This window comes from Leptidea sinapis, chromosome 30 (genome assembly GCF_905404315.1).
Source record: "Leptidea sinapis chromosome 30, ilLepSina1.1, whole genome shotgun sequence".
Lineage (NCBI taxonomy): Eukaryota > Metazoa > Arthropoda > Insecta > Lepidoptera > Pieridae > Leptidea > Leptidea sinapis.
In genome coordinates, this window is record NC_066294.1 from 8,325,937 (window position 1) to 8,571,817 (window position 245,881).

Consider the following 245,881-nt stretch of genomic DNA (forward strand, 5'->3'; position numbering starts at 1 on the left):
ATTTTATTGAACCCGACGCAAAAACCTATCTACCTAAATTTTAATCCTGAAGAGGTATTTTATTTAGTTTTTTTTTATTAACGCGAGTGTTACAAATTTCATTTATTTAGAAGAAAATTTCAACTGCAGTCCCCCTGAAAACGAGATCTGCAAAAGTCTTGAAACGTCGGGTTAGCTAAAATAAAAATCTAATGTAAAAACAAAGTTACAATTACATGGGTTTTTATTAAAAAGTATTTTATTTAAAGGTATTTTATTTAAATTTGAAAATCTCGGGTTAGTCTAAAAAGTTACTTAATTCATATAAACTAAAATTATTATAAAATTATTATAAAAAAAGGCCTCCTCCTTTCTCCTTTCTCAGTTCGTCGGTATGTTTTTTTTATGTTTATTACCTCAAAACTTTCAACTGGGTCCAGTCGGTGTCATCCAAGATTGGTTTGTAACTACATACATAGTTATAGGTGAGGCGAGAGCGGGTCGTGGCGGAAGGACACCGATTCCAAAATTTACAATAATCGTATCTAGAATTAGATTAATTAATTAGATTGTATAAAAATACACAATTATTTTTTAGTGCATATTATATCTATTGTTTTGGAAAAGTGTTTTTGAAGCAGGTTGATTTTTGTTATTTTTTTTTCAATAGGAGAAATGTTTTTAAACAAAATCAAATCGAAAGTTCTCTAATCTTATAAGTACCTGTTATTATGTAGATATCGGAAGATAATACAATTTTTTATTCAAAATGTTATGATTTTCCAGTAAACATTCTGCTCTAATCTCACTACAATATGATCAAAGAGATAACGAATACAAAGGAAAATGTGGGGAAATGTGGGGAAATCTCGCTTGGGTCAAGTCATGTTGTAATGAAATAGACACTACAAACTTTACGCATACTGGCTTACACTGTTTGATAAACCTCTCCAATTACTCATTTTTTCATTATAAATATAATGCAATTTCATATAATTTTCCTAACAAATTAATATGTTAGGATTTATAAGCATATTATCCAAACTTACATAAGTAATACTAAAAATAAAGTTACGTTTGTATAAATTTAAAAAGTTTTTTATATCCTGATAATAATCATTATTTATATAATAATGTCATTAGGTGTTAACTTTGATTGAACATAAATCAAAAAATAAATAAAAAGTTTGCCGATGATTTAGAGTTTGAAACATATACATGACATAGAAAATCTTTTATGCCGAAATTAATCTGTCATTTGGCAGTCAGACACAAAAAATACGTAACTCTAAAGGCTAAAAGTTTGGCTGTTTAGCCACCGTGGTGTCTACACCAGAGTATTGACGCGTCCGAGCTGGTCGCGCCACCAAAATGGACGCCAGGTGAGTACACTCTCTATAGATTTGTTTATATTTTGTTGGTAGCGGCGACTGGTGGCGACACCTCGGTGAAATACAGCCCTAAACTATCTGTATCGTATCACATTCAATGATATAAAGCTTGAAACACAAACACATATATATTATAGAAATACTTGAATACCGAAATTAATCTGCCATTTAGAAGTGAGACGCAAAAAAATACGTAACTCTAAGGGCTATATGTCACTGGGATACCATCAGTGGCTAAGTTACCAAACTAGACACTATAAAGACACCAGTCATGACGCGTCCGAGCTGGTTGAACCACCAAATTGGTTGCGCAACCAAACGGACACCAGATGAGTAACTCTCTATAGATCTGTTTACATTATGTTGGTATCGGCGACAGGTGGCGACACCGTGGTGTCCCAGTGAAAATTAGCCCTAAGGGAACTGAATCTTTCATGAATCAAATTTAGTAACCATGTTTTTATATAAAAAAAAAGAAGCCCGATGAGTTTGTTGCGCCCGTTCTTCTCAGGTCTGAGGCATACTTTTTCGAATGGGTGTTAGATTTTGACTTTGAATAAGTGATATTATATCCTATTTTGAATAAAAATATTTGAATTTGAATTTAAAACCTAATCTAATATATAAAATTCTCATGTCGCGGTGTTTGTAGTTAAACTCCTTCGAAATGGCTTGACCGATGTTCATGAAATTTTGAGTGCATATTGGGTAGGTCTGAGAATCGGACATCTATTTTTCATCCGCATAAATGTTAAGGGTGGTCCACGCCAATTTTTTTTTTTAATTTTTTTGACATTTTTTTTTAAATCTGTTTGATTATGAGTCAACATTAAAAGATACATACAACTTCAAATTTTCACCCATCTACCGATCAACAGTTACTTTTGTATCGCGATTCTAATATCGGCAATACAACGTTTGCTGGATCAGCTAGTTTTATCAAAATAATTATAAATTAATAAAAAAAAATACTTAAACTATATATATTATTGACAAAATAATATACCTAAATATAATTTTTGAAAGAGCAATTTCGATGCGATAGCTATTGTATTAAGCAGCCTTAAGAATCTTTGTTAGGGCTAAAAATGACAGATAATATTAAATGAAATCAATTTTTGATAAAAAAAAACCGTTCACAAGTGACCTCAAGAACAACTATAATAATAATTATATAATAATAATGACACACTTTTTACACAAATTATCTTGCCCCAAATTAAGCATATATAGCCTGTGTTATGGGTTACAAGACAACGATATATTTAATACAATATACTTACTTAAACATACATAAATACAAATAAACATCCATGACTCGGAAACAAACATCCATATTCATCATATAAATGCTTGCACCTACCGGGATTCGATCCCGGGACCTCTAGCTTAGTAGGTAGGATCGCTAACCACTCGGCTATACAGGTCGTCTATGTGGTATTTTATTTAATTAACGCAAGTGTAAATAAATAAGATTAAAACGCATTTAATTGTAACATTAACATTTGCATAAATGTTAAATTTTTATTATTATTAGAGTGAACCCGACGTCTCTTTACCTTTTCACAGCACGTTTATTTTAAAAATAATTAGCTGTTACGCAAAAACTAATGTAAAAAAGCGGCCAAGTGCGAGTCGGACTCGCCCATGAAGGGTTCCGTAGCAGCAAGTATCATAATATAAAAGTTCTTGAACTGTGATCGATGTTTTAATAATAGTGCATTTTTTTGTTTCAATTAAGTTATTGATAACACGATTTATGACCTATTAAATTTACTTACTAGATCTCATTTACACCAATTTTCGGTGGATGTTTGCAAATTAATGTACATCATATTTTACCACTGGGGGGTCATTTTACCACTTTGGAACTGTCTCTTGCGCAAACTATTCTGTTTAGAAAAAAAAGAAACACGAAACATCAATATCATTTTTATGAGGACCTATCCATTGATATCCCCATATGTATGTATGGGTTCGATGAAAAAAAACTTTGAGTTGCAGTTCAAAGTAGGGGGAACCCCCAAAATTTGTTTTTTTTCTATTTCAGTGAGAAAATCTTAATGCGGGTCTCAAAATACATCTACCAAGTTTCAAGAGAATAGTTCTTATAGTTTCGGAAAAAAGTGGCTGTGAAATACGGACGGACAGACAGACAGACATGACGAATCTACAAGGGTTCCGTTTTTTGCCATTTGGCTACGGAACCCTAAAACTACAGTAATAATACAACACGCGTTTTAATCCTTTAAATAGTGTTTAATTTAAACAATTTATATCATACTTTATATTCAGTACAACTTGAGAATTGAAAAATATGTTTTAAATATGCAGGAATTTACCTTTATTAACCGACTTCAAAAAAGGAGGAGGTTCTCAATTTTATTTATGTTTGATACCTCAAAACTTTCGACTGGGTGAACCGATTTTTATAATTCTTTTTTTATTTGAATGCTGGTTCCATTGTAATTTGGTCCAGATCTGACACTGGCATCCATGAGAAAAATCATAAAAGTCTTAAATTTGCTATACATACGTATAGCAAATTGAATGATAAATTTACGAATAACTCAATATCGCGCCAATCGATTTCGATGATTCTTTTTTTATTGGAAAGGATATACTTTAATGATAGTTTAGTGAAAGTTTGGTTAGGTTCTGATTACGGAATCCATGGCAAAGTAACGGAACTCTTCAATTAAGCGCTTACGTCCATTGCTGCATTGAAATATTTAGTATATCTGCACATATTTAGACAAGTTGTTAGTTAGTGTACTTTAAATTCACTAAAAATCCAAAAAAAATTAACAAATGAACAACCGACTTCAATAACACTATTCCAAAACAATGGATATAATATGCACTAAAAAGTATAAAAATAATTGCGTATTTTTATACAATCTAATTCTAGTTACGATTACTGTAATTTTTGGAGTCGGTGTCATCCAAGATAGGCTTGTAAGTACATACATATGTATAGGTACATGTATAGGTGAGATGTGCTTGAGTCGTGAGGAGGTGAGAGGCGAGAGTGGGTCGCGGCGGAAGGACACCGATTATTTTTATACTTTTTAGTGCATATTATATTTATTGTTTTGGAATAGTGTTTTTGAAGTCGGTTGTTTCTTTGGTAAAAAGCTTGTTTCAATATGTATGTGGGTGAACATTAAAAATAATACGTCATAGCTGCCAGATTTGAACTGAAAAGAATGTACATACTGAGAATCGATTATGTGATATTTTATACTAGCTGACCAGACAGACGCTGTTCTGTCAATAGGAATAAAAATGATGTACCTAAGTATTCGGGAATAATGTAGTCGAAAGCCATCGGAAATGTGTAAACAAAGTTAATGAGCTATAAATTAAACAAAAAACGTATTTCTGAATTATTTTATAATAAAAAGATAGGTATTAATATTGTGTTTGTGTAAACATCTTTTATATAACCACATTATAACTGTCATTTTTTTTAAAGTATTTAAATAAGAGATAAAAATATGTCATCGCAGACTTTTCTGTAGACCTATATAAGTTACTGAATTCCACCATGCATTGTTTTATTAATTGTTTAGTCAGCGTTTTTGTTGAAAGCTCCCAACGGCTTATATTTTTCCGACATCTCCAGCAAATATCGTTAATTTAAACAAAAACTTAACAGACTATATACTAAAAACCTTCCTGGAGAACCACGCTATCCATTGGTGAAAACAGCATGAAAATCGTTCCAGTAGTTTTTGAGTTTACCGCGAACAGACAGACAGACAGACGCGGCCGAGGACTTAGTTTTATATTGACGACCCACATAGCCGAATGGTTAGTGACCCTGACTACTAAGCTAGAGGTCCCGGGTTCGAATCCCGGTAGGTGCAATCATTTATATGATGAATATGCATGTTTTCCGAGTCATGGATGTTTATATCTATTTATGTATGTTTAAGTAATTTTATTGTATTAAATATATCGTTGTCTTGTACCCATAGTACAGGCATGCCTAGTTTGGGGCAAGATAATTTGTGTAAAAGTGTGTCAATATTTATTTATTTTATTTATTTATTATGTAGTGATTATAGAACATGGAAGCAATGATAGCTGTTTAGTTTTAAATCTTTTTAATTTTCTGCAACGGATCGTTATAATAATTTCGGTAAACATCCTTGAAATTTTAGTTCATAAAAAACCCTCATCTACTAAATCTTGTCAAGCTTTTAAGATATACCGAACCGAAAATAATATTTTCCTGTATTTGATTTGTATTTCGTCATTTTCCGCATACTTTTTAATGAGTTTGACGATTTCCCGACTTCGTGTGGTTTCAAACCAATCAAAGTTTTTCGTTACACAAAGTGTGGACGAAGTATCCGGCTATTACTCAAATATAATAAAAACATTATTTCGACAACTTACTTAAATACGTTAAGTAAGTATAGAACAAACTTATACTTACTTTATTTCTATTGAAGTTATTGAAAATATTTATTGTATTTATATTTGTTTCGGTAAAGCTAATTGAATAAAATTATTCAAATTCAAATTTGTTCAAATTCAAAATAGGTTTCGAAATCACTTATTGGACGTCAAAAACTACCACCCATTAATTTATTAAACACGCGTAATCCAAATTACGATTTTATATTAAATTATTATTTTATGTAGTATTAAAGAAATTAACCCTTTTTTTTAATATCTTTAAATTAAGAATAAATATTTCTTTGTTATTCTTAACTTACGGCCGTTCCCAATATTCAGTCTATCTCTGACTTGAGATAAAAATCGTAACTATCGTTGACTTTTCTGTCCCAATAAACTTATCGACGGTAGCTCACCTTATCCGCACACGCTGTCTGTCAATGGGACGACGTATAGCTTACCAGCGATAGAAGTTTCAATTCACGCGTCCCAATATAAGGCGATAACAATGACTTATCGGGTATATTGGGACAACTTCAGATTATTGTCAGCTAATTATTGACAGTAGATGGTAGTAATTTATATGTATCTGTAGATTGTATATTGGGAGCGGCCGATAAAGATATTTAGCCTAATCTATCGATACTTCTCATATTTTAAACTTTCAATATTACCTTTCAATTGACCGGTTTACTTCATTGCAGGTGATATCTTCCACTAACTACATAAATATTGCATCAACTATTATTGCAAACTGCGTTTTAGAAAAGTACATAAAATTATTTACAATGAAAATAGAAGTATCATAGCTCATAAAATAATAATGTGTTGGGTAATCGATCTGAAAACACGCCTAATAGGTTTTGAATTATAAAAGGTTAAGAGTAGGTACTAGACATCAACGGCAAAAGTGATCCCATTGAAAGTCTAATTAATTTTGATTAAAACACTACCTCCGTTTCAGAAAGAAATGTGTCTGAGACTGAAACACCACCGAAACTTTATTGTTAAGCCCAGTATTATTTAATGCGCTCTTTAAAAATATATAGATTACTAGCTGACCCAGCAAACGTTGTATTGCCGATATTAAAATCGAGATACAAAAGTAACTGTTGATCGTAGATGGGTGAAAATTGTATGTATTTTTTAATGCTGACTCATAATCAAAAAAATTTGGTGTGGACCATCCTTAACAGTTAGGGGGATGAAAAATATATGTTGTCCGATTCTCAGACCTACCTAATATGCACTAAAAATTTCATGAGAATCGGTCAAGCCGTTTCGAAGGAGTTTAACTACAAACACCGCGACATGAGAATTTTATACATCAGATATATATATATATATATATATATATATATATATATAAGAGATTTCCACTTATATATTGACTCATCACGATATCTCTGGAACCATAAGGTGTAGAAACTTGAAATTTTGGTAGGAATATTCCTTTCACCGAGTAGCGGTCAGCTAAGAATATAATTTATTTTATATATAACTAGCTGACCCTGCAAACGTTATTTGCCATATAAATTATTTTTAGAGTCACACCGTTTCTCGGACATTACAACATTAGTTTATTTTTCAAAACCAAAATATTTTTTCCAAAACAAACGTAGTCTAAGTTACTCCTGTCATGTCGCGGCATGAGAATTTTATATATTAGATACAATATTTATAATATTATACTAGCTGACCAAGCGTTGTATTGCCACATAAAGTAATAAAAAAAGAATCAATAATTAAAACTTTTGGCGTAAACAAATAGATTACGACCGATTCTCAGACCTACCAAATATATCGTAGATAAATTTATCGTACTACAATAATCCTTATATTATTCCATTGCCATCTTGCAACTATATTGCATATCTGTGGATGGGATAGAATAATATTAAAATCGCGATACAATTTTTTTTATTTATATTTATTTAATAGGTGTTGATCGTAGACGGGTGAAAATTTGATGTTATATGTATTTTTTAATGCTGAATCATAAAAAAATTGTCAATAAAAATAAATATTAAGGGGTTGGTGACCCTTACCATTTAGGGGTATGAAAAATAGATGTTGATCGATTCTCAGACGTACCAGACATACACACAAATTTTCAAACAAATCGTTTCAGCCGTTTTGGAGGAGTTTGGTAACAAACACCGGGACCCGAGAATTTTATATATTAGATAGATGTTAACAATCAAGTCCCACGATGCCTCAAAAATAAAAATGAGGGTAATTTTAAATCCTAAGTTATTTTAATGACCCATTAACATTTTCAGCGCTTAGATAATGAGGAAGCAATTTGGCTTTAAATAGATGCCACAAGAGTATTGGCATGACATGGTTTGATTGATAGGATCGTCGGGCTATTCACGGGCACACAGGCACGTTTTCGGGCAGGACTTACCTCAGACAGGTGACGTGAATAGGCCCGTGTAGCCTGCACGGTACGACACACGTGACTGTCAATTGTTTGATAATTTAACCGTTTCGTGAAATTATTCGAGCATCGGCCTTTCAAATGTTAACGTTGCCATCTCTTGCATAGCTTTTGAATGAATCGCTTTGTGATTTAGCTATTTCTACACCTTTTTAACCGACTTCAAAAATAAAGGAGGTTCTCAATTCGTCGGTATGTTTTTTTTTGTTTGAGCCCCAAAACGTTGGATTGGTAGAACCTTGAAGCTCGGACCGGCTGTGTGCTTGTGGGAAGGGAGAAGAAGAAATGAAAAAAATAGAATAACATACTCGCCGGCGAGTGCGGTAATGTTTTGTGTAATGTATGTAAGTGTGTATGTATGTTTGTTTGTATGCTTGTATGTAAGTGTACTCGTTTTAAGTGTATGAATTTGTGTTTTTTTTTATGAAAATAAGGGACAAGAAGAACAGGACGTTCAGCTGATGGTAATTGATACGCCCTGCCCATTACAATGCAGTGCCGCTCAGGATTCATGCAAAACCCCAAAAATTCTGAATGGTACTACAACTGCGCTGGTCACCTTGAGATATAACATGTTAAGTCTCATTTGCCCAGTAATTTTTAAATGCTTACACATTACTGCTTCACGGCAGAAATAGGCGCCGTTGTGGTACCCATAATCTAGCTGGCATCCTATGCAAAGGAGCCTCCCACTGGTTAATTGTTTGTGAAGTGTGTATGTAGGACTAACGTCTCGTCGGGTATCAAAACACTGTATTACCAGTAGCCCTATTGAGGCGCGTAGATAGTACTTTACAGTACGTTATATATCATAGCGGTACTCCAAACTTGGGAAGAGACAAACATAACTCCAATTAGAATGGATTTAGTATGATGAGGATTTAAGATATCGTGGTAACTTGATAGATGATCCAATATTTATGTTACGGGCAATTTGATAAGTCCGGGCACTATTAATAATGGCCGGCCTGTATTCATAATGCCTGACTCAATGTGATTAAAACAGCATGATTAATCACTTTTCCCGGCCATTTTCAATCTTGGGCAAAGTAATAAAATAGGTGAACTGTTGTGTTTTTTTTTAATAAATGAAGTTAAAGTTACAAAATTATCATGTAAATAAAAGTTAGCAAAAAATAAACTATTGAACAAAGTAGTTAAGAAATAAATAGTTAAAAATGTATTAACATCATTAGTTAACTACTTTTATTTCGACAAATATATTACTTAAGAAAAAATTAGTAAGCTGAGAAAAATCAACAAAAATATCTAATAATTAAGGACTGTGCAAGAAAGTTATTAAGAAAGTAATAAGTGATAAATTCAAGCTATCTCAAACACTGACTTATTACATGGACCACGGGCCGTCGGGCATTATTAATAATGGCCGGTCAAAGTGATAAATTAAACACTTTGCCCATCGCTCTTGGGCATTATTAATAATGGCCGGTCCTTATTAATAATGCCCAGTTAATCACGTTGCCCGTAACATTTACATTAGAATTATAAAACAGGATTAGAAGTACATAACAATGAGTAGGTACAGAAATTTCGCATAGAAATTATATTATAAGTATCGAGCATTTAGTATCAATGCTACAAAAATAAAAATAAATTAACATAAAATCTACTGACTTCAAATACACTATTCCAAAACAATAGATATAATATCCACTAAAAAGTATAAAAATATTTATTTTCTTAAAGCATATTTTTATACAATCTAATTAATTAATCGAGTTACGATTATTGTTCTTTTTGGAATCGGTGTCCTTCTGCCGCGACCCTCTCTCGCCTCTCGCCTCCTCGCGACTCAAGCACATCTCACCTATAACTATGTATGTAGTTACAAACCTATCATGGATGACACCGACTCCAAAAATTACAGTAGAGCCAGTATCGAACAACATGTGACGTTGATGTGCCACATGTTCTGTTAAACTTTGCTAATAATTGAAAACTTGAAAAAATTGACTAAAATGCCGGATTGCTTAAAACTTTGTAAAAATAATACAAGAAATAAGAAAGACACTGGTATCACATACCATCAGTTAGTATTTTGTATTTTATTAATTTCAATGTTAAATAACACGAAGCGTATGTTACAAAATTTAAAAGATGCCATTGAGTGTCAAGATGTCACGCACACAAGCATCTAACTGTTGCCGTAATAAAACAATGATATTGTTCTTAGGTAGTGCAGTATCTAGTTGGAGTGTAGCGGAGACCAATCCTTTAGAGCTTAAGACATTAAAAACAATAATTTGTGTACATAATTCATTAGATTTTTGGTTGGCATGGTTGATTGGCATAAAATCCACTCAAAAATTAATTTAATAATTTACTTAACCCATTTAAAGTAAATAAACTTTTAGTAAGTATGAGCTTCGTGAAAATTTTATTAATCAGACTAGCTGACCCAGCACACATTGTTTTGCAATATAAATTAACAAAAAATATCCAAACAATTTGTTATTTTTTTAAAGTGATAACTCTCACTTCTGGGATTAATTACACAAATTAAATTAAAATACAAAACTTATGAACGATGCGGGTCTCATAATATGATAGAATGTTTCACTAGCTTTCAGATAAACTCACTGAAATCACCTTAACTATAAGCTTTCTTTTGTTAGATACGCGAATAATACGCATAGATACGATTCTTGTTTAGAGAGCCCGGAACTCAATGGTTTAATATGTATTCTGTTGAAGTGCCTAATAAAATTAATCAATAAATAACAAAATTGACACTCTGGCTCCTTCTCATGTCCTAGTTAGATCAGTTGGTGCTGGGGCTGCTGCTTCGACTGCCGAAGACGGCAAGCGTCGCAAATATGTCGGTCTCAATGATTCTTAAGTCTTTGTGCCGTTTGGTGTAGATTTACACACTTAGCGCAGATGCGCGGAGAATGTACAAAGCACTATCTTCTCGCTACACCTGCACCGGGCCACTGGTAACCCAAGCGCTGGCGGCTATTTCGGTCAACGGATCAGCCTAGCTTGTATTTTTAGTACGCGACCCCGTAGTTTTAATTTTATCTAATCATAGTATTGTAAATATAGCTATACAATTTATTTATTTAAAACATCACAAAATCCACAGAACTTAAATTAGTTTATAATAATACTATTTTGTAGGACTTACATATAATAACGGACTTACAATATTTATAATAAGACATGATATTTGTGCGTGTGTGGTTTGGTGAGAGTGTGTGTGTGTGTGTTTGTGAATTACTCTAAATTTAACCTTCCTGTAAATTTTTATTTGCACTCCTTTTTAAGCAGCCTTAACTGTTATTAAAAAGTTCTGAAAACTGTTGAATTGCTTATTATAGTTGCATAGAGTGCGACAGATTACCGAATTTTCATAATAATTAGTGTGACTCAGCGGGACTTGGAATAGAGACGTGTGTCTAGTTTATATATAGAATTTGATATTGTATCAAAGGATTCATATAAGGGTCAATACTCTAAATGAAATAGCTTTGTTATCTAGAAATGCAACCCCTCACACAGCTAAACTGTAATAACTAATATGTAACTTGTAGATGTAGGATAAGAGTCTCGAACTGTGGCCGTTTGTAATTGCATAACTGTAGAACTCATCCTGAGCTAATGATACGTGGCTTGCTTGTCGGGAACAGCCGTCGGCCCCTCGCTAACAATTTTATACAGTCCACAGACAGAATAACGATTATGAGAATTCACGTGGCTTAGACGACCGCTTAACTTTGAGACTTGACTCAATTACTTTCGGCTATGCTTATTAAGAATGTAATTGAGATTTTTAACAAACTTCTTACAACTTTGAATGTACAATTATTTTGAAAATGTATTACTGCTATATCAGTTTAGTGTTTAATTTTAATATAATAAATATGTAACGACAAATATTGAGATTTTTTTTATTAAATTGCTTCATTACTGTAATAATAAAGCAATCAATCAAATCTATACGAGATATATTACTAGCTGACCCAGCAAACGTTGTATTGCCGATATGAAAATCGCGATACAAAAGTAACTGTTGATCGTAGATGGGTGAAAATTTGAAGTTGTATGTATTTTTTAATGCTGACTCATAATCAAACAAATTTAAAAAAAATAAAAAAAACTTGGCGTGGACCACCCTTAACATAGGGGGATGAAAAATCGATGTTGTCCGATTCTTAGACCTACCCAATATGCACTCAAAATTTCATGAGAATCGGTTAAGCCGTTTCGAAGGAGTTTAACTACAAACACCGCGACATGAGAATTTTATATATCAGATATATATATAAGAGATTTCCACTTATATATTGAATCATCAAGATATCTCTGGAACCATAAGGTGTAGAAACTTGAAATTTTGGTAGGAATATTCCTTTCATCGAGTAGAGGTCAGCTAAGAATATAATTTATTTTATATATAACTAGCTGACCCTGCAAAGGTTATTTGCCATATAAATTATTTTTAGAGTTACACCGTTTCTCGGACATTATAAGATAAGTTTATTTTTCTAAACCAAAATATTTTTTCTAAAACAAACGTAGTCTAAGTTACTCCTTATTACATCAGCTATCTGCCAATAAAAGTATCGTCAAAATCGGTCTTGCCATTTCAGAGATTAGCCGGAACAAACAGACAGATAGACAGACAGACAGACAAAAATTCAAAAAAATGTTATTTTGGAGTATGTACCGTAAATCAATATTACAAACAGACACTCCAATTTTATTTATATGTAGTAGTATATGTATTATATATTATATTAGTATATGTTGACAAACCCGAAAATTCTTAGCGGCACTACAATTGCGCTCGTCACCTTGAGACATAATAATAATAATAATAATATGTACACACTTTTACACAAATTATCTTGCCCCAAACTAGGCATAGCCTGTACTATGGGTACAAGACAACGATATATTTAATACAATATACTTACTTAAACATACATAAATAGGTACATATAAACATCCATGACTCGGAAACAAACATATTCATCATATAAATGATTGCACCTACCGGGATTCAAACCCGGGACCTCTAGCTTAGTATTCAGGGTCACTAACCATTCGGCTATATGGGTCGTCCATAGGATGTTAAGTCTCATTTGCCCAGTAATTTCACTAGCTACAACTAGCCCTTAAGACCGAAACACAGTAATATTTACAGATTACTTCTTCACGGCAGAAATAGGCGCCGTTGTGGTACCGATAATCTAGCTAGCATCCCGTGCAAAGGAGCCTCCCACTGGTAAGTATTTAATAAAATCAACAGTAATAGTGGCTATCGACGATAATAATTGTCTCAAGGCGATCTTTGGCTAACGAGCGTCACAGAAATGTTCTCGACGCCTGGAACACTTTGTATTGTTGTCACCGCAATCCCTGCGGTGTTCCCTGTTCCCTGCACCGGCGTTATCTAAACACTCCTCGCTTTTGCTCTTCCTGCTTATCTACTTCATCCCAATCCTGATATCTTATTCAAAGTCAAATAATCCTTATTCATTTAGGCTTAAAATAAGCCCTTTGCAATCGTCACTATAAATATTTCTATTAAATTACTGAATTTTTTATTTATTTATTATATACAGACACTTTATCACATAATATTACATTATATTTGGTCCCTACACTAGGCGTAGCCTGTCCTGTAGGCAACCAATTTACATCCTAAGGTTAACAATATGAACCGAAAGGTCAAAAAGTGCACTCTGTATATGTGTGTGTGTACACGTGTGTGTCTCTGGGTGTGTGTGTATGTGTGTGTGTGTGTGTGTGTGTGAGGGTGGGTGTGAGTGAGTGTTAGTATCTGCTTAATCATGTTACAAAGTATTAACATTATATGAATGCTAAGCTATCACTTTAAGAATAGCTTCCATGTCTGCATAAGTGAGTGTGTGTAACCATCTCTGTATTTTAAATTTGACCTGATGGACCGAGCAATTTTTAATAGAACATTTTAAATTTACCTTGTTGCATATATATGTATGTAAGAATGGGCTAAATCTACTTGCAAATGTTGTATTTATTATTGGTGTTGGAATCTTGTACGAACGGCTATCTAGTAGGTTTTTATAATTAGGCAAATTCAAGACCTCCTTATGCATGCTTGTCATAACACGCAAGATAAATATACCTCGGACAGAAAGAAGTTCTACCATATGTTCGGAAAAAGTAGAGCACGTGAAATGAACTTACCTACTAGAAACTAAAGGCCACTCACTTCAATGAATAGAGTATTTTACAATAGCTGTAATGTACAAAACAAATTAGTTTGTAAGGTGCTGCATCCAATATATGAATCGTGTTCAAAATTATATTTTGCTCTTAATAGTGATTTTCATTATTATAATACTAGAAATAAGGGATTTCTTGTAACTAATTCTAGTAGGCTTCATTAGATACATAATAGCTTTAAGGGTAAATGTATACAACTTCTATAATACAGTCCCAGCCGCTGTTCAGGCATTATCTATAAATAAATTTAAATGTTTTATAAAAAAATGGCTCTATCGTAAATCCTAATACTCCACTTCTGTATATCTTAATGATCGGACAGCCTGGGACTAGATTGTGATTATTTTATAGCGATAGAAATGACTGTACAATATTGTATATTTTTATTGAAAAGAGCGCAAAAAAAGAATGCTGAGAGATTCTTGCGCCGCTTCTTCTCTCTCAGAGCGCCATTTGTTTCCGAAGCGGTAGTAGTATCTAGTAGTTATTAGAATTGACATCATAAAGAATTGTAAAGGAATCAATTTTGAGAAAATAAATGCCTTTTTATGCCTTTATATGCCTTTATATGTCGCTTACTCCGACAGGCTGAATTTGATTGTATAAGAAGTTAAAAATGTAATGTGTTTCAAATGTGAAGCGAAAACTTTTTCAGGTGCGCTAAACAATTTATTTTATGAGCATTGAATGAAGCTGAGCCGTTGCGCTCGGCTATGTGTATGTAATATAACTGCTCATGTTACCGTATGATAATATACCATTCTATTGCTTAAAGATTTTTTTAATTGTTCAAGTAATTATGTAGGAACACACCGACAAAGAGACAACTGCAATTATTTTTCATAAACAAATCCTACTAATATCTTCCCTTTCTTGACGTGCGTCCATGCAGAATGGGATGTCGCTATGTCAACTTACGGCCGTTCCCAATATTCAGTCTATCTCTTACTTGAGATAAAAATCGTATCTATCGTTGAATTTTCTGTCCCAATAAACTTATCAACGGTAACTCACCTTATCCGTACACGCTGTCTGTCAATGGGACGACGTATAGCTTACCAGCGATAGAAGTTTGTATGGAAATTGCAATACACGCGTCCCAATATAAGGCGATAAGAATGACTTATCGGGTATATTGAGACAGCTTCAGATTATTGACAGATAATTACTGAAAGTAGAAGGTAGTAATTTATCTCTATCTGTAGATAGAATATTGGGAACGGCCGTTAATGGTTAACAGCCTTGCCCTGCATGTTTCAGTATGACAACTCTCTCTGTTATCCCTACTTAAACATTTTATCGAGATAAATTTTAGATATATATAAAAGCAGAATACCACACACTAACTGACTGACTGACAGACTAATCTCGAAATCTCAGACACTAAAAAGTCTACAAACATGAAATTTAGACAGTAGGTTCTTTTTAGGACGTAGGAGGGTGGGGGGTAAAGTTTGTTTATAAAAGTTGTAATCAAGTTATAAGAATACGGTAAAAAAGAAGTAAGAATTAATCGCATACTATTAAGCAATCATTTTGTTAGCCCGTCTTATGAAATCGTTTAAAACAATGTAATGAGTGAAAAACTTTACGTTTTGTCACATACACGAGTTATGTATTTGAATCGTCTTCGTAAATTCCGCTTTAGGGACTACGCGCACTTATTCAGCTCTTTTCAGCTTTTGTCCATAGAAAACAACAATTTTGTATGGAGACGTGTACGCGTCGAATCAGCTTTCCGCGTGCATTCTGCTTTCGCGGCAAACCAGCATAAAATGAGGATAAATGTGTTTTTATTATGCGAATGCTATAGAGAGCGTTCGGCGCTGTTCCGCCGCGTACAGCGCTGTTCGCCGTCGAATGCGGCGGAACAGGTCTTTACAGGGATGGTTCGCAACTCCTTGTCGACAAGTTGCGACCTGTATTGTTCCTGCATTGATTTAACGTAATCATTATGCACGCAAAGATTAAAGACATAATTTAAAGTTATTATTCTCATTCTTACGACGCCGTACGCGGCTGATAGAAGCAGAGCTGTATAAGTGTGACCAAAATCGTTCAGCGAAACGCGAATGGAGCTGAATAAGTGCGCGTAGTCCCTTATTGTCGGCGAAACCAAATAACCTTTTATAACTCAGTTTTATGTCATAAAATGTTTATACAGCCGGTTAAGACACTATTGTTACATAAAACTACTATTACCTATTTGTGATGTGCTTATTAAAATATAAGCGAATATATTTCGAAATTACTGATTGAATTATAATATTTTTTTTAACTCATTCTTAAATAATAGGGGTTAATGTACGAATGGTAATCCGAATCGACATAGAACCTTCATGGTTTGAGATTTTTGAGTAAAACTTTTTTCACATGGTTCCAACTGAGCTAACCGTTCGAGTGACGTATCGTCATAAAATCTTATATGCTTTGTTCAACTCTCAGGTTGTGGCTTCATCTACAGGATCCACTTGACAGTTGATAAAAAGTAGAAATAGAGCATTCACACGGAACGCGAGAGGTCTTGGGTTCGAGTCCCGCATCGTTCATAAAAATTATGTTTTCAAATTTTATTTGTGTATTAATCCTACAAGTGAGGGTTATCACTTTAAAAACATAACAAATTGTTTATTAATCAGTTACAACTATCCTTAATTATTATATTTTATAACGGAGGAACCATTATGTAGATTCTAAATCGGGATATAGAAAATTCTGATATTTTCATACTGGAAAATATCGTATAAAGAGTTACAAACCCCTTTTGTAGAGTCATTCCAAAGCGTTCAACCATGTACCAACGATTAGCGCACAGTTGAATGCCTTGCAAAGTGAAAGTTTTTGCACATCAGTAAATATGAATTTTTAAGCTGGAAGCTGATCGTGTCCAGACCAATATACAGTATGAAACTTTATGACTACACTATACTTTGAACAAGACAAGTTAGGATATCATCCCCACCATCTGGATGTATGGCGGTCCTCCACAGTGCGGTTTACAAGGAGCTTTCTTCCACGTACTACAAAGCTGTGGAATGAACTTCCTTGTGCGGTGTTTCCGGGCTGATACGACATGGGTTCCTTCAAAAAAAGCGCGTACACCTTCCTTAAAGGCCGGCAACGCTCCTGTGATTCCTCTGGTGTTGTGCGGCGGTGATCACTTAGCAACAGGTGACCCGTGCACTCGTTTGTTCTCCTATTCCAAAAAAAAAAAGACATTCTTTAGGTCATCACTAATGACTATGTGAAGTCAGAAATAAATTTTGCATTATTATATATAAAATTATCGTGTCTCGGTGTTTGTTACCAAACTGATCCGAAACGGCTATATTAATTTATTTGAAATATTTTTGTGTTTATCTGGTAGGTCTGAGAATCGGCCAACATATATTTTTTTTATTTCATACCCCTAACTGATAAGGGTCACCCCAAGATTTTTTTTAAATTTTATTTTATTATGATTCAGCATTAAAAATACATACAACAAAATTTATTGAAGTAGGCGTTACTTTGCGGAAATCCATAATTATTCAAAAAATAATAGTAATAATGAGTCTCGTGCCAGATTTTGGCGATTCAACATGTCCTGAGGATGCCTCGGGTAGAGGCAAAACACGTGTCGATTTGTTTAAAGACAAATATTGTCGGAATTAACATAATAAATTAAAGAAAACATCATTTGAAAATACATACAACGTCAAATTTTCACCCGTCTACGATCATCACCTATTTTTGTCTCGCGATTTTAATATTATTCTATTCCATCCACAGATATGCAATAGAGTTGCAAGATGGCAATCGAATATAATGATTATTGTAGTACGATAAATTTATTAACGATACATTTGGTAGATCTGAAAATCGGTCGTCATCTATTTTTTATACCCCAAAAGTTTTAATTATTGATATTTTTTAATACTTTAAATGGCAATACAACGCTTGCTGGGTCAGCAATTTTTGAAGTGCTAAATTTTCCAAAAACTATGAATCCCGCAGCTTTTTTTCCATCAGCTATTTTTCTGAACTCTCTTTGACCTAAAACAGATGTATAACGTAGATGTGACATAATATCAGAATAGTAAAATGCCTACTATTTATTGCAGCTGTGAAGCAAATTATGTTCTCATTTTGCCATGAACACGAAGTTATTTTGTATGTTAATTTTCTTTAGCTGACATTGAAAATCACTCCAAATTTGTTTTTACATTAGTTATGTATTACCCAATAAAGATAGTTAATTCTAATCTTATTATGAAACTATATTATTTTATGCATTTAGGTTAAGAAAACCGACCTGTCTGCCTAATACTCTAGATAATAAAATTATAAATAAGAATTAGTCTGACAATATCATAATCTATACTATAATAATATTATAAAGCTGCAGTGTTTGTTTGTTTGTTTGAACGCGCTAATCTCTGGTACTACTGGTCCGATTTGAATGATTCTTTCAGTGTTGGGTAGTCCATTTATCGAGGAAGGCTATAGGATATGTTTTTTTTTCAAAATTAGGGATCCGTTATAAAATTTCTTATTTTGTAACACAAGGTGTAAAATCGAAAACCTATTTTTGCGTGCGCTGCAAAAACTATTGACAATAGAACAAAATGATGTACAGGCTATAATATAGGCAATATTTTATTACTTATAAAACTATCGCGTGAATTATACTTTATATGGCAAAACAACGTTTGCCGGGTCAGCTAGTAAAATAATAAATATTTTGTTTTAATATATAAAATTTATTGAATAAGGTGTTATTCTGCGGAACTCAATAAATATCCAATGGCAGAGTGCGGCGAGTCAACATCTTCTGATGATGCCTCGTATAGAGGCCGAACAAGTGTCCAATTGGTAATTTACCGGCTCCTTTGCACAGGAAGCCGGCTAGATTATGGGAACCACAGCGGCGCTTATTTCTGCCGTGAAGCAGTAATGTGTAAACATTACTGTGTTTCGGTCTGAAAGGCGCCGTAGCTAGTGCTTGTGTCTCAAGATGATGAGCGCAATTGTAGTGCCGCTCAGAATTTTTGGTTTTTTCAAGAATCCTGAGTGGCACTGCATTGTAATGGACGGGGTGTATAAATCACCATCAGCTGAACATCCTGCTCGTCTCGTCCCTTATTTTCATAAAAAAGAATTAACAGATCTTAGCGATATTAACATTCCAGATCACAGAACATTTGGATATTTAAATAAATGTCAAAGGTCACCTGAGGCTTAGGTCAAGCTTTTCTTCGTGTTTTTATTTCGTTTCTGGTATTCATACACGCAGATATACCCTAACAAGATTAACCGACGATCTGGTCAAGATAGCCTGAATAGGTTGGATGAGGGCAGCGCAGGACCAACCGTCATGGAGATCTTTAGGGGAAGCCTGTTTTGTGTTTTTACGATACTGACTTGAGTGTATGGATGACACGGCTTGTTCATAAGCTGCCGGTGTGGCTTTCAAATTTCTAAAAATGCTGGTCAAATTCCACTGCACGCAATATACATTAAAAACACCTTTAACCAAGCATATTACAAAACCACCAATTAACTAACAATTAAAAATTATTACCGTTTTTCACTCTTTAAGTTATCCAATAAAAAAATTTAAAAAATAAAATATAATGATAAGTAAAAAATATAATGACTAAAAATTTTAACACAAAAACAACTGACTTCAAAATCACTATTCTAAAACAATAGATGTAATGTGCACTAAAAAGTATAAAAACAATTACGTATACAATTTTTTTAAACGGCACGGAACGCACCAGCTTTTAAATAAAAAAAGAATTATCAAAATCGGTTCACCCAGTCGAAAGTTATGAGGTAACAAACATAAAAAGATACATATCGAGGATTATTGAGAACCGCCTTCTTTTTTTAATTCGGTTAAAAAGAAGCCATTGTGCGGTTTTATGAAAACACGATGCAAGTGAAACATTTCTTCACTAACATATAGTTGAAAGAAAGACAACAAATTTATATATATATATATATATATCATGCTTTACTTATTCATAAAATAAAAATATTAAGCAAAAAATAACCGTCGCCAAATGTGGAGTTCAAACCCACACTCCCTCTTGGGAACGAGAGCTTATATCTGGCGTTTTAGACTAGGCACTCGGCCGACCTGAGTTGAAAGCAGTAGTTGAAATTAATGATTCAACTTCACCAAATTTGAGGCGATGTTGTAAAAGTTTCACTTTAATAACGCAATGTAAATTAAATTAAATGTCATTCGAGGCTCTTTAATTTGATACGATGATTTAATTGAGTATGTAATTTCTTCACGAGTCCCGATTAGCTGATCCAAGTCGAAATCAGCGAAAAAAGAATCAAACAAAGAAAGGAAATATTGAACAGTTTTATCCTTGAACAAGTAATAATTACAATTTGAACATGAGAACATGAGTTGAGGATGAATTAAAAAAATAGCTCTACTGCGGAAAGGAATAACTTTTCGCACACATAACGCACATGAAAAAATTTATGAGCAAATTATTAAATAATATAATATAAAAAATATTATTGGAACGAAGTTCCTTATCGCGCTTTGTGAAAGGGGGCTAGACGGAAAAAATTCTTACGAAAAGTTGTCACGACACTTTTTGCTATAGTAAGCTATTGTAAGCTGTGCGGCGTGCACATGTTTCTCAGTCTGTCTGTTATAAATGGATATTAAATAATAATAATATTTATTATTATTATATTAAAAATAATATTATTAATTTATTTAATATTAAATTAATAATTTAATTATTAATATAAATTATATTATTTATACGCTCAAACACAAAATGCGTCGTAAATTACCTTCACGTTACGAAACAACTGCAATTCGATATTCAAATAATAATAACAGGTTGAACAATTGTTGAAGAATAATTAAAGATACCAAAAAGCTCTAGTGCTGAAAAGAATAATTTTCCGCACGCAAACCGCACATAGAAACATCTACTTTTTGAGCAAATGAATAATAATAGTACAGTAATAGTAGGTTTAGTTTGCAATAGCAATCTTAATCGAATTAAATATAATATGTTAGGAACGGGAGCGAAAACAGGAACCGGAACTGGAATAGGACATGATATAATCTTGTACTCCCAACTTGCTTATTATTTTTTAAAAACCTTTTTCTAATCGGACGAAGTCACGGGCATCAGCTAGTTATTAATAAACTCAAGCACAAAATGCGTGGTAACTTCCCTTTACCTTACGAAACAACTGTAATTCGATATTCAATTATCACTTGATCGTGACAAAACGGATCTATTATATTTGCTAGCCATGGAGTCGACCCAATTTGGCCTCGAACTCGGCTATTATATGAGGTTCTTCGACAGTACAATAAAAATGATTTATAACACTGCGATATCTCCCGCTCAAGAATATAATTCGACTTCATTTATTGAGCGATGGTTGATAAACATCTGGAGAGCGGTGATTTGAGATTCTGTATCGTTAGAACATCCTATATTATTTTGCTTTTAAGGCTGGGGACCGAGCTAACGGCCTTGAGGAATCGAGCGGAGCTAGGTTACCTCTCTCGCACAAGATCACCATAGTTTTAATTCAGAATTAGAAGTATTTTTAATTTATTACAAACATAATATAATTTTCTTTACAAAACGAATAAAACTATGTCTGATTAGGCCCTTTTATTAGCGAGGCGCGATGAGTACGCACAATGCATCCTATCTTTTCTCACCTAGCCCTAATGCCTATATCCATCCATCCATCCATATAAAATTTATTGAAGTAAGCGTTACTTTGTGGATATCCATAATTATCCAAATGTTTTGAGTTTTCTTTAGTGTTAATTCCGCCAATCTTTGTCTCTTTAAACAGTCACTCTCGTGCCAGAGTTTGGCGAGTCAACATCCCCTGAGGATGCCTCGTGTAGAGGTGAAACACGTGTCGAATTGTTTAAAGACAAAGATTGGTAGAATCACCACTAAAGAAAACTCAAAACATTTGGAAAACTATGTTAAATAGTATTGGTGTACAATTTTTATGTAGATTGAATGATTAGCTCGGCTCCAACTGTAAATGTTAGGGGTATTTCGGTAAATTTTATTCGCACTGTCTTAAAAAATAGAAATGTAAAGAAGAAATTAATTTTCCATTCATATTTTGTAGATATAAAATTATTTTTTGTAAAATGTCAAGAAATGGTTTCAATTATGCGCTATTTTGCCGATTTCTTGGGATAGCGGCCTTAATACAAGTTGATAGATCCTACAAAAGATAAATGTATTTGTGTTAATTTAATAAATATTAGCACTACTCCACGCGACGTCGTCTGCGCGGACTCAAGGCAAGACAAGGCAATACTATACCTGCGTCAATCATGACGATGAGTAGCATATATGTTGTACCGCCCGGTACCTTTTATTAATTTATTTAGAAATACCCACATTTGTTTATATTGATGCATTTTATATACGTCTGAAGACTTAGATTAATGATTGGTCTCCGCTGAGCTCGAACTAGATACCGCACTAAAAGCGAACAATAGCCTTTTTATTACGGCAACTTTTAGATGCTTGTGCGTGACATCTTGACACTCAATGGCATCTTTCAAATTTTTTAGATTTTTCTTAGATGGCGCCATCTTTTTAAGTTTTTTACCAGTGGGAGGCTCCTTTGCACATGATGTTGGCTATATTATAAGTACGACAACGGCACCTATTTCTCCTATAAAGCAGTAATGTATAAACATTATTGTGTGTCGGTCTGAAGGGAGATGTAGCTAGTGAAATAATTGTAAAATGAGACTTAACATCTCATGTCTCAAGGTGACAGACAGAGTTTTTGAGTTTCTCAAGAATCCTGAGCGGCACTGCAGTGTATGGGCAAGGCGTATCAATTACCATCAGCTGAAAAAACATAGCGTAACATGAATAATGCTTCGAAATCAAACAGCATTTTCGAAAAGTTTCAGATAAAGCGAACCGCTTAAGCAATTGAGCATCTGTAATTAGTAAACAGTGTACGTTACGTTACTGAGATGAGGCATTATTGGCCACATATTTGCGGGTAGGCTCGACGCGGCGCCTACTCTCCGTCCGTCCCTACTGAGCAAACTAATCTGAAAATTACACGCACCTCGCGTTCCTCTACTGTCTATGAACCAGCAAACTGGACGTAATGTTAATAAGCGGCTCGTTTGTTGACGTTAACCGTTGCGTATTTTCCAATGGAGCTTATTTAATAGATTATTCCCGGCGGTTTCACTTATATTATTACACTAGCCGTTCCCGCCTGCTTCGCTGGGTAAATTTTACAAGAGACAAACGTTATAGTTCGAAAAATAAGTAGCCGTAAACCATCTTGGATAAATTTCACATCGAATGGTGGTAGTTTCATGTCGATACGATCAGTGGTTTAGGCGTGATTGACCCTCAAACAAAGACCATTTTCATTATATATATAATACAAGCATATGATGTGTAAACGTTTTATCTGTAGTAATATTATGAAGAACAAAGGTTGTATCGACCACTAGATTAGTGTGATGACTTCATTTATTTTTAAAGTGAAGCGACGTGCAGATAATGATGAAGAGGTAAACACTCTCAAAGACAGTGCGTTGATTTGAGACGAATAATCTGCACATAAACAGTGAATCCAACTCGGATGGGCAGCGTTTGAGAAGATCCGTAAAATCTTCTCGTACAAAATACCACAGTGTCTGAAGACGATGGTTTTTAACCAATTTGTGTTGCCAGTGATGACATACGGTACACAGACGTGGTCGCTAACTATGGGCCTTATGAGGAAGTTCGCTGTTGCTCAGCGGGCAATGGAGAGGGCTATGCTCGGAGTTTCCCTGCGAGATCGAATTAGAAATGAGGAGATCCGTAGGAGAACCAAAGTCACCGACATAGCCCAAATGATTGCGAAACTGAAGTGGCAGTGGGCAGGGCATATAGCTCGGCGGACAGATGGGGCCGTTGGGGCAGTAAGGTCCTCCAATGGCGACCACGTACCGGAAGGCGTAGTGTTGGTAGGCCCCCCACAAGATGGACCGACGATCTGGTCAAGATCGCCGGAGTAGGATGGATGAGGGCAGCACAGGACCGATCGTCATGGCGATATTTGGGGGAGGCCTTTGTCCAGCAGTGGACGTCTTCCGGCTGAAATGATGAAACAGTTAAAAAACAAAGTGCTTACGGTTCATTAAACCTAACACAGTGGAGGTACAAACCAACGTACTTATAAATGACCAGAGATTGGAACTTGTGGACACTACGGTCTTCTTTAGTAGTTATATAAAAAGCTTCAGTGGGGTACCGATATTGCCCCACTAACAGACAGACTCAGCTCAGCGGCATATGCCCTTAGCAAGATTAGAGAGTACGCCAATGTTGCGACCGCTAGATTGGTGTACTTTAGTTATTTTCACAGTATCATGACGTACGGTATTTTACTGTGGGGTCATGCTGCTGACATTGATATAGTGTTTGCTCTGCAAAAGAGAACTGTTCGTGCTATATATCACCTTGGTTATAGAGAGGCTCTCAAAGAAAAATTTAAAGAAATAAATATTATGACTCTTCATTGTCAGTACATTTATGAAAATTTAATATACCTTCACAAAAATCGTCACCTTCTTGCTCTTAAATAAGGGATTTTTGTAACTAATTCTTATAGGCTTCATAAGATAGATTTAAGGGTAAATTTTATAATAGACCAGCCACCGTTCAGGCATTATCTATAAATAAATTTGAATGTTTTATTAAAAATGGCTCTGTCGTAAATCTTACTACTCCACAGCTGAATATCTAAGTGATCCGACAGCTTGGGACTAAATAATGATTATTTTATAGCATTAGCAATGACAGTGCAATATTGAATATTTCAATAAAAAAAGCCCAAAAAAGAATGCTGGGAGAGTTTCTATTGCCGCTACTTATCTGACAGAGCGCCATTTCCGAAGCGGTAGTTGTATCTAGTATATTAGAAATGACATCATAAAGAATTCTAAAGGAATCAATTTTGAGAAAAGAAATGCCTTTTATATACAATGTATGTACTATTTTATAATAACAAATAAACTCATTAAGCATATTCAGGCTAATCGAAGTCTGTAGCCTAAATAATAGAATCGGTCAATTTTTTTTATGATAATAAGGGACGAGACGAGCAGGACGTTCAGCTGATGGTAATTGATACGCCATGCCCATCACAACGCAGTGCCGCTCAGGATTCTCAAAAAAAAAAAAAAACAAAAATTCTGAGCGGCACTACAATTGCGCTCGTCACCTTGAGACATAAGATGTTAAGCCTCATTTGCCCAGTAATTTCACTAGCTACGGTGCCCTTCAGACCGAAACACAGTAATGCTTACACATTACTGCTTCACGGCAGAAATAGGCGCCGCTGTGGTACCCATAATCTAGCCGGCTTCCTGTGCTAAGGAGCCTCCCTTTACTTTACAATGATCTAAGTTATAACGCTTCACAAAATAACCTGCGGTATCTATTAACAGTAATGCAAGAGTCCCACCATACCTCATTCATAGAATATGGGATCCTTCATGTGCCTGTAATATCACTGCATATTACTTTAATAATAATAAGCATATTTATTCAAGAGTAAAGATTACATATTTTATTATGTTAGTATATTAAAAAAATATACCGTAAACAAATGTTATAAAATTCCATCCGGGTATATGCCTCCTCTATCTTCCACCATAACTCCCTATTTTATCCTTAGTCCAGCCAGTTTTTACCTGCCGCTGTTAGAAGGTTATCACTCCACCTCATTTTGGGTCTACCTCGGTATCTGTTACCTGAGGGACCACTTCATCTAGTCGCTTTTAAATTCCATCTTTGGTCTGGGAACCACACGTCCCACCCATTGTCATTTCATTTTTAATGGATGTTGAAGGACATCTCTAAGGTTCGTTTTTTTCCTGATGGTTTTTGGAAGGCATATTACTTTATTTTCTCTTTATTAAATCCATTCGAGAATATTCTATCCAGAAGACAAATCAAAACCGAAATGACTGTGAGGTAAACACTCCCCCTCTAATGAGTTTATAAATAATTCAAAAAACTTCACCCTAAAAGTTTAATAACACGCGTAATCTGTCGAACTGGCTCCAAGTTATTGCATGAAATAAGTGTTTATTACTCAATTCTATAAAAGTTTCATTGTTTCATCGCAACAACTGTTTCATTCTCTCATAAAATATTTACGCAATAAAATCCTGTAAACGTTGCCACAAAGTAGAAAATCCTTTCTTAGATCGCGACATTAATTTCCAGCAAGCAATAAAGGACACCAAGACATCTTCAAAGTGCAAAAAATTGCAAGACTATAAATTTAACGAAAACAACATTGCAAAATACACCTTCAAAGAACTTATCTAAAACACAATACTTTACAGAGATGCACATTCTCATAAGCAAGACTAAACGGAGTAATAATATACTCTGATACATTTTTCCTTCAACAAAGTATTACGACTATCATTGAAAATAACCACTAACCGCCTTCTTTTAAGAATGCTTTTGCTATAGCAAGAAAAATAATTTTGTGAATTGATTTATCTTGGGGATTAACGTAGAAACTTTGACCCGATCTGAGCTGAAGGTGTAAGCGAACGTTATTCAATTAATGACCTCTTTATAACATCTTGAATGAGCTTATCGTGTAGTTTACTGATATATGTAGGCATTAATGCGAAACAAACTAATCATTTTGCTAGAAAAAAAATTGCATACCTGAAGATTTTGTCAAAATATAACCAGCCGTCTTAAATCCACAGAAAACACAATATACATTTCGATGTAAAACGCACAGAATATAATATAAGTATTCGCAGATAAATATAATAAAATAATACAAAAGTTAGCTTTTAAAAAGCAAAACAAAACGACCACATACTTCATATTATTTTGAAATAGTTTTGAATAGCTTCAATGAACAAATTATAGTACATAGTTTATGCATATTCAAATTATGCAATTAGTGAAATGCCCGAACGCAGCAGAAGTCGAGTTTGCCTCAATTGCAAATATTATTGTACGCAAGAAATTCAATGAAACATGCTTTATTATAATGATATTACAGTCATATTGCAACAGATATTAAATAGTGTGATAGTAAAGAGCCTTATCCACATTACATAATCCAGGCATACGAGGGTCGCTTAGTACTCAAAGTGAGGTGCAAACTCTTTGGAACCAAAAAAAGTAATACTGGCTGCTTAAGCTGTTATATCGCATAGTTTAAAAAAAGAAGTTATAAGAATACCTTTTTTTTTGGAAATGGAAGACTTTTTTTCAGTTTGTTGGACTTGTCGAAAATGGATAAAATTTAATTGCGTTTGTTTAAAAGTCTTAGGTACGGAGCAAGTTAATCAAGATTATTAGGATACTTAAGGTGCAAATTCTACATTTATAACTAATTCTAATTAAAACTTCATCATTATGATCATCATTTCCATCATCATCATTATCATCATGTTTCCACTGCTGGACAAAGACCTCCTCCAAAGATCGCCATGACGATCGGTCCTGCACTGCCCTCATCCTATCAATTCCAGCGATCTGGTACGTGGTCACAGACCAGGACCTTACTGCCCCAACGGATATCTGTCTGTCGATCTATGTGCCCTGCCTACTGCCACAACAGATTCGCAACCATCTGGGCTATATCCGGTGACTTTCTTCTATCCTCGATCTTCTACTGACCTCTTTATTCGAAATCGCAGGGAAACTCGAAGCACAGCCCTCTCCATTGCCCTCTTAGCGATCATGAGCTTCCTCAGAAAGTCCATAGTTAGCGACCACGTCTGCGTTCTGTTTTTCATCACTGACAACACACACTGGTTAAAAACCTTCGTCTTCAGACACTGTGGTATTTGGGATGAGTAAAAACGTACTAATTCCGTATTCCACAGTTCAACTTAGTTGCGCCTAATTTAAGCAAAGTAGAAGAACATCCACCATAAACATAAACCTCTGTCGGATCGCCCAGCTAGCCCTCCAAAATAATAATACTCATACATTTATCCATTGAAAACCACTACATGAAACAGCCAACTTTGCCCCGGGGCAAAGTTGGCTGTTTCTATTTAGTCTCCGGAGACTAAAAAGAATCATCCCACAAGATTTAGTAGTCCATTTTCTCAATATATTAGATTATATATTGAGAAAACGGACGTGCCAATGGGCACCCACCAAACAAGACTAAATTATAAGCACAAAGCAATTGCTGAACATCGAGAAGACAGATGGCAAGAAGAAGAAAAGTACAAAGTAGTAAGCAAAAAAATTTAAGACCGAATTATTAGTCTTTTCACATAATTTTTGCAACCTAGCAATACTCTGATGTTGCAATAGATCGTGGGCAAAAGTGATCACCATCCAGGTAACTAATCCATAAATAATTCATTTTTCTTCAAAGCTACAATTCGTTTCTTAAACTTCGTAGAAGATACCTATAATCAGATGGTACAGTGACCGAATTCAAGCTGGGGCTAAAAATGCCACGCGCAATCTTATTATTTCGACGAGGACTTAAAAAAACATGAGACCATTAAAGCGCTCCTGTACCTTTTTACTAAGGACAAGGATAATCTTATTGACTTAAGAAGTCAGTCTTTTAAAACAACTACGCTCCACGGCAAAATGTGAAAATTTGGAACGTAAAACTTGTATTATAATTTTTTTACTTATAACATTATCAACTTTGTTTGTTTTAACCTTTACAATAACGATAAGTATCTTTAAAAGTAAATATAGAATCCAATAGGTCTTTCTCGTTAACTTTTGGCATATTGTATTCCCATTTAACTAATACTGCGTTATTATGCATCAATAAAACTCTAAGCGATTGCATTTTAAGAGCCAATAGTATTAGAAAAATTTGCACTATTCCCGCTCCCAGCTTTTACCAAAACTTATTGTTCTGCACGAACAAAATGAAGTGTAGTGGACAATTGCTGCAATTTGCAGACGTGCGTTCCGGACTAGACCTAATCGATACCAGTTGTAACCGGCTTCCGATCTAACATACGTTTCATAAGAGTTTCTCACTGATACCCTTTAGGATTTCATAAAATCGAAATTCCCCCTGTTATAGCCCATCCCAAGGTTATTACCCGACGCCATTGAGAAAGGCTTTCCAAGGAAATCCCGAATAGGTTGTACCCACACTAAGTGTAATATACCTACATGTTTCTCTTCATTTTGCACGTATGATGCTTGCACGTATTGGCTTATTACCAGACGATGCTTCATAAAATTCTCATATCGCTTAAGCCCCGTAACCAATTTCAAATGATGTTAAATTTTTACAATAGCCATATATCTTACGGTCGCTATAAATACTGTTTTACACGCCGAAGTTATCTTAATTAGTGACGAAACAATGTTTAAAGTATTCAGCGAAACGAATTTATTAAAAATGGCGAAAGATGCCCGAAAGTTTTTTATTAAAAACAACCAAGCAATTTAAGTCAGAGATTGTTTACGCGACGGTTCTCAACTTGTTGTGGGCACCTTAGTGGTACAAACACTAATTCAAGTGTTGAGAAAGTCAAGCAACTGTGGTTTTGGTTAGCTGCAACTTCTAGGTCTCTTGAGATTGTTGCAAGCGAATGAATATGTGCAAATTATACCTAAACAAATGGTAAATTAACAAGTTTGTGTTTAGATGTAAATTGCTGTATAAATATGTTTCAAATGATCAGTAAATGTATGAGAGGAGTTTGGATTTGCAAATGGAAGTCGGATGCAATTACAGACGGCAATTGTCGCTACTGACCGCATCTGCTAGTGGAAATATAAGCACTTAGCCGCATCGAAACGACTCTCTCATTATAGCTTCAGTAGACGGCCACAATCCACCTTTATACAATTCTCTGATCCGACCAGAGACGAATAAACTTTCTTAATGTCTGTCATATAATAAATTATCTTTATCTTTTATACATGTAATGCAACCAGTAATAAATAATTATTTTAGTACATATCATAATATGTACTATCCTTTATTGATATTATCTTTAAATTTATCAATTAGTATAGGTTTATGTACAACTTTTTACTTTATTAAGTTTTTCTTTTTTGTGATTATTTATTTTCGATATCAGCTTTTTACGCCTGAAACACAGGATTACCTAGTTCAGGCACAGTGTTTACTAGCTTTTAAGCAAGACTTTTGTATTTTTTTGTAATTTTATATCGTTTATATTTATTTAATTGAAATTGAGTATTATTTTAATCATTTATTATTAGTTCTTCATGCAAAACTACTACCATAATTTATTTATTAATAACTAACGATCAACGATTGAGTTTTTTGATAATATATTTTATTTCTTGGTACTATTTATTATTATCGATATAATTAATTATTAACTATCAAGAGTTAATATTATTTTTTTACTAACTAACAATTGACATTACATTATAACCCAATTAATTCCTTCATGCAAAACAAATGAATATAATTATTATAAGTAGTAGGTATGCTATAACACCGTTCGTCATGCGCACTGAAATGGCACTGCTTGCGGCGGCATCGTGTGCCGGGTCGTCTCCTTCACTGAAATATGTGCGAAGGGAACGATGGCTGGTCCATGCGTCAACTCGTGAACGTGAATAAATCATTGTATTTGTTGGATGCAATTTTTAACTGTGACAGTAATCACGACCATCATGTTCACGAAGTATCCTTACACAAACAACGAATTCAAACTCTAAAGATTGATGCATCCAATATTCGACAATTTCTATTTAAACAGTTTATTCTTTATAAGATTTTTTTAAATATTTGATATTTAAAACGCATTTAACTTTGAACAGTATTCATATATTGGATGCAGCACCTTATAAACTAATTTATTTTTTATATTACAGCAATTGTAAAATACTCTATTGATTGAAAAGAGTGGCCGTTGAGTAATAATAAAAATTTTTGTATTTGAAGCGACGTCTTTGTTGTGCAATACCTTTCTACTAATCTCATTCTAGAAGAATTTAATTTTAAATATAAAAAATGTGTATTTAAATAATAAATAAATAATTTAATTTAAAAAAAAGTGTTAAATAGAAAAAAAAATATATTTCTCGTTTGATTTTTTAAAAGTTATTGATGATTTTTTACTAATTAGGTGACGTACTTTCGATATCAGTTAAAGTTTGGGAATAGTATATTTAACTAGCTGACCCAGCAAACGTTGTATTGCCGATATTAAAGTCGCGATACAAAAGTAACTGTTGATCGTAGATGGGTGAAAATTTGAAGTTGTATGTATTTTTTAATGCTGACTCAGAATCAAACAAATTTAAAAAAAATGTCAAAAATATTTAAAAAAAATTGGCGTGGACCACCCTTAACATTTAGGGGGATGAAAAATAGATGTTGTCCGATTCTCAGACCTACCCAATATGCACTCAAAATATCATGAGAATCGGTCAAACCGTTTCGAAGGAGTTTAACTACAAACACCGCGACATGAGAATTTTATATATTAGATATAGCTCCTCAAGCTTATAATAAACTACCAGCATCATTAGTTGACCAAAACTTAAATATCAACTCTTTTAAAAATAAAATTAAGGAATTTATAATGATGAAGTAATATTATTCAATTAGAGAGTATTTAACAGACATGAATATATAGTCATTAGAATAAGTTAATTTTGATATTTAGAGTTGATATTTTTAATTAAAAAACTTTTCACATTCTAATAATATTATATTAGATATAAGGTACACTATAATGTTGCTTTTATGTTGTATGTTTCCATCTGACATGTTTTTTTTTATGTGTTGTAAGGTTACACCTTAGAGTAAGAATTTATAAACTATTATTTTAGCATGCCTACCCGGCAGATTGATACCTATAATTATAATGTACCTACTCAATCTATGCAAATTAATGACTTGATTTGATTTGATTTGAGTTTTTTGATATCTTTAATAGCTACGAAATAATAGCATGGTCATACTTAACTATTACTATATATTAAGAATTAATTGTCTCTTAACAATTTGTTATGTTTTTAAAGTGATAACCCTCACTTCTAGGATTAATACACAAATAAAATTTGAAAAACAAAATTTTATGAACGATGCGGGGCTCGAACCTACGGCGTTCCGTGCCGGTGCACCGGTCGTTATAAAATCTTGTATGCTTTGTTCAACTCTCAAATAGTTTAATATAACTCTCAAAGTTTATCAAATGTTATTTGTTTAATTATCTCTTGTTAATTCTTTATATTATAACCTAAATCTTTTTGCTCTTAATAGTGATTTTCATTATTATAACACCAGAAATAAGGGATTGCTTGTAACTAATTCTAGTAGGCTTCATAAGATACATAATATCTTTAAGGGTAAATGTATACACTTCTATAATAAAGTCGTAGTCTGTTCAGGCATTATCTATAAATAAAATTTATATTTTTTATAAAAAAAATGGCTCTGTCGTAAATCCTATTACTCCACAGCTGAATATCTAAGTGATCCGACTAGATTATAATTATTTTATAGCGATAGAAATGACTGTACAATATTATATATATTTTTTTTGAAAAGAGCGCATAAAAAGAATGCTGGGAGAGTTTCTTGCGCCGCTTCTTCTCTCTCAGAGTGCCATTTGTTTCCGAAGCGGTAGTAGTATCTAGTAGTTATTAGAAATGACATCAAAAAGAATTCTAAAGGAATCAATTTTGAGAAAATAAATGCCTTTTATGCCTTTTTAATCTAATATTCAGTTAATTTATTTCAACACTTTAACGTACAACTGTAACAGAGAGTTTCGTACAAAACTAAGTATGTTTTTAGGGTTCTGTCTTAGTTGTTTGCTATTCCCAATAAATAATAATAATAATGCGATCACCTAAATCTAATTGAATCGCTTTGATTAAGTTATGAGTAGAGTCGCTAGCATTAAATTTTATAGAGTCGACGTGGAAGTTGTTATCACAACCTTTCATCTTAGTTTTATTGTGGTGGCACCGAGAAAGCCAATACACAACTTGTGGAGTGGTTAATGCGCCCGTTATATCAATAAAGAGGGAGGCTGAACAGGGATGGGTTTCTAGGCAGGTGTTTCTTGTGTCGGATTTTCCAATGATTAAAATATGGCGTATCATCTCTTGATCCGGTTCCGGATTTTTGTATTGAGCAGCTGAATTTTAAGCGGAGGTCACACTGTTTTTAACCGACTTCAAAAAATAAGGCGGTTCTCAATATTTTTTTTAAGTTTGATACCTCAAAACGTTCGACTGGGTGAACCAATTTTGATATTTTTTTATTTGAATGCTGGTGCTTCCCGTGTGGTCCCATTGCAATTTCCCACTTCCCAGACCTGACAATGGCATCCATGAGGAAGCCATAAAAGTCTTCAATTTGCTATGAGTACGTGCGCAAGTCGGTCGCGGGAGACCTCGTAAAACATTCGTCGACCAAATTGGGAACGTTTTGAGAAAAGGAGAGGTCCGAAGCACCCGCAACCGGCGAGCATGTATGAAAAGAGTAATGAATGTAGAGGAAGCGTGTGAGGTTTGTAAGGATAGAAGCAAATGGCATTCTATTGTCTCTGCCTACCCCGACGGGAACAAGGCGTGAGTGTTTGTGTACGTGCGCGACAAATTTACGAATCACTATCGGGCCAACCGATTTCGATGATTCTTTTTTTATTGGAAAGGATATACTTCAAAGGTAGTTTGGTAAGGTTTTAATTATGGGATCCATGACAAAGTAACGTACCTCTTCAATTCTTAGGAGCAAATTAACGATACTCAGCCGAATCTTTTTTATGCTAACCGAATATTTGAGTTACCTACCGTAACATGGTTATGGGCAAGTAATTGTTGTTAAAGTAGTTGTTATTTAACTCCATAACGACTTTCAATAAGGGTACGACCTGTGGTAGAATTTCTAATGTCTGTAATCAAATTGCAATGCGCTACCGTTCGTTGCTACAAAAATTTAGTAGATCTACACATATTAAGACCAATTATTACTTAGTGTACTTCAGATTTACAAAAATTAACTAATATTATTAAAGAAAATTAACAAAAAAAAAACTATTTCAAAGCAATAGATATAATATGTACTAAAAATTAAAAAAATAATTGCCTTTTTTATACAATCTAATTAATTAATCTAATTCTTGTTATTTTTATACATTCTAGACCCATTTCCCTGCCACATACACAAGAACGTCCAGAAAATATTATTTTTAATGATATTATTTATTATGTTAAACAGAATAATTGCTAATGAAATATATTTATATTTTATAAATTATCACACACAATTACCACAAGTTAGGATAACATCCCCACGGGATGTGTGGTGGTCCTCCACAGTGCGGTTTTCAAGGAGCTTTCTTCCTCGTACTACGAAGCTGTGGAATGAGCTACCTTGTGCGGTGTTTCCGGGACGATACGACATGGTTACCTTCAAAAAAAGCGCTTTTCTTTAAGGCCGGCAACGCTCTTGTGATTCCTCTGGTGTTGCAAAAGAATGTGAGCGGCGGTGATCACTTAACACTTAACACCAAGTGACCCGTACGCTCGTTTGTCCTCCTATTCCATAAAAAAAATATCATAAATTGGATGCATCAACCTTTAGAGCTTGAATTTATTGATTGTGTAAGGATGCGTCGTGAACATGATGGTCGTGATTACTGTTCAAAGATAAAAACGCTTAAACCGGTAATCACACATTAAAATTAAGCTTTGGGAAGTAAGATTTGGATTTATTTACATAAGTAATACTATCGATTTGTGTGAAAAAAGAAGCATTTCTACCCTTTGTTTGAACTTAGGGTCTGTGATATTTGCCTATTTAAATATGTGTAAAAGATTTCTTCTCTGTAAAAGGGTGATAAAAGCTTGCAATGTCAATGTTGTGTAAAAGTAATCTCGCAGATTTTCCCTTTTATCTCGTCTTAAACCAAGTGCGTCCTATATACCCATTTAGTAAATATGTTATAGTCCAACTTTGAAACTAAGCTACGTCGCGTCTGGGAGTCGAACCTCAACCATGGCAAGTTTGCTTGACCTATTTGGACAGAGGAGCGCCGAAACTCATCACAATATAATATATATAATATTGACACACTTTTCACACAAATTATCTTGACTCAAACTAGGCCAGCCTGTAACTTTGTGTGCAATACAATTGTATTAGCGCGTGCGTAGGAAAAAATATGTTCAAATTAAAATTCAAATATTGTTATTCAAAATAGGATGGGACATCACTTATTGAAAGTCAAAAACTACCACCCATTCCAAAACAGGTGCCTCAGACCTCAGAAGAGGCGCAACAGACTCGGCGGGCTTTTTTTTCAACAAGAAAATGTGTTTACAATGTAATATTGTACAATTTAATTTATTATTTAATAGACTGAGGGCGGTCGCTCCATTCCCAATCTGTGGTATCAATAAGAAAGTCATTTATGTTATAGTAACTTATTACTACACAAAGGTTTTTTAACAATTCTTTTGAATAACGTAATAATTTTGTTTTGAACATTTTCTGGGATCTTGTTCCACCGGTTTTACCACCTCTCCGTTTTACAAAACACTGGCATGTACATTTTTGACATTTGGTACGGTAAATATATTACAATATTTCATTTTCTTGCTTTTTACCAATAGGTTACTAGTGAAATACCAAGTGAAAAGAAAAAGACGAATTTAAAAGTGAAAAGAAACCGTAGCTTGGTAATCAGTGAAGTGTCGTCGGCAAACAATACCACCTTATGTTTTTTCTCTGTAAGATTAGGGAGATCATTTATATAGATAAGGAGAGGAACGGTCCAAGAATAGACCCTTGTGGTACCCCCGTATGGGGTACTGAGTACACAGCTCCTCTCAGTATCTGCTGTCATTCACGTCGACCTTCTGAATCCTATTGTTTAAATATGAAATCAGAAGATCGAGCGCAGTTCCTTTTATACCATCATAGCTTCCTGGCCAGCAGAATATTCAACACAATCAAAAACCTTACATAAATCACCGATAATACCAAGTGCATTCTGGGATTCCTCCCAGGCATCAAAAATATTCTTGATTAGCTCAACAGCTGCATCCGTTGTTGAACGTCCCCTAGTAAAGCCAAATTGTTTCAAATGAAGTAACTAATGAGAGTAAAGTAACTTATAAAGTAAGTAAGCTATTGGCTAAAAATTATTTTTTTTAAAATTTTACTAAGGTTCGGTAAAACCGACACAGGACGATAGTTATTCGGGTCAGAAGAACATCCCCACCTAAATATTGGTGTAATTTTACTATGTTTCAGAAGGTCAGGAAACACGCCATGATTAATACAATTATTAAATGTTTATTTACATTTTATTACAGTAGAGATTATTTATTATTTAAACAAAACAAATCTTATAACTACATTTACAATACTATGACTATATAAAATTAAAACTATCATTACGGAAGAAGCGTACCAAGAGTAGTGATTATTAAATACTAGAGCTATGACTGTTATATATTGTCGATTTTGTGATTCCTCCAAATATCTATTGTATAAAATTCTCCGAAACGGCTGGACCGATTTTCGTGAATCTTAGCGTGAATATCGGCTTGGGTGGAGAATCGGACAATATCTATTTTTCATACCCCGAAATGATAATGCTCAAAGAGGCCAACCCCAAAAATTTTTTTAATTTTTTTTTTTATTTTTTTTTAATTTACTTAATTATGATTCAGCATTAAAAAATACATTCAAGTTAAAATTTTCACCCATCTACGATCAACACTTACTTTTGTATCGCGATTTTAATATTACTGTAATCCATGTACAGACATGCAATAGAGTTGCAAGATGGCAATCGAATATAATGATTATTGTAGTACGATAAATTTTATGTACGATATATTTGGTAAGTCTGAGAATCGGTCGTTATCTATTTTTATACCCTAAAAATTTTAATTATTGAATTTTTTTATTACTTTATATGGCAATACAACGTTTGATGGGTCAGCTAGAACATACGATACAACTTTTACTGTGTGAGACTGGTTTAAAAAGCTTCAAATTGCAATAAATATAATAAGTTTACTCTAGAGCTGGTTACTGCCAGCTATTAACTTTCAGTTAATGTTAGGTAAGCTATCTAACTAGAAAATAGTGCCAGTTGTGTTGTACAACCTACCTTTAGAAACATTTTACTTGTGCTGATTATGTAAAATAGTTTATTAAAAGGCATTTATTTTCTCAAAATTGATTCCTTTAGAATTCTTTTTGATGTCATTTCTAATAACTACTAGATACTACTACCGCTTCGGAAACAAATGGTGCTCTGAGATAGAAGAAGCGGCGCAAGAAACTCTCCCAGCATTCTTTTTTGCGCTCTTTCCAATATAAAAATAAACAATACAAAAATATACACTATTGTACAGTCATTTCTGTCGCAATAAAATAATCTCAATCTAGTCCAAGGCTGTCCGATCATTTAGATATTCAGCTGTGGAGTATTAGGATTTACGACAGAGCCATTTCTTTTATAAAACATTTAAATTTATTTATAGATAATGCCTGAACAGTGGCTGGGACTTTATTATAGAAGTGTATACATTTACCCTTAAACCTATTATGTATCTTATGAAGCCTACTACATTTAGTTACAAGCAATCCCATATTTCTAGAGTTAGAATAATGAAAATCATTATTAATAGCAAAAAGGTGATGATTTTTGTGAACGTATACCTATTACATTTTAAATTTTAATATTAAAATTAAATTACAGATATGGAGAGATAGGAGAAAAAGGGCGAAAGACATAATACTATTATAGCAATAGTGGACGCTAGAAGAAAATAATTTTATAATATTTTACTTAATATTTAAGTAGGCTTATAACTTTTACCGTTAGAAAATAGTTATGTGAAAATATGAGGTGATAAATAATATAAATTATGTTATTTTGATTTTTAATTTATGGGCCGCGGCTTCACCCTATAAATATGCTCAAAAAAAAGTAGCATCAAAACTGCTCTAGCCACCTCGAAGATACTGCTTATTAGGCAAAATAATAAAATATCTTCTTCTTTTCCAAAATTACAGTTAAATGTATGGAAATGAATAGAAAAAGAGTTTTAGTATCCGGCGAACAGTTGCCTATCCCACTGAAAAAAAAAATGCAGTACGCCAGCCGGTAAATAAGTATAAAAGTAACATACATATGATAAAATACCACAGAATAGGTAATCTCTTTAAACTGTTCTGTGTAACATACTGCATCAAATTGACGACTGGGACGGAAGAAGGCTCTTCGATTATTGGCATAAAATTAACTGCGCAATGTACGAATACATTGTATAATGACAATATAGTAGAGAGAAGAGACGTACTAGGCGAAATGGAATACAAATAGAACAATTTATATCGGCGACTGTGACTCAAAAGTAACAGTGACAAATACCTGTTACAAAATACTAGTTGAGTTGTTAATTTAAAAGTAAATACCCAACGTTGGCATGAAATAGAACTTCAAATTAGTCAGATTGAAAAAAGATTCATTTCAATCGTTCACCATTCATTCACGAATATTCTCTATGCTCCCAAACTTCGTCGGTGTGTCCTAAAACATCATAATAGAGTATGGTCAATACGAAACTTCGTTTAAATGTCGTTCGTTTACGAAGTTTCGTTTCGTAGAAAGATAGTAGACCCCCTGTAATCGCTTGAACTCAAACAAGTCTGTTTTTTTTATATTTATTTATTACAATGACTAAATAAAATAATGGTCTGTGGAATCAGCGCAATCTTAATTTGATAGCTTAAATAGATGTTAAGTTATGGAGTTTTTTTATAAACGTGGAGGTGAAAATTTTTACATAATATTATTTAACACTAGCTGACCCGAAAGACGTTGTTTTGTATATAATAAATAATTTTTTTTTTTTATTAAATTTGTCAATAATATTTCATAACATCAAGAATTGCTTCGTAAAAATGCACCCTGTTGTTGTAATGAAATTGTTTCACAGCATAACTGTCAAACCGTTGCGTCAATAAATTCGACGGGGTACGCATCAAAGGAAAAACAAATTTGTTGTTTTTATTTAATTCCGAGCATTTTCCTATTTATTTACCTTTTAAACCTTCCCTGTACTTCCACAAATAATTCAAGACCAAAATTAGCCAAATCGGTCAAGCCGTTCTCGAGTTTTAGCGAGACTAAAGAACAGCAATTCATTTTTATATATATAGATTACTAAGGACACCTACGGCCTTACAAATAAACTTGGTATAAAGTTATAACTAACCATAAACAAAGAATATGCAATATGTTTACAATATCGTTGACAACACTATCAATACTATGATAATTCTGAAGTTTTCCGAATGTCAAGACGATTTTATAGAATAACAAACATAATCCCTATTTATATGTTAATATTTACATTTCCCTGTTAACATTAATGCGCCTCTTAAACATATAATTGATCAAATCTCGCCTGTTAACTAAATGCAAATTTTAATAACCCGGATATTCCATTTAAGTTTAATTTTCAAAGCATAAATTCGGTTTAGCTCCCCGTAGCGGGCGGGATCGAGTCGGCTATTTCCCGGTAAATTGCACGGAACATTTTTATATTTCTAGCTGTAGTTGTGTTCGAGCGATTCCCCTTAAGTCTTTGTAATTTTGTAACTTGTTTTGTTTTTCTTTAGATGAAATGTATTTGTGGTTGAACAGCTTAGATGTCCTGTGCACAGAAAACAAAAGTTTCAATCGTCTGTTTTAATGTAAATAAATGTGGCGGCATAAATATTGGATAAAATAAAATATGAACTTATTCCAGCTCTTACCAAATATAACTATTAATATTTTCAGGTCGTTTTTGTAGTGAAGCCGCGTTGGGAAATTTTTGATAGGAGAAAATCTCATTTATGTTTGCGTCACTGACATGCTCATGAATGGCACACGCGATAAATAAAAAAAATTGCGTACGTACAAAGTACACATGTCAGAAGTGAAACCTGCATTGTACATGAAGCTCTTAACTGCATGTGAAGTCCTGGTACATGTTGCTAGGATTACACATAATTTTAACAGCTATGAAAGACATTACTATCACCACTGCCATATTTATATTCTCCTGGTGTAAGCGGTAGAAGACACATAATGAATCGACATTTGTAGGCATCGCTAAGTGTTCTAGCCCTTCACAGAGCACTGTATCCCCGATAAATCGAGCAGCTCATTCACTTTCATACTGTGGATTATTGCAAAGTAGGCCTTCATTAATTACACTTTAAATGAATCAGGAATAAATTACACAGCAGGAATCAAACTCGCGTGTCTTTCCTCCAAATGCAGACACATCTTACCTAACACTCGACCAACAGTTCGTGTATTCGACGATCTGCTTCTACGCTAGCTTATATACTTGTTCAAACAAAACAAATCTTATAACTATATTTTCAATACTATGATTACATTAAATTAAAACTATCACTACGGGGAAGCGTACCAAGAATACTGGCAGCATTTCCACGTTGGATAGTGGAAATATGGTGATCCGTTGACCGAAATAGCTGCCAACGTATAGGGTTGCCAGTAGCTCTATTGATGGAGAAGATAGTACTTTGTACATTCTCCGCGCCTCTGGGCCCCACGGGCCATGTGTCTCGACACCAAATGGCACAAAGATATCAGACGAAGCAGCAGCCCCAGCACCAACAGACGTAACTTGGACATGAGATGGAGCCAGAGTATCGACGCAAGTCGCGTCCCACACCAGCGCCCTTCCCCGTGCCCAAGCCACCAGAGTCATTCAGTCAGGACGCTTGCCATCGCGGCGGGTACGAAAGGTTCTTTTTCCACCTTTCTAACCTAGCTTCTTTTCGAAATAACAACCCCATTCTAATTCTAGTAGGCTTCATAAGATACATAATATTATATATAATACTTTAAGGGTAAATGCACTTTGATAATAAAGTCCCAGCTACTGTTCAGGAATTATATATAAATACTAGCTGACCCAGCAAACGTTGAATTGCCGATATTAATATCGCGATACAAATGTAGCTGTTGATCGTAGATGGGTGACAATTTGAAGTTGTATGTATTTTTTAATGCTGACTCATAATCAAACAAATTAAAAAAAAATGTCAAAAAAATTGGCGTGGACAACATTAACTTAACATTTAGGGGGATGAAAAATAGATGTTTTCCGATCCTCAGACCTACCCAATATGCACTCAAAATTTCATGAGAATCGATCAAGCCGTTTCGGAGGAGTTCAAAGTTTAACACCGTGACGCGAGAATTTTATATATTAGAAATTTAAATGTTTTATTAAAAAATGATTCTGTCGAAAATCCTACTACTCCACAGATGAATATCTAAGTGATCGGACAGTCTGGGACTACATTATGATTATTTTATAGCAATAACAATTACTGTATAATATTGTATATTTTATTAAAAAGAGCGCATAAAAAGAATGTTGGGAGAGTTTCTTGCGCCGCTTCAACTCTCACAGAGCGCCATGTTTCCGAAGCGTACTACTACCGCTTCGAAATGACATGAAAAAGAATTCTAAAAGATCAATTTTTAAAAATAAATGCCTTTTATGCGTTTGCTTAAAAAACATTCTTACATTTCCTTATATTCTAATATCAACGGAATAACTACGTTTAAATAGTACACAGATATTATTTTGTTATTGAATGTAACTGTAAATATCCTACAGATATCTTTATATGTACATACATTCATTTCTATTGGGTTAGTTTCTATATACAGGATGTATGAGTTTTATTCAGGAAGTTATATGTTAAGAACATGTTATTTTGATAGATGTTTAATGTTGTAATACCAAAGTCTACTGTAACGTTAGAAAATTTTACATAATTTTAAAACAGCCATGCTAATTATCTCTGACAGAAATGTAACCAATATCTGAAGGATTTTCGCAAATGGTGGTTCTTTTCAATAGTGTTCGCCTAATACGAGCGCTCAATGCAAGTCGGGGATTGGTTCTGATGAAAAATGTAATCCCTGAACATACAAGGCTTCCGCTTCTTGATCAAAAGATCATAAGCCGTAAGCAAGCGAACAACTGCCATTTGAAAATCGCAAAGATTTTTAAGCAATGTCCTTACCAATATTACCTTACCTTACAGAGATTTATTACCTATATTATTTTCTCCGTGATAACGATCAGTCCATAGAATTATTAATATAATTAAGTAATATAGGTAACGATTCAAAATACAAGTAATAGCTTTTATGATATAAGTACAACTACAATTAATTATGACTATACTGACAAGAAATAAAATTTATCTCAGACTAGCAATGATTGGAATTCACGCTATAGTTGAAAGCTTTAAAAAACAATCACCTAGAAAGAATATAAAGACTTGTGTAAAAACGTGCAATTCTTAATTGTATCAATTTCCACTCGTAACAGTAAGCAAAATCTGTTGAGGTCAGGTTACTCGCTTTAATTGTTCCAGATAGTATTCCTGCAAACACCTGACCCAAATTCGAACAAATTTCCATTAAATATGTCTTAGAATCAACATTGATTGTTAAGAATGAATTGACTCAAACCATGATGTGCTTTAAAATTGTGTCAGCCAAAAAAAAATTGCGTGCGTACAAAATACACACGTAAAAAATGAAACCTGTAATGAAACATATTGTGCATGAACCTCTAAGCTGCATATGAAGTCCTGGTACATGATGCTAGGATGACACATGATTTCTACCGCTATGAATGACATTACTTTCACCGCTACCATATCTATGTTCTCTTGGTGTCTATGTAGTAGTAATGCGTCGAGCGCACAAGGTCAGAATATATTAAGGTATACTCGCGTCATATAGAAGACAATCACTTCTTGAACTATGATCGCCTGGTACCAAAACACGGTATAATGCTTCCTATCACGTTAAATCTTATGAGTTTATGCGTCTGTCTCTTTTAACTGTCGCTTTAAATCAGTTTTAGAGACCCAGAACGTGTAATGTATTCTGTCTCATTCTCTCACTGGCTGAATCCTATACATTTACCTGTTTGTGTCTCTATCGTGTCGCTTTTTCGTTTCTTCGACTTTCAAAACACAACGATTCTAAAGAAGTTTCACTTCATAAATTTTATAAAACCGGATATGACATTAAATTGCGAAATTCTACCCACATCATATTGAAGTCTAGCATTGTACAACCGCGCTCATTGCGAGGAATTTTTTGCCTCAAATAGTCACATTGTGGAGTCAATTACAGGCTGCAGTTCTCCCAAATCAATATAGCTTAGGGATCTTTAAGCTTACATACTAAGAGTATACTCTCAACTTAAAGGCCAACGACGGTTGCCTCACCATTCCCCATCACGTGGACCTCTTACCCCTTTGCCCCTTCTAATAGAAAATTTATTGAATAAGCCGTTACTTTGCAGAAATCCATAATTTTCAAAACGTTGAAAGTTTTCTTGATTTCAACTTTAATGAATCTTGGCGGAATTTACACTCAAAAGAACTGAGTATTTGGACATACGATATAGACAGGACAATTTGAATCAACAGTCAAATTACCGCTCTATCTATACAAATGAAAAATATGGAAAAAGATTAGTACCCAGTGCATGAATATATCAAGTAGCAATATGCATAGAAATGCTTGTTAGCACCTTTAATCTTACTCATGAGTTAACACCTCTGCTACCGTGTCATTTAAATATGAATGCTGCATCTGGAGGTAACTAGCAAGCAGTTAATAATCAGTGATTTTTCCGCTCATCTGAGTCCAACTCGCAGAAACGCGGTGCATTCATAACGCTTATTATAAACCTTTCATTTCATTTAACTTTTCCGGCTTATCTTTATATCGTTTACTGAGAAATGAAGACTACAAAGAGATCTTGTTAACTTCTAGTTTTCCTTTAATAACATATTTATTTTTATTTGCATTTATTATTTCAAACGAGACTCAAGATTTTTAATTTAGATTTTCAATGTGGCCATGACGATAATAAATATATACGTTATAGCTGTTACAATGTTCAAAGTCAAATAAAGTTAAAGTCAGAAACCATCTGGATGTGTGGCGGTCCTCCACTGTGCGCTTTTCAAGGAGCTTTCTTCCACGTACTACAAAGCTGTGGAATGAGCTTTCTTGTGCGGTGTTTCCGGGACGATATACTTGAAGGTGCCCCTTCAAAAAAAGAGCTTACACCTTCTGTAAAGCCCGGCAACGCTCCTGTGATTCCTCTGGTCTTGCAAGAGAATGTGGGCGACGGTGATCACTTAACACCAGGATCTTTTTCCATTAAAAAAAAACTTAACTCAATTAGGCTTAAACTAAGAGCTTTTGAACCGTCACTACAAAAATGTCTTATCAATTACTGAATTTAACATATTATGTTCGTAAAAAGTTGAGATTCATGAAAAGAACATATAAGAAACTTAACGGCCACTCTTTTCAAATAGAGTATTTTACAATGGCTTTAATATACATAACAAATTAGTTTATAAGGTGCTGTATCCAAAATATAAGTCGTGTTTAAATAATATAATTTATTTCATAAAAAGTAATAAAGAATTTACTATCTTAATATATATAAATTACGTGACACGTTGTTTGTCCGCGATGGACACCTAAATTAATGAACGGATTTAATTGAGGATTACTTCATGGAGTGCAGTTTAGTCCAACTTGAGAGATAGGATGGTTTTTATTTCGATTTGGGACCCATAATTATTTTTATTTCCAATATTTGTTTTGCATGGACTCTATGAGAAAATTTATTGACGCACGGTTTGACAGTTCTGCTGTGAAACAATTTCACTATAACAACAGGGACCATATTTTACGAAATAATTCTTCATGTTATGAAATAAAAGGCATAAAAGGCGTCTGTCGAGTCAGCTAGTATTAATATAAATTATCGTATATTGGATACATCAACCTTTATATTTTGAATTAATTGATTGTGTAAGAATACTTCGTGAACATGATGGTCGTGATTACTGTCACAATTAGTAATTTCATCCAACAATGTTCTTGTTAGTCGTACAGGAGCAGGAATAACTCTCCAAAAAACTTTTGGTATAGTTACATACGAAATCTGACAACTTTTTCTAAGTTTTCCTTCTAAGCGCACAATTTACTTATAAACTTTAGATAACAATTCCGTAATAGACATTCGCTTACAAGTAATTTCCCAGGAAAAAGCCCCTTCACAAAATGATGTCTTTTGTGTTATAAAAGTTTTATTTTGATTCTACTTACAAGCGACAAGATTTCATTTTTATTGGCGTTTACGCGAAGAAGAAGTTTATAATTCAAAACAACTTAATATTAATCATATATCTTTTGTTTTACGTAGCTTTCTATTGATATTATTGAATTTTATAGTTTGTTTGTAATTGTAGAATGGTTTCACTTTCAACGGCTGTTTTTTTTTTTACATTTACATTACTTAGTTCTACATGTGTTTTAGTTATTATATATCACGCTATCATAAGTTTAATATTCCATTTAATTGACGTATATGTTAATTATGATCAATACCTTTATACCTTTATCAATATATATAAAAATGAATTGCTGTTCATTAGTCTCGCTAAAACTCGAGAACGGCTGAACCAATTTTGCTAATTTTGGTCTTGAATTATTCGTGGAAGTCCAGAGAAGGTTTAAAAGGTGATTAAATAGGAAAATGCTGTTAAATTAAATAAAAACAACAAATTTGTTTTTCCTTTGATGTGTCCATACATAATTTCTATCAGAGAATTTATTGACGTACGGTTTGACAGTTCTGCTGTGAAACAATTTCATTACGACAGCAGGGTGCATATTTTACGAAGTAATTTTTGATGTTATGATATATTATTGACAAATTCATATAAAAACATTATTTTATTTATTATATACATATTAACGTCTGTCGGGTCAGCTAGTATTGTATAGTTTAATACAATATGTATGTATGTTATATATGGTGTGGGACGCGCCTTGCGTCGACACTCTGGCTCCTTCTCATGTCCAAGTAACGTTAGTTGGTGCTGGGGCTGCTGCTTCGACTTCCGATGACAGGAAGCGATGCAAATATGTCGGTCTGAATGAGTGTTACATCTTTGTGCCGTTTGGTGTCGAGACACTTGACCCGTGGGGCTAAGAGGCGCGGAGAATGTACAAAGTACTATACTCACGCCTCAACAGGGCTACTGGCAACCAAAGGGCTGGCAGCTATTTCGATCAACGGATCAGCCTAGTTATCCAACGCAGAAATGCTGCCAGTATTCTTGGTACGCTTCCCTGTAGTGATAGTTTTAATTTAATGTTAATATAGTACTGTAAATATAATTATTAGATTTGTTTTGTTTGAATAAATTATAATGTATACATATGTATGTTGTTTCGAAGTCCATAAACAAATAAATAAAAATGTGTTTCACATTTTGTTTGAGCCTCTGTCTTTCTGTTGGGGATCATTTAGGGCATGTCCTCGATACTTACGATAAGCACCTTGCTTCATATATTTCATATGCGGAAGTGTACCAGCGGGAATCTTCATTTCACACGATAAGTTTTTCTGTTTCATTAAAGGATTGCGGCGAATCGGCTTTGATACAATTAACAGCCTTTTTTGTTCTTATACCACGTGGCCCTGTGTTGTCTGTGACAAAGATTTGGTATCTATCTATAGTGCAATATACGAATATTCGACTGATACCTAGCTTAAAATGGCCGACGACTTCAAACTCACTTTGCACTCCTGTTTTCTTTAACATCCCTTTCCATCATTATAGTTTACAATTAACCTCAAGAAACTATATGGAATGGCTGGACATCACCGAAGTATTTCATATCTTATATGCGTTTCAAATTTAAATAAAGAAATGTATATTTTAAGATATATGAGTTGTAGGAATATTTAATTGAATTTCTAAAATTGCTATTATTTTAATATCTAGGTATGTACAAATGATTTAGGCTTTCTTTAGTGTTAATTCCGCCAATATTTGTTCTTAAAACAATTCGACACGTGTTTCGCCTCTACACAATCACTTCACTTACTTCAGTCTCGTGCCAGATTTTGGCGAGACAACACGCCCTGAGGATGCCTCGTGTAGAGGCGAAACACGTGTCGAATTGTTTTAAGAACAAATATTGGCGGAATTAACACTAAAGAAAGCCTAAATCATTTGTATAATTATGGATTTCCGCAAAGTAACGCCTAATTCAATTATTTTTTTTTTTATCTAGGTATGTATCTATTTTCTGAACAGTACTACCCTATGTAAAAATATCATCTTTAAAAAAATATTAATGTAACCCTTAATAAAATAATAATTTTATTTAACAATAGTCCTCAGGGGGCTGCTGAAAATCAGCGCTGTGTTACAGTACTTTTAATGAGTATAATATTATGCATATATATGTTTTTTTTCCTTTTCATATTTTTTTTTTATGTTATTACTTCATTTTTTCTCTTCTTCTCTCTAAGTCTTTTTTACTTCTACTATTCTGTGCGGTTTGTTTTTGTAATTAATAAAGTTTTATTTATAGACAGTATAGTTATGTACTTATTGGTAAGACAAATTGCTTGCCCAGACGTGTCGCGACAATATGGCCGCAACAAGAGATTTAAATATTACTTTGTATACAAACCTCTGCAGTGCTGTCACGTCTAGGTAACCTCAGACCACTTTCTACGAACGACAAGACTTGGTAAGTGATACATCATACCTTAGCGTCGCGTATTGCAGAAGATTCGAGGTATTTCTCTTTCATGCAAAAAGCAAGAAATTAACAAACGCTTTTGTTTAATAAATTTTATAAAATAACTTCAAAGTGATTGAAATGATTCACTTCTAGGATTAACTATACAACTTAAATTTGTAATCGAAATTTATGAACGATATGGGACTCAGACCCGCGCATTTCGGGCTCCGTCCGGGCGATCTTACTAACTGAGCCAACCGTTCGAGTGACGCATGGATTGTCTTGTTCAACTCTTAGAGTGTGACTACTAAGATAGAGTTTAAGATGTGAACAAGACCAATGTCTTTGTCAATGACAATGATGACTATGATGATTATTGACTATATTAGCCTTTCACGGTATCTTTTAGTGAATTAAACATACTATATTGGAATAAATAAGAGTATTTAAATTCATACTATCAAATTCAAATATTTTGATTCAAAATCACTTATTGAACGTCAAAAACTACAGCCCAATCAAAATAGAATGCCTCAGACCTGAGAAGAACGGGCGCAAGAAACTAAGCGGGCGTCTTTTATAAAAATATGGATTACAATGTAATATCATACAAAGACCATTTATAATTTAAGAGCCTGAGGGTGTTCGCTTCATTCCCAGTCTGTGGCATCATTAAGAAAATCGTTTATGTTATAGTAAGTAACCTTTCACACACAAACGTTTTTTAACAATTCTTTTAAATTTCGTAACACATTTGTTTTACAAATGATTTGAGTTTTCTTTAGTGTTAATTCCCGTTCCCATTAGAGTCTCAGAGACTCAGTCTCGTGCCAGATTTTGGCGAGACAACACGTCCTGAGGATGCCTCGTGTAGAGACGAAACACGTGTCGAATTGTTTAAAGACAAATATTGGCGGAATAAACACTAAAGAAAACTCAAATCATTTGTGTAGTTATGGATTTCCGCAAAGTAACGCCTACTTCAATAAATTTTCACATTTGTTTTGTAAATTTTCAGGGATCACATTCTAAAATTATATATATATCGCCTAATAAAAGACTTACTAACTCGACCTAAATGAGTAGTAGGTAGGCTCCTTTGTACAGGATGCCGGCTAGATTATGGGTAACACATAGGCGCCTATTTCTACCGTGAATCAGTAATGTGTAAACATTACTGTATTTCGGTCTGAAGGGCGCCGCAACCTGTGAAATTACTGAGCAAATGAGACTTAACATTTTATGTCTCAAGGTGACGAGCGCATATGTAGTTCCGCTCAGAATTTTTGGGTTTTTCAAGAATCCTTAGCGGCGTCCATGCGAGTCTCGACCTTTATTTTCATTAAAAAAGATCCTTGTGTTAACATTTATGATTGTCACAGTTTCTAGCAAATAACTCACTGTGCTTATGACATGTCAACATTAATGATATACCTAACAATATAAATAAAAAAATAAGTAAATTGTAGGAAACATTGAATGAAGTGATTTAGAGGAAAGGAAGCAAGTGGATAACCTACTTATTGAGCTGGCGTATTCTATTTGCCTCTAATAATCGCGATGACAATCTGATATTACATAAAAGATTTGCCCTCTTTTCGATCGAAATGCGATTTTCCCCTTCACAGTTATTGCCGGCTCGTCTCGAATTTTTTTCGCTATTGAAAACGTTTTACTACTATAGAATATTTTTGAATATATTCAAATGAATAAGAAAGAGATTTTGGCGCCCTGTTTAATACGTAATACTATTTACTATACGTAATTTAATCACTGAAATGTTTTGAAGTCATATATTGTATTCAGGTATAAACTATGATTGTTACGTTTTTTTCTGGGGTGTTTATGCCATAATCACCACGCTTGGCAGGCGAGTTGGCGATCGCAGTAGATGTTGATGCTTCTTGGAAGGATGTTGCTATCCATCCTCTGTTCTTTGTATCATATTTGATATTATATTTAACGTTTGAGTGTCTTTGTTGCATCATTTTACATTTTACATATTATATTGTAATTGAAATGATCTGTAAATCTTGATATAAAAGAGTGGCACTGAGTTTCTTGCTACTTCTTCTCATTAGCTCAACCCTTTACGAAGTAGCGGTAGATTCAATAAGAGTTTTTTTTTGACATTCATAAGTGTCATTTTCGTGACCTACGAGAATAAACTGATTTTGATTTTGATTATCCCTTAGTCGCCTCTTACGACACCCACGGGAGGGGATGAGGTGGTGCAATTCTGGTGCGACACCACACAACGTATTATCATGGCGATCTTTGGGGGAGGCCTTTGTATGGCTGTCTGGCCTATGATGATGATAATAAACTATGTTTTATTTGATGTTTATATTTAATAATCGACTCCAAAAATTACAAAAATCGTGACTTAGATTAATTAATTAGATTGTAAAAAAATACGCAATTATTTATATACTTTTTAGTGCACATTATATCTATTGTTTTGGAATAGTCTTTTTGAAGTCGCTTGTTTTTTTGTTAAATTTTTATTATTTTAAGAGTTTAGTGAATTTCAAGTACACTTACTAATAATTTCTCTAAATATGTGTAGATATACTATAGCATAAAAAAGATTCGGCCGAGTATCGTTAATTTGCTCCTTATAATTGAAGAGTTCCATTACTTTGTCATGGTTTCCGTAATCAGAACCTAACCAAACACTCACCAAACGAATAAAAAAAGAATCATCGAAATCGGTTGGCGCGATATTGAGTTATTCGTGAATTTATCATCCACTTTGCTATACATATGTATAGCAAATTTAAAGACTTTTATTTTTCACCCAGTCAAAAGTTTTGAGGTAACAAACATAAAAAAAAACCGACCCTCCTCCTTTTTTGAAGTCGGTTAAAAAGCCATCGTCATTATCCAAACCAACTATAGGGGTGAGAAATAAAACCGTTAAAAATGATTAGTTAATATGTCTGCACTAGTATAAAAATAAGGACCTTACATAACAGTGTAGCACCAAAACAAGTCGATTAACGTGTAAATACATTGCCCCACGCACACACTTAGACTACTACAGGCCGATAGGCGGCCATTATGAGAATTGTCATCGTCTGTGACAGATCAGTTTGCGTCTCAATAAAATATTTTAAAAATGCCGTCGTGCGTTGTGAAACCGTGTTAAAATGATACTATATAAGTATTGGTGGCCATATATGATTATTTAAGGGAGAAAAAATTGCATAACTAGTATCCCCCGTAACCGCACACACACTAGCATAACGGTGCTTCACTTGCTAATATCACGGCGCGGAGTCCTTCTTTTTTTACTCGTCCGTGGTCTGCATGATAAAAAAAAATAAATTGAGGCGTTACTTTGCGGAAATTCATAATTATCCAAATGTTTTAAGTTTTCTTTAGTGTTAATACCGCCAATTTATCTTTAAACAATTCTACACGTGTTTCGCCTTTACACGAGGCATTCCCGGGACATGTCGACTCGCCAAACTCTGGCACGAGACTAACTTCAGTCTTAAGAAAATTTAAAACATTTTGATTTTCTGCATAATTATTATTTCGTAAAAAATGTTAATTTAAATCGAACCAAAATCTAAATATTTATTGAGGTTTGGTACAAAAAGCTTTATAACTTTGGTTTAGATAACCCTCTTTCGTTCATAACTAAATAATACCACAGATTGGGAATGGAGCGATTTTTATAAAAAAAAAAGAAGCCCGCGCCTTTCTTACGCCTTCAGGTCTGACGCACACTTTTTCGAATGGTTGGTAGTTTTAGACTTTCAATAACTGAAATCACATCCTATTTTGAATACAAATATTTGAATTCAAATTTAGACCGAAAAGCGTTAATTGCATCCTATCATAAACTGTTTATTTATGTTACCTAACCAACATCACGAACCAGATCTATCAGTGTATTAACCTAACAGGTCCTACGGGAATAGTCTCCAGGTTTCAGTTAATATAAGATGTTTGACTTGTGTTGATTCACGGAACCTACATTCGATCCAAACGTTTATTTGTATGCAGTTAGCTAATGCTTACAATATCGGGTTGATTACCAAAATACTTGCAGGATATGTATTCGAAATAATTCAAACTAAAAAGTGCAAGTTAATCAAAATCACTTTAATCATGTAGGTCAACGAAGTGACACTTATGAATGTCAAAGTTTTCTCTTCTCTTAAATCACCACTTTGGAAATAAAAAGAGTAAATGTAACGCGGGATAAAGCTAGTACTTAAATAAAGTGTCAATAGAAAATACAGGTATCCCACATGTAAACCGCTCCACAACAATGAGATAACGGCTGAAATTTCGGCAGTCCAAACGTTTGTATAAGCCGAGAATAAGTTAGTTCATTACAGAGAGAACAAAGCAATGGGCCCGACGGTTGTAGAGGAAACGTGCGACGGTTGCGCCGACGGCCCGACAATAGACTATACAGCCTCCGCCTTATCGCACCGGAATGCGACAACCTCCCCCCGCACCTCCCCTCGCTTCCAAACCTCCCCCGCCAACCACTTGCCGTATGAGAACTGAATAAATGGGAAAACTTTCCGACGATGAACAATTGGCCATCTGTAAATAGGGAAAACACTTACGGTGAGTTAATGTTTTTTTAGCTTCCAAAATGATATAGCCTGTTGCTCCCGTAATATCCACTTTGTCTTTTATAAATAGACTACACTTTTTCGTGATATAAATTGTTTTTATATTTCACATAATCTCTCGAGTTAATATAAATTTTAAAAACTTAAGTGACTGGCAGACTGAGGCCTAAGCAAGCAATCTGATATTTATGGCGTTTTCATAATCATCAGCTCAGATGTATTATCTAGTATAGGCTCATAGACTGTAAATTAAAATTCAAATATTTTTATTCATAATAGAATTTAAAATCACTTAAAATAGCCTTAGACCCGAAAAGAAGACCTATTTTTTATAAATATAGATTACAATCTAATATCGTACAATAAAAATATATAATTAAAGGTGTTAGCTGCATTCCATGTGTCATCATTAAAAGATAATTTATGTTATAGTAACCACACAAACATTTTTTAACAATTCTTTTAAATTTCGTAACACTCTTTTTTTGTATCATGTTGTAAAAGCATATACATCGCCTTGTTATGCCATCGTTTGGTACATTTTTTGGGATCATGTTGTTTAGGCATATCAAGCGGTTACCACTCATCCACGAGACACCGGTTTGATGACCACCCAATGTGTTTACAATTTTCTGAATTGGTTGTATGTTTGTTGGTCACCCAAATGGTGAAGGACAATATCGTGTAGAAACCTACACTTGCAAAAAATTCTGAAGTAAAAACGTGAAAACAACTGGCACTGAACTCAAAACGGCTTGAACCCGGGGTGTTTTCACGCATAATATGCGTACAAACGTTGTATTTTAAAAAATAGAGAATAATAAAAATAATCTATCTACTCCAGTGGAGATGTGGTGCTGGAGGAGAATGCTAGGAGTTTCATGGACCGAGTTTCGCACCAACGTCTCCATTCTCCAAGAACTTGGCATAAAACAACGCCTTTCGGTGTTAATACAGAGTCGCATTCTTAAGTTCTTCGGACAAGTCTCCCGGCGCGAGAGTGAGTGCATTGAGCGCCTTGTGGTCTTGGGCTAAGTGGAGGGCACCAGAGGGCGGGGACGGTCGCCCATGCGATGGACCGACCAAATTAAGTCCGCTGTGGAAGTGGTCCATTGAATGAGTGCACCAGACACCAGAGAGTGTCGGCCAGCGGGGAAAATTGGCGAATTCTCGTGGGGCGAATCACATCTGCCCCAAAAGATTACACGTCGTGATCACCACGACCGCTCTGTCAAGAGTGTAACGACGAAGAAGAATCTACTCCAAATAAGAGATCTCTACATTAATATTTTAAGTATCATAATATACATTTCAAATTTGAAATGAAGGAATGATGATGGAAATGAATTAAAAAATAAAAGTTCCAAAAACTTAACTCATTTAAGGCATGCATATCGAGTGTTAATAAATGGCACCTATATACATACCCCCTTATTCATAATAGTCTGCTAACTTAAAGCATTGCTAATTCTTACTCTGTCTTCTTCTATTGACCTAAGTCAGAATGAGAAAAAACACTCCTTAGCGGCTGTTTTAAGTTAGCGGACGTTATGAATAAGGGGGTTCGTTCACGACATTTAAGACGAGACAATTATATGATTACCTACCAGTTGATTTCGTATTAAGATGAATAGAAATGACCGAACGATGAATACCGCCAATAAGACCTTATTGACTGTGTAGTCAATGTGTATTCAAGGATACCACTCAAGATCCTTGCTACAGCCTATAATTATGTTGATATTTACTTATTGCAAATACCTGTGTTTGAAATAAAATGCCTGCATTGAAATTCTAATGATATAAAAAATATCGCAGTTGTAGAAACTCCCGATAGAAATGAAAACCTAGAACTTTTAGCAGAAAAATTTGAAATTTTGTTATGTTTAAAAACAATTACATTATTAATTTGAATTTATTTCTATAACTGATATAATTAATATATTAATAATGTTGCACAATACGTCAGCTGTATACCTACAGATGTACTGCTATAAGGATTTCAGTGTCGCAAACTCACGAGATTTCACCCATCCAAAAAGAGTCTTACTATATATTTATCTAAATATTTTTTTTATTTATTTTTTATTATGTCGGTGACGCGAACCCTTAAAATTTTCCCCTACGAAAAATTATCGTCTGTGAAATAAATGAAGTGAACAACATACCTAATTCTACAGTGGCTTATTGTAGCTAACAATCCCTATTCGTCAAAGAAGAATTCAAGAAGAACACATCAAGAACCGACCGTACAGCATTCGGGTTTCGCGACAATAGAACCGTTTATAAACAATATTGGTTCGTTGTCGACGAAACCTGCAAAATGTACGGTCTTATCAACGGCGTATAAGAAGATGCGCGAATACTCTTCGAAAGAGGTATGTTAAGAAAATCTAGCACATCTACAATACTCACATTTTTAATTGTTATTCCACCTAAAAATTAAGAACAATATTTACGCACCAGTGCTCTTTCAGCTAAGTAAACTTTTTTTTTAAGAAAATAAGGGACGAGACCCTACCCATTACAATGCAGTGCCGCTCAGGAGAAAAACCCAAAAATTCTGTGCGGCACTACAATTGCGCTTGTCACCTTGAGACATATGATGTTAAGTCTCATTTGCCCAGTAATTTCACTGGCTACGGCGCCCTTCAGACCGAAACACAGTAATGTTTACTCATTACTGCTTCACGCTAGAAAAAGGCGCCGTTGTAGTACCCATATTCTAGCCGGCTTCCTGTGCAAAGGAGCCTCCCACTGGTAACTGTCTGTATATTGCTTGATCCGTAAATCTTGGTATATTCAACTCTCAGGTTGTGACTCCATCTGCAGGATCTACTTTACAATTGATTACCTACTCATCCCCAATAATTACCATAATTGAAACAAATTTTTGTATACTTAATCCCAGAAGTTACGGATATCACTCAACAATAACAAATTGTTTAGATATTTTTATGATAAAAATAATATTTAAGCCGCTTACAACTCAGGATCAAAAGAATTACATCACTATGAAGCAAAATAAAAAATAAGCTTAAATCATTTAACAGAATATGAGGTGACCACAGAGAAAATAACCTCATGAAAGATTTCACACGTGCTGGACTAGTTGTGCAAAAAAATGATTCAAAAATCATTCATAACGTCCCAGAAAACTTTGCCCACATTTACAATCCTTTCGCACTGAAAAGTTTTTTTGAAACTCAATATCAATTTCTAAATATCTTCAAACATGGATATAATAAAACTCTAGCCCTACTTAATACATAATTCACTTAATATGCTGTAGCTTTGCAAACCATCTTGTAATCTCGACAACAGTTGAAGTAATCTACTTCAAATTATTAAGAATCTTCAATATTCAACAACAAGACTTCTTCTTGAAAAGTATCGATATGATTCGTATTGTTGTGATGTTTCAGGCATGATAATATTACTTTAACTAGGCCGGGTCTGCGGCAGAAAAGAGCAAGTTTGAATAAGTAACAAGTTATTTGTAATACCCACTAAACATCCCAATCAGATTCCATTAAATTTGCAGTTACTTGTAAGATCCAAGATTCTATCTATCACATAATGTGAATCATTTTAGGTTCTATTATATACGATATTACTTTGTCACCATATTTTTTATGAAAAAAAGCCCGCTGAATTTGTTGCGTTGACCGTTCTTCTCAGGTCTGAGGCATACTTTTTGGAATGGGTTTTTAGTTCTAGTGTAGTAATGTCAAATCCAATTTTGAATAAAAATATTTGAATTTGAATTCTCGAGAAGTGATTGGAGGTTTTTGGTTGAATTTCCAAATACAATTTACTTTATTTAAGTTGTACTCTGGATCTCTTCTGAACTGTTTTTCATCACTTTTAAGATTAACGGTGTAACACATGAAAAAGTTCATTTATACCGAAAAGATTTAGGAAGACAAAATAAATCACTGGTGTTTTCCAACATAGGAATCCCACTGATTTTTTAATTACTAAAAGAACTGATTCACAACCGGATTTTAATTTTATTTACTAAGAGAAAAGATTGCGAATATTTACTCAAACTAAAGAGCCGACATTTTGTTTTACTGCCTGAAGGCAGTAACAGCAATAAAGATCTTTTTGGTATCGGAATTTGACATCTAATTTGAACATGTAATATACAAATTTTCGTAACCAGTTGCTATATAATAATATTATTAGAACTAGTTCAAAAATTGTTATTAATTTTAACAAGTGTTTCATAACATTGAACTGACAAAGCAGATATTTGGTTTTACAGATAAATATATACTATGTATGCAAGTGGATGTCTCAAGCTATAAACAACTGGACACCAGAAGCTGACAACCGTACAGCATTCGGGTTTCGCGATGATTGAACCGTATGTATTGGTTCGTTGTCGACGAAATCTGCAAAATGTACGGTTTTTTTCAACACCACGGTCAGCAGATGAGTTCGCGAAAATATCATCAACTACCCTTCGGGAGGCATCTTGATGTATTTTAAAATAAAAACTATATTTCACTATAATGGTTTTATTTCTTTTTATTTACGTGTTGGTTAACTAAGAGCGAACTTTTTATATGCTACATGAAACCGTAGATTTATCATTTAATGTGGCAAATCACGCTCAAAAATTGTCTGATGCTTGACTCTATCTACACGTCTATATTAGGCAGAGCTACCGTTCAGTTATGTTTCGACCGCGCTTTGAATACAACGCCACGCAATGACAATGTGTTCAGTGAAAAACTGTACATATAACAGCATGTCCAAAGCTAAAATTGATGGAGTATCTTATTTCAGATAAGTGCCCCTTAATATTAACAAAATTGTGTAACTGACAGTTTTAATCATTTTACTAAATATTTAAATTTCAATTGCTAAAATAAAATGTTCATGCCTGGTGTTCGAGTCCGAGCTTCTATTAAGCGTATACAATAGACGTTGAACATTACTGCCATGAAATAAAGTGTACATTGAATGAATATTCTAATGTTATCTGTATTAGTTAATGTATAAGTATATACACCGCTAGGACATTTTTTGACGACCTAGACGATTGGGAGTCTAGTTCTCGTTAGAGTAAAAATATTCTTTGGTTTACTTGTTTATTGTACGTCATCACTGACGTGTAGTAGACATAGTCACCTATAAACTATTGATTTTTGTGGTTCTACTAAGAAATAGAAGTAGTAGAAACTTATGAACGTTAAGTAGAAATTAATAAGGGCGATGTGATTTTTCAACACTTTGTGTCCTGAGTGGCGGCGCATCGCACAGGCGGAAAGAAGAGCGCATTAAACAAATGTTCGACATGTTTGGACGTGTCCCGAGTACGAGCGGGCGCGTACATTTCGCGGCTCATTCTACTGGCGGATGCGCTCACCAATGCGCGTAATTGTTTTTCACTCGCGGATAGAGAAGTGAAATGTCGCAAATTAATGACTTTACTGCTGAAGATTATGAACATTACCTGACATGGTATGTTATGATGTAATTTTTAAAACTCATATACTTTCATATATTCTATACCCTAATAAAAAAAGTAAACTTAAATTTAGGTACAATTTCTCAGAAGGACATTAATTATTTATGAAAATTTGTTTCTAAATAAATGTTTTTCAATATCTTTTAATATCTAAAATTTCTCCGGGTATCGTATTAATTCTTCATATTGTCTAACGTTTTGGCTACAAATTTAAATTTAATTTAATAACGTATTCGCCGCTTCATTTTCCTGTTGTCTATATAATTTCGTGCTTTCCTTTTTTCTCACAAAAAAATATACCATCGGTAAAATAAAACTCCTTCTTTTTCTTTTTCGATATCCACGTTATTAAAACCAAAGTAAAAGAAACACAACACATGCGCGCACGCATCAACCGCGTGTACTAAGGACCTGTCCTTATCGACTTGGAAACCCGCTCTGCAATCCGCCATACGCGGTGCGCCGTGACTCATGACGCACACTATGAAATAAACTCGATAATCTCTAGTTTTTAATTATATTTATCACTATTTTGGTTCTTTACTCTCCATATTGGTATAAGTTATAAGATTTCTATTAACTTTTTGAACCAAATATACCTTTTAATTAATAATAATTATTATTAGTATAGTGTGAAATGATAATTTTTTAGCAATTAACTGTCACAATATGCACACGATAGATAGATCCCCACTACACTTTGGAAGCAAAAAAGGAACCTATCTAGCTAGCAAAGTCTTCCACTAGTAAATATAAACTTTACCAGTTTATTCCTGGATATTCCAGATTACCTAGGTAACACAGTAAATGTAGAAAATGAAAAACGGCTTAATTTTGAAAGTGGCCAATACTTATTGTTTTTCGAAGTAATCTCCGTTCCTCTCTACTCATCTTCGTATTCGATGGAACCACTGAGAAATGCAGTGGGCTTATTCTTCCTTAGGGGTCTCTTCTATGGCATTTTCGTACGCTTTCACTGCATCTTCATGGCTCGTAAAGCAAATACCTCGAATTATATCTGTAGGTCTTAGGAATAAAAAAAAGTCTTAGGGTGCTAGGTCAGGACTGAGCGGATGACTCATTATCTCGACACCAACCATAGTCAAATATTAAACAGTCCGTTTTGCGGAGAACGCTGAAGCAGTGTCGGAGGATCCTGCTTCGAGGGCGCTGCTGTCGATTTTTTTCCAAGACAACAGACAAACAGCGATTGACATACGAGTCTGCAGTAACTGTCCTTCCATCTTCTAGCACAACTGTCGCGAAATTACCTTTCCGACCAAAGAATGAGGCAATCATCTTTTTTCCTTGACTTCTTCCTTTCTTTACCTTAGTTGGCCGATCCCCGAAAGGAAACACCCACTGAGCTGATTGTCTTTTGGTTTCGGGTTCGTAGTAAAATATCCAGCTTTCATCACATGTGACGATGTCAAATACAGCATTTGAGTCACCGCCGTTGAACGTATCTAACATTTGGCGACACCAGTCCATGTGAAGGTGTTTCTGGTCGTTGGTTAAAGTATGCGAAATCCATCTGGTACAAAGCTTCCTGACGCCTAAATGTTCGTGTAATATTTTTTGAACTTAACTCATATCAATGCCTAGGCTTGCGCGTATCTGCTGATAGGTCACTCTCTTATCTTCCTCTATCATGCGTCGCACAGCACTGATGTTATCTTCAGTAGTCGCTGTTAAAGGACGTCCCTCACGCGGATCATCATTGAGTTGCTACGTCCACGCTTAAACTCGTTAAACCAATTGTAAATAGTGGCACGAGATGTAACTTCATTAAGAAATGCTAATCGCAGCCTATACAGCTTTGTTGTTGAGTAAGCCCACAACGAAAGTCATAATAAATCATTGACTGAAAATTTTCTCGAGTTCGGTTCATTTTCACATGTAACATGAGTTTTAGATTTGCCGCCAATTCACAAAAACAAATGACAAATGAATGCAATATACTTCATTAGGCTACCAAAGAGTTCTTAAATTGAAATTCAATGAAAGTTTTCATTAGCAATGTTTCTAACTGGCCCGTTCCAAACATTTTCGGTGTTACCCACGTATTTGTAGGAATGTCTTCATTTACGTTTTTCGACATTGCTATGTTCACACATTAGGTGCTGAAACACAACAGCTGTGGTTTATCGACCAACTGTGTGGCGCGTCGTATACAAGTGTGCAGTCCTGGAGATGCTGCTGAAGAATACACTGGCCATGCAGGTCTCTCTCAGGAAATCGTGCTGGAGGTCCTTTCTTGAGGTCTAGGAATGGCGAAAGATGAACATTGTTAAACTCAATTATAGAAATATTAATCAGGACTCCAATCTGGATTCCATTAAGGATTCTTCTTCTTTGGAGTGAAGAAATTATTGTATTTTATATTCAAACATTACTAGTGAAATTACTGGGCAAATCAGACTTAACATCTTATGTCTCAAGGTGATGAGCGTAGTTGTAGTGCCATTCAAAATTTTAAGGGTTTTTCAAGAATCCTGAGCACTGTATTGTAATGGGCAGGGCGTATGAATTAGCATCAGGTGAACGTCCTGCTCGTCTTGTCCCTTATTTTCATAAAAAAATATTCAAACATTAAGCAAATATACATTAACTAATTTAAACTATGGTACCAGTTGATATACTACAGCAGTCAAAAATAAATTTAAGTGTATCTTAGATAATTTATGCGTCTTCCTGCTAGAAAAATAGGTCAGATTTACTACTTTGATGTGCGTGACAAGCGCGACAACACTCGCGACTTGTATGTCAATTTGTGTTAGTATGTGCGCAATGTTCAATTTAGAGGTTACCTGTCAACCTCAATTTTTTTCGTAGTTTTCACAGCTGTCACAATCGATCTATACTTATAAATAATCAAAGCATATAATATACTCTTCTACCTGCACAAATCCAGGTAGGGCTCTTGTATGTAAGTTTTAAATTTGTAGTAGCACAGAACGTTACTACATTATATTACATTACAGAGTTTGTTATGAAAAACATTACACCATTAAAGGCACCACATTCATTAAGACACATAATTACTTTTTGAATAATCTATTACTTTTAGTGATAACATAAATAAGCAAAAGATTATTTCACATCATTTAGTTTTCATTACGACAATATGCTATTATATCACCTCAGTGCTTGAAGAGTTGAATAAAATAAATAAAATAAAACATTTGAATTTTCAACGTGTCATAGGATTCCATAGGTACCTACCGCCAAAAATGCAATCAAAGCTCCTGTGATGTTCCTGTAGCTGGGTTTTTTAACTCACTATCCTGCTAGTCAATATTTTTGAAGTAAAACTTCTTTCAAATCGTTGTGATTTGAATATCGATGAAACGAAAAAGCGAGACGATAGAGACACAAACAGGTAAAGGATTCAGCCGACGAGAGAATGAGAAAGACACTAAATTCATAAGATTTAACGTGAGAAAAAATGAGATAGGAAGCATTATACAGTGTTTTGGTACCAGGCGATCATAGTTGAAGAAGGGATTGTCTTGTGTATGACGCGAGTATACCTTTATATATTCTGACGTCATGCGCATGACGTATTACTACATAAACACTAGGATAACATAAATATGGTAGCGGTGATAGTAATGTCTTTTATATTTTTATATATTATATATAATATATTTTATAAAACCTTATACTTAACACACGACACGACTTAATAGGTACGAGTAAGTTGGAGGAGTATAAACAGGTTGCTACAAAGCGTTCGACACAAACGAAAACTGATTATGGGAATAGCAAGGTATGAAAATGGATCACCAATAATTAAAACAATTTCTAATCTTAAACTTTCAAAATACTTTTATAAGTTCTGTAACGTGTTCTTACTTGTTAAAAGAATCACTAATATTTAAGTGGAAAGTAATATTTTTGTACTGTTAAGATAGAAGACTTGGCAAGAAAAACTAGAGATAAGATTTTTAAAGCAATTTGGCAACGAGGTATCAGTTCATTTATTTTAAGGGTTCTAAAAGTAGTTTGAGATTTCCTGGATACTTAGGGATGTATCTCACTGTACGTTCCTTTTTTTATGAAAATAAGGGACGTGACGAGCAGGATGTTCAGCTGATGGTAATTGATACGACCTGCCCATTACAATACAGTGCCGCTCACGATTATTGAAAAACCCAAAAATTCTGAGCGGCAATAGAACTGCGCTCGTCACCTTGAGACATAAGTTGTCATGTCTCATTTGCCCAATAAATTCACTAGCTACGGCGCCCTTCAGACCGAAACACGGTAATGCTTGCACATTGCTGCTTCACGGCAGAAATAGGCGCCGCTGTGGTACCCATAATCTAGCTGGCATCGTGTGCAAAGGAGCCCACCACTGGTAATCACTCATACTATTCTATTATTTACTAATAAAATTCAGACAAGAGGTTCGTTTTTACTCGAATCGTTCGATACTCGTCAACAATTCGAGTATCTGTAAATCAGTATTATAAAAGTTTCTCGTAGCTTTTAATTTCAACCAGCCCCTTGTGTGCCCTTATAGATATTTTGCAGTAGATATATTTAAAGCAAAACATTTAAAAGCAAACGTTAGGACGCGGCCCCAACGCTGCGTAGTCAAGATGGTTCGGTAAATCGACACCGCACCGCATTGCGATGATTTCAAAATTTTCTTCGCTTGCGGCTCTGTACAAGAATTGATGATTGAAAGATGATTATTAGTTTAGTTTCCAATGAGACAGATGTACATTACCCGTACTACCTACCCATCAATCCAGTATCACTGGATTGTTGGGTAAAACTGCAGTAAAACTATCAGTAAAACTGCAGTACCTCACAGCGAGACCCCACTATGAGGTATAAGTAAAAATATATAGTAGTAGGTAGTAGTATAAGAAATGACATCAAAAAGAATTCTAAAGGAATCAATTTTGAGAAAATAAATGCCTTTTATATCAACTCATTTTGTGAATGAACGAGCGCAGCGTCAAGTCCTGTTAACCACGACTCTTATATAAGTCGAGTCGCAAGATGGGTCTTCGCAAATTTTGAAAGTTGACTACACCATTGCCGCACATGTATGTGCGTATACATAAGTGTATGTAATAAATATATATATAAGTGAATTTGCTGGAAACTGTCATAACCATAGTACTTATAATGCCTACTACTCGGCTAAGTCGAGTTAGTAAGTCAAGTCTTTTGTGGGGCGATATATAATTATGTTTTACAACAAAATCCCAGAAAATTTTCAAACCAAAAGTATTACGTTATTCAAAAGAATTGTTAAAAGACGTTTGTGTGGTAAAGGTTACTGTAACATAAACGACTTTCTTAATTATACCACAGATTGGGAATGGAGCAACCTCAGGTTATTAAATAATAAGTTATTTAATTGTACAATATTACTTTGTAAACATACTTTTTGATGGAAAAAAGTTTGTTGTGCCCATTCTTCTCAGGTCTGAGGCATTCTTTTTGTTTGGTGGTAGTTTTTGACTTTCAATAAGTGATGTCACATTCTATTTTGAATAAAAATAATTGAATGCACACACCTTGGCTTCCGTTAAGATGCATTAGGAAAAACTATATGTATGTAACTATAATATTCTAAACTATTTGTTGGTACAAAAAAGAGATTTTATTTGTCACTCGAGCCTAGCAAGTTGGACCGTGGAGGCTAAAGTTTGGCTTGGGAATTCTAGTGAATAAATATTTCATTATCTTCACGACCCGTTCATGTCTTATAAGATTTTACGAAAGATATATTAAAGTACATTGTGTATTATTAAACTTTGTTTTGATTCGAGATGATAATTGATTTTTCTTTGCAAACACAATGAAGGCAGAAAAAGCGCTGACCAGATAAGAAATGAATTTTGTAAATATTCTAATAGTGATACTGGATCTCTTAGTTGGCAAATGTTTGGCAATAAAAGAAAAATGTGATATTTGCTTTCCAATTTCAGAGTTTTCTTCATTGTTAAACTCCCCTAAAGTTGTATACTTAATAACTTTTAGTAATTCTCTCCATGGAATGAAAACATGTTATTATTTTTAAATTTATCTTTGTGTAACTCTTGTAGTGTTTTATACTAAGATACGGGATGCTTCAGAAATATATCGATATCGTGAGTTGGGATCTTGCACTGGGTAGCAAAGTGTGAGACCTGACTGAAAGTAACATATCGCCGCAACGCAGATTTGCGCGGTGCGGCGAGGGATCAGGGATCACACTGCAGTGTTGTAGCCTCGCCCTTATAGATTTAAATTCCGTTATCCTCAAACTGACGTTTCATGCGATATTTCAGCTCAATATCTCCGAGTACATTGTGTGCTTTCAATGATATTTTGTTATTGTTTACTTTTTTGTTGATAAATGCTACGGGCTATTCGTTGGTAGCTCTTTGTATGTTCAATGATTTTAAAACAAAACTAGAAATTCACTCAATTAAACCGCTGCATTCAATGCCTTCAACTTATAAGAGAGAATCCAATTACTTCCACAGAATTAAAACACGCACGAGGTAACCGAATGTGCCCTTTACGAGGTCATTTGAATATGCAAGTACTTTTTTAATTTGACAGGTGAGTGAACACGCCTTACAGCCGCCTATTGTGTTGTAAAAGTATCGAAATTGAACGAGCGCAGTCCATTTGGTGTCTATATGAGTCCCGACAATACCCGTTCGTCCATACGTTTCTCGTTCCCTGAATATCAAAATCATTTTTCCTCAATTTCATTACAATTCGAACGATGCCGTTCGGTGCGTTGATTTTTATCGAATCGTCGATCCATAGGAACGGTGATAAGTTAATTACGCGAGTTATCTGACGTTTTACGAACGCTCCCTGGTTGGAAATGCATATTGTTTGAGGTTTTTATTTTTGATTTACTGATTGCAATTTTTTGTTTCTGTAGTATTAAATTCGCTGTAGTTTAAGCAATTTGTTATTTATCCTATTATATATTATATTATAGTGTTAATTCGCCAAACTCTGCCACGATTCTCGTGTCAAGTCAACATATAATGAGGATGCCTCGTGTAGAGGCGAAACACTCTCTCTTTCATAAGTTGACCGACTAAATGGTAGCTATGTTACTTCTGCCAGTATATCAACGACTACGAGTGGTATATAGGGTGTCCCATGGCTATGCCACTTGGAGGGGAACTACCTTAAATATTGCACATGTAACATTTACGATTCTCGTACCAGAGTTTGGCGAATTAAGTCAACATGTCCTGAGGAAGCCTCGTGTAGATGCGAAACACGTGTCGAATTGTTTAAAGACAAATATTGGCGGAATTAACACTTAAGAAAACTTAAAACATTTGGATTTCCGCAAAGTAACGCCAAGAAATTCTAGAAATTTGTTATTATTTATTAAGTGATAACCCTCACTTCTGGGATTAATAACACAAATTAAATTTGAAAACAAAATTTATGAACGATGCGGGTTTTGTAGATGAAGCCACAACCTGAGAGTTGAAGTATCAAGTTTTATGAAGGTGGCGTCACTCGAACGCTTGGCTCAGTGAAAGATCGCTCGCACGAAACGCGAGAGGTCGCGGGTTCCAGTCCCGCATCGTTCATAATTTTTGTTTTTAAATTTAATTTGTTTAACTGTAGTAGGGTACCTTGTCAGTCTCGGGTTCGGTTAGGTAGGGCTTGTTGCTATGGAAATAAAAAAATAGAAGTGAATCAAAAGTAATAGTTTAACTACATTTTAAATTTGATAAAAAACGAATCAAAAATTCGTGGCCTTTTACTTATCTCTTGCAGGAGGAGTTCACCAGTGGGAGGCTCCTTTGTACAGGATTCCGACTAGATTATGGGTACCACAACGCCGCCTATTTCTGCCTTGAAGCAGTAATGTTGTGGCCTGAAGGGTGCCGTAGCTAGTGAAATTAATGGCCAAATGAGACTTAACATCTTATGTCTCAAGGTGACGTGTGCCATTGTAGTGCAGCTCAGAATTTTGGGATTTTCAAGAATCCTGAGTAGCACTGCATTGTAATGGACAGGGCGTATCAGTTTCCATCAGCTGAACGTGTTGATCGTCTCATCTCTTATTGTCATAAAAGAAAAAGTAGATATTTGTAATTATTATATAAGACGTCAATTTTAAGGCTAAAGAATACTACCGTACTTCCTTATCAGGTTACTCGTCATCAATGATATGTTGGACACCTCCAACATTCATTGCTATGCGGACGACAGCACTGGTGATGCCGTATACACGGGCCATGCAGGTCTCTCTCGGGAAATCGTCGACCAGTGCCGGGAGAAACTTGTGTCTTCTATCGAGTCCTCTCTTGAGAAGGTCGCGGAAGGGGGAAAATTGAACCTTGCCCAATTTAACCCCCAGAAGACTCAAGTTTGCGCGTTTACCACTAAAAAAACCCCATATGTCGTATCACCGCTCTTCAACAACACTTCCCTTAAAGCCTCGCCTAGTATCGGAATACTGGGTCTCTAAATCTCGAGCGATTGCCAATTTCGTGGTCATCTGGAAGGCAAAGCCAAATTGGCTTCAAAGGAACTGGGCGTCATTAATAGAGCACGGCAATACTTCAAGCCGGCCCACATACTAGAGCTCTACAAAGCGCAGGTCCGGCCACACATGGAGTATTGCTGTCATCTCTGGTCTGGCGCACCCCAGTATCAGCTCGATCCATTTGACCGCGTGCAACGCAGAGCAGCTCGAATTGTCGGGGACCCAGTGCTCTGTGAACGGCTGGATCACTTGGCGTTGCGTAGAGACGTCGCTTCATTGTGTGTCTTCTACCACATTTCTCACGGGGAGTGTTCCGAAGAGCTGTTTAACCTGATTCCTGCCGCCGAATTCCACCTTCGCACGACACGCCACAAGTTAGGATATCATCCTCACCATCTGGATGTGTGGCGGTCCTCCACAGTGCGGTTTTCAAGGAGCTTTCTTCCACGTACTACAAAGCTGTGGAGTGAGCTTCCTTGTTTCAGGGACGATACGACATGGGTACCTTCAAAAAAAGCGCGTACACCTTCCTTAAAGGCCGGCAACGCTCCTGTGATTCCTCTGGTGTTGCAAGAGATTGTGGGCGGCGGTGATCACTTAACAACAGGTGACCCGTACGCTCGTTTGTCCTCCTATTCCATAAAAAAAAAGGAAGTACCTTAAATATTGCGCATGTAAGTAAGTACATGTTACTGAAAGAAGACTTCATATTAATTTAGAAACAATTTTATCTGCATTTAAAGATTTTTAAATTGTTACCTGGCTTAACCGGGAATCGAACCGGCTACACGAAAAAATAAATACCCTGTATCTTTATCGTACACATTAAAAGGCATCATCAGCTAGATGGGGCTCCAAGTCATAACAGTCAGAGAACAAGGGACTATCTCAATGAATGCTTGACTCCCGAAACCAGCCAGGCAATTATTTACAAATCTATGTGGTTTTTATTATTATAATACTAGAAATAAGAGATTGCTTATAACTTATTCCAGTAGATAATTAATAGCTTTAAGGGTAAATGAAAATACTTTTATAATGAAGTCCCACTCACTATTCTGGCATTATCTATAAATAAATTTAAATGTTTTATTAAAAAATGGCTCCGTCGTAAATCCTACTACTCCACAGATTAATATTTAAGTGATCAGACAGCCTGGGACTAAATTTTGATTTTTTTATAGCAATAGCAATGACAGTACAATATTGTAAATTTCAGTAAAAAGAGCGCAAAAGAGAATGCTGGAAAAGTTTCTTGCGCCTATTCTTCTCCCTCAGAACGCCATTGTTTCCGAAGCGGTAGTAGTGTCTAGTTTATTAGAAATGACATCAAAAATAACTCTAAACTTTTTATGAATACAGTATAAATTGTTTCTTCTTTCAGTCAAATGTTACATCTGCAATATTTAAAGTACTGCTCCTCCATGTTGCATAGGCATGGGACACCCTGTATAGTCATTTGATGAACATAAGTTCAGGCACTCGAGTTGCAGTGACAAATGGTTGACCGATCGCCAATACTGCTCGCAAGTAATAATAGCTTCATATCAATGCAGATCACGATGAATAGCGGCCATTAGCCATGTGCTAACCGAATATCATTTGCATCGACAGTATTGTAGCCACTAATTCTAAACGATGAATTGGTTTTCTACGATATTTCAGCGTTTAAGGGTGACTAACCTAATAATATACTAAGTACAAAAGCCATAGCTTTTAAACACTATAAACTACAATAACATTACAAACTAAGTTGATGGCAAGCAACTTAGTTTGTCTGGACAGCAAAACGGTGACAAAAACATCCTGTCATCTCAATATATATAAATTACGTGATACGTTGTTTGTCCGCAATGGACTCCTAAACTAATGAACGGATTTTAATGGGGATTACTTCATGGAGTGAAGTTTGGTCCAACTTGAGAGATAGGATATTTTTTATTTCTATTTGGGACGCATAATTATTTTTATTTTCAATATTTGTTTTGTATGGACATATTCTCTATTAGAGAATTTAGTGACGCACGCGTTTCGCTGTGAAACAATTTCATTATAACAACAGGGACCATTTTTTACGAAATAATTCTTGATGTTTTGAAATATTATTGGCAAATTCCTATAAAACAGTATTAGTTTCTTAATATATTTTAAACAGAACAACGTCTGTCTGGGTAGCTAGTTTACTATAAACTTTTGAAATAAATTTTTGCATTTCTATGTTCGAATACATTCGAAGCACCCTTCCACCCGCTTTGCAAATTTTTCAAAATAAATAATATATTTAAAAAAAGTGAGTACCTAAATAAAGTTTTTGTGAAATACTATTTTTCGCACTTATACTTCTTTTAGATTACAACGATTTAACATAATAAGTAAAGTGAATTTTTAGTTTCTGATATACCAGATTTATATAGATTCCTTGTCGGTAGGTACCACAGGGCACAGCGCTGCCTTTTTCTACCGTCAAGCTGTAATCACTTTTCTCGTCTCGTCGCTTATTCTCATAGAAAAATTTTATTAATCAAATACCAAAATCCAGACACGTAGAATCTGTACTCACAACTGCAACTGTTTTAAGCAATTCACAGTTATTAATTACACATAAATAGTTGCTTTAAAAAAAACCAGTGCTGTATCATGTGCGTAAGCTAATATTTTTTCCATTACCTTGTTTGAGGTTGCATAGGTCTTTTTCATCCCTACTAATATTATAAATGTGAATGTAAGTTTGTTTGTAACGTCCTTATTCGGAGCTACTGCACCGATTTAAATGAAATTTCGTACAGCATTAGATTAGAGCTTGGGAAAGGACATAGGCTCCATTTTATCCCGGAAAAATCCATGGTTCCTGTGGGATTTGTGAAAAACTGATCTTCACGTCAGTGAGTTATGACTATACTGATAGTAGGTTTAGTTTCCCATTGCAATCTTCCTCGAAATAAAATTCATATAATATTTTGGGAACGGGAACAAAAACGGGAACCGGAACTGGAATCGGACTTGAGATAGTCTTCAATTCCAAGTTTGCTTATTATTTTTAAAAAAACTCTTTATCTACGCGTACGAAGTCGCGGGCATCAACATTATAAACAGGATTGGGCCAAAAATGCTCCCCTGGGGAACGCCATATTAAATGGTGGATTCAGAATTTGTATGAGGGCCAATTTTAGCATACTGGTATCAACGACTTTGATACGTCTGAAACAGAGATAATTGATTGCCTCTTATATCCAACGACTCAAACTTAGGTAACAAAACAGAAATCAGAACTATGTCGAACACTTTGTCAAAGTTCAGGAAGAGTGCTACATATTTCTGTTTCTCGTCAAGTTTCCTGACTATGTGATCCCGTAAGTCGTGTATAACGTCACTGGCGGAGCAATTCTCCCTTAAGCTAGATTCATAGATAGAAGATTATATGACCCTTAGTACTTAGTAACCCTAAAGTTATTCTTTCTAATGTAGAAACCCTAATGTTTCTTGTAATGGGCAGTGCGTGTAACTAATTAATCAAATAATAAATCCGAAAACGTAGAATAATCTGTACTCACAACCACTGCTTTAAAAAATTCCTTTACTCAGAATTCTTCGTAAGGATTACCTACTCATAGAAGTTGTAAGTCATATTAAAAGACTAGAGAACCGGTGACGCGTATTGATCTTTGCAGCTAGGCTGAAATATTGGGCTTTCATAGGTAGACTTCATAGAGTCCCGTGAGTAACTTTTATCCAAAAGTATACGTCTATAGATAGATACTGATAAAAATAAAGTTTAAGGTAGAAATTGTAGGTCTAGTTGTATGCTAGTTATAGTGATCACCACTACCAATGTTTTCTTCGAACACTGGAGGAATCACAAATTGTAAGCGTTTTTTAAAGTCATTTTCACCTAGTTATATCGTGGAAGTAATTTTGTGTAAAAGTTTGAGTGATCGTGAGAAACATCTGCTTGACAAGCGCACTGTGGACAAAACTTTGACTTTGAAAGGAACGGAGGGTTTGTATCTTCCCATTCGGAAAACGACTTGGTGAATTTTGATTTAAAAGCAATAGTGTTTCAACTATCATCATTGTTAACCATATTATTATATTATGTTAGAACTGATTTTGGCGGGAGCATTTAGATTCTGTAGAGAAGATTTAGCGAGTAATTTTTTATTAAATATTTCTGTGATCATCCAATATGGTGGTTAAGTGCAAAATGTCCGTTAACAGCTTTAAACACCGGCATTTTAATACTAAAATGCCGGTATACACCGATTAAGGTTTCATATCACAGAAAGCACTGCAAAAATAATCAAAAGAGGCTTATGATTTCGAACTGTTACCATCGAGCATTTAATACAATTTTAAATGTAATGCTTTTTCAAAAAAAAATTATAATGTACCACCTTATACACATTTTTTTTTATTAATAACTAATTAAACTAAAGTAAACTATTAATAGACTTCCTTATAATAAATAATACACAGAATTTTGGTTGGATATAATATACTTACTTATAGTCGATTTTTTAATCCAGTGATATGGATGGATAGATAAATAGATAGATAAATAAAACTGTAAACAGCACAGGACATAAAGTTTTATTATAACATGTACAATATTTTACTAAAGCTCTTGGTTATAACAGCAGTGATGATGACAAACTATTTATGTGAAGGATATTGTAACATCCGCTGATTGCAGTGTCTATTTCCGATTACTGAAACAATTTGCATTTAGTCTGAAATAAATAAACAGTATTCAGTAGAATGTTTTAGTACTTATCCTGAAAGATTTGTAATTGATTTAAATTCCGCTGTTCTGCTAATTATCTGAATGTATAAAGAAAAAAACAAACAGCAACGACATAGACTCATACAAAAATAGTTTATCAAACGTCATGAACGGCTTAAACTAAACCTTACAATAACTATGGGTTTTTTTTAAATTAAGTCCAGTAAAAGACGGACGAACGGACGTACAGCGGAATCTTAGTATTTTACTTCGGGTATGAATGCTCATTTGTTCTCACTTCCTCCTATTGTAAGCCATCAGACGCCGTGGTGACAGAATGGCTCTTCTCTGGTCTTTATGCTGGGTAAGAATATGAATTAAGATTTCCTAAGTTTTAATACCAAAAATAATTTTAATAATCAACATAAAATCGTTATACCAATCCTGTTTTTATTAAATAAATCATTTTAAGCATTTAATTTAATTACAATTTCAATTTGATTTCAGATACTACAAGTCCCTTGGATAATGCTGTGCGGAACTTTAACCATACCCAAAAAAAATATAGTCTGTACGAGTACTGAAAAAATACAGGAATAATCGATTTTTTCGGTAAAAAGTTTTAGCCACTGCCTCGCCTAAGATTACTATATTAGGTCCTTATGTATAAAATTGGCGTTTTGTCGTACTGGCCACTTTTATCTCAAATATTTTCTCCTATAAACAATGACGTTGTATTCATTGCATGATGATGTTGTATCGTTTGACAAATTTAAAGCTAATAGCACTATTGATTTTTCTTAAAAGGTCCAAATTTACAAGTGAATAGTTTATAGTTTTAATAATATAAAAAGAGAAAGATAAGAAATAAAATATTTCCCCTCAATCATTGCTTTTTAAAATCTAACTGATGAGTTCCGAAACATAATATTTAGCCTCTACGAGAGAACAATTTTGGATTATCTTTTGGCGTGTCAACAAGCCCTGAAGATGCCTCGTATAGCTAAACACTAATTTTGTGGAATTTGCTGGAAAAAAGCTAAATTTATCTTTTTTTTTTTTAAATTTTCCACTTTCCGCAATATTACGCCTAATCCTATTAATTTCCTTGCATTTTTCTTTAATTCCCTCATGGTCTTAATCTTGATCTACAGAAACATTTTTCTTAATGGCCTCATGTTATTTATTTTTGGCATTTTATGTCGGAAATTACTTCGTTTCTAGACTTAAGTTATTCGCCCGATACTGTTTTATTTATTTTAAGCTATTTTAACACCAATTGTACGTGTACTCAGACTGTGCAGAGTTAGACTATCAATTCAAATGCATCTGCATTAAAATGTTTAGTGTGTTCTGTGCGCTGCACGTCATTACAGACAAGACCGGGTTCGTTAGGATTGCAAGTAATAAGAGCACACGTGGACATATCCCTCTCAGATTTTCGTGAATGCATAACGTACCGTCGTCCAATTTCGCGAAGTAAATTGTTCATAACGGAAGTTCATATCCGGACGTCGGGCCGCTCTACGCTTCGGGCGAGATTAGGCGGTAATTACCATTTCCCGTGACACAGGATGCAGACGGCGTTCGAGGAGCGATTCCTCCTCAGCCGCGGCAGCGGGGGCGGAAGCGTTTTGCATCAAGCCGTACATAGAAGAATTACGCCACAATTTCAATTCACATTGAAGAAATTATTAACAATTTCTATATTTCTCGGTTTCTCAAATTCACTACCTTGTTCGCTGGCTATTTTTTTATGCAGTAGCGCTCATGATTCTTGATCGAACAACCCGAAAATTCTTAGTGACAGCAATTGCACTCGTCATCTTCACATAAAAGATGTTGTGTTGACATTGTATATTGGTTTAAAATTAGCTTGTAATTACTAGGCTTAAAATTAAAGTGACTTAAGATACTAAGTCTCATTAGTTTTAAGTCTAGTAAGTTCTCGCAAATTTCAAACCTAAATACAATTATGCATAGTACTGCAGCCTAGCGAACTCAATAAAAAAGCGATTCACTCGATTGTATGAAACCTGCACTCATTTATAGATTGACAGATGACGGCTATAATCTTGTAAAAAACGAAGATAGCCGAAATCCACTACGTTTTCAGCAACTGTTCGCTTTCAAACTTACCTGGATACTTCGTCGCAATAATGTTAATGCTATTTTCAACTTATGTCAAATGACTGCACGTTTCATACTAAACTAAATTTAAATTTTTACTTAGGCAATTCCGCCTTATTACGTAGCATATATATATATATCCTTTTTGCAATACTGCTTCACGACAGGAAAAGGTAGTTCCTATCTAGCCGGTGTAAAGACAAAAAATGTGTGTGTACTTATGCATGCACGCAAGAAGTTATACTTCTTTGGCCTAACAAAGCAAAAATCCTTAAAATTATTTATTCCTCGTGCTATTCTAAGTTTGTAGAAAGATCACCATTGTAAAAATCTTGCAACGATGGGTTTGACAATTAATTATTAGATAACAAGTACGGCTGTACGAACTTGAACCCTTTGCCTATCCTAATAATGGACGAAGAAACCAAATAAAAAAAGGAAAATTTTAGGAAGCAACTTCACACTGTTACTTTTGTGTTACAGTGATGCGCATGCATCTTAAAATTACACTCTCATAATTTTTCCATAACGCGCCTAAAGTAGTATAACTTCAACAAAATCGTCGTCTGTTTATTTATTAGGCCTTTAGAAGGAAACTGATTATATGAGTACTTTCGTCTCGCAGCCAGTACTGAAGCGCCTCGCTGCTTCTATGATTGAATAAGTGAAGTCGAGCTTCCCTAATGAAACATATTGAACGTGTATCGAATCACTTACTCGGTGTACGCTTCTGCGCTCGCTTTTTGGGGCACGTCAACAAAACGAGCTCCTGTAGGTGAACCATGCAAATATTATTATAGCAGAGTTTCACTTTAAGAGAGACAGTAAATTGAATTAACTCCGAACAGTGACGTCAGGCTCGTGTAAAAATAATTCAACATAGCATTACAGAAAATAATATCGCGCAACATTGGCGCAGTCCTTTGTGCTCGGGAAATATTTACTTAAAGCTGCGCTTTGAATACAACAAAAAGGGGAACGTAATTAATTCATTAATGTCATCATAATTCTATTTGTGGCGCTTAAGGGCGGTTATATTTTAGTTGAAAGATTCAAAAAGTGTACGCGTTCTGATAAGATTATAATAGCTATTCTTTTATGTGTTTTTTTATCTGTTGTATTGGCCGTTTTGATTATATTCATATAAGAAAGACGGCACGTTCCTGTGTCTTAAGAAGTCTCCTTACCTCACCAGTGGGAGGCTCCTTTGCAGAGATTGCTGGCTTCTTTTCTGCCATGTAGCAGTAATGTGGAAGCATTATTGTGTGTTTGTAGCTAGTGAAATTACTGGGCAAACGAGACTAAACATCTTATGTGTCAAGGAGACGAGAGCAATTGTAGTGCCGCTCAGAATTTTTAGATTATTCAAGAATCCTGAGCGGCACTGCATTGTAATGGGTAGGGCATATAAATTACCATCAGCTGAACGTCTTGATCCTCTCGTCTTTTTTGTCATAAAAAAAATCTCTTATGTGTGGAAAAAGACCGGTGGTCTTTAGTGTATGACGAAAATTGTCGCCTAATTCCTAGGCAGCACCCAAAGAGTCTCTGTTGGGACCGAAGAGATCTTCGGCAACTTATATTCTTTTTTTTTAACAAGTATATCGAAAAGTTTAAATAATCTTAAAATGCATAAATAATAAAGAATAATTTCGATTTTATTTATTGAGTGCTTCTAAATTAAGTAAAACTTAAAGTAAGTAAGTGCTTAGAGTAAGTTATAAATAAAAAATTAAGATTATTAATCAATTAAATAACAATTGATATATTTTAAAGTGATAACCCTCACTTCTGGGATTAATTATATTATGAGTTTTGCTGTGGTCACCCAAAGGCATAGTTCGAAATTGAACTCCCAATTAATTTTATAAATTTAATTGTTAAAGTATTTAATCTAGCGTAAATATTTGTTCAATTTAAGTAAAATATATTATTAAAAGTCAGTGTATATATAAACAAGTGTTTTTGTGTGTTACTTTAAATAACTTTAGTTTATTGTGCGTCTCCCGTGATCCGTCAGCTGTTATAAAAATGATGACCCGAGGAATCAAATCCCGCCAAACTAAGGAACAGCTCCAACTAACCCTCGTGGAGCTAAGAAAGTACAAGGGACAATACGAACAGCTGCTTAAGGAAAGGCACGACGAAAATGAAATTGAGGTTATAAACATTATAAATAAAATTTAAAATTTAAAATCAGATTTATGTCAATTGCACATTGAAAACTCAAAGTTATTAGAAGAAAACAAAAACCTGCGTGCAAGGAAACCTTAGATCTGGTGGTTAAATTAAAATCCCAGCTATATGAAGCTGAGGAACTTATAAACTCTCTTAAAACATTAGATCAAAGTTCCAAGGCTTCTCAAACCCAGTGCCTATTTAATGAGTTGTTTGGAAGTGCCCCTGATTTAGTCTCAGCAGACCAAATACCCAATAATAAATCAACTAATGTTAGTGTGGACACTGTGGCTTTCAACCCAACTCATTTAAGTAAAACTAAATTTAAGAAGTATGTTAGATTATAAAAACTCATTAGGAAAAACATTTACACAGTAAACATAAACAAAATTTCATGTGCAAAATTTTTTAAACTATCGGGAAAGAAATCAGTTGAATTTACAGACTGAAGAACTCCGTATAGATTTGGAAAATATTAAAAGGGATTATAAGGAAAGTGTGAGCTCTCTTCAGTCTGAGCCATTAACCTTAAAAAAATCTGGTTCATGTGTGGTAAAACAGCATATGAGATTTCTCAAAAAGACATAGCAGAACACATAACGGCAATGGATTGAGTTTAGTACCTAAAACACACAGTGTTTTAATTCAATCACTAAAATGAATGGTATATGGTATCAATTGTAGATGAAGCCACAACCTGAGAGATAAACAAAGCATACAAGATTTATCAACTTTACGTTACTCGAATGGTTGGCTTAGTTGAAAAGAGCGCTCGCATGGAACGCGAAAGGGCGCGGGTTGGAGTCCCGCATCGTTCATAAGTTTTGTTTTCAAATTTTATTTGTGTAATTAAGTAACACTAATTAAGGTCTGATTCGAAACAACTTGCAGAAATGATACAACATGTGAAGTAACATAGAAATATTTCAAAAGCTACTGCACCTAGTTTTTCAGTTTCAAACTCGGAAAAAGTTCGGCTCCGGGGAAAGCGTCTGTCAATAATCCATTTAGGCAAACACACCCGTACTTATTGGAACATTAAAAGGAAATGTAATTTTTTACTTTCGTAACTGAATGTCTCTCCGATCTCGAGTAGGTCTTTATGTATATATCATTCTTTAAGACATAATGTGTTCAAATCAAATCAAATCTTTATTTGCAAGATAAGGTAATAATAACATGTTGTTGGCTTATAATTAACAGGTGCTCTTATCCTAACCCATAAGGCATGCAAACTAATATTGGAATACATAGTCAGTTCACGTTTTAAATTCTGTAACAATTATAATATACTGTACTATACTAAAAAAAAGATATACATCCAAAGCAAACTTAAATTAACATCAATCATACAATAGTTAATATTTCATAGGCTTATTCATTTTAATTTATAATATAATTTCATTAGCTACACAATGATATTGAGTTCAGTCGAAGTAAATTTTTATTATTTACTATTTTATCGTCAAGAAAATCTTTAAATGAGTAGTATGCTTTTTTTATTAAGTAAGATTTGAGTGACTTTTTAAAGTAGAATAGAAGTGTTATTAAGGTCCTCGGTATTGTTTAAACTTTGTGCGCTTTGGATCCGGATCATTGTTATTTATTCACTTGCCCTCTTTTTTTTTTTATGGAATACGAGGACAAACGAGCTTACGGGTCACCTGGTGTTAAGTGATCACCGCCGCCCACATTCTCTTGCAACACCAGAGGAATCACAAGAGCGTTGCCGGCCTTTAAGGAAGGTGTACGCGCTTTTTTTGAAGGTACCCATGTCGTATCGTCCCGGAAACACCGCACAAGGAAGCTCATTCCACAGCTTTGTAGTACGAGGGAGAAAGCTTCTTGAAAACCGCACTGTGGAGGATCGCCACACATCCAGATGGTGGGGATGATATCCTAACTTGTGGCGTGTCGTGCGAAGGTGAAATTCGTCGGCAGGAATCAGGTTAAACAGCTCTTCGGAACACTCCCCGTGATAAATGCGGTAGAAGACACACAATGAAGCGACGTTTCTACGCAACGCCAAGTGATTCACAGAGCACTGAGTCCCCGACAATTCGAGCTGCTCTACGTTGCACGTGGTCAAATGGATCGAGCAGATACTGGGGTGCAACAGACCAGACATGACAGCAATACTCCATATGTGGCCGGACCTGCTCTTTGTAGAGCGCTAGAATGTGGGCCGGCTTGAAGTATTGCCGTGCTCTATTGATGACGCCCAGCTTCTTCGAAGCCAATTTGGCTTTGCCCTCCAGATGGCCACGGAATTGGCAATCGCTCGAGAATTCGAGACCCAGTATTAGGCGCGGCTTTAAGAGAAGTGTTCTCGAAAAGCGGTGATACGACAAATGGGGTTTTTTTTGTGGTAAACGCGCAAACTTGAGTCTTCTGGGGGTTAAATTGGACAAAGTTCAATTTACCCCATTCCGCGACCTTCTCGAGAGAGGACTCGATAGAAGACACAAGTTTCTCCCGGCACTGGTCGACGATTTCCCGAGAGAGACCTGCAGGGCCCGTGTATACAGCATCACCAGTGCTGTCATCTGCATAGCAATGCATGTTGGAGGTGTCCAACATATCATTGATATGCAGAAGAAACAGCGTAGGAGATAGCACACAGCCTTGGGGCACTCCAGCATTCACGGGCTTCGGGTTCGAGCAATATCCGTCGACAATGACCTGTATGCTACGCCCAGTGAGGAAGCTGGAGGTCCACTTGCACAAGCTCTCGAGAAGCCCAAATGATGGAAGTTTTGAGAGGAGCGCCTTGTGCCATACACGATCAAAGGCCTTTGCTATATCCAGGCTAACTGCCAGGCCTTCCCCCTTGCTTTCAATAGCCGCCGCCCATCTATGTGTTAGGTATACCAGAAGATCACCTGCCGACCGTCCATGGCGAAAGCCGTACTGTCGGTCGTTGATCAACTGGTGACCCTCTAGGTATACTAAAAGCTGGCGGCTAATTATGCTCTCCATGATTTTGGAGAGCAGGGAGGTGATAGCAATAGGCCTGTAGTTCGCCGGATCCAAACTGTCTCCTTTTTTTTTGGATCGGACGGACAAGAGCTGACTTCCATGAGTCAGGGACTACGCCTTTGGAATAAGAGTGCCGGAATAAACGCGTTCGCACTGGCGTCAACTCAGGGGCACACGTTCTAAGCACGATTGGAGAAATGCCATCCGGCCCGCTCGACTTCCTGACGTCCAACGAAAACAGAGCTCGCCTATCAGTTTTCTGTCTGAACTGTACTTCAGGCATAGAGCTCTGACACCGCGGGATGGTCGGCGGTGTTTTTCCGTTGTCGTCAAGAGTCGAGTTGGAGGCGAAAAGAGCGCACAGGAGCTCGGCTTTCTCATTTGCCGTATGTGCCAGGGTGTCATGGACGGCTGGTTGAAGTTACCAAGAGCAGCTTTCGACAACGACTAGAACTTGAGTGTTCCGGTCGGGTAACTGGAAAGCTGCTCGCCGATTTTGACGACGTGCTTAGACTTCGCACGGGCGATTTGCCGCTTAAAAAATCTGGAGGCACGGTTATATTTCCTCTTAAGAACTTTGCAGTTCCGATCCTTTGTGCCCAGCGCCGCAACCCAAGTTCGCCTGTTTTTTGCAGTCAGATGCTGCTTTAACTGACGCATCGAACCAGGGCTATGATCTGCCACCGATCGGTACTACAGAGCTTGGTATAAAAATATCCATGCCCTGTAGTATCACATCGGCTACTGCAATGGCGCAGGCACAAGGATCATCCGAAGGGAAACAAACCTTGCCCCAAGGGTAGGATGCAAAAAAGGAACGCATCCTATCCCAATCTGCTGACTTGTAGTGCCAAACGCGGCGGGTCGCTGGTGGTCTGCGATGTTGGCGTCGGATAGGCACTACACTCCTGACCAGGCAATGGTCGGACGTTCCGAGAAGGGCGTCGATAAAGACCTGGTAACTATCGGGATGTGTAGTCAGCAGAAGATCTAATAAGGACGGCACGTGGCTATCCACATCCGGGAGCCGCGTTGGCGACTCAACCAATTGGGACAGACCATACGCCAATGCAATATTATGCACAGATTGCCCTGCGTAGTCTGTGGTACGTGATCCAAGCCATTCGGCACTGTGCCCGTTGAAATCACCCAAGACTACGATTTTAGCGGAGGGGATCTGTGCAAGCACGTCGTCAATTCCCGCCTGAACGCAGCCCATGAAATGATCGGTTTCTGCGTTATCACTATGGGACCTGTAGACACACGCATAGATACGGACGCGGTCGTCTAAATCTACGCGGAGCCAGAGAGTAGACAGGTCCCTACCCTCAAAATTGCCGAGACGGCGACAACAGATATCCTCCCTAACGTACACATATACCCCGGCATGAGGCAAAAAGTTGTGCTAAATTTTGTACCCGGGGTACGTTAAATATGACGTATCGCTAGGTCGAGATATCTGCGTCTCCGTAAGGAAACACAAGGCCGGCTGCGCCGTCTCAAGGTGTTGGTGAACGGCGTTTAAATTGGAGTGAATTCCCCTGATATTGCAAAAGTCCACGTTGAGCGTGGAGCGGGGTGCCGTGGTGTTACTGCCTCGTTTGTCCTCGGTCATGCGCAGTTCTGTGCCCACCCCAGTATACGAAGGGCAGGCCGAGCGAGAGTGCTCGGGGAGGGATTCTCCGGCTCTGCTAGAGCCGGTACCCTCCTGGGGTAATATCTTTTTACGGACCGCTCTCATATTTTGTTGGGGGGGGGGGGGAAGGGATGGCGTCCGGTCCTCGACACTAACCTATGCAAAACATAGCGGCACTAGGCCGCTACTTCACGCCGGTATTCTGTGCGAGTGTGGTAATTAACCCGGACGAGTCTGGCCCGATTGTGCTGACGTCATAAGACGGCAGCGTGACTCTCCCACTTCTAAACAGCCCTTAGTCGCCTCTTACGACACCCATGGGCCTGGGACTCCCCTATTCTTTTTACGCCCCGGGGAAAGTACAGGGCCCTTCTTTCAAGAGTGCTTTAGCAAGGAAAAGGATGGTCACAATTTTATAAATTTAATGTCCACCACTGGACTGGCGGCTGTCAAAGTGCTTTAGTGCCTGTTTGATATTCGCCATTTTGGTGCTGTTGGCGATGTGGCGCGAGTCTGCGGTACTAAAACTAGTGATGACCTTAACCTCAGCTAAACAAACATCAATAAGAAAACTATTTGCAAAAAAAATGTGTATTTTTTTTCTGAAGAAATAACAAAGAAAACGAACGAAATTAAATTAAAATGCAAAAATACTTCAGAGTTTTGTACGATTCTCTCGCAGCCATTTGCATTATATATCAAAATTAGTTCTCTGGACGCTCGCAAGTGGCGCTTCAAATAGGCACAATAAATTTGCTTTCAAACATATGGAAAAGCCTGTCCAGTGGTATTTATACAGGTCAGAGGATATATATTATATCATTATGTTTTAGATTCAAGGATTCAAGTTTTATTTTTGTAACACCCAACCAGTGGGAGGCTCCTTTGCACAGAATGCCGGCTAGATTATGGGTACCACAACGCGCCTATTTCGGCGTCTGAAGGGTGCCCTTAGCTAGTAAAATTACTGGGCAATTGAGACTTAACATCTTATGTCTCAAGGTAGCGTAGTTGTAGTGCCGCTCAGAATTTTTGGGGTTTTTCAAGAATCCCGAGTGGCAATGCATTGTAATGGGCAGGGCGTATCAATTACTATTAGGTGAACGTTCTGCTCGTCTTCCCTTATTTTCATAAAAATAAAATTAAAAAATCACGGTATACGTTGACAGAGCGCACCACAGCTTTCAAAGTATAATTTATGATTACTGACTGTGAAAACCACTGTCGGTTGAGCAATGCAGCCGTAGTTGAGCGGACTTCTTGCGGAGTGGTCTGTGGACGAGGAAACTAACCTGATCAAGACGACACACAATCTTCCTTGAATTCTTTAAGACTCCTCTACTAAAATATATACAAACTAGCTGACCCGGCAAACGTTGTCTTGCCATATAAATTATTGTTAGGATTTGACGGTTTTTTCTCCGACGTATTTGACAAATATAACTACTATGAAAAAATAATTTAATTTTTTGGGTTAATATATAGTATATATATATCACACTAACAAAAAAATTGAATTTCTATTCGTAATAGAATTTTCTAAATTGGTTTAGTAGATCCAGAGATAAAGGCGGCAATGCTCTTGTGATTCGTCTGGTGTTGCAAGAGTACATTCTCTTTGGCGGCGTTAATCACTTTACACCAGGAGCCCAACGCTCTTTGGTCCTCGTTTTCCATACAAAAAAGTCATCCTCTAAAAAATTGTGACAATAATTTTAAATGAAAGAAAGTATTTTCTTTTTTCGTAAATTTTTCAGTGATTTTATATTATTCTGCAATTCGGGACGGAAGCAAATCCAACAAATTAAAAATCATGAAAATCAGTCCAACCGTTCTCCAGATAAGTGTTCGAACAACTATATTGTGTAATGTATGTTAATTTGTACTAAGAATTTTTATGATGATTTCACCAATAGGTATTATAAACGCTATAGCTTGTATACTCGTATATGGTCTGATGTATGTATATGATGATTGATAGTAATGCAAAAGTAAAAGGTAGTTACTGCAATATATTCCTATGTCCTCCTAAACTATATTAAATCATTTATTTCAGTCAGCATAAACATGCAGATTTTGCGATTTAAAAACGCCTGGGCAAGTCACGTTGGCCTTAGGAAAAAAAAAAAGGCATGCCCAAATGTATGCCTGCTTCTTTTAGGGTTTGACCCTGCGATTTGTTGATAGTCATTGAAAATACAAATTAATAGGAACTACAGGCGTTTAAAATTAATAACCCCACCGCCTGCCACCGGACCACACCACAAATCGCACTCGGTTGTTTATCTTCATCGTCATAACTATTCAAATATTTGTTCAAATAATATAGTATATACAGAGATTATCTACTTTACATATCTGTTATGAAAGTTTGATTCTGATATGTAAGCTATATTATTGTAAAGTTTCAATAAAATCCATTTAGTAGATTTCGTGTGAAAGAGCAACAAACATACATACAAACTTTCGTATTTATAATATTAGAGGATACTTCTTTCGAAAGCCAGAACGTAGAGCTGACATTTTTACAGGTCCATGCATCCAGACATCCATACATTCTTACAAACTTTCGTATTTATAATATTAGCAGATACGTTTTTGGAAAGCCAGAAGGAAGGGCTGAGATTTTCACAGGTCCATACATCCAGACATGCATAAATTCTTACAAGCTTTCGTATTTATAATATAAGTAGATACTTCTTTACAAATCCAGAAGGTAGGGCTGAGATTTTCACTGGTCCATACATCCATACATTCATCCAACTTTCGTATTTATAATATGAGTAGACACTTCTTTACAAATCCAGAAGTTAGGGCTGAGATTTTCACTGGTCCATACATCCATACATTCATCCAACTTTCGTATTTATAATATGAGTAGATACTTCTTTACAAATCCAGAAGTTAGGGCTGAGATTTTCACTGGTCCATACATCCATACATTCATCCAACTTTCGTATTTATAATATGAGTAGATACTTCTTTACAAATCCAGAAGGTAGGGCTGAGATTTTCACTGGTCCATACATCCATACATTCATCCAACTTTCGTATTTATAATATTAGTAGATACTTCTTTACAAATCCAGAAGTTAGGGCTGAGATTTTCACTGGTCCATACATCCGTACATTCATCCAACTTTCGTATTTATAATATTAGTAGATACTTCTTTACAAATCCAGAAGTTAGGGCTGAGATTTTCACTGGTCCATACATCCGTACATTCATCCAACTTTCGTATTTATAATATTAGTAGATACTTCTTTACAAATCCAGAAGTTAGGGCTGAGATTTTCACTGGTCCATACATCCGTACATTCATCCAACTTTCGTATTTATAATATGAGTAGATACTTCTTTGGAAAGCCAGAAGGTAGGGCTGAGATTTTCACAGGGTTGTAAGATTAAGTTTAGTATGTATCGATGTGCCTATATATTATGTCTGATCTAAATGACCTGCTGTTCTCACTTTATGCCTCAGGTAGAAATGATGTCCGTCACACACAATTGATTTAATATGCTGGGCTATATATTTGTAATCTTTTACTTTATCACCGGAACCCGTCCTTTTTATGGGATTTTTAAATTTTATAATACTTACATGTGTAAGTAGATACCTTATATTGCCGGTAAAGCAACATTGCTTCACAAATTCATCCATTTCACAAATTCTACTAAATCAGGTGCATAAGTTGTTGTGTACTAAGCTATATAAGAAACTGTAGTACTTTATTTTTCCCACTCGTTAGTTTTCCAGGATGAAAGGTATCTAAGATCTTGACCGGCAATATAATTATCAAAATGACAAATTTTACTAAATTATGTGAATAAGTTATTGTTTTCCAAGCAATATAATTTACTTTACTAATTAGTTATCCCACGGGAACTCTTTACTTTTCTGGGATAAAAAGTATTTAAAATGTTGACCGGCAACATAAGGTATCAACATGCCAAATTTTATTAAATAATGTGCATAAGTTGTTGTGTACAGCTGTAACTGCATAAGTAAGTAGAGGTTTTTAACTGTCCCACGGGAACTCTTTAATTTTTCGGGACGAAAAGTATCAACATACCAAATTATATGCATATGTTGTTGTGTACTACGCTATATAAGTAAGTAGAGGTTTTCAAATTTCCGACGGCAACTCTTAAATTTTTCGGGGTGAAAAGTATCTAATATGTTGACCGGCAATATAAGGTATCAATATGCAAAATTTTATTAAATTATGTGAATACATTGTTGTGTACTACGCTATTTAAGTAAATAGAGGTTTTTAACTATCCCACGGGAACTCTTTAATTTTCCGGAATGAAAAGTATCCAAGATGTTGACTGGGGATGTAAAGTATCATCATGAAAAATTTCAATTAAATCGGTCCAATAGTTTCAGAGATCCGTACAAACAGACAAACAGACAGAGAAATAATAAATTCCAAAAAAATCGGGACTTGTTCTATTTCTCTTCTTACATCCCCCTGACTCGCTTTTGATTATTTTCTTTCTTTGTACAGAAATTTGATCTCTACAGATTTATTATAAGTATAGATTAAAAGAGGATACCATAGCCACTACGTACACTTCCTAAAATAGACGAAATCTAGGGAAGTGCTCAATACGTGAAAGAGAACGATATATTCAACGAAATGAGTTCGACAACACCAATTTTTTTAAACTGGAGTATTTATTTATTAATTAAACGAACTGCTTTTCTTATAAAGTTCCAGGCCTAATGGTGTCGTAAGAGGCGACTAAGGGCAAATGCCCTTAGCCTCGATCTGGTAAATACCAGTGGGAGGCTCCTTTGTACAGAATGCCGACTAGATTATGGGTACCACCAACGGCGCCTTTTTGTGCCGTGAAGCAGTAATGTGGAAGCATTATTGTGTTTCGGTCTGAAGGGCGCCGTAGCTAGTGAAATTACCGGGAAAATGAGACATAACATCTTATGTCTCAAGGTGACGAGCGCAATTGTAGTGTCACTCAGAAAAATTGGTTTTTTAAAAAATCCTGAGCAGTACTGCTTTGTAATGGACAGGGCATATCAATTATCATCCGCTGAACGTTCTGCTCGTCTCATCCCTTAATATCATAACAAAAAGACGTCCTCTGCTGGACAAAGTGCTCCCCCAAAAAACACCATGAAGATCGGTCCTGCGCTGTCTTCATGTAATGTACAGTATATTTTATTTACGGTAAATGAATTATGTTCATCAACCAAAATCTATTTTAAAATCAAGCGAGCGAATATATCCAAAGTCCTGTTATTGAAGGCTCTTTGAACCAGTTCGCCAACATTGCCAAAACATTGCGCTTTGTAAGCCGTTGTGTGTGCTGCAATACTGTCAACCATTTTTAAAAAGTATTAAAATCAAACCTTTTCGCGCGTAACATCGAGCCTTGTGTAAAGCAAACCCACGCCCTCTCGATGTCACGCCGCGCGTCACAAAACAGAAACACTAGGCTATTAACATATAAATTGAATTCAATTTAAAAACCATTCAGTATTTTTTATGTAACAAGCTGGTGTACAATCACTTGACACCGACAAACAAAACTGGAACGCGTGACTTGCATTTGAATAGATAATCTTTCTACTAACATTAAAACATCACTTAAATCCGCAATTATCTGGTTAGTATCAGCAGTTGTAGACTCCGCGAGAACACTTTATTGAGTGTTAACCCTGAAAATTTCAACAATTAACGTATGTAATATTAAGTTCAATTCCGTGACCGAGTCTAAATGATTCTTAGTCCAAACAATCGGTTACTCCAAGCGAAATCATTATAAATTCTTTGTATTTGTATTATTTATATTTAAACAAAAAAAGGAAGACTGGTTTTGATAGTCGTGCAATATAATTTGAAGACAAAATTAGCAAGTGTTGGAATCATGCTGTGAACGAGAACACTAGGAAATTTTAGTCTTAGTGGTGAAACATATTTGTTAGTGTTAAGTTATAGTGTCTTTCTTGTTGCTTATAAAGAGATGAAATAATAAAGGTAAGAAATTTAGTGTTCAATTGATATTTATGTGATTGTTTGGTTAATGTTTTAATTAAAGAGTAAGCCAAATTATTTTATTTCATAATGTAACTAAATGAGAAAACCTTAACCCATAATTTCCTTTATCACATTATGTTAATATATTTTCATTTCTGAACCATAAACAGTCAAGGAGAATTAGATTACGAAAAAACTGAAAATATCTTATATATCCTTCCTACATGTATAACAAACACACACATACACATAAACACACACACACACATAAACTTACACACACACACACACACACATGATGTTACTTTAATTTTATTTCAGTTTCTTTTAAATTTAGTATTGATAAATTTGTAGTTTTTTAATTAAATTATTATTTTACAGTTGTATATAGTGTCTTCAAAATTGTAATAGTGATGCCAATGATGACTACCAAGATAATAGTTTACTGTTAATCACACCTTTATTTGATCCCACGATACAATCTCCGACTAGTGTAGCGATTCAATGGCAATCATAATTTAGTCATACTTATATATAAACTTGTCAAATATTTAAACTTAATGTAATTTAATGACAATGCATTTGTAAAAAGATCGATTTAAATAAATTATTCTTATTCTTATTATTCAATATTTTATATCTATTTTTAGACAGTTAATTATACCCTCAGAATAAATATAAAATGCAGATTATACTTCTTTGATTGTTTGCGTGCGACGTTTGCGTACAAGTTATGAAATCGAGACTCAGTAACTTGATCGAAAACTCAGTAACGTTTTCACGGTGTTTTCGTTATTGTTAAAGAAATATTACAATGTAATAACAATGAAATATTGATGAGATAATACACAGGAACGCACTCAAGGATAAATAACTACATATTATATGAAATGTTAAGTTTTCCGCCCAAACTACTTTACATTTATATGATGAATCCATTGGTTAAGAATGAATATATCGGCTGGTCGCAAGATAAGGGTGTAATGTTAAATAAATGCCTGCAATAACTTGTAAAAAAGCCATAACATAACAAGGTTATTTATGCAGTTGGTGTCTCTAGAAAATTGTACCGAAATTGCAAAATAGTTTGGTTTTCCCTTAATTTAAACACTAAACACTAACCCCCTTATTCATAATGGTCCGCTAAACTAACTTTAGATAGCCGCTAAGGAGTGTTTTTTTATCATTCTGACTTAGGTCAATAGAAGAAGACAGAGTGAGAATTAGCAATGCTTTAAGTTAGCAGACTATTATGAATAAGGGGGCAAAGCTTGTATGTCTGCTAGTAGTACCTTAGACTTTTGATCATCGGTCAGTCAGTCATTGAGTGACAACATTAAGAAACTTTGAGAAGTTACTATTCTTAAAATACTGGTTAAAATAGAATTAAATTTTAAATATATCGGATTCATACAATGCCTATACATACTTGGTTACTGAAAACTCAGGATTCTAGTTTTATCCACAACGAAGTTATAGGGGGTCGAAAATGACCTAACACTGCTTCGAGAAAATTGTGGTAAGGCCGTGCCGCTTGTTTTTGACAGACTTGGCGAGGGTATTCCCGTGCCCCTAGATAAACCGGTGTGTGTTTACAACCACACAATATTAAAAATCAATGGGACGTTGAAAATACGAAGAACAATTCTTATTTGTGAAGTCGAGCCTAATTTAAATAAACGAGCGAGCTTTTTTTTGAAAATAAGGGATGAGACGAGCAGGACGTTCAGCTGATGGTAATTGACACGCTCTATCCATTACAATGCAGTGCCGCTCAGGATTCTTAAAAAACCCAAAAATTCTGAGCGTCACCTTAATAAGATGTTAAGTGTCATTTGCCCAATAGTTTCACTAGTTACGATGCCCTTCAGACTGAAACACAGTAATATGAACACTTTACTTGATGGCAGAAATAGGCGCCGTTGTGGTACCCATAATCTAGCCGGCTTCCTGTGCAAAGGAGCCTGGTAGCTTGTCTGCTCTGTGTCTTTCAATACCTTTAAAATAAAGGTGCTCAGCACGCGTCATGAAGTTTTTACTTGAGCAAATTTAGTCTGTACCAAATTTTAAGGACGATGCGAGATTCAAACCCGCTTCTCTCGGGATACGCCCCAGTGCTCTAACCAACTAAGCCAACAATCCGAATGATCCTTTGAAAAAATCTTTTCTCCACAAACTTAAATTTTCAAACAGAATAAATGAACTGCAGGTTTGGGATCCTCCACTGTGAGATATCACTAAATTTTTGACAAAACAGATTAATTAATATTATTAAAATCATAATGAAAGCTAGCTATTGCAAACAGAAGCAATGTCTAGCTGACATCATCAACAGCTGGCTTGAGATGACAATGTAGTTCTTAACTTGCATCCTGATTTATACGACTAGATAGACTATGACAGCTGTGAAAACGTCGAAAGAGTTGACCGCCACTTTGAGCAATGCACGCATACTATCACAAAGTGTATGGAGAGTAGAGGTAAGAAGAATCATCTCTTAAGGGAGAAATGTTGAAAAGTGTTCAGCTTATGCTGTAAATAACAGTTCAAAAAATATCCACAATGGCGCTGATGCAGGCACAAGGTATGGTGTGAAGTATGGTGAATGTAGCAATTGTAAACGAATTGAAGTATACTGAGTTAAAAAAAATTATAATATTGTCGTAGTTTGTGAAAATTTCAAAACTTACGCTGTACATAATAATGTAGTAAATATAACCTCAAAGAATTATTATAGGGAAACGTGCACCTATAGTAATTAATATTATTTTATATTTGGCGGTTTTTTTAACATCTACCCTGATGCGACTGTAGCGCCACCCTAATAACGGCTGGATCACTTGGCGTTGCGTAGAGACGTTGCTTCATTGTGTGTCTTCTACCTGCATTTATCACGGGGAGTGTTCCGAAGAGCTGTTTAACCTGATTCCTGCCGCCGAATTTCACCTTCGCACGACACGCCACAAGTTAGGATATCATCCCCACCATCTGGATGTGTGGCGGTCCTCCACAGTGCGGTTTTCAAGAAGCTTTCTCCCTCGTACTACAAAGCTGTGGAATGAGCTTCCTTGTGCGGTGTTTCCGGGACGATACGACATGGGTACCTTCAAAAAAAGCACATACACCTTCCTTAAAGGCCGGCAACGCTCTTGTGGTTCCTCTGGTGTTGCAAGAGAATGTGGGCAGCGGTGATCACTTAACACCAGGTGACCCGTACGCTCGTTTGTCCTCCTATTCCATAAAAAAAAAAAACATTTTGACGGACACTTTTTCATATACACAGATGTTTCTCCTTACCCCGCGAGTGTAACACGTAGCTTTTCACGCACACTAAAGTATTAAAACTGGCCTGTTTCATCGGTTGTCTAACAGCAAGAGATTATTATTAGAAATTATTATCTAAGCTTGCATTAAAAACGAATAAAATGCATCCAATATTTTGCTGTTACGTCAAATAGTGTCAATTGGATTGGATCACGATCGTCGAGTCGTGTACATAACTAATTCGGTTGTTTTCAAATAAATTTATTCTCCACTTCACACCAGTAATTGGCGTTAAACTCCATTGTATACCTGCAAAACACATGATAAAAGGACATAGTAATATAAGTTCGACGCCGTTGTACTACCGCTGTGGAGACATCAGTCGCAGGTTAGATCCATCTATATAAAGAATAGTACATTGATACAAGAGCGGAAAGTCATTGACGAACAATAAACAGTAAATAATACCAGTGGGAGGTTCATTTGCACCGTAGATAGATTATGGGTACCACAACGGCGCTTTTTCTGCCGTGAACCAGTAATGTGGAAACATTATTGTGTTTGACAACAAATGAGACTTATCATCTTGTGTCTCAAAGTGATGAGCGCAGTTGTAGTGCCACTCAGAATTTATGGATTTTTCAATCATCTTGAACGGCACTGCATTGTAATGGGCAGAACGTATCAATTACCATCAGCTGAACGTCCTGATCGTCTCATCCCTTATTTCCATAAAAAAAAACTACTCACAACCACGCTCACAAATTGTCTGAAGCAAAACTCTGCCTACGCGTCTATTAGGCAGAGTTTTCGTTCAGTTGTGTTTCGACCACGCTTTGAATACAACGCCGTTCAATGATACAGTGTTTAGTGAAAGACTGACCAAACAACATTATGATCGAACTTGAAAAGGTATTGTATTTCAGGTAAGTACCCCTTTAAAATAACAATAAGTGTAATTTAATAATTTTGCTAAATAATTAGATTACAATTGCTTAAACAAAATACATCGCCGACGAAATGTGCGAAAGAGACGGACCTTAATAAATTAGATTCTTATGAGCGTATACAATAGACTTTGAACATTACTGCCACTAAATAAGGTGGTAATTGAAATGAATGTTTTAAGGTCTGTATGCGTTAATGAATACATATATACAAGGCCTCTAGGACATTTTTGACGACCTTTTATTAGATTGTAAATGTAGTTTTTTATAGTTCCTTCAATGGGGAATATAATATATATATATATATATATATATATATATATATATATATATATATATATAGAATATATATAGGGAATAGACAATTGCAAACGAGCTGTCATTAAGAAGCCGGAGATTGGGTTTTTAATGTCACTACCTTGCAGTAGCCTACACACTCAAGTATCGTGTAGTTTTTCAATACAGTCGTGGGAAATAGTAAACAACAAATCGAAGGAATATGTTTATTTCAACATACTTTCAGAAATGGGCACGTTTTTGCAAAATTGACTTTCTTTTACAAGAAAACTAGGCAACGGCATTGTACGCGTACAGCCTCTTCGATTTTGACAAATGTTGATGTAAAATGTAAAAATAACACACGAATTTGAGACTATGGATAAATTTTATTTTCCCGGCTAGTCTAGTTCTATTTTTAAATCTTGTTTATTTTATTATTAATGGAAGGTTCAGGTGAAATAAATTTTATTCAATTAGGATTAAACTGAACTTACTATATGTTCGTAAAACGTAGACTTCCTGAGTAGAACATACTGTACATAATGGCTGTAATATACATAGTTAACAAATTAGTTAGTATTTTAAATTATACATTTCTTAATTAAATTTAATATTTCATAAGAAATAATATACATTATCGTATATTGGATGCATCAACCTTTAGAGCTTGAACTCATTGTTTGTGTAAGGATGCTTCGTGAACATGATGGTCGTGATAACTGTCATAATTAGTAATCACCGCGAAGAACCACAAGCAGCGACCGTTAACGATTTGACGCATGGACCAGCCATCGTTCCCTTCGCATATATATTTATATATATATTATTCCTTGTGGTGTTGTCGTGGGCCGGGTCGTTCCATTAAGCAAGTGGGGAGACTGACTCAGTACACGACGCCACCGCAAGCAACGTCATTTTATGATGTTATACCTACAAAATTACAAAAATAATGCTGACAAAGTTTGCCAATAAAACTATTCTATATAATGCCTAATTACAGTCGCGACATGTTCATTTAGTTTAATCTAAAAACACAAATTACATTTAAAAACAAACGATGAACGATGCGGGACTAACACGCGAACTCTCGCGTTCCGTGCGAACACTCTTCCACTGAGCCAACCGTTCTAGTGACGTCACGTTAATAAAACTTTAATATGTCTTGTTGAACTCTCAGGTTGTGGCTTCATCTACAGGATCTACTTTACAGTTGATAACCTGCTCAACCCCAATTATTTCATATTAGGATATTGACTTGAGATGTCGCTCTTTCAAATCTCAATAATTTGTTACCTATTTTTTGTAAGTGATAACCCTCACTTCTGGGATTAATTACACAAATTAAAATTTAAAAAAAATGATAAATTATTAATCTAAAAAGTTTGCATACTTATTTATTAAAAGTATTAATTCGAAAGTGAGTCGCTCAGTATAAGTAAAAGTTGTAAGGATTGCAATTTTAAAGCACGGACTAATAAAAAAATAAGGACTCCGTGTCACCTTACATAACAGTGTAGCACAAACAAGCCGATTAACGTGTAAATACATAGCTCCACGTACACACTTACACTACTACAGGCCGATAGGCGGCCATTATGAGAATTGTCATCGTCTGTGACAGATCAGGTTGCGTCTCAATATAATATTTTAAAAATTCCGTTGTGCGTTGTGAGAAAGTGTAAAAATTATACTTTATAAGTATTTGTGGCCATATATGATTATTTAAGGGAGAAAAAATGATGTAACTAGTATGCCCCGTAACCGCACAAACACTAGCATAACGGTGCTTCACTTGCTAATATCACTGCGCGGAGTCCTTCTTTTTTTACTCGTCCCTGTTTTAAAGTAATATATAATTAATCATATCAACAAATCTTATTAATATTTTGAAGAGTGTATTGTGATGTAAAAGCTAAGCCACCACGCAAAAACATGTCAATACAACTCCGTGTCTCATACATAGGTAACAAAGAAAATAATATTTATAAAGCACCCATTTTTCATGCAGTTTTTACATCCAAGATTTATAAAAATAGTCTCATAGCAATAACACATGAAGGATTTGAGTTTCTTGCAACTATTTGTAAGTCTTTATCTCCAAGACTACAAAGGCTTTTAAGGTTTTTACATTGCTTTATAGCACTTAATTTAAATGTTGTACTTTTAATTCTATTTAAATTCTTAATAATGATTATAGAGGATTAAGAGGTATGGAAATAGATGCTCCTGGTCCACCTAATTATAATTCTTCATAATATTAAGATTGTACGATCTTAAGAATGTAAGATAGACAATATTATGTTATGTTTTTAAAGTGGTAACCCTCACTTCTAGGATTAATACACAAATAAAAATTGAAAAACAAAATTTTATGAACGAGGCGGTACTCGAACGGTTAGCTCAGTTGGTTAGAGCACCGGCACGGAACGCCGGAGGTCGTGGGTTCGAATCCCGCATCGTTCATAAATTTTAGTTTTTCAAATTTTAGTTAGGTATTAATCCTAGAAGTGAGGGTTATCACTTTAAAAACATAACATATTGTTTAGTTTTATAAGACCGACATCTCAAGTCAATTTCCTAATATGCAAATATTGGGGTTGAGCAGGTTATCAACTGTAAAGTAGATCCTGTAGATGAAGCCACAACCTGAGAGTTGAACAAAGCAAACAAAATTTTATAACGAGGCGGTACTCGAACGGTTAGCTCAGTTGGTTAGAGCACCGGCACGGAACGCCGGAGGTCGTGGGTTCGAATCCCGCACCGTTGATAAAATTTTGTTTTTCAAATTTTATTTGTGAAATTAAAATGGTATCTGAGCTGAATTAGGCCCTAATTAATATACAGTCCCCCAAAAATATTACAATATAAAATAGCTCATTAAAGATCCACCCCTCAGACAAAAACATTTATGAGGATTGCCACTAACATTATTATTTTTTATGTCCTTCTAAATATACCAATCATCAAAGCAAAATTATCAACCACTTAGTTTAAGCCTAATTTAATAGAGTTAATTTGACTTTGTAAAGTCTGTTCTAGTTCATTTATTCACAATCTATGTTATATATATAAAAGATAATGTATGTTTGTATGTTCCCTAATAACTTCTAAACTATTCGACCGATCTCAATGAAATCTTTTGTAATAGATTCGTTGAAGCTCAAGAAAGGTTTACATTTATAGTTTGTCGTGTCACGATCCCACCCAAACACTCACCCACGCATTTACCGAACAGATATTATTGACAGAACAACGTCTGTCGGGTCAGCTAGTTAAGTAATAAACTTAACGAAAATTTTGTATAATAACCTCGCAAATACGAGGTAATTTTGCCACTCATATCTTAAAAATCACAGCAAATTTTGTGAGTGCAACAGCATAGCATCAGGTGTGATACATTAACGCAAATATTTTATGAAAATACCGAGAGAGTTGTGTCTAGGGTTGTGCTCAATATCGATATCACACACAGACACTTATTTTTTTATTTTTTATTTATTTATTCAATGAACAAAATTATCTTTAATATATATAATAATAAAGACATACTCGCAAAACCTCTAAGGTTTATGTGCAAGCGGTAAGTTCGCATTACAATAATTGTTTTAATTACTTAAGACTTAATATAACATTACTATGTAGTAGTATTATTAAAAAATATACATCATAGGTATTCCTGGTTATTAGCTTCTAAATAGTATTTTTTTAGCTTTACTTTGAAATTTTTCTTTTGCAGATAAATATCTATTAGATCATTAGGTAATGTATTTAATATCCTAGGTAATACATAGTTACAGGTTCTTTTACCATATACATTGTTATATTTAGGTAGACAAAACTTATTTAGGTAGGATAGTTTCCTCATATTTTGTTTTCTTTCATATTTCTTAACATTACAATATGTATTATTATTTAGTATATTCTACAACTAAAATAGCGAATCTTATTTTAGAGTGTATCGACATGACATTACAATAGGAAAATAGTTCTTGGTGGTTATTAGTAAATTTATATTTAACATGGTTAGGCACAATGGTTTTAAGTAATCTTATTTGTAAGTTATGAATTTTTTCCAAATATGTTTTATACGTTCTGCCATAACAGCACAACCCGTATCCAATAACAGAGTCAGCCAGGGCAAGATATAATATAATAAGTCTCAAGATTTTGTAGTTAATTTTTTTAACATTGATAGTGCGACAAACAGTTTTTGGGATTGGAATGTATAATTTTTATAAACTCACTAGTATTTATTGATATTTTCGGAAGATTATAAATAATCAACATTCCAGGTGAGGCAGTATTCAATAGTAACTTATTTTATTTACTTACAAGTTGAAACTTTATATCATTTAAACCTCAAGATCTGTGAAAACGTGGAAAATTTAAGTTGGCCTCTATTTTGAGCAGTGCACGAACACATACACAAAGTGACATACAAATTGCGAGTGCAAGATGTGTCACGCACACTAAAGTTATACACATATACATATATAAACCTGGCCTGTTTTCATCGGTTGTCTAGCAGGAAGAGGCTCTATATTGTACACGCTACCTTTTTTTTCTATGGAATAGGAGGACAAATGAGCGTACGGGTCACCTGTTGTTAAGTGATCACCGCCGCCCGCAATCTCTTGCAACACCAGAGGAATCACAGGAGCGTTGCCCGGTGTACGCGCTTCTTTTGATATGTCGTATCGTCCCGGAAACACCGCACAAGGAAGTTCATTCCACAGCTTTGTAGTACGTGGAAGAAAGCTCCTTGAAAACCGCGCTGTGGAGGACCGCCACACATCCAGATGGTGGGGATGATATCCTAACTTGTTTAAATTATTTAACGTTAAAATTATGTAATTAAAAAGAAATAAGAACCAATTTATTTCAATGTAGTTACGTACCTTATCAGCTATCTTTTAGAAGAACTGCAAATAGTGACAAACAAATCGCGAGTGTAAGACGTAGCTTCCTATGCACACTAATGTAATAAACCTGCCTGTTTTCATCGATTGTCTAGCAGCAAGAGACTCTTTATTGTAGACGCTACGTTCAAATTATTTAACGTTAAAATTATGTTAGTTACAACGAATATTTCACTGTAGTTACGTAACTTTTACATATTATAAGTTATCTCTTAGAAGATCTGCAAATATTTTAAAACAAACCAAATATTTTTATTATTTCTCAGCTCGTAAACAAATAAAGCAATTCTATATTTATCCAAGTGTCGTGATCATGGAACGACTAATAATTTCATAAAATTGTTACAGATTCTAAAATCTATTTGCACAAACAGAACATGAATGACTCATTCGGTCGTGATTTTGTTAATTAGCAATTACTATTTGCAAATGACGAAGAACAATTATTTTTAAAACAGATATTAACATTTATTTTTAATTCACCAGTGAGTGCTTCTTTGCACAGGATGCCTACTAGATTACGGGTACCACAACGATGCCTTTTTCTGCCGTGAAGCAGTAATGTGTAAGCATTATTGTGTTCTATCTGAAGGGCTGGCCGTAGCTAGTGAAATTACTGAGCAAATGTGACTTAACATCTGTATGTGTCAAGGTGACAAGCGCAATTTTAGTGCCACTAGAATTTTTGGGTTTTTCAGTAATCCAGAGTCACCTTTTTGCTCTTAATAGTGATTTTCATTCTTATAACACTAGAAATAAGGGATTGATTTTAACTAATTCTAAAAGGTTACATAAGATACATAATAGCTTTAAGGGTAAATGTATACACTTTTATAATTAAATCCCAGCAACTGTTCAGGCATAATCTAAAAATAATTTAAATGTTTTATTAAAAATTGGCTCTGTCGTAAATCCTATTACTAGGCAGCTGAATATCTAAGTGATCGGACAGCCTGGGACAAAATTATGATTATTTCATAGCAAAAGCAATTACAGTGTAATATTGTATATTTCATTAAAAAGAGCGAAAAAATTAGAATGCTACCAGCATTCTTTTCTTCCGCTTCTTCCAAGTTTCTTGTGCCGCTTCTTCTCTCTCAGAGCGCCATTTGTTTCTGAAGCGTTAGTAGTGTCTAGTATATTAGAAATGACATCAATAAGAATCAATTTTGAGAAAATACATGCCTTTTACTGACGACACTACATTGTTATAGGCAGGACGTTTCAATTACCATCAGCTGAACGTCCTACTAGTCCCATACTAGTATGGGACTAGTTGGACGTTATCCTCCATTGTTATAAAAAAAAAATATAGAACATCGAGTATATTGTCGTGAACGAGTCAGGACTAGAGATGGGGTGTCGCCGCCGCATCCCGCAGCCAAACGGTAAACACTTCGCTGTAATCTCAAGATGAGAAAACTTTCAGTTCTCTTAATTCAGAAACTTATTCAACATCCTAACAACCTTAGAGAGGACCGCTTGTGCCCGCCGTAGCGCGGACACAACACAAACAAACTAACCCTACTGTTTTAATCTCCACTTCTATTGGATATCTACTTTAAAATATTATGCAGACATGAATATTGTTTGTTAATTAAATCCTACTGAAACTCTTTCTTAATTTATTTTTTATTTATTTTACGGAACAACAGAAGGAACATAATTATTATAAGAAATACATATTCGTATAATCTGCTATATATATTAAATTCTCGTGTCAAGTTATTTGTTCGCGATGAACTTCTAGTAATTTTGCAAGCTGTGTACAGTTTGGTCCAACACGAAAGATTGGATAGTTTTTAACCGAATTGCTCCAGGTTCTCAATTCCTCGGTATGTCCTTTTTTATGTTTGTTACCTTAAAACTTGAACCGATTTTGATAATTCTTTTTTTATTTAAAAGCTGGTGCATCCAGTGTGGTCCCATTGTAATTTAGTCCAGATCTGACAGTGGCATCCTTGAGAAAACCATAAAAGTCTAGATGCAAAAAGTATAGCAAAGTGGATGGTAAATTTACGAATACCTCAATATCGCGCCAACCGATTTTGATGATTCTTTTTTATTGGAAAGGATATACTTCAAAGATAGTATGGTGAGAGTTCGTTAGGTTCTGATTATGGAATCCATGACAAACAGAACTCTTCAATTCTTAGGAGCAAATTAACGATACTCGGCCGAATCTTTCTTATGCTATCCGGATATTTAAGTCATCTACCATGGTATACATGGAATAGACTACATATATATGATCAAGTAATTGTCGTAGTCGAATATGATGATCAATGGGACTCTTTAACGACTAAGGGTGCGATCTGTGGCAGAATTTTTTAACTGTCTGTTATCAAATTGCAAAACACTTACGTTCATTGCTGCATTGAAAAGTTTAGTATACACATATTTAGTTACAAATTGTTAGTTAGTGTACTTCAAATTCACCCAAAAAATCATATATTAAAAAAAATATCAAAACAAAACAACCGACTTCAAAAACACTATTCCAAAAAAATAGATATAATGTCCACTAAAAAGTGTAAAAATAATTGCATGTTTTTATACTATCTAATTAATTAATCTAATTCTAGTTACGATTATTATAATTTTTGGAGTCGGTGTCATCCAAGATAGGTTTGTAACTACATACATAGTTATAGGTGAGATGTGCTTGAGTCGTGAGGAGGCGAGAGCGGGTCGCGGCGGAAGGACACCGACTCCAAAAATAAACAAAAATAAAAATATGCAATTATTTTTATACTTTTTAGTGCACATTATATCTATTGTTTTGGAATAGTGTTGTTGAAGTCGGTTGTTATTTTTTTGTTAATTTTTTTTTATTACTTCGATTCGTGTAACTTAATATTTATTTATTTCTATAGCTGTATAAATAACTCTAAGAGAACTGACGCACAGTTTGACAGATCAGCTGTTACATTATTTAATTACAAGAACAGAGAAAAATAAAATCATTACTGTAATGATTGAACTTCTACAAACGTAATAACATAAAGAATTTAAATTTTGTTATGAAATTTTTTATTTAAGCATTTATTTTGGTGACACAGTTCACCAGCTAGTGATAATATAAGAAAACTAATGAATATTAGATCTAACTACTATTAAATCTAACAGTTTATTTATTTGACGTCATCAACCAACATCACTATAGTTTTAATCTCCTGTTATCTAATCATCACATGGTCTAACTAACAGTTTTACTAACTATCAATAAACTTTACGTCATTAAATCTTTCATGTCTTCATATAACGTACGTATTATTTGCAAAACATGCTGTAAGTCGCGTCAATTCCGAACAGCATCGAAACGCCATTACGATAAAACTCTCACGTCAAACTCAATATTGAACACGCATTTTAATCGATAGTTAGTATATCTTTGCATCGTATGAATTTCGAGATGGATAATCTTCTTGATATGCAACAGAGCTTAGCAGATTAGATAGCAATCTTTAAAACGCCCTAAGTAAACATCTGACACCTAATGCCATTGAAAACGTCCGTCTTTGTTTAGTAGTTAGTACGCACTTGGCAGTTGCTTCGAACGATACGCCTAATTTCACCGTGTATAGTCTTGTTATGAAAATGTTAGAGTAAAATTAAAACATTCGCTGCAAGCAATTCGAATGTGCCGTGTCATTTCAATTACCAACGCCGGGAGCTTCAGTATTTCGTTCGAGATTAGGGCAATGAAAAAATACTGTAGGAAAAAATCCAACAAACATTTAATAGACAGGTTGGTGGAAATTGCCTTCAATGTCTCATTCAAACGCATTTGCATAGTTTCGTTTAAAAAGCGATTGGAAATAAGTGTTTTGTCGAGTTTGGGTGGTGACGTAGATGTTTTTATGGATTGCTTTTGTTTTATTATAGATTATTTAACGAGGTGTACTTTTGCAGATGAGTCCGAGCAAGCGTAGTCCACTTTGCGATCTGAACGAGTCAGTGCGCCCCATTTGCACCGTAACCGACATGGATCCCGTTCAGGAAGAGAATGATAACGACAGGTAAGGGCTGCCCTTGTATTGATTTTTGGAGGAATCCAGATAATTATTAAGTTAATAGTTTTCATTGTGTTAAAATTTAAACGTATAGTTTTGAGTCCATAGATAACACACTTATGTTCTCAAACGAATCTTATTTATTATTTACTAGCTGATGCCCGCGACTTCGTTCACGTAGATAAAGGGTTTTTAAAAATAATAAAAAATTTGGGTATTGAATATTATCTCATGTCCTATTCGAGTTCCGGTTCCCGTTTTCGCTCCCGTTCCCAACATATTATATGAATCTTATTTCGAGGAAGATTGCTGTGGCAAGCTAAACCTTCTATTGGTATAGTTTCAGCTCATCGACGTGAATTTCGTGAACCATGGATTTTTCCGGAATAAAATGTAGCCTATATTCTTTCCCAAGCTCTTGTCTATCGCTGTACCCAATTTAATCACAAGCGGTTCAGTAGCTCCGGCATAAAAGCTTAAGAAACAAACTTACATTCACATTTATAATATTAGTAGGAATTTATTTTAATTAGACTTAACTTGAAACAAAATAATTATTATAATAATATTTACAATCGTACCTATGATTACATTAAATTAAAACTATCATTACGGCGAAGTGTACTAATAATACTGGCAGCATTTCCGCGTTGGATAGCTAGGCTGATCCGTTGATCAAAATAGCTGCCAGCGCTTGGGTTACTAGTAGCCCTATTGAGGCGCGTAGATAGTACTTTGCACATTCTCCGCGCCTCTGGGCCCTACGGGCCATGTGTCTCAACACCAAACGGCACACGGCACGGTAAGACTCACTGAGAACGACATATTTGCGACGCTTGCTCTCTTCGGCAGTCGAAGCAGCACCCCCAGCTAGATTTAGATAGTAACACCAACAACACAACATATACTATTATAATTTTAGTAAGTACATAAGGGATAGTACAATAAAACATGTCTTTACATATTGTGTAAACAGCATTTACAGTAACATTACAGAACAATTTAAACATGATAAATTAAAGAAATAAAGAGTTGAACAAAAATGATTATGATAAATTACTTAAAGTAGATTTCTATTCAAAAAGAGAGAAGTAGAAATATAACCACGACGATATAATTATTAATTTTTATATTTAACTTAAATAATAAAGATCTTAATATTGCAACGAAGTCGGGTTTAAATTAATATTAACCACATTAAATAAATATTAATCATACGTAAATATCTATGCTACCATTTTTAATCTTGACAACTTAATAAAATGGTATTTAAGAATTTTGCCCCAATTTTCGCACTATGTATGCTTCCGAGCAAGTTTCGGCTAGTATCTACACATATTATAATAAAATCTTAAGATATTTATTATTCAAACAAAACAAATCTTATAACTATATTTACAATACTACGACTTCGTAAAATTAAAACTGTCATTACGTGGAAGCGTACCAAGAATACTGGCAGCATTAGCGCATTGGATAGCTAGGCTGATCCGTTGACCGAAATAACTGCCAGCGCTTGGGTTTCCAGTAGCCTTATTGAGGCGCGAAGATAGTATTTTGAACATTCTCCGCGCCTCTGGACCCCACGGGCCAAGTGTCTCGACACCAAACGGCACAAAGATGTATGATTCACTGAGACCAACATATTTGCGACGCTTGCTGTCTTCGGCAGTCGAAGCAGCAGCCCTAGCACCAACTGACGTAACTTGGACATGAGAAGGAGCCAGAGTGTCGACGCAAGTAGCGTCCCACACCAGCGCCCTTCCCCGTGCCCCAGCCACCAGCGTCATTCCATCAGGGCACTTGGCATTTGGCTCTAAAACAGCTGGTATATTAAGAGCGGCAAATGCCTTATATGCCCAAATCTTAAGTGTATATAAAATATGGTCACGCTTAATACGATTTCTCCCTTAATACGCCATTTTTCGCCAGTCCCTGATTCGTCATCCCGTTTAATACGCCTAAAACGCCAACAACAGAAGAACCAGAACGTCTAATACTGCAGGGTATTCCTGGATATTCTTCCATTGATGACAATGTGGCACCCTACAGAATTCAATCAATTAAAGATCTTATTGTTAATGTGAATAACATTCAAAAAGAAGCCCTAAGTGAGAATGATAAAGTGGAGTCAACTCCGATTTTGTCAATCGCCCAAGCATTATCAGCTGTTAGTGATTTAATACGCCTTGCAGCATCTTTAAATCAAAGCGAAGACGCAATGGAAATGTTAAATTATGTTGAAAATCTTTTAATCTAATGCATCAAAATATTTCTGTCAAACCAATGTATTACATTCAATAACGAGATTAAAATTACACTATTTATTTAATTTAATTTATAAATCTATACTTTAATACCTACATATACGATATAAGAACATAATATTATTATGTAGTACTTTTTATTTCCCTATTCCGCATAATAAATACACTTTCTGCGAAGAGTAAGCAGAAAACACGCATTCAAGGTGTTTTTAGACCAGTTTTTTGGTGAAAATATAGCATTTCGAGTTATGAACACTACTTAATCCTTTTACACATATCTTTAAGTCTTATTTGTAGGTTGCTAATGCTTGCTGTTGGTCATAGTTAACACTCCAGAGCCTTTTTGAACTACCACTTTTCCTTGCAGTTAAACAAGTTTTTTGGCATGGCATGACGCATTTTTTTAGTACAACTCTCATAAAAGTTATTCTTATAGCTTGTACTTTATGTGTAGGTATCTTTATTCAGATTAGTAATGAATAACGAGGATTGTAAGCATATAAACTGTTTTCCACCCAAGAATTTTGAAAATATTGGCTTTATTACATAGATGGCGGCCGGAAGCCGTGAGCTCAAATCGCTCAAGGTCGCTGGCATTTAGTGTCGCCCGTTGTTGGTTGGGTCCCTGTAAAATCACCATAATCGGTTTTTGCTGTGATAGCTTTTCATTCAGACAAAAAACTAAACTCAATAAATTAAAAATACCTGATACTTATTTAAATACTTAATCATGTATGTCAGTGTGCCTCTGGTCAAAGGCCTCCCCTGTTCTTCTAAACTCTTCTTTATTTTCAATTAGTCTAGTAGAGGTTCTTCCAGCCGTTTTCACTCTTTCATCTTATCATTTTCTAATTTGCCTACCTCTGTTTCGTAGTTTTCCCACTGCACCAATAGATATCTACATGCAATACTTCGACGCAATAACAAAAATGTATAAGTCATTCGTTTAATAGCTTAATAACTCTAAAACTATAGTTAAGAAATAAAGTGATAGAAATGTAATTTGTCTAAATTTTATTCATAGCTGATAGTCAGACAGATAAAAAGTTAATTAAAGTTTTAAAACTTATTATGTTTTATTTTACCGCGTTCTAAAGGATCTTGTGAGATCAAATGCACAAGCAGTAAGAGTATAGGGGCCATAAATTAGCTTTTAGTTTTCAAGTGCATAGATACTTAAGGTATTTTTATTATCAGAAATGATTAAATGGTTTTAGCTTACGTTTCTCATAATGAAATTATAATAGTTATTATTCAAATAACTAATAAAAAAATCTATCAATTGACTACTGATAAAAAGTGGCAAGACAAGTGCGAAGTCACTTCATAGTAATGAAACGCCCTGCACATTACAACGCAGCGCCGCTCAGGAGTCTTGATTGAACATAAAATTCTCAGTGGCATCGCAATTGCGCTCGTCACTTTGAGACATATTATTATGATTACACAAATATAATTTGAAAATATTTTTTTTATGAACGATGCGGGACTCGAACCCGAAATTGTTTAGATTAACTAGAGCGACATCTCAAGCCAATTTCCTAATTTGCAAATATTGGGGTTGAGCAGGTTATCAACTGTAAATTAGATCCCATAGATCATAGGTTCTCAACGTGGGCGATAACCCCCCCTTGTGGGCGTTTGAGATTTTCGGGGGGGCAGTAAAAGACCCAGAGAAAATTAGTGGGCATTGAGATGGCGCAGATGGGGCGTGGGTAGATTAAAAAATATATTCTAAAAAAGACAAAAAAATACAGGCTAATCACGTACTAAAGTAAAATAAAAAAACATATTCTCAAAGTGGGCGGTGAGCAAAATAAGGTTGAGAAACTATGCTGTAGATGAAGCTACAACTTGAGAGATGATCATACAAGATTTTATCAACGATACGTCACTCGAACGGTTGGCTCAGTTAGAAGAGTGCTCGCGCAGAACGCGAGGGGTCGCGGGTTCGGGTCCCGCATCGTTCATAAAATTTTGTTTTAAGAATTGATTTGTACAATTAATCCCAGAAGTAAGTGTTTAAAAAACATAACAAAAAATATTATTATGATGTTAAGAGAGCCGTTATCGTCAACGTGAACAAGGTCGAAAAGCATGTTTTTTTATGAAAATACGGGATGAGACGAACATGACGTTCAGCTGATGGTAATTGATACGCCCTGCCCATTACAATGCAGTGCCGCTCAGGATTCTTGAAAAGCCCAATAATTCTGAGTGAGTCACCTTGAGGCATAAGTTGTTAAGTTTCATTTGCCCAGTAATTTCACTAGATACGTCGCCCTTGAGACCGAAACACAGTAATGCTTACACATTATTGTTTCACGGCAGAAATAGGCGCCGTTGTGGTACCCTTGTAATCTTGCCGGCGTCCTCTGCAAAGGAGCCTCCCACTGGTGTTTGGCATGTCGTTTCATCCAATGCATATCGCCTGTTGACGACAAGCAAGAGATAGCGATAACATTGAAATTGTGCAGAAAATAAAAAAAAAACTTTTTCCAGGAAATACGTGTTAGTTTCCTATTGTAAACTTTAGCTTCAATAGTTTTGAATCAAAGACAGTTTCAAAGTCAAACAAAAAGAGAAGCCATTTTTGTTCTTCTTTAAATTTATGAATGGGTGATCATCATAAGATCTCGTACCTCGGTCATATACACTACGATAGGTACCGTCTGCTGAAAACTATATTGATGGGGAGACTAACTGAAAACTATATAAATGAGAGGTGTTGGAAGAAGAAAGAAGAATGTGCTCATAAATACAAGGAAGTGGATAAAGAAAAGTTTAAAAAGCTGACTGCTGAACTCCAGTATTGGAGAGGCACTCGAAGAAGAAGAAGAACATCCTGCTTGTCTCGTCTCTTTCTGTCAATAAAAAAAATATAAACATCAACTTAGTGATATAATTAAAAGTTAATTATACATACATATTATAAACTAGCTGACCCGACAGACGTTATTCTATTCATAATGAAAAAAAACTCTTGCGGATGGAATTTTGGAAAATCCGTTCTTAGCTGACCTCTACTCGGTGAAAAGAATAGTCCTACCCAAAATTCAAGTCTTTAGCTCTAATGGTTCCAGAGATATCGTGATGACTGACTATATACGTGGAAATCTCTTATATATACATACAAGTGGACCCAACAGACGTTGTCCTGTACACACGTCTTAAATCTGAAAAATCGGTCCAGCCGTTATGAGGAGTTCACTAACATACACATGAGCAGGAGAATTATATTATATGGACGGAATTGAGAATCTAAACCAATCTCAAATTCACTGAAACAAACAAAAAAATCATCAAAATCGGTCCAGCCGTTTAGGAGGTAGTTTAATTGTGAATCTAAACTATTCGCGAATCCACCTGAAGACACACACCAATCTCAAATTCACTGGAACACACAAAAATATCATCAAAATCGGTCTAGCCGTTTAAGAGGTAGTTCAATTGTAAATCTAAACCGTCCTCGAATCCCCTTGAACTCACACAAAAAATTTCATCAAAATCGGTCCAGCCGTCTAGGAGGAGTTCAGTGACATACACACGCACACAAGAAATATATATATAAAGATATAGATGTAAGACCACAAAGCAAACTCACAAACAAAAATCACTGGTTGCATTTTTATATAAAATGTATCCCAACAAAAGCTAATATTTATAAATGGTATTTTACATTACGGTTCTTTAACTTTAAAAATATATAAATAAAATATTATATTTTCCATCGAAACGACGCGAACGGCTACAGTTTATCCAGGAAAAGATACACAACATTTACATTTTGGTTTATCTCCGTTATTCAAAGTAATCTAAATCCGTGTACCAAGTATAACACATCGGACTTGCGTTATAAAATTTAGTCTTTATTATTGTATTTTGAGATTCACAATTTTACTCGTACCAGTAATTGTCTAATAATAAAAAAATATTCTATCTGGCCACCTGCCTCTTTATAAGATACTTTATTATATTTTAGAGAGAACTCACGACCTAAAAAGTACAATATGCCAAATGGTTCCATAGTATCCTTCGTAGTAATCAAGTTAAAATAAAAACAGTTAAAAAAAACCCTTTCAAAAAATTAATATGAATATATCAATTCCTTATTGGCGATAGATGAAAAAGTTACATACATTAACAAAAATCTTGTGTTGCAAATTGAAAATGGAATAATTTCATCAAATTAAAGTATTGTAAACAAAATCTGGCCGTTTAAAGTAGGTAAAAATCGCGTCCAAATGAGTCGGTTACAAACAAACATACATACAGGTGAAGCTAATAAAAAGCGTGTAAAAATCACTCTTTAACAACTGTTACGTAATAGTATAGATATTACTTAATTAGTTGTAATCACGGACGAGTAAAATAAGAAGGACTCCGTGTCACCTTACATAACAGTGAGGCACCAATACAAGCCGGTAAAAGTGTATATACATAGCCCCACGCATACACTTACACTAATACAAGCCGATCGGCCGCCATTATGATATTTGCCATCGTCTGTCACAGATCAGTTAAGTCGCAATAAAATATTTTAAAAATGCCGTCGTGCGTTGTGAAAAAGTCTAAAACCAATACTATAAAAGTATTTGTGGATATATGATTATTTAAGGGAGAAAAAATTGTGTAACTAGTATCCCCCGTAACCGCACACACACCAGCATAAAGTGCTTCACTTGCTAATATCATGGCGCGGAGTCCTTCTTTTTTACTAGTCCGTGGATATAATATGGAGAGTGTTATAACACTCCATATTATATATATATGTGCTATAGCACCACTTCATTGCAGACACCTATAATGGTATACAAATGCCTCACGAATAAGATGTAAGAATTTCAAATGGATATAATTGTACAACCTCTATATCTAAAAGATGTTTTGTAAGAAATCCATAACTTCTATAACCCTTCTTCAAATTAAGCAATTAATATAGTATTTTCAAGCTTGAAGCTGCTTTAAGCGAATATTTATTGTAGACTAGCTGACCCGACAGACGTTGTTCTGTATATAATAAATAAAATAATGTATTAATATGAATTTGTCAATAATATATATCATTACATCAAAAATTACATCGTAAAATATGCACCTTGCTTTCGTAATGAAATTGTTTCACAGCAGAACTGTCAAACCGTGCGTCAATAAATTCTCTCAAAGAAATTATGTATGTACACATCAAAGGAAAAACAAATTTGTTGTTTTTATTTAATTTAGCAGCATTTTCCTATTTATTCACCTTTTAAACCTTCTCTGGACTTACACAAATAATTCAAGACCTTAATTTGCCAAATCAGTCCAGCCGTTCTCGAGTTTTAGCGAGACTAACGAACAGCAATTCATTTTTATATAATACTAGTGGACCCAACAGACGTTGTCTTGATATAGATTTTCCAAATAAGTTTTGAAAATTATAGAGCAATGTGTTGACAGTATAATCAACTAATTTGTTATATTGTTAAGTTTAGGATAGAATTGTTAAATTCATTCAGTTTATTTTGTGTGCAAATTTGCATGGATCACTCAGTATACTAAATATTTCATCTTATATAACCTTCAGGTTTATTATCTTTTAACCCTGGTACCGCTTGATCTATTCAGTAATGGTTAGTCATAAAAAGAATCTATCCAAAAAGATTTTAATGGCAAAGCGATTATGAAGAAATCCCTACTATCCCCACTAATATGATTAATGTAAATTTAAGTTTGTTTTTTACGCTTTCACGCCTAAACCACTCAACCGATGCAGCTTTGAAAAGGACTACTACTTTGGAAGGCTACCTTTTATTGCAAAAAAATAAATGGAGGGGTTGAAATAGGGGATGAAAGTTTGTATGGAAATTCGTCACTATCGAAGATGACTCTATAAAATTTTGGATTTACGTACATGACAAGAAGTAATTTATAAACATTCCTTCGAGCATTTTTGAAACTTAGACCTACATGGGGATGAAATAGGAGATTAAAGTTTGTTGGGAAATACTATTAAAGAGATTGTGTACAATGACAAGGGATATCCGCTGTATCGTAGAAGAGTGTGTGAGAAGTTTCCTAACAAAAATAATTCTGCCCATAGTAACTATACCACGCGGACGAAGTCGCGGGCAAAAGCTAGTTGCTCATAAAATTGTCTAGAAGACCACGGACTTCCTCGCCAGATCTTCCCAGAGAGAATAATATAAAAACGAAAAACATATCCGTTAAAAATTTCAATAAAACATATTGAAGTGAATCGCATACATACAATGGTGTCACTCTCTAGAAAATTTAATACTCACACTAAGTTATTTAAAACGTCTAGGCTTCTTTCAAATAATATTTTAATATACAGGGCGTTTCGAAGTGTGAAAAGGGATTTTCGATTCACAACAGAAGCAAAATCTACGGAAATATTTATGACATCTGATAGACCTCTTTGTGTCGTCTCCGAATATCCCTGCAACAGCTATACGTTTTTCGTATCTATAAATGCAGACAGAACGTTATTTACCTTAATACTTAATAGTACAAGTATCCACAGCTCGATTCTGCATGTACGAGTTTTTTTGATAAAACTAATTTTTAACCGACTTCAAAAAGGAGGAATTCTCAATTCGATCGGTATTATTTTATGTATGTGCACCACACCGATTTATGATCCGATTTACATGGTTCATCTTTCAGTTTTATGCAGAATGTTTGCCATTTAGTTCCGTAAGAGTTTGACATAGTTTGCCCGCGTAGTTTTCATTTTATGAGCATTTTTTATGAATATTTTTGTTTACGTGGATGATATAATTATTGTTGTGTTTTTAGGAGTTTTCATTTTTTTGGTTGATTATATTATATTACTATAAAGTATTAAACCGTGTCCCAATAATTGGGTCTTAGACTACCTCATTCATAGTTAACAAACGTTTTTCACGATATTCCAATGTCTCACAAGAATGTGACATAGAGTTCCGAACAGCATTTTTTCGGAGTCGATCCCTTTTTTCCATTCCTGTTTCTTGGATCCATATTGTTTAAGGCACCAAATGTAGTAGCAGGTACCTACACTCGCCACGCGTGACTTTGAGTGGGATAGCTTCGTCTAGAACAAAACAACCCAAGCGGTCAGGCACCGACTTAAACCCTATCAATAGGTAGTTTTTGTCAAGTTTGCATAAGAGGTGTATTAAATAAAAAATTTATTAAGTTATTTTATACATTTAATTTTTGAGGTCGGTTATTTTAAACGTAGTTTTTTTTTAAATTAATGTTTAGGGAGTATCAATGTATTAGCGATATGTTGCTTATAAAAATTGGCCGCAAGTACCTGTAATTTGTTTTAGTATAATTAATTTTCTGGTGTTAATTGCACTTAAATATTTTTTTAATAAATTGTACGTCATTTTAAAGGAAATTAAGTCAAGAATTGAAAAACATATGGTTGCCAGCACTCAGTCAGCAACAACATAACTGAATACTTCTCAGCTAGATAGCCTAGATAGCCTATAATACTATGCCTCATGAGCTATCACATATTACACAAATAATTATAAATAAATAATAGTTAAAAAAAACTAAAAAGCACGCTTTATATAAAATTCAACTAAAAAATAGAAAATAAATTTAAATTGAAAGTAATGTAAAAAAATATATTTTATTGTAAAAAAAAGCGTGGGGTGCTTTTTAAGATATTATTAAAATAATAATTATTCTATACCCCACGCTTTTTTTTACAGTAAAATATATTTTTTCACACTATTTTCAATTTAAATTTATTTTCTATTTTTAGTTGAATTTTATATAAAGCGTGCTTTTTAGTTTTTTTTTAACTATTATTTATTTTTCATTTTTTAGTTAAATTTGTGTAATATCATCGGTCCTCGATAAATCTACAAAGTTTGAACGAAATCTAGCCGTTTAAAGTGGGTCAAAATCGCGCCCAAAGAAGTCGGTTACAAACATACATACAAACATACAGGTGAAGCTAATATAAAGCATATAAAATACAACTATTTATTCCAGAGTTGAGCGCAGAAACTCTTCATCTTTATACTTTTAGTATAAATATGAAGTAATAAATTAGGGGATACGTATTTAAATTCGATAAACTTAATTACACGCCTCAGAAGCGAAGCGTCGAAATAACACTCTATTCTTGACATGTCAAAAAAAGCAGTTATCTCGAAACCGATATTGATTTTTTTATTATTTATATCGCTCTAAAAGGTTAATATGAGTGCACTTATATCAAATCAAATACTCTGTGAGGTAAATAAAGTATAATGCAATGTATTCAATATATATATAGGGGCCCAGAGGCGCGGAGAATGTTCATAATACTATCTTCGCGCCTCAATAAGGCTACTGGAAACCCAAGCGCTGGCAGCTATCTCGGTCAACGGAACAGCCTAGCTATCCAACGCGGTAATGCTGCCAGTATTCTTGGTACGCTTTCACGTAATGATAGTTTTAATTTTATGTAGTCATAGTATTGTAAATCTATACTTATTATTATTAATATTATAAAGCTGCAGTGTTTGTTTGTTTGTTTGAACGCGCTAATCTCTGGTACTACTGATCCGATTTGAATGATTCTTACAGTGTTGGGTAGTCCATTTATCGAGGAAGGCTATAGGCTATGTTTTTTTTTTTCAAAATTAGGGATCCGTAATAAAATTGCTATTTTGTAATACAAGGTGTAAAATCGAAAACCTATTTTTGCGTGCGCTGCAAAAACTATTGAAAATAGAACAAAATGATGTACAGGCTATAATATAGGCAATATTTTATTACTTAAAAAACTATCGCGTGAATTATACTTTATATGGCAAAACAACGTTTGCCGGGTCAGCTAGTAAAGTTATAAGATTTGTTTTGTTTGAATAAATTTCAATATTCAATTATTCTGTTTAACATAGTTTATAATAACATTAAAGTAATTTTTATGGACGTTCTTGTGTATATAGGTAGGTAGATGTGTGGCAGGGAAATTGGTCAAATAAATTATCGTACTGGATTTTTTTTATTGCCTTTTTGTTACACACTGCGGCCGTTCTTAATTAGTATGAACAATTCAATTCACTGTCGTGTAATTTTATAACATTATTTATAAAAAAGCGGCCAAGTGCGAGTCGGACTCGCCCATGAAGGGTTCCGTAGCAGCAAGTATCATAATATAAAAGTTCTTGTAGTTCGTTGTATGTTTGATCGATGTTTTAATAATAGTGTATTTTTGTTTCAAATAAGTTATTGATAATACGATTTATGACGTATTAAAATAAAAACTACTTACTAGATCTCGTTCAAACCAATTTTCGGTGGATGTTTGCATGGTAATATTAACATGGTAATATGTACATCATATATTTTTTTTAGTTTTATCATTCTCTTATTTTAGAAGTTACTGGGGGGGGGGGACATTTTACCACTTTAGAAGTGTCTCTCACGCAAACTATTCTGTTTAGAAAAAAAAATGATATTTGATACCTCGATATCATTTTTGAAGACCTATCCATAAATACCTACATGTATGGGTCTGATGAAAAACAAAGTTGTAAGTATGTGGAAACCCCAAAACTTATTGTTTTATTTTTCTATTTTTGTGTGACAATCTTAACGCGGTTTACAGAATACATCTACTCACCAAGTTTCAACAGTATAATAGTTCTTATAGTTTCGAAAAAGAGTGGCATACGGACGGACAGACAGACATGACGAATATAATAAGGGTTCCGTTTTTGCCATTTGGCTACGGAACCCTAAAAACGATATTTTTTATAACTGACGTCGAATATACTTGTTACAATATTGTGTCAACAAGTTTGTCAAAACTTCAACAATTCCACACAGTTATGAGTTTGCGATGGACTTTATGATATTAGATGTTTTTTGTCACAATCAAGTTATATTTTGTATCTATATGTCTGTCTATATATTTTATAATAGTATTTTTCCTAATATTGCGGATAATGAGATAATGACGTGTGCAATTTTGGATTTTCCAAACTTTTTGTGTGATATTAATAAACTCAGTAAAATTATTCCAAATTTGAAACATTTTCGGCCTTACAAATAAACCTGAGAATATATAAAATGTTGACTATATCGCTGATAACACTGTCAATACAATGATAATCCTGAAGTTTACTGAATGTCACACAGCCTTGCAAATAAACTCGGGAAACGTTTAAGGTCCGAGCAGCAAAATGTCGATTTGCAAACATTTTGCATGTTCTTGGTTTGTTCTCAGATATAACTTTATACCAAGTTTATTAGTAAAGCCGTTTGTCTTTCTCTTACCTTTGTCACGACAGAATAACATGACAGAGAGAAGTAATTTTAAACTTGGAGTTCATATTGTGGTTATTAATATAACGGTTTGTTTTTAGTGACGAGTCTTCGTATTCAGATGTGGCGCGACTCCGGGAGCGGACCCGAGCGATGCTGGCGCCAACAGTGGAGCCACTCGTACAGAACTCACATTCGCAGCCGAACAGTCGGAGAATGTCGAGCGATATAGACGCCAAAATTGCTGCTAATTTGAATACGAGGTATTATTGTTAATTATATATATTATACACTAGCTGAATTGACAGACGCTGTTCTGTCAATAGAAAGAAAATATGGTGTATGTATTCGGGAATAATGTGGTCTAAAGGCAACGTAAATGTCACACCCATGTTTCACCTGATTCCTGCCGCCGAATTCCACCTTCGCACGACACGCCTCAAGTTAGGATATCATCCCCACCATCTGGATGTGTGGCGGTCTTCCACTGTGCGCTTTTCAAGGGGCTTTCTTTAACGTACTACAAAGCTGTGGAATGAGCTTCCTTGTGCGGTGTTTCCGGGACGTAACGACATGGGTAACTTCAAAAAAAGCGGGTACACCTCCCTTAAAGGCTTGTAATTCCTCTGGTGTTGCACGAGAATGTAGGCGGTGGTGATCACTTAACACCAGTTGACCCGTACGCTCGTTTTTTTTCCATAAAAAAATGTGTTATCATTCTAATTAGTTAAAAATGAAACAAAAACGTATTTCTGAAGATCATACCTTTCAACTACCATTCCTTGTTTGTAGTAGGCAAGACGGTGAGGGAGAAGGGGCGTATCCCATCAAGAAAAGCGATTACTTCTAAGATACAATATACATTTAAAATGGTGTAAAAGAGTAAACTATTCTAACTTATTAATACCGTATTTGTGTATCTTAACAAAAAATGTACTAAGCCTTCCTCGAGTCCACAGAAAATCAGTACAGTACCTACTTTTTAGTATATTGCGAACAGAGCGACAAACAGATGCGGACTTATTAATGTATAAGCATATTCTCTGTACTAACAATGACAGTACAATATTGTATATTTTATCAAAAGGAGCGCAAACAAATTCTGGGAGAGTTTCTTGCGCCTTTTCTTCTCCCCCGGAACGCCATTTGTTTCCGAAGCAGTGGTAGTGTTTGGAGTGACATCAAAAATAATTCTGAAGGAATCAATTATGAGAAAATTAATGACTTTTTATCCCACTTTTTTTAGCTTAGATCATTTATACGTCTAGATAGAGTCTCTTGCTGCTAGACAAGCGATAAAAACAGGCCAGACTTATTACTTTAGTGTGCGTGAGCTTTTTTGTAATGAAAATAAGAGTCGAGACATTCAGCTGATGGTAATTGATACGCCCTGCCCATTAGCTCAGCTCAGCATTATTGAAAAGCCCAAAAATTCTGAGCGGCACTACAACTGCGCTCGTTACCTTGAGACATAAGATGTTATGTCTCATTTGCCCAGAAATTTCACTAGCTACGGTGCCCTTAAGACCGGAACACAGTAATGCTTACATATTACTGATTCACAACAGAAATAGGCGCCGTTGTGGTACCCATAATCTAGCCGGCATCCTGTGCAACCTCCACTGGTGCAGCTACGTCTTGCACTCGCGATTTGTATGTCACTTTGTGTTAGTGAGCGTGCATTGCTGATATATAAATATAAAAATATATAATTAAAATAAACGTTAACTTTTTTCGACGTTTTCACGCTTCCACAGTCTATCTAGAAGTATGAATGGATCCTGAAAAACGTTCCAAGCCACAAACACCACATTTTAAGGAATTTGTGTTTAAAGTTTAATAAACATGAGTGTATTCCATACATGTGAGTCGGGCTACTAATTCATGATGTCATTTAAAGAGTGACAGTAGGGCTTCCATTTTTTGTCAGTCCCTTAATATGAATCACGTGACCAGTTTTGTGTTCTTAACTCAATTTCGACATGATTGTGGTTTGGAACGGTTTCTGGAATTACGTCCAAATGATTTAAGATATTTCGGCCCTGTTGCGAGTGTCATTAACCGATTCAGTGACAGTTGGAACAGTATATGTCAAAGCTGTTTTCTTCTATACAGGCGTCCTTCAGCAATCATAGCGGCGTTTCGTAGACCGTCGCAGGCGCTTGCTCTCTGTGCGGCCACTCAACGCCGGTTCCTCTCGGAACTGTCTCCTCACTCACGAACCTCCGTGGCTTCGGCGCACGAAACGCCGCCTTCATCAGCTGAGATACTGGGACAGTAAGTCACTTTTAAAATGTTTTAAATGATAATTAACACCCAATTAACATATTGTGATTAAACATAAACTAAAAGAAAAAAAAATATCTTTGAACTTAATTTTTGTACATTTGAAATCACGATTCAGCAAATTCTAATTGCTAGGCTGCGCGGAGACCTATTCCACAATACTGTTATTAGAAGTGGGAGAGTCACGCTGCCGTCTTATGACGTCAGCACAATCGGGCCAGACTCGTCCGGGTTAATTACCACACTCGCACAGAATACCGGCGTGAAGTAGCGGCCTAGTGCCGCTATGTTTCGCATAGGTTAGTGTCGAGGACCGGAGGCCATCCCTTCCCCCCCCCCCCCACACAAATTATGAGAGCGGTCCGTAAACAGATATTACCCCAGGAGGGTACCAGCTTTACCAGAGCCGGAGAATCCCTCCCCGAGCACTCTCGCTCGGGCCGCCCTTCGTATTCTGGGGTGGGCACAGAACCGCGCATAACCGAGGACAAACGAGGCAGTAACACCACGGCACCCCGCTCCACGCTCAACGTGGACTTTTGCAATATCAGGGGAATTCACTCCAATTTAATCGCCGTCCACCACCACCTTGAGACGGCGCAGCCGGCCTTGTGTTTCTTTACGGAGACGCAGATATCTCGACCTAGCGATACGTCATATTTAACGTACCCCGGGTACAAAATTGAGCACAACTTTTTGCCTCATGCCGGGGTATGTGTGTACGTTAGGGAGGATATCTGCTGTCGCCGTCTCGGCAATTTTGAGGGTAGGGACCTGTCTACTCTCTGGCTCCGCGTAGATTTAGACGACCGCGTCCGTATCTATGCGTGTGTCTACAGGTCCCATAGTGGTAACGCAGAAACCGATCATCTCATGGGCTGCGTTCAAGCAGCAATTGACGTGGTGCTTGCACAGATCCCCTCCGCTGAAATCGTGGTCTTGAGTGATTTCAACGGGCACAATGCCGAATGGCTTGGATCACGTACCACAGACTACGCAGGGCGATCTGTGCATAATTTTGCATTGGCGTATGGTCTGTCCCAATTGGTTGAGTCGCCAACGCGGCTCCCGGATGTGGATAGCCACATGCCGTCCTTATTAGATCTTCTGCTGACTACACATCCCGATGGTTACCAGGTCTTTGTCGACGCCCCTCTCGGAACGTCCGACCATTGCCTGGTCAGGAGTGTAGTGCCTATCCGACGCCAACGTCGCAGACCACCAGCGACCCGCCGCGTTTGGCACTACAAGTCAGCAGATTGGGATAGGATGCGTTCCTTTTTTGCATCCTACCCTTGGGGCAAGGTTTGTTTCCCTTCGGATGATCCTAGTGCCTGCGCCATTGCAGTAGGCGATGTGATACTGCAGGGCATGGATATTTTAATACCAAGCTCTGTAGTACCGATCGGTGGCAGATCACAGCCCTGGTTCGATACGTCAGTTAAAGCAGCATCTGACTGCAAAAAACAGGCGTATCGAACTTGGGTTGCGGCGCTGGTTACAAAGGATCCGAACTGCAAAGTTCTTAAGAGGAAATATAACCGTGCCTCCAGATTTTTTAAGCGGCAAATCGCCCGTGCGAAGTCTAAGCACGTCGTCAAAATAAACCACTAAAAAAAACCCCATTTGTTGTATCACCGCTCTTCGAGAACACTTCTCTTAAAGCCGCGCCTAGTATCGGAATACTGGGTCTCGAAATCTCGAGCGATTGCCAATTCCATGGCCATCTGGAGGGCAAAGCCAAATTGGCTTCGAAGAAGCTGGGCGTCATCAATAGAGCACGGCAATACTTCAAGCCGGCCCACATTCTAGCGCTCTACAAAGCGCAGGTCCGGCCACACATGGAGTATTGCTGTCATCTCTGGTCTGGTGCACCCCAGTATCTGCTCGATCCATTTGACCGCGTGCAACGTAGAGCAGCTCGAATTGTCGGGGACTCAGTGCTCTGTGAACGGCTGGATCACTTGGCGTTGCGTAGAGACGTCGCTTCATTGTGTGTCTTCTACCGCATTTATCACGGGGAGTGTTCCGAAGAGCTGTTTAACCTGATTCCTGCCGCCGAATTTCACCATCGCACGACACGCCACAAGTTAGGATATCATCCCCACCATCTGGATGTGTGGCGGTCCTCCACAGTGCGGTTTTCAAGAAGCTTTCTCCCTCGTACTACAAAGCTGTGGAATGAGCTTCCTTGTGCGGTGTTTCGGGGACGATACGACATGGGTACCTACAAAAAAAGCGCGTACACCTTCCTTAAAGGCCGGCAACGCTCTTGTGATTCCTCTGGTGTTGCAAGAGAATGTGGGCGGCGGTGATCACTTAACACCAGGTGACCCGTACGCTCGTTTGTCCTCCTATTCCATAAAAAAAAAAAAAAAAAAAAAAACTGTAACAGAACCAGGGGAGTGCATTGGTTTTCTAGCAAGGTAGGCAATGTAGATTTAAATCAAATCATCTTTATTTGCAAGATAAGGTAATAATAAGATGTTGTTGGCTTATAATTATCAGGTGCTCTTATCCTAACCCATAAGGCATGCAAACTTATAGTAGAATACATAGTCAGTTCACGTTTTAATTTCTGTAACAATTATAATATACTGTACTATACTAAAAAAGATATACATCCCAAGCAAACTTAAATGAACATCAATCATACAATAGTTATTATTTCATATGCTTATTCTTTTTAGTCTATTAACTAGTCGCAGTTGCGCTTTAGTCCGACAGTACTAGGTTTTGCGGAGTAAATATTGAAGTTGTATTATGCATATCGAATTTGCAATCTGGAGACTGCCTACCGTAGGTATTTAGTATCTAGCGTAAGGAAAAATTTTACGAGTGGGTGTTCAATAGTTTGGTATTAAATAACAAAACCAAATTAAACTGAAACAACTTTAACACTAGTACTATATTTATGTAGGTTCTTAACGAGGTAGGCACTGCCTAATTGCCTATATGGTATGCACGCCCCTGAATAGAACAGTACTTTAATTTCAAACAAGGGCATCCGAATCGACGCACGCACACAAACACACAATATATATAGTCGCTAAGCAATCTTGGGAAGACAAAACTATTGAGTTTCATTCCGTAGGCCGCTGTCCGCGTTAAATTAGGTGCACCGCACCGTCCGTGGTTTCAATCTATGGTATGTACCAGCCCTAGCGTTCCGCCCAGACGTAGGTATAAATTTCAAGGAGACCGTTACTGTTCTATCACTTGTATTGTGTCTATTTAGGGCTTTTATAATATAAATATAAAATTATAAATAATTGAGATAGAGATCCGGGAGTTGCAAGTCTTTATTAGAAATTTCATTTTATTTAAGGTTCTTTCTTCGAAATTCCCCAACTATTAACAGTTTTTGAGTTATTAACGAAATAAATACTATTTTTATTTCATCTTTATTTGCATTTTTTTATGTGCTAATACATAGTTTCGACACCTTTTTCTAGAATCGCCTCTAGAGGCGATTCCGAATCGAATAAGTTACCGTTCATATTTTTAAGTTTTATTAAGAATTAGCATGATTTAATAAATTTAAAAATTGTTGACTAGCCTATCTATATTGTAGTGTTAGCTTAAAACGTTACAATTTCTGGGAAATTCAAATACTTAAAAAGCGAGGTCAAGTATTGTAAGAGCGAATTTGGAGTAAAATATTGGTGATTTTTTTTATCTATTTTGAGACTTTAAAATCTTTTTCACCATTTAAACAACAATTTTAGTTGAAAGCCAGTATTATTTTTTTTTGCTAGCTGTACTAGCATAATTGTAATTACTTCCCTACATTTTAAAATCTTTTTCTCTAATGACTAGGCTCATATTAACTTATTAAATAGTTCAAATGAACAAGACACGTTGGACTATAATAAGTTGAATATCAGAGACCCATTTCGAGCAATACTCACCTGGATAACGTCACAGAGCGCGTATTGTACCGACAACAAAGAGAAACGCCTCACGTCAACACTATTCAAAACTACCCTTTATTTGTTAATAGACAGACGGCCCGACAATGCTTGCGAGTGTTGCCAGCGTTCGCAGTAAATGGTACACTGTAAATGTAATTAAAATATGAAATGTTCTCTATGTTTCTGTCCGCTCTCGATAAGCGGCGTATTAATTGATTTTTTTGCATATGGAATGTTACAAAATGAAATTCCATTATGTTGGTATATTGGAAATGTTACCATTTTTATTTTATTTAGCAGAAAGTTCTGAGGGCTGTAGTAAATTTAAACAGTTTGTTATTTTTAAGTGATATGCCTCACTTCTGGGATTAAATATACAAATTTGATTTGTCCGATGAACTATGCGGCATTCGAATCCACGCCTCTCGAGTTACGTTCCTGTGCTCTGTACTGTTAGATCCACATCATCATCATCATTTAGTCCAATTCTTCCCAATTAGTCGACAGAGTGCAACGTGGGCGCTATCCGACTTCAGTGATGGTTTGGTGAGGTATTAGCTATGAAGGAGTGTCTGAGCCATACTTTTGTGAAAAAGGTATCAAAATATCGGCACAAGTGTATCAAGATATCATGCTTGAGAAGGTATAGATAGTAGGTACTTTGTTAAAGAAACTTGTTTAATTTACGTGGTAGCTATTTTAGAATTCGAATTTCTTATCATAGCGGCAATATTTATTACATTCTCTGTCAAAATTTCAGCTGTCTAACTATTGCGGCTTATAATATACACGGATCAAAGAGGATGTAAATACTACGTAATAAGATTTAATTCCACCTTCGCACGACACGCCACAAGTTAGGATATCATCCCCACCATCTGGATGTGTGGCGGTCCTCCACAGTGCGGTTTACATGGAGCTTTCTTTCACGTACTACAAAGATACGACATGGGTACCTTCAAAAAAAGCGCGTACACCATCGTTAAAGGCCGGCAACGCTCCTGTGATTCCTCTGGTGTTGCAAGAGATTGTGGGCGGCGGTGATCACATAACAACAGGTGACCCGTACGCTCGTTTGTCCTCCTATTCCATAAAAAAAAATAGTGTAGTATGAAACGTGTATTCATTTGACATAAGTTTGAAATAGTAGTAGTTACTGTGTGGCGATTGGCGACGAAGTATAATCCGGCTAAGTATGAAAGCGAACAGTTGCTTAAAACATAATGGATTTCGGCTATCTCCGTTTTTTACAAGATTATATCCGTCATCTGTCAATCTATCAAAGAGTGCACGTTTCATACTAATGGCGTGAATCGCATTTTTCTTTCGCTTGGCTGAAACGGATGGCCGTTGGTAACCCTTTGAGTACAGATGTTAAAAACAATATTTAAAACAGAGATTTATCGTCCGATATAATTTTAATAAATAATTATTAATTTTAGCGACGCATTAAGCAAAGCGTTGTCAGCACTGTACGCGAAGCTGCTGGTTGTACTCGGTCTGGCATTCCCCGTGACGGAAGTCATTACAAATGGAGTGGCGGACACATACTATCAGGTAAACCATGCTCCTGCAACACCTCGATGTCTCACGACCTCGCAATTTGTAAAAAACTGTGTGTGTACTTATGTGGGCACGCAAGAAGATACTTCTTTAAGGTAAAAAAGAAAAATTCTTAAAAAAATATTCCTCGTGTTATTTTATTATGAAACAACAATATTGTAATTAAGATATATTACATTATATACAATATGTTATGTTTTTAAAGTGATAACCCTCACTTTTAGGATTTGAATGAATGAATTTTCAAATTTAATTTGTGTATTAATCCTAGAAGTGAGGGTTATAACTTTAAAAACATAACAAATTGTTTAGATTTGCAAGAGCGACATCTCAAGTCAATATCCTAATATGCAAATACTGGGGTTGAGGAGGTTATCAACTGTAAAGTAGATCCTGTAGATGAAGCCACAACCTGAACCAAGCAAACAAGATTTTATGATGATACGTCACTTGCACGGAACGCGAGAGGTTCCTGGGTTCGAGCCCCGCATCGTTAATAAAATTTTGTTTTCAAATTTTATTTGTACATTACATACAACCAATAAAAATATTATTATACCGCTTAATTTAGTTAAATAACGTTTATTTTAAATATCATTAAATTATTTTTATACAATTATAAAAATAGTTTTTTTTCTATTTTACTACTATAGGTACTTATTGAAATTTATTTAATTCTCGTCCAATGATTGTGGTTCAGTAGACATATGAGTAACAAGAGGCTTGGCAGCTAAAGTATGAAGATTTAGTTGATCAGCTTACGTGAGGGTTGCGAATTTGCGTGACGGTGTGCGCGCGCATCGTATAATTTCACTCTGATATTTTTAATTTTTACGCCAAAAGAATAATATCTTCATATTTTCATGCTCCGCACAGACACTTGGTTGAAAAATCTGCTGGCTAAACCAATCTGACTTAAGGTTTCGGTGTAAAGGGCGCCGTAGCTAGTGAAATTACTGGGCAAAAGAGACTTAACATCATTATGTCTCAAATGACGAGCGCAATTGTAGTGCCGCTCAGAATTTTTCGGGTTTTTCAAGCCTCCTAAGCGGCACTACATTGTAATGGGCAGGTCGTATCACATACCATCAGCTGAACGTCCTGCTCGTCTCGTCCCTGATTTCCATAAATAAAGCCTCTTGTAATAATAAAATATAACCATAGCTCACTGTATGTAAATGTTGGCATAACAGTTCGAATCTCAAGTCAATCCACACGATATATTTTACAGTTGATACTCTGGGCAATCTCAATAATAGTTATTATTAGTTAGTCATGTTAGGAAATTGACTTGAGATGTCGCTCTTTCAGATCCAAACGATTTTTATTGGGACGATGCACTATCAAATCTGCATCTACAGAGAAAAGTGGCTATCAACTTAGGAATAAAAAAAAGTGTGTGTATACTTATGTATGCACGCAAGAAGTTATACATCGTTGACGTAACAAAATAAATCCTTAAAATTATTTATTCGTCGTGCTATTCTACGTTTGGAGAAAGAACAATACTGTAAAAATCGTGAATTAAACCCGTTTGAACCCTTTGCCTGTGCCTAAATGTCGCAAACGTCAGAAAATTTTTGAAAAGTTTTATTTTTAGATGTCATTGTGCGCGTGCAACGTAATAAATAGTCAAAGAAGTTTATCTTACATAACAGCAAAAAGGTACAAACGTCATTATGTTTTGGTTTTATGACAATGTAATTTTGCTGTTATAATAGTTATTTATGCAACTGTTGTGTAACAAGGGGTATTAAAACACGAATGTGGATTTATCACACGAGGTGAAGCCGAGTGTGATAATAGTATCACATGAGTGTTTTAATACCTAATTATCAACAGTTGCATACAAGACTTTATCTACACCCAGAATATGAATCCTCTAAAAGATTCTGGAACAGTTAGCTTACTGCTAACATTAAAACACCAGTCCTAGTAGTAACCTAATATCATTCATTACTGATTATATACAAATAAAATAAGTATTAATGAAACAATTATTTATTTTAGTAATAATTTACATTTTGTATAGTGAAATAATTAAAATTCACTCGTATATAATGTTCTTTTGCAGCGTTTAAAATGAATCGCTTATTTTTTGTAAACAAAACAATAAAAATATCGAAGAAAAATGGCGGGGATTCGAATAACCTACTTTTTTTTTACGGCGCGCGACAATCTGGGAGTGTGGTTGCGTGCGTAAACCAAAATGTTCCTTTTTTTGAAATTCATACAGATACCACGCATCGAGCAATAAGAATGTGGCTGTATGTTGAAACTCTTTGCGCATGAAGGCATAAAAAAAAACAGACGAGTGTTGTTATGAAATTCAGTACAACATTACAACACTCTTTTGGGTGATGTAATAGTTATTAGAACATTGGGTGTTTTAATGTTGGCAATAAGCTAACTGTTTCAGAATCTTTAATAGAGGATTTAAAGCATGGGTGTAGATAAACCTATTTAAATATTATTTAAATATTCTTTTATTTAATTGTATTTTGGTTTGGTTTGGTCTAGTTACCAATGCTCTAAATAAATAAAACAAACAATCAATGTGATTTGTAAGAAATGTGTCAAATGTCAATAATTGTTTATTGTCAATGTTTAAAAAAAACATCTTAGTAACCAACTTCAACCTGTTACTATTGTTATTACAGACATGCGCGCGCATCTTAAAATTTCACGTATAACTTCAACTATAAAATAAAAAAAAATCTTTCAAAATAAAAATAAAAAACGTGTGAGGTATTAAAAATAAAAAGGTGTGTGTGCAGGCATTGATAGATTGCCAGATGACGTTTAAAATACGGAGATACCAGAAATCCAGTACGTTTTAAGCAACTGTGCCCGTTCAAAGTTAGCCGGATTATAATAACCCGTCGTCGCCAATCGGAATACTAGAATTACAACTATTTAAAACTTATGTCAAATGATTGCACGCTTCATACTAAAGTAAAGTTCAATTTTTAATCAGGCAGTCCCGTCTCATATTACTAGTATTTACATCCTCTTTATACGTAACGAAGCCTTACCCTGCCAAAAGAAGATATCACTTCAAATATGTTTTTTTTTTATGAAAATAAGGGAAGAGGCGAGAAGGACGTTCAGCTGATGGTAATTGATTCGCCGTGCCCATTACAATGCAGTGCCGCTCAGGATTCTTGAAAAACCCCAAACATTCTGAGCGGCACTACAACTGCGATTGTCGCCTTGAAAAATAAAATGTTAAGTCTCATTTGCCCAGAAATTTCACTAGCTACGGCGCCCTTCAGACCGAAACACAGTAATTCTTACATACTACTGCTTCACTTCAGAAATAGGCGCCGTCATGGTACCCATAATCTAATCGGCATCCTGTGCAAAGGAGGCTCCTTTCATCCTGTCCAATGGTTTATAATTCATTTGTTTAATTTAGTGCCTAAGGAGTATGTTACATTCGAAACGATCTTTCAATAAAATATCCTTTGTTACATCATTCAAATGTTTTTTCAGGCGTTTTATTTGTACTTATATTTAGTGTCGCTGCTCTTCGTGATATTTCAATATGGCAACATAATGCGTCAGAAGGCGGTCAAGATGATAATTCAAGACCACGGTATGATTTTATATGTCCTAGATTTTTAAATCTTTGCCGTTGGTAATTAGTCGCATTTGCCTAACAAAATGCGACATTAAAAACACATCTTGTTTGCATAATTGCTTTCGCAAAGAATTGCCGTCTTCTTATTGCACTAACGTTTTGTTTTCGTGTTTGTATTAAATAAATGACATACGGCCTTACAATAGTTATTTGTTCATCAAGTGAGGAAAATTATTTTTTGTTGCGAGTGCTGACTTTAAATCACGAATTGGCGAAATAGTCTAGACTACTGAGGTGAGTGATTTAAAGGCACGAGACAAAAAAAATTTGCTCTCATGTGAAACATACAAATTTTCACCTCGACTAGCGATAAAAGTGTTATACGTTATGGGTAAGACTAACAATTATGATAATATTTAACAATGTTTATTATAAGTATCAAACCCTCATAAAAAAATCAAAAGTTTAAAAAGGCTATAGTAAAATTGATAAAATTAAATTTCGATAAGTAACATATTAATTTTTGTGACAATGAGATAACACGCTAGGCTAAAATGAGTTTTTGCTGCGAGTTTTCACGTAGCAATGTAGCCCTTTTCGTGCTGGAGAGGTGAAAATAAAATTGGCATAAAGTTATACCTGAGAACAGACCAAGTGTATGCAATATGTTTGCAAATAGACATTTAGCTTACGTTTGGTTTATTCGGACGTATAACGTTTCCGGCGTTTATTTGCAAGGCTGCTTGACATTTGGAAAACTTCAGAATTATCATTGTATTAACAGTGTTATCAGCGATTAACGGCCGTTCCCAATATTCAGTCTATCTCTTACTTGAGATAAAAATCGTAACAATCATTGACTTTTCTGTCCCAATAAACTTATCAACGATTCTCACGATTATCCGTACACGCTGTCTGTCAATAGATATACGACGTATAGCTTACCTGAGATAGAAGTTTGTATGGAAATTGCAATTCATGCGTCCCAATATAGTGCGATAAGAATGACTTACCGGGTATATTGGGACAGCTTCAGATTATTGATAGCTAATTACTGACAGTAGACGGTAGTAATTTATCTCTATTTGTAGATAGTATATTGGGAACGGCCGTTACTCAATATTTTGCATATTCTTTGTTTATTCTCAGTTATAACTTTAAACCAAGTTTATTTGTTAGGCCAATTAAGTTTAAATCTGTCCTATTCGTATAGGCCAACTAAAAAGTAGATTTTTTATAGGTGGTGATGACGGGGTTAAAGATAAAGCTATGCCGAATGAGAAAGTAAAATCAAAGGAAATGCTTACTCGGTATGGTAGCTTTTATTTGAGACTTGGCGCGATTGGTGAGTAAAATTATAATAATAATTACAAATCTTTATGATAAAAATTTATACCAAAGGTGTCTCCTCGGAAATATTTTCTTATTTAAAATGTAAAAATAAAAGTCTTCAATTATATTAATTATAGTTAATTTCCTCCAATTCCTCAATGTGTCCTAGGTACACTATAGTGTATACTGGCATAAGATATGTTGTACCTTTTTTTCGTTTTGTTATTAAAACACGTGTGAGTATGAAATATACAATTTTGATATTATGGTGCAAAAATGGTTTGAGTACCGTTCGTCAAAAAAAAATATGGATATCTACAAAACTGTCCGAGGTACAACAGGTTACCCTAAAGACAAATTTACATTTGGATATCTCTATATTTCCCCTACTTTAAGAAAGATATTAAACAGCTGATTTTGTTATAGCTTTTGGAATCGGCTCCATGGTATATAGCGGCTTAGAATTTGGTGAATATTTTGAGATGACAGACAGATGTCGCTCTGTGCTGTCCGCGCTGACTCCATCGCTTCGGATGGCATTAACATTAGCCCAGATGCAGTTCATTTTCCTCACAAACAAAGACATCGAGTGTGGCGCGTACAAGTTCATCCAAAGATTCGGTTTCATGCACATGATTGCGACAAACTTATGCGAGTGGTTGTATGTACTTGTTGCGGAGACGAAACATGAGATACACCATCTAGAACATTCTATGATTTCATATTCAAGCAATATAGAGAATGACACATCAGAAATACAGTGTCGAAGATCTAATATTATGGGCACGCTACTACAGAATGCATCGCCGTTTCTATTTCCGTGTACAATTGAATACTCTCTCATATGCGCTGTTATTTTGTATGAGATGTGGAAAGAGGTAAATGTATTATGATAAGTATTTTAGAATAGAAACTATTTCATAACTGGTTTATTTATCACTTTTCGTAGTATTTTCGGAGGAAGTCCTAGTCTTAGTCTGGCTCTTAAAGCAAGGATATTTTTAGAGATATGTGTGTGAGAATTCCAAAATAGTTTTTGAGTCCACAGGAAACTTTATACATCGTTTTTTTTTAATATTACAATATTAATGTCAGAATAAGGAAAAATTTACCTAACCCCATGGATTTATCAAACTACATAATAGACAGTAAGTAATCACTTCTTCCTATTACATCAACGATGAATTAGGATATCATCCCCACCATCTGGATGAGTGGCGTTCCACAATGCGGTTTTCAAGGAACTTTCTTCCACGTACAACAAAGCTGTGGAATGAGCTTCCTTGTGCGGTGCTTCCGGGACGATGCAAAATGGGTACCTTCAGAAAAAAGCGTACACCTTTCTTAAAGGCTGACAACGCTCCTGTTATTCCTCTGGTGTTGCAAGATAATGTGAGCGGCGGTGATGACTTAACACCAGGTGACCCTTACGGTCGTTTGTCCTACTTTTAAATAAAAAAAATTACCCGTTGATTGTGATTTTATATATAAAACTTTGAGTTTTGAAAATGTAAACAAAATGGTAAAATTATAAGGAAAGGTATTTAGTGAGTGCATAACATTATGTAGATGAACCTTATATTAAGGATTGGTCTCCGTTACGCTCCAACTAGATACCACACTACCTAAGAACATTAGCTTTCTTACTACGGCAGCTATTAGATTCTTGTGTGCGTGACATCTTGACACTCAAAGGCATTTTTAAAATTATGTAACATACGCTTCGTGTTATTTTACATTGAAATTAATAAAATTCAAAATACTCACTGATAATATTATGTGATTTGAATTCTCGGGACAGGCTTCGTCTAAAATATGGTCGAGCAACGCGACGTGTGGTCCATGCGTCATGCTCGGGAACGGGCGCTACATGATGTGGATGGATGACCCTGTTATAAGAAGAAATGCTTCTTTTTTTTAAATTTAAGATATTATATTTTTATAATCGCTTATAAAGTGCTTGCAAAATACCTTTATTTATTTACAGTGTGTGTGGATTATTAATTTACATTTACTTTTTTTTTCTTTCTCGTGTAAGGCATTAAGTATTTGATGTTTGAGTTTCTTTGTTGCATCACTTTACATATATTGTAATTGAAATCGTGAAGCTTTTATGATTTAAAAGAGTAGCAATGACTTAATTGCCACTTCTTCTCATTATAGCTCAACAAGTGGCGGTAAATGTAAAACTAAAAAAAAACTTTTCATATTGACAAGAAAATAATCCTGACCTACATAAATGAAGTGATTTTGATTTGATTTGATTAGTTATTAGTTACATTCATAAATGGATGGACCAACAAATTTGTCAATTCTTAAGTCAATCTCCACGGTTGAAAATCCCCAAAATTTGATCGTCAATGCATAATAATTATATGCGCTAAATTAAATATGTCTTTGATAATTTATACGTCTAGATAGAGTCTCTTGCTGTTAGACAACCGATAAAAACAGGCCAGGAATATTAGTTTAGTGTGCGTGACTACGTCTTACACTCGCGATTTGTATGACACTTTGTGTTAGTGTTCGTGAATTGCTCAAAATAGAGGTTAGTTTCTAAATTCATTTTTTTTCGTTGTTATCACAGGTCATAGACTATCTAGACGTTTAACAGATATAAGATATATGTATGTACTTATAACAGGAATATTTCAGATAAAGTGCACACCGGAGGACTTTGAGAAGAAATTCTATCCCAAAAACACGTCACGTACAAATTCTGTCACACCTGAAAAGATTTTACAGCAATTCGGTAAGGGCATAATAATAGCATATTATTTAAATTGATGAATGTATTTAGAATATTATATGCCATAATGTTGTCACATACACATTTTTTACATACACTTTTTTACAATAAGTATAAACGGCCTTACAAATTAAAATTGGTATGAAGTCATATACCTGAGAAAAAACCAAGAATATGCAAAATGTATGCAAATAGATGCCAATAATAAACTAAGAATATGTAATATGTTTACAAATAGATGCCAATAATAAACCAAGAATATGTAAAACGTTTACAAATAGAAGCCAATAATAAACTAAGAATATGTAATATGTTTACAAATAGAAGCCAATAATAAACTAAGAATATGTAATATGTTTACAAATAGATGCCAATAATAAACTAAGAATATGTAATATGTTTACAAATAGATGCCAATAATAAACTAAGAATATGTAATATGTTTACAAATAGATGCCAATAATAAACTAAGAATATGTAATATGTTTACAAATAGATGCCAATAATAAACTAAGAATATGTAATATGTTTACAAATAGATGCCAATAATAAACCAAGAATATGTAAAACGTTTACAAATAGATGCCAATAATAAACTAAGAATATGTAAAACGTTTACAAATAGATGCCAATAATAAACCAAGAATATGTAAAACGTTTACAAATAGATGCCAATAATAAACTAAGAATATGTAATATGTTTACAAATAGATGCCAATAATAAACCAAGAATATGTAAAACGTTTACAAATAGAAGCCAATAATAATCCAAGAATATGTAAAACGTTTACAAATAGAAGCCAATAATAATCCAAGAATATGTAAAACGTTTACAAATAGAAGCCAATAATAATCCAAGAATATGTAAAACGTTTACAAATAGAAGCCAATAATAATCCAAGAATATGTAAAACGTTTACAAATAGAAGCCAATAATAATCCAAGAATATGTAAAACGTTTACAAATAGAAGCCAATAATAATCCAAGAATATGTAAAACGTTTACAAATAGAAGCCAATAATAAACTAAGAATATGTAATATGTTTACAAATAGATGCCAATAATAAACCAAGAATATGTAAAACGTTTACAAATAGAAGCCAATAATATGTAAAACGTTTACAAATAGAAGCCAATAATAATCCAAGAATATGTAAAACGTTTACAAATAGAAGCCAATAATAATCCAAGAATATGTAAAACGTTTACAAATAGAAGCCAATAATAATCCAAGAATATGTAAAACGTTTACAAATAGAAGCCAATAATAATCCAAGAATATGTAAAACGTTTACAAATAGAAGCCAATAATAATCCAAGAATATGTAAAACGTTTACAAATAGAAGCCAATAATAATCCAAGAATATGTAATATGTTTACAAATAGATGCCAATAATAAACTAAGAATATGTAATATGTTTACAAATAGATGCCAATAATAAACCAAGAATATGTAAAACGTTTACAAATAGAAGCCAATAATAAACCAATAATATGTAAAACGTTTACAAATAGAAGCCAATAATAAACCAATAATATGTAAAACGTTTACAAATAGAAGCCAATAATAAACTAAGAATATGTAATATGTTTACAAATAGATGCCAATAATAAACCAAGAATATGTAAAACGTTTACAAATAGAAGCCAATAATATGTAAAACGTTTACAAATAGAAGCCAATAATAATCCAAGAATATGTAAAACGTTTACAAATAGAAGCCAATAATAATCCAAGAATATGTAAAACGTTTACAAATAGAAGCCAATAATAATCCAAGAATATGTAAAACGTTTACAAATAGAAGCCAATAATAATCCAAGAATATGTAAAACGTTTACAAATAGAAGCCAATAATAATCCAAGAATATGTAAAACGTTTACAAATAGAAGCCAATAATAATCCAAGAATATGTAATATGTTTACAAATAGATGCCAATAATAAACTAAGAATATGTAATATGTTTACAAATAGATGCCAATAATAAACCAAGAATATGTAAAACGTTTACAAATAGAAGCCAATAATAAACCAATAATATGTAAAACGTTTACAAATAGAAGCCAATAATAAACTAAGAATATGTAATATGTTTACAAATAGATGCCAATAATAAACCAAGAATATGTAAAACGTTTACAAATAGAAGCCAATAATATGTAAAACGTTTACAAATAGAAGCCAATAATAATCCAAGAATATGTAAAACGTTTACAAATAGAAGCCAATAATAATCCAAGAATATGTAAAACGTTTACAAATAGAAGCCAATAATAATCCAAGAATATGTAAAACGTTTACAAATAGAAGCCAATAATAATCCAAGAATATGTAATATGTTTACAAATAGAAGCCAATAATAAACTAAGAATATGTAATATGTTTACAAATAGATGCCAATAATAAACCAAGAATATGTAAAATCCAAAGAATATGTTCACAAAATCCAAGAATATGTTTACAAATAGAAGCTAATAATAAACCAAGAATATGTATAATGTTTACAAATAGATACCAATAAGTAAGCCAATAAGTCTAGAGATAGAGCCTCTTGCTGCTAGACAACCGATGAAAACAGGCCAGATTTATTACTTTAGTGTGCGTGACAAGCTACGTCTTAGACTCGCGATTTGTATGTCACTTTGTCTTAGTATGCGTGCATTGCTGATAGAGGTTAATTGTCAACCTTTATTTTAAGAATTTTGAGATTTTTCCGACGTTTTCACAGCTGTCACATCTAGACGTTATATACATCTAAGGTTATATCATTGAGTAATCTATTTCAGCCGGAAGACGTCTACTGCTGGACACAGGCCTCCCCCAAAGATCTCCACGACGATCGGTTTAGCGCTGCCCTCATCCAACCTATTCCGGCGATCTTGACCTTTTCGTGGGTCCATCTGTGGGGGGGCCTACTAACACTACGTCTTCCGGTATCATTGACTAATATACTCCTATATCTTCCAGCTGGAATGCTCGGTGTCAGTTCGCCTCAAGGAAGCCGTACCGCGCTGCATCACTTTTCAGTAGACTGCTCCCACGCCCATAGAGGCCTATTCGCAGGAATACTCCTTATTGTAATAACCATCATATCTCTAATTATGTTCTTTGTCTTGGCAAGTAATCCGAACACTGTAAATGTGAGTAATATTTTAAGTACTTTTTTAGGTCTTATTATTGGAATACGAGGACATACGAGCCTATGTGATCCCCAATGGTCTCTTGCAGTACGGAAATAACCACAATGGGACACAGTGCTCTGTGAACGGCTAGATTACTTGGCTTGACGTGATAACGGGGCGTGTTCTGAAGAGCTGTTTCACCTGATTTCTGCCACCTATTTCCACCTTCGTACGACACGCCACAAATTAGAACATCATCACCACCATCTGTACGGTTTCAAGGAACTTTCCTTATCGTACAACAAAGCTGTTGAATAAGCTTCCTTGTGCGGTATTTCCGACGACATGGGTACCTTCAGAAAACACTTAACATCAGGTGACCCGTATGTCTTCCATTAAAAAAGTGCTCTTACAGCCTTTAAAATAAACACTTTTTTGTACTAAATATAATGAAACATATTTTGTCAATATATGTCCCTTTGGCGAGCGATGCTGAAATTCAGTGACATCGATGGTTTTTTGAGAAGGGTGGTGATGGCCAAGTCGGAAACTACGAGACTTAGAGGAAAGTAATAAAAGGAGTCATGCCCTTGATTTATAAGAAACCAATATCTGTATTTTAAGTTTTTTAAAATTTCTTGAACTTTTGACGGTAATCGACCCGAGTGATTTTTCATTTTTAGTAATTCATATCTTTCCAGAGTTTGATCTTTATCATCAACAGAGTCCATTATTTAATAATACTGTAATTTTTTTGAAAAACCATTGAGTTCGATTTCCGTTAAAAGTTCAAGATATGTTAAAAAAATAAATATGGAGTTATTGGGTTCTTAAAAATTGAGAGCGTGACTCCTTTCACTGCCCTTCTTAAAAAACCACCCTGTATAAGTTTTTACTGTGCACTGTAGGTACATAATTTTTTTAATATTAAAAATTAATGTATTTTTTTTTCAGGACGCAATATTTCAGGTAAACATTTGTGAGCTGATTCTCTATACATTATCATTTATAGCGTGTGCGGTTGCCCTAACGCAAATGAGAGCTTTGCCTTACAAACGAAAGTGTGAAGGTATACGAATAATTTGATTAGTTTTTTTTAATCTGAGACATATACTTTTGATATAGTATAGTATCTGTGCTAGCACTGTCAAGCATCATAAATAAATACAATATTATCTTATTTATTAATACAGCTTTACTCACGTCTTATCGGTGTTGGTACCGACTCGTTTCGGACCACTCGGACGAGCCGCGCACTACGAGCACAAGTCCGCAGTATGAGAAGGGACGTTATCGCGAACCCACTACACTCATCCTGATGAAGGACCTCTGAATGGTCCGAAACTAGTCGGTACCCATATAATGGCTCAAGAAAGCTTTCATAATTTAACAATATTATCTTGTTGTTCTGGCAGCAAACTTACATAAAAAATCTAATATATAAAATTCTCGTGTCGCGGTGTTTGTAGTTAAAATCCTCCGATACAGCTTGACCGTTTCTCATGAAATTTTGTGTGCATATTGGGTAGGTCTGAGAATAATAACTATTTTTCATCCCCCTAAATGTTAAAGGTAGTCCACCCCAAAATTATATTTATGTCATTATTTTTAAATTTATTAAATTATGATTCAGCATTAAAAAATACTTACAACTTCAAATTTTCATTCATCTACAATCAACACTTACTTTTGTATCGTGATTTTAATATTCTAATCCATCCACGGAAACGCAATAGAGTTGCAATATGGCAATCGAATTTAATGATTATTGTAGTACGATAATTTTTTTGTACGATATAAATATATCTAGCTACCTACCAAATGGTAGGTCTGGGAATTGGTCGTTATCTATTTTAATACCGTAAAAATTGTAATTATTGAATTTTTTTTATTACTTTATATGGCAATACAACGTTTGCTGGGTCAGCTAGTAATCATATATACATAGTTCAAATTTATACAACACTTAAATACTTAAAGAGTAGTTTACTTTACCCTTTTGTTTTAGTTTGAATATAATATAAAAATAATAAGCAGGTGCGCCAAAGCTGACCTCAAGTTGGATTCAGATAATAGATTTAAAGACATTTAAAAAAAAACAATAAAATGTACACTCTGTGTCGATCGTTTAACAACTGTTTCTACAAATATTTTCTTAAATTATTTCTTTTTGTCTACTTCTGGGACACCTGTATATAACAGTGCTACTTGGAAAAATTTAATTTTTTATTGAATTTAATTATATGTGTTAATTATTGGACCCATACTTTCAGCTGTACTTGGGTTGGACACTTCTCTGTTGATTCTGGCCCAGTCTGGAATGTTCGTGTACTGCATGTTCAGTCTGATTGGCTGTCACCACACTCTGTACCACAGCAAGAGTTCTGGTCTCACGGGCTTCTTCTCAGAATTCCTATCTCTTAATCAGGTATTGTAATTTTAGGCAGATATTTTCAAGGTTTTATCAAACATATTGATTGTTAATGTGCTTTACTGTTCTACTTCTTTACTTATTTCATAGTTTATAGAGTATTACTTATTCCTTATGAAGTAAATCTCCATCAGCCGGAAGACATCCAGCGCTGGATAAAGTGCTCCCCCGAAGATTTCCACGACGATCGGTCCTGCGCTGCCCTAATCCAACCTATTCTGGCGATCTTGACCAGATCGTCGGTGCATCTTGTGGGAGGCCTTCGAACACTGCGTCTTCCGGTACGTGGTCGCCATTCGGGGACTTTACTGCCCCAACGGCCATCTGTCCGTCGAGCTATGTGCCCTGGCCACTCCCACTTCAGTTTCGCAACTATCTCCTCCTCATTTCTGATTCGATCTCGCAGGGAAAATCCGAGCATAGCCCTCTGAGCGACCATGAGCTTTCTCATCAGGCCATAGTTAGCGACCACGTCTGCGAAAGGCTTTTGATGAGTGAAGAGGATCTTCGTGAGAGTGCTTTCAACAGTATAGAAATAACGAAGAATATATCGCTAATAACCATTTAAGTATGGTTTTTATTGTATTGTCAGTTATTACAACAGGCATATTATTACCTAAAAACTCTGGTTCTAAACTTCAAAAAATTTAATCTATCTCTCCACAGACGATCTTGCAATCTCTATTTATTATCGATGCCTGGTGGCGACGCAGCTCTTCTTCAGAACACAGAAGAAACAAGCCTGGTCGACAGCTGGTCACCTTCCTTCTGGTAGCCAACATGGCAATGTGGGCTATTAACACTTTAGAGAAGGTAATAAACCCTAAAATTTTACTAAATAAATAATTTAAGCAAGATTCGATTATAAAATTAGTTCTGTCTTTTTTTTATTTAATAAGTACGCTTTTAAAATAATGACAATAACTAATTTATAAAACATTTTTACTGTTAAAAATGTTTTTGGGAGGCTCCTTTGCACAAGATGCCGGCTAGATTATAAGTACCATAACGGCACCTATTTCTGCCGTGAAGCAGTAATGTGTAAACATTACTGTGTTTCGGTCTGAAGGGCGCCGTATCTAGTGAATTTACTACGCAAATGAGACTTAACATCTTATGTTTCAAGGTGACGAGCGTTGTTGTAATACCTACCGCTAAGAAATTTAATTTTTTTTAGGATCCTGAACGGCAGGCGTATCAGTTACTATCAGCTGAACGTCCTGCTCGTCTCGTCCCTTATTATTATAAAAAAAATATAATTATTTGTACCTACTTAACTTCTACTTAAGAACTTTAAACTAAAATAATAGAACTATACAAAAGAAACGATTTACCTAAGCTGTCTTAAATTACTATGTATTATTGTTGAGTAGCATTGAGAGAATCATTGAGAAAAAATTTAAAGAAATAAACATCTTGACTGTTGCCTCTCAATATATTCTTGATAATCTTATGTATGTACATTGTACATAAGTGAATTTTCTAGAAACTGTCATAACCATAATGTTGTTAACATTAACTTATAACGCCTACTACTCGGCTAAGTCGAGTTAGTAAGTCTTTTGTGGGGCGATGTATATGCTTTTACAACGAAATCCCAGATAATGTTCAAAATAAATGTATTACGAAATTCAAAAGAATTGATAAAAATCGTTTGTGTTTGTTGTGTGTGTGTTTTGATTTTGTGTGTGTGTGTTGATTGTGTAAATAAAAAAATTATTGCACGATTTTACATTTTAACCATATCTTCTCAGGTCTGCGGGATACGTATTGGAATTGGTGGTAGTTTTTGACTCTCAATAAGTGATTTTATCCTATTTTTAATATAAATATTTGTTTTTGAAATATTGATCAATAGTTTGATTTTTCAATGCTTATCAACAGCGTATTTTTCATTTTATATTTTACTTGGCAAACAATTAACATCACGCTACATTAAGTTTAATTTATTTTTCTGAATCAGACTATAAGTAATATATGTACATATAATAAAAAAGGATTGTGTGGTTTTATGAAACCCCGGTAAAAGTGAAACATTTTTTCACATTATACACATTTAACTAAAAAATTTTGGAATAATATTCCATTAAGGGTATAATAATCGCTTTATCAATCTTAATTTTATACTTGGAAAATTGGAATGATAATGGGAAATAATAAAAGTAGACAAAAAAGTAGAAGTAGTAGTAGACACTAAAGTCTCCAACTAATATTTTTATTGTAGGGGTATTTTTATATTATATACACATATTAAAAAACTAAAAACAATATCTTATAAGGGTTTCATTCAATAGTCTATACACTACATGGTCAGCTGCTGCGAACTATAGGCGTCGCCCGACCGTCACGCGACATGCAACATACAGACGAAAAAGGTTGACGATGTAATAAAATGTTCACTTTAAAATTTAATACTGTATCATTAGAAAAAATATAAATAGATCTCTTCAGGATATGAGAGTAGTTTAAAATATAATTACGAAAGTGCAAAGATATCTTCACACTTTCGTTATGTGATCTTACCCTGAGTATGAGGGATAGAATTTCATATTATGATCTCGATGACTTTGCCATTTGTGGTTTGCTTTCATTGTTTATAATTGAAGTCTTCTTAATTTTTACTGTTTTTTTTTTATGCTAACTAAAGGCCATTTTCAATAACGTATCCTTAGTTACGGACGCATTGTTATCAACGTTTAATGACAAGATCTCATCTATCCATAGTAATGTTCAATATAGTTTGTTATTAGTTAGTTATATTCCAATCCGTCCTATCTGTCGATAGGTTATTGAAATGTAAGTAAGCGTAAAAGGATAGATTTGTCTACCTCTAGTAGGTTAAACTAAGGATAGATAGGTTATTGGAAACGGCTGTAAGTAGATACGCTTTATATCTAAATTCTGTTCAAATAAGTCGTAATTGTCTCATATAGGTACCTCTATTAGATAAATGTGGTGACTTAATCCATAATATTTAATTAAAGATGTCGTAAAAAGAAGTGTCTTAATACGGCGGTCATTTACCATTAAACCAGACCCTACGGTTTTACTCTTAGATCATTTATACGTCTAGATAAACTGTGAAAACGATGAAAAAGTTGACGTTGACAGTAACCTCTATTTGGCGCAATGCACGCACACTAACACCAAGTGACATACAAATCGCCAGTGTAAGACGAAACAAGCTACGGCTTGTCACGTACCTACACTAAAGTATCAAAACTAGCCTGTTTTCATCGGTAGTCTAGCAGCAAGATCTATCTAGATGTAAAAATTATCTAAGATTTTATTTTAAATTTCCAGTGGGAGGCTCCTTTGCACAGGAAGCCGGCTAGATTATAGGTACCACAACGGCGCCTATTTCTGTCGTGAAGCAGTTATGCGTATACATAGTAGTAGCTTCGCCGTAGCTTGTGAAATTACTGGGCAAATCAGACTTAACATCTTATGTCTCAAGGTAATGAGCGCAATTGTAGTGCCGCACAGAATTTTTTGGGTTTTTCAAGAATCCTGAGAGGTACTGCATTGTAATGGGTAGGGCGTATCAATGACCATCAGCTGAAGCTCCTGCTTGTCTCGTCCCTTATTTTCATAAAAAAAAGTATACTTAGTTGAAAGAGCACTGGTGCGTAAATATTGTTCTAAATTTTTGGGTATTTCAAGAATCCTGACTGGCACTGCATTGTAATGGGTAGGGCGTATCAATTACGATCAGCTGAACGTCCTGCTCGTCTCATCCCTTATTTTCTTAAAAAATATATATATATATAATACCAATATGCTGATCTAAACGATATCAACATAAAAAGTTTTGACTGTACCTACATTGAATATTTTTATTATTTATTTCAGAATCGAGCAGAGTTCCGTCCAGCACATTTGGACTTCTACGGACCATGGGCTTGGACTATCATCACACACGTGTCAATGCCTCTCGCCATTTTCTACAGATTTCATTCCACAATTTGCTTGTTCGAGATCTGGAAGAACAGCTTTAAGAACAAACCAATTTATTTAAATGTCTGATTTAATAAATATTTAAAATAATACCACTTTTTTTAATACTCAACACGAATGAAGATCGATGCAGTTATTGAGTACTTTTTTGATAGTTTGTATAATACTTGTAATAACGATTGTAATATACCGCTAAGTAATCCTTCCTAGTAAATTCGTCTTGTTTAGCTTTTCTTATGGAAAAGGTGGACAAAGAGCGTACCTGGTGTTAAGTAATCATATTCTCTTGCAAAACCAGGAATCATAGTAGCGTTGCCGGCCTTTAAGGACGGTACGCGCTTTTTTTTTAAGGTACCCATGTCGTATCGTCCCAGAAACACCGCACAAGGATACTCATTCAACAGCTTTGTGGCATGTGAAACTTCCTTGAAAACCGCACTGTGGAGGAACGCGACACATCCAGATGATAGAAATGAGAATAAATCAATTTTAAATACTCCCTTAAATTTGCCTGTATAGAAGTATAAATTGTATGGGTATACGTCGTTGTTAAGTTCCGTGGTCATTTGAAAGAGGTGGCAAGACAGTACTTCAGTTGAAGTCACAAAACAATTAACTGAGACGCTAATTCGGCCTCACATAAAGTACCGTTCTCACTTCTGTAGGCATTCTGGCATTCTATAACCCTGTATTTTGCGAGTAACTTTTCGCCTCCCAAAGCCAATTCGTGAAATCAATAACCGGCAGTAGCTTTTCCGAACCGATACGACTTTGGGAACTTCAAGCTTAAAACTCCCAAATTAAATGCCGGCAACGTAATTTTTAACGCCTATTGCGGATGCCCAAGGGCGGTTGCCTCATCTCTTCCTACTCCTTACCTCTTCCACGAAAGCCTATTGTCCATTTGCCCCTCTTAAATGAAATTATGAAAATCACGACTGTTTTCCATAGGGGTGAGCCCTATTAGCGACGACCATTCCGATATATTCCCCGGCTTGTTCCATTTGCAGCAGCAATTTCTAGCGTACTCTCTTCGGTCCGTATTCCAATCAGCATCTGTATAAATAATCTTTGAACATGGATTATACCTGTCTGGTCTTTATTACAATTTGGAATAGAATAGAATAAAAATTTATTGATAACGAACCACCACCACACAATTATTAAATAACAAACCAGAATGAGTAATTAATTCTTAGAACGAACTAATAAAACCAATTAAATAATACAATATTTTATTACTAAAAACTAAAAATAAGGTACTGTGCGGTAGTGAATGCCACCAAATGGAGTTAACTCAGTAATAAGCTGCACTGGCGTGGCGCCAATAAAGCACTGGTTTTCAGTAGCCCCAATTTTATTATATGTTAATAAAATTTGAAAAACAATTTTTTTATGATCGATGAGGGACTTGAACCTACGACCTCTGACGTTCCGTGCCAGTGCTCTAACCAACTGAGCTAACAGTTCGAGTGACGTATCGTCATAAAATCTTGTATGGTTTGTTCAACTCTCAGGTTGTTTATTTGTGTATTAATCTTAGAAGTGAGGGTTATCACTTTAAAAACATAACAAATTATTATATATTATTTCAATATTTCCTAATATTTTGATACACTGCACCTTATGAAGTCAATCTAAGTACCTATTTTCATCTGTCTGTGTTCATAACCAGACCACAGATACCCTTACCAATAACTCTTCGTCTTGTGTCCCCAATGGACAAAATATAACAAATGGCTTCTATTGGCTAGTAAATATAAAAAGAAAACTAAAATAAATATTATAATTAAGACAAAATGGATCACTAATATGCTTTGAAATAACAATCTAGCATCATTTGAGACCATATTTGTTGCTAAATAAAACCTATTATGGAAAATAATAAAGTTTTTCAAAGAGGCCATAGATCTACACAATTTGTATTTGAATACCGCGTGATAGAGCGCTTGACGCATCACATTCAGTCCTTTGTCACGACTAACAAATAACAACAACAGAATGTTAATTGTTTGCATTTAGTGGATCGCTACAACATAACTTCATCATATAAGCCACAAATTAACCGCTCTGTCGTCAATTTTGGCCTCGTATTCATGTTTTGAAGAATTCCAGTTGATTTTAGCGAGGAAATATAATTTGTCAGTCAATAATTAAATTTAAATATGTCCAACACCTACAAATATACCTATTTCAGGACTATTCTGTAAATACACAAATAAAATTTGAAAAACAAAATTTTATAAACGATGCAGGATTCGAACCCACGCCCTCCGGCGTTCCGTGCCGGTGCTCTAAGCAAATTCAAATTCAAAAACACTTTATTCATGTAGGTCACAAAAATGACACTTATGAATGTCAAAAAAATATATTTAAATATTGTTTCTTATTGAATTTACCGCTACTTCGTAAAGGGTTGAGCTAATGAGAAGAAGTAGCAAGAAACTCATTGCCACTCTTTTAAGTCAAGATTTACATTTTAGTTGTTTTACAAATCAATTCAATTACAATATTTGCAAAGTTACGCATGAAAAATACTCAAAAGTCAAAAACTGAAAGGCTTACATGAGTAAGTCAAAAAAAGAAAAAAAAAAGTAAATTTATACTTATAAACACAAGAGTTATTGAGTATAGTAGATGCATCAATCCACACATACCGTAAATAAATAGAGGCATTATGTGAGCATTTCATAAAATAAAATATATAATAACTTTAACTTTAAAGGAAATAATAATAATAAAAAAAACACATCAAGCAGACCGGTAACAAGATCATCCAGCCCCCAAGCAACTGAGCTAACCGTTCGAGCGAATCTACAGGAACAAAGTTCCTGTAAATGAAGCCACAGTCTGAGAGTTGAACTAAGCAAACAGAATTTTATAACGAGGCGGTACTCGAACGGTTAGCTCAGTTGGATAGAGCACCGGCACGGACCGCCGGAGGTCGTGGGTTCGAATCCCGCATCGTTCATAAAATTTTGTTGTTCAAATTTTATTTGTGTATTAATCCTAGAAGTAAGGGTTATCACTTTAAAAACATAACATATTATTCTGTAAATGTTATAGGTATGATATATCAGATATTCTTTTTTCAACATTATCAAAAGGGAACACAAGACTAAAATCTGTAAGTACCAATAAACGGAGAGCCGTTGTTCTTTCGGGTATAGTGGAATAATTCTTAAACTACAAAATGAAGCGTGTTTCGGTGAAGGTTTTAGTATATGTTTGTTGGTGATTACTTATCCAAAGCCTATATTTTTTAACTTAGAAAATGTTCGCGATACAAATAATTTATTGAATTATATGACATAACATGTCAAAATTCATACAATGAGCGGACGCAGTGTACTTAATTTATTATAGGAAAAACGTTTGCCAGGTTAGCACTTGTAATAACTTTAAGTGAAATCGAATAGAAATATGTGCCTAAAACTTAATATTCTGATATCTATCATAAAGAAAATAATATATACAAATAGTTCTTACATAATTTTAACTAGTATAATAAGGTATGGGTGGCGGGGCGGTATAATCTGCAAAATAGAAGATATACGCTTATGAGTTGCTATATATACCGTACTCACGAATTTATCAACGAATGCTGCAGGAAATTGTTACAACGTACGACTTTCAGTTATCTGTAGATGGTAGGCATACTATATGCATTTGTTTGAAAAGTAATTATTAGTTGTAAAGTTTATTTAGTCAAATGTGATTAAAATTACACATTCCAATTTCTTCCCCAGTTCCGAAGTCTTCTTCTCTGAGTAAATTATCCAATTCCACAGTTCCTCTAGCAATATCTGATTTGCTTTTCCATGTTATGAGTGTCTGTGGTGAAGTCGACGATCCTGGGAGTGGCACGTTCTCGTTCTATCCAGCAAATTAAATTACATCCTCTTCGCTGAGATTCCGGTCGTTATCGCAGGTAGTTATCAAGATAGATTAAAAACAAACATTTAAAAAAAACACCAATTAGATAGCGATGGTATAAATACGAAGTGAAAGTTTTTTGAAAGAGATGTTAATGGTATGGTCAGGTAGAGAAGATATAAAGAAGTTGTTGACTGCACAATTTTACAGGATTAATATGGATCAAAGAGTTGGTAAAGATCGTTCTTGCGTTCAACGATTCCGTCGGGAATATACTAAAAAGAATCCAGGTCCATTGTACTAATAAAAAGATGCCAGCAATGAAATGTTTGATTTGAATTCAGGACAAGCGAAACCCGTAAAACCTACAAACCTGGGCTTGGCTTTAGAAGATGCATATATAAATATCCAAAAAGAAACAATTCAAAAAATAGTTCCAAAAGAAAGCAACTCGAGTTTTTAATGTTTGAACCGAAAATATTCTAGATTTATGAAGAAATATTGGAAGTAACAACTAAACAGCATTCACTTATCGACTTTTTTCTCTTTAGTAATAGTGGGTTATCGTTTCGTATATTTGTCTCAAACTTACTGAATTTCGGACTTGTTACACTTTGGAACTGAGGTATCGATATGAACTAAAACTTTGAGCCTACTAAACTGTGACATCATTTTTAAGGATTACATTGTGATGCTGTCTTTGATACGTCACTAGTTATCTCAAACAGAGCTTTAGATAAAGAAGTAATTCAGATCATTATCTTAATTCTCCAAGTCGGACCAGATGAACTAGACACACGTGTTTTTATTTGATATTTATTTCATTCGCTACAATTTGCCTCATTGTGAAGTTTGTAACTACAGGAGGGATTTGCCATGGATGATGTTATAATTGAAGATATGGAGTGGTAAGTTGGAATTAGCGTTAACATGTGTTCATTATGTAAGCATATAAACTTGAAATCCTTGGAACATAGAGAGATCTGCTATAACTGATGAGGTACAACTTGAAAAGAATATAGATAGAAAATAATCTTAAAGGAATTTTAACGGAATGGCTGTTTAAATAAAGGTTTATGATCTAAGAACTAGTCTAACGAATACAGTCAAATGAAAAGTAAGGAGCAAAGAATTATTATTCAAAAATTAAGTGAAAATCATTTGACAGTAGATTTGCTACTCTTTCACTACTAAAATACCAAACCGATCTTGATGAAATTTAGAAGATAAGGCTACATTTTACATTTTTTTTTTAAATATTCGGAAGCCAGAATATCATTATCGCTGATTGAATGTATTTTATGTCAAATTTTGCTGAGCTTAATAAAGAGATGCATAATTCCACAAGACTTAGTTTTAAATGGTGGTACGGTATCCCGTTGGAATGTTGTGTTTGCATCCAAACAAGATTCAACAATCCCAATCAAGATTGACCTATTGTGCAGACCCTACCTAGTACGCCAAATGTAAATATGCAATAATACAACACGAAACTAATTTATGGAATCCAAGATTCGGTCAAATACCGGTTACACACGTATTAAATTCATAGGAGTCTGGAGAATACCAGCGTTGTGGCTAGTGTCACAACATAAAGCTGAGCAGACGATCTTTTGGTTCAAAGTTTATGTGTATGATTATTATTTTTTTGTTTGCTAATCTGTTTTTGAACCAAATAAATATTTAAAGTGAAACTTTTATTACATCGTCTCAAACTTTTTCGTCCGTGTCTTGTATGTGGCGTGACGGTCGGGCTATATAGACTATTACTCATTTGTGCCAGTGCTCCACGCTGTTTTTTTTGTTTTTGTCAGTGTTTAATTTAAATGTTGTTATTTAATATTATAAAAGTAAGATAGATAAAGCGAGTTTTCTACCCTTAATGGAATATTATTCCAAAAATTTTTAGTTAAATGTCTATAATGTGAAAAAAAGTTTCACTTTTACCGTGGTTTCATAAAACCACACAATCCTTTTTATTTTCTTTCTTTTTCATTCAGGCCAACCAAGTTTTACCGATAATAATTAGTCTTATCTAACGTCTGTTGGCGATTCATTTTGACATTGCATCGACATTGGTAAATATTCATCTTCTCTTGTTAACATTAGCTTGACCTGAATGCTTTTAGTCAAGGTCAAAGTGATTCAATCGTTTGCAAATTACACAATAAAGAAATTGTTATAAGATCTTCTGCATTTACTCTGAATTTTAGCTTATTATTAATAACGTGACGTAGTCTTACAACTATCGGACCAGAGATTAAAGTCAAAGTCAAACTCAAATAAACTTTATTCAATTAGTGTTTTTGAATCTTCACTACAAGTATTTCTTTTAAATTACTGAATTTACCATATTATGTTCGTAAAAAGTTGAGCTCGGGAGAAGAACATACAAGAAACTCAACGGCCACCTTTTTTCAATGAAATAGGGTATTTAACAATGGCTTTTTTTATGAAAATAAGGGACGAGACGAGCAGGACGTTAAGTTGATGGTAATTGATACGCCCTGCCCATTAAAATGCAGTGCCGCTCAGTATTCTTGAAAATCCCCAAAAATTCTAAATAGCACTACAACTGCGCTCGTCACCTTGAGACATAAGGTATTAAGTCTCATTTGCCCAGTAATTTCAATTGCCCAGTAAGTCCGAAACACAGTAATGTTTACACATTACTGCTTCACGGCAGAAATAGGCGCCGTTGTGGTACCCATAATCTAGCCGGCATCCTGTGCAAAGGAGCCTCCCACTGGTATATGGCTGTAATATATATAACAAGTTAGTTTGTAAGATGCTCCATCCAATATATGAGTTAAGTTTAAATAATTTCATTAAAATTAAGTAATAAAGTATAAACTGTAAATTATTATTATAAAAAGTCATATATTGGATGCATAGAGCTTGAACTCATTGTATGTGTAAGGATGCTTCGTGAACAAGAATTAGATTAATATTTTGCTTAGGACAGATAATCGGGCCTAGGACAACTTTGATTTATTTAAATGCTATGAATAACCCCATTATTCATAATAGTCTGCTAACTTAAAGCATTGCTAATTCTCACTCTGTCTTCTTCTATTGACCTAAGTCAGAATGAGAAAAAATACTCCTTAGCGGCTGTTTAAAGTTAGCGGACCATTATGAATAATGGGGTTAATGTATATAAAAATATGGACAGAACCTTAAGTATTAATTCAGCTGAGTAAGTCCCTGCACAATAAACCACCAGGGTAACTAATAATTAGGATGTTTATTCAAAATAATTTGATAATTAAGGATTTTCCGCAATATAGGGCCACGTTTAATAATTTTTTTTATGAAAAAAAGGGATCAGACCAGCAGGACGTTCAACTGATGGTAATTAATACGCCCTGCTCATTACAATGCAGCGCTGATCAAGATTATTCAAAAACTCAAAAAATCTGAGCGGCACTACATCTGCGCTCGTCACCTTGAGACATAAAATGTCAAGTCTCATTTGCCCACTAATTTCACTAGCTACGGCGCCCTTCAGACCGAAACACATTAATGCTTAAACATTATTATATTCACGGCAGAAAAAGGCGCCGCTGTGGTAACCTTAATCTAGCCGGCATCCGGTGTAAAGGGGCCTCCCACTTTCAAGGAACTTTCTTCCACAAAGCTGTAGAATGAGCTTCCGTGTGCGGTGTTTCCGGGACGACACGACATGGGTAGGTACCTTCAGGAGCCTAACACTGGTAATAGTTCGACTTAAACAAGATTGGAGTTATTCTGCAGCCTTTTTTTATTCTATCGCCGTTGAAGTCGACGGTTCAATAATTATTTTCTGTAATTCTATAGGTCTGGTGAATCGAGACCATCAGTGAGCTACGAACACAGACATCACCTGTATCACCCAACGCGACAGACGACCACAAGCCTCGAACGGAAAATACGACACAGTCGGTGAGATTTAGAATTGGTATTATTCAAACAAAACAAATCTTATAACTATATTTACAATACTAATACTATATAAAATTAAAACTATCATTACATAGAAGCGTAACAAGATTAATCCACGTTGGATAGCAAGGCTGATCCGTTGACCAAAATAGCTGCCAGCGATTGGGTTTCCAGTAGCCTTATTGAGGCGCGAAGATAGTACTTTGTACATTCTCCGCCCCTCTGGGCCCCACGGGCCAAGTCTGTCGACTTTAAGAGAGATTATTAATGTTAAAGCAAATGGTCTTTAGAATCATCGACACATAGCTCTTCTCTGTAAAACTACTAGCACTTAGTTTACTTTACTTTATATCTATACGCACGGATTATCATCATCATCAGCCGGAAGACTTCCACTGCTGGACAAAGGCCTCCAGCCTCCGGCGAAATCGGTCCTGGGTAGCCCTCGTCCAAAGTAAGCTCAACCCACATCTTGGTTTTACGTGGAAAAAAATCCTGGAATACTGCAATTTGGAAGACCGCCTGATCCACGCACGGCCTTACAAATAAACTTGGTATAAAGTTATTATTGAGAATATTCCAAGGATATGCAAAATGTTGGCCATATCGCTGACAACACTGCCAATAAAATGATAATTCTGAAGTTTTCCGAATGGCAAGCTGCCTTGCTAAAAAACGCGGGAAACATTATACGTCCGAGTAAATCAATGATAGGAAAATTGTCTATTTCTAAAAAAAATGCATGTTTTTGTTTTATTCTCAGTAATAACTTTACACCAAGTTTATTTGAAAGGCCGCCAGTGTCATTCTATGCATTCATAGCATCTCCTTTTTGTTTGATACTCCACGTGAACCGTCGATTCGAAATTTAAACACACATTCGTCGACGACGAAAAAAGTTCGGTTTACTTAATGAGTTTTACATCATTTAAATGGGTCGATGGAGTATTGAACCACGGATAGCTTAGAGGTAGACATCTAATTAATCTTAGCGTGTTGAAGGTGCGAGGAGGTGAGGTAGGGTGCACGAGGTCGCGGGGGGGGGTGTATGCTTCGTTAGGAGGATCGTCTGAAAGTGACACCGTCTACGCTAATTATTTTATAGTGAGGACATCTGAGGCAATAGAGATGGCTTGTATAAACACGACTTAATACTTTCTACAATATTCATTTTCAGCTTAGCAGAAATGAATAACTATTAAAATACAATAAGAGGGAAATATATACATGGACAAATAGACGTGAATAATTATAGAAAAGGGTATATTAAGAACTAGCTGACCCGGCAAACGTTGTTTTGCCATATAAAGTATGTAATAATTCACGCGATAGTTTTATAAGTAATAAAATATTGCCTATATTATATAGCCTGTACATCATTTTGTTCTAGTTTTTGCAGCGCACACAAAATTAGGTTTTCGATTTTACACCTTGTGTTACAATATAGCAATTTTATAACGGATCCCTAATTTTGAAAAAAAAAACATAGCCTATAGCCTTCCTCGATAAATGGACTACCCAACACTGAAAGAATCATTCAAATCGGACCAGTAGTACCAGAGATTAGCGCGTTCAAACAAACAAACAAACAAACAAACAAACAAACACTGCAGCTTTATAATATTAGTAAAGATTATTTAAATAATTTAAACTAATTAAGGAATTTATAGAAACTAGATTTCCATTTACAAACAGATGAACTGTGGATGTCAGGTACATCACTATTTTCGAGTAGTAGGGTATTGTATTGACGACAAATTTTATAGATAATGTTATGGAAGTACACGTTATTATTACAGAACGGAATGGTAAAGGGTTGTTCATGTCTTGAAGACCGATTGAGAACTCTTAGATGAATGTCCGACAAGAGGGTAGTAGAAATTCTGCCGTCGAGTATTTTGAATGAAGTAGTTATGCCATGCAATTTGCGACGACTATCAAGTCTCAGTAACTTGAAGTAAGATAGACTTCCCTATAACTATACCCAGTCTTGCCATAAATACTGAAGCAAAAAAGAAAAAAAAATCTATTGCAAATAACATTATTACATTTACAGTGTGTTAGTTTAATACATAAATATAAAACAATTTAAAATATGAAAAGATTATTCGAAGTGGTCTCCATTGGCTGCAATACAGTCCTTTAAACGTTGAGGCCAGTTATCAATAGAAGCACGCACTCTTTCCATGGGAAAATTCTTCACTGCCAATCGTACAGATTGTTTCTGGAACTCCAATTAATCATGGCGCTGAGAGCAAGAGTAGTCGTCACCTTTTTTCTCTTAATAGTGATTTTCATTATTATAATACTAGAAATAAGGGATTGCTTGTAACTAATTCTAGTAGGCTTCATAAGATACATAATAACTTTAAGGGTAAATGTGTACACTTTTATAATAAAGTCCCAGCCACTGTTCAGGCATTAATTACTTTTGAATAAATTTAAATGATTTATTAAAAAATGGCTCTGTCGTAAATCCTGCTACTCCATAGCTGAATATCTAAGTGATCGGAGAGACTGGGCCTAGATTATAATTGTTTTATAGCGATAGAAATAACTGTACATGCATATTTTTATTGAAAAGAGCGCCAAAAAAGAATTCTGGGAGAGTTTCTTGCGCCGCTTCTTCACTCTCAGAGCGCGATTTGTTTCCGAATCGGTAGTAGTATCTAGTATATTAGAAATAACATGAAAAAAAAATCTAAAGGATTGTTAAAAAAGGAATAAATTTTGAGAAAATATATGCCTTATATGCCTTTTATTGTATAAGCTAAATATGTGTTGCACCATTTGAAAATTTTTAGATGACGTCGTAACTTTAACTGTTAACATTAACCTTCCAATCTTCGCCGGTTAAAGCTATTGTTAATGTTAAATAGCTAAATAGCGACTTGTCAAAACTTGGATATTTCACTTTTTAAATTAAACTTTAACTATGCCATGGAATACGATAGTGCAACACATTCGACATGTTAAAGTCAGTGTTGTTGTTAAATTTAACCTATTGTTATAGGTTAATAGGCTAATATGATGCAAAATAAAATGTAGATGAGCAGAACAACTTTGATTAAGTTAATTCGCAAACTTGAGGAAAAAAGCAAGTATTATTGGTTGAGTCAGCTTCGAATTTTGGAAGGTGTACTCGTACATCATTAGGTCAATAACACTACTAATTGCGACTAAAAATGAGACGAATCGTGCAACATTTGTTTTGATGAAATTTGTGGAAAATTTTACATGGTGAACACCTGATGGCAATGAATCACCTCTTCAGATCATTTGCTAAACCACTAGAATTATGAAAACTGTTCCTATGCTCGCCTATGACTTTCATCTGTCTAAATTAAAATTTCGTTTCGCGTTTTTTGTCCGTGATGAACGCCTAACTACTAAACCAGTTTTCGTCCACTGCGTTTTATCTAACTTTAGACATGGGGTAGTTTTTATTTCGATACATGATCCTTAATATTTTTATTTCAGTATGAATAATTCTATAGCGAATGCTACGTGTTCGATACAGATCGCACCAGTTCGGTGATAATTTTGACTCATCAATGACGTGGATTGTAATTATTGCAATGACTGACAATACAAAAAATGTGAAGAGAAAAAAATTGTAAAAATATTGGCTTCAAGACAGAGATAAATTTACTCATGTAAACCTGTTGAATCATATTCGTTTATACGAAGAAATAGATGATTAGGATTGCGTTCCAGAATGTCACTCGATATATATCGAGCGATAAATATCGAATGTGTAGCATTCGCCTATCAGATTAATTTTTGACGCACATTTTGACAGTTCTGCTGTGAAATTATTTCATTACAAGAATAGGTCAATACGAAATAATTATAGTAATGATTGAACATCTACAAATTTCGTAATGAATAAAAAAAGATTTTTAATTTTGTTATGAAATACTACTATACTATACGCTACATAAGTATTATTTTTTAAACTCACAACTCAAAATGCAAACAATTTGCAATTTTCAAGTGATATCTCTCACTTCTGGGAATAATTTTTTATTACCAACGATGCGGGACTCGAACCCGCGACCTCTCGGGTTCCGTCCGAAAACTCTCTCCAACTGAGCCAACCTTGCGAGTGTGGTCGGAATCAAAAACGATAAAACTTGCAGTTTCTGCCTTGAGACTGATGAAACGCCTCCTCTTCTCCTCTGCGATTGCAGCCCACTAATGCATAAGCGTAACACCATCCTTGGCGATTATACCTACCTATATATACCTAAGAAGATAATGCGGTTCGTAAAGGCGGCAGGGCTTGACGACGAGCTATGAGTGGTGAACACAATAGTTCAATTTTGGACGTAATGTTACTAAGACTCACCAGACTACTCAAATAGCCACCCTCTTCAAATAAATAACCGTACGAATACTCGTAAACGTAAATTTTGGTATATCTATAACGTTATTCAAAAGAATTGTTAAAAAACGTTTGTGTGGTTAAAGGTTACTATAACATATTTGTCTTTCTCAATGATACCACAGATTGGGAACGGAGCGACCGCCCTCAGGCTATTAAATTGTACAATATTACTTTGTAAACATATTTTTTGATGAAAAAAAAAGCCCGCTGAGTTTGTTGCGCCCATACTTCTCAAGTGGTACTGTTTGACGTTCAAAAAGTAATGTCACCTCCTCTTTTGAATAAAAATATTTGAATTTGAACACTCAGCTTGTGGCTCCATCTACAGGTTCTACTTTATAATGAGGGATATCACTTTAAAATAACATTTAACACATAATGCACTTGTCCATTCTATAAATTTTAAGACTCTGCAAATCTTTAATTAGGGACCACTTTACACGCCTCATTACAAATTACCAACAACTAATTCATAACACATACACCAGACTTCAGGACACAAATCACACATGTACAGTACAATTCTTGCATCGCTCGCATACGGAACTGTGTGTGTTAATTTGTAAATCACGTGTTTTAAATAAAGCAGTGGTAATGATGGCGAAAAACAGAGAGAAATGTAATACAATCGGTAAAGATGGCAGGGAGCGTTCCGAACCATTACTTGCTGTGCCTGAAGATGAAAGGTGAGACCGCGCAAGGCTTCATTAAAAGATAATCTCTACTTCAACTTGCTGCTTTTAAAATAAACAACTTTGTACGCTATTAAAACTATCAAGCATTCACAGTATTTGAGATTTTATGTAACACATTTTATGTTGCATCAAAATATGTAATCAATTATACATTTAGACATATTATTTTGTTAATGCTATTGTAAGTAGGTCTACATTCACTTAAATATAGTAAATGATTTGTTACGAACCTTTTGAATAAAAAATTCGATTTCAAATAGTGTTTAGATTGTCTTTTTGAGCGTATGCTCAATCTGTCTCAACTTGTCTAGAGAATTATTTACTCTAATGAAGATCTATATCAATTATAATAGTACAAAGAGTAACTAAATTGCTAGAATGCATTTCACTCACATAGCTTAGAAAATTTATACGTCTAGATAGATTCTCTTGCTGTTAGACAACTGATAACAGACCAGGAATATTAGTTTTGTGTGCGTGACAAGCTACGTCTTACACTCGCGATTTGTATGTCACTTTGTGTAAGTGTGCGTGAATTGCTCAAAATAGAGGTATAGTCCTAAGGTTTTTTCTTCATAATCTATCTATTTTGTAATGATCTAAGTTACTTAGTTAGTTAGGGTTTATTTTGTTGTTGTGTGCTTGTGAAATAAAACGCGATGTTACTATTTATTATATATATGTATAAGTAATATTAATTTGAATTTGCCATCACAAATATAAATTATTTCAAATTAGTTCAGTGATAAGTTGGTAGCACAATATTGTTTAATTTAATATTGTCAGCTGTTTAATGCTTGAATGTCACTCAGTAACTCAAGTGGTCTACAGAGTAAATAAGGCATCGCGCACTAATTTGAAAATCACGCGGAATAATGATTGCATAGCCGTCGTGTTACCACGAATGACCCACGAAGAATAAGGCCTTATTCACACGACGGTTTGTCCATTGCAACAAGAATATTAAAAAAAAAACAAATATGCAAGTTAAGAAAAATGTTTCTTCTACAATTCAAAGTTTTGAATGACTTTGTTGTGAGATCTACGGAAACTTTGTGCTAGTCTAGCTCGTATAATACGGGTTTTTACCACTTGAATCAGACCTAGTAGTAACAAGAAAAGTACAGCAATTCACAAGCCGACCCACATTCTAGCGCTCTCTACATAGCACAGGTCCAGCCACATATAGAGCTATGAGTCTGTTGCACCTCAGTATCAGCTCGAACCATTTGACCGTGTGCAACGAAGAGCAGCTCGAATTGTCGGGGACCCAGTGTTCTGTGAACGGCTGGATCACTTGGTGGCCGCATTTATTACGGAGAGTGCTCCAGAAAGCTGTTTGACCTGATTCTTGCCGCCTCAGCAAAAAATTAACTATGTATTCTCTGCATAGTATAAAAACAAGTTTTTTTCAGTTGTCTGCCTGGTGCGGCTTTTACCATCACTTAGACGTTCGTTTCTCCGTTTGTCTGTGTGGTAAGTCAAACAAAATTCAAAAACACACACAAGATGTGTCAAAAGCAAAGTGAAAATGAACTGGACACATTCTGAGGAAAAAGAAAGAGAAATGAACAAAAACCGTTACAGAATGGTATCCAAGAGACGGGTAGCGAAGGAAAGTTAGACAATTTGGAAGGTGGGAGGACGATTTTAAAAGGATAGTAGGACCAGACTGGCAGTAGCTAGAGACCGAATTAAGTGGAAGTCCTTAGAGGAGGCCTTCGTCGAAAGACAAATTACTAGTTAAGTTAATTTAAGTTTTATTTAGAAGAAAAATTAAGTTAGTAGTAATAATAAAGGCAATTTTATTTTTATTATCCTCGTTTTTCATGCATTCCATCATAAGAACTTATTTCTGAGTTCTGTGGGTGAAGCTGTATTACGCAAATTATTCGTGTTTTTCCTTTGCAGAGAACATCCTCCACATTCGCTGCCACGTCTCAGCATAGTATTACCACAGAGCATAAGTTCTAGTGTCGAAATACCTGTTCCTAAGCGGCCACAACTGTCACATGGAGAGTAAGTAATTGGCGGCCATTTTGAATCAAACGTCATTTTAATCAAAATTGGACCACATTCAAGAAAGCATAGGCATTTAAGTAACTGAAATTAACATTAATTACTTAGGTATATCAATTCTCTTCTCCAAGCCAAAGAGGTTGTAAATACTACGTAATAAGAGGTGGGCCTGCCTTTGTAAAAATTGAAATTCAGTTTAGTAATTAAACGTGCAATCATTTGACATTTGTTTGAAATAGTAGTAATAACAATACGGCGATTGGTGACGAAGTATAATCCGGCTAAGTTTCAAAGCAAACAGTTACATATAACGTAGTGGATTTCGGGTATCTCCGTTTTTTACAAGATTATAGACGTCATCTGTTATATATGTTATATCCATCAATGACTGCATTTCATACAATCGCGTGAATCGCTTTTATCTTAAAGAGTTTCGCTAGGCTGCTCTAAGAATCTAATAAAATCTGAACCAACCTATACTATAGCTACTTAAGGGCATATTTTGGGAATAGATTACAACGGCTTGGGCGTGGCATAAATGAGCAAGTACGTAAACATCATTTTACTCACATATTTCAAATACAGATTTAATGCAAAGTGATTCTACAAAATACTCAAACGTTTCTTAAGTGAAAAAATAAAAAATGTAAGTAGGGGAACCTGTTATACCTTGGCACTATCTGAACCTAGGCCATAAGGCTGGTTACAAAAATTCCCGAAAACTACTGACTATTCAATTTGAAAGTAGTTGCTTACCGCCATTTTGAGTTATCGACGTTAAATAGTTTTTTGGGGAAAAAAGTAAGTATTTTGAATGTGCTTTGAAGTCTGACAGTTATAAACGCTTTATAATAGTCACTGAATTATAATATGGCATTGGTTCTTTTCTTTAACTAGTATTAAAACAATAATAAATAGTAAGTAACCCCAAATTATTTGAAATCCACCGTTTTGTTGAAGTTGAAGTAGTGTTGTGCCTAGGTCACTGTCAATCAGATGTACCTTCTTCAGTGGCCAGGGTACATTAAGATGTTGTAGTTTGGCCAGGAGAATATTTTCTTAAATTATTTCACATTCACGTAATATAATATTCCTAATAAAATATAGAAGATTTTGTCTCATTAGAGAAAAGAAACTATGATTATCATTTTGATTTTGTTCAAAATTTGTGGGTTATTTTTTGTTAAATATGTTATTATATAAACGAATAAAACAATTTTTTGTTAAGAATTGTTATATTTTCCATAAATTACTTCACAGTACATGGGGAGGTATGTTGTACCTTGGCCATAAATCCTTTTTTTCGTTTTAATTATTAAAACACATATAGGTTTGAAATATATACATTTTTGATATTTTGGTGGTGAATACTGAAATAATTGACCTTTCAAAGTATGCAAAAATCGTATATAAGTAAAGAAATTAACATCAATTACTTAGGTATATCAATTCTCTTCTCCAAGCCAAAGAGGTTGTAAATACTACGTAATAAGAGGTGGGCCTGCCTTTGTAAAAATTGAAATTCAGTTTAGTAATAAAACGTGCAATCATTTGACATTTGTTTGAAATAGTAGTAATTACAATACGGCGATTGGTGACGGAAGTATAATCCGGCTAAGTTTTAAAGCAAACAGTTGCATATAACGTAGTGTATTTCGGGTATCTCCGTTTTTCATAAGATTATAGACGTCATCTGTTAAATTAAAATAAAAAATTGATATCTAAAAAACTGTGTTAGGTACAACAGGTCCCCCTACCTCAATTGTGGACAGTGCATGAATCGATACAAACATGCTGTAAATAAATATAGTCTATTTGATATAGTTTTGATTTAACAATAAAAGTAGATTATCTTCTTCATGACGCAAGATCTAGCCATCGCCTCCTCATCGTCCAGGGAAAGTAATGAACCGCCTATTGTAAGGGTATTATAAAAGCACTTTAATTAGGAAAGTTTTTCCGTGTGAAAATTTATTCAGGTGTTTTGGGGTTTTTTTTCAACTCTAAAATTATTTTTTAACCTTTTTGCTCTTAATCGTGATTTTAATTATTATTAAACTAGATTGAGAAATTGCTTGTAACTAATTCTTGTAGGCTTCATAAGATACATTAAAGCTTTAAGAGTAAATGTATACTCTTTTATAATATAGTCCCAGCCACCGTTCAGTTTCTTGCACCGCTTCTCTCTCAGATCGTCATTTGTTTCTGAAGCTGTAGTAGTATCAATTATATTAAAAATGACATCAAAAAGAATTGTAAAGGAATAAGTTTTGAGAAAATAAATGCCTTATGTGCCTTTTTATGCCATGAAACACTTATGTCCTACTATATGCACTCAATAATACATGTCTCTCAAAACGCCTAAAATATGTTGAGAGAGAAATTAGGATATCATCCCCATCTGGAGGAGTGGCGTTCCTCCACAGTGCGGTTTTCCAGGAACTTACTTCCACGTACTACAAAGCTTTGGAATGAGCTTCCTTGTGCGGTGTTTCCGGGACGATATGACATGGGTATATGGGTACCTTTTAAAAAATCGCGTACACTTTCCAAGCTCGGCAACGCTCCTGTAATTCTACTGGATATCTCTAGAATGTGGGCGGTGATCACTTGACATCAGGTGACCCGTTCCATAAAAAAATGAACGAATAATTCCTCACTTATTCAGCTATTGAGCCAAAAGTTATTTATAACCCGGCAAACAACATCATTAAATTATCTCGTATCATTAATGACTATTCTAATTTACAATATTCACTACATTTTCGCACAAATGACTAATTTGCGCTATATTTCATTAATTTCAGTGAATCAATGACCGTGGTGCTATCAGCGTTTTATGCAAAACTATTAATAGTGTTGGGATTAGCGTTGCCTATGACTAGTACCATTCAGAATGAGCTCTATACCAACATAACATCTGATGTAAGTATCCTTTTGTTACGCTGTATTTCTTTTTTTGAGGTGAAAACTTCTTTAGCATCGTTGTGATTTGAAAGTCGATGAAACGAAAAAGCAACAGTAAAAAGACAAATAAAATTCATAAGATTAAGGTGGGAGAAAATGAGATAGGAAGGATTATACAGTGTTTTAGTACCAGGTGATCAAAGATGAAGAAGAGATTGTCTTATAGAGTCTTATGTATTACGCGAGTATACCTTGACCTCATGCGCACGTATTACTACAATGACACCAGGATAACATAAATATGGTAGCAATGTCAACGCGGTTGAAATCATTTATCATCTTAGCAACATGTACTAGGACTTCATATGCAGTTTAGAGGTTCATGCACAATGCAAGTTCACTTCTGACATGTATATATGTTGTGTTTAGTTTTTTTTATGACAATAAGGGACGAGATGAGCAGGACGTTCAGCTGATGGTAATTTATATGCTCGGCCATAATAATGCAGTGCCGCTCAGGATTCTTGAGAAACCCAAAAATTCTGAGCGGTACTACGATTGCGGTCGTCACCTTGAGACATAAGATGTTAAGCCTCATTTGCCCAGTAATTCCACTAGCTACGGCGGCCTTCAGTCCAAAACGCAATAATGATTATACATTACTGCTACACGGCAGAAAAAGGCACCGTTGTGGTACCTATAATCTAGCCGTCATCCTGTCGAAAGAAGCCTACCACTGGTAAATAGCCTAAGTCGCCTCTTACGACACACTTGGTAAGTGCCCCATGTCGCCTCATACGACACCATTGGGCCTGGGACTTCCTGTGGACTTCCTGGGAATTGAATCCATGAGAAATTGAGGGAACTACTCAAATATACCTTTATTTTTTGAATTGGTAAGAGGTAGGAGTCACGCGTTAGAAAGAGACGCAACTTTTATTTTTATTAACTATTACGTATTCTTTGATACTACTAAAGTTTGGAAAGAACTTCAGTGCGCGGTGTTTCCAGGACGACATGGGTACCTTCGAAACGCTTGCATTGTTCCTGTAATTACTCTGGGGCTACAAGAGATTTTGATCAGTGATAACTTCTCCAGAATCCACTATCATTAGAAAATGTATAATTTGTCATACGACATACTAATATAAATGTAGTATAAAATTATATTTCTACATAATAAACATTTAATACTTTCTTTCAGGTATTTACCATGTATTTGTACGTTATTAGCATGATTTTTCTTACCTATACTTTTTATCACCTTCGTGTTGCAAAATATGGAAAAGCTGGTAAGTTCTTTATATTTTTTTTATTAATTATAATGAAAATAACACACACTTCTCTTTGAATGACACACACAGACTTTAAAGTAGTATAGTCTTTGACAAATAAACCCTCATTAAGTTCAAACTTAAAAATTTAATTAATTATGGTCAAATTTCGACCTCTGGGCGACCACTCGTTATAGTAAGTATCATTGTGAGGTTTTTTTGATGCAAATAAGGGACACGATGAGCTGGACGTTCAGTCTATAGTAATTGATTCGCCCTGCCCATTACAATGCAGCGCCACTCAAGATTATTGAAAAACTAAAAAATTCTGAGCAAACTCTCTGCACTCGTCACCTTGAGACGTCAAGTCTCATTTGCCCAGTAATTTCACTAGCTGTGGCAGACCGAAACACAGTAACGTTTAGATACACATTATTTCTTCACGGCAGAAATAGGCGCCGTTGTGGTACCCATAATCTAGCCGGCATCCGGTGCAAAGGAGCCTCCACTGGTACAAGTCTTAGTTAAAAGGTTTTTTACGTCTTAGTTTAACAATTTTCTGTTTAGACAATAAAAGACGGATACGATACGGCAGCTTTTATTTACACATGGGAGTGGCAGGCTTCAGTGTGGGCTCTATCATCTACTCCTGTCTCCAATTCGGCGAATACTTCGACCTCTCCGGAGACTGCCAGCTGATCATCGTCGCCTTGAAGCCAGCCTTGAGGATACTCTTTATGGTCGCACAGACCGTTTTTATATTCTCCTATACTGATGTGAGTTCTCTTATCTTTAATTTGTTTTTTTTACTTTTAAAGGATTAAAACGAGATTTTTGCGTAAAAGTTACATTTTCACTCACATCAAACACAGACGTCACTCTAAGTCAGCAGCTGTATGTGGACACATGTCAGACCATCCTAATCACTACATCCGGTTCAAACCGGTCAACCAACCAAATAAAACCATCATAAGGTATAAGCTATTACATAAATGTAACGTATATCTTCCTTAATCCCGCATTATTTTCAAAAGACCAAAGGAAATGTCATGTATAAAACCTGAATCTAACATTCAAAGACCTATCCAACGATACCCTACAAGGTAAGTCTCCAGTATACTTTTCATTTCCACTTTTAGGGGTAAGCTACGACCAAAGCATCAGATAACACAAAAAATGGCGTGCATATGCACATGTCAGAAGTGAAACTTCTTTGTGAAAACTAATATTTAAATCTCGTTCATATTAATAATTATCCTAATCTGTTCTCTAAGCCAATTGTTTTTGTAAATATTAGAAATTATTAGATGTTCTACTTACTCGCGGCCACGCTAAAGCTGCACGATACAACGCTAGGAGCGAACGTGTTCTTCTTACTCGCGGCCGCGCGCTAAACCTGCATGATACTACGCTAGTAGTGAAGTTGTTTTACTTCATAGTTTCAATCGCGGTTTTAATCAATAATTAAAACCATCTGCTTCATGCTACATTCGCCCGTTCTCAATCTCAATCAGACTCAATCTCCCTCCCCTCTTCTTGGATAAAAACGTCCTTCATTTTCGTGACACTTTATTCCGTTTCATCCGTAAAAATTTTACCCTCACGCGGACAAAGAAGTTTTACTTCAAAAATTATCCCAAATGCGTTCTTTGCAGTCTCGAGAACCTCGGATAGGATATCCATATTGTTCATATACTAATTTTGCGCGGCGGTCATCTTGGATTTCGAAAATGATCCCAAATTCGATCTCTGCACCCTCGAAAACCTCTGATTCGATATCCTTATTGTATGATAACAATATCTATTGAAATAACTCTTCTTGACATAATATGGTGGTAATAATTGATAAGAGGGGAGTTTCTTGTGGTTTAAACAGGGATGAAAATGTTTTTTTTTCATGTAGGGTATCATTAGATAGGTCTTTCAAAATCAAATTTTGAGATTTTGTAATTAGATTGGTAACGGAATTTGTTTTGTAAATATTGAATAATAATAATAATGAATTCTAATTTTGACACCCATGAAGAAAAGTTTGTTGATTTCATAGGCGCCATCATGAATTTCTATTGTGACCTGATATTCGTCATTGTTGACCACAAAATCGATGAAAATGACACCCATGATGAGAAGTTGGTGAATTTCATAGGCGCCATCTTGAAATTCGATTTTAACCCGAAATTCGTTATTGTTGGCCCCGAAAACCATGAAAATGACACCCATGAAGAGAAGTTGGTAAATTTCATAGTCGCCATCTTGGATTTCGATTGTGACCCGATATTCGTTATTGTTGACCCCGAAAACCATGAAAATGACACCCATGAAGAGAAGTTGGTAAATTTCATAGTCGCCATCTTGGATTTCGATTGTGACCCGATATTCGTTATTGTTGACCCCGAAATCCCTGAAAATAACACCCATGAAGAAAAGTTGCCAATTTTATAAGCGCCATCTTGGATTTTGATTTAATATAGACCTTATATTTAGAGATGAACTTATAAATCACTAATTCCTGAAAAAAATACAGAAACATATTTTTTAGAAAATCTGACTTCGTACAAAATATGAAAAGTATCAAAGACAGTATTGTAGAGCTTATAAAAAATATTCATGTTCGTACAGCGATCTTTCCGAGCACGAGCTGCTGCTTACAACCGACACAGTGTCTACCCACGACGGCGGCCGAGCGTGGACTGGTCACTGGCGATATTTCGATAGATCTTTCTGTGCAATGCGTACGGAGTGACAAAATAAAATAACCCTTAATACCACACAGTAAAGCTCAAGCTTATCAGAAAAATTTATGAATTTTAGACGATTCTTTATGAAGTAGAAAAATGATCCTAAATGAAGCCCCATTTCGTCAATTTTGTGTTAAGAGGTAACGGATAATCGTTTTTACGACATAAAATATCAAAATTTCAAAGCATATATTTCGGGGTAATTGGAGATAAAGAAGTAATCTATTTGTGGCAATTTTTAGTTTTGTAAGATTTAGTTTCATTTCATCATAAACTCTACCGAAAAATATCTTATTTTTGTCGGATTCGAAAACACGCCTTAATGACAAGATCGACGTTATAACTGCAATATTGTATGGACATCTGGATAGCTAACGCGTTTATTATTTCATTTTTACACTGAAATTACACTGGCCAGTTAGGTATTTATCAACAAGCTATGTGACAGTTTTTAAATATGTTTTGTTAGCTCTTTGCGTTCAGTATTGAACATTGATGATTACAATTTATATACTGAATTAGAAATAATTGAGATTGCAAGATATGAGATGCGAATCAACACCATTTTTATTACCGAACAGCTGTAACTGCGGGAAGTTACGATGAAAATTCAAAAGTATAACAAACTTAAGGGTTCCGTGCCAGAACCAACGAAAGCCCAATAACTAGGACTCATCTATGCGTCCTTATGTATGTCAGCGGGCTATATCTCATAAATCACAATAGTTAGATAGCAGAGTGTAGATATACATCTATTATCGCTATGACAACAAATAATGTGTACGTATATATATTAAACTAGCTGACCCAGCAAACGTTGTATTGCCGATATTAAAATCGCGATACAAAAGTAACTGTTGATCGTAGATGGGTGAAAATTTGAAGTTGTGTGTGGTTTTTAATGCTGACTCATAATCAAACAAATTTAAAAAATAATGTCAAAAAAATAAAACATTTTGGGGTATGAAAAATAGATGTTGGCCGATTCTCAGACCTACTCAATATGCTCACAAAATTTCATGAGAATCGTTCTAGCCGTTTCGGAGGAGTACGGGAACGAACATTGTGACACGAGAATTTTATATATAAGATAAAATATACAAACTCTCTTTAAAGAAGAACCAAGATGGCGCATAACAAAATGGCCGCCATGCATAAAAAATGTAACCAACTATTTGCGTTATCATTTTCATTACTAGATCTAAAGAAACCACTTACACTTGCAGATATTGGACCCAATGCGAGGCGTAGTTCTCGATAGGTTCGGCCTAATGCATTTAATTGCTACCAACGTTTGTGAATGGCTCAACGTAGTGATTCAGGAAACAAGAGACGATATAGTGGCGGTTGCTTACGACCGGCCTGGCTTACTCCGATACACAAACATGACAGGCCCCTCTAAAATGGTCATAAATGGTGAAATGCTAAACGACACGTCAGTGGAACAGTTATTCAGTGATAGCAATCAAAGCTTTATTGACGGAAACATAACGGTTAAAATAGAAGCTTGGAGTTGCAACGTGTCTGACATGATCACGCCGCTGATACGATCCATGAATCCTTACCTGAGGCTTTGTGGAGTGGAATACAGCTTGCTGTGCTCCATAATAATTGCTGTTATTTGGAATGATATTTGTACTGTTCCCGGATTAGTAAGTATTTTTTATACTATATAACAATATTGACTGGTTTATCACTACATATTATAAAACAAAGTCCTCCGCCGCGTCTGTCTGTCTGTCTGTTCGCGATAAATTCAAAAACTACTGCACCGATTTTAATGTGGTTTTCATCAATGAATAGCGTGGTGCTCGAGGAAGGTTTAAGTATATTTTTAACTAAGTTTTTGTGTATATATTTGTATAAATTAACGATATTTGTTGGCGGTGTCGGAAAATGAAGCCATCTGGTAACTTTCAACGAAAACCCTGTCTTAGCTCTTTGAGATATAAAGGCTGATTTACACGTATCAAGTTGACTAAAAATTTACTAAATTTTAACTAAATTTTAAGTGACTTAAACAGTGAATTTAGTAAGAAGTTGCAAGTTAAAATTTAGTTGCAAGTAAACAAGGTAGAATAGAATTTTGTCAATTTTTCGGTTAAGTTGGTGGGCGTGGCTAATCACTTGACACGTTTGGACAGACAAAATAATAATATATAATAAATTTAAACGAATTAAATAATGATAATACTTTTCCGATAGCTTTAGACTACATTTTTGCCGAATTCTTACATCATATTTTCATTTCTATTGACAGAACAGCTTTTGTCGGGTCAGCTTGTTTATATTTTAAAATTATACCCGACTGACTTGAAATTTATCATAGTTACTCAATTGCGATGAAGTCGGTCACTAAGAACGGATTTATCGCAAATCCTATTCAAAATGCAATATTCAACGATCCTTAACCCACCAACACAGCGGCCAGAAACCCAGTCATTCGTCATAGAAGTCGAATTTCCAGTATTATGCGTATAGAACCATAAAAAGAGCATAAAAGGATTGTGTGGTTTTATGAAACCACGGTATAAGTGAAACATTTTTTCACATTATAGACATTTATGTAAACATTTTTGGAATAATATTCCATTAAGGGTATTAAAATCGCTTTATCAATCTTAATTTTATACTTGGAAAATTGGAATGATAATGGAAAATAATAAAATTAGACTAAGCAAATAAAAGTTTCACTTTAATAAATAATAGCATTGACATTAAACACTCACAAACAACATTTACATTAAACACTGACAAAAAACAAACAAAATAGCGTGGAGCACTGGCACAAATGAGTAATAGTCTATTACACTACACGGTCAGTTGATGCGAACTATAGGCGCCGCCCGACCGTCACGCCACATACAACACACGGACGAAAAAGTTTGAGACGATGTAATAAAAGTTTCACTTTAAAAAGTATCTTTAAAATGCATGTGTATGTTTCTGACATTCCGAAGAATATTAGTTTCTTTGACCTTTCGTGAATAGTAATTATTTTTTACCATCCTCATACCTACATTTGGTAGATCTCACGAACCTCCATTTGCCTCGATCTTGACGTTACAACAAGCATCTACTTTTTCTTACAAGCTTTCTAGTACCTGGCAATTATATATTGTTCATTGTTTCCCTAAATAGACCTTTTCAAACCAAATTTACTCCACAATTTTGTGCAGTCCTACTAAATCCTATTCCATCCATTTTCTCTACATCTTATACTAGTTTATAGAAAACTAGTTATAGATTTCTTTTACCTAAATCAAACATACCTCTATGAAATCAAATGAAATGATTTATTTTGCTTTTGGAATAGGGTACAAAAAAGATTTCTACAGAAATCACTTATATTTTCAGAAATCTACAAAATCTTCATCGGTTGATATTCCAAAAGAAGAAAAACAGTGTTGTGGTCGGGTGAAGTCAAATTCCCACTTCTCTGTTGATTGTGGTAACGCTAACAAGGGCTTGTTTATGGGTGTCGCTGTATTAGCTGGCACGATTGTCAGTCTCATGTTATTCAACGGATTGTTCCAGAAAGAAAATCATGTGGAATTGGCTTTACTGCAAGTAAGGATGACTCCTCATTATAACGCATACTGTTGTTTTGTCTACCATACGCTCCCGTGTACGCTTGTACATGGCAAGCGTTTCTCCATAGAAATACGTTTTCTTTCCGTGTCCACTTGGAGACGGTAGCCTTAGGACCATTCCTAAGGCTACCGTCTCCAAGTGGACACGGAAAGACAGCCGTCAAAAAGCTGCCAATATCTACGTATCTCTAGACAAAAACAACAGAGAGATTTTTTTAAGCGGGTGTATTATGAATTGCTCTTGGCTCTAAGAGCCATAAAACAAAGCGCAACGCTTTTGAAGACAAAATGTATTAGTATTTATTTGAATTTAGCTGACGGCGGCCATTTTTGTTTGGCATACAACAGGAACATTATTTTGTGATTCTTTTTATTTTTTTTTAATACCGTCTTTTTGTTTGTTAAAATTTTGCTCAAAAGTAAAAAAAAAAATTGTTTAAATTATCAGTTAAGAAATGACCAGTACGTGTCTTATAGGCTGCAAGTCCTAAGTCATCTTTTATAATACGCGACATAGTTCTAGATGCTATCTTCAACTCCCGAGATAAAAGCTTTTGGACAGGATTTCTTAGGAGGAGGTCTCAATGTACCTATTAATAGCCCGGTACACAAACATTTTAATAAAACCAAGCGAATGATGAGTTTTACAAATTGCATTTGGCTCCATACCTCTTTTGTGTGATGCAATCATAGCGTTTCGGTTCTTTTTATCACCACACTCCATTTTAATAACGCAAAATATTGTACAATATATTGGCGCCAAAATGAGAACACTTAATGAACAATCATAAAATCAAATTGACAGATTCCAAATTCAAATGTAATATTTTGTTTATTTTTAATTGTAACAGTATAAATGGCCAGACTAAATATAGTTGTAGTCTTTAATGCTAGATCATATAGGTTGGAGAATAATAGATATTTTTCACATTTCAGATAAACGTATGGGAAACAATACTGTTTGTACTAATGACGGTATGTTCGGGCGCTTGTTTGCATCGTATGCGCTTGCTGTCTTTGCGCCGGATGTCGACTGCCATGCCATTGGAGCATGCCTTGCTTCTGATCACACAGTGTGGCGTCTACCTGTACTATCTCTTTCAAATCATCGGTGCGGGGTTCACTCTCCACCGGTATCCCGAAGGAAGGCGTGCAACGAGGTTGTCAAAACATCAAGTCTTATATTAAATACATTTTTCCGTAAGGCTGGGGACCGAGCCAATGGCTCTCACACAAGATCGCCACAGTTTTAATTCAGAATTAAATGCATTTTAATTTATTACAATCATAATACAATTTTCGTTACAAAACTAATAAAATTATGTCATGTTAAAAAGTGTTGGTGTACAAATAATAAATTTTCGTACCATTTTTATCAAGATTGAGTGATTAGCATGGCACTAACTATACAAGTTAGAGGTATTTTGGTGATTTTGTTTCGCACTGTCTAATAAAAAATGGAAATGTAAAGAAATAATGAATTTCTTCTCATATTCTGTAGATATAATAATTATTTTTCGTAAAAATATAAACTTAATGTAAACCGTCAAGAAATGGTTTCAATTATGCGTTATTTTGGCGATTTCTTGGGATAGCGGCCTTAATCTGATGTTCGTTTTTCGACATATCATCCGTACAAAGCCAATGCTAAACAACCAATAAAAAGTTGATATTACTTAGCTTAGAATTAGCTGCCGATTAATGTACTCAAAAATAAACAATTATAATATTGAAATTAAGAAGGTATTATCATCATCAGCCGGAAGACGTCCACTGCTGTACAAAGGCCTCCCCCAAAGACTTCTACGACGATCGGTCCTGCGCTGCCCTCATCCAACGTACCAGTGGGAGGCTCCTTTGCACAGGAAGCCGGCTAGACTATGGGTACCACAACGGCGCCTATTTCTGCCGTGAAGCAGTAATTTGTAAGCATTACTGTGTTTCGGTCTGAAGGTCGCCGTAGCTAGTGAAATTACTGGGCAAATGAGGCTTAACATCTTATGTGAGGGCGGAAGGAGGGTGTCAGGGCGGGGCCCTATACCCTGACTCTTCTTCTCCCAAGACGTTGGTAGAGTCAGTTTGTTATAGTTGGAGTCGTCGCTACTTGCTTGGGGCACAACGATTTTTTTTTTTGTTGTGCCTTAGCTCGTAGCTTAGTCGGTCAGTCTGTCAGTTTTCGCCTTTTCCGGGGTCTTGTGGAGTTTTCATCCTCCTCTTCATTTACGCAGTCCCTTGAGTACGCCTTCATTTTTCGTCTACCCTCCTCTTCTGGGGGTCTTGCATGTAGCGGGGCAATTTCCACCAGATGAGGGTGTGACGAGGCGTCTGTTCGCCGGAACATGTCTGTTGTAATCCTTCTTACGAAGGCGTCTAAATTTTCAATTTTCAAGTCTTTGGAGATTGTTGCGTTTCGTACGTATCGCGGTGCCCCCACTATGGCACGCAACGCAAGGTTTTCCTGTGCTTGCAGGCGATCCCGGTTTCACGCTGTGAGATACGGGTACCAAGCTGCTGCTGCATAGGTGAGTCTGGACCGTATGTATGTTTTGTATATCATCAATTTAGTTCCTAGTGGCAGCTTGGACCGCAGGATGGGCTGGAGCTTGGCGCGAGCACCCCTCGCCATCCCGATAGTGTTGTCAATGTGCTTCTTGAAGCTGAGTCTCTGGTCAATGGTGACTCCCAGGTATTTGACGCCCAGCCTCCATCGGAGTTCCTCCGACATCAGCTTCAAGGGTGAGGATAGTTTTTTATATCCGGTGATGATCGCCTGCGTTTTCGTTACGTTCACAACTAATCGCCATTTCTTCAACCATTCTGGTAGCGCTTCTAGTGTTGGTTGGAGTCTTTTCACTGTAAACTCAGGTCTGTAGGAGGATGCGTAGAAAGCTGCATCATCCGCGTATAGTGCTAGCTTAGCCTGCCCAACGACCGGGATATCGTCAGTATACCAGGCATAGCAGTGCGGAGAGAGACAGCTTCCTTGAGGTACTCCGGCTCTCACTGGCCTAACACTCGATTGGCAATCCTCCACACAGACAAGGAATCTTCTGTTTGTGAGAAATGCAGCTAATATTTTGATTATTTGCACTGGCATCTCAGTTTTGATCATCTTGTACAGCAACCCCTCGTGCCATACGCGATCTAAGGCCTTCTCCATATCTAGCAGTACGGCTGCGACATATTCCTTCTTGTTGTGGCTCACGGCCATCTAGTTTACCATTCGTGTGATTTGCAAGGTGGTGGAGTGTTCCGCTCTAAACCCGAATTGCTCCTCTCTCGGTTTTGTGTATGGCGTCACATGTTTCAGTAAGACTCTCTCGAAAAGTTTGGAGAGAGTGCTTAGCAATGTGATGGGTCTGTAACTCTCCGGTTTGCGGGCGTCCTTCCCTGGTTTTAGGAGCATTAGAAAATGGCCGGCGCGGAATATGCCGTTAAAGATGCGAGTGAGCGCGACCACACTCTTCCCTGGCATGTTCCTCAGTGCTTCATTGGTAATTTGGTTCAGACCAGGTGCTTTTCTTGTATGTAGGCGTTTGATAAGCCTCGACACCTGGCCTGGAGTCACGAACAACTGGTCTTGGTCGTTTGTGGTCTCTCTTCCTGCTAGATATGCCTCACAAGTTCCTCCACCCTTCTGGTGTGCTGGGGATCCAAGTCTGGATTTGGTGCGAACTGTCGCTCCAGACTGTCGGCCAGGATTTCCGCCCTGTCTGCCGCTGCGAACTTCAGAAGGCCTTCGCGATCCAAAAGTGGTTGGACTGGTTTGGGGCTGCTGGAGAGCTGTTTGCATAGCTTGTGGACTGAGGGTACTTCTTCATTTATTTTTAGAATGTGACTTTTCCACCCCTCGGCTGCGTACTCGTCCAAAGCTATGCGTACTTGCTCTATGAGATGGTTGAGGCGGCGTTTGGTTTTAGGACATCTTGAATTTTGCCACAGATTCCTTGTCTCTCTCTTATCGTTTATTAGTGTCCGTATCTTCGCCGGGAGCTGTTCTTGCTTTTTCCCCGGCTTAGAGGTGCGCGTTGCTGACTTGAGAGAGAGCTGGATGGCGTTCGTGAGTGCCTCGGTTTCATTTTCTACGTTTTTGCTTGTAGTTACAGGCCCTGTTGTGCTTCTTGTATGCAATTCGTTTCGAAACACTTCCCAGTTGATTTTCCGTCTCGCAGGGGGATGTGAGACCCTACTGGGAAGGAATTCCAGAGTGAGCAGTACCGGTCTGTGGTCAGAGTCGAGTTCGTGCAGTACGCTCAACTCTGGAATTGCGGTGTCGAGTCCTTTGTGTAGCACCAGGTCGATCACGTCACCGCTTCCGTCAGGCATATAGTGGGTCCACGATGTAGGGCCTGTGACTTCATAGCGCTCCTCAACCATCTCCTTGTACAGAATGCGCCCCGTCGTGCATATCTTGCTTGAGTGCCAGTCGGTGTGTTTGGAGTTAAGGTCGCCTGCCACTATCGTTGGAATGTTCCCGTCGAATAATGACCTTAACTCCATCTTATCTAGGCTTGTTCCGGGTGGCCTGTAAATTGAATAAATACGCATTATTTTACCCGCCACATTGATAAGAATTCCCAATGCTTGGAATGTTCCGTATTCTGTGACGGGTATCAACTGGTGTATCACTCTTCGCTGAACTAATACTGCTAGTCCTCGGTACACCTGTCCCGACGGCGATACCTCATCTTTTCTATATATGTGATAGTTCGGTATTTTAAATATATCACTAGGCCGCAGGTGTGTTTCGCTGACTAGCAGTATGTCAGCTCGATAATCTTGTAAAAATGCGTTCACCCGTCGCGCTTTACCTCTGAGGGTACTTGCGTTCCAATATATTATTTTTAGTTTACCCTCCATTTTTATTTCATTCAATCAGCTGGCTCAAGCTCTTAAGGGTGTTCCTGTCCTCGTCTGTTAGCGACTGGAGCAGCTTCATCAAGTTTTTCAAGACATTGACGTTCTGCCCCATCTCCGCCGATTTTGCTGGTAACTCTGCGTTTGGTTTTGACTTTGTCTTTTTGCCCCGCTTCTTCTTATCAACTGAGCCGCCGTATGGATTTGCTGGGGCCATTAGGGAGGTCGGAGCCGTTTCTTCCACCGTCGATAGCACGGTCAGTACAGTGCCCTTTCTCCCCCGAGGTTGACTTGTTTCGGGTACCGTACCGCCGTGCTTGTTTTTCATCTCTTTTACAAATACCGGGCAGGCTTTATAGTTTGCCGGGTGCGGTCCGCCACAGTTCCTGCACGTGGCGGCCTCGTCCTTTGGGCGAGGGCATTCGCTGGCCCTGTGAGGCTCTCCACAGCGCACACACGCCTGCTGTCGGTGGCAGTTGTGGGAGCTGTGGCGAAACTTTTGGCATCTGTGACATTGCGAAGGGCCCTTCTTGCCTCGCCAAGCTTCAATAGTGATCCCCAGCATATTTAGTAATTCAGTCACCCCGTATATCGATTGTATATTTTGTGTCTTTCTAAGTGACACGTAAAATATACTGCCGGGACGTCCTTGTCTGCCTTTAATGTTCTTAATATGCTCAACGTCAAACTGCTTTGCATTTAAGGCTTCAGTGATCTCTTCGGTAGAAGTCTCCGTTGGCAGCCCTCGGATAGCCACCTTTACATTTCTCTCTTCGGGTGGTGAGTATGAATGCCACTCGAGCCCTGTCTCTTTCTCGAGATCCAAGAAATAGGCCTGCAGCATTCTGTACTCAGTCTCGTCGTCTGGCAGGAATCGGAATCCGTTTTTATACGGGCGGCCGTTTGGCGGTCGATTCAGTTTTCCCGCCAGTATCTTGAAGTGGCTAGACCAGTTTTCCAGCCTTTCGATCACTACTGGCGGGTACCGAGGCTTCTTGGGTTGTGTTTCTAAAGCGGGTGGCGTAGGAAGCGCAGCGTTGGGCTGCGATGGGCGGGTTGCGGCTATCGGTGCTTGCCCGGCGCCCTTGGATGGCGCAAGTCTGGCGACATTGAGCGGTGCCGGACGAGCGGCGTTTGGCGGCGCTGGACGGGCAACGTAGGGTTGCGTGGTGCGTGCAGCGGTCACCTTGGCGAAAGTCACCCTCTGTGGTTTCGGTGTTTCTGTGTACGGTCGAGACGAAACCGGAGACACGTCGGTTTTTGTCTGCTTCCCGCGGGTTGGCTGCGCTGGTGATATCGAGCGTCGCAGAGGTCGCTTGCGAGACGTTTGGTTGTTGTCGTCGATTATTTACATCGGCGACGTTTTGGCAGCTGCGACTGGCGGCAGTGTAATAATAGACTTGTGCGCGAACTCAAGTGCGACCTGGTCGTCTACTGAAAGCTCCGTACCTTCTTGTTCGGCCTTCTGGATGCGCAGATATATGGCCATCCACCTCAACATACCGTCCGACAGCACCTCAGCTAGCATTAACTGAGAGAGCGTGAGGATATCACGCTCATAAAGTGCTGTCGGCGATAATTGGTGCGGTATGGCGTTCTCGGCGCGGATGTCAGCGGCGGGTGTGCTAGGGGGGGGCACTTTTTGTGAAGTACCCTCAACATCGTTTTGCGTCTTCATGACTTCCTCATCTTCTGTTGTTAGGCCTTGTGACGGGCCAGGTGGTGGTTCCTCGAGAGGATCCATCGTAGCTTCTTCTTTCGACGTATGCGTGTGACCTTGGGGGCCTAACCATGCGTGATGTTAGGTCCGGCTTCGGCTTGCGCAGACACTCCCCTCCGTTGCCTCAACAACGGGTGCTTCTATGCAGAGATTTTCTTAGAAAACTTGAACACAAAAGCGATTCGCGACTTAACAATAGGTCCGTACACTATGCGAGCATTCGTGACATTCCGACTGACCCAAGTGTCGACCGTGCGGCTGTATTTATGAGGCTTGGTGCACGTGTTTGCAAATCGTGTTGTAGTATTTGCGCCGATATATATAGTATACGAGTTATTCGATGATAGTACATGTTATAAGAGTTATTGGGCGGTAGTGAGGTATATCCGATTTATCTCTTTTTTTAAAAGTGGAATTGTCCGTGATTTTATTCCACATTTATTTTATTACTACATATGGAACTAATTTATTTTTAAACTATTATCCTAACGAACGTTACTCATAGTAGGGACCATTCATAGATTACATTTTTAAGGCAACACCTAACTTAAATGCACAATATTATTCATGCGCTGTTTTCTACTTATATGAAATAATCTAGATTCTAGATAGAGCCTCTTGATCTTAGGCGACGCATGGCAACAGGCCAGTTTATTACTTGAGTGTGCATAACATCTACGTCTGACGCTCGCGATACGCCAATCAATTTATTTGAGTGTGCGTGCGTTTGCTGAAAATACAGATTAATAGTTTGCCGCCTTTTGTTCTCGACGTTTGACAGCTATCAAAGTCTATGTAAAGGTTCTTTAAAAGACATTCTCTTTCCAGGATTATATCACCTCTATGTGCTGTGGTGCAAAGTTCATGCCAAACTCTTCTAGTCCTAGATGCGTGGTCACGGCGATGTGTCAACAACCGTGAACGGCCTGGTCGTCAATTGATCACCTTTCTTCTCGTTGGCAACTTTGCTCTTTGGTTGCTGAATCGGGTTAAGAACGCGCGAGCAGAATTCCATCCTTTACAGGTAGCGTATTGTTTTTTTTTTATGAAAGAGGAGAATGTACTGAAGTATACGGGTCACCTGGTATGTCATCGGCCCATACTCTCTTTTACCACCAGAGGAATCCCAAGATCGATGCAGACCTTATAAAGCGTCGAATAGACGTACAAATGTATTCGAAAACACATTGGTTACAGAATATGACAATCTCTTAGTTAAGGAGGTCTTATATTAGGAGGAAAAGTAAAATTAATAAAAAAACGGCCAAGTGCGAGTCGGACCCGCCCATGAAGGGTTCCGTAGCAACAAGTAACAGACTATAAAAGTTCTTGTATTTCGTTGTATCTTTGATCGATGTTTTAATAATAGTGTATTTTGTTTCAATTAAGTTATTATTAATACGATTTATGCCATATTAAAAAAACTACTTACTAGATCTCGTTCGAACCAATTTTCGATGGAAGTTTGCATGGTAAGGCACGTCATATATTTTTTTAGTTTTATCATTCTCTTATTTTAGAAGTTAAAGGGGGGGGGGACACACACACATTGTACCACATTGGAAGGATATCTCGCGCAACTATTCAGCTATAAAAAAATGATACTGGAAGTTCAATATCATTTTTGAAGACCTGTCCATAGATACCACAAACGTATGGGTTCGATGAAAAAAAAATTATGAGGTTCAGTTCTAATTTTGTGAGAAAATCTTAGCGGTTCACAGAATTACTTACCAAGTTTTAAGACTATAGTTCTTATAGTTTCGGAAAAAAGTGGCTGTGACATACGGACGGACAGACAGATATAACGAATCTATAAGGGTACCGTTTTTTGCCATTTGGCTACGAAACTCTAAAAACTGTTCAAAAAACAATATATTATTCAATAGATAAATTTATATGAAAGCCTGTGACGCGAAATATATTTATTTAGTTTGAATTCCCTTATTAATTTTTTATTCGCGCTACAAGCTTATACTAATTTGTTTTTTTTTTATATTCTCATAGATAATATTATTATTTCGAATTTTAAATGAATCTAATCTGACGATAAAATGACGATGTATATACATATAAAGACATATCATTCCTAGTCTGACAGCGGAACGGCAAAACTGTGCTTAAAGTCTATGTAACACACTTTTCTCTCTACTTAGGGTTGCTATCCGTCCACACCCTGGCCCATACGGTAATAGAGAGAGCCGATCCTCTGTGCGCTCATTTCGCTTTCAACTCGACTCTTAACGACAACGTAAAAACACCACCGACCATCCCGCGGTGTCAGAGCTCTTTGCCTGAAGTACAGGGCAGACAGTTCTGAACGGTTCGGTGAGCTCCGTTTTCGTTGGACAACAGTAAGACGGACACCGGTGCTAACGCGTTTATTCCGGCACTCATATTCAAAAGGAAGACTCATGGAAGTCAGCCCTTGTCCATCCGATCCAAAAAAAGGAGACAGTCCGGATCGGGCAAACTACAGGCCTATTGCTATTACCTCCCTGCTCTCCTAAATCATGGAGAGCATAATTAACAGCCAGTATGGCTTCCGCCATGGTCGGTCGGCAGGCAATCTTCTAGTATACCTGACACATAGATTGGCGGTGGCTATCGAAAGCAAGGGGAAAGGCCTGGCAGACAGCCTGGATATAGCAAAGGCCTTTGATCGTGTATGGCACAAGGTGCTCCTCTCAAAACTTCCATCATTTGGGCTTCCCGAGAGCTTATGCAAGTGGACTTCCAGCATCCTTACTGGGCGCAGCATACAGGTCGTCATCGACGGTTATTGCTCGAAGTGCGAGACCGCTGGAGTGCCCCAAGGCTGTGTGCTATCTCCCACGCTGTTTCTTCTGCATATTAATGATATGTTGGTCACCTGCAACATCCATTGCTATATAGACGACAGTACTGGTGATACTCTCTCTGGTGATGATGGTCTCTCTCTCGGAAAATCGTCGACCAGTGCCGGGAGAAACTTGTGTCTTCGATCGAGTCCTCTCTTGAGAAGGTCGCGGAATGGGGTAAATTGAACCTTGTCCAATTTAACCACAAAATGACTCAAGTTTGCACGTTTACCACAAAAAAAAACCTTTTTGTCGTATCACAACTCTTCGACAATACTTCCCTTAAAGCCTCGCCTTGTATCGAAATACTGGGTCTCAAAATCTCGACTGATTGCCAATTATGCGGTCATATGGAGTACAAATCTAAATTGGCTTCGAAGAAGCTGGGCGTTATAAATAGAGCACGGCAATACTATGAGCTGGCTCATATTCTATTGCTCTACAAGGCGCAAATCCGGCGACACATGGAGTATTGCTGTCATCTCTGGTCTGGCGCACCCCAGTATGAGCTCGATTCATTTGACCGCGTGCATCGCAGAGCAGTTCGAATTGTCAGGGACTCAGTGCTCTGTGAACGGCTGGATCAGTTGGCGTTGCGTAGAGATGTCGCTGCATTATGTGTCTTCTACCGCATTTAACACGGTGAGTGTTCCGTAGAGCAGTTTTACCTGATTCCTGCCGCCGATTTACCTTCCTTCGCACCTTACCTTACCTTACCTTTATCCTACCTTCGCACGACACACCACAACTTAGGATATCATCCCCACCATCTGGATGTTTGGCGGTCCTCCACAGTGCGGTTTATAAACAGTAGTCTTTGGAGTACGTGAAACGTACTACAAAGCTTCCTTGTTTCGAAGACGATATGACATGGGTACCTTCATAAAAAGCGCGTTCACCTTCCTTAAAGGCCGGCAACGCTCCTTGGTGCTGCAAGAGAATGTGGGCGGCGGTGATTACTTAACACCAGGTGACCCGTATGCTCGTTTGCCTCCTTTTCCATAAAAAAATATAACACTGCTAATAGTTTCTAAAAATTCTAATATTTTATTTTATGAAAAGAGTAAAATTTTAGGGTAATTATGTAGAAATTAAAAGTGTAAGACTTGCATAGTTATTGATAATTTTAAGAAGATTTATTTTAGTTAAAAGAATTTTTGTTTCATTCAAAAAAATACAAAATGTAAAACACTCATGGTTCCATAAATTTGTAATGAAAATATCTTTTGATAACAGAGTTACTCTGTCAGACAAAGAACATAATAATTATTTTTGGTTGATTTATAGAAATAACAAATATATCTCTGCTTATTAGTTTCGCTAAACTTTAAGAAAACTGTTTAGTTTCTCAAAAGACTAAATTAAGTTTAATATTGTATGAACATAAATATCAAGTTGATATAAATCAATCAACACTATTTTTATTTTACGGGTTTTAAGCTCCAAAATTCGGAATTTTCACGCTTCTTGTTGCCAGATTTCAGAGATGGCAACCCTATCTCTACTTATGTGTCAACTGTCACTGTCCGATTCAAATCCGAATTGAATAAATTAAATGTTTTACATTGCTACTTATTGACCAAGAATATTTTAAACAACTGCAGTAAATGCGGCAATGCATAGCTGATATAGCAGACGGTATTATGGTGTAGAACGTCATTGTATATAATAGATAAAAATTTTTGGTTTTAGATGGAGTTTTATGGTGTTTGGGCTTGGACCCTCATTACCCACGTCTCAGTACCGTTGCTGGTGTGTTACAGGTTCCAAGCTACTGTATGTTTTTATGAAATATGGAAAAATTCATATAAAAGAAGAAAAGAGTTAGCAGATGAAGAAGATATAGAATTAAAGAATCACAGTGCTTATTATATTTTTTATTTTTCTATCTAAAAAATTAAAACACTTCATTTATTAAAAAACGCTACTACTATTGAATGTACTCGTACAGAATTTTCAGGAATAACGTCTCGTATAACTTTTACAACACTGGTATAAAAATCACGTAATAGTATGTATAGAAATAGTACAAAACTTTCATAGTTTTGTAGTCATTGGCAGCCCTTAACCTTATTTATAACATGATGTAAAGGTTTTTTTTATTACAATAAGGGATGAGACAAGTGGGACGTTCAGCTGAGGGTACTTGATAGGCTATGGCCATAACAATGCAGTGTCGCTCAGGATTCCTAAAAAATCCAAAAAATTCTGAGTAGCAAAGTCTGAGTAGTAATTCTATAATAGCGCTCCTTGTGAGATAAGATGAGTTCTTTGTTGATGAGTCTCGTTTGCTCAGTAATTTCACTAGCTACGGCGCCATTCAGGCCGAAACACAATGCTTACACATTACAGCTGCAAGGCAGAAATAGGCGCGCGCCGTTGTGGTACCCATAATCTAGCCAGCATTGAAAGGAGCCTCACTGGTAATTTAGTCTAGTTACTGTCAAGTAGCATGTGGCTACGAAGGAATCAATAAATCCCCGTAGCGGAAAAATTTAGAGATAAAAACATAAGATTTAATTTAATTACTTCAAACAGTGATACTTTATTTGTCACTACAAGCGATATCTGGCACTCCACAACCACTCGTTCTGTGACGAAGAAGTTCCTCGCACAGCTCGAAGTTTGACAGTTCTGCTGTGAAATAATTGCATAACAACAGAGAGAATAACGAAATAATTCTATATTTTCTGAAATATTATTGACAAATTCATAAAAAACAATATTTTTTATAATGTACAGAACTATGTCTGTCGGGTCAGTTATTAGGGTAATAAAATACCAGGGCATGTTAAGAGAAGAGTAGTCATTTCTCCTCAAGCACACAAAACACAAAATAATATAATTTACCTTCAAAGTTCAAATAAATCAAATCAAATCTAAATCACTTTATTCATATATCTCAACGAAATGACGCTTATGTACCTATGTCAAGGACTTTTTTCTTTTTACCAGTTACCGCCACATCAGAAAAAGGTTGATTTTTAATTAAAACAAGTGGCAAGAAACTCAATGCCACTCTTTTATTTTTTTTTCCTTCCTTTAGGGAACATAATAATATAATTATTATAATGTTGCCCCACTTGCATTACAATCAAGCCTTAACATAGATTATAAATAATATAAGTAATCCTACTTTAACATAAACTGCTAGATAGATTAAACTAAGAATGTGTCCATTAACACATTCCTTAATGTCTCTATTAAAGGGAAATCACTTTGTTCATGTGTCTTTTATAATATCACTATTTTTATATTGTGTTACACTTATTCACTAGGACTACACTAACTGAAAAGGTTTTGTGCGTTTTAGTCTTCTTACTATTTCAGTGTTGTCAAGGAGCTGGATTGCCTCGACATTCACGTGATGGTGTGAAGTCTATGGTGATGAGCTTAAGGTCTCCCTTAATACTTTATTCTGGAAGCGTTGTATGATTTGAATATTTGTTTGTTTGGTGCAGCCCCACAGCTGGATCCATTAAGTCCATACAGGCATAAGCCTGTACATAAAATATATATATAAGATTTATTATTAAAAATATTTATGAAAAATATATGTATTAAAAATATTTATAAAAAAGCAATATTTATTGTAAAAGCAAGTCGTCCATAAGGACTTGTTTTTTGTACTGACATCTTTCAGTGTCTTCCTAGAAGCCAGTACATATTTTTAAAACGAAGTTATAATTGTTCTCTTTTTTCTTGACATGAACCTTCCAGCGGAGCTTTGCGTCAAGAGTCATGCCCAGATAATTAGCTGTATTTTCGTAAGGTACTATTTTCATATAAATGTAAACTGGTTCATAATCTGGTTTCTTATATGAACAGATTTACTTTCATTCAGTTTAATTCTCCAGTTTTTAGTCCACTTAACTACTGTATTTACCACTATTTGTACGCACGCCCGTCAGAGCAGTTTCATCAGCAAAGGTCGCAACAGCGTTATTTTCTATTTCAGGAATTTCGTTTGTGTTGTGTAGGTACAGGACCGGACCTAATACACTTCCCTGAGGCACTCCAGCTTTATTTCCTTGATTTCCGAACAGACATGCTCTTGTCGAATCCTAAAATATCTATTGGTAATATAAGATTCAAGAATATCTGTAAACCGTTTTGGTTAAGCCATTCTTAGCTTGTAAAAACTTTTTTAAATAAACATTTACAACTTCACCGTTTTACAAATCATTTCAATTACAATATATGTAAAGTGATGTACCAATACTCAAACGTCAAATACTCTAATTGCTTAAACGAGTACCAAATCAAGGTAAGTGAAAAACATAAATTTAAATTAATAAATAAAAATACAAGAGTAACTGAGTACAGTAAAAGCATCAATCCACATACACTCAATATTCCTTCACGTTACCAATAACGTTAACATTAAGATTCCAAAATCTACCAATGAACGAATGAATAAAACGGATCATTCAGATAGTAATACAAATCGAATATTAATAGGCGTGTGTCTTAGATTAGACTAACTTTTTTGTATACCTTTTAAAGTTGTACAATACTGTAGTATATTACTTTGATCTTCTTTATAGTGTTAAGAAAGCGTTTTCAATGTAAACGTTAAAATTCGGGTAGATTCTGTGGGCTAATTATTCTCTTGCACACTGGTGTACACGGCACAATAATTATACATCACCTACTTATGTGAGGTGATCAACAGCTGACACCTGATCTATAAATAGGAAATCTGGTCGAGTAATTTCTGAAGAGAGCCGTTCACAAAGTAAAAATTATGTGTAGGTAATTATTGTATGTAGGTATCTGAAGAATAAACGTTGCGAAAGTTACAATTGGAACACACATGATTTAATTCCAAACTGTAGAAAATACACCCCGCGCGATTCGTAACCTCCCGCGCTCTCTGGCGCTCTCTACGTATTGTAAGTAATGACGGTTTGTTAAAATGACAACGTCAGCTTGACATTTGCCTCTAAATCTTATTTTGTGTGCATTTGACAGTTGACACACTATTATTCTCTTGTAAGTCACTAACTAGTCCCTTCATTGATTTGACAATTCAAACAGCACCAAACAGACGGCAACAAAAATTATCACCTCAAAATATTCATTTTTAACATTTTTTCTACTTTATTACTGGTATTAATATTGAAAAATGGCTTCAGCAATGGATGTTGATGAAGAGGAAGTAGAAATGGCTTCCTCTAGTAGCAGTAAAGGGGATAAAAAGAGATTCGAAGTGAAAAAGGTAAACTCGTTGCGCTAAGTCATGCTTTTAGCTTTCTTATATATTTCCGTAAAAAATATGACATAAACAATAATTATCATTTATTTTGCAGTGGAACGCAGTTGCCTTATGGGCATGGGGTATGAATCATAATTATTAATTGTTCTTTTTACCTCGCTGAACAACATTTATTCTATATGTAAACTATCGTAGTAAACAAAGAAATTTATATCTACTTTTGCTTAGTATTTTACTTAGATGAATTCAACATATAATGTAGTCAAAAATTTAGATTGAGCCTTCCTCTCATTGTTATCAAATTTGTTTATGCATCAACATATTAACATTTTGAATGTTTCAGATATTGTTGTTGACAATTGTGCCATTTGCCGCAACCACATAATGGATCTGTGTATAGAATGTCAAGCTAACCAAGCATCAGCAACCAGTGAAGAGTGCACAGTTGCTTGGGGAGTGTGTAATGTTAGTCATTGATGTACCTTCCTTGTATTAAACTTATACTGTGTTGTTTCTATTGCATTCATATAAAACTACAGAAATCAATTAATATTAATGACCATATAAGGCTCTCAAAAAAAAAATTCAACCTTACCTTCGGTTCTAACATTTCTACATTAAAAGAAGTTAGGACTCACGAAAATTTCTATTTTTCAGCATGCCTTTCATTTCCACTGCATCTCCCGCTGGCTAAAAACTAGGCAAGTGTGTCCCTTAGACAACAGAGAATGGGAATTTCAGAAGTAAGTGATATTTTGTACAATTTATACTCTAACTAGTATTCTGTCTTGATTAATTTTGATTCATTTGATCAAGTAGATTCAACTCTTCAGCTCCTTAGCTTAGAGTGCTACTATTAAAGAAATATCCCCAGTGTTATTTGGCTTGTTAATTCATTGCTGTATTTCTGCATTTTCCTGTATGCTCTGACACAAGTGGGTTTATATAACTGAAAAACTAATAGCAAAAATATTGAGTATTATGCCAAAGACATTCGCAATTATCTCCTTGCAGTATTAATCACACTGGATATTATATTACTCACATTTCAATCAGGGCAGTTTTATTGTAATGCAAGTCTAGTCACAAAAAAAGTAATTTTTCCTTATGAAATATGACTGGCTTAACCAGGCTTCCCTGTGATGTTAATTAATACAGTTTAAATGGTAATCAATATAATAATTACATTGATTAATAAAAAATAATCATGGTTATTTTTTACAGGTACGGACATTGATCCCGACACATTCAACACCAAGTCAATCATCACTTCTGTTACTGATAAAGACTTTAAATGTCAATATTCATAAGATTCCAATAAAATTAACTTCAAGTACTCTTTGTCATTCATTATTGCTGGATTAATAACATTGTAACAAAATAAACATGTAATATGAAAATAAAAATAGCAAATCAGCCTGATACTATATTTATTTATAAATTACGCTGAACACTAACACCACTGTCAGTCTGGTATTTTAATATATAACATACTTGCAGCTGTGATCACGAAACACTTTTTAAATCAATTATAACACATTTGCGTCAATATCTTAAACAACTCTTTATTGATGATCACAGTTAAGGCAGTTGAATGTAATTACTTATTACTATTGCTGTAAATACCTAGTGATTTAATGCATTCAATTAATCCAATCATTTAACAATTACATCAAAGGGTTAATTGTGTAATGCAATCTGATTTACAAGCTAGGTCTTTTTATCACTAGCTAAAATGTACATATCTTACAAACCCTACAACAATTACAATTTTATTGATGATGTGACCCTTAAGTTGTAAAACATTAAATTTCCAACATACAAGAATAGTTGAATTAGATAGTTTACTATCAATGTGGTCTGATTGTGAATATTAATGAAAAAAAATGACTGAAACTTGTCTCATTTTAAAATAATACAGACACTGATAATTTCAGAGTGTTTCACCTAAGTCAAATACGTCTCAAGCACTAATAATAAATTATTCTGACAAATTACTTTGTGTGAAAGAATAACAACTAATTCTAAGTAACTCCTACCTTGTTTTCAAAATTGAATGTACAGTATAGTTCTAAGGTAAGATAATATACATATTTTCACTCGAAAGAATGTATTGGTAGACAATTCTGCAGGAGAATAATTCTGCGATAAATTCCACTGTTTGTATAAAAATTATATTTTTAACAACCTTATCTGTCAAATCGTAAAACAATAAAAGTTATTGTAAACCTCTCCCCAAACAACAGCCCAGTAGTTACAAACAACAAATCTACAAGGAAAAATGCTAGAAACAATAAATACATCAACTCACTTTGCAAATATTAAAATTTTTAAACTTGGGCTAGTTAACCCAAGTATGTACTTGGGTTAAGTATGTACTTGGTATTAATATTTGCAATATGTATTGCAAATATTAATACCCAAAACTAGTATTTTTTTCAGTATTAGGTAATTGAATAAATGAAGTAAAAGGCCGAAACTTAGACTTAAATGCAATTTAAATGAACTAAATATGAACTTGAACAGCAGTTTAAATTAAAGTGAAGCTCTCTGACAGTTACAATGGATGTGGTAGTGGAAGGTCAATTTTAGGGAGGATAGGGTTCACAATTATCAACTCAATGCATGCACGCAATGTGATGCAATAAGTTTAGCTTAATGCTGATCATTGTCTGAATTGGGTCTCTAGTTCTCAACAATGTTTTTTTATTTTATTTATCAATTTGGTACAATGTATTTTAGCTAGAGTTTGAAAATATATTTTTCAATTGGTTTCGGAAATATTGAGTTAAATAACTGTACCAGAAGTTATGATGAGCATGTGCTGAAACCAGCAAAGATACCGGTTAATCTGAGCACAAGTTATTGAGCCCAGCAGCAGAAAAGACAGTTTCTACAAAATCCCAAAATAGGTCACCAAACAAACAAGCATTTTAATTGGAAAGTTGAGTAATTCAATTTTTACTAGGGAGTTACAACCACATAACAAATTTAAAGATTTAATTTGTAATATCATACAAATTATTTTATTATACATGCATTTACATAGCTAAATTACACTACATGGTATATTTGATCAATTTGTGTAATTTGAAACATGGAATGAAGTGCTTCACAAATTTTGAAAATAGAATAAAATATGGCCCGCCATGTTAGACATCAATCCAGCCTAATGTCAAATTATACATGGTATCAAACTAAACTTTGAAGTATTTAATTTCCTTATGCACCTTTTATAATTATATAATTTCGGCTCATAAATTCCACAAAATACATTTGATTAAAGTAGAGCTCAACACAAATTCTGCCTGTAATATAACTAATTTGATCCATGTATTGAAATACATACTTACCATAAATTTTGCATCAATAAATTTGATGATTATCACACTAATTTGAATCCAAACATTACATCAAATAATAAATACTACAATACAATATACCTAGTCAGAATAATAATTAAACTAGTAATTGAATAAAAACGGTGGAAATAATAAGATAGTTGTGGTTGTCAGTCTACCGTAAGTGCTGTTGGTATGTCAATAGTACGGCTTTCATTTCCAAAAATTAATCTTAAGCGTTTCATAGGAGGAAGGGGACGGATAGGACTGTGCTTTCGATGTCTTTCCTTAGACCTCCGCCTTTTTTTAATTCTTCGGGCTGTTTCTGGATCAACACCTTCTAATCGTAATACTTCATATTCCGGCTGTTCATTAACATTTCCATTTTCCATAACTTCTTCTACAACAGGGCTTCTCTTGACCCGTAGTGTTAACTTTAGACCTCTTCTTGGAGGGGTACAAGGGCAATCACTACTTTTGCTTGAATTATCGGGTATCCATGGTGGTGCAGATTCAGAGGCCATTTTGCTATCCTCAGTCCCAATTGGAATAGCAAGTTTTGAGTTTTCATTTGAATCAACTGGGTTTACATTTTCTCTAAAATCACTCACATCATCACTTACACATTCTTCAACATTCACACATTTTTCTAAAGCTTTGTCAACAGAATTTGAATTTTCTAGCACTTCTAGTTTCACTGGAGTACATGTCTCATTTCTGTGTGGAGATTCTACATTATCACATTCATCATCATTGTCTAACGGTTCCAATTTACAAGTGCTTACAATATTAATGTTAGATTCACAGATAAGATTGGAATTGCAAGGTTCTAATTTGTGGTTTTTATCCTCTTCTAGTGTCGGCAAATCAGGTTCTGTCTTAGGAGCAGTATGATTCCTTCCTGACTTACTGTCTGAAGTCCCTTTAGAATTCCTAGACTTTACAAAAACAGGCTGAGAACATGAATCAAGGAGTCGTTTATGACTTCTTAATACTATACCTGAATGTGAATCATTACTACTTCTTGAGCTGGTAATACTACAACACCGAGATGATGATGTACGAGTGTGTGATGTTGCCGACTGCGGTACTACTCCACTTACTGTCTGATTGCTATCTCTTGTTTTCCGGATTCTTTCACTTCTGTTGGATACTGATGATTCTCTACTTCCTTGTGTTTCCTTCTGTTCTGACCCATCAACAACATCAGCTATACACCCTTGGGCTATTAAAAGTTCAGCATCATATTTTGTCAAACCTTTTTGTTTCATCTCCTTCATACTCAGGGGAGACACAATATTATTAGAAACTTGTCGACTTGATATTCGAGGCTTTTCAATATTTTTACCATTAATTGATTTCTGAGTTTGTTTCGCTTTTGTCCTATTGATTCTATTATCTGTCTCCCTAAATCTATATCTTGTAGCTTGTTCATTGTCATGATTATTTTGAACTGAGAATGCACCCTGTCCTCTCCTCTCACAAGTTTCACATTCACAGTAACAGTTACCATTTCCAAAAAAATCTTCACCATAATAACATGTAATTTCTTCACCAATTTCTATATCTCTCAATACTCTCACAAATGCTTTGCCTCTATCAGTAGCTTCAAATGTACAAGTTGGTCTACAGTCATGATTTATATAAGCTGCAGGGCCCAGCCATAACTGAGCACAATTTTTCCTGCAACTGTACATAACAGAGAAATCATTCTTGCCGGGGTGTAATAACTGCTTCTCTTCTTCCTCTGTCATTTCAGCTATACAGCCAACCAAAAAATCTATTCTTTCATGTTTATAAAATTTCTTAGTGGTTGATATTTTGGCTCCTACCCGACCTTCCATAGAATATCTATAGCATGGCTCTATAACAAATCCTGCCTTTTTGTCAAAAACCCTTAAATACCGGTTGATCTGCAAATTGAAATGTTTTATTAATAATACAATTAAAAGAGAATAACGGATATTGATAATAAAGAAAACAAACACTAACATGCTCTCTCAATTTATTTTGTTGATGTTTATTTTTGCTGTAATGTCTAGGAATCCATTCTCCTCGTGCCAATTGGGAATAAGCTTTATTGTAATCTTGGGTTTGCACAAATTCTTTGATGATGTTTTTCAACTCCTCTTTATTTGTTTTCAAAGGTCTATAACGTATGTTCATTTTATGTGTCGTAAAACCAAGATAAGGATCCACTATGAGAGCTGTCGCTAGGTCGTCATAATCGGACAATTCTCGGGGCGTCATACCCATAGGCTGCATTTTGTGGAGTGCTTGCCTCCCTGGATAAGAAGTTGAACCAACAACCATCCTGACCACCTGAAGAACAACAAAGACGGGACACTAAATATTTATGACAAACAAGAGTATAAATTTCGTATTCTATTGTCACAACACACACAATACGGCCACAACATAATTGTCTGTTTGAACGACTGAGAAGACTAGGATACAGCCATTTTCAACACTATAGAGCCTCTTAAAAACATTGAATGCACAAACATGGCGGCCGAGCGTCAATGCTCAAATGCGACACGTCAAGATTTCTTGGAATTTCTTCAATTTTAAACCACAAATTAATGTTCATATTCAATGCATCTTTAACTTAGTTAAACCACTAATATTAGTACCTACTTTACTTACTATGAATATTTGAAAAACATTATTAAACTGAATGTCATTAGACAGTCAAACATCACTTCACTACAATAGCTTAATAGCAGTAAGGTTATTCTAAACATTCATAATTCAGAAGTAATAAATTACGCTCATTATGTAAATATTATTTCTGAACAATATATTAATAGTAAACAATGTGTATTATTAAGCAAAATTCATTATTTTAAACGAATAAAAAAGGAATGTTTTTGACGTTTTTGACACATTATGTACGGTAGATCTATATTTATTATTTTCCTATTCTTATGTCATGTATACATACATAAAAATGAATATGAATTTATGGCATTTTCATTTGCTTTCGTTTGCAAAATACCTATATATTTATCAACACTTCGATTTGTGAAAGAAGAATCGACAATTGTGTTGGAACTTTAAATATTAACTTTGTACCTATAAAATTTTGGTACAAAGTTCCTACCTGTACCTACATTATAGTTTTCTAAAAATGATATAATTTATTAATGGCTTTAGACACGAGTACTTTTTGACTGTATGTTAAACTATATTTGCCTCAGAGAAAATATCTTATTGTTGGTTAAATACCAAGGTTTTATTACTACAACAGAAGAGCTCTTAAAATAACAGTAGCGGTGCCTTGCAAGGTTTCATGTTCACAATTCACATTATATAATGTGTAGTCCTCAATGTGAATGTGAACATGACTTCGGAGATCTGGATCACTCATTTTTATCCTGCCCTAATTATAAGCCCCATTCTTATTTTTATATGCACCCGTGTCCCCAAAACCAAGTATCTGAATATTTAAAAAGGAATAATATATTAATATATATTACATTACCGTATTTACTTTATCTGTAAATATTTTTTATCAATTGCCCTGCCTACCTATAACTCTGCAGGCAATTCAACTAATTAACTGCAACTACACAGCTGCGCTTGTCATTTGATGATTTGAGTCGTGCATTTGCAAGTGCAGTGCTATCTAAGTTAAGTATCTTTTCACTGATGAAAAAACAATGAATAGCACTAGAATGTAGGAAAAGTGCAATGTGATCATCATCCTGCGCTTGTTTTGGTTTAGTGTGAAATGTCTTATTAACAAGCCTTAAAGCTTAATTTTTGAGAAATATGAGGGAAAAGAAAGATATGTCAAGAGACTGCCTTAGATCTAGTTCCTGAGATTTCAATAAATTAATACATTTATGTTTTATTAAGATTATTTATATATTTACATTACGTCATTAAAAAATAAATGTATTTTTTATTTGTAACCAAAGAATATTTTTACTCTGACGAGTTTGTAGTAGAACTTATTGCCAGAGTAAATACGTATATATAATAAAAAAAAATATAAATACGTTCCTATCGGAATGTCCGATGCTACGGCTTAGGCTATTAGCGATTCAGTAATATAGTGTTCTTCATTTTAAACTTAGATTATTAACTGTACAGAAGCACCGTAGGTAACTTTATTACAAATAGAATAGACAAGTGATATACAAGTTAGGCAGAGATAGAACGGGACAAAGGTATTGATCTTCCATTTATATCGCGTAACCCATTTTATTGTTTGCCCCAATGTCAACTTTGTGGCAAACAAACAAGATATGTCATGTCAGCGAGTTGCAAATAGTGTTTTTGTGATTTTATTGTTTTCAAACATATTTGTAGTGACATACGGATTCCTTTCAACTTATAAAAGCTAACGCCATGGTTGGGTGTTGTGTGTAAGGCTGCAAAAGCCGTATTGAGTGTAAAAATCCAGGAGTTAGCCTCCACACGTAAGTTTTGCTTTTCACCTAACCTTTTCAATATAATTTGTAACAAGCTCGTATAATTATAAATAAATCGTATATAAATAAATGTTATATGAAACACTCTTTCCAAAATATTGATTGTTGATACATAGTCACCTATTTTCAGTAAATTCGTCGTAATCAAAATAAACATACTCGTAACTTAAAACGGTGACAGCCAAAATGTTACCATAACATAGACATAGTTTTACCCAACTTATAGGGTAGGTAGTGCTTTTATTTTAAACCTTATTTTATTCAATTTTATTAAAATAATATACCTACAGCAAGTGTTTAGTATTAATTATTTACAAGAGTATTTTTGTTAGGTATATTGATATGAGGCAACGCTTCCGATATTAATACAATATTTGTGCTGCACAAGGGCTATTCACGCTTTTTAACCTAGATCCTAAAGAATCATTGAGAGCAAAATTTAAAGAAATTAACATCTTTACTGTTGCTTCTCAATATATTCTTGATAATGTAATGTATGTACATGGGCACATAAGTGAATTTGCTAGAAACTGTCATAACCATAATGTTAATACCAAGAACAGACATAAACTTATGATGCTTACTACTCGGAAAAGTCGAGTAATTAAGTCTTTTGTGGGTGTGGAGTATATGCTTTAACAACAAGATCCCAGAAAATGCACAAAACAAAAGTATTACTATATTCAAAAGAATTGTGAAAAAAACGTTTGTGTGGTAAAGGTAATATAACATAAATGACATTCTTAATGATAACACAGATTGGGAATGGAGTGACCGCCCTCAGGCTATTAAATATGTTTGTAAGTAGGATTATAACCAGTTTTACGAAAAAAAAATCGTGTGGTGTATTGGGACACCGCATAGGGACGAAGGTCCTTATTATAAAATATTAATTTTACTGATTTACTAAAAAAATAATGGGCAGTTTCCACTGAATTCCACTGTCCAAAAAATAAGGAAAACCGTGTGTTGTCGTATGACACCGGATAGGAACGAAGTTCCTTGTTATAAAAATATCGATTTTACTGATATACTTAAAAAAAATTATCAATTTCCACTGTATTCCACTGTCTAAAATAAAAAAGGGTGTAAATGTATAAGTTATACTTCTTTGGCGTAACAAAACAAATCTTTAAAATTATTTGTTCGTCGCATCGTACGTATACGTTTGTAGAAAGAACAATATTGTAAAACTCGTGAAATAAATTATTGAATATTAACGAATACGGCTGTATTGGCTGAAACCCTTTGCCTGTCTTAATAATGGACGAAGAAACCAAAAAATAATAATTAATGTCGCAAACGTTAGAAAATTTTTGAAAACTTATTTTTAGATGTCGTTGTGCGCGCGCAACGTTAATACGTTTGACTAATGTCAAATAAATGTATCTTCAATAACGTCAAAAAGGTATACATAATGTACATTGTACATAAACCTATTTAAAAATGATTTCAATATTCGTTTATAGTATTTTGGTTCGGGTTGACCTTGTTACCAATGATCTAAAATCTAAATAATTAAAATAACAATCAATGTAATTTGTCGGAAATGTGTCAAATGTCAATAATTGTTGCTTGTCAATTATTTATGTATAAATAATAATAATTTTACGTTACGAACTTTTTTTTTCACGGTTAGGGTACCCCTATGCATCGTCCCTTGGAACTTTTTTTTTATGGAATAGGAGGACAAACGAGCGTACGGGTCACCTGTTGTTAAGTGATCACCGCCTCCCACAATCTCTTGCAACACCAGAGGAATCACAGGAGCGTTGCCGGCCTAAACTTAACTTTAATCCAAATGCCCGCTGGGTTTGTTGTGCCCGTTCTTCTCAGGTCTGAGGCATTGTTTTGGAATGGGTGGTAGTTTTTGACTTTCAATAAGTGATTTTATATCCTATTTTGAACAAATATTTGAATTTGAGTTAGGACATTACCACGACATTTGTACGTTTTCCTGTCATTGATAATAAAACAAGGAACATGATGTAAGAATGTTTAACAATATACACATGGCACACAAAATACTATATTTCAGGTTTCCATTCGATCAAATACAAAAAAAACAATGTATAAAAGCAACAGGATAAACAGATTTATGGGAACCAAATAAACATGCAAACATTCGTTCAGTCCACCTTTACCGAGAAAAGTAGTTTCGAAAAATAAAAACAAACGGCTCGTTGAAGATACTGTTCCGTTAGAATTTATTCATGTAAGTACTTTATTGTTGTTTACAATAATTTAATTCTTATTGAAGCAACACAGTGATCCTATCCCTTGTAAATGTGTAGTTATTAAGAATTCTTGCTGTCATTAAGTAGGTACCTACATTTTTTTATTAGTAAAAGAAATGTGGATTACACCACTTCTGCACTTGTGATATTTTGGTTGAATTTTAAATAATAAACAGGTTATATATGCCAAATAAAGACAAATTGAATAAGAACACAATCAAAATAGCACAACAAGGGTTATTCTTCATCTGTCTCATCATAACAAGCTACATCCTTGACACTGTTTGAACTATTTAGATTGTTATAAAAAGTGTGATAAACTGGCGAACTGGTATGAACTGCAACAATTCAAGAAGATCTTTCTTCTTTTTTCAGAAATGGTTGGTTTTTCCAATGCATTTAGGTGTGCTATGGTCACTGATTGCCGTTTTTTTACACTGACTTTATTAAAGAGGACTTCTTCATTATTAAAATACTTGTAGAAAAATTAAAATTGATGAAGTTAATGGAATTTTAACCACTGAATTTTCAACCATTCTTCCTTGTTATTATCAAGCGAAATTTTTCGGTTTGTTATATTCTTTTCCAGTGATTGAGAGGGAAGAAAATCCCTACCTGTCATTCTTATTATTGTAAATTGTTGCTTTTACGAGCCGTTTTAATTACTTCGAGCCAGTTCTCTGGATACATTTCTTAGAAAAAAAAAATATTCTTCTCCATTACGCCAAAATCTTAGTCGCATAAAAATTTATGATCTATTTCTTCAATAGTAAAGTCCGAATGAGATACCACATACTGACAGAACAACGATAACTTTATGTCCTCCGCATTGGTCAGAATACATGATTACTTTTTTAGTAGTCACAAAATTTTTAAAAAAGTACAGAGATCAAGATCCAATCTCTTGGGGTCCTCATGAGGCATCTGACTCATCCCAAACAAACATGTAGGCATCATCTGTCCCCATGTTGTGAATTCCAAAGGTGTCTTTTGTAATACACGATTCCAGTACTCCACACGGGAGTAGGTAGGGCTTTCATTAAGTCAAAGGTGATGTCAGTTGATGATTTTGATAAAGCCGTATCATCTTTTAATCCCTGTCTGGCACTGTCTGCTTTCCTCTGGTGTAATTCTTGTTCACGTTCCAAGTCTTGTTTTAGCGGTTCACTCTCAGCACATTTAATTTTGTTGTTGAAGAGATCACATTTTTTGCAAGAATCACTAATGGGTGCATGGAATCTTAGATTAAAACTTTCATTCAAAATTTTGCTGAACATCAATGATGAAATTGATTCAAGTGTAACATCTTTATAAAGAGAATACATTCGTCCAAGGCTCGGTTCCGGTGAAAGAAATCTCCTTTTCTCACTTTTATGTCTGGTATAATGAGACTCATAGACTGGAAACTGGCCAATGTATTGTTTTACCTCTGCAATCTTATTGTCTGGTGTTTTGTTTCCAGTACTTTGTCAACCTCTCCGATCAATGGGTGGAATATGTTGCATACTTTTATGCTTCAGCATACTAGTTACACGTCCATAAGAAACTTGAAAAGTTTTTAGGAAGAATTTCTTACACATCTGAAATTCAACACCATATCCACCCAATAGATGATAAAAGAGTGTTTTTTGTCTTTTTGATTCCTTTCTTCCTATATAACTACTGCATTTGTTTGTCACTCTAACTATTGAGAACAGAAATGCATTCTGAGTGTCAAAGTTTGCCAACGAGTAATAGCTTCTGAATATTTGCAGCTGTCGTTCCTCATGAATTTTTAGATGACATTTTTTAGGACATGGACATTCACCTGTTTTAGGTGTCTTCGCAGGAACAATGGTCTTTTTGTGGTTGAAAACCATATTGTTCGCCTTTTTCTCGTTTTAATTTAAGGATATTTCGCCGCCAAGTACTGGCCTTTTCAGACGCTTTCTACTTTTGAGGATAATAGTTTTGTCTGAAGTGTCAGCTGCTGATGTACTGATTTGAGCTTCTGCCGTTATTGAACTAGCCGTGCTTGGTAGTGCACTTGTAAAGTTGTGACTAAACTAGATCTGCTTTGTTGGAGTCGTTCTTCAGAGTCATCGTTGCATGATGAGGGCGCAGGAGATGGAATATATTCTGAGCCAGAATTCAAAATCTCCAACTGTAATCGTCATTGATTAAGTAAGTAATTTATAAAAGTACAAATCAGTTCGTATCTAAACGAAAACACAGACTTGGCTAACGAGATAACCGACATATGAGACGTTGACTCGACGATTATAGTCCGGATAGTCCTTGCGGCGAACGACGAATAAATGAATAAATGTCTTAATGTTTTCTGTATAAGTTAATGTACAACGCCGCTCTGACATTTTTACGATTTTTTATTAATTAAGTGATTGTGAAACTAGTTGTATAAAGCTGTACGTCAATGCATTTTGTATTTATAATATAATTATATTTTGTTAGATAAATAAGATAATACATAGTATAAGAAAATAAATACAAGTGAATAGAAATAAAAAGGATGACAATATATTTCCTGATCATTTTTAGAGTTCTGACTGTAATATTCACATAATTTTATAATAGGCAATCGTGACTGATATGAAACTGCTTTTGTAATGTTACTTATTTTTTGTTTTGTTATGGTCCTTAATAAATATATAATTATCAGTACATACTTTTCGTTATTGTGCTTTATTCATTTACATTCCTAATCATCTGTTGAGTTGACTTTGTGTCGTAGGATTTAATTACGTTAGGGGTAATTTTAGTCATCACAACACCTTATACTACTGTCAAAACTATTTCTATCTAAAAGGGGCACGTAAAAACTACTTCTATTGTGTCAAAATTCTGGAATAAGAGAATTTTCATGGCTAAATTGAATAAAGCTAAATTATATAAAGAAAGGTAAGCACTAAAGCACAAATAGGTAATAAAGTATGCTTAAAGTGATTAAAAGTGATAGATAGTTCATCTAGAGTAAAAATTATAATAAGTTTTATAATCTATCTGTAGTGCTTGACACTTCTTTATCGATTATCGATATTTTATTTTTAATTATTATTTAATTTATTTTTAATTATTTAATTTTTGTGGTGTCTATATTTAAACATTTAAATAATTGAGAGAGTTGAACAAAGCATACAAGATTTTATGACGATACGTCACTCGAACGGTTAGCTCAGTTGGTTAGAGCACCGGCACGGAACGCCGGAGGTCGTGGGTTTGAGTCCCGCATCGTTCATAGAATTTTGTTTTTAAATTTTTTTTGTGTATCTATCTTTTTTTAATAACTTTATTCATCTAAAATATATAGAAACAGTTTATAAGTTCATCATTTTAAAAATAATTTAATTTAATTTTTTTAAGTTTACTTTAAAGTCCTTTTTATAATATTGTACATGATGTTAAAAAAATATTACCAGCCTAAAAATTAGGGTTAATTAATTTAGTTAATATGTATTCTGTTCTAATTTCAGATTCAGGACCCACGCCTTTTGTTTTGAGATAACTTAAAACGTATCCCTAGTTTAAACTAGTGAGACTTGGCTTAGGTCCATCTTAAAATTAACGAAGAGAACTTTAAAATTAAATCACATTTATATTATTGTAACTCTCGATATAAAAAATATACATATTTGTATAGTTATTATCGATAATTATCGATAAAAATTATGGATTGATTACAACTAGAGGTGTTCGTTATATTAGATAGCTGATAAAATGTTTTAATATATGTATATTTATAATCAAATCACCTATTATTTATTAAAACTGGCAAGCGTTATTTAATATTTCTCTCTAAGAGGACTGCATAAGAACTAAATTCAAATGAAAGTCGTTTATAATTCATGCGATGCGCTATTTTTGTCACCTGCCAAATTATGCTCTAAGATCACTGCATAAGAACTAAATTCAAATGAAAGTCGTTTATAATTGATGCGATACGCTATTTTTGTCACCTTCCAAATTATGCTCTAAGAAGACTGCATAAGAACTATATTCAAATAAAAGTCCAGTTGTCATTGGAAATATATTAGGCAAAAGAATATATTTTGTTCGGCTATGCAACGCGTTAGATTATTTTTTGGTCGAATAAGTATCAAATCTGTGCTCTAAGACGACTGCATAAGAACTTTATTCAAATAATGTCTAGTTGTTATTAGAAATATAATAGACTAACGAATATAATTTGTTCGGCTATCCAACGTTAGATTATTTTGTTTGTTTGAATAAATATTAAGTCAGATCGGATATAACGCGCTTGCGGCTCACTTGACTTCGTATGACGTATTTTAATTAGTATTGAATACTGATTATTGACTATCGTGCGTTTGTGAATGATTTTGAATTGATTGATTGTAAAGTTTGTTTTATAGAATAGTTTAAAAAGTTTTATAAAAGGTGTACCGAAATTTAGTTTTTTATCAGTATAGTGTAAATAGATAAAGGTTGAGTATTTTCTGTATAAACGACTGCAAATAACTATTGTACATAAAATCAATGCACTTTTAAGTACACCTGACAGTTTAGTATTTGCTGAGTAGAAGAACTAACTGGAAGATTAAATTTATATTGCATAAATAAAATCAATAAATAATAGATATTTATATTTTATCATTAATCATTATTTCAGCCAGACAGTCCTAAGCCTGTATAAGAAGTACGAAGGAAATTCAATTTTTTAAATAAGTAGGTACATATATATAGAGACGTTTTCAGAAAACTGTAGTGCCATCTGATAGTCGGCCCCAAAATTAAAGCTTTGTCAGCTGTCACTCGCTTTGAAACCCGCCCACTGGTCATAAAATGGCGGCTACTTCTAGCGTTTGCACTTTGCGCATGTATGTAGCTCTCGTGTTCCATTTTGCATATTTTTGGTATTGAAATCGAAGTGTAAGTGCGTCGAGTCGTTCTCTTAAATCTTAATAGTATAGTTTATTGACTAATCTTGTGATAAATAAAGTATCATATAAGGTTTGTTCTACTCTCAGGTTCTACTACCGGTCCGTAGATTGAATTTGCAATCATGGTTAAAACTATTATAAACCTACCGGTTTTCTGTATCTTGCCCCAAAGATTAAACTCCAATCCCTCAAATCATCTTATGTCAGACTTCAGACTCCCCTGACTTATATGGTTTAATAATAATTGACAGCTGTGCTGGCTCCTAACACGATTTTTATCAAGAGAAAAGTCAATATATGAGTCCAAAATCTAATACTAGCCCAATGGTCATAACCTAGGTTATCACAATTTGTCTGATGGCTTTAATAGTCACTCAATTTATTTAATAATGTTATTTATTATTTTCAGAGATTCCAATGCATAGTTTCCCAGATGCTGTCAAATTCCTGAGCAGTTTAAAACTTGGGTCAGTCTTGTTGGTGGAAACCCTTAAACATCTGATCTTGAATGTTATAAGAAGGAGAGAATTTGTGATATACACTTTTCTGACAGACACAGAAATCATAATCAATGGCTAAGCACATTGGCAGTTCCGATGCTTCATCTGCTTGGTAAGTCCCCTAATTTAACACATATTGAGTTAATATTCGATTCTATTCCTTACTCTGTCAGATTTAGTCACACCACTAAGAATCTTTGTTGAGTTGATGGTTTTTTGAAGGTATATTGTATCATTCTGGAAACACCTGATTTTCTTACACAGTTGTGATTACAAAATTCAATGGTTGCATTTCTAGCTGAAACTGGTTCAGTATCTATGATAATCATTAAATAATGAAACATAATCTTTACATATTCACATTTTTTCAGGACAACTACACAGTCAAGTAATCTTAGGACAAGCTTCATCCACACAACATTTACTGCCTACAATAATACAGCAAGACTGTTCAGGTAAATAATTTTTAAAACTTATTTACATAATGTCATAAAGGTTACTATGACATAAGTGACATTCCTAATGATACCACAGAAATGGCATGGAGCGGCCACCCTCAGGGTATTAAATAATAAATTTTATTGTATGATTTAACATTGTCACCATATTTTTATGTAAAAAAAAGAAGCCCGCTGAGTATCTTATGCCCTTACTTCTCAGGTCTGAGGTATACTTTTCCAATAGGTAGTATTGACTTTCTGTAAGTGATAATATATCTTATTTCGAATAAAATATTCAGAAAGAATATAAAGTCAAACTCAGTCAAAACGCATTGACAATTTGATTTTGTTCTGCTTTTAATCCCATGTCTTTTATGTATCTTCTTAAAATTATTGATATTTATGGACATACACATACAAAATTTTGATGTATTTCTTGGTTGTAATTTTAAAATCTTGGGCCCATAAAATGTTATTGATTGAAAATCCCACATTTGATCTTGATCTTTATGTCATGTTTTCATATAATATAGTCTTCATAATTTCATTTCAGTTACATAAGATTTTACAAATCACAATAAAAGTTCTCCGGTTCTCTGTGGCATACAAATAATAAATAATCATTAATCTATTATCATATTTATTATTTACAGAGTCATATGTGAGCAACTTTATTTTAGAAAAAGCATCAACTTCAACAACATTCCAACCTGTGGCTGCAGGTAAAATTCACATATTTTTTTCAATTTGTTGGCTATTATCAAAAATAATAAATATATAAAATAATGATTATATTTTGTTTTGAACACATACCAAAATATTATATAATATAATATATTTCTATCTATTATACACAACTAAACCATAAATAAAAACAAAATTTTATAATTTTAAATTTTGGGAGTAGTGTCGGTATGTATTTTTTTCTATAATGGTTTTGTTTGACAGCTTATTTCAACTTGTGATTTAATTTGAGCACTAGACTATTAAGAAATGCTGCCCTGGTTCCACATTTTCTGATTGCTACTTCATTATGATTTGATTTTTGGTTTTATTTTTATTTTTCTCCATTATCGTCTGATTGAAATTGACAATTGAAATGATTTGAAAAGTATAGTTAAAATTCACTCTGACAAAGTGGGCAACAAACTACATAAGTATTATTTCCAATTTCAGATGCATCTCTAGGTGCTTGATGCTGGAACATAATTATAGTTTTATTAGCAAGCCTAAAAGAACAGCTGGAAAAGGTATTAATATTATTATACTAATGTTACAAATGGGAAAGATTCTGATTTCTTTTGAAAATATTGTTTTTATACTTTTTTATCCAAAAAGTGCTGAATAAATTTGTATGAAATTTGACATAGTTTATGATCTTTTGTCTAGGTGGGCAAAGTAGTTCCCTCATAGTCCCGGAGCTGGGGACAAAAATCAGCAAGATTCTTGTAATGGCCCATCATTTATTTTGTGGTATGTGAGTCAGCAAAGTTAGGGAGTAGCACACCTGACAATGGCGGGCTTTGATGTAATATTACAACACTCATAAGAAATTAAACATAATAAGAAATTCGAAAGGTCTTTATTTAACAAACATTAACCATAAATTTGACAGTAATTTTATAACAACAGATCAATGCATGACATGACATAAGACTATTGAGCCAAATGTCCTGATACCTTTGGTACCTGATAGGATTGAGAACAGCTAATGTCCGTGTGGGAATGAAATTTTGAATATATTTTTATTCATTACTAGCTGACCTGACAGACGTCGTGCTGTACATATTAAATTCTTCTTCTTATCAAAACCTTTACTGGACTTCCACAAAAAATTCAAGACCGAAATTAGCCAAATCGATCCAGCCATTCTCAAGTTTTAGCAAGACTAACGAACAGCAATTCATTTTTATATATATAGACTTTAAGACTGAATCCCTTTTCATATTGTCCATTTATTTAATACCATATAATACATATATTATACTATACAATTTGTAAATTAAACATTCTTTCACAGATCTAATGGCTCCACAGCGCACAAAGATTAAGCATCTTCAAGCAGAAATATCGCGCTTGCGAAAAAAAAAACAATCTATCAAAGCAAGGTTAAAAGGTGGTGCAGATCGATCAATCGAATTTTGTCAGGAAAATTAACATATGTGGGTGAAGACGAAACAAAAACAGCTGCCCAACAATATTATGATAAACATTATAAAAATAAAAAATAATATGCAAACATTGCTTTTTATTTCTCCCACCCAATTACTTCAATTACTAATCCTTTATGTTCTATGTTGTGGCAAAATTAAATAACTAACTCTACGCGCAATTTCAATATGGTAAAAAATTGCAATACCTACATTAAAAAGTAGAGTTAGTTATTTAATTACGTCACAACATTAAAAATTAATTTCATAATTTCGAGCTAATATATAGTTATTTTCGGGGCCAATATTCAGATGGCGCTAGTTTTCAAATAGACAGCTCATAATGCGTAGAGAGGGCTCTCTTTTCCTTATATATTATTATACTCTTTGTATATAACCTAACTTCAACTTGTAGTTCTAATGTTATAAATTCTTTAATCTTTGCTCTAACGAGATGTTATTTGTTAGGATAGGATGTACCTAATGTTTTAGAACCTAGAATTTAATGATAATGATATCTTCTTATCAATTATCATGTAGCTATCTCTGAGCCTTGTATGTTATAACCTTCCTACAATACAATATACATTTTAATCTGTGTAAAGAACGCGATAAGACCGAGATTGTCGTCATTAAAATAATATAATTGTATCAACTATCATCTATGCTATTTATCTGGGAGTACGCAAGAATAAAAGCTATTACATTATTGCAGAAAAATATTATAAAATTAAAATGGCACATTCATCAGCATCGGAAGGAAGTATTAAAAGTGGAGTTATTGATTTCACAGCAGGATCACTTGGTTAGATATCCTTACTGTTGTACACTTACTTATTTGTAAACTTGGTTCTTTTGACACGTTTAAATATTGGGTGCTTAAGTCTGAATTAGAGACAAAACTTAATTATATTATTCTTGAGTCTACAAATATTAAGGATGTTAAAGTCTGTAATTGCTGTTTTATACTGAAAGATTTTAATGGTTTGTTGTATGCTAAAATATATTTATTTCGTCAAGAGTATAATCGATATCTATGTATTTCTGCCATCTCACCCTTTTTCTATGTGTAGGTCCTGTAGAGTTAAAACTAGGGTTTGACCAGTGTGAGGTATGTATAATAATGGCAGTAAAAATGTCCGGGAGCAATAATAATGAACATTGGTTTATGTGTCAGTGATGTATTACTGCAAGTTTTCTTCGTTAGTTTGATCCGAATCTGTTTCTACCCTCATATTCAATTCATTATTATTTACCTTAGTGGCTGTTTATCCACAGGCTCATTCTTCAAGTCAAAGTTTGGTGTATAGAAGTAATTAAAGCAAAAACGGACAGTTGTTATATTAGCTGTATCATCTCGAAACTGATCTGAATTTGCTAACTGTTTCAGCTGTATCTATTCTATGCCAGAGAGTTGTATTAATAATTACACTTATTTTCAATGTAAAATTTTAAAAATTGTTATTGTTAAATGTTTACTTTTAAGGCTAAATGAATAAAGTTAGAATGTTCTAGCGGTTATTTGAAAAAATACAACTAAAATCTTGTGTTCTGCAGCGTCCCAGGGCACTGTATTTTACAGAAACACCAAAAACCGAATGTACCATATGGCACCCTACTCTCTTACCAAGTGCTGACCCATATATTGTTTATAATATTGTTTATTTTGCATAGTCTTATTGCCGTTTGTTTCAATTGCTTTCATACATTACTTCAGATCATCCTAATTATAAGCAATCTATTGCTACACATAAAATAATACACATTGACAGAATGCTGCCGAGGGCCAAAATCAATCTACACCATACCACGCGCGGACATGTATTAGTAGCTTAGGTTAAAAGCTACTAGATTTTTTTTTAAATTAGGTTTTACTTTGCGGAAATTCATAATTATACAAATGATTTAAGTTTTCTTTAGTTTTAATTCCGCCAATATTTTTCTTTAAAACAATTGGACACATGTTTCGCCTCTTCACAAGACAACACATCCTGAGGATGCCTCATGTAGAGGTGAAACACTTGTCGAATTGTTTTAAAGATAAATATTGGCGGAATTAACACTAAAGAAAACTTAAATCATTTGTATAAAAGCTACTAATTAATCATTTCTACTAAGTAATATAAATTCTAATGATAATAACAGAATAAACACATTTCATACCCCAATCACTAAAACAGGCTTTGCTCAGTCACAGTATGAATTTAATTCGGCATACGCTGACAACTACTTCAGTAAATATAATAAAAATATAAGTAAAATAAATAAATTATCGTTAACAAAATCTTTAAAATCATGGCTAATAGTATTAAAATACGAAGATACAGAAAATGTTCTTAAAATTAAAACTTCATATTCAATTACTAACATTTATTTAATCTTCTGCACAGTTTGACATACTAACAAATACTTAAAAAAAAAAAAACACACACGCACACACTTACACACACACGCACACACACATACCTCTTTTTAGTGAGTTTGCTAATTATGTTTAATAATGGATAGCCTTTCGGAAGGACCTAGCCTCTGAAACTCAGGGTATCCTATCGCAGAGGGTAGGGCACAAAAACATTTTGTACCCCATATTATTAGTTTAGGATTATTATTATATTATTATTATTTGCTTTTTTTAGGTGGAGTGGCTGTTGTCTATGTAGGTCAACCACTAGATACAGTAAAAGTAAAAATGCAAACATTTCCCCATTTGTACAAAGGAATGTTTGATTGTTTGAAGCAGACATTCAGAAATGATGGTATAGTTAGAGGATTATATGCAGGCACAACTCCAGCAATAATAGCCAATGTGGCAGAAAATTCTGTTTTGTTTGCTGCATATGGATACTGTCAAAAATTCGTGTGCACTATAACAGGAACAGAGGTATTTTATTTTTATTCTATCAGTCCATTTTTATTGTACCTATCAATAATTCCACCTCCACACACCACCAAATTCCCAACCATCCATTAACCATCTTGGCAAGGGTGATATCCTATAGTGTGTTTGCCTACCATGTGGTTTTCAAGGAACTTTTCTCCCATGTATAACTAAATAATGAAATGTGCTTCATTGTACGGTGTTTCCAGGATGTTATGACATGGGTATGCTAAAATAGTGCACAAAAACACTATTCTAAAAGGCCAGTAATCTGTTATTCCTCACATGTTGCAAGAGGATGTGGGCAACTGTGATGACATAACATCAGGCTCATACACTTATTTTTCATTTTTTCATCATTTTATTCACATAGAACAATTTTTCTCTTGTGGAAGGCAAAGTCACTGTCATACAAATAAAAGTTTTTAACTCATTTCAGAATGTAGAACAACTGTCTACATTGGAAAATGCATCAGCAGGATTCCTCGCATCATTCTTCTCTTCATTTACACTGTGCCCCACAGAACTAATCAAGTGTCAGCTCCAGGCAATGAGAGAAGTCAATGTGCAGGGCTCACAAACAGCTGTATGATGCCTATTGGGTATTTCCAGTATATAATTAGATATATATTATCATAAAGAATTTAAAAGTTGTGATTACCATCCAAATTTAAATAGGTGAATTGTAGCAGAATAGTGTGCCTTCAAGCAACTGTTTACTAAACTACATTCTGTACAATAAATATTTTTAATTAACTCGAATAACAAATCAAATACGAAACTAACACCAGGTAGGTATTTAAACATTTTTCTGAAAAAACTAATGCACAGGGCAATCTACCTAAAGCTATTAAAATTATATATAAATTTTGGAATAAGTTCTGCAGTATATGTGGCTGAAATGTTTTATGAAATGAAAAAGTGGAATAAGACTATGAAAATAACTATACTACTAGTATAGTTATTTTCATAGTCTTATGTCATATACAGGATGTATTTTCATAGTCTTATGTCATATACAGGATGTATTTTCATAGTCTTATGTCATATACAGGATGTTAATAAAATCCTGTACTATTTCTTGAGGGTGCGATGATGATGATGTCCTCCCAGAGGTATCCGTCGACAGCGACACCCTTAGCTCGTCTTCGTCTGGGCTCTTGCATGAGCGCGAGCATGACTCGCAAAACCAAATTTTGTTTTTAAGGTCCTATTGCAAGAAGCGCAGTAAAGAGACCCACTTGAATTGCGAGTATAGTTGTAGGAGGGCTTGGGTCGAGTTTTTCGGATCAGGCGTTTGGCGTCAAGGTCTTCAAGACGGGAACGCTCAAAGTTTTCTATACCAGTGTTGACAGCAGTTCGCCACTCCGACCTCTGCGTTGCAAGCTCCTCCCATGACTCACTAGACATGCCAATAGCAGTCAAGTGGCGTTTTAAGACATCCCTGTAACGCAGAAACTGTCCTCCAGGCTTTCGTTTACCTGAGCTAAGCTCAGAGTAAAATACCTTTTTTGGTAATCTGGAAGACTCCATGCGTACAAGGTGTCCACACCAGCGTAGTTGGCCTTTCATTAGCATACACTCCATTCCAGCGAGCTTAGCTCGACGTAGAACCTCCGAGTTTGGCACACGATCCTGCCATCTCACCCGAAGAATCGCCCGAAGACACTTCATGTGGAAGGTATCAAGGCGTCTGATATCTCCCGTGTAAAGACACCAGGTCTCCGAGGCATAGAGCAACAATGGTAAGATTATGGCCCTGTAGACAGCGAGTTTTGTGTGGAGTTTCAGGTCATGTGATTTCCAAACTCGTCGGTTAAGACCACCGAAAGCTGCAGCTGCTTTGGCGACTCGCGCAGAGATCTCAGACTCTAGACGATTATCACTGCGCAAAATAGTTCCAAGGTACCGGAAGGTACCTACTTCTGGCAGTGGTGTTCCTCGAAGGTAAACAACACCATCGTCCGCAGATTTACCTTTCGCAGGTTGTTTTAGAATCTGGGTCTTAGAAGCATTGATTACTAAGCCGAATTTACGACAGGACTCATCTAATTTGTCCAAAAAACTCTGTAGGTCGTTCAAACTGTCAGCCATAAGGCAGACATCGTCGGCATACAGAACATCTATTACTGAAACAGAGTCTATTTTGCGTTTTGCTCTGAGACGTGCGAGGTCGAAAACGCTTTTGTCCATGCGGACATTTATGGTAATCTTGTCATTACAGCTTTTAAGAGCGTCATTCATTACTGCAGCGAAGTAGATAGCGAAAAGGGTCGGAGCCATTACACAGCCTTGCTTGACACCGCTAGTGACCGGGAACTGGTCTGTAAAGTTGTTTTCGTGACGCACACGGGCTGTCATGCCTTCGTGGAACTGGCGCACTAAATTGACGAACTTTGCAGGACAGCCACATTTTTCTAGAACAATCCAGAGGGCGGTCCTAGAAACACGGTCAAAGGCCTTTTCCAGGTCCACAAAACATAAATAGAGGTCGCGGTGTTGTTCAAAACTTTTTTCTTGAAGTTGCTTGACTACAAAGATGGCATCAACCGTACCTCTTTTAGGTCTGAACCCGCACTGGGTCTCCGGAAGGAAGCATTCAGCTAAATTACTAAGGCGACTATTGATGATGTGCGCCAGAATTTTGCCAGCTGTGGAAAGCAATGCAATGCCTCTAAACGAGCCACAATCGGAGAGGTCCCCTTTGCCTTTATATAGCTTGCTAATAGAAGCATCCTTCCAGTCCTGTGGAACCATCTCAACATCCCAAATCAGTTTGATAAGTTCAAAAAGTCTGGACCTGATACTCGGTCCACCATATTTGAAAATTTCAGAAGACAGACTGTTCGAACCAGGTGATTTACCATTTTTTAAACGGTTGATCGCAGTAACGAACTCGGCGTACGAAGGCGGGTCATCCAAGCCCGGAGCAGATGGCAAGCTCTCAAGTGAATTAATGTAAGACAGATCTGCTCCTTGACTACCGGGATTGAGCACTTCATTAAAATGTTCAGCCCAACGAAGAAGAACCTCATTTGGATCTGTCAACTTCTTAGCTTTATCTCGCGAGTAAACAGGGGCAGTCCTTTTAGCGCGGTGTCCGTAAACGGATTTTAGCCCTTCGAAAAATTTTGCTGTTTGGCTAGTGTCAACTAACCATTGTAGTTCTTCGGCTTTACGGCGCCACCAACTATCCTTTTGTTCTCGGATCTTTGCTTTAAGATCCTGCTGAAGAGACTTGCGCTGCCCTGCACTGATGACTCCTCTTAGAGCGAGACGATAGTTTTCAACAAGCTGCCGTATTTCCACATCAGAATCATCGAACCAGTCTTGATGTTTTTTATGTGGTGTGCCAATAACTCGCTGAGAAACACCATAGAGCGCCGTGGAATATGTACGCCACCTGGCATCCACTGAGGTAATATCATCAGTGCTGGGCATTGCTGCCTCAACTTCCGCATCTAAGCTCACGACACAGTCCCTCATCACGCACCAAACGCGCACAAGCAAGTCGAGCTGGAATCCTGTGTTCTGCTCTACGCGGAGGCTTGTAGTAAAGCTTCATCCTGGATCTAATAAGACGATGGTCAGTCCAGCCTTGGGCACCACGCATTGCTCTTGTAATAAGTACATCTCTCAGGTCTCGCCGGCGTACAATGATGTAATCAAGAAGATGCCAGTGCCCAGAGCGTGGGTGCATCCAAGATGTCTTGTATTTATCGGGTAGCCTGAAGAATGTGTTTGTTATGCTGAGGTTGAATTCGGAGTATAACGTCAGGAGAGCAACACCGTTGGTGTTGCACTTACCTACTCCATGTCTCCCCCGTACGTTCTTCCAGGCGATATATTCTGTGCCAACACGCGCATTAAAGTCACCCAGCAGAATCAACTTGTCACAATCTGGAATCCCCAACAAAACATCACGCAGATTCTCATAAAATTGAAGTTTGTCCTCATCAGGTGTTGTCATAGTAGGCGCGTAACACGCTTACAAGATGTAGGTATTTCCTGGGAGCTATGTGGAGTCGTAGTGTCATGAGCCTGCCATTGATCCCTTTTGGAGGCTCCAATAGGGATCTAGCGATGTTGTTTCGGATCGCAAATCTAACACCATTTGCGGCTCGTACATTTGCAGGTTTACCCTCCCAGTAATACGTATATCCACCCAATGCCTCACAGAGCTCACCGCTATCGGCTAAATGTGCCTCACTGAGTGCGGCTATGTCGATGTTATAGCGGGACAATTCACGCGCTATGAGTGCAGTTTTCCTCTCAGGACAGAGGTTGTTTTCATTGTCCAGTAGCGTTCTTACGTTCCACGCAGCTAAATTTAAGAATGCATTTAATTTATGTTTCTTTCGACCGCTTTTAATTGGTGACCAGATGACCGCGGTTAGCCACCTGGGTTGCATTGAGGCGAGCTTTGTTTAGGCCACCTTTTCTAGGCCCCTCCCCGGATTGGGGAAAGCAGTGCGATCCCTAAATAGGGCTGCTTTGTCGTCGGGTGAGCTGCCATACCAGTTCTCTCGCCTCTAGTGAGTTCCAATACGACCATCACCACCCAACCGCCGTACGTGCAAAGATCTAGCTAGGGACCAAACTCAACTGCTCAGTGCCCACCGCCAGTCCTCATCGCCGCAGGACTTGCACTCTCCGTCCAGTAATGAGCCAGGGGTCATCAGCGCGGGAATATATTAAAGTGGGTAAGCATTTGCGCATACACGAACCCACTCTCTCGTCTTCCAGTCCTTGTTACCAGTGGGGCGGAAGTCCGCTACGACTGATTAGCACTAGAAGATGCAGTGACTGGCCGCATATCTCTTGGATCCCGACATACGCCCTATCAGGCATGTCACAGGTTCCCTGCTGCAGCGCCACGGTCGCCGGGTTTGAAGCCATACTGACGGTGTCCGCCTTCCGAGACGCTGCAGACTTTATGCAATTTATGGGGGAATCAGCCCATTAAACTAAGTTTGTGAAACTCAGTCCTCTTCACTGGATTTAGCCCGTGGATCGACACGGTTTACCGGGATACGGCCGCTGCATGCACAACAGCTACTTGGAGCCACCAGTGAACAGATGGAATGTTTATAATGTAGACAGAATCCACCATCTGCGATGCAGATCGATCGGTAGTATTCTGCAAGATTCCACTGCAAAACATCCCACTTATATTCTGTCTTGAGTATTGAATATATTGATTTTTTTAGCCTGTGAAGGGCGTGCGGACGGCGGCAATAACTAAAGTTTTGTATAAATAATAAACATCGTCCGCCTTTTTTGTTTGAGCCGCTGCACCGCGCATCTGATGTTAGCTATACGCCATTGGACCGAGGTCAGGGTGATGACCTTAGTTTACTGGTTGAATAAATAAGTCAGGGGTTCTCAACATTTTTGAAAACATTTAATATGAAATGTTTTTTTATCGTAGTATTTAATCTAATTATTTTGGGTTTGGATTTTTTATTTTATTTTTTGTGTTGTCTCTGCATTAAACTTTATATCCATTTAATTAATTAGTCAATTACAATGTTTTTTTAATTAGGTATATTATAATGGAACCAAGCAGCTGATATTACTACCATCATTGTTCTGCTGAAGACGCTATTTATGCTATTTATATCATACGTCACGAAGAATCATTAAGAGAAAAATTTTAAGAAATAAATATTAACTGTTGCCTCTCATTATATTTTTGATAATCTAATGCATGTTCACAGACACACACAATTTTCTAGAAACTGCGATACTAATAAATGGCGATTGTTGGACATTGTAATTACTTAGATCATTAACATGTCTAGATAGACAATAACAGCTGTGAATATGTTTGAAAGAAATTGAGTTTAGAACTATCCTCTATTTTGAGCAATGCACACACATTAACACAAATTGTCATACAAATCGCGAGTGTAAGACATAGCTTGTCTGTTCGGCTTTTATTGGTTGTCAAACAGCTAGAGACTCGATCTAGTTATATAAATTATCTAAGGTATATTATATGCTTTTACAACATGCTCCCAGAAAATGTGCAAAACAAATGTGTTACAAAGTTCAAAAGAATTGCTAAATTTCTTAGCTTATTTTATGTGATAAAGGTTACTATAACATAAATTAAAAAAGTTAATGAATTTTAATATCCCACTGTAAAAAAAAAGAAATTAACAATTTTGTAATAAAAAATTTGGAAGTGAATAACTAACTGTTTTTTTTTAGTTAAAGATAACACCTATACAGCTCACACAGCAAATATTTAGACAGTATGGAATACAAGGTCTATTTAGAGGATTAGTTCCTACTATTATGAGGGAAATGCCAGGATATTTCTTCTTTTTCGGAGGATATGAAGGTTTCTATATATTTTTTAATTTTTTTTTTAATTTGTGGTATAGACACTTATATTATTTTTGTCCAGCTGCAAACACAGTAATGTGGATGATTTCAATGAAACTAAAATTTACAACATTTTTTTCTTATTTTCGTCTTTTTAAAATTATTATTGCATGTTTTCCTACATTTCCAGGAACAAGAGAATTTTTGGCAAAACCAGGCCAATCTAAAGATGATATTGGTTTTTTTAAAACAATGGTAGCGGGTGCTGTTGGTGGCCTGATATTATGGACTGTGATTTTCCCATCTGATGTTATAAAGTCCAGAGTACAAATTTCTAATAAAAAGCAAAAATTTTTAACTGTCGGCATGGATATAATAAGAAATGAAGGTATGTTTAACAATGATGCATTTATTTACTATTTATTTGATAATCTGACATCAGAATGTTGACACACACTGCGATGCGACGAATGGCGTGGCATCATTAGCAGGCTACGGCGAATATTTGCCGCTAGTGAAGCCCGAGCATTACAATACACGTCGGTTGGTTAACCCATAGAAGATGTTTTTGGCGCGACACGAAACATCGCCCGCTAATGAAGCTAAATCAGTCGTCTAATTGAATTCCCGTGTTTTGGCTGGGGCACCCCGTGGGGTGGCCAACCAACGGGCATAAACCTTAGTAAATACAAGGTCGCTCCAGGAAGTCTGCGAGCACCCCAGGAGTGTTCTGAACTTCTGGAAGGAGCTGTGCTGGTTCGAATGACTGGCCAACACTGCACGCAAAATGGACCCAATTAAGCGGTCTAATTGCGGAAACAGGAGCCCTTTACCAATTCCCGTGTTTTTAGATAGCTCTGTCAATGAAACCTTACGTTAAGACTGTACAGGTTTAATTTGCATTGATCGATGGAAATTGTGTATCTCTGGTTATTATATTATGTAGATGATATGTATTAAAAATATAACCGATAAATTATTTGTTTCAGGTGCACTTGCGTTATATAATGGTTTGAAACCGACATTAGTTAGAACAATACCAGCCACGGCAGTGCTATTTGTAGTGTATGAATACTCGAAAAAGTTCATGCATCAAACATTTTAGAACAGTATCTAGAACATTAAGTAGTTAAATGGACTATTAGAATATACCATAATTATTTCAAAGCTTAGATATGAATGCTAATTTAGAGACTGTGGTATACAGGGTGATTTAAATTCCGTTTGGAGATTTGTCTCATCAGAATACCCAATTAAAATCATTAGATTTTATATTTCTTAATATCCAGAAATGTCTATAAAATCTGTTCATTCTACTAAATGTGCGAACATCTAGTACAAAAGCAAGATAGTTTAGTAAACAGCTGAGTAGCGCGTGATGCGGCATTTGAAATAAAATTAATCAGCCTAAAGGCGTTTTTCGTTGGTGAATTAAACTTTATCTATATTTTTAAAAATAGTTTTTATTTGTGGAATAACTACACCAAAGGCATTTGCTCCGATTACTTATTTACACCCTATTTTTTTTTCGACGTAATAAATAGCACCCTGTATTATATAGGTACATATATACAGTAATTTTTATATTGTTATACTATTGAGTTTATTAACTACACATTTTAGCCAGCTTGTAGTAATAATTAAATATGGACCAAATATTTTGTTAATAAATCTGTTGATTTTTTATTGTATTTTTTTTTACCTCGCAAATACTTATTACGCGCGACCGCCATATTAGTGACGTAAGTTTACTGCACGTATGCTGGCGAGAAACTGCAAACAATTAGTTGCAGCTGAACAGGAGGAACACATAACTTTTTTAAGTGTATTTGGTTGTGAATTCACCAAATAATTATTGAATCATTAATCATCTTCCTTAGTGTGTTGTGGTCATGTTGGTATGCATGGGAGTAAGTATCTATGGGCGCAAATCGCCACCTACCGTCAATTGTTTGCAACTATTGATATTTTATGTTTTAGTTTATCGTTAAAATGAATATATTATTATTGATATATCTGAAATATAAGATTTAATACAAATAGCTATTTGTAAACATAAAACTGTTATTTATTAAGGTCTAACTAATTTAATAGACACTGATTTGACTGTTTGAAGAAGTTTCATGTTTTATTTATTGTTAAAATACTTAATTGAATGTGAAAATGTTCAAATTAATTTGTATTAGAATTAATATCGTTATTCTGTATCAAACTTTATTATTTTATGCATTAAGTCTTTCTTAATTGTATTTCGAAACTTGCTTGCAGCGCCATCTTCTTACTTCGTAATGTTTGTTCAAATTAAATGAACAAACTATTATTTTTTAAATAAATAAATTTCGTTTATTTCAAAGATTACATATACATTTTTTAGTGGTTGAGACTTCCCAGTAAGTTGTCTTAGGACACTTGTATTGGGAATATCTCGCAACTTTCTTAGCAGATAACTTTTTATTTAGTAAACAATATAGAAATAAACAGAAATGATTAAAAACAAAATTTTACAATTTACAATTAATTGTGTGTGTGTGTGAGTGAGTGAGTGTGTTTATCATGTCAGTCTGATCAGCAATATAAGCAAGACAAGTTAGCCAATTATTTAAAGCTTTTCTGCATAGATGTAATGTCATAGGATATATACGAGGGGAGGTCAAAAAGTTCGCGGAATGACTGGGAAAAAAGATGAAATGATACATTATGTTATTTTTCCTTTTCAATATATTCCCCCTTAACACGAATACATTTTTGGGATCTGGCATATAACTTATTAATACCGTCGAAAAAATAGGTTTTGTCTTGGGCGTCAAAATACGCCGAAATCGCCGACTTGACTTCATCATCGTCTCTAAATTTTTTTCCACGCAGCTCTTTCTTCATCTTTGGGAATAAATAAAAATCGCTAGGGGCCAGGTCTGGACTGTAGGGTGGATGGCGTAGTTGTTCAAAACCGCATCGATGAATGGCAGCCGTCGCAACATGACTCGTGTGAACGGGCGCGTTGTCGTGCAAAAGGAGTACACCTTTTGTCAGTTTTCCTCTTCTTTTTTCTTTAATAGCTTCTTTTAATCGGTCCAATAGGGAAGCGTAGTACTCTCCCGTTATAGAAACACCACGTTCTTTATAATCGATCAAAAGAATACCTTCAGTATCCCAAAAAATAGTCGCCATGATCTTTCCGGCCGATTGCGACACTTTAAATTTTTTTGGGGGTGGTGTGCCTTTTTTGTGCCACTGCATCGACTCCTGCTTTGACTCAGGCTCATAGTGGTGAACCCAAGTTTCATCACCGGTTACAATTCGGGCCATAATTTCTTCCCTAACTTCTCCACAGCGGTCCAAATACTCGCGGGAACAGTTGACGCGCTCACGTTTTTGCAGCGGCGTGAGCATTCTCGGGACCCACCTTGAACACACTTTACTCATGCCAAGATGTTGATGAAGAATATTTAAAATTGTGGTTTCTGATACTCCAACTGATGCTGCAAGTTGTTTCTTCTTCAACCTTCCGTCTTCCAATACAAGTTTTTCAACTTTTTCAATGATTTCCGGCGTAGTGGCCTCAATGGGCCGTCCAGGTCGAGGATCATCTTCAATTGACTCCCTTCCTTGCTTGAAAAGGCCGTGCCATTTGTAAATCATGGTTTTACCAGGAGCAGAGTCTCCGTAAACAGCTAACATCTCTTGCAAAATAGTTTGAGGCGTTTTTCCTTGTTTGGTGAGGAACTTTACGACGGCGCGATGTTCAATTTTCTCCATAGTGGCTAGTTTGTTCCCGATTTACTTGTTCACTCGTTTGTAACTCGAAAGCTAATGACCCAATTAGGCTAGAAATTGGCATATATAGTAATTATGAGTTACTCAAGTAGCGGCTACCTGGAGGAGCGACCTCACCCCCGCCAACCCCGCCATTCCGCGAACTTTTTGACCGCCCCTCGTATTTAGGACACGATTTATTTTATTATATAAGAACACTGATTGACAGCTAAACTGTCGTTCAGCAAAAGTAGTGCGAACAGTAATGGTATCTGCTACTTTATCATTTCTTCTACTGATCAATTTGGCGTGATCTAGCGGAAGTGACTTGTGGACGGCTGAAATGATGTTAAGAACATAAAGTTTCCTAATTGTCAAAAGATTACAAGTCAAATAGAGTGAATCAGTTGGAAATCTTAAAGGTTTGAAGTACATGACCTTGAGAAGTGATCTTTGAGCTCTTTCCAATTCTAAGAAGCTTATCTTAGTTGCACCGCCCCATACCGGGATGCAGTAGGTGATCACTGATTGAGCCAAAGCGATGTATATTTTATTAAGGACTGTATTCATAACGTGCCGTAGAGTTTTAAAAATCCACATAAGTTTTCTCACCTTGGTTATGACCAGTTCGATTTGGGAATGCCAACTTAACCTTTGGTCAATCAGGACGCCGAGATATTTGGTACAATTCACCTTTTCTATGGAGGGACAATTACAATTCAAATCGTGTGGGTTGGAGCATGAATGGATTCTGATATAGAAGTCTTGAACGGGCTGGTATCTGTCATGTGGAGAGAAACATATATAGTTTGTTTTTGATATATTGAGTGACAATAGATTTTGGTTTAGCCAATTCGAGACTCTTTCAAGGCCCATCTCAGCCTTCCTCTGTACGGCTTCCCATGAGATACCAGAGAAAACAATGGCTGTGTCGTCAGCATAAGTGAATATACTCGCCCCGTCGATCTGGAGGTTACATAGGTCGTTAATATAGATTAAAAAGAGTGTCGGGCCAAGGACACTGCCCTGCGGTACGCCAAATTTCACATTTTCCATTGTGCTGTGGTATAGGTCAACCTTAACTTCCTGTATTCGGTCATTTAGGTAGCTGTCTAGGAGAGAGAGGGCTTTGTCACGAATGCCCAGGCCCTCCAATCTGCGCACAATAATGGGAATAGAAACTGTGTCAAAGGCCTTTTTTAAATCTAGGAAAACTGCGAGACATTTATTGCCCTTGTCCACTTCTCTTACTATAGTTTTTGTTAATCCTAAAATAGCGTCTTGTGTGGAAACACGTTTTCTAAAGCCATATTGACAATTAGAAATAATATTATATTTATTGAAGTAGGTATTTAAGAAGTCTATTGTTAATTATTTTTTCTATTATTTTTGAAATAGCAGACAATACAGAGATAGGTCTATAATTGTTTACATCAGTTTTAGTCCCACTCTTGTACACAGGAGTAACAATGGAACGCTTTAGAGAGGAAGGAAAAATACCTGATTTAAAGCAGAGATTAGCCAATCTTGTTATAAGTGGGATCAAGTAATCTTTAGAGAGCTTAAGAAATTTCGTTGAAATTCCGTCCCAGCCAGGAGCACTTCTAGAGTCAAGACTCATAAGTATGCTGTTGATCTCTTCAGTATCAGTATCAATTAGTACAAAAGAAGATTAATGAAGATGATGTATAGAGGGACTTTGGTAGGAGCCAGTTTGCTCAATAATTGTTTTAGCCAGCTTTTGTCCAATTTCAACAGATTCTATTAATCAGATTTACTGAGTTTTGTGGGTCAGGAGTAATAGTAAGTAGCTCGATGTTTTTAGTTTTAGGAGGCTTATAATGAGTTATTTCATTTATAGTACTCCAGAGAGCTCTAGGGTGTCTTAGGGACTTATTTATTTGATCTTTGTTGTATTTTATTTTAAGCTTCTTTATGAGGTTAGTGCAATAATTTCGGAAACGTTTGTAGGTTAATTTTAGAATAAGACTATGTGGGTTTAATATCAGTTTAATTTGCATATTGTTTCGAAGTTTGATGCAACGCAAAACTCCAGGCGTTATCCATAGCTTCAATATTCTTTTAGTGTGCGATATCACTGAGAGTTTAGTGTTTACTTGGATAGCAGATTTGATCATTTCTATTAAATAATTTGAAAATAAATTAGGGTCATTAAATATATTTAATTTAGTAACGTCAGTGGATATAACGGTGTGATATGCTTTGTTAAAATCAGTAGTAGTTTTAATCTTGCGTTTTGACTTTTTTTCATATGTGCTCGATATAGTCAACACCACCATGTTGTGGTCTGTTACTGTAGTATTTAGTACAGCTACATAAGCTTTATTTTCGTTCTTTTCTAGTTTGAGAATGACATGATCGATGCAGCTATTCTCTCTCGTGGATGTAGTATGGCCCGGTAAGAGACCATGAAAAGATAGTACATTTAAATATTCAAGCCTATTCCTACGTTCATGGGCTTTTTCAGTCTGAGTAGGTATAAGGTCAATATTTATGTCGCCTAGAATAAATATATTTCTATGATGCGTGATAGATTCAAGACATGAATTGAGGGAAGAAATAAAGTTATCAGCTTTGTTGTAGGATGGGGATCGATAAATTCCAAGTAAAGAATAATTAGAGGTCACAATCTGAAGTCCAGTTGCTTCACAAAGCGCTAATTCTAGTATTTGGACCTGCAAGTTACTTTTTACATAAACAACCACTCCATCATTTTGATTAAGTAGTCTAACTGTATGATAGGAAGTATAATTTGTCAAAGGAGGGATTGGTTTAGCTAAATTTAGTCTGCATTCAGTTAGGATTAGAATATCAACATCAAAGCTAAGTTTCGATAACGTTATCTGGATATCATCAATGTTCTTGTATATACTTCTAATGTTTTGAGTAATACTAAATAAGTTATTGTGGGAACTACTTAAATTTTTAGATAGATCTTGAATATCACATTTAATTGAGGTTGCAGTGTGTATCTCATCTAATTCGTGCAGATTATTTAAACTATCCATAGTGAGTTAATTGTGAATGGTAGTCATAAGACACTGATGTTCTATGTGTGGCCATTTTAGTATATAATATAAACATGCATATGAGAGTGCTTTTGTTGTGTGATATCTGTGAGAGTAGTTGGAGTGTAGTTATACACATGTAACTTATTGGTATAAAATGATTTTGACTTTTTACCTTACATAATACTAACTTCAGATTAAGATTGTGTGTTTTGAATGTCTGTAGATTAAGTTGTGGGATATATGTTATATTGTGTGTGTAGTGCATGTGTGAGTTGTTATTACACAGTAGCAATTTAACATTAATAATATTAAAAATACTAGATTTAAAATTAAAAGTGTCCGTTTGAAATTTAATTAATAAAAGTCACAATATATTTTTCTGCAAATCTACTAGACACTGCTCTGATCTTATTATGATTTGTTTATCTCCTTATTTTTTCCGGAGGAAAATATTGCCATTAGAGCACCAACAGAAAGCGTATTTGTTCTTCTTACGAAATTCTCTGGCTTGGAGATAAAGTTTTTTAGTTCTTGATGGTATTTTTTCTTCTATGTACACAGGTTTCTGATTTACTTAACTATTATATAAATCATTTGAAGTTATATAAATTCACTAATACATTTATTGCGCTGTATTTAGGAATTATTTTACAATACCTAATTGTATTTGTGTTTTAAAAGAAGTTGTATTTACTCTGTTTCATCTATTGTACGGAAGCTATGTTTCATCTATTGTACCGAAGCTATAAAAGCGGTTGTTTTATGTAAAGACGGTTCATATCTATACTAGCAGTTGTGCTTCAATAAACTGAGAAATTCTTAGTGATGTATTTCTTCATGATGGACCCTGATGGTGGGATCACAGCCCCATGACTTAGGGCCTCCAGATGGGATGGTCTTTGCCATGGATCAAGTGATGGGTCTCCTAATCTCCATAACGAAAAGTCAACCCTGATGAAAAATCTCATGTATCAGCGACTGGTGTGCTAATTATATTTAGCTCCATGAAGTTCGAATGAAGGGATCTTGTGACGACGTTGAGAGGCAATTGAGAGGACGAACAAAAACGTGGGCCGACACCTGGTCACGCGGGAACGATTGAAGAAAGAGCTGACACGTTTGGCAACGAATTCCGGTCAGAGGCTTGGGCGCCCTTCAGGAGGGTTCGACTGCACTGGTAACAGGTATTTATTCTGTTTTATTTGTTGTTGGGAAATACTAATTTACTTCACGAAGAAATAAGTCATATATTTTAATTGCAATAAGAAAGACTGCAAAAATCCCTTTAAAAATATCTGTTTGATATTTTATGTTTATTTTATTGTAACAAATCAAATAATAATTCCAATTCCCGTGAGTTTTAGTAAAGTTTATTGAGTGTGAATACTGAGATCGGAAGGGCCACTAAGATAAAAATTGTTACCGCCGTCAAAATTACTAACGTAACGCCCCAAACAAAATACCTATTGTTCATCTATAAAACGGAGCACTTTTAATGTAATTATTGGTGAATTATAACCGTCTTTTAAATACTGACTGTTCGCGCGAAAATAACTAGTTTCGTTGCCCGAAAACAAACAGTTATGCCTTCAAAAACATAACTAGAGTTATTCTAACTTGTGAGATCCATGTAGTACCAAGGCGGTCTATTTATTCAGTCCAAAATGTCTTTAGTTATCACGTAATTAGCTATCCTAGCATCATATTATAGTGACCATATCAATTAAAAACGTGCTTAAGAGTTTTAGTGATCGTTCAGTCAGTAAGTGATAAAATTAAGAAACTTTTACTAGTTATCTAGTGGTTCAAGTTTTAATCATCGGTCAGTCAGTCAGTGACAAAATTATGAAAATTTGACTAGTTATAATTCTTAAGCTACTGGTTCAAATTGAATGGAATTTGAAAGTGTTGATACAATACGTGGTTGGTAACTGATAATTCAGGCTTCTTGTTTTACCTACAACGAAGTGTCCTGAAATCCTTCGAGAAAAGGATAGTACGGCCGCGCCACTTGTTGTTGCTCGGCTTTGCAGGGACACTGCCGTGCCCCCAGATTTCAAAACGAGGCATTACAGCTATAGTTGAAATTGATAATGTTCGCTTAGAGCTAGAGTTGATGTATTCCAGATAATTTTACATCTGGAAATCGGGTCTATAGGTGAGCTATAAATTAGATTAAAATATCCCGACGAAATCGTGCAACAAAATCCGGGATATTATTAAAGACTTAAAGGAAAATGGCATAATAAGAGAGCTCTTTCCCGTTAAGCAGCCCTATATTACTAGTAAAGAAAAAGAATGGCACGGACCGACTTTGCTTTGATTTCTGAAAGTTTAAATGCCATTAGAGATAATTTAATCCTTTACCCCTTATAGCAGACCAAATTGATAGATTAGGCAAAACTCAATATTATAGTTGTATAGACATAAAGGATTCGAGCTACCATAATTTGATTGACTTATAATTACCATTTACATTCAAATTACAACGAATTCAAATGAAGATTTTATTTTTGTTGATTTTATTTTTGAGAATGAAATAGTTTCATTGCTACTGCTAGCCAAGCTGTGTGATATCGTCTCCCAAACTTCTTGACATTGAAAATACCTCATTTGTTTTAGGAGGAGAAAACAGTTCGGATCCGGCGAACTACAGGCCTATTGCTATCACCTCCCTGCTATCCAAAATCATGGAGAGCATAATTAGCCGCCAGCTTTTAGTATACCTAGAGGGTCACCAGTTGATCAACGACCGACAGTACGGCTTTCGCCATGGACGGTCGGCAGGTGATCTTCTGGTATACCTAACACATAGATGGGCGGCGGCTATTGAAAGCAAGGGGGAAGGCCTGGCAATTAGCCTGGATATAGCGAAGGCCTTTGATCGTGTATGGCACAAGGCGATCCTCTCAAAACTTCCATCATTTGGGCTTCCCGAGAGCTTGTGCAAGTGGACCTCCAGCTTCCTCACTGGGCGTAGCATACAGGTCGTTGTCGACGGATATTGCTCGAACCCGAAGCCCGTGAATGCTGGAGTGCCCCAAGACTGTGTGCTATCTCCTACGCTGTTTCTTCTGCATATCTGCATATCATAGTGCTCTGTGAACGGCTGGTTCACTTGGCGTTGCGTAGAGACGTTGCTTCATTGTGTGTCTTCTACCGCATTTATCACGGGGAGTGTTCCGAAGAGCTGTTTAACCTGATTCCTGCCGCCGAATTTAACCTTCGCACGACACGCCACAAGTTAGGATATCATCCCCACCATCTGGATGTGTGGCGGTCCTCCACAGTGCGGTTTTCAAGAAGCTTTCTCCCTCGTACTACAAAGCTGTGGAATGAGCTTCCTTGTGCGGTGTTTCCGGGACGATACGACATGGGTACCTTCAAAAAAAGCGCGTACACCTTCCTTAAAGGCCGGCAACGCTCTTGTGATTCCTCTGGTGTTGCAAGAGAATGTGGGCGGCGGTGATCACTTAACACCAGGTGACCCGTACGCTCGTTTGTCCTCCTATTCCATAAAAAAAAAAGAAAATCCAGACCAGATTTAAAAACATGCGCAGCATTCCACACCCTCATATTTCCATGAATTAATTCCTTTAATGATTTTGGAAGGTCAGTTTCGTGATATAAAATCATAGTACGCTGTGTACAGCTTTTGATGATGACGAATAAGAGATTAGCTAAATAATACAAAAATAATTTTCAATGTAATTACAAATATAGATTTAAACGATACCGTGTAGTAGGGAATTTGTTATCTTTCACTGGTTTTCTGTGGGTGGGCGAGTTGCTTTTTAGAAAACGTAAAGAAGAAATCAAAATTATAATATTGGAATAAAGTAATCCGCTAACAATACCGTAATAATAGTTAACTTTTATCAATTTTTGTGTTGAATTTCACGTAGTGTTACCGTGCTTAAAGGTTTAGTGAAAATATATTGCTCATAAGAGGTGTAACGCTCATAAAAACCGTGTTTACGTATCTGGTAGTAGTTTGAGGAATTTTAAAATATTATTTTTTATGTTTCAACAGTGAGTTGCATTATTTCTCGCCACCCTCAATTGCGTACAAATTAGTTTGCGTGTAAAATTGTTCGTGGTTTGAATTAAAATTTTCATGTGTGAAAATAATTTAACAGTACTGTCAATATTAAAAAGAGTTAGCCTTAGTAAGTTAAATCTGTATGGTTTACTTTGCTGCAAGACGATAAGTGTTGAACAATTACTTATAGCATAATGTAGGTGACATTACCACAGTACAACACATGAGAATTAACAATATTTCAGTTTTTAGGAATTATTAACGAAACAATATTACCAAATAAGATCTTAACAGCCTAATATTATCTTTTGTTATTTTTATTTTATGATTTTGGCTTGATAGATTCTATAAGATATTACGACAAGACTATTGTTACGTTAAGGAATGTTATCTCGAACGTAATGCCTACTGAGCATGTGGGAAGCTCTAAGTTGATGTTACAGTTCTAATTGTTAATACTTTTAAAAATTTTATTAGCCTAGGACGCCGTGTGAAGTATCATTCTCAAGACACACGATGAGGCTTACGCGATGGTAGACTGCTCCTGAGCGGTTACTGTGTGTTGATATCTTTCATATCAACCTATTGAAAATCTTATTCAGATGTGATCATTGTCCAGTGGGGTTCCTTATTTCGGTCAAGATTGACCGAACGAGCGATCAGTTTAGTCTGTTGATGATAAACCCGTAAAATTTGTTAAAAGATAGTGAATTAATGGAATAATCAAGACTCAAACAATTTTTATAAATTATGTTGAATCGAATGGCGTTAAGAATGTCGTTGCATTTTACGAAATAACTTTAATGTTTTTTTTTCATGTTCAATGGATCCAACTGCGTGACACTGACTCCTGGTGTTACAAAGTGGCACCTGAATTTGCCGCTTTGCCTGGTGTTATGTGCAACAGATACGGAAAAGGATGGAGCATTGCCATGGGCGCGATGTGTGCTGTTCTATTTAAAAGCACTTTCACCCAAGTGGAGGAAGGTTTCATCTTAGAGATTCATATTATTGGATGCTGCCTTCGATTGCGCTTAGGCGAATGGACCGTATGGGCAGAGAAATCAGTGGAGACCGAGGGTGCTTCCACTTCCTTTGCGGATTATGTAGATTCCATATGATTGAATATGTGTTGAAAATTTGTGATTTTGTAATTATTAATGTGTGTGCGTGAAATTTATTTTTCCTATCCAAAAAACCTTCCTAAAACGCTGGCTGGCCACCATGCGTATCCTTAAACCTGGTCTTGCGTTGGCGATGTGTTGCCTTTTGTTTTGTCTAGATCCGATGGGTGATGCCTTACCTGGTCTTCCGTTGGCGATGTGTTGCCTTTTGTTTTGGCTAGATCCGATGGGTGATGTCTTACCTGGTCTTGCGTTGGCGATGTGTTGCCTTTTGTTTTGGCTAGATCCGATGGGTGATGCCTTACCAGGTCTTGCGTTGGCGATGTGTTGCCTTTTGTTTTGGCTAGATCCGATGGGTGATGCCTTCTGTGTTGGCTAAAATCCCAATATGGGTGAAGCCTCGTCTGATATTGTTATAAAAACAGCGCAAGGGACGCGCTGGAGTCAGTATGGCCGTATGGGCGCAAATCGCCACCTACCGTCAATTGTTTGCAACTATTGATATTTATGTTTTAGTTTATCGTTAAAATGAATATTATATTATTATTGATATATCTGAAATATAAGATTTAATACAAATAGCTATTTGTAAACATAAAACTGTTATTTATTAAGGTCTAACTAATTTAATAGACACTGATTTGACTGTTTGAATATGTTTCATGTTTTATTTATTGTTGTTAAATACTTAATTGAATGTGAAAATGTTCAAATTAATTTGTATTAGAATTAATATCGTTATTCTGTATCAAACTTTATTATTTTATGCATTAAGTCTTTCTTAATTGTATTTCGAAACTTGCTTGCAACGCCATCTTCTTACTTCATAATGTTTGTTCAAATTAAATGAACAAACTATTATATAAATCATTTGAAGGTATATAAATTCACTAATACATTTATTGCGCTGTATTTAGGAATTATTTTACAATACCTAATTGTATTTGTGTTTTAAAAGAAGTTGTATCAACTCTGTTTCATCTATTGTACGGAAGCTATAAAAGCGGTTGTTTTATGTAAAGACGGTTCATCCCAGCGGAAACTCCATAGGGAGTGCCGCTTGCGCCTCTCTCTCCCCATGAGAAGGTCGCCTTCGATGTAGGCTTAGAGGGCACCTGCCCAAAGCCAACTGCAGGTGGTGTTTAGTGGGTAGGCACCTAGGTTTTCACGTGAGTCCCACATAACCAACGCAGACTTAGGCTGCGTTGGTATGTATGAGCATTCACCACCTCCCTCCCGTCGTTATCCCGAAGGTTAGCCCATTCCCTTGCTTGGGCGCAAAAAAAAAAAAAAAGTAAAGACGGTTCATATCTATACTAGCAGTTGTGCTTCAATAAACTGAGAAATTCTTAGTGATGTATTTCTTCATGATGGACCCTGATCAAGGAAAACCTGGCGTAACGCCGTAATAGTTAATGAAAAATACATGGATTACCAAATACCTATGTTTAGCATTGGCGTTCAGTGCACCAGGAGGCTAATAGGAAATAAATAGACCTGAATACAGAATTGTATTATATTATTTTACTTTATAACTACATATATTATTGTAATTTAAACTCGGTGCATACCTTTTAATAAAGATGTATTATTATATGTAAATATAAGATTAAGTTGACGTTTAATTCGTAAACGTAGCATCTCTTTGGGATGTCCAATTCTTCAAAAGATCTGAGAAGAAAGGGCGCAAGAAACTCAGCGGGCTTTTTAATATAAAGAAGAAAAAGAATGGAAGAGAAAGAAGAAATAAGATTATAGAAGATAGAAAAGGTAAGCGAATCTCTGTGTATGAAAAAGTGTCCGTAAAAACGCGTCCAATAAGAAATTAAAAAATGTAATAATGCTATTCTTTAACATTTTTCAGAGCTCATTACGTCTGTGTTATGTCGATTAAGTACCCTTGGTACTCAAAGTGTGTTTAAAGTGTTTTTTACTGTAGGTAACCTGAACAAAACAATTTTATTAAGTAAAGTAGTTTAAGATTACTAAAAACAATTGTACCAAAAATAACTCTATTTTAACCAAAATTAATAATCCCACACTGTTAATCGAAAAAAATAGACCCTTAGGTTTACGACAACTTGATGTAAATCACAAATACATTTTAACAAAAATTAATAAATATGGGAAGAGAACGGTCAATTATGTACCTAATACCAGATTATATTAACGAACTGCCCAAAGAGCTGCAAGAATTGTACATAAATACCATGAAAATCAAAACTTCCTGAAAAAAGAATAGGATTTGAAAAAAAAAAGAATTGAATTGCTCTAGGTACCCAGATAAACCCGTGAGGTTTTCGTGGTACTTATTTCATAAAAATGTATGTATTTGTTCTGTATTGGCAAATAAACTAAAAAAAAAATCTGAGTGTTTCTTTGAATTATTTTTAGTGACGCTTCATATCTAAGCCTTTTGAAATGTGAGTTTTGTGATTCACTCGATTATATGAAACGTGCAGTCATTGACAGATGACGGTAATCTTGTAAAAAACGGAGATATGTAACTGAAATCCACTACGTAAGCAACTGTTCGCTTTTACCCCTCGTTTACACCAAGAAACAAATAAAAAACTTGTTTTATACAAAACTTGTAGAATACTTGTCAAAACATAATTATTTGTTTTTAACATGTATTTCAATTGTCTGAAATATTCTTGCGTTCACACTGTGTTGCAAACAAGTTTTTATACAAGTATAAAACACATTTGCGTTCACATATAGATCTGAGACATGTTTGATACAGTCTGATACATGGACAGCGTACACACCAACATAAAACATACATATTTTTAACAAGTATTGTTAATTTTATTGAAGTTTATGTATAATACTTATTTAAAACAAGTTCTATACTCTATCCATGCTTGGTGGATAGTTTTAAACATTTACCGGACAGACCGCTTTTTTTTTGTGGAAAAGACGAGTGGTCAAAGACATAAGCTTTATTAGCAATATTCATCTCGGCTTATATTAACATATTCATTCGATACTTTTATAATCGTTTCTCAAGCATGAGTAATGCATTAACTACATTTTGCCTTTGAAATCCGATGCAAATACAAAGAAGAATATGAGTCACCAGTAGCTAGCAATCTCAAATAAACAGCTAACAGAAAAAAAGGGCGTACGCCTTTCTTCAAGGCCAGCAACGCACCTGTGATTCCTCTGGTGTTGCAAGAGAATGTGTGCGATCAAGTGTCACCAGGTGACCCGTGCGTACGCTCGTTTGTCCTCTTTGGATATAAAAAAAAATGCTCTGCCGGACTGATGGCATCTCGTGAGAGTAGTATGTAGTCTCATACTGTGAACTCTGCTAAGAAAAGTATGGGGCAACTTTTTGAAGCAAATTCTCTAAAACTGGTCCCATTTTAACAAAATTTCTGAATCCACTTCTGTCTTCTTTTCGTTAATCATTCAATAAGGAACAATAGGCCCATTCTTGCTGTCGTCTCCTCAAAAATGATCTCGAGCAGTACTTGCGTGGTTTTCTTGAATTTCCTTCATTCTGTATGATGTACAAGTATACTGCACTCATGAAGCAAAGTTCCGCAGTACTTTCACTTTCTATTGTCTGTACCTGTAGTCAATTGTGTTTTCAAATTCATTAATTTCTGCACTGACACGTCTTAAACATGTTTAGCTACAAGCCTACAACAAGTATAAAACATAAGATCATATACATGCAGACAACTAATAGGTGACAAACAATTTCATCAGAGAAGTTTCATACAAATATTGCCAAGTTTTATGTTTTTGTATTTTGAAAACATTGCATACAACATGTATTTGTAATTTGAATGAAACTTGTCAAATACGTGTATAATACCTTGGTGTAAACGAGGGGTTCAACTTGCCAGGGTATACGCCAATCGCATTACTGTAATTACTGCAATTTCAAACTTATGTCAAATGACTGCACGTTTCATATTAAACTCAATGTTTACTTTGGCAGTCCCGACTCCCTTATTACGTAAAGTAATGACAAACGCATTTTTGGGCTGTCATGTTGTCTATGCGCTAGTATATTCTAAGTTAATAAAGTTATGTTTCTGTTGCACGTATTTTCCTTGGTATGACAGCATTTTTGAAGTGAAACTTCTTTAGAATCGTTGTGATTTCAAACCGGATTGCAACGGAAAAAACGACAGGTAAGAGGCACAAATACAAAAATGTGTAGGATGAAGCCGGTAAAGAATGAGACAGAAATATGCGTACTATTGAGGTGAAAAATTCTTTATCATCGTTGTGATTTGAAAGTCGATGAAACGAAAAAGCGACGGTAAAAAGAGCAGTCACATCAATTAATAACATTGACATGGGTGATAATGAGATAGGAAGCATAATACAATGTTTTGGTACCAGGCGATCATAGTTAAAGAAAAGATTGTCTAAAGTATGGCGCGAGTATACCTTAATATAGTCCAAGCGCACGACGCATTACTACATAGACACCAGGAGAACATATTATTATATATATTAGTGGTGGTAGGAATGTCTTTCATAGCGGTTGAAATCATGTGTCATCCTAGCAACACTTACTAGGAATTCATATGCAGTTTAGAGGTTCATGCACCAAACAGGTTTCACTTCTGACATGTGTACTTTGTACGCACGCAATGGTTTTTTTTCTCATCCACGTTTTCTTGTGAGTAATAAAATAATGTCACGTTTGACATGTCATAGTCAAAATGTCGACAGACGAATATCAATTGCAGGATGTTTATAGATATAATAGAAAATCATTTAAGACTCGTCCAACTAATATTGAAAGTTATAACGTTGAGAGCCGCCGGGAGAATACCGATGCAGTGGATACTCAAACTGAACGTGTAAAATTCGATGCAGCTAATTGCACCAAATGTGACAATGATTCAGACGGAGAAATTACAAGCATATTGCATAAGAAATGTCCAGTGATCGCGTTGGCCCACCAACAGCTTCAGAGATTATTAGACGAGACTGACAATTTGCTATGTGACAACCCTCAATGCTGCAGGTTACCTTTAAAGTTTTATTTACCACGCTATTAAGCCTAGTCCTTAGATTAGGGATTGGTCTCCGCTGCGCTCCAGCTAGATACCGCAGGCGTAGTCGCAAAGTACGGCAATCTTTGCTAATAATTGGAACTAAAATGCCGGGATGCACAGTAAAAATAATATTACAAATAAGAAAGACTCTGGGATAACGTATCATCAGTAAGTATTTTTTTTAAACTCGATGTCAAATACCATGCGTATGTACAAAATTTGAAATATGCCATTGAGTATCAAGATCCCACGCACACAAGCATCTAATAGTAGCCGAGATAAAAAAGCTATTGTTCTTACTAGATACCCTAGTTGTAGCGCAGCGGAGACATAGGTCTCCGCTGCCTAGCCTTGCCTTGTTCTAAGGCCTAGTTAATAAAGAGGGAATAAAGTAAAATTTAGTTAAAAACACGCTTAAAAAACGAAACTATTTTTAAATTAGGAATGGTGTGATAAACAAAAAATGTATTTTAATGTCTTTATTTATTTTTAATTTATTTAATTAATTTCATACACTTGTACTAATATTATAGCACGCATGTCTGCCGCGTGCTTATTTCGATGAAATGGTAAATACACTTAAGTTAACGGCCGTAAAAGTGGCAAGAGAAATAAGGCCAACGTGCATACGCTTTCAAACACCATCCGCCGTCTATGTATAAACAAACATTATAACTACCTTCATTTCAGCCATTTTCGATAGTGTACAACTATTTCAAAGGCTTATCATTTAGGGCACTTATACACGATTCAACCACCATAATTATGATTGCTATTCAATCTTGTTGTCCTGATTGAGACAAGCATCCATGACTTTCAGCTGGAGTTTTCCCTTAATAAACAATGACACAATATTTTCAAAATAATATTGATTAGGTCTAGAGATGATTTGAGCACTTATAGATCATACTATCTATACAGCTGAAGAATATTATGGAGCCTAATATAATACTTACTTTAGGTGCGTGTGTTATTAAACCGCTTTTGTTGAGTTTTTATTGCTTACTTCCTAGAACTGCCATTATTTCCAAAAGATTTTTTCATTCTTGGTCATAAATCGAAAATGCAAATAATTAAAAATCTGTTTATGTTTGTGCCAATGATGCCCTTTCTTACGATACTCCACATGACTCGGTTAACTTAACTCATAATTTGGACCGCCATTTTTTGCATAAATACTTGTTTTGTACGATTCACAAAATGTATAGCTTTCAGGCTTTTCCCAAAAGTTGACAAAATATTTCATAGTTCTAGGAACAATGGAAAATTCCCTATAGACTTGGATTCCCCTGTCGAAATATGTTTCTTGCGGCATAAACGGTCTTAATTTTTTACGTCAACTTAGAAGTTTGATTTTTTCACAGGTTCTAAAGACTAGGCTTGATATAGGTTTAATTTAAACTCAATACACACGTTCCCAAGATGACGAGATGATGATGAGAAGTTCTTAACAGACAGGCGGACAACAGTGATCCTTAAAGGATCCGTATTTTCTTTTTTTGCTATGGAACTCTAAAAAATAATCAAAATTTCATTTTCCACCACCACGAGAACCTAATATCCATATTGCAGCAATGATAGTTTTTGAGCGATGTTCATCTTCTAACAAATTTATTTATTTTACCTGTGGGAGTCTGTTTTACACAGGATGCGGGCCACATGTTTTTGTTTGTAGGGAGACAAATCCAGTAAAATTACTGCTCAAATAAGACTTACCTTGACTCATGACTAAAGTAATAATTGAGATGTCTGTCAGAATAATGGATTATACAAGAATCCTGGGTGACACTTAGGGTTGCCAACTCTTTGTCGGTCAAAAATTCTCAAATTATTGTCTATTTCTAAAATGAATAACAAAATACAAAGACAATAGTCAAATTCAACTCTTCTGTGATCGCTTTTGTCTAAGAGACTGAAATATAGTCGTTTCACATGCTATATACTTGTTTAGAAATATTATAGTAGTCGGGTGTCTAAAACAATAGGATATTTTATTGTATAGAGCCTTGTAGCCTTGGCAACTCTAATTTCACTATCGTAATGGGAAGAGTTTTTTTGTTACATTCTCTCATTGAGAAAACTAATAACAGAACTCCAAATTGTTTTTTAATTAGATAGTTATTTATGGTCTACTTTTTATAAGATTTTAAAATCCTTCAGCCCATCCTCTCTATTAGTCTAAAGTTAAATTGTTGTTATTAACGAATAGATTTATTTTAAGCAGGCAAAATACATAATAGAATATCTTATTGCATAAAAAAAAGTGTGTATACTTATGTATGCACGCAAGAAGTTATACTTCTTCAGCTTAACAAAACAAATCTTTAAAACTATTTATTCGTCGTGCTATTCTACTTTTGTAGAAAGAACAATATTGTAAAAATCGTGAGATAAATTATTGAATATTAACACTTTGCCTGTCCTAATAATGGACGAAGAAACTAAAAAAACAAACAATGTCATTTGTCAGATATGTGTCAAATGTCAATAATTGTTAATATTTAAAAGACCTACTTTATTAACCAACTTCAACCTGTTACTTTTGTGTTACAACGAAGCGCGCGCTTCTTAAAATTTCACTCGCATCATTTTTTCATAACGCGCTTAAAGAAGTATAACTTAAAAAAGGGGCTTGTACTTACGTATGCACGCAAGAAGTTATACTTCTTTGGCCTAACAAAGCACAAATCCTTAAAATTATTTATTCCTCATGCTATTCGACGTTTGTAGAAAGAACAATATTGTTAAAAATCTTGCAACGATCGCTTTCACAATTAATTGGCTGTACGGGCTTGAACCCTTTGCCTGTCCTAATAATGGACGAAGAAACAAAAAATAAAAATAACGTATGCCGCAAACGTCAGAATTTTTTTAGGAACCAACTTCACCCTGTTACTTTTGTGTTACAGTGATGCCCGCGCATGTTAAAATTTCACTCCAATCATATTTTCATAACACGCCTTAAGAAGTATAACTTCAAAAAATAACATATCTTCCACAGATATTTTCTAAACATGTTAATGCCTAACATATATGACTAATGCATAAAATAAAAATGAACACCAAGATTCTACAAACTTAAAAGCCAGATATTAAAGTTCCATCCTATGTACCTATTCATGTTATCACTTGAAAAATATCAGTTATCATTAATTAATTTTTTTAGCCTCCTAAGGGTGAGACCTAAAGATTTCAACATTTGCATACAGCTTCCAATTATTTGAGATTTTAGTATTTAGTAGTATAGGACCATAAGAAAAATAAGTAAGTAATAAGCAGTTTTTTTTTGTGTTATTAATCCCAGAAGTGAAGTCATTTTAAAAACATAACAAATTGTTTCGATTTTCAAGATTGACATCTCAAGTCAGTTTCCTACTATGCAAATATTTGGGTTGAGCAGGTTATCAACTGTAAAGTAGATCCTGTAGATGAAGCCACAACCTGAGAGTTAAACAAAGCATACAAACTATACATTACTCCAACGGTTGGCTCAGTAATTAATCCCAGGAGTGAGGGTTGTCATTTTAAAAACATAACAAATTGTTTAGAAAAGCTATCTGTTTAAGAATATCAAAATATATTTTAATGCAAACAAAAAAATAACACTTAGTAACCATGAACAAAAATAAATTCTAAACTATTTTTGATAAAAAATCAATAAATAACATTTAAACATCTGTTAAGTGGACTTTTACAGAGTTATAATTTGAATTCTGATTTACTTTAGTGTCACATGCTGTTCTAAACTTTACAGGCATATAATCTATGTTATTCATCCATTTAGAGCACAACTACCATAGGGTCATTTACATCACTGCTGAGATGAATAAAAAAAAAGAGAACTAAGATATTATATTTTCCAATAGACTACAGGAATTCAAACATAACCTATGGTATATTTTATTTCTTATCTTTTATTCTTTTTTAATCTAATTGGAGCCTTATATAACTTAAATGTTAGTTTATATTATAATATTAGTTAAGTTATTACCTCAACTGGTAAGGCAATACAGATGTACAGCAAAGGCTTATAAAAGTGTATTAATTAAATAATATATAAATACTATTATTTGAATAATTGAAAATATGTTTTTATGAAAACTTATTGTTGAATTTTTTTCTCTTAAAAATTATCATTTTTCAGCACACTTGAATAAAACAAATTTTATATTTGTTTAATTATTCAGATTATATTATTGAATCATTAATTAACATAACTGAAAATACAAAAATAGTTAATAGAAACTAAATCATAATAACTTTAAAAATTATAGATATTAAAAAAATAAAATAATAGGTTAGGTTAAAAATTGTCTATTTAGTTGAAATGTGCTATACATACTCTCCATATTAAAGTACACATTTAATTATGTACATAGCTCATATAAATTTGTATGAACTATAGTGATAATTCAATATTTAATAAATACAAAGCACACATGTTTATATATACAATACAAGACATATTAATGTATGAATTGTAACTTACTTAGTACACATGTGCTTATCAGATTTTCCGGCACTATTACTTACACCATTTTTCAAAATAAAAGAAAATGAAAGGTGCGGGAGAAATGAATGCACCAAAAATGTTACTGTGCCATTTGATGAGTAGGTTTAACTCTCCATATATTTCTCATACAGGGTGCCTTATATGAAAATCGATTCTTAAGAAGTAAACTCCTACAGAACTTAGTTAATAAATACTCTTATTTTAGGTTAATTGTTGTGTTTTATTTCAGGTCTATCTATGACTTTTTCTGCATATGCAAGAGGGTACTAAGTCAAGATAAATACTGCAAATATTTTTTGATTTTTATGTCAATTTTATCATTTCTAACTGGTTTATTGCTTGGTGCAGCTTCGTGTGGTACACATTTGCGCAAATTTAACAGCCCAATCCTCACTTGTATTGATGGCTACTTTGTCTCAGATAGATCTTCATTAACTGATAATAATGACTTTATATTTAGAGGAATTGTATGAATGATTAAAATTTCTTTTCTAGATATATTCAATAATTATAATTTTAGTTATCAGAAATCAATTGTGTTGTTTAATTCTCACTTTAAGGCAGACATTCTCTGCTCATTGATTATCATGTTTAATTTGTTATTAGTTCTTGGGAATACAACTGATAATTATAAAACAAGTTCTATTAAGAGTATTCATTATTTATTATTGATTATTAATCACAGATATTTAAGTTTTGCAGGCATTTTCCAGATGTTTAGTATCTGATTACGCTGGAGCCTACCGTAAATTACATCCCTTCTTCTAGATCATTTAAATTGCACACAAAGTAATGAACCTATAGCAATACTTTTTATAAAACTGGATAATTTTAAGTTATACCTGAAGAACCAATATGAAAATATTAGAAATAACTATAAGCTCTCAAAAGCAATACAATCATTAAATTTATGCATAATTTTTCTCTTATGCAAACAAGAAAAGTTATTTTAAAAGCATTAGGAAAGTACATAAGCTACAGTCATGAATGTTTTAATTACTTTTATTGGTTTAAACACTTACTTAAAATTTAATTGCCATAGGATTTCTAAAGAAATACTGTACTAATATTATTTACTTCTCTTCACACCACTCGTTCTCCTTTCGCACCTGTTCTTCTTCAGCTGCAGTAAAATCATTTTTAATATTAAATGTTTTGCGTATTTCTTCTGGTGTTTTTCCTTTAATCATGTTAGCTACAGTTTTACAAGTCACATCTAATAATCCCTTGATGTCTAAATAGTTGGCCGCTAAAATTAGCTCGAACAATGTGCCTTGATCAACTTTCAGAAAATCCGCGTCCCAAGAAGATATATCATCTGTTCGTTTCTCCTTGTTTTCGTCGTCTTCGGGTAGCGGCGGGTCGTCTTTATGATACGTCGCCCACTGAATTACTTTTTTTAATATAGCTGAATTTACATTTGGCAGAGGAACGACTTCTTCTTCGTCGTCATCCATGCCCAAATCTTCCAACATTGTTTTAATTGTAACAGAGCATTTGGCGATCTCGACATCGACATCGAATATTTCATTATCGGACGACTGCAATTTAATGTTCGGCATCTGAAAGAGCAATCACAGATTTGAAGGGATATTGGTTCAGGTTTCGAATAAATAAAATAAATGACAAATATTTTAGGTCGCCATGTTTGTGAAAAATTGTTGCAGTACCTTTCTTGTCAAGCTAGTGAGACGCTTTTTAATAGATAGACAAATTAGGCACCTACTTAGAAAATGAAAATTACACCGCTTATTTATCGATTTTATTACAACCCAAAGATTCGGCGGTTAAACGCACAACGGCACAAAGTAAATAATAGTAAATGTAGACGATAGTCAATAATATTATCACAGTCACTGTTTCACAGACACAGAATTTTGTACTCTATAGTCTCTCTATACCGCTCGCCAGAGACAGAGAGAGAGTAGTATATTCTTTGCTCTATGCCTTTAGTCACTGTAACGTCCACGCAACTAGAGCGGTTTTTTATTTACACAGTCTAAGGCTAAGGACTCACAAAGCGATTTCACCCGCGCCCGCCATGGTTGCGGGCCCGCAGCCTTTGTAGAATACAGATATGTATGTAAATTAATTAAGGCACATTCGCGACGTGTTTTACGCCCGCGGCAGGTGCGATTGTTTGCGGGTCCTAAAAAAACTATAAAGTACATAAATGATGATCAGTTTCAGTTTTTTAGAAAAATATACCTTTAGAAAATATCTCCTCAACCTTAACAAGCGGTGCTACAACTGAACAAACTACTACTATTAACCCTACTACTTTTGCATCACCATCAGAAGCTTTTGCTACAGCCACCTCAGATTCTTCTCAAGCAGGTGCTAAAATAAATAAAACAGACAATCAAAGCAACGCCGACAAAGCTGTAATATGTATAGATGTTGTCTCAACGCGAAGATAGACATTTGTCATTTTTTCCTACCTAAAGGAAGAATTTTGCCTTCATTGCAAAATTTTGATGAAGCAAAAACAAGACTATTTCAAATAGCAGTTCTAAAAATTAATGATAATCTTGATAATAATCTTCCAGCGTTGCCATCTTATCAATATCCACCATTTAATTACAGACAAGAAAATATCGGCTATCGGACCTATTCTACTTCTGAAAGCAATACCCAAAGTCACAAAATCTTCCGTCAATAATGATGTGTATTTTCAATAAAGAAACAATTTCAATATTACGAGTTTCATTAACACCTGACGCAAAAACTGGGGTATAATAGGTTTGTATCCTAGGTGTGTGTGTGTTATTATTAAAATAAACTTTAATGTAACTGCGAATATTTCCTCTGGCGATATAGGATCTCGCATATTAGTGTTGTATTGTTTTTGAAGAGCAGTTTCTGTTTTTCTTAAAAGTTCTAAATAACTAGATACGGACATTCGTAAATAATTAAAGAACTTTTCGTCATCCTTCTATAACACGATCTCTTTCCGCAATTAGTGGATGCACCCAGAACCTTTTAGGCCTACTTATTTTCATATTTCTGTCAAGAAAGTATAACGCAACAGCTAGTGTGTGTCCATGGTGATCTGGAACCGTTGCAACTGATCGTTTAACCGCCCGTCTTGCGATAATCAACCGCCAAGTTTGCGAGCGATAGTCGTAACCGCACAAAACTCCGGTCTCGTGAGTTTTGCAAAATAAACTCCATTCAGCGACCGCGGCGGGCACGGGTTTAAACCGCTTCGTGAGTGCTTAGCCTAAAATGTGCCTTTTCACATGCATACCACAGATCACTATAGCTACGATCAACTTGCGGGCCGCAAATTTTTAGTTATCATTTTTATTGGTTAATTATTAACGCCCGAGATGTTTTTAAGTTTGACCGCTTTGTGTGTCTAGTAGTCTTAGGTGTTGTCATATTATTATTATGACTAAAATTACCCCTCACAGAATTTAATCGCATGACAATACATACTCAACAGATGACAGCACAGAATACCGACGAGAAGTAGCGTGCCGCTTTATTTCGCATTAGCTTATTTCGAGGCCAACGATAGAAATGACTGTACAATATTGTATATTTTTATTGAAAAGAGCGCAAATAAAGAATGCTGGGAGAGTTTCTTGCGCCGCTTCTTCTCTCTCAGAGCGCCATTTGTTTCCGAAGCGGTAGTAGTATCTAGTAGTTATTAGAAATGACATCAAAAAGAATTCTAAAGGAATCAATTTTGAGAAAATAAATGCCTTCTATGCCTCTTTACACGGGCCATGCAGGTCTCTAGGGAAATCGTGTCCACCAGTGCCGGAAGAAACTTGTGTCTTCTATCGAGTCCTCTCTTGAGAAGTTCGCGGAATGGGGTAAATTGAACCTTGTTCAATTTAAGCCCCAGAAGACTCAAGTTGGCGCGTTTACCACAAAAATACCCCATTTGTCGTATCACCGCTCTTCGACAACACTTCCTTTACTGCCTCGCCTAGTATTAGGATTTTTGGGTCTCGATATCTCGAGCGATTGCATATTCCGCGGCCACCTGGAGATCAAAGCCAAATTGGCTTCGAAGAAATTGGGCGTCATTAATAGAGCACGGCAATACTTCAAGCCGGCCCACATTCTAGCGCTGTATAAAGTCGATAGAGCAGCTCGAATTGTCGGGGACCCAGTGCTCTGTAAACGGCTAGATCACTTGGCGTTGCGTAGAGACATCGCTTCATTGTGTGTCTTCTACCGCATTTATCATAAGAAGTGTTCCGAAGAGCGGTTTCACCTGATTCCTGTCGCCGAATTCCACCTTCGCACAACACGCCACAAGTCAGGGTATCATCCCCACCATCTGGTTGTATGGCGGTCCTCCACAGTGCGGTTTTCAAGGAGCTTTCTTCCACGTTCTACAAAGGTGTGGAATGAACTTCCTTGTGCAGTGTTTCCGGGACGATACCACATGGGTACCTTCAAGTTTTATTATACGCGCTTTTGTGCGTACAGCTTCCTTAAAGGCCGGCAACACTCCTGTGATTCTTCTGGTGTTGCAAGAGAATTTGGGTGGTGGTGATCACTTAACACAAGGTGACCCATATACTCGTTTGTCCTCCTTTACCATAAAAAAAAAGCCATAGTCAATTGCCAGCCACATTATATATTTTGCTAACAGATTTAAATACATGCATAATATATCCATTAAGAGTAGTAAAATCTAAATACAAATTTATAGTAAAGAGGTACAATTATTTGGCATTTTACTATTTACTTATATTGCTACTTCTACAAATACAATTTTTTTTTGTTTTTTTTTTTTTATTTTTTAATCACATATATTTAGTTTCCATTCCGTGAGAAGTTGCCCATTCGAGCACACTGTATATATGCATATAAGGATTGTCGTTTCCACCGACTACCCTAACAAATTGTTTTGTTGGTTTATCAATAATCTGGATCATAGGCCGTCCTAACTGGAAGTGAGTTGTTGATGTGATTACTTTGTTCGCTTCCTGTTCCCAAATATTGCTTTTTATTATTTTAGGTTCCTGTCGATCTGATCGGGCGGCTTTGGATTGTAATCGTCGGGTGGTGGAAAAAAAGTTATATTTTTTTCAATATAGGTATGACAAGAATGTGCATATCATAACATAATTCATGTAGTGTGCATAAATTCACACTACTCATACATAATACAACAAATTAAAAATTTAAGTACTTAAATATAAAACTGATTATGGGTTTCTATTGCTTTACAACTAGGTACAGTAAAGTATCACAACAATTAATGGTTACAGGACTCTTGAAAAGCAATAATCATTTTAAACAGTGTGGTATTACAATGGCACCAATCACAATTACACATTTATTTATTTCATTTAGGAAACAAAATTTTAATCAGACTCAATCTTATTTACTTAGTTACTAGTTCTGAACAGCTATGGAGCGGCATTGAAAATATGATATTATAGGAAATTTATTAATTTAGATGAATTATGTTTTTTTTTAATGATTATGGTCGCCATTCTAGCTCCACACTGTACAAAAATCAATTATAACAATCTTGAAATAAGATACATAAAATCTTGAAAGAACATAATATACATTATTAGATCCAACAAAATAAATTGTGACCACTGTCCACACACTTTTTAGTTATACGTATATCATTCTACTAAGGTAACTTTTATTTGAATAGAATGTTTATATAAATAAATGCTTGCTACTGATAACCCCATTGATAGCTTCCTAATATAAAACCAAGTATAATAAAAATGTATCAGACCGTTCCATATTATTTAATCAGATCTTATAATAAATTTATGGAAATCAGTAAAAACTTTTCTGTAAACTTTGATAGCAAAGAAATATGAAAAAGTACTACATATTAAATATGCTATAAAAACATTGGTTGGCCTGGAAATATTGATATTTTAAAAAGTTTATCAAAATTATAGTAATTATACATTAGTTTATAAAAATCTATAACTTCTCTAAAATTAAATGCACTCAGATATGTTTTATTAATATAGAAATAATTATAATAAAAATAGAATTCGTGTTAGATCATTATTACATATTTTCACAGCAAGTTTTCATAAATAAATACTTAGAGAATATAAAAATGTGTATTTCAATTAACAAAAACTGTTTACAACAGAAAAAATCAAAACTTAGCAAAAAAAACAGTAGATGATGTATAACAGTTGCTTATAATATGTATACTTATAATTAGTGTAAAATAAACATTTAAAAATCAACATATCCCATAATATTTGACTACACATACATTTTAATATAAATCATAATGTTGTACATGTTAAAATTAATGTCGGAAACACTTAGACCTGTGTAATAAGTAAAGCATAAATTAATTCAACTTATTTAAATATGTCAGACCGAAGATTTGGTTTTGGTAAGTTTCTGTATTATAAGCTTCAGCACCAGATGCAGTTTAGTCAAAATTTAAATTTTTGCACCAAATATTGTTAAGTTTCATGTTTGTTCATTTATATAAACTTTTAATTGTTTAATCACATACTTTAACTATAGAGTTTTAATTATACATATTAACTTTTGCTTATGGCTGAAACTAAAGCAGATACTGAAGATTAAATTGCAGATTTGGTAGAATGTCTTGTTCCGGTCGGACACTATTAATTTATGTAATATAACTCTAACATCGCATTCTCTAAGCCAATAATAGCTAGGAAAAATTACACCACAGGAATCACAATAACTAGTATTAACTACATAGAACACAAAATATACAAACAGTATCATAATATTAACCTTCCGAAATTGGCAAGTGATTTTGGCAGTGTTCTGTCAATGCACTTTATTTTATGTGTACTTATAAATTGCTTATAATTAGGATGGTTTGAGTAAATGTAACTGAAAGCTATTGAAGCAAGCTGTAAGACCACATGCAAAATAAACCATCTTATAAACAGAATTAAAGTTACATGGTGTATCTGTAAAATCTAGTGCCCTGGAGCACTTGCCAATTACGGAACATTAAAACAGTTAAGGAATACATTATAAACATTCTAAAATCAAGTGTTGTTTTCCAAGTTTAATTATTATTATATCCCAATCTATCTTTAAGACGAAAATATACCTTAAGGCTTGGCCGCAAGTTAGTTAATACCATTATAATCAACACCAAAAATAAGCCAGAATAACGTGATCCTTCTCCAAATGACCACCAGGGTGAAAACTGACCTAGTATAATGGTAAATATACCTAAACATAATGTTGTTAGACCAATAAAGGCATGTATAAGCTTAGTATATGTAGGAGCAAGAATATTTTTCAATTTAAGACTAAATAATGCACCAATCCCCCCAACTGAAGTTATGCAAGTAAAGATAACTGAAGCTAAACCAAATTTTCCATGTAGTGACACAAAATGAAGCTTATCATTAATTATTTTATTTGCAACAATAATAATAAAACCTGCTAAGGTAAATGTTATAGCAATCAATTGAAGAACCCAATGCCTGGCACTTCGAAGTCTTATTGGCATCCATTCCGTAGCGAAGTCCCCTGGTGTGACAGCATTGATCGCTGTAGTCATGAATATGATAAACTAAAAATATGTCGGTTTATATTATATCTGTATGAAATAAAACTATATTGGAGATAAAGAAAAGTTATCAACTTACCCCTATGGACATGAAAAGTGGATGGAAGGAAAATAATGATACCCCATTAGCAAAGCAGCAATAGGATATAATTCCAATGTAGAGTAATGCACATACATTATTGATTAAATTCATTTTTTCAATTTTGGGGTTTCCAGCGGGAGGTACGAGCTGCGAAGTTTCCGATATTCCTTCAACTGTCGACATAATTTTATGCAAACTATTTTTTTACAATGAATACAATGTTATCTATTAATGCCTTAATGAGTTTTTAACACGCTCACTGAACAACTATCTATATTTCGCAAGAATAATAATTAAATGCCAATTTATTATTTTCTAATATGCCTGATACGTCACACCAAAGAGAATTTAACCCACAGAGCATCTTTGTACTAGTAATAGAGACATATTTTTTTTTTTTCTTCTTTTGGCAATAGCGTTTACTTTTTGCCAATAACGTAAATTAAAAGATTGGGAAACTAAGTTAAAAAAGGATACGGAACACGGGAAAGGATCAGATAAGAAGAAAGAGGATTGAAACGGATATAAAAAATTTCATAAATATACATATATACTTGCTACTTACACAACATTACAAATATTTAAACTTTAATATGATTCTGAAGAATGAAAGATGGCAATATCTTATAAAATTTACATGGATACATAATTATACAGGATATACAGGTAGGAAAAGGAATATTAAGAGATATTAGATCATTCAGGAATGAGGAGCGGTCGTATAGAGAACATGAAAAGAAAATGTGATCTAGATCACATTTATCGAATTCACATTCACACATGTCAGTAGATACAATGCCTAATCTATTAAGATGAACAGGAGTGCAAACATGACCCAAACGCATTCTTATGATAGAAGAACATACTAACTTATTGCATTTGGCACGGAAAAACCATGGTTTAAATGAAATAAGTGGCTGAAGGTTAAAATATTTCCTGCCTTTTGATTGACCAGTTTCAGTCCAAAGTCTATTCCAACAATCCTGAAGGTGAACTATAGGAAGAGCATCTAGATCCTGGCAAAAAACTTTATAAGGGAAAATGTCGCCATCGACCACGGCTTCATTAGCTAGTTGGTCTGCTTTTATATTACCAGGAATGTCGCTATGGCTGGGGATCCATACAAACAACACAGAAAGACCAAAGTGATTGCATTTATTTAATAGATTTCTTAATTCTATGACAACAGAAGAAATGTTTTTTGATTTAAATGGGAACCTACTGAGAGACTGTTAGGCACTTTTTGAATCAGAGAAAATTATTGTTTTTGGAAGTTTAAATAGAATAATATATTCAATAGCCTTAAAAATACCATAACATTCCCCAGTAAACACCGATGTTTCCGGAGGTAGTTTAATTTTCTGTGATATTTTAAATTGAGCGTGATAGACACCGGGACAACGGGACCTACCAACGGGATCCGAGGAGGAATGTTTAGACGCGTCTGTGTAAATATGATGGTAAACAACCCAAACAGTATTTTTAAGAAGATTAAACGAAAAATTTGTACTAATATCGTGCTTATTTAAATCTGAGTTAAAATTAATTTCTGGAAGCAACATTAATGCTTCAAAGCTAGTACTGAAAAGAGGATAATTAATGGATCGATGAATAGGAGCTTTAATGTTGATAAATTTCTTAAAACTATTGATTAGACAAGGTGGTTTTTTATTTGACCAATATGCAGATGAATCTATATAATGAGAAAGTTTCTGAAGTTTGTTATAAAGAGAGTGGTTAAGAAACTGAAAAGATCGGAATATAAATTTGTCTGCTAAATATTGACGACGTAGATGTAGTGGAGGATCACCACATTCTACTTGAAAAGTATTGATAGGACTTGACCGCATAGCACCAGAAACTACTCGTAAAGCTTTGGACTGTATGAGATCTAGTTTTTTAAATGCCTTAACACTACCAGGCTCCAGGAAGAATGTACCATAATCTAATATACTTCTTATAAGAGCATTATATAACAATTTCATGCAAAAAGGGTGCGCACCCCACCAAACACCTGACAGACATCTTAAAATATTAAGAGTACGCTCACATTTAGCATTTAGGTAATCACAATGTGGGATACCAGTTAGTTTCGAATCTAAGACAATTCCCAAAAACTTAACATTATCTTTAACTGGAATCTGATAACCCTCATAAAATATAGAAATAGGAGGAGGAGTTCTTGATCTCGTGAATAAAACTATTGTACTTTTAAAAGTAAATTAATAGATCATCAGCATACTGAAGAACATTTACACAATTAAGTGATGATTTTAAATCGTGTGTATAAATATTATACAATATTGGGCTAAGTACTGATCCCTGGGGGAGGCCCTTTGAAACAAGTCGAGTAATTGACTTCCTGTCATCTAGTTTCAGGATTATGTATCTTTCGGAAAGCATGTTTATGATAAAATTTGTTAATAGCAGAGGTATATTAAGTTGTAAAAGTTTACTCTTTAAAATACTTATTACGACATTATCATAGGCACAATTTATATCTAAGAACGCAGCTATTACTGATTTATTATTTGAAAATGATAATTGAATATCAGAAATGAATATACTTAAGCTATCAATAGTACTTTTCCCACGTCTGAAACCGAATTGGGATTCACATAATAGACCGTTATGCTCAACAAACCATTCTAAACGATTTTTTATAAGATGTTCTGTAATTTTCATCAAAACAGAAGAAAATGCGATTGGGCGATAGGCAGAATGGTCTGAAGAACACATATTAGGTTTCAGTACGGGAATTATTTCTTGACGTTTCCACGTGGAGGGGATGTTACCAGATGTCACTATGGAATTTATAAGAGATAAATAATAAAATAAAGCATCATCATCTAAATGAGAGATAAAGGAATACGGAATACCGTACAGTCCAGGAGCAGAATCCTTAACATGAGACAATACACCTTTTAGTTCAGTGAGAGAAAATATACTGTTTAAACCAAAACAGTTATCATTATTTATATTTATTACAGGGTAACCAATTATTAAGTCTTCAGGAACGAAAGGTGGAGCCAATTTATCTAAAAAGCTATTAACTAAATGAAAAGGGATTGATTTTGGAGATGATTCTTTGCATGCAGATCTAAACCTTCTTATATTTTGCCATACAAGAGATGGTTTGACATCAGGTGATATTGAATAGCAGAAATTTTTCCAGCCATCAAATTTCTTTTTCTTTAGAAATTTTGAAGTTTCTGACATACTCTGTAAGAATTTCAAAATTCTCATCAGTGGAACATTGACAGTATGTAATTTCAGCATATTTTCTTCTCTTTACTGCCTCAGTACATTCGTTATCCCACCAAGGAGGAGAAGGAATAAAACCCAAAGAGCTATTTTTACTTGGAAATATCTCATTGGCAACCTCAATAAAGATTCTTGCTAAAGAATTTGCACACTGAGATTCTGTACCTGGATTAATTTTTGGAAGTGTAATAATTTTGTTTTTTATTAGATCTTTATATAAATCCCAATCAACATCATTAAGCTTATATTTTAAACGAGGAGAATAAGTTTTATGTAATACTTTATTGTTATTATTGCAGGTTGGAAATGATAATAATAGTGGGAAGTGATCACTACCAAAAGTAGATTGTAATGGATCCCAGGACAAAGAAGAAGCAAGATTAGGTGTAGTGACTGTTAAATCTGGAGCACTTGGGCCCTCGTCAGGATGAGAACGTCGTGTAGGACGACCATCATTTAATATACACAAATTCACTGAATCAAATATATCTATTAATGTGTTACCATAACTATTAGAAGATAAGTAACCCCAGGATTCATGGCGACAGTTAAAATCACCAAGGATCATAAAAGGCTTCGGAAGAATGGAAATAATATCTTTAATTTCATTTAAGATTGCAGAAGAAGGATGAGGTATATAAATAGATACATAACAGATATTTTCAACTAAAGCAGCAATAATAGAAAAATCATTACTGTGAGAAGGAATAGAGAAGAGAGAAAAGGAAAGAGGGTGTTTCACAAGCATGGCTACTCCGCCATGCCCATCCACACGATCTTCTCTGAGACATGAATAACCTCGAATCTTAAATAAAGATCCTGGTTTCAACCATGTCTCTTGAAGAGACACAGATATAAGGTTTATATTTATTTAATAAATAAATATGATCACTTTTTTTAGGAGTGATGCTTTGACAATTCCATTGAAGAACTTTGTCCATTATTTGGTTTATAAATTTGAGTAATTGCAGAAACTAATAAGGCAGCGTTGGACGGTGAAAATTCATTCGATTGACTAAGAGATTTTATAAGAGAAATAATTAAATCAATTACTGAGGATTCCAAAGGATTTTCATTTACTTTGTTAATTAATGCACATCCATTAGAGGGTTGGGGAATATTAAAATCCCTTAAAATTTCTTGGTGAGCAGATTTGTCATATCCTTTGCTAAGTGTAGGTGGAGGCTTTGGTTTAACAAAAACAGTTTTTTTATATGAAGTATTGTTTATAGCTTTATGTGTTGAATGTTGATGCTGGGTTGGAAAAGTATTAGGAGTGATGTTAGGTGATGAGAGTAATGTATCTGCATATGAAATTCGAGAGACAGTTGGATGTATCTTTGAAGCTTCTGAATAAGAAATACAGTTTTTAGCCATTGATTCCTTTATAGCTCTTTGTCTTTCATATTCTAAACATTTTTTATCAGTTGCAATATGGGAACCTTTACATAAACAACAAGATATAAAATCATCTTGAACAGAGCAGTTATCACCACTATGTCCTTGACCACATCTAAAACATCTTGGTTTAGATCTGCATTGAGATTTCACATGACCAAACCGACAACAATTGTAGCATTGAATAGTAGGATATATATACAAGTCTACAGTAAGAGAAGTGTAGCACATATATACTCGTTTAGGCAAAAACTGTCCATCAAAAGTAAATACCACAGACTCAGTACATTTAAGATGGTTTTGTCCATCAATCATCATCTTTCGTTTTATTCTCCTAATTTTTATGATTGGGCCACAGCCAATAGGAACAGAAACATTATCTTTTATTTCCTCTTCAGACCACTCAGCTGGTACTCCTCTGACTATTCCTATTCTACTCACAGAAAATGATGGAATAAAAGCCTTATATTTTTCATTTTCTAAATTTTTGTTTTCAACAAAGTCATTTGCATCTTGGTACTTAGAAAAAGAAATAGATAACATATTCCGGCCTATCCTTTTTAAACTTCCATTCACAATATTTTTAATAGAATTTCTTTTGAGAAAACGACCAAATGTAACTGGATGTAAAGTAACATTATCATCGGGAGATGAATACTGTTTCTGAATGTGTACAACAAAAGGAGCAGCATCTAATGAGTTATATAACAGCCTTGCAACAGGGGGCTGTGGCTGTTGTGGAGTGTCTGTGTTATTTTTTTGTATGTTCTCTACTACTTTCCTTAATATCCTTCTTATCACCACGGTGTTTTCGTCGTCTTTTATTACAGTGTCTGCATATTCTGGGTCGAGCTGACACTCTTTTACGGCCACTAGATGTCTGAGACACAGAACCATCTGTATCCATCGTGCTACCTTCGTCATTATGAGAAATTGTCAAAATTACGTGCGACCGATCTTAAGTTTCCCGCCCTTTTTCAGAGACATATTTAATATCTCAACTGTTAAAATGGGAAAGACAGAGTACCGCCATCTGTTAGCGTGTTTTGATAAACTTTTAACGCAATAACTACACATACGAAGGGGAATTCCCGCGGCAGGAATCAGTAGTCACAGCTCCTCAGAACACTCGTCGTGATAAACGCGGTAGAAGACATACAATGGAGCTACATCTCTACGCAACGCCAAGTGATCCAGCCGTTGACAGAGCACTGGGTCTCCAACAATTCGAGCTGCTCTGCGTTGCACGCGGTGAAATGGGTCGAGCTGATACAAGGTGCGCCAGACCAGAGATGATAGCAATACTCCATATATGGCCGGACCTATGCTTTGTAGAGCGCTAGAATGTGGACCGAACAGTATTCCGATAGCCTCGCCTAGGCTTTAAGGAAAGTGTTGTCGAAGAGCGGTGATACGACAAATAGGGGTTTTTAGTGGTAACGCGCAAACTTAAGTCTACTGGGGGTTAAATTGGATCGATTTACCCCATTCCGCGACCTTCTCGAGAGAGGACTCTATACAAATTTCTCCCGGCACTGGTCGACGATTTCCCAAGAGAGACCTGCATGGCCCGTGTATACGGCATCACCAGTGCTGTCGACTGCATAGCAATGTATGTTGGAGGTGTCCAACATATCATTGATATGATTATAATTGACCTTTAAGCAGTGTGAAGCTATAGAGGATTTGAACATTTGCAGATGAGAAATATAATATATATAAAACAAAAGATGTGAGTACTACTACAATATTAGCGTCCTACAATTCTTACCTTGAGTGGAATTTCGTTTTGTAACCGCTATATTGAAAAAGCTGGAAAAACATGTACTAATATTTCTTCTAGCTTTGAAAAAAATCAAACTAATAAGTTACCGTAAAAATATTCGGCCATTTCATTAGCGTACATCCAAATTTGTATTGAAGCTGTACCTACAACCAATAATATCAATTAATACTAATATCTAACTTGTAACGTAGCATTATAGATCGTAGAAATAGTAATCGTGCATAATAACTGTAATAAGCGTATGCCGAAAGATTCGTTCTGAAAAGAACATTTTATTTTATGTAACGTAATATTAGCTCTGATAAGAAGCATGTCATAATGCTGTACATCAACTCGTAGAATCATACAGATCACCAGTAATAATCTCATCAATGTACGAGCATCGTCACGTTCTCTCGACGATCGCAGATATACTCACGTGATCAGTCATATTCTCCGCGTTACACAACCGCACAGCAAGGCCGAGCGGACTCGACTGACGAGTGAAGCGTCGTGTCGGAACTCGGGGGTCGATCTCTATTCATGCAATTTTAATCAATGAGCAACAGCGTAGGTGCTGAATGCTCATTGACATCGTATGATCGAGGTTCGACGCGAGTGTACACAAACTGCGACAGCATTAGTTTTAGGGCGAGATAGAACACATAATATTATTCTCAATTCTTATTGAATGAAACGTTTTACTATTGGTTGAAATGTAAGCTTTAGTATTGGTGTGTATTTTCTGAACTTGTAAATATTTTTTAAGTAACGATTGTAATTGGGTAACTAGTTTTAAGGATTTTGTATATATATCATGTAACTTTTTAATAAATAATATCTTCCACATATTCCTCACAGTCAAGCAGTTGTTTTATTTAATCGCCAAACGCTCAGTCTCTATAGTGTCGAAACCTCGATGGACAAGTCCAACTCACACTTGTACGTTTTTTAAATCATATACATTAATATAAACTCTTAATTGATACGTCTCTAATTGATCTTACCTCTATTTAATTCATTGATATCATTATGCCTCTTACTAAATCCGAAAAAAGAATGTAGAATAAATTTAAAAAAAAGACAAAAATGATTCAAGATTTGACGGTAGAAGAAAAAATGTATAAGGGAAGCAGTGGCGAACACAAAAGTAAAATAGGAAAAAAAGGAGTATAATATTATGATAGATAGCGCCAACTTCAAAATATTGTTGTTTTTTTTTAATTCAAGTATTTTAAATTATAATGTTCCCTCGCGTTACTGTACCATTCCAATTTGTGTTCCAACTCATGTTATTGTATGATATAATATAAAATTTCAATAAATTAGATAATATTTTATTTATATATTTAATAATAAATATTTTTATTTTTTTGCAGAGTACCTGCTAAGATTTTGTAGTTTTAAATAGTTTTTTTTACTCCAATTTGTAACCGGGATATATTTAAACGAAATTATGCGTTTCATTTCTATTTAAAAAGGCCAATTTGCTTAGTTATCATTTGGAGTGTGGGATTTGCAAAAATGTTAGAGATCGAGACAAAAAGATAATCTACGTTATATCCTAATGGGTCGTATGTATAACATTGCGCTTATCCATCAAAGAACTATTACAAAGAACTATTTAAGAGCCATATTCATGGAAATATCAAAATGTACAAAACTAGTAAAACTAAGATCAGTCTTTACTAGTGTATGACCGATATTACCAGTGGCCTTCGTTGTTAGTTAGACACAGGTACCACTCTGGCATGTATTTGTTAAACCAGTGAATAAAAAGCCATATTACAATATTAATTGTTACACTTACTATCTGTATGCTGGTAATGGAATCAAAATAGTATTGTATTAAATTTAGGAGTACCATGACGTTACTAGTTCTATGATATGTTAAAAATTTTACACTATCAAAACAATTGATCTCATGAGTTCATACTTTTACCTGATATCAGCTTATCCAGGTATCATAACACCTGCTGCAATTAAGGATATCCCAAAATACTACATAGAAATTACCGGATCAGCCGTATTTGGTCACGCTCACCCACTGCTTCTAGCAAAATACCAAAAGGTAAAGGAAGCATAACACCTGCTATCTATATGTATACCACTCGCTTTTGATGATGATACAATGCCATCAAAACATAACTAATAAAAAAAAGTCCCGCAACTTAGTTCTTCTACCAGGCAATGTTGTGAGATCCATGTAATACCAAGTCGGTCAATGTCAACTTAAGGGTCCTTTTGTCTTAAGTTATTTTGTAATTACCCAACTTAACAACATCTTACACTGACCAACATATTACAAATAATAAGATTAACTTGGCCATCGCGTACAAATCTAACAAAGAACAACGAAAGAACGCTATACAAAGAACGCAGTGAATTTCCATTGCATGTCTCTTCGACTCTCGATTGGTGAACCGTCCACACACTCATCTTCGCTTCGTTGGTTAGTTTTCTTTCACTGTAGTGCGCTAAGTATGGATAAGGCCTACAAATAACAACAGCAAAATAAAGGCTTTTCTACACGCTCACTCACCAGCGGCATTTATACTCTTTAACTCATGGGCGGGCTTAGTACAGCTGGACCATCGGACGGTCCGGTGAGCACCTCGCGCCAATTGGTCCTGCATCATACTCGGTACGGTCCGAACAGTAATAATAATATTTTAGTGCGATGGACAATGCGAGATACTATCAAATATGGTCCCCTACCACATCGCGTCCGATGGTTCGGCCTTACCAAATCCGATCATGTGAAACGTAAGGGAAGTAGTCCGGTCAATTTAGACATAAAGATAGTGGTCCAATAACAAAAATTGCCGGAAAGCCAAATTTTGGTCGATAGTTGGGGATTACCATTACAAATAAAGTTTTAAAAAACCCCATCGATCCCATGTGTGCTACAAAAGTTATTCGGGTCAAAGGTCAAAAAATGAGGTTTTTTTTGGATTTTTCTCGAAAACGGTAAGTTTTATCAAAACAAAACCAATTAAAGTAAAATTGACCGTCCACAAGATGAAACTGTAAACTCTGCGATGGAGAAAACTTCTGTGAAATATACGCGAACAAGAAACAAGTACTTACAACTATCATGTCTTCCTCCAACATTGGCACAAGTGTATACTTTTATAGTATATAAAGTTCAAACATGGCTAGGCACTGAACCCAGAAGACTGGGTTTGGATTTTTTTTTATTTTACTTTATTCGACAAGCCAACAATATTTATGCACAAATGTAAAAATATCAACAAGGAGACTTAAAACGAAAAGACACATAGCAAAAATATCAATAACTGGCATGTACAAAAGATTTAGAGAGATACAGATTATTTAAAGTAGTGTAACAAAAATAATAGTAATTTCTACAAATTAGCTCTCTTACGCAGGGAGTCAATGACATTATGACGAAAGCAGGTTGATGTGGAATTAAATAAATTGAGTTGCTCATTATTTTGAGAAACTGTATTAAATTGGCGACAAATACGATTGATGCAGGAGTGATATGCTAGGTTAGTACCTACGGCTACGATTATCTTTAAATATGTTGTTGGTACAAACTATACGTTTAGGGATTTTACAATTGAAATTAATTTTTGGTAATAATGAAGTATCCGTTTGATTATTAACTATTTTATGAAGTAGCATCGTGTCAAGCAGCACACGACGCAAGCATAGAGGATCAAGTTTAAAATATTTAAGTTTATCTTCATAGGAGAAATTGACAAGTTTTCTGTTAAATTTAAATAAAAGTCTTCGCAGGAATCGTCTATGGACAGACTCGATGGTGTCAGCGTAAGTTTTTTGGTAAGGGGACCAAACAGGAGAACCATATTCTAAGACACTGTGAATAAGACATGTGTAAAGATGCATAAGGCTTAAGGGATTCTTGAACCCTTTTGTAATTCTGAAAATAAAACCCATCATCTGATTAGCTTTCGCAATAGTGTTATTTATATGTAAATTAAATGGCAAAGATGTATCAAAAGTTATTCAAAGGTCTTTAGCATTAGTTTTAGTTGAAAGTTTGTAATTATTGAGTGTGTAGTCAAATTTAACTTGATTGCGCTTTTTAGTGAAAGTAAGCACAAAACATTTACTCACATTTAAAAACATTGCATTTTCTTCACACCACAGTTGAACTGAGTTTAAATCTGTCTGAAGAGACACGCAATCTTCAACACTATTCTTCACACTTCGCAAAAGATTTTTAAGTCGTCTGCATAAAGGAGGCACTTATTTTTTATGACTGATATGATGTCATTAATAAAAATGACAAAGAGCAATGGACCAAGGTGTGATCCCTGAGGTACTCCCGATGGAACAGTTATAGGCTTAGAATAAAAACCATTAACAGCAACTATTTGAGATCTATTGGTAACGTATGATATGACCCATCTTAATAATTCCCCATGAATTCCATACTTCTCTAGTTTCTGGAAAAGTAATCGATGATTCACTTTATCGAACGCCTTCTGGAAATCGGTATAAACCGCATCAACTTGCTTCTTATTGTCAAGACAGGTCACTATAACTAAAAACTCACTTTTCCATGCACTATTGGTGTAAAGTTCGTAATAAGAACACTGTTATTTCATAGGCAGTCCGAAAACTTTAATATTAAATTAATTAAGAGTTAGTTTTATCTTGAGCACCAAACACTAAACAGTAGGTACTTATGATGATCAATTCCACTCCGTGTAATCGTACTGAATATAGTTAGTACGAATTAATAACTTAATCACAATTATTGAAAAGTAAATTGTATGTTTACATAATATTAAGTAAAGAAAACACCTTGAAACTATTAAAAATAAGTTTAAAACTGAAGACAAAACAATAATACGTGCTATTTGTTCTACTACCCTCGAGTGTGTATCAAAATTGATAGATAATACTCTGGAACCGATTCACTCTTTACACCCACCGGCTCGAGAAAAACTCCTCAATACTATTTTTTGCAATTACAAAAAAGGTTGTGGTGCCAAATGAGCCTGTTAAAAAATCGGGTTGCTTTGTTTTCCAGCGTGTGCCAATTTCCAAGGTTAATCTTGCTCAAATATCCAGTTTCAGAAGATTCCAGTGATTTTAATGAAGAGACCAATGACTCAGTCACATATGAACAATTTATAAACATCCAGCAAGAGGAAGAGGAAGAAAAGTAATCGAAGTAGACATTAATGTTGAAGTAGACTTTCAAGAGTATGAATCTGATTAAAATATCTAAAGAAATCAAAACAATATTTAACCCAATAATCAATAGTAATTTAAATAATCAATATCAATAATAAGGTAATATTAAGAACTTGACGTGTATTGTTCCCTTAAATTATGCTAAAATTGTGATGGCATTTAGTGAAGTAGGCCTACAGGGGAACCACGGTAAAAAAACGCGCCGAGTACACTACCTCACAGGTGGCGTGGAAATGTGTGCATATCATGTATAATGTGACTCTTAGAATCGCGATAACTCAGGAAGTCTTAGGAAAAATAAAAGTTGAGAGGTGTCAAGTGACACCCGGATGGAACGAAGTTCCTTTCGGTTAATTAGTGAAGGAATTTGTAATAAAATTTAATATATTAAATATTAAAAAATAAAATAATAACATAAATAATAAATAATATATATAATATATACATAAATATTTGTAAATAATTTTAATAATTATATATTAATTATTATAAATATATAATTATTTAAATATTATTTTAATATATTTAATATACATATTTGTTATATTTATTATTATTATCCAGAGAAACATGCGCACGCCGCACAGCTTACTCCTAGTCTAGCCCCCTTTCACAACGCGCGATAAGGAAC

General features: G+C 35.2%; 8 protein-coding genes and 2 long non-coding RNA genes across 18 annotated transcripts; 7 read left to right on the plus strand and 3 right to left on the minus strand.

Moving 5' to 3' along the window:
• The first annotated feature begins 85,857 nt into the window (after positions 1-85,857).
• LOC126973693 (proton channel OtopLc-like) lies at positions 85,858-137,348 on the plus strand. 6 transcript variants are annotated; one of them, XM_050821016.1, is made up of 14 exons: positions 85,858-85,988; positions 99,684-99,790; positions 112,416-112,577; positions 114,430-114,591; positions 119,957-120,071; positions 123,573-123,675; positions 124,901-125,005; positions 125,419-125,870; positions 127,648-127,744; positions 130,714-130,886; positions 131,823-131,937; positions 133,142-133,296; positions 133,966-134,112; positions 137,152-137,348. In XM_050821016.1, exons 2-14 carry the CDS (start codon positions 99,684-99,686, stop codon positions 137,323-137,325), a joined length of 2,067 nt encoding a protein of 688 aa, XP_050676973.1. In that variant the 5' UTR covers positions 85,858-85,988; the 3' UTR covers positions 137,326-137,348. The 6 variants fall into 6 exon arrangements, with proteins under 6 accessions (XP_050676973.1, XP_050676974.1, XP_050676977.1 ...); XM_050821017.1 differs by lacking the exon at positions 85,858-85,988 and adding an exon at positions 86,018-86,359; XM_050821020.1 differs by lacking the exon at positions 85,858-85,988 and adding an exon at positions 89,911-90,011.
• A 4,566-nt stretch (positions 137,349-141,914) lies between these two features.
• LOC126973753 (proton channel OtopLc-like) lies at positions 141,915-173,958 on the plus strand (the record flags this gene model as incomplete). The annotated part of the gene is made up of 11 exons (XM_050821072.1): positions 141,915-142,040; positions 144,952-145,056; positions 152,053-152,160; positions 154,968-155,085; positions 156,272-156,359; positions 156,909-157,117; positions 160,306-160,731; positions 162,437-162,649; positions 163,609-163,832; positions 170,078-170,273; positions 173,782-173,958. Coding segments are annotated over exons 1-11 (1,896 nt in total), but the record flags the coding sequence as incomplete, so codon positions are not given.
• Positions 173,959-177,102: 3,144 nt separating this feature from the next.
• LOC126973728 (RING-box protein 1A) lies at positions 177,103-178,729 on the plus strand. Its single transcript, XM_050821060.1, has 5 exons — positions 177,103-177,310; positions 177,402-177,429; positions 177,651-177,772; positions 177,965-178,050; positions 178,532-178,729. Exons 1-5 carry the CDS (start codon positions 177,218-177,220, stop codon positions 178,542-178,544), a joined length of 342 nt encoding a protein of 113 aa, XP_050677017.1. The 5' UTR covers positions 177,103-177,217; the 3' UTR covers positions 178,545-178,729.
• Positions 178,721-183,744, minus strand: LOC126973695 (histone-lysine N-methyltransferase KMT5B). 3 transcript variants are annotated; one of them, XM_050821023.1, is made up of 3 exons: positions 183,593-183,744; positions 182,641-182,970; positions 178,721-182,561 (listed from the first exon to the last, which is right to left on the minus strand). In XM_050821023.1, exons 2-3 carry the CDS (start codon positions 182,959-182,961, stop codon positions 180,819-180,821), a joined length of 2,064 nt encoding a protein of 687 aa, XP_050676980.1. In that variant the 5' UTR covers positions 182,962-182,970; positions 183,593-183,744; the 3' UTR covers positions 178,721-180,818. The 3 variants fall into 3 exon arrangements, with proteins under 3 accessions (XP_050676980.1, XP_050676979.1, XP_050676981.1); XM_050821022.1 differs by lacking the exon at positions 183,593-183,744 and adding an exon at positions 183,295-183,507; XM_050821024.1 differs by lacking the exon at positions 183,593-183,744 and adding an exon at positions 183,053-183,279.
• An 8,827-nt stretch (positions 183,745-192,571) lies between these two features.
• LOC126973737 (uncharacterized) lies at positions 192,572-195,351 on the plus strand. Its single transcript, XR_007731416.1, has 5 exons — positions 192,572-192,834; positions 193,094-193,177; positions 193,816-193,884; positions 194,339-194,412; positions 195,183-195,351. It is a non-coding gene; the product is annotated as an uncharacterized LOC126973737 (long non-coding RNA).
• A 393-nt stretch (positions 195,352-195,744) lies between these two features.
• LOC126973719 (mitochondrial ornithine transporter 1) lies at positions 195,745-206,207 on the plus strand. Its single transcript, XM_050821050.1, has 6 exons — positions 195,745-196,117; positions 197,949-198,193; positions 198,630-198,776; positions 204,407-204,539; positions 204,714-204,911; positions 205,513-206,207. The coding sequence occupies exons 1-6, from the start codon at positions 196,048-196,050 to the stop codon at positions 205,626-205,628; spliced, it is 909 nt and encodes a 302-aa protein (XP_050677007.1). The 5' UTR covers positions 195,745-196,047; the 3' UTR covers positions 205,629-206,207.
• Positions 206,208-221,165: 14,958 nt separating this feature from the next.
• Positions 221,166-226,490, plus strand: LOC126973754 (uncharacterized). Its single transcript, XM_050821073.1, has 2 exons — positions 221,166-221,473; positions 226,247-226,490. Exons 1-2 carry the CDS (start codon positions 221,166-221,168, stop codon positions 226,488-226,490), a joined length of 552 nt encoding a protein of 183 aa, XP_050677030.1.
• A 513-nt stretch (positions 226,491-227,003) lies between these two features.
• LOC126973724 (S-phase kinase-associated protein 1) lies at positions 227,004-227,911 on the minus strand. 2 transcript variants are annotated; one of them, XM_050821057.1, is made up of 2 exons: positions 227,744-227,911; positions 227,004-227,579 (listed from the first exon to the last, which is right to left on the minus strand). In XM_050821057.1, the coding sequence occupies exon 2, from the start codon at positions 227,577-227,579 to the stop codon at positions 227,091-227,093; it is 489 nt and encodes a 162-aa protein (XP_050677014.1). In that variant the 5' UTR covers positions 227,744-227,911; the 3' UTR covers positions 227,004-227,090. The 2 variants fall into 2 exon arrangements, with proteins under 2 accessions (XP_050677014.1, XP_050677013.1); XM_050821056.1 differs by having other exon boundaries at positions 227,688-227,891.
• A 3,966-nt stretch (positions 227,912-231,877) lies between these two features.
• On the minus strand, positions 231,878-233,959 carry LOC126973722 (transmembrane reductase CYB561D2). Its single transcript, XM_050821054.1, has 2 exons — positions 233,625-233,959; positions 231,878-233,548 (listed from the first exon to the last, which is right to left on the minus strand). Exons 1-2 carry the CDS (start codon positions 233,808-233,810, stop codon positions 233,033-233,035), a joined length of 702 nt encoding a protein of 233 aa, XP_050677011.1. The 5' UTR covers positions 233,811-233,959; the 3' UTR covers positions 231,878-233,032.
• Positions 233,960-236,454: 2,495 nt separating this feature from the next.
• On the plus strand, positions 236,455-237,957 carry LOC126973734 (uncharacterized). The gene is made up of 4 exons (XR_007731413.1): positions 236,455-236,773; positions 236,904-237,076; positions 237,191-237,750; positions 237,863-237,957. It is a non-coding gene; the product is annotated as an uncharacterized LOC126973734 (long non-coding RNA).
• Positions 237,958-245,881: the final 7,924 nt, after the last annotated feature.

Bases quoted from the DNA above. Each gene is read 5' to 3' on its own strand.
- LOC126973719 (XM_050821050.1), top strand. From the start codon at position 196,048: ATGGCACATTCATCAGCATCGGAAGGAAGTATTAAAAGTGGAGTTATT. The intron at 198,194-198,629 runs GTATTTTATTTT...AACTCATTTCAG, and splicing joins GCACTATAACAGGAACAGAG to AATGTAGAACAACTGTCTAC. The intron at 204,540-204,713 runs GTTTCTATATAT...CTACATTTCCAG, and splicing joins CTTTTTCGGAGGATATGAAG to GAACAAGAGAATTTTTGGCA.
- LOC126973695 (XM_050821023.1), bottom strand. From the start codon at position 182,961: ATGGTTGTTGGTTCAACTTCTTATCCAGGGAGGCAAGCACTCCACAAA. The intron at 182,562-182,640 runs GTTAGTGTTTGT...TTCAATTTGCAG, and splicing joins AAAATAAATTGAGAGAGCAT to ATCAACCGGTATTTAAGGGT.
- LOC126973722 (XM_050821054.1), bottom strand. From the start codon at position 233,810: ATGTCGACAGTTGAAGGAATATCGGAAACTTCGCAGCTCGTACCTCCC. The intron at 233,549-233,624 runs GTAAGTTGATAA...ACATATTTTTAG, and splicing joins CACTTTTCATGTCCATAGGG to TTTATCATATTCATGACTAC.
- LOC126973754 (XM_050821073.1), top strand. From the start codon at position 221,166: ATGTCGACAGACGAATATCAATTGCAGGATGTTTATAGATATAATAGA. The intron at 221,474-226,246 runs GTTACCTTTAAA...GTTTTATTTCAG, and splicing joins GACAACCCTCAATGCTGCAG to GTCTATCTATGACTTTTTCT.
- LOC126973693 (XM_050821015.1), top strand. The intron at 112,578-114,429 runs GTATTATTGTTA...TCTTCTATACAG, and splicing joins GCTGCTAATTTGAATACGAG to GCGTCCTTCAGCAATCATAG. The intron at 123,676-124,900 runs GTATGATTTTAT...GATTTTTTATAG, and splicing joins GATGATAATTCAAGACCACG to GTGGTGATGACGGGGTTAAA.
- LOC126973724 (XM_050821057.1), bottom strand. From the start codon at position 227,579: ATGCCGAACATTAAATTGCAGTCGTCCGATAATGAAATATTCGATGTC.
- LOC126973728 (XM_050821060.1), top strand. From the start codon at position 177,218: ATGGCTTCAGCAATGGATGTTGATGAAGAGGAAGTAGAAATGGCTTCC. The intron at 177,311-177,401 runs GTAAACTCGTTG...TTTATTTTGCAG, and splicing joins AGAGATTCGAAGTGAAAAAG to TGGAACGCAGTTGCCTTATG. The intron at 177,773-177,964 runs GTTAGTCATTGA...TCTATTTTTCAG, and splicing joins TTGCTTGGGGAGTGTGTAAT to CATGCCTTTCATTTCCACTG.